This window comes from Nuphar pumila, chromosome 5, assembly GCF_984573655.1.
Source record: "Nuphar pumila chromosome 5, dmNupPumi1.hap1.1, whole genome shotgun sequence".
Lineage (NCBI taxonomy): Eukaryota > Viridiplantae > Streptophyta > Magnoliopsida > Nymphaeales > Nymphaeaceae > Nuphar > Nuphar pumila.
This window is the reverse complement of record NC_143253.1, coordinates 79287915-79576272: the sequence shown is the minus strand read 5'-3', so window position 1 is coordinate 79576272 and position 288358 is coordinate 79287915.

The following is a 288358-nucleotide window of genomic DNA, read 5'->3' as shown; positions in this document are numbered from 1 at the left end:
AAGTAGTTGCATACTGCTCGATGTTGAAATTGTTGGAGTAAGTTGTGACTCCTGTAGAGCATGATTCAAATTAGTTTTCCGTTACATGGAAATTGTGATAACTTATGAATGATGTGTTGAACGTTGATGTTTGTGCTTTATACACACTTTATATTAATTGCTTTAGTTAAGTCAGGTGTATATCCTCATTAGTTCCAAAGTTGTTATTGCTTATATAAATATGGTTCATGCATATGATGTATCGTGCTTTGACGTTGATGAAATATATCATGAAATACTTGACTTTAGTGACCTATACATTTATCACTTGTTAAATGGTTATTGTTCTATCTAAACATGTTGCACATATACTTGTACACGTGACACTGTGCACACTCATATGGATATTATGCTTCTTACTCAGACGTGGTAGTCCTTTTTTAATTAATGTTTTTCAGGAAACTGAATGACGAGCAATTGCGATCGTCGCTACGATAGTACCATGTGACCATATATTCTTCGGATGTCCTGAGGAATATGACATGTAATAAATCATTAAGTTGTAAATAATAACTTGTAGTATTTCAATGCAAGAATTTATTTTACTTAAATGCCTTGAGTCTGTGCTATTACTTGTAACCCGCCCAAATAATTTAACGAAGGATTTAATAAAGCTTTTCCGCTGTTGTTTAGAAAAAAAAAATTATTCCAAAATTTTCAAGTTAAATATTTGGGGCGTTACAACAATGGTATCAAAGCAGGACAAGAATATATGGTTCATGGCCTCCCAACGACCCTGCAAGAGCTCTGTAAGTATATAATATTTGAATTATTGTATGAAAATCGAGAACCTAGATATGTTGCTAGAAACATCATTCGATATTTGTTGTGATCAAGATATGCGGGAGACATATGTTATTTTGTTGTTCGACTAGATGGCTAGAGGTGCTAGGTGTGACGATCTCCTAGATTCACTAAACACTTTACTAAGGTTGCGACATAACACGCAACCCCAATACCAAGTCAGGATTAATGCTTTAGATTGAATCTCGATTGAATGGTGATAAGTCTTAGAACTTAAGTTTGACTAATTTCAGTTCATAAAGCCCTACACATAGATATATAAGTTTTGTGGGCTATAGATCTCACAAATATGTATATATACTGATCCTGCATCCAACACCAAACTTTAATCGAATCATATCAAGAATATATGATCTGATGAATCAGGATTAGATATGCATTGAACACTAAATCATATCTGAGTCAAGTGCTATCTGTAGGTCATATATCACTTTCTGTTAAATAAAGACTATAATGATCTAGGTAGGGATTGTGGATACCCTGAATAAGACTTTAAATAAGATACAAGGTTTAAATTTCGATTGATTTTGAAAATTTTCATTAAGTATAACACACGTAGTAAGATATCCCAATCCAATTGTTTAATCCTTGTAACGAATTTCGCGGACGAAATTCCTTTTAGGGGGAAAGGATGTAAAACCCGCAAAATTTCAATAATTATCAAACTAAATAAAGGATAAAATCCTTTAAAATAAATATACTAAAATGATATGGAGTCGATCAAAATGGATCTTGAATCCAAACTGGATAGAATGGATCCAGTAACTGGATTCAGGTAAGACAAACAGATTCGGATCCTGGACGGATCCAAAACCCAATTAGAATCCAATTTGATTTTAATGGATCCAAATATGGTCGAATTTCGATCAAGAGACAAAAATCTAGTTAGAAGATTCAGAAGATCTAAAATACAATTCGTAATTGGAAATTCGTCGAAAAATCAATTCGTATATAAAACAATTAAACATGGCCAATAGTGCAACAAGATGAGAAGCAGTGTGGTGGTGAAGTGTATTGCTAGTGATGAGGCAACCTGAGTTCAAATCCCCCAGGTAACATAACACTTTTTATATAGAAAACGTTTTTGGTTGGTAATATCGTTCAGCCACAACGAGATTAAATAGATTAATGTTGCAAGGTATTGCAACGAAAAACATCATGGTGCACTGGTGGGAAACGTTTCCCCTTAAGGTGGAGACCTGAGTTCGATTCCCCTTGTGCGCCAACAAAGAGGGTTGTTTTTATAAAAATAAAATATATTTTTTTTTGGAATTTGAATTCTCATTTAAGACGGTTTTAAATGTGGAATGGGGTGGCACACAAACTGGATTGGGTGTTTTTCCCAAAGGGGAAAGCCCCAACCCAATATATTAATAATAATAAAATTTTTATTCACTGATGAACATGGGAGGGGGAAGGAATGGTTGGAAAATCCCTTAATGAGGAAGGTGAAGAGGCAGCATCAAGAAAGGAAGATGGCCTGCCGTTTTGGGCAGGCTGTAATGAAAAAAAAAAAAAACGCCCACCCTCTCTCAGCCCAGCCGTGAGGCATACATGGTTGCCTCCACCATTATTTCTCTCTTTTTCCAGTTTCAGCCTCTACTCGTCTTTTTCAAACTCTTCGTCTCTCACGCCTACCCTGTCCAGCCAGCCGCGTGATCCACCTTGGTCGGGCACTCCATTGATTCCAGCGAAAAAGTGTTGTGAGGCTGTCAGAAGTTCACGAAGAAGACAAATACCTTACCTTCAGGGTCATATTCTCACGTGGGGACTGCTCAAGGTGTAGCAACAATAGTATTGATGATGGTGGAAACAAAATCGATCCACCATCTGACCGGACGATTCCAGTTCTTTTTTGGGTTTCTAACTCATCGAGAGGTAAGGGTATCCTCTCCTATGTTTGTGCATAGTGCCATGGGGTATAAAACTGGGTATGACTGTACGAGCATATTTATTTCAATGTCTACACTTTGCCCAGGCAACCAGAAAAAAAAAATCCACACTCTCGGTTGGATCTATGTATTAGCAAGAATCATGATATATATTAAGTTTTAGTTTCATTTAGATATGTACATAACGTTTTGTTCAGTTGGTGTTAGATTGTTCACATGATATACATATATACATGAATCTTAAGACACATAGAACATATCAACTACACAGATTTTTGTTTTTAAACCATCTCCAAACTCCTATTGGATGAGGAGATAAGTTTTATCGTTGGTCTTTGACTGTACACATGAAAACTTAGAAGATTCTCCCTACGGTAGGCTGTATGTAACCTACTATTAATTTCTTGGGAGCATTTACAAATTTGTTACAGATGGGAATTAGACAAGAAATTCATGGCAACATGTGCTTAACCGTGAGCATATAAACATGCCATTAGCATCTGGACAAATTCGGTAAATTTCCTAAGAGCGCGATATGCAGCCAAATTTGTGACATGTGGGTCACGGTAGAGACAGAAACAAACCTGTAAATTTTTATTCATCGACTGAAAAAGGGTTCTTTGTGGTCCTATTACAGCGAGTGTTAAACAACTACCCAAGTGTGACCGCTAGGGAAGGTGGATTTGTCAAGTTGCAGTTGAAGGCTAAAATCCGTATGAACCACTATTACGATCATGGCCGAGGTGAAAAGCGGGCTGCGGGATGGGTCATTAAACCCAGTCATTTACATGACTGTGATTTAGGCGATCAAACCCGACCAATTTGGGCTGGTCTGGTTCAACCTAATATCGGATGTCATGAATCCAACATGACATGCATGGCAGGGCGGACAACGAGTATTGTTCTTGCTTACATGATCTGCATACTCTGGGGTCAAACAAGGAGAAGGAAGGCAGTTTGGTTAGGCTAGATGTAATGTCATATGCGGCTAATGTCCCGTACAATGGCTACTACTCATGTTTAGGTGCGGCATATGAGGTCAAATAAAATCAGTTGAGTAAGTTGGACAGCAAGTGCTGTTGGTTCTTACGCGATCTGGCTACATATCGTTGAATACAATATATATATATATATATATAGTAATAATATATATAGATATATATATATATATACTTTCATAACTGCAAATAGTTTGCTTACGGGATGTGCAAAAATAGCGAATTTGAGAAGATGTAGTCATGAATACACAACGTGCACATACACCTTCAAACCTGTCAAAAAAAAAAATATATCCAGCATCTAGATACTGGAATAAAAAAAAAAAAAAAACTTGTATCACATTTCTTTATGTAAGGTAAGAACTCAAACTTGTCATGGAATTCATGATAATTATATTGCAGTACAAGCGAATCCACTATGACCATGCGACTGTCATTGAATATACATAACTGTTATATGGCAACAGATGCAAATCTATTACGACATGAATCTATCCTAGAAATCATGACAATCACACTATAGCTTATGGGGATATACAATGAAGACAAATCTACTATCTAAATTAGGACGATCATATTGTAAATTTACTATGAACCTGAAGTTGCCATAAGATTAGTTTATGAAATATGTGTTACATTTGGGATTCACTATTATGTACATGCTCAGAGTAGGCTTGAAATGCACTGATGCACCCATACATTGATTAGAGCAAAAGCTCGCTTTAGTGCACATGTTTAAATAGCTTGATGATTCTAGTATATGCTTATGAAAGTAATGTTATGTATCGATGAATATGGCAAACGAATAAGGTATTCATGACGTATTCATGTTGCACATGGTTTTATATGACGTTGATATACGAGTGTTGCGACCAATATTTCAATGCATGAATTTCTTGTTGCTAAATGCATATGTTCGCTATAACTGCACAAATAAGAGATATACTACAAAGGCACGATAATACAAATTTAACTGAGCATGAAAAATCTTTATGGTGCCAAATGCGCACATAAGATGCTAAGTGAATTGCATATAATTGAATTATGATTCAATGTAAATGTTAAGACTGTTACGATAATGAAGCCATACATGATACTTCAAGTACAAGGTTTTGATGATGAGCAAGTAGAATAGAACTGCATTTCAGCTAAGGCAATGAAGAAATTGAAGAATTCGGTGAAGAATCCTTGAAGACTAGTGTGCAAATGTTTAATTCATTAAAAGTCTTAGATTCTTGTAAGAGCCTTACTTAGAGTGCATAATTAGGTTGCATTTCACCTTAAAAGCCTTTAGAAAAACTTTTCTAAAAGAAACTCTTTTAAAAATCTTTTTAGAAAACTCTTTTCTTAAATTTTTATGTTTATTAGTCGACCAATAGACTTATCAATCGACTAATCCTTTCGTGCCATATTTTCTAAAAAGTCATTCTTGTCAAATTAGTCGACCGAAGGTTTTATAAGTCGACTGGACAGAATGTCTGCTTTCTGGAAAATTAGCAGCAGTCGACTAATGGTTTTTCAGTCGACTGAACAGAACATGTGTTTTCTAAAAAAATTTAGCAGCAGTCGACTAATGCTTTTTATCAGTCGACTGAACAGAATGTTTGTTTTTCAGAAGTTTTTAGCAGCAGTCGACTAAAAGGTTTTTCAGTCTACTGATGATATTATCAGTCGACTAACTTTTCTCCAGTCGACTAAGTTTCAAAAGTTCAGATTTTCAAACGGCTCGATTAACATATCAGTCGACCGACGATAACTGTCAGTCTACTAATAACTAACTATTAGTCGACTAACTAATATTTCAGTCGACTAATTTTGTCGTTTTCCTGAAACTTCAAAAAGGCGTGTCTTTTCATTTTTCAAACGTTTTGATCGTTCGAAATAGACCGTTTTGACACCCTTTCATACTCTCAACGTATGGAATCTTTTAACTATAAATATGAGTGCATTTTACACTCAAAAACACCAATTCAATCAATTTAAATCTTGCTTTTCACTCCTATCCATTCAAGTATTTGTTTTCTCACTCATGTGATATTTTCACTTCTATTTTTCACTCAAATCACTTTGAGAGATAGTGAATTCGTGAGTAGAGTGTTTCAACAACCTCAGAAGCCAATAGCATCTCATTTGCATTCAAAAGGAAGGCTCATAGGTTGTATTGTAAGTTCTTATTTCTTTTGTGTAAAAAGAAAGACTCCTTGGTGTAAAGGAGTTGTTTGCTTTCAGTTGGGTTGTTACTGAAAGTGGGACCGGTTATGGTCTGTGTGATCTTGTAGTTTACAAGGTTGATAGTGGAAAATCTCAAGCGGGTTTTGCTTGGGGACTGGATGTAGGTCGGGTTTGACCGAACTAGGATAAAATCTTGTGTTCTTTGTGTGTTTGCTTTGAGATTTGCAAAATCATTCAATATTCCGCAGAAAAGTTTTAAAAGCACTATTCACCCCCCCTCTAGTGCTCGTTGCCTCGATCCTAGTGCACTTTCATTTGGTATCAGAGCACAGGTTTGCTATTACTTTGATTTGACCATCATCTAGCATGACAACTACAACATCTCAGCATAAAGAAGGAAACTCCTTTGTTCGTCCTCCTCTCTTCGATGGAACAAACTATGGATACTGGAAAGTAAGAATGACAATATTCCTGCAATCCATGGATCTCGATATCTGGAGAGTTGTTTCAGAAAAGTACCAAACTCCATCAACTGATTTCAGCCGATAGACCGATGATGAAAAGAAGACTGCTTCACTGAATGCGAAAGCCATGAATGCATTGTATTGTGGCGTTGACAAGGTAGAGTTCAATCGCATCTCTCAATGCTCTACAGCTAATGAAATCTGACATACTCTTCTCGTAACTCACGAAGGTACATCAAAGGTAAAGGAATCTAAAATTGCTTCTTTAGTTCATAAATTTGAATTGTTCAAAATGAAGCAAAATGAATCTATATCGGACATGGTAACTAGAATGACCGATATAACTAACACTTTGAAATCCCTTGGAAAAGAATATTCACAAGTGGATTTAGTCAGAAAGATTCTAAAGTGTTTAACTCCTGAATGGGAGAGAAAAACCACTGCTATTGAAGAAGCAAATGATCTCAATACTCTCACTCTTGAAGACTTAGTTGGTAACCTAATGGCATATGAGGTCCAACTTCAAGACAGACAAGAAGAAGAGCGTAAAAAGAAGTCTCTTGCTTTTAAGGCTACTTCTGACTCAGAAAATTCTGAAGAAGATGAAGATGAAGATATTGCCCTCATCACAAGGCAATTCAGAAGATTCATCAAAAAGGGAAAATTTCAAAGAAAGGCAAAGAAAGCAGATTCTTCCATTCCCAATGAAGTAAAGTGCTTTAACTGCAAAAAGGCAGGACATATCAAGAAAGATTGTCCTCTTCTCAAATTCAAGCCCAAGGATCAATTCAAGAAGAAAAAGGCATTTCAAGCCTGTTGGGATGATAGTGACTCTTCTTCCGATGAAGAATCAAATGAAGAAGTCGCCAACATGTGTTTTGTAGCACAAGAAGAATCGGTAAGTCAATTTGACTATGATGAGTTATTTGAAGCATTTAATGATTTGTATGCTAAATTTAAGAGTCTTAGTTCTAAAAATAAAGAGTTAAAAACTGAAAATTTAACTCTTGACTCTCAAAATAAAGTGTTACTTCAAGAAATAGAAGATCTCAAGAAGGAAAATTCTTGCCAGGCAATTGAGATAAAAGAAATTAGAGTTAGAAATATTTAGTCTTAAAGAAAAGTCAAATGATCTTCTTTCTATAGTGACCAAATTCACAAATGGTCAAAAGAATCTAGAAAAACTTCTTGGTTCTCAAAGATGCTCGGTTAATAAAACCAGATTGGGATATAGCTTCTCAAAGATGCTCGGTTAATAAAATAGAAAGAGGTCAAATGCTCTGTTTTCTGATTTTGTTGTAGGTACACAACATAAGGAGCAAATGGATATTGGACTGCGGCTGTTCCAAACATATGACTGGAAGGCCGGAGTTATTTTCCACCATCCAAAATAAGGATGGAGGAACCGTCACCTTTGGTGACAATAACAAGGGAAAAGTGATAGGTATTGGTAATATTGGTAATCCAAAATTTCCCTTGATAGAAAATGTTCTTTTAGTGGATGGTTTAATGCATAATTTAATATCTATTAGTCAATTATGTGATAAAGGTTTTCATGTTTCTTTTGAAAATGATTTATGCTTAATTTCTGATTTTCAATCTAAAAAGATCATTTTTAAAGGTAAAAGAAGAAACAATGTGTATGAACTATATCTAGATGAATTACCCTCTTTTAATGAAAAATGTCTTATTGTTTCAAATGAAATTCAATGGTTATGGCACAAGAGACTTGGACATGTTAATTTTAAAAAAATTTCAAAATTATCCAAGAATGATCTTGTAAGAGGCCTACCTAGAATACCATATAAAAAGGATCATTTATGTGATGCTTGTCAAAGGGGTAAACAAATTAAGAGTTCTTTTAAAGCTAAAGATATAGTTTCAACAAAACGTCCTCTTGAACTTTTACATTTAGATCTATTTGGACCATCTAGAATTCAAAGTTTGAATGGTAACAAGTATGCTTTTGTTATAGTAGATGATTATTCTCGGTTTACATGGGTGATTTTTCTAAAAAGCAAAAATGATGCTTTTTCAGAATTTTCTAAACTTTGTAGAAGAATTACAAATGAAAAATCTACATCTATTATTAAAATTCGTAGTGATCATGGTGGTGAATTTGAAAATGAATCTTTTCTAAAGTTTTGTGATTTACATGGTATATCTCACAACTTTGCTTTTCCTAGAGCGGCTCCACAAAATGGAGTTATTGAAAGAAAGAATAGAACTTTGCAAGAATGTGCTAGAACCATGCTTCAAGATAAAAATTTACCAAAATATTTTTGGGCTGAAGCGATTAATACAACATGTTATGTCTTAAATCGTGTTCTTATTCGACCAATTTTACATAAAACATGTTTTGAATTGTATTATGATCGTATACCCAAGATCTCATATTTCAAATTTTTTGGTAGTAAATGTTTCTTGTTAAATACCAAAGATAATCTTGATAAGTTTGATTCAAAATCAGATGAATCTATATTTCTTGGATATTCTTCTAGAAGTAAAGCATATCGTATTTTCAATAAAAGAACATCTTGTATTGAAGAATCTTTACATGTTGCATTTGATGAGAATTGTGAGCAGGTTATTCCTCTAAGCAAAGAAGAAGAAGCAACACTTCAAGAAGAACCCTTGATAGAGAGTACTTCTCAAGAAAATATTCCTCTTCAACCGGTTTGGAAAGAAGTTCCTAATCATCCACATGAACAAGTTATTGGTGAAATAAAGAGTGGTGTCCAAACTAGAAGGTAGTTAGAAAAATATATTGCAAATGTTGCTTTCATATCTAAATTAGAACCAAAGAATATCAATGAGGCATGTGATGATGAATTTTGGCTTTTAGCCATGTCTGAAGAACTTAACCAATTTACTAGGAATGATGTTTGGGTTCTAGTTGATAGACCAAAGGATCATCCAGTAATTGGAACAAGATGGGTCTTCCGAAATAAGCTGGATGAAAATGGTGAAGTCATTCGTAACAAAGCAAGGCTAGTGGCACAAGGCTATAATCAAGAAGAAGGCATAGATTTTGATGAAACCTATGCACCAGTGGCTCGATTAGAGTCAATTCGTATGATGCTTGCTTTTGCTAGTTACATGAACTTCAAGTTATATCAAATTGATGTTAAGAGTGCTTTTTTAAATGGACACATCAATGAAGAAGTTTATGTAGAGCAACCTCCAGGCTTTGAAAATGAGAAATATCCAGAAAAGGTCTTCAAATTGAAAAGAGCTTTGTATGGACTCAAACAAGCACCAAGAGCGTGGTATGAAAGACTACGAAATTTTTTAAAACAATCTGGTTTTTCCATTGGTCGGGTAGACTCCACTTTATTTATTAAACATTTTAATTCAGATATTCTTATTGTGCAAATTTACGTTGATGACATAATATTTGGTTCTACTAATGATTCTCTTTGTAAAGAATTTGCTAAGGCTATGCAGGAAGAGTTTGAAATAAGCTTGATGGGCGAATTAAACTACTTCCTTGGACTTCAAATAAAGCAAACTGAAGAAGGAATCTTCATCAATCAGGGTAAGTATACAAAAGAACTTCTCAAGAGATTTGGGATGGACTCATCGAAATCAAGAAGGAATCCTATGAGTACAACTACTTCTCTTGATAAAGATGAAAATGGTAAAAATGTAGATACTAAGCTCTACAGAGGTATGATCGGATCTCTATTATACTTAACTGCTAGTCGACCTGATATTATGTTTAGTGTTTGTATGTGTGCAAGATTTCAAGCTAATCCAAAGGAATCTCACTTAACTGCAGTAAAACAAATTCTTCGTTATTTGAAAGATACTTCAGATTTCGGTTTGTTTTACCCAAAATCATCTTCCTTTGATTTAGTTTCATATAGTGATGCAGATTTTGCAGGAAGTAAATCTGATCGCAAGAGTACTAGTGGAACTTGTCATTTCTTGGGAAATTCCTTAGTCTCTTGGTTTAGTAAAAAGCAAAATTCAGTATCACTCTCAACAACTGAAGCTGAATATATAGCGGCTAGTTTAGCATGTTCACAAGTACTTTGGATGAAATAGACCTTAAAAGATTTTGGTTTGACCTACTCCACAACAACTATTTATTGTGATAACACTAGCGCTATAAATCTTTCAAAAAATCCTATTCAGCACTCAAGAACTAAGCATATTGAAGTTAGACATCATTTTTTAAGAGATCATGTGTTAAAAGGAGATATTTCGTTAAATTTTATTTCCACTAAAGAACAACATGCCGATATCTTCACTAAACCTCTTAAAAATGAAGATTTTATGAGAATTAGGAGAGAGCTAGGTATTTGCTCGTTTTTGGATTTATAAAAATGCTGATTTTTGAACAAAATCTCAAAATCGCACTACATTAGTCGACTGATAAAATTCTAGTCGACTGATGTTTTATATTTTGGAAAGTATCGCACCATATTAGTCGACTGATATATTTCTAGTCGACTGATGATATTTTTAGAATTAGTCGCATTATTAGTCGACCGATAAAGTTTTAGTCGACTAAAATTTTTTAAAACTTAAATGAAGGGACCCGACACCCCTTGGATTTGTTTTTTTTTTTAAAACTCGTTTTTTTTTTTAAAGAAGGCATCATTTCATTTTTTTCGCACCTTTTCATTTTTTTTTTTTTTAACGAAACCCTTAAACCGAAAACCCCTCTTTCTCCTTTGCCTCTCTCTCTCTCTTCCGAAAAACCCTCAGAGTACCGTTCGACTCCATCATCGCCGGGAGTTTCTTACCGTAACAGGGAGACACCGGAATCTTCTGGTCGTGATCTTCAAACGCCAGAATCATCTTGCAGCAACTGGCGCATCTTCAAAACACTCCGAAACTCTCTTGCCGTGACAGTGCATTACCGGAATCCCCTTTTGGCCGACCTCTCCTCACCGTCAGCCACCACATTGTCCTTCGTTTTTTATCGCCGGAAAGCTTTTTCCCTTTGCCGGACGTCATTTGGAAGCCGACATTTTGGTAACCATGCCTCGCACGAAGTCTACATCTGCTAAAGGTTTAGGTTCTCCTCCTCCTACACCTACTTCAAGACATGGTTTTTCACTAAGATTACTTCGTAACCCTCTTCTCTATGACACTTTTGGATCAATTTCAGCACTACCTATTTTACCAGGCCGAAATGTTCTATTTCACTTGTTTTCTCGTTACAAAATAAGAGAATTATTTCCTGGTATTTCACGTCTTTTTGATGCTTGTGCAGATACACTTCACTATCCTTTTCTCATTCACTTGTTTTACACAAATTTACAAATGAACCATGAAACTGGAATTTTATCTTCTCTTGTTCGTGATGTTGAAATCGAGTTTGATTCGAAATTACTTGGAAAAATTCTTGAAATTCCATCTTCAGACACTCTTTTCAACACTATTGAAATGAATGATGAAAGAGTTTTTGAACAAATTCTTCTTCCAGAAGCACCTCACTGCCCTCCTTTCAAAAATACTAATCTTCAAACTCGTGCACGCATTGCTGGACGAATCCTTGCCCACAATGTTCTACCCAAAACTGGTTCTTTTGATTATTATTCCACAGATCTATCTACGGCTCTTTATGTTTTATTTGGGAATATTTCTGTCAACTGGGCCAATGTTTATTTTACAAACTTGTGGAAACAAAAACCATTTCTTCCTTATGGTTGTCTTTTAACCCGTATTTTTAGACATTTTAAAGTTCCTTTAACAAATGAAAAGTACATTGAGCAAAAAGAGTTTTTTGATCAAACAATTTTTAAAATAATGAAAATTAAATATTTGCCTCCCTTAAATGTTGATCAAACTTAACCATCTGATCCTAATGAACCATCTATTTCTGAACCTTCACCTTCTGCGACACCTTCATCTCATGCAAAAAGAAAGAAATTTTTGACAAATCAAGACCATGATGAAGTTATGCAGAGACTGGAAGCTTTGGAGCTACATCAACACACCTTTCGTGAAGATGTGACTCAACAACTTGCTTCAATTCAGAAGGATGTAACTGCCATTAAGGATTTGCTAAACTCTCTTTTCTGATCTTTGATCTTATGGGTTGTAATATTTTAAACTTATCTCTATTTCTGCTTATGCTATTTTTGCCCTTACTCTTTTTTATTCTGACAAAGGGGGAGAAAAAGATAAAGATAGAATTACTTTGAAATTGCAAGGAGATCTTGAGAAAAAGATGATAGCAATTACATTACAGGAGATCTTGCATAAGAAATGCAAAATTAAGAGAAAAAGAAAGCTTTGAATGAATGTATTTCTAAATGCATGAAGAAATGATGAATGAAAATGCAAACCAATCAATATGTGATATATGTGCTTTAAATGTGCTAACTTTTAATGTTTTGCAGCATATTGATAGGGGGAGTAAAATCTCCATCTATGCATCTAAATGTTTCATCTTTGATTAAGTTTGTCATCATCAAAAAGGGGGAGATTGTTACGACAATGAAGCCATACATGATACTTCAAGTACAAGGTTTTGATGATGAGCAAGTAGAATCAACTGCATTTCAGCTAAGGCAATGAAGAAATTGAAGAATTCGGTGAAGAATCCTTGAAGACTAGTGTGCAAATGTTTAATTCATTAAAAGTCTTAGATTCTTGTAAGAGCCTTACTTAGAGTGCATAATTAGGTTGCATTTCACCTTAAAAGTCTTTAGAAAAACTTTTCTAAAAGAAACTCTTTTGAAAATCTTTTTAGAAAACTCTTTGCTTAAATTTTCATGTTTATTAGTCGACCAATAGACTTATCAGTCGACTAATCCTTTCGCGCCATATTTTCTAAAAAGTCATTCTTGTCAAATTAGTCGACCGAAGGTTTTATAAGTCGACTGGACAGAATGTTTGTTTTCTGGAAAATTAGCAGCAGTCGACTAATGGTTTTTCAGTCGACTGAACAGAACATGTGTTTTCTAAAAAAATTTAGCAGCAGTCGACTAATGCTTTTTATCAGTCGACTGAAAGAATGTTTGTTTTTCAGAAGGTTTTAGCAGCAGTCGACTAAAAGGTTTTTCAATCTACTGATGATATTATCAGTCGACTAACTTTTCTCCAGTCGACTAAGTTTCAAAAGTTCAGATTTTCAAACGGCTCGATTAACAGATCAGTCGACCGACGATAACTGTCAGTCTACTAATAACTAACTATTAGTCGACTAACTGATGTTTTAATCGACTAATTTTGCCGTTTTCCTGAAACTTCAAAAAGGCGTGTCTTTTCATTTTTCAAACGTTTTGATCATTCGAAATGGACCGTTTTGACACCCTTTCATACTCTCAACGTATGGAATCTTTTAACTATAAATATGAGTGCATTTTACACTCAAAAACAACAATTCAATCGATTTGAATCTTGCTTTTCACTCCTATCCATTCAAGTATTTGTTTTCTCACTCACGTGATATTTTCACTTCAGTTTTTCACTCAAATCACTTTGAGAGATAGTGAATTCGTGAGTAGAGTGTTTCAACAACCTCAGAAGCCAATAGCATCTCATTTTCATTCAAAAGGAAGGCTCATAGGTTGTATTGTAAGTTCTTATTTCTTTTGTGTAAAAAGGACTCCTTGGTGTAAAGGAGTTGTTTGCTTTCAGTTGGGTTGTTACTGAAAGTGGGACCGGTTATGGTTTGTGTGATCTTGTAGTTTACAAGGTTGATAGTGGAAAATCTCAAGCGGGTTTTGCTTGGGGACTGGATGTAGGTCGGGTTTGACCGAACCAGGATAAAATCTTATGTTCTTTGTGTGTTTGCTTTGAGATTTGCAAAATCATTCAATATTCTGCAGAAAAGTTTTAAAAGCACTATTCACCCTCCCTCTAGTGCTCGTTGTCTCGATCCTAGTGCACTTTCAAAGACATATTTTGTGCCGATTGATATATGCTTGTTCCGCAAATATTCGCTTAATAAAGAGCATTCGTTATGTCATGATCATCTGAAGGCCTAAGACTGAGCTTGCGGTCTTGCGAGACCATTACAGTGTCGTACATGCACTTATGAAAAGTTATACTTGAGATATGCCTTATAAATGCATGATCGGTGGGGTACGAAACGTACACCCGAGCTTAGAAATCAAACCTTAAGATGCTGAAAGTTTAATTAAGTACCCAACACAGAGTTGAGCCAAAAATCTAAGAAATCATTTATGCGATTCAGAATTTTTCTGTCATAAGCTCTGTCGCATCTTTGAGTAGATGATCCTCTTACTCCATAGAATTTTCACCAACACCTTAAAAACCCAACTGATGAAGCTTCATCCTCTTCAACATATTGGCCAAGCACAAGAGACCTTCCACGGTGAACTCCTTTCATGAATCTAACTAGCTTTAGCAGAGGGGTTCCATTCGCAAAATGAACTTCGGTAATCAATCTTAATTGAAAAAGGTAACTCGACATTGCTTATTGAGCTTTCTTTGCACAATGAATGTTTAACATGGATGCTATTTAAATCCTCATTGGATGATATTTTACCAACATTCGTGCTCATATCTATGAGGTGCCAAGGATGTAAAAGGGAGGAAATATGTAGATATGAAAACACAGACACAATGCAATGGTAAACATGAAATAGTAAAATCAAAGATTAGTCAGAAAACTGGATAAATACAGGCAAGCACAATGTTAACGAAGATAGAGGAAAGAGAAAAGAAAAAAAAAGGCATCAAATGAAAAATCAAGATGAGACTAAGAGGCAAATGCTGATGAGACTTAAAACAGAAAGCAAAAATGGGCAAATGTGGTGAAGAGTCATAAAACAACATTCAAACTAAATATACACACGGAGTTAGGGGGCCAGGACTACCAATTCGTCCTAGGTGGTAGATCCAAGTCTTCTGCAGAAGTACAGGGTGCATCCTAATTCTAGTTCTAGCCATTGGGGAGTACTCTCTCGATCGTGAACCGTCCCCTTTGGATATCCGTACGGCTAGTCATACGGGTTATAAAATAATAAACTCCCGTGTGGTCTGGGTCCGCTACGATGTCGAATGTTTGTGCATACCGACATGGTAATTAACAAGATGAAACATAAAGTTAGTGCATTAAGAAAGATCTTTAAGTAGTTGCATACTGCTCGATGTTGAAATTGTTGGAGTAAGTTGTGACTCCTGTAGAGCATGATTCAAATTAGTTTTCCGTTACATGGAAATTGTGATAACTTATGAATGATGTATTGAACATTGATGTTTGTGCTTTATACACACTTTACATTAATTGCTTTAGTTAAGTCAGGTGTACATCCTCATTAGTTCCAAAGTTGTTATTGCTTATATAAATATGGTTCATGCATATAATGTATTGTGCTTTGACGTTGATGGAATATATCATGAAATACTTGACTTTAGTGACCTGTACATTTATCACTTGTTAAATGGTTATTGTTCTATCTAAACATGTTGTACATATACTTGTACACGTGACACTGTGCACATTCATATGGATATTATGCTTCTTACTCAGACGTGGTAGTCTGACCCTTTTTGAATTAATATTTTTCAGGAAACTGAATGACGAGAAATTGCGGTTGTCGCTGCGATAGTGCCATGTGACCATATCTTCTTCGGATGTCCTGAGGAATATGACATGTAATAAATCATTAAGTTGTAAATAATAACTTGTAGTATTTCAATGCAAGAATTTATTTTACTTAAATGCCTTGAGTCTGTGCTATTACTTGTAACCCGCCCAAATAATTTGACGAAGGATTTAATAAAGCTTTTTCGATGTTGTTTAGAAAAAAAAAATTATTCCAAAATTTTCAAGTTAAATATTTGGGGCGTTACACCCACGGACTATGTTCAGGCATCATGCATTCGGAGACCCGATGTAGGAGCACCTCATTATGAGATTAAGGCAATTATCATTCAGATGCTCCCATCCTTATACGGCCTTAGTCATGAGGATCCCTATAGACACCTTGATGAGTTCTTCGAAATCTGTTCTACAGTGAAGATACAGAATTTCGATGATGATGCTTTGAGATTGACCATGTTCCCGTTCTCATTGAAGGACAAGGCCAAGTATTGGCTAAAGTCCTTAGATTCTATCGAAATAGGGTCCTGGGATCAATTACAACGGAAGTTCCTGAGAAAATACTTTCGCATAGGTAGGACGAACCAGTATAGGCGAGCCATCACTAGCTTTTCAGAGCTAGACGACGAGCAATTTCATGAGACCTAGGAGAGGATGAACGATCTCCTTAGAAAGTGTCCCCATCATCAGGTGCCGAGATGGCAGTTGGTGCAAAGTTTCTACGATGGATTTTCTGACAAGAATCGTGAGATGATCGACTCTTCTTGCGATGGGACATTCATGTTAAAGAGTGAAGATGAAGCATGAAGACTGTTTGACACATTAGCAAAGAATTCCCTCCATCATGCTTCTAGCTCTCAGTCTGATAGACCCACACCCAGCATAACCAAGAAAGGTGGCGTTCTCGAAATTGGTCCATCTACTACATTACAATGCAAAGTGGATATGATTGCGCAGAAGCTGGATTAACTTCTCTCGGGCCCATCTCCCAGTCATCAGGTGTGTACTCTCTGTGCCAGTCTGGCATATTCGATCACTGAATGCCCTTTGGTGGCAGTTCAGTACCCTGAATTTGTGCAAGAGCAAGTTCAGGCCGCTCAGGGTTACGCCAGACCCCCAAACAACCCATATTCATCTACATATAACCCGAGGTGGCGTAACCATCCTAACTTTTCATGGAAGAATGTAAACACCCCAAATTTTCCTCATTCATTTTTAAACACATCTCTCGTGTAGTGCCAACCTTGTTAGGTTAGTGTAGGAGTCAAACCCCGAGTCCGTTTAAGAAAATAACTATTTTACACACTTTTATTAGGAAAATTACCATTTTACCCCTAGGTCATCCCAGACCCCAGTCAGTCCTTGTCAACCAAGCTCATTGGTCAGTTCAAAACATTTAGAATATCCGTCATTTCAAGTTCATTTGAGCTCACAGTGAGAAGGCCATTTTTATTTATGATCATTCCTGCCAAAATGGGATCATTTCTTCACAAATGAGCTCATTTCTCACTCAAATCCAAACCAATTGTCTCTGAGTCAATCATTCCCAGTCAGTCATGTTCCCAGAGTCTAACTTGAGCTCACCAGGAGTTCAAGCGCTCCAATTTCATTTCAAAACCATTTCCAAGTGTCTAGGAGCCCATTTTAGTCCATTTCAGCTCTTTCAACTGAAACTGAGCTGAGTTCAGTCAGTTGAGCTAGTGTTCGAGCTTTGATTTTAGTTCATCTCAGTATTAGTGACCTTTGTTCTAGCTCAAAGCCAGCTCAGATCCCTAATTCACTTCACTCCAATGACCATTCTGTACCATTTCTCTAAAAATGGCAGTATTTCTTGAAAATTTAGTCGGAGAGTCCAGTTGAGTCAGTGTCTGATCAGTTTACTTGAGTTCTTAAACTCTAAAACCCACCTCAATCCAGCTCATTTCAGTTCAATTCAGCTCATACCCTAATTTCCAGTGTCACTTTAGCTCGGTAGGGCCTGAAAACCATTTCTTCAACCATTTCACAAATTTTATCAGTTTTTATGCTTTTTAAACTGGTACAACTGCCAAACGGTGTCTAACATCCAAAATTCTTCATTCAGGGTCTGCATTTTACATGTCATTTATCATCATTTCATATCATTTCTTAGCATTTCATAACAATTCATCACATTTCATTCCATTTTCGAAGTTCAGAACTTCAGTTTTATAAATTTCAATCCAGATTGAGTTTCAAAAGTCTAAATCTGGAAATATTTTCTCGAGAAAAGCAATCTGGATTTCTTTCAAAAGTAAATTTTCAAATTCTATACTGGATTTGCTTCGCAATGGGGTATTGAACTTCAAAATCCAAGTTCGTTTCAAAAACTGCCAAAAATAGCTCGTTTCGTCTGGAAATTTTCTGAAAAGACTATTTTACCCCTCTAATCGTCAAAATGATTTTCAAAAGTGGAATCTGGACCCGCTCTGAGATGGTCCATCCATTTGCATTTTTTGTTTTAATTTATAAAAAGATTTCTTTTTACCTTTTTCTTTATTTTCTTTATTTTTTTAGTTTATTTTATTTTTGTTTTTCCTAAGGTGGGACCCACAAGGGGGGTCGACCCCCCTAGCCCCCCTCTTCCTCTCCATTTCCTTTCTCTTCTCCTCTCCTTTCCCTTTTCTTTCCTTCTTTCTTTATTCTTTTCCTTCTTTCTTTTCTTCTTTTCTTCCTTTCTTCTTCCTTTTTCTTTTCTTTCTTTTTCTTTTTTTCTTCCTCCTTTATTTCTTCTCCAGCCCACTTATGTAAGGCCTTCCATCCCCTTTCTTCTTCTTCTTTCCCTCTCCTTTCTTCCCCTTTTCTTTCCTTTTCCTTCTTCCCCTCTTCTTTCCTTTTCCTTCCCTTCCTTCTTTCCCCTTTCTTCCTTACTCCCTTTCTATTTCCTCCAAGGCAAAATGGCTCCAGCCATTCACGTATGGCTCATCACACATTATTGGAAACTTAGGTTTTGATTTTATCAAAACCTAAGTTCTCATAAAGAAAAGAAAGAACGGCTGCCCTCTTCTCTAGACTTCTTCACGCCTCTCTCTCTCTCTCTCTCTCTTTTCCTTAACCTATTGACTCTCATTACACAACTCTCCCTTGGTTCCCAATACACAGCATCTCCCTCTCATTGCCGCATCACCCTCAACTCCAGCCTAGGCAGCCGCCACCTCCTTGGACGCCCAGCCACCTTCGGCCATCTCTATCTTCATCAAGAGTCCAGCTGGCATCCTCTTCGCAGCTGTAGCCACATCTTCATCAACCTTGGAAGCACCATCGTCATCCTGCAACAACCAACGATTCACCTCCTTCAGCCACCTTTCAAACCAACTGTAGCCTCCATCGGTGTTACCTTGCTACAGTCGCCACCAGCACATCCAATCTCGTTACAGCCCCTTCAAGTCCCGCCTCCTTCTAGCAGCCACCACAAGGGAGCCTCCAGCCAGCCCCTTTTGTGACAGCTACCACAGCCATATCCCTCAACAACAGCCCCAGCTGCAACTCCTCTTCCAAGGCAACCAAATATTGTAGCCGATCCAAGGTAGGATCTCCCTGGCTATTTTACTTGATCTCATCCAAAGATTATTTTCTGTTTTATCTTTTGTTGCAAATCTGATATAAAATTCATTTTTTTTTATGAAAGAGATGATCATAGTTTAGTATCAATCAAGCCATGGATGAGAAGACCCATCCCTTCAATGGATCGGATCTCTCACTAATAGCTAATATCGAGTCAACTTCGTGGATCCCTGTTTTTCTTCATTTTAAACATTATATTCATGTTAAATATGCATTTTAAGCATTTTATTAGTTTAGTTTTACTGTTTTATTAATAGCTTATTTGATATCATTAAGATTCGTATTAAGGCCTGTAGAAGTTAGTTTTAGCATAAGTTACAACCATTATTTTATGTAGATTTTTGTTTTAATAAATCCAAAAAAAAATCGTGGTGGTTAGGTCTGTTTGTCCCTAATCTCACATTAAAAATCTGGATCAATTTGTATTTCGGAACCCCTCTAAACCGATTAATCCTTAAATCAGATTTTCTGTTTTTCTGAAATTCCAATTTCTGCTTTGGCAGACAAAAACCTCCGGAATCACCCCTGTGGGAGATTCGCATTTTCTCCTAAAAATCATAGTGGATTCACAATTGAATCTACTAATGATCTAAAAATTTTGAGATCTGTGCAAGTAGGTTTACTCACTGTCCAAAATCGATTTTCCCAGACTTTTGAGAAAATCTGGATTTTCCTTTGTCAGGGTATAGACAAATCCTAATGCACCGAGTTCGCTCAACCCGTAGCCCGTCTGCAAAAACTTTCAACACAAAAGTTGTTTCTAACATATTTTAATATCATTTTCCAAAATGTGGGAATTTTTGGAATTGTTCCAGTATTTTTACCAAAATTTTCTTTTCTGTCTGATAGATTCCAATATCCAGAAATTACAAAGATTTAGGTCTTTGATAACAGTGTGCCCTTCTCTAAACCATAACTTGAATCCCAATAGTGTGAAAATATTAAATTTTTATCTGTCTGTCAGGAACATTTTCCCATAATTTCAGCCATTTTCCCATCGGTCTTATATTTTTCCCACATTTTCTCCCTAAACCTATCTGTTTCCCTCAAATCCTAGAGTCGCCGGATTCTGATCTGACTTGCCAGAGTTGTATAGCTCCGACCATAGGTCAAAACCAGAAAATGTAAAAGTAAAAAATACTTGTCTTACTGTCCTATATCACCCCATAAAATTTGGGAAATTTTTATGGACGTTTGATATCTGAAATCCTTTTTAGAATCAACATTTTAGGCAAAATTTTGATTTTCTTAGGATTTTAGCTATTTTCCATATTAAGAAAATACAACAAAATTATATTTTCAATATCCATTCTATTTTTAGAGTTAGCCTAGGCGTCAATGCCAAATTTGGCTCAAATCCAAGTTCATTTGCTTTATATGTTAGTTTATCTTTAAATTCAGAAGCGAAAATCAGGCAAAAATCAAGTTAAAATTGATATTTTATGATATTTTCACCATTTTAGGGTTTTATTCATGTAAATAAGCATATAGAATCATATTAGGGTTAATTTCAATATCATTTGCATTTCATATTTCCAAAATTTGCAAAATTTATTTCAGAAAACCCTAGTTTCAAGGTCATAGTCTTGTTATCAGGGGCATTTTGGTCATTTTGACAACAATTTCGAAATTTCAATCTTTAACTTTCCAAATTTTTATGCATATCATCATATTATGTTTGATTTATTTTATTTTATTTTCAAAATTCTAAAATTTACAAAAATTCTTTCAGAAAACACTGATTTCAAGGTCATCAGGGGCATTTTGGTCATTTTGACCCCAATTTCAAATTTCCAAGTTTATTTTCAAAATTTTTTCATCATTTATTGTGTTTATATCAAAGGGGGTATGAATTTTGGTTTATATTTGAATAATATCCGATAATTTCCAATATTTTTGGATAAATTCAGAAAAACCTACATTTCTGTGCTAAAATTGTTTTCTAGTTTTGCAGGAACATTCAAGAGGAAGGCTTAGCCATTTTATTTATTTGTTTTATTCAATTCAATGTAAAAACCAATATAATAATTCGAATAAGAATTTACATTTCTGCTTAGAATAGGACTGCATTGCATATAGTTTAATTTCAACTAATTTCAATATCTGATGTATGATGCATATGCATATTTTTCAAATTCACTATGGTTGACATGAATGACACCTGCACAAGCTCTTATGGAGTTTATAAACTCGGTGAGATTCATATTTATGGCCATAGTCAGAATACGAAGAAAACCAAGATTTATGATCTTCATATTAGCCACATTCAGCCTACACTCTTAGGCTAATTTAAAAAATGCACTGCATTTCTTAAAGTTTCAAAAGGATTTCCCAATTCCTCAATTGAAATTCCCATTCAAATTTATATTCATTCATTCATATCATTCAAATTGCATTATTTTCAAATTCATTTTCCAATTTCAATTTCAGAAAAATCAATTTTCTCAAGGATTTACCAAGTCTTTCTCAGGATTGGATTTTCTTAAAATTCTGAGTTTTCAAATGATATTTCAAAGCATTTTCCAAGTTCAAATCAAGATTTTCCAATGTTTTAAAATTCTCAAATTTCAAAATCCCAAGTTTTTAGAAATCGATTTTCTCAAGATTTCCACATTCTCAATTTCGTTTTCCAATCTCAAAATCAATTTTCTCAGATTTTCCAGTTTTTCCTGAGAATCCATTTTCCTTTTCAAAAATCCTTTTCCAATGAATTTCCTGATTTTCTCAGAATTCTCAAATCTATTTCCTCAGAAAAGCAATCTAAATCCCAAAATCGATTTTCCAAAGTTCAAGTTTTCCTGAGAAATCATTTCCCAATGCAAATTTCTGATTTCCAATGAAATTGAATGATTTTCCCAAGTATTTCTCAAGCATTTTCCAAGCATATTTCAATTTTCCAAAGCAAACATCATGTTTCTCAAACATGCATTATTTTCAAAATTTCATAGCACAAGTCTGATTCTGTGTGCGTCTTAGGAAAATAGAGCATAATTTAGATATTTGAGTCAAGTTAAAGCACATAAGTGATCCTTGGTTCAATTACCTCTGGTAAAGGCGTCAGAAACGGTTGAACCTCGTACCGACAGGCGGATCCCATTCCACGGAATTTTCCCACAAATTTTCAAAACGGAGGCGAGTAAATTTTCAAAACAATTTTCAAAACTTTGGTCGAGTTTGACTCACGAAATTTGTTTCTCTCTCGCAAGAGAGGGGGGGAAATTTTGCTATGATAACAAAGAATCCCCAGCCTTCTACTCAGCTCCTTCCTTCTCAGCCTGCTCGACCGCCACCATTTACCCAGACATTTCACAGGCCGAGCTTTCCTCATACCACTCCTTCTTTTTCTCTTCGGCTCTCACAAGAGTCTAAAAGTGCAGTAGGATCGAGGCAACAAGCACTAGAGGGGGGGGGGGTGAATAGTGCTTTTAAATATCGTCTACGAAATTTTGACGGATTTTGCAATTCGCAAAGCAATCACACAAAGAACACAATAATTCATCCTGGTTCGGTCTTTCCCGACCTACATCAAGTCCCCAAGCAAAACCAGCTTGAGATTTCCACTGTCAACCTTGTGTAACTACAAGATCATACAGACCAAATCTGGTCCCACTTTCAGTAACACACCTACTGAAAGCAAACAACTCCTTTAAACCAAGGAGTCATTCCTTTTACAGAAAAATGAAATAAGTAACTTACAAACAACCTATGAGCCCTTCTTATGAATGCAAATGAGATGCAATTGGCTTTTGAGGTTGTTGAAATACTCAACTCACGAATTCACTGTCTCTCAAAGGAATTTGAGTGAAAAACTGAAGTGAAAAATATCACGTGAGTGAGAAAATGAATATGAGTGAAAAGCAAAGAGTAATTGATTCAAATTGATTGAATTGCAGTGCTTTTGAGTGTAAAATGCACCCATATTTATAGTTGAAATATTTCATACGTTGAGGGTATGAAAGGGTGTCAAAACAGTCTATTTTAAACGATCAAAACGTTTGAAAAAAGAAAAGACATGCCTTTTAAAAGTTTCAGGAAAAATGACAAAATTAGTCGACTGAAACAATAGTTAGTCGACTGATAATTAGCTATTAGTAGACTGACAGTTATCGTCGGTCGACTGATCTGTTTATCGAGCCGTTTGAAAATCTGAACTTTTGAAACTTAGTCGACTAGAGAAAAAATTAGTCGACTGATAATATTATCAATAGACTGAAAAACCTTCGAGTCGACTGCTGCTAATTTTTTCTGAAAATACATGTTCTGTTCAGTTGACTGATAAAATCATTAGTCCACTGCTGCTAAATTTCCAGAAAATAGACATTTTGTCCGGTCGACTGATAAAGTCATTAGTCGACTAATTTTGACAAAAATGACATTTTGTTTAGAAAATTTGGCTCGAAAGAATTAGTCGACTGGTGAGTCTATTGGTCGACTAATAAACACGAAAATTTAAGAAAAGAGTTTTCTAAAAAGATTTTCATGAAGGGTTCTTTTAAAAAAGTTTTTCTAAAGATTTTTTAGCTGAAATGCAACCGAAATATGCACTCTAAGTAAGGCTCTTACAAGAATCTAAGACATTAAGCAAAATTTTACATTTGCACATAAGTCTTTAAAGATTCTGCATCGAGTTCTTCAATGCTTGTCATATTTCTTCATTGCCTTAGCTGAAATGCAGTTGATTCACTTGCTCATCATCAAAACCTTGTACTTGAAGTATCATGTACGACTTCATTGTCGTAACAACCTCCCCCTTTTTTTATGATGACAAACTTAATCAAAGATGAAGCATTTAGATGCATAGATGGAGATTTTACTCCCCCTATCAATATGCTTCACAACATTAAAAGTTAGTACATTCAAAGCTATGTTGTACAACATTAAAAGTTAGTACATTCAAAGCACATATATCACATATATCACATATTGATTGGTTTGCATTTCCACCATTACTTCATGCATTTTCATGCATGTGTCTACCAAGTTCTATCTTTTTCTCCTAATTTCTCATTTCTCATGCAAGGTCTATCTTTTTCTCCCCCTTTGTCATAATAAAAAAGAGTAAGGGCAGAAATAGCATAAGCAAAATGTAAATTCAAGTTCAAAATATTACAACCCATAAAGTATCAAAGTTTAGTAAAGACAGAAAACAAAGATCAAAAAAGTGAGTTGAGCAACTTCTTGATTGCAGTAATATCTTTTTGAATCGAAGAAAGTTGTTGAGTCACATCTTCACGAAAAGTGTGTTGATGCAACTCCAAAGCTTCCAGTCGCTGCAAAACTTCATCATTGTCTTGACTAGTAGAAAATTTCTTTCGTTTTGCTTGAGATGAAGGTGTCACAAAAGATGGTGAGGATTCAGAAATTGATGGTTCAGATGGTTCAGTTTGATCAAAGTTTAAAGGAGGCAGATATTTGATTTTCATTCATTTAAAAAAGTTTGATCAAAGAACTCCTTTTGCTCAATATATTTTTCATTGGTTAAGGGTACTTTGAAATATCTGAAAATACGAGTAAGAAGACATCCATAAGGAAGAAATGGTTTTTGTTTCCACAAATTAGTAAAATACACGTTGGCCCAATTTACAAAAATATTTTCAAATAAGACATAAAGAGTCGTAGATAGATCTGTGAAATAGTAATCAAAAGAACCAGTTTTAGGTAGAACATTGTGGGCAATGATTCGTCCAGCAATGCATGCACGAGTTCGAAGATTGATATTTTTGAAAGGAGAACAATGAGGTGCATAGGGAAGAAGAATTTGTTCAAAAATTCTTTTATCATTAAGTTCAATAGTATTGAAAAAAGTGTCTAAAGGTGGAATATCTAGGATTTGTCCAAGCAGTTTAGAATCAAACTCAATTTCAACATCGCAAACAAGAGAGGAAAGAATTTCAGTTTCATGATCAATTTGTAAATTTGTGTAAAACAAGTGGATCAGAAAAGGATAATGAGGAGGGTCTGCTTCGACATCAAAAAGATGTGAAATACCTAAAAATAATTCTCTGATTTTGTAACGAGAAAATAGGTGAAACATAACATTTCGGCCTGGTAAAATAGGAAGTGCAAAAATCGATCCAAAAGTATCATATAAAAGAGGATTTCTGAGTAGTCTGAGAGAAAATCCAAGACGTGCTTGTGGTGTAGTTGGAGGAGAACCTTGTGTGGATGCAGTCTTCTGACGAGGCATGGTTGAAACAGACTCACCCAAAAAAAAAAATCAGTTGCAGAGAATGATTGATCAACACAGTTGTTGAGAAGAACAATTGAAGATGGTGTTGATGTCGGCTTCCAAATGCTTTAAAAATGTCATCTGGCGAGAGGAAGATATTGTCCGACGTCGTGGCGGAGAACCAATGCAACAGAAATACTTTGTGCGATGCAGACACTGTGCCTTCTACGATCAACATCGTTGGTAGTAGCCAAAATAATCAACAGTAACAACCCACTGAAAAGGGATGTCGATTCTCCACAGATTTTAGGCAAGAGGGAAGAGACGAGGAGGAGTCCGCGGTGGATGACAGCAGGTGAGTGGAGGCTGCCACAAAGGGATTCTGGCGAGGACTGAAGAGGCACCGCTCACGGCAAGAGGATTCCGGCAAAAAGTCAAGAGACTCCCTGTCACGACCAGAAGATTTCGGCGAGGAGAGGTTCGAACGGCACTCCGAGGGTTTTTCGGAAGAAAGAGAGGAGAGAGAGAGAGAGGGTTTCATTTTTCAAAGGGTTTCGTTTAAAAAAAATAAAAAGGTGCGTAAAAATGAAACGATGCGTTAAAAACCAAGGGGTATCGGGTCCTTTAAAAAAAAAAATTTAAAAATATCAGTCGACTAGATTTTTATCGGTCGACTAATAAGGTGCGACTCATTCTGTAAAATTTTTAAAGCATCAGTTGACTAGAAATTTATCGGTCGACTAATATGGTGCGATTTTGAGATTTTTTTCAAAAATCAACATTTTATAAATCCAAAAATGAGCAAATGCCTAGTTCTCTCCTAATTCTCACAAAATCTTTATTTTTAAGTGGTTTAGTGAAGATATCGACATGTTGTTCATTAGTGGAAATAAAATTTAACGAAATATCTCCTTTTAACACATGATCTCTTAAGAAATGATGTCTAACTTCAATATGCTTAGTTCTTGAGTGCTGAACAGGATTTTTCGAAAGATTTATAGCACTAGTGTTATCACAATAAATAGTTGTTGTGGAGTAATTCAAACCAAAATCTTTTAAGGTCTGTTTCATCCATAGTACTTGTGAACATGCTAAACTAGCTGCTATATATTCTGCTTTAGTTGTTGAGAGTGACACTGAATTTTGCTTTTTACTAAACCAAGAGACTAAGGAATTTCCTAAGAAATAACAAGTTCCGCTAGTACTCTTTCGATCAGATTTACTTCCTGCAAAATCTGCATCACTATATGAAACTAAATCAAAGAAAGATGATTTTAGGTAAAACAAACCAAAATCTGAAGTATCTTTCAAATAACGAAGAACTTGTTTTACTGCAGTTAAATGAGATTCCTTTGGATTAGCTTGAAATCTAGCACACATACAAACACTAAACATAATATCAGGTCGACTAGCAGTTAAGTATAATAGAGATCCGATCATACCTCTGTAGAGCTTAGTATCTACATTTTTACCATTTTCATCTTTATCAAGAGAAGTAGTTGTACTCATAGGATTTCTTCTTGATTTCGATAAGTTCATCCCAAACCTCTTGAGAAGTTCTTTTGTATACTTAGCCTGATTGATTAAGATTCATTCTTTAGTTTGCTTTATTTGAAGTCTAAGGAAGTAGTTTAATTCGCCCATCAAGCTCATTTCTAACTCTTCCTGCATAGCTTTAGCAAATTCTTTACAAAAAAAATCATTAGTAGAACCAAATATTATGTCATCAACATAAATTTGCACAATAAGAATATCTGAATTAAGATTTTTAATAAATCAAGTGGAGTCTACCCGACCAATGGAAAAACCAGATTGTTCTAGAAAATTTCGTAGTCTTTCATACCACGCTCTTGGTGCTTGTTTAAGTCCGTACAAAGCTCTTTTTAATTTGTAGACTTTTTCTGAATATTTCTCATTTTCAAAGCCTGGAGGTTGCTCTACATAAACTTCTTCATTTATGTGTCCATTTAAGAATGCACTCTTAACATCAATTTGATATAACTTAAAGTTCATGTAACTAACAAAAGCAAGTATCATTCGAATTAACTACAATCAAGCCACCAGTGCATAGGTTTCATCAAAATCTATGCCTTCTTCTTGATTATAGCCTTGTGCTACTAGCCTTGCTTTGTTTCGAATGACTTTGCCATTTTTGTCTAGCTTATTTCGGAAGACCCATCTTGTTCCAATTACTGGATTATCCTTTGGTCTATCAACTAGATCTCATATATCATTCCTAGTAAATTGGTTAAGTTCTTCAGACATGGCCAAAAGCCAAAATTCATCATCACAAGCCTCATTGATATTCTTTGGTTCTATTTTAGGTATGAAAGCAATATTTGCAATGTATTGTAATTGCCTTCTAGTTTGGACACCACTCTTTATTTCTCCAATAACTTGTTCATGTGGATGATTGGGAACTTCTTTCCAAACCGGTTGAAGAGGAACATTTTCTTGAGAAGTATTCTCTATCAAAGGTTTTTCTTGAAGTATTACTTCTTCTCCTTCGCTTAGAGGTATAACCTGCTCACAATTCTCATCAAATGCAATATGTAAAGATTCTTCAATGCAAGATGTTCTTTTATTAAAAACACGATAAGCTTTACTTCTAGAAGAATATCCAAGAAATATTGATTCATCTGATTTTGAATCAAACTTATCAAGATTATCTTTGGTATTTAACAAGAAGCATTTACTACCAAAAATTTTGAAATATGAGATCTTTGATATACGATCATAATACAATTCAAAACATTTTTTATGTAAAATTGGTCAAATAAGAACACGGTTTAAAACATAACATGCTGTATTTATTGCTTCAACCCAAAAGTATTTTGGTAAATTTTTATCTTGAAGCATGGTTCTAGCACATTCTTGCAAAGTTCTATTCTTTCTTTCAACAATTCCATTTTGTGGAGCTGCTCTAGGAAAACTAAAGTTGTGAGATATACCATGTAAATCACAATACTTTAGAAAAGATTCATTTTCAAATTCACCGCCATGATCACTACGAATTTTAATAATAGATGTAGATTTTTCATTTGTAATTCTTCTACAAAGTTTGGAAAATTCAGGAAAAGCATCATTTTTGTTTTTTAGAAAAATCACCCATGTAAATCAAGAATAATCATCTACTATAACAAAAGCATACTTGCTACCATTCAAACTTTGAATTCTAGATGGTCCAAATAGATCTAAATGTAAAAGTTCAAGAGAACGTTTTGTTGAAACTATATCTTTTGTTTTAAAAGAACTCTTGATTTGTTTACCCATTTGGCAAGCATCACATAAGTGATCCTTCTTATATGGTATTCTAGGTAGACCTCTAACAAGATCATTCTTGGATAACTTGGAAATAATTTTAAAATTAACTTGTCCAAGTCTCTTGTGCCATAACCATTGAATTTTATTTGAAACAATAAGACATTTTTCATTAAAAGTGGGTAACTCATCTAGATAAAGTTCATACACATTGTTCCTTCTTTTACCTTTAAAAATGATCTTTTTAGATTGAAAATCAGAAATTAAGCATAAATCATGTTCAAAAGAAACAAAAAAATCTTTATCACATAATTGACTAATTGATAATAAATTATGCATTAAACCATCTACTAAGAGAACATTTTCTATCAAGGGAAATTTTGGATTACCAATATTACCAATACCTATTACTTTTCCCTTGTTATTGTCACTCCTCCATCCTTATTTTGGAGGGTGAAAAATAACTCTGGCCTTCCAGTCATATGTTTGGAACAATCGCTATCAAATATCCATTTGCTCCTTATTTTGTGTACCTACAACAAAATTAGAAGACAAAGCGTTTGACCCCTTTCTATTTTTGGGTCCATGAGAGTTAGTCTTAGGAACCCATATCCATTTGGATTTTGGTTTCCTTTGATAATAAATATTCTTTTTATAAAAAGATTTAGCATTTCTAGAGTAATCATGTCTAGGCTTATAAGCATTATAAGTTTCATGATTAGATGCATTTCTAGAAAATTTAGTTCTTTAAACAAATGGTTGAGAATATTTTCTTTGATTATTCACCACATAGTTTGGTCTATTTTGAGTATCAAAGAAGCTATATCCCAATCCGGTTTTATTAACTGAGCATCTTTGAGAACCAATAAGTCTTTCTAGATTCTTTTGACCATTTGTGAATTTGGTCACTATAGAAAGAAGATCATTTGATTTTTCTTTTAGACTAGTTATTTCTTTTTATAAGAGATTGGTTCTAATTCCAATTTCTTTTATCTCAAATGCTTGACAAGAGTTTTCCTTCTTAAAATCTTTTATCTCTTGAAGTAACACTTCGTTTTGAGAGTCAAGAGTTGAATTTTCAGTTTTTAACTCTTTGTTTTTAGAACATAGACTCTTAAATTTAGCATATAAATCATTGAATGCTTCTAATAAATCATCATAGTCAAATTGACTTACCGAGTCTTCTTGTGCTACAAAACACATGTTGGCAACTTCTTCATTTGATTCTTCATCGGAAGATGAGTCACTATTATCCCAACATGCTTGAAATGCCTTTTTCTTCTTGAATTGGTCCTTGGGCTTGATTTTGAGAAGAGGACAATCTTTCTTGATATGTCCTACCTTTTTGCAGTTAAAGCACTTGACTTCATTTGGATTGGAAAAATCCGCTTTCTTTACCTTTCTTTGAAATCTTCCATTTTTGATGAATCTTTTGATTTGTAATAAGGGCAATATCTTCATCTTCATCTTCATCTTCTTCTGAATTTTCAGAGTCAGAAGTAGCCTTAAAAGCAAGAGATTTCTTCTTGGGTTCTTCTTCTTGTCTGTCTTGAAGTTGAACTTCATATGCCATTAAGTTACCAACCAAATCTTCAAGAGTGAGAGTATTTAAATCATTTGCTTCCTCAATACCTGTAGTTTTTCTCTCTCATTCAGGAGTTAAACACCTTAGGATTTTTTTGACTAAATTCACTTGTGAATATTCTTTTCCAAGGGATTTCAGAGTGTTAGTGATATCGGTCATTCTTGTTACCATGTCCGATATAGATTCATTTTGCTTCATTTTAAACAATTCAAATTTATGAACTAAAGAAGCGATTTTAGATTCCTTTACCTTTGACGTACCTTCGTGAGTTACGAGAAGAGTATGCCAGATTTCATTTGCTGTAGAGCATTGAGAGATGCGATTGAACTCTACCTTGTCAAGAACACAATACAATGCATTCATAGCCTTGGCATTAAGTAAAGCAGTCTTCTTTTCTTCATCGGTCCATTGACTGAAATTAGTTGATGGCATTTGGTACTTTTCTGAAACAACTCTTCAAATTTCGAGATCCATGGATTGCAATAATATTGTCATTCTCACTTTTCAGTATCCATAGTTTGTTCCGTCGAAGATAGGAGGATGAACAAAGGAGCATCCTTCTTTGTGCTGAGATGTTGTAGTTGCCATGCTAGATGATGGTCAAATCAAAATAATAGCAAACTTGCTCTGATACCAGATGAAAGTGCAGTAGGATTGAGGCAATGAGCACTAGAGGGGGGGTGAATAGTGCTTTTAAATATCGTCTACGGAATTTTGACGGATTTTACAATTCGCAAAGCAATCACACAAAGAACACAATAATTTATCCTGGTTCGGTCTTTTCCGACCTACATCCAGTCCCCAAGCAAAACCAGCTTGAGATTTCCACTATCAACCTTGTGTAACTACAAGATCATACAGACCAAATCCGGTCTCACTTTCAGTAACACACCTACTGAAAGCAAACAACTCCTTTAAACCAAGGAGTCCTTCCTTTTACAGAAAAATGAAATAATTAACAACTTATGCATGGCTCATCAAACTTTTCTTCAAGGAGTATGATTGCACCATAGTTGTACTTGAACAGGAGGACTCCATCTTTTTTGGGTGAGATATCCTTGCATCAAATACTCGTTAGTTTTATGGCAAAACATATCCAGTCATAATATAACATTTTTCAAGAAGGCATATTATATAGAATCAAATGAGACAGTGTATCATATTATGTGATATCAAAACAGAGTTTCTCAACATTCTCCCCCTTTTTTATGATGACAAAATATGCTCCCCCTGTCAAAAAGACATTATGCATAGAAATAATAATATGATAAAATATTTGAAAAATGTTTAAAGAGAGTATTTCTCCAATAATGGAGACAGGTTTTCCCCCCCTTTGTCATGGACAAAAAGGAAGGGATCAGAGTAAGAGAGTTATTACAGACCAAAAGGAATTAAAAGTTATTACAGACCAAAAAAAAAAACAAGTTTATCCCAAAGGTGGAGGAGGTTGATGTGTTCGGTCGACACGATTCCGCTTGTGAGCTGGACGAGTTTGCTGCAATAGGGCTTGATTGCGAAGGATACGATCCTAAGAGCGCTTGATATCCATCATTGCAGAGAAGTAATCAAAGGTGGATGTTGGATCTTCTTCATCAGAGCCGGGCATGTGCAGGGACCTTAGATTGAAGGTGGAAGCATCGAGGACCTGAGAGGGACGGAGGATGACTTCGTTGTGAAGGGGTACTTTGAAGTATTTGAGAATGGGAGTTATGAAACACCCGAAAAGAAGAGGCTTGAATTTCTAGTAACGAATGAAAAGGTCGAAAAGAATTGAGGACCAGTTTATCGGAGTAGAGGAAAATATTGCATAGATAAGGAGAGAGATTTTTCATGGAACTAATCCCTTGCGGGGAAGCTTGAGGTTGGAGAAGAATCTGGGCAAGTAATTGAGCATGAGGTTGGAGATTCCTCATGTGCCATGGAAGTTGGTAGCAGTTGGTACAGAGAAGAATTTTTCGAAGTACCGATCATTCGATAGGTACTATGGTGTTGAGGTCGGTGCCGGTGGAAGGCAGATTTAGAATTCTACCTAGTGAGGAAGCATGAAAGAACATCAGCTTGCCTCGAACTTTGGTGGTGATTGTAGTTTGTTCATGATCAGTGGAAAAGTTTGTATAGAAAAGTCGAACTAGTTCAGGATAGTAGGCAGCTTGGGATGAAGATCCTAGTAGAGGTTTGAGTTCAGGGAGATAGTTGTCTAAGTCAAATAGCATGAAATCGTCGAAGTTAACCAATTTACCTTCATGAATGGGGCGAGAGCATAGTAAGTTGTAATTGTGAAACAGATCTGGATACCTTAGATCTGCTGCAGTAATCACATTGTTGGAGGAGGAAGAGGCCATTGCAAGAGTTTGTATGGAAAAAGAAGGACTAAGAAGTGCGAGTTTGAAGTGGGTAATAGTTTGTAGGATGATAGATAGATACGAGTGGAATTGGTGTGTGATGAACCAATCCATTAAATAGAGGAATGAAAATAATTTTGATAGGTTTTGAATGACATTGGAAGTGAGTGATTTTTAGAATTTAGTCAAATAAGGAAATCCGTGAGTAGTAAGTTAAGAGACTTGTGAATGACAAATCAAATCAATGTTTGAAGATAGTGTATTATATTAGGTTGAGAAGGACATAGTTTTGAAATAATTAGTATATATATAGATTTTACTATGGGTGAGTTTATCGACTAGTGAGAGAAGCCATTAATAGAGTATGGGGTGTCATGTTGAACTAAAAAGAGTGAATGATTTTAAAAATAATGGCCTAATAAAACAAGCAACTTTTTACTTTATGTGGAGGTATTCTTAATTCGTGAATGGAGAGTTTAGTATAGGACAACCCATGGGGTATGAGTGAGAGACAATAATAGTTTTTATTTATGAAGTATATATATTGATAAGCGTGAAAGGAGAGTGAAAGACATAAAAAGATGATACGGATATGTAGAGAAAAGAGAAAGGTTATAAAGGACAACATTCACTTGATTTAGATATGACATAAAGTAGATTTAGAATAAATAAAGTTTTGCTTGAAGACAAGACTTTAATGAGTCTCGATTTTAGAGAGATATACAATATAAGAGAGAGTCATGGTCACGGATGGAAAGTCACTTCATATGAGATAAAGAGAGAAAGAGGAAATAAAAAGGTGGTACTAGTAGTATTAAAAACAATAGAGAATATGATTTCATAAAAGATGTGAAGGATGATTGGATGATAATAGACTATACTTAAGCTATGAAATAACCGATGATATAGTAAAAGTTTACATGAAATATAACCACTTAAGAGGTGATACAAAAATAATAATCACTTTGAATTTTTCATAAGAGGTCTTAAGATTTTAAATACGTACATTGATAAGAGGTCATAAAAAAAAGAAAATATATCACATGAATATAATTTATTAAGAATAATAATGAGGAGTCATGTTTGGAGGTCGGCTAGCTTTTTGTATGAGAGGTTGTCACAAAAGGACAAAAAATATATAAGGTGTAATGAAATGAGTGATATGATCCAAGACATGATAACTTTTTACTTAAAGTAAATGGTTCTTATGGATATGTGTAAAAGGAGATAGGACAAGAAGACATTATGAGAGTGTACTTGAAAGATGACATGTTGAAAGACATAAAGAATGTGTTATGATGAATGAATTTTTTTGAGTATTGTGAGTATACGAAAATATGAAAACATGGTTTGACTTTGAATAGTAAAACAAACACAAAAAAATCGATAATAAGAAACTTTTAAAATAAGATTTTATCAAAAGCAATACTCTTAATAAGTGTGATTAATTTACAAGTCATTTAGTTTGCATATTCCTAGTTCTCTTCTAATACGTGTGAAGTCTTCATGTTTTAATGGTTTAGTGAATATGTCTGCTAACTGTTGATTAGTGGGTATGAATTCGAGTTTAATTATGTTGTTTAAGACTTGTTCTCTTAAGAAGTGGTGTCTTATTTGAATGTGCTTAGTTCGTGAGTGTAAAATAGGATTCTTAGATAAGTTTATAGCACTAGTATTATCACAGAAAATAGTGGTATTTTCAAAATTTAGACCAAAATCTTTTAAGGTTTGTTTCATCCAGATAACTTGTGTACAGGCTAGGCTAGCAGCAATGTATTCGGCTTCAGTAGTTGATAAGGATACACAGTTTTGCTTCTTACTGAACCATGATACTAGAGAGTGCCCTAGCATATGACATGTTCCACTTGTGCTTTTTCTGTCAGATTTACTTCCAGGAAAGTCAGCATCGTTGTATGAGATTAGATCAAATGTAGAGGATTTTGAATAGAATAATCCGAAATCACTTGTGTCTTTTAAATATCTCATTATTCTTTTTACAGCTTTAAGATGTGATTCTTTTGGATTTGACTGAAATCTAGCACACAAGCAAACACTGAACATAATATCTGGACGGCTAGCAGTTAAATAAAGAAGTGATCCTATCATACCTCGGTATACCTTTGTATCAACAGACTTACCATCTTCATCTTTGTCCAAAACAATAGTAGTGCTCATAGGAGTAGATTTTGAAGCAGTTGAGTTCATGTTGAACCTCTTCAGAAGTTCACGAGCATACTTAGATTGATTGATGAAAACTCCATCCTTGGTTTGCTTAATATGCAGTTCAAGAAAGTAGGTGAGTTCTCCCATCATACTCATTTCAAATTCTTTCTGCATGGACTTAGAAAATTCTTTACAAAGAGTGCTGTTAGAAGAGCCAAAGATGATATCGTCTACATATATTTGAACAATTAGGGTATGATTATTCACTATTTTCACAAATAATGTCGAGTCTGCTTTGCCTACAGAAAAAATAGTTTTTAATAAAAAGGTTTTAAGTCTATCATACCAAGCACGAGGTGCTTGTTTTAGACCATATAATGCACGTTTTAGTTTAAAAACATGATCTGGATATTGTTCATTTTCAAATCCTGGAGGTTGTTTTACATAAACTTCTTCATTTATAAAACCATTTAAAAAGGCACTTTTAACATCCATTTGATATAATTTGAAATCCATATAGCTTGCATATGCTAAAAACATTTTAATAGATTCAAGTCTAGCAACAGGAGCAAATGTTTCATCAAAATCAATACCTTCTTCCTGGTTGTATCCTTGAGCTACTAGTCTAGCTTTGTTCCTTATAACATTACCTGTTTCATCCAGCTTGTTTCTGAAGATCCATCTTGTTCCAATGATCTGATGGTCCTTTGGTCTTGGTACAAGATCCCAAACATCATTTCTTTGGAATTGATTCAATTCTTCAGTCATGGCTAGCATCCAGAACTCATCAATGATGGCTTCATCAATCTTCTTTGGTTCAAGTTGAGAAATGAATGCCATGTTTGCAATCCGTTCTAGCTGAGCTCTAGTTTGAACCCCTTTTGTCAGGTCTCCCAAAATCTGCTTTTGAGGATGATCTTTGATATCGACAAATGTTCTTTGAGATCATCTTCATTAGACTTAGCTGTGTTATCTAAGAATAAATCTGTACTTTCAACATCATCATCATTAGTTTGCTTATGAACAGATTGATCAATAGATTCACAAAAACTAACATGCATAGATTCTTTAATAGTATTATAACTCTTATTGAAAACTCTGTATGCTTTACTATGACTTGAATATCCTAAGAATATGCCTTCAACGGATTTTGCATCAAATTTATCTAGGCTATCTTTTATGTTTAGGATAAAGCATTTACATCCAAAGACTTTGAAATAGTCTATTCTTGGAGTTCTGTCATAGAATAGTTCATAGGGAGTTTTATTTAATAAGGGTCTAATGAGAACTCTATTTGTTATGTAGCATGCAGTATTAACAGCTTCTGCCCAAAAAGATTTAGCAAGATTATTGTGTTGGAGCATAGTTCCAGCAGATTCCTGAAGGGTTCTGTTCTTTCTTTCTACTACACCATTTTGAGGTGCAGCTCTAAAAAAGGCAAAGTTATGAGAAATACCATGCAAGTTACAAAATTTTTCAAAAAGTTCATTTTCAAATTCTCCTCCATGGTCACTACGGATTTTAACAATAGAACAAGATTTTTCGTTTTGTAATTTTTTACATAAGATTTCAAATTGACAAAACGTGTCACTTTTGTTTTTCAAAAATATTACCCAAGTAAATCTTGAGTAGTCATCTACAATAACAAAAACGTATTTATTGTGATTATGACTAGCTACTCTAGAAGGACCAAAAAGATCCAGGTGGAGAAGCTCTAAAGGTCTTTTACTTGAAATGATATTTTTTGATTTGAAAGATGATTTTGACAATTTTCCTAATTGACATGCATCACAAAAGTAATCTTTTTTAAAAGAAATTTTGGGTAACCCACGTACTAACTTATTTTTAGCTAATTTAGACATGTACTTAGAATTTACATGACCCATTCTCATGCGCCATAAATGTTGAGAGTCATTATTAGCTATAAGGCAATGTTCTGTGATGTTTTCTAGGTATAGTTCATATATATTATTCTTTCTTATACCTTTTAAGATGATGTTTTCGTTGGTGTCTGCTATGAGGCATGCATCATGATTAAAGCTAACATTATAACCTGTGTCACACATTTGACTGATACTTAGTAGGTTATGTTTTAAGCCTTTAACAAGGAGAACGTCTTTCATAAGAGGTTTATCTATGTTACCAATATTACCAATGCCAATTATCAAACCTTTGTTGTTATCTCCAAAGGTGACGGTTCCTCCTTCTTTATGATGAAGAACAGCAAAAAGGTCTGGATGTCCTGTCATGTGCTTTGAACATCCACTATCTAGTATCCATCTGTTCTTCTTGTTTGGAGCCTGCAAATCATCAAGTAAAATTTCTTTTTGGTACCCAATCGGGTCCCTTTTTGTTAGACCTTGGAACCCATATCCATTTGGATTTGGGTTTGTCTACAACCTTAGAGGAGTTAAAAAGATTAGCATTATAATACTCCTTATTTGGTTCAGATGAACTTTTCACAAACGTGGTCTTTTGATTCATACAAGAAGGCTTTTTGAAATGAGAGTAGCCAATACCATTCTTGTAAAAAGTGACTTTCTGAGAGGATAAGAGTTTATCCAAGTTCTCTTTACCTTTAGTAAACGTGAAAACTGTTTTCATGAGGTTCTCAGTTTTACTTTTTAGCTCTGAAATTTCTACTTGCAGATTTTTAGTTTTGGAGCTAGTAGAAGAAATTTCAGACATAAGCATAAGGTTTTCCTTTTTCAACTCAGAATTTTCACTGCTGAGTTTTTCATTCTTTTGGAAAAGCTTTAGATTTTCAGATTTTAAATCTTTATTTTTGAAACTCAATTTTCTAGATTCTTCAAATAGTTCTTGAAAAGCATCTAGAAGTTCTTCAAAGGAAAAATCAGAGATTTCACTTACCGAACTTTCGTTTGCCATGAAGCACATATTTGCAGTTTCGGCTTCATCATCACTTGACTCTTCACTAGTGGATGGTTTTGAATCATCCCATTGAGCATGCAGAGCCTTTTTCTTGAAGAACCTCTTCTTTGGTTCCTCAGTCTTGGACTTTCTTTTGAGAAGGGGACAGTCACGTCTTAAGTGGCCTGACTTATTACACTGATAGCACATGGGATCTTCTTTAGGATCTTTTCTTTCCTTGTGCCTATTTGGAAGCCGGTTCCTTCTCATGAAGCGCTGGAATTTTCTGGTAAGTAGCGCAATTTCTGATTCTTTATCTGAGTCTTCATTCTCAGATAGGGTTGGGAAAGCTAGAGTTTTCTTTACTGGTTGCTCTTCTTCCCTTCTTTCTTTCATGTGGACTTCATAGGCTATAAGATTGCCTATTAAGTCGTCCAAAGTAAGCTTAGATAAATCTTGAGCTTCTTCAATAGCAGTAGTCTTCTTCTCCCAATCAGTTGTGAGAGATCTCAAGATTTTCGTCACCTTTTCTGTCTGGGAATATGTTACACCCAGAGATTTCAGATCGTTGGTGATGTTGGTGAATCTGGTAAACATCTCTGTGATGGGTTCATCTTTGTTCATTTTGAACAACTCATATTTTCTAACAAAAGATGAGATTTTGGCTTCTTTTACTTTGTTGGTTCCTTCATGAATAACCTCCAAAGAATGCCAAATGTCATATGCAGATTCACATATAGATATTTTGTTGAATTCATTCTGATCAATGGCATAATATAAGGCATTCATAGCCTTTGCATTTAGGTTTGTCATTTTCTTTTCTTCATCAGACCATAAGTTATAGTCTGCGGATGGAGATGTGTATGGATGCTCAACAATTTTCCATACAGCAAAGTCTATGGATTTAAGAAAGATAGTCATTCTGCACTTCCAGTATCCATAGTTGGAGCCATTGAAGAAAGGAGGACGAGATGCATGTTGACCTTCAATATCACGAGCATAAGAGGTAGATGCCATTTGTGCTGGAAGACTTGTTATGTCGAAACCAGCAAACCTGCTCTGATACCAAATGAAATTCCACTAGAGGGAGGGTGAATAGTGAAGTACGATAAAGATCGATAAAATAAAATAATCAGGCAATAAGGCACAACACATAAAACACAGAATTTATACTGGTTCGGTCAGTACCTAGACCTACATCCAGTCCCCAAGCAAACCACTTGAGCTTTCCACTATAACATCCGAGTCACCGGATAAATAGTACAACACCCTCTTCCACAGAGGTCTTCTTCCCTCAACAGAGAAGGACAACACCCTCTTTCACAGAGGTCTTCTTCTCTCAACAGAGAAGGGCAACACCCTCTTTCACAGAGGTCTACTTCTTTCAACAAAGAAGGAAAACAGTGAATAACAGAGTTACAATACTTCCTATAGAACCTTCAGAATGATATGAATGCACGAATGAAGGATTCTCAGAATGTTCTGTTTGTCACTCAGAGGATGCTCTTTGTCAAAGAGCTGGACTTGACTTTTTCTCTTTTCTTTCTTTTCTTTTTCTCTTTCTTTTTCAAGGCTCACTTTTTCAAATATCGAATAGGGATTTTTCTCGTTGTAAGCTCACCCGTCTATTCCATTCCATATGAATAGTTTATTTGAGTGTGTTTATATAGCTTTTGAAAAAGTAGTCGTTGCTTTTTGAAATCGTAGCCTTTTTTGAGATGTGAAATGTCATGTCATTTTCAAAAACATCTTAAGAGAAATTTGAGAATGCCTTTTTCTATAAACAGTGAAGTATGGGGTACACTAGTCGTTGTAATATTTTAGGTAATACATATTTTATGTAAAAAGTCTATTTCTTACAATAGTACATTGAACGTTGGATTGTAGTTTTGTCTTTATTCTAATTAATGATTTGAGGTACATAAGTACTTCTTTACTTTAAATGAGTGTAAGTACACTGAGTGCTTTGATATATATTTGTACATAGTCATGTCAAGTGTTTTCTTTATGTTGTGTTTTTCAAAGTCTTCAGAGAGAATGAGGACTAAAAGAAAGTCGACATTCCTTGAGAAGGATATTAACAATGATTTGTTACAAGAGGTATTTAATGCTTTGTACAAAGAGAATGATGACTTCAAGTAAGTCGACATTCTATGGTTTTGTAAAAAGGTAACTAGAGTCTTTACAAAAAACATATTATATTTGTATTTCTTTGTGTAGCCGATTTTATGTTTTTGTCTTCTTCTTATATTAAAAACATTTCTTTAAAGAAGGTAACTAGAGTCTTTTCAAAAAACATATTATATTTGTATTTCTTTATGTAGCCGATTTTATGTTTTTGTCTTTTTCTTATATTAAAAACATTTCTTTAAAGAAGGTAACTAGAGTCTTTTCAAAACTATATTATATTTGTTTTTCTCTATGTAGCCGATTTTATGTTTTTGTCTTTTTCCTACATTTCTTTTTCATGTTGTCTTGTATATAGTGTAAGGTACAATTATTACATGACAAAATATCTTTTTCATAAAGGGTTGTAAGAACGTACAATTATTACATGACAAAATATCTTTTTCATAAAGGGTTGTAAGAAGGTACAATTATTAGTTTTCAAAAAGGAGCTTTTTGAAACTATCGTATACTTTTATGATATAGTTTTTATGAATGGTTATGTACTATGCAATATGCATGCTTCTGAAGGTTCTGTTACATATGACTCTAAAGAAGAAAAATACAATCTTCAATCTTGAGGTAGTCGAACTTTTTGGATGCTCTTTAGTAATGCATGGCTCATCAAGCTTTTCTTCAAGGAGTATGATTGCACCATAGTTGTACTTGAACAGGAGGACTCCATCCTTTTTGGGTGAGATATCCTTGCATCAAATACTCGTTAGTTTTATGGCAAAACATATCCAGTCATAATATAACATTTTTCAAGAAGGCATATTATATAGAATCAAATGAGACAGTGTATCATATTATGTGACATCAAAACAGAGTTTCTCAACACTTATGAATGCAAATGAGATGCAATTGGCTTTTGAGGTTGTTGAAATACTCAACTCACAAATTCACTGTCTCTCAAAGGAATTTGAGTGAAAAACTGAAGTGAAAAATATCACGTGAGTGAGAAAATGAATATAAGTGAAAAGCAAAGAGTAATTGATTCAAATTGATTGAATTGCAGTGCTTTTGAGTGTAAAATGCACTCATATTTATAATTGAAACATTTCATACGTTGAGGGTATGAAAGAGTATCAAAATAGTCCATTTTGAACAATTAAAATGTTTAAAAAATGAAAAGACACGCCTTTTAAAAGTTTTAGGAAAAACGACAAAATTAGTCGACTGGAACAATAGTGAGTCGACTGATAATTAGCTATTAGTAGACTGACAATTATCGTTGGTCGACTGATCTGTTTATCGAGCCATTTGAAAATCTGAACTTTTGAAATTTAGTCGACTAGAGAAAAAATTAGTCGACTGATAATATCATTAGTAGACTGAAAAACCTTTCTGTCGACTGCTGCTAAATTTTTCTCAAAATACATGTTCTGTTCAGTCGACTGATAAAATCATTAGTCGACTACTGCTAAATTTTCAAAAAACAGACATTTTGTCTGATCAACTGATAAAGTCATTAGTCGACTAATTTTGACAAAAATGACATTTTGTTTAGAAAATTTGGCGCGAAAGAATTAGTCGACTGGTGAGTCTATTGGTCGACTAATAAACATGAAAATTTAAGAAAAGAGTTTTCTAAAAAGATTTTCATGAAGGGTTCTTTTAGAAAAGTTTTTCTAAAGACTTTTTAGCTGAAATGCAACCAAAATATGCACTCTAAGTAAGGCTCTTACAAGAATCTAAGACATTAAGCAAAATTTACATTTGCACATAAGTCTTCAATGATTCTGCATCGAGTTCATCAATGCTTGTCATATTTCTTCATTGCCTTAGCTGAAATGCAGTTGATTCACTTGCTCATCATCAAAACCTTGTACCTGAAGTATCATGTACAACTTCATTGTCGTAACAGAGTCTGCTCAGCAGAGTTCTTTCAAGGAGAGACTTCTCCAAGCATTCCAAGAGGTGAAAACCTCTAATCAGAATGCCTTCGAGAAGTGCAGTCAGATATTGAGTTCACATACTCAGTTCATCGCGAAGTTAGAATCGCAGATGGGGCAGTTAGCAGAAGCAATAAGTCAGAGACCTGAGGGCAGTTTGCCGAGTCAGGCAGTGATGAACCCAAAGGGCAAGGAACCAATGATGGAAGACCTATATATCACTGAATCACAACAACAGGCCAAAGTTGTTATGGTCCTTAGGAGTGGACGTGAGTATCACTTCGAGAGTAGAGAGAGGACAGATGAGCCAGAATCGAGCATACCATCTTCTGCGGCTCAGTCCTCCACCCCAGTTCATAAGCAGGATAGGAGTGAGCCTTCTCACAAAGAGGAGGACCCCCAGATGTATATTCCAAAACCACCCTATCCCAAAGTGTTAGAATCTTCCGTTGGCAGAGGAAAGCAAAGCACGAAGGTCCAGGACATGCTCGAGATCTTCAAGCATGTACAGATCAACCTGCCTTTGCTAGATGGCATTCAGCAGGTGTCGGCTTATGCCAAATTCCTAAAGGAACTCTGTACCTAGTGGACGAGTAAGGTCTCGTGAGGGTTTGCAGTAATGCTACCTGTTATCATCGTAAAATTTTACTTTTGCAAGTCAAACTGACTTTTGAAAAAGATTTTGAAAATAACGCGCCTCTATTTTAAAATGCGGGATAATTCCGAAGAATGGGACTCGCCTGTCAGTACGAGGTTCAATCGTTTCTGGCGCCTTTACCACGGGTAATTGAACCAAGGATCAATTATGTGCTTAGCTTTGCTCAACTTGTCTAAATCGTGTTCTATTTCCTAAATGCACAAAGAATCAGGCATGTGCTATAAATTTTCTGAAAATGCAGATTTGAATATATGATGTTTGCTTTGAGATTTGAAATACTTGGAGAATTCTTGGAAAAGATGTCACATGGAAAAATCGTGGATCATGGTGAGAGAATATTTCTGAGGAAAATGAAAATCGATTTCTAAATAATTCAAGTGTTTTAGGAAAATTGATTTCTGAGGAATTTCAAGTAACTTTGGAAAGCTTGATTTTTCTAAATTTAAACTTTAAAATTGAATATATACCTTGGAAAATAGTGATTTTGTTATCGTCGCAAAATTTTTCCCCGTCTTCCTTTCCTTCCGGAAGAGAGAGGGAGGGAATGCTTTCGCGATTCAAACTTGACAGGATTTTGGAATTTGTTTTGAAATACTCGCCTCTGTTTTGAAAATAGCGGGAAAATCCATGGGATGGGGCTCGACCTATCGGTACGAGGTTAGACCGTTCCTGCCGCCTTTAACAGAGGTAATCGAACCAAGGACCAAAATTGTGCTTGACTTAGTTAAATCATCAAAATCGTGTTCTATCGTAAATGCACAGAGAATTCAGGCATGTGCTTTGAGATTTTGGAAAGTGGAAGTAGGAAAAACATGATGTATGCTTGGAAAATATTTTGAGTTGAAAGATATTTCTCAGGGAAAAGGTGAAAGTCAATTTCTCAGGAAACTCAGATGAAAGGGGTTTTGAAATCACGAGAAAGTTCATAAAGGTGTGGGAAAATCATGAATGGATGAAAATCCTGAGAAAATGGAAAGAATTCTTGAGAAAAGGGTAAACATTTGAAGGAAAAATGCTTGTCAGGAAAAGCTTCAAGTTTGGAAAGCTTCTTTTGGAAAATGATTGAAATTCAATGGAAAATTCTTTGGAGAGGGAGGATTGAAACTTGGGAAATTGAAATCCTGAGAATCTTACCCTTGAAACATTTGGAAATTGATTTTGATCTTTGAGAAAGATGAGAGACTTCTTTTGAAAATCTTGAGAAAATAACCCTTTTTCATGGAAAACTGTGGAAAAACCTTGACTTGGGAAAATCAATTTTGAAAAATTCTCAGAGTTTCTTGAGAAATCGATTTCTTGAGAATGAAATTTTCTTAAGAAAATGATAAAAAAACCAATGATTTCATGCTGCAAATGATATGAGTGAATGAATGCACTTTGAAAAGATTTTGTTGGAAAAATGTGTATTAAGTCAAAATAAATCCTTCACATATTCTGATTGTGGCCATGAATATGTTCAGAGCTTATTTGAGTTAATTCACAATACTTTGAAAATATTAGAAATATGATGTGCATTTTAAGACAGCCTAAGAGTGTATGCTCAATGTGACTGGTAGAAAGATGATGGATCTGGGTCTCGTCCATATTCTGACTAGGGCCGTAAATATGGATTCCACCGAGTTCATCAACTCCCTAAGAGTTGGTGCACGTGCCAATCGTGTACATCCATAGTGCTTTTGAAATAATGTGCATGAATCACATAAACATGATATTGCATAAATTCAAACTATATGTTATGCATCCTAGTCTAAGCAGAAAATTAAATCTCTTATTTCAAAATTTACATTATTACATCACTAAATAAATGAAATAAATGGAAATTTCAGACTTCATCTCCTTCTTTTGAATGTCCCTGCCAAATTGAAATAAGGTTAGCTCAAATATGTGGGTTTTTCCAAGATTTTCCAATAATATTATGAAATTATTGGATTTAATTGGATATAAACCCTATTATCATGCTTCCTTGATATTTGAAATGATGAAAATGCAAGAAATTCGGTAGAAAATAGTTTGAAATTCGGAATTGGGGTCAAAATGACCAAAATACCCCTAATATTAAAGTTATACCTTTAAAATCTGGGTTTTTTTTAAGGAAAACTTGGTAAAAGTGAGATTTCGAAATTCAAACTGAAACAAATGATGATGAAATGCAGTATGAGGCATGATGACATGCTGCTAAACACATTAGGACTGTAAAATCAGAATTTGACATTTTGCAATTTATCCAAAATAACGAATTTCGCTTGTTTTTCGCTTGGATTCGGGTCCCGCGGGGCCCTATTTTAATGATGTGGCTAAATCAAGCCTCAAATGAATTCCAAATTGCACCAAATTCGGTATGAAGCATCTACATACTTTGATAAACAGCCTAGAATGCTAAAATTCATGAAATGATATGATTTAAATGCTAAAATTTAAAGAAAGTCCTAAAAATGGTGGACTTCGCCTACGGACCCGAACCAAATGCAATGCTTAATATGATAATGCAAAATTTACAACATAAAAACTTCTGATATTTTGCAAACTGCTAAAGGACCTGAGAGGGAACATTTTTTGTTTTTACAGTATCGAGATTTGAGCCATGGTGAGTTCGGTAACAGGGATTTGGTTTTGACGGAGGTAAAAATCAACCTAATCTAATATAAAATGCTAACAAAATGGCAAACTGCCATGGAAATTTCTGATATTTAACAGATCTACTCATGACACCTACAAGGACAACTTTCATGTTCATGATTTTGTCATTTGATCAACAAAAACATGGATAAAAAATATAACTTTTCATTCCTGAATTGACAGAACAGACAAATGTAACCAAACAGGTGACTGACAAGAAAAATCCGAAACAGATATCACAACTATTTTAAAAATTACAAGCTTTCAGATGCAAACATAGGACATCTAGGACATAACATTCATTTTTTACAGATTTGGATTTGGATCAATACCCAAAGAGAACCCATAGCCTAAGTCGATCCAAAGTCTCAGAGGCCTAAATCAGGCTCTCACACGTGTCCCGAACTCTCGGATTTTTGTCAGACATTAAAAAAAATCAGAAACATCTAAGAAAATCATGTTAACAACTAGACATTCTTCCGCGTTCAGAACATCTTTCGTATCGAGAATCGGATCTTCCATGAGGGAGATCTCGATTTTATAAGTCGGAAATGATATTTTAAAATGCATCCCGAGTAATAAAACCTGACTCATCTTTTTGAACGTTTACCGCAGTAAACGAATTCAAATCTCTCCGAATTTTTGGCACATTTCTAGGGACACCTAAGGGCACATTTCATGATTTTTTTAGAATTTTTAATGAAAAATAAATGTATGAAATGACGTGTGGACTGACTGACAAAAACAGAGAGCTATTGAAATTGAGCAGAATTGAAATAAATACCTAATTAACCTAAGAAACATGCTAAATTAACGAAATAAAATATAAATTAAATTTAACTAAATGCATGAATGCTAAAAATCATCAAGGAAGCATAATTATATTTTTTTATATATGTCATTTTATGAGAATAGCTCAATCCATCCCTCGAATGAGCTCTTTCTTCAAACGACAACACGAATAAAACCAAAGGCATTATCATGGTGAAATCAATAGGAATGGAGGCTTACCTTGTGTTCTCCAGCGGTTTTGGAACTCCCGAAAAGAGCGGCTACCTTGATAAGGGGTTCCAGAGGGGCGTGAATCCAAAGGACACCAAGAAAGAAAAAAATGGAATTATGAAGTTCAATTCTCAAACAAGGCTCCCCCTAAGCTGGGCATGGGCTAGGGTATTTGTAGAAATTTTAGAGATTTTCAAAATTCAAAGACAATGAATCTAGACCTTTCATGTGGCGCCATCTCAGAGCATGCCATTTTGATTTTTTGAGAAAATAAAAATGAGAGTTTTGTGAGTGAGACACCTCAGCAGGGGAATTTAGAATTTTTCAAAAAGCTTGCTTGATTTTCTCTGCAGGAGTCTCCCAAATGGCGCTACCTCAGAGGATGTCCTCTTGGAGTTTGAAATTCAAAGCTTGGTTTTCCTGGAAGAAGGAGAGATTGCCATGTGGCGCCACCTCAGGGTGGCTCCACACTGCCATGTGTCAGAAGGTAGGAGCAGAGGAAGCAAAAGATGCCACCTCAGAGGGGTTTGAATTCTACTTTTTCTGATGAAAGGAGAGACTGACATGTGGCGCCACCTCAGGGTGGCTCAACATTGACATGTGTCAGGACGGAGGAGCTGAAGAAGTAGAAGACGCCACCTCAGAGGGGTTGTCTTGGAGTTTGAAATTCATATTCTGCTTTATTCTGGAAGGAGGAGAGACTGCCATGTGGCACCATCTCAGAGCATCTACATTGACATGTGTCAGAAGGAAAGGCAGAGGATTCAGATGGTGCCACCTCAGAGAGAGTTTGAAATATAAATTTCTGCTTTTTCTAGAGGAAAGGAGAGACTGACATGTGGCACCATCTCAGGGTGGCTCCTACAATGACATGTGGCAAGAGGGAGGAAAAGGAGGGAAAGGGACACGTGGCACCATCTCAAAAAATGAATTTAGGGAGGAGACTTTAGGATTTGCGCCACCTCAGCCTGGAGTTTGAATATTTGAATTGTTGCTTTTTCTGAAGGAGGCAGAAAGTGACATGTGTCACTTGCTTTTTCTAAAGAAAGCAGAGAGAGACACGTGTCCCTTGCTTTTTTTGAGAAGTGCAGAGGGTGACATGTGTCACTTGCTTTTTCTGAGAAAAGTAGGGAATGACATGTGTCATTTGCTTTTTCTGAGAATAGCAAAGAATGACACGTGTCACTTGCTTTTTCTTAGGAAAGCAGGAAATGACATCTCTCATTTGCTTTTTCTGAGAAGAGCAGAGAATGACATGTGTCATTTGCTTTTTCTGAGAAGAGCAGAGAATGACATGTGTCATTTGCTTTTTCTGAAAGAATCTAGAAATGACATGTGTCACTTGCTTTTCTGAGAAAAGCAGAAGGTGACATGTGTCAGTCTGCTTTTTTTGAAGGAGGGAGAGATTGACACATGTCCTCTGCAGGAGACACACTTCAATTGGTGCCACCTCAGGGGAGACAAGTTTTGCTTTTTCTGGACAGGACAACACATGACACTTGGCATCTCAGGGTGATCTATGGAATGACACATGGCGCAGGGTGAAGATGGTGGACACTGACACATGGCATGGAATGAAGAGGGTGTCTAATGACATGTGGCGGCTTCTTAAGGTAGCCCCACACTGACACTTGGCAGATAAATGGGAGGAGAGAGAAAAGACAAGTGGCGCCAATCCAGGGGACAAGGCTCCTTTATTTTTGGGTTTTTCAAAATTCAGGTTTTTCAAAAGAAAAGCCTGTGTGACACCATTTCAGTGTGGGTCCCATATTGCTTCTTTATTGAAATAAGGACAAAACAACAAAACCTCTTTGTTGGAATTTTCACAAAATCTGGACTAATTGACAAAACAGAAATTTTGAAAAGATTTGGCCCCTGTTGGGCGATTTTGTAAAAGGAAGATATTTAAAATTTGTGGACAAAAGGGAAAAATCTGAGATGAAAGGGCTAGAATCAAAATCCTTATAAAAAATTATCCAGATTGTTTTCCTGAGAAAATATTTTGAAATTCAGAGTCCTAGGGGTAAAATGGGAAGAATTGATAATTTTGAAGACCCAGGGTTTTGAAATCGATTTTGAAAAGAGTTGAAATGCTAATCTGGATTGAAAATTTTGAAATCAAGAGTTCTGGACCTCGAAATGACATGCTGTGCAGTGCAGTGATATGAAATGCTCATGCAATGCTATGCAATGACATGTCTTATGAAATATAATCCTGAACCAGAATTTGAAGATTCTTGTCTCTTGTCAGGAATAGAATTTTGGACATCTGAGCTAGAAATAGAGAAATGTTGAGAGTTGCAGATGCAATTTAGACTTCTGTAAGGTCCGGGCTCAAAAAATGACCATTTTGCCCTTCGACGATTTAAGAGGCTGGATGCTGATGCTTGGTGGAAATGTTGGAGAGGTGAATGAAAATTTGGGGTGTTTACAGATGCTCCTCTTTGCTACTAAGCCGGCTCGTGGCCGAGCTTAGTGGCAAAGAAAAACACACCAAATTTGGGCTATATAAAAAAATGCCCCAATTAGAAGGATCTGACTGGGTATGAGGAAATTAGCCCGAGGAAGACGGTAGATATGAAATGGAGAATGAAGAGGAAAGATAACCATTATGAGAGTAAAATTCAGGTTTTTGCCCTTAACCTGGATAGGACAGAAATGCCTCGTATGGAACGAAGCTCAGGTTTGACCCTTGACCTGATTGGGGAATGGAATGTCTCATAAAATGAGACTCAGGTTTGTACCCTTAACCTGATCGGGCGGAAGATGAAATACCTCTTTGAATGAGGCTCAGGTTTGTACCCCTATCCTGATCGGGCGGAAAATGGAATACCTCTTTGATTGAGGCTCAGGTTTGTACCCTTATCCTGATCGGGCGGAAAATGGAATACCTCTTTGGTTGAGGCTCAGGTTTGTACCCTTATCCTGATCGGGCAGAAAATGGAATACCTCTTTGGTTGAGGCTCAGGTTTGTACCCTTATCTTGATCGGGCATAAAATAGAATACCTCTTTGGATGAGGCTAAGCTTTATACCCTTATCCTGATCAGGCAAAAAATGGAATACCTCTTTGGATGAGGCTCAGGTTTGTACCCTTATCCTGATCGGGTGGAAAATGAAATACCTCTTTGATTGAGGCTCAGGTTTGTACCCTTATCCTGATCGGGCGGAAAATGGAATATTGGAAGCTGAATAAGACAACTTTTCTTGAAGATGAACGAGGCAATGGAAATGGGATTGTAAGAGGCAATCTTGGAAAATGATCAAGATGATTCGGTGAATTTTTCATCATTGTGAAATATGAGTAAGGTAAGTAGTAAGATGACACTTTCGACAACGCGAAAGATGGACTTGGCAATCTTTTGACAAGAATAAGGTAACTCTTTCGGCAATGCGAAAGACAGACAAGGTGAACTCTTTCAGAGAAGAGTAAGGCAACTCCTTTGACAATGCAAAAGATGAATAAGGCAATTTTTTTTAACAAAGGATAAGGCAACTCTTTCGGCAATGCGAAAGATGAACGATGGCGATCCAAAGGAACAAGGCGATTCTTTCAACAACGCGAAAGATGACAAAGGCAATCCAAAGGAACAAGGCGATTCTTTCGACAATGCGAAAGATGACAAAGGTGATCCAAAGGAATAAGGCGATTCTTTCGACAACACGAAAGATGATAAAGGGCAATCCAATCGGAGAGAAGGCTAATCTTTCAACAACGTGAAAGATGATAAAGGCAATCCTTTCGGAGAGAAGGCTAATCTTTCAACAACGTGAAAAATGATAAAGGCTATCCTTTCGCAGAGAAGGCTAATCTTTCAACAAAGCGAAAGATGATAAAGGCTATCCTTTCGGAGATAAGGCTAATCTTTCAAAAATGTGAAAGATGACAAAGGAAAATCTCTCGAAGGGTTCAAGATGCATCAATATGGACCTCAAGCTCTCACTTAACGTCAGGATAGCTAGAAAATATTGTCAAAATGTTGAAAATTTTGTTGATTCAAAGTAATTGAAAATGATGCTCATTGTTTTGAAAATATTCCTTCTTTTCTACCTGAAGTATTACCTCCAAACAGGATTGACTTCATAGAATCAAGATTTTGAATTTAAATTGCTTGCGATTGACCTTCTTCAAAGAAGTTTTCAATTTCCTTGATATGAACAGGAAAGAGAATTTGATATTATGGAAGCAATTGATGAAAGGATATTGATAATAGAATTACACGAATTTAAAGAAGATTCTTGATAGATTTGCCAATTTGATATCTTGGGAGCTTCTCTCATGATAATCTTTCTACACTCTTTTGACTCTCTTGGATTTTTGCTACATTCTCCTTCATTTTGGAGATGTTTTGACTTTTTCTCTCTTTCTTTTTCCTCTCTTGCTCTCTTTTGGGAAGGGTACATCACAAACTCCTTCAACTTAGAGATGTTTCGATCCTTCTTTGATGGTATTGGCTCATGGGTTAGAGATCTTTGGATGATAGCTGAAATTAAATATCTTTTAGGGATTGTCGAGAGGTTCATCGCATATGCCTTCATCTCGACAATGCTTTGGACTTTCCCTGGAAGGATCTGTCACAAACTCCGTCATCTTGGATATGTTTCAAATCTTCTTTGGCCCCGGGGGTCTACTCGCTTAATTCGCTATCATCTTCACGACAAGTGAGAGATCTCTTTTGCAGATATTTAATTACAGCTTAGGTGATTCTGAGGAGACAGGGCTTGGGTGAATACTCTCTTTTTCTAGCGCTCAGGATATTTCCACTGCCTCATTTTACAAGAATAATCTTTAAAGATGTGTCATTGACTGCGATCAATATCAATCATTTACGACTTTTCAATAACATTGAATCTTCTTTTCTGGCCATATCGAGGACTTATCCTTCATTCTTTTGGTTGGCCAATAGAAAGAATTTGAGTTTTGGATCTCTTTTCGCAAAAGCTTTGCCTTTTTGGAAGTAATACTGAAGGTAAACTGAGGTAAAAACTTGTGCAATAAAATTCTGAAATCAACAGGTAATTGATTGACAAATTGATAAAGTGTTCTTAAAATCCTTAGTAAAAGAGATTGCTTGACATCCGAGTTGACACATCCCTGACGATGGTACTCAATTTCGAAGGTAAGTCCTGCCATAAGGCTAGATTTTGAAGGTAAGCCTAACACAAAAGTTGGTTTTTAAATACCATCCGAATCAGGACTCAGGTTTTACAGGGAAAGCTGGAAGATTCGAGTCAAAACTCGAGCCTTCGAAGGAAAGCTAGGAAGTTTGGTTTCTAAGGAGATAAAGTTCGGGTCGAAACCCAAATCTTAAAAGGAAAAACTAGGCCAATTCAGATTTTTGAGTTGAAACTCAAATATTTAGAGGAAAGTTGGAAAGTTCGAGTCGTGTTTCGAATCTCAAAGGAAAACTAGGAAGTTCAGATTTTGAAGGAAAGAAAACTTGAGTTAAAACTCAAATCTTCGAAGGAAAGCAGGAAAGTTCGAGTCAGGGCTCAAATCTCAAAGGAAAATCTTTAATCAGAAGATTGAATTTTGAAAATTGACAGCGCGAGGATTGGGATTGAAAGTTTTGAGAATGGCCAGTTTGAGGACTGGATTATTTGACTTGCAATGAAAAGACCATCATATTTAGATGTATGTGGTCTGATTTTCAGGATTAACCCCTTATCCTGAACGGAAAATGGAAATTGAATGACCTGGCGGTCGAAATTGAGAATTTGGTAATTTGAAAATTGGAAATAGGGTGACCCGGAAGTTGAAATTGAAGAATTGAATGACCCAAGGGTCGAAATTGAAGAATTATGGAAAAATTATTCAGGTTTATCCCTTAACCTGAAGGGGAAGAAAAAATGGATGCAGAATTAATGCAAAATGAAATGCAAATGCACATGAAATGTAAATGAATACAAAATTAATGCAAGTGGGTGCATATACATGCAAAATGAGAAGTTGGTTTATCCTGCCTGCATACAAAATGTTTTGAGGTAAAGATAGATTTTTCAAAAAAAATGCCCCTGTGTAACTAGGGAGGAAAATTTTGAATACAAAGAAGGATAATCGAGGAATAAGGTGACATGCTTTTTGATTGAGAGATCCTCAAGGTCATTCCTCACAAGAGACATATTATGAAAAGGAAAGAGACGGAAATAAAATGGTGCCAAACTATTGGCAAATTTAATTGATGCTTAAAAATCGAGGAAAGGAAACAAAATTATATTATCCCTTTGAAATGATAAAAGCAAAATGAGAAGTGAGAAAGTGTTTGCACATGGGATCTTTAAAATAAAAGGAAACTGTTATTTTGCAAGTGAGAAATCATTTTGGGAAGAAAATCAACTGCAAGGTTGATTTTGAAGAATGATCAACGTGAGAACTGATCTTTGAAAGGGGAATCAACACAAGGGTTGATTTTGAAGAGAGATCATCATGAGGGTTGATTTTGAAAACAAATTGGTTTAACAATAATTTTGGAAAAGAAAATCAACACAACGGTTGATTTCAAAAGATAATGGTTTGAAACCAATTTAAGAAAAGAAGATCACCGCGATGGTTGAATTTTGAAAAAGATTGAACCGAAATATTAAACTTTTGGGGTGATCATAACGAAGATGTTTGTAGAAAATTTTCAAAATTTTCACGACTTTTGAAAAACCCTCATAGATAATTTCATTTCTCTCATAAATTGCCCCTCGTCTTGAAAAGAATGGGCAAAGAAGATTCTTCAAAATGAAAACAGGTGCCCTAATGGGGCAAAAGAAAGAAGTATTTGATGAAGAAAATTGACATTTTATTGATAAGAAAAACTGATAACAAAAAGACTGCCTATTTATAAGCACTCGACCAAAAGGTTGCAAAAACTGGGCGGACTTGCCCTTACACTGGCAAAACGAAAGGAAGAAAGCAGGAAACTTTAGCATCGTCAATTTTCTGAATGATCTGGGAAAGGTTTGGTCAAGATGGCTAGCTCGCCTTCTTTTTCCTCTTCAGCAAGGAGGCTCTTGTCAATGCAATCCTGAACAATATTTTTGAAGACAAAACAATGATCAATGTCATGCCCCACTGCCCGATGGAACTTGTAAAACTGATTCTTGAACCTTCCCATGATGGTGGGAGGAGTTGTGGCCTTTGGGAGCTTCACTAATCCCTTGGTCAGCATGAATTCAAGGGCTTCTTCGAGTGTTTGTTTGAGAGGAGTGAACACTCGATCACTATTCCAACCTTCACGCTTTATCTTTTCCTTCTGTGGAAAGTTGGGCTGAGATAGCTTGCTATTCTGTCTTCCCTCTCGATCTGCATGGTTGCCCTTACTACTTTTGTTGTCATTGCGGCTTATATTGCGGAGGAGGTGAAATTTGCCTTTTTCTTTGGATCTAGATTGTTCTTGACGAGGGTGATACCATCGTAGACACCGTTCTCCAACCCCATCTCGAGCCACTCGGCTCGTTCAGTAAGCTCTATGAAAGACTTGGAAGGCGAGGTGGAGATAAGACTTCTCAAAGGCTGTGAGAAGTTGTTCAAGATCAGCGATAAAGCATAACTCTCTGATATAGGATCCCTCATTTTGTTGCAGGTCTCTCTCCATCTGCGAATGAAGTCCTTTGCCTTTTCATTTTCATTCTGCCTTAGATTGCAGAGATGGCTCAATGTTGGGAGCGCTTCAGTATTGAACAGAAATCGCTCAATGAATAGGTTGACCACCTTATCGAATTCTCGCAGATCGATTGGATTGATATGCTCAGAGTACCACTTGGCGGCAATGCCTTCTAGGCTACGAGGAAAACAAAGAAATAGGGCCCTATTGTCTCTCTTGAATTTGGAGCATTCAGCGAAGAACATGGCGAGGTGGGCTTTGGGATCACCAGAACCATCGAATTTGATGAACTTGCGAGGAAGGTTCTCCAGATCTTCATCCCCTTCGAGGCCATCATAGAAGTCCTCGCTAGTGAAGACTTTCTTGGCTTTATCACGAACCTGTAGATCTTTGACTATCTTGGCCATTTCTTTGAACTGCGCTTGCAAAGGTTTTTCTATTGCTTGGCACTTTGGTTTGTGAGTTGCTCCATGAATGATCTCGCATTCTTCCTCGGTATCATCTGCTGATTCTTCTTCGTCCGAAGTATCTTGAACATGCTCCTTGGTTGATTTATTGGCCACACGATCTCTAATTTTCTGACTGAATGGATTTTTGTCTGAGCTGGTGCCAGCCTGCTCACTCATCATCCCCTTCATCATTTTCTGAAACATTGCGTACATCTGAGGATCTATGCCATCGTCCTCTTGCTGCTGTTCTTGACTTCTGACGGGTCGCGGGGTCTCTTCTTCTGAGGCTGAGGAGTACTGTGGTGATGTGGTTCTTCTTCCTGACCTTGTTTGAACCATCAAACATCGTGGATGCTCTCTGCAGGATAAAGTCTTGATTAGACTCTAAGAGAATTTTGGATTGGGAGGAAAATGATTATTGACGATATGGTAAACAATTGGAAGAATACCCCATTACTAGGGATGGAGTCGCCGCTAAAATCATGACAATTGTGTTGTCATTCTTTGTAAGAGAAATAACAACGGAAAATGTGCCTTGTTACCTAGGCGAGGTCGTCAACCATGAAGAAAAACACCATTTTGAAGGAAAGAGATATCTCTTAGAAAACAATCCACAAACAGATTTAGAATAAGGAGAAGGAAAGTGGGTAAACAATTTCCACCGCAATAATCAAGGTATGCATGAGGACAATAAGGTGAAGAATTTTTGCAAATAGGCAAAAGAATTGAAAATCCAATGAGAGAAAACATATGATTTTGGAAAATTGCAGGCATGATGAAAATGCAGCTGAAAATTCGAGATCCAGTAGAAAGGGAGAATGGAAAATCACCTGGAGTTTTGAAAGAAATTGGATATTTGGGAAAATCATCCAGGGTTTCAGAAAATAATGGAAATGATGAGAATATGGGTATTTGAAAAATATTTTTGGGGAAAATATGAGAGAAATAAAGGTAGCATACAAACTCACATCCTGCACAAACATTTATGCCCATTCAGCACTCCCTAAAAGCCTGACTCTAGATGCATCATTTTGAAAAACAGTTATAGGATCTTAATCCTAACTCTAGGTTCAGATCATCTTTGTCCAATCCAATTATGCCGATATACTCGAATCGAAATCCGAGATACGTGGCATATAATCTCAACTCCGGTTTTAAGGTAAGGTTTTCCAACATCCTTGAGCGCCTACCGATATACTTCGGACCGTGGCCCGTGGTACGTGGTAGGGGGGTGTTAACCCAAATAATTGGCCCAGTTGTGAGGCTCTATCCCGAACTAGGGTTCTGGAAGAGAGCCCAGCAACGTGAAGACCGGGTAATGATAGGTAAGGGAGGTTTGAAAAAAAAGATCACATGCAAGAAATAGAAGGGTCTAAGTCCTAAAAAGATAGATTTTGAAAATCCTTGAAGAAGCATACATTGTTTGCATTCAGATCCTAAATTGCGGAGAGTTGTATTTAGACCTAAGTCTATGTGTGCATGAAAATTTCTCCTCAATCTGGTCCTACCAAACCATGCCTGGTTTATATGCCGTCAATGTCAGCTAGGTCAGAATTTAGGCTCCTAGGTTCGCATGATATCAAAAAGTAAAGAGCTGACATTTTGTGAACATAATTTTGATAATTAAACTAAGTCAAACACACTTTTGATCAGACAAGGACAGGTCCCATCACGGTCGCCAAACCTGTGTTCGTCACAAAATTTTTCCCCGTCTTCCTTTCCTTGCGGAAGAGAGAGGGAGGGAATGCTTTCGCGATTCAAACTTGACCGGATTTTGGAATTTGTTTTGAAATACTCGCCTCTGTTTTGAAAATAGCGGAAAAATCCATGGGATGGGGCTCGACCTATCGGTACGAGGTTAGACCGTTCCTGCCGCCTTTAACAGAGGTAATCGAACCAAGGACCAAAATTGTGCTTGACTTAGTTAAATCATCAAAATCGTGTTCTATCGTAAATGCACAGAGAATTCAGGCATGTGCTTTGAGATTTTGGAAAGTGGAAGTAGGAAAAACATGATGTATGCTTGGAAAATATTTTGAGTTGAAAGATATTTCTCAGGGAAAAGGTGAAAGTCAATTTCTCAGGAAACTCAGATGAAAGGGGTTTTGAAATCACGAGAAAGTTCATAAAGGTGTGGGAAAATCATGAATGGATGAAAATCCTGAGAAAATGGAAAGAATTCTTGAGAAAAGGGTAAACATTTGAAGGAAAAATGCTTGTCAGGAAAAGCTTCAAGTTTGGAAAGCTTCTATTGGAAAATGATTGAAATTCAATGGAAAATTCTTTGGAGAGGGAGGATTGAAACTTGGGAAATTGAAATCCTGGGAATCTTACCCTTGAAACATTTGGAAATTGATTTTGATCTTTGAGAAAGATGAGAGACTTCTTTTGAAAATCTTGAGAAAATAACCCTTTTCCATGGAAAACTGTGGAAAAACCTTGACTTGGGAAAATCGATTTTAAAAAATTCTCAGAGTTTCTTGAGAAATTGATTTCTTGAGAATGAAATTTTCTTAAGAAAATGATAAAAAAATCAATGATTTCATGCTGCAAATGATATGAGTGAATGAATGCACTTTGAAAAGATTTTGTTGGAAAAATGTGTATTAAGTCAAAATAAATCCTTCACATATTCTGATTGTGGCCATGAATATGTTCAGAACTTATTTGAGTTAATTCACAATACTTTGAAAATATTAGAAATATGATGTGCATTTTAAGACAGCCTAAGAGTGTATGCTCAATGTGACTGGTAGAAAGATGATGGATTTGGGTCTCGTCCATATTCCGACTAGGGCCGTAAATATGGATTCCATCGAGTTCATCAACTCCCTAAGAGTTGGTGCACGTGCCATTCGTGTACATCCATAGTGCTTTTGAAATAATGTGCATGAATCACATAAACAGGATATTGCATAAATTCAAACTATATGATATGCATCCTAGTCTAAGTAGAAAATTAAATCTCTTATTCCAAAATTTACATTATTACATCACTAAATAAATGAAATAAATGGAAATTTCAGACTTCAGCTCCTTCTTTTGAATGTCCTTGCCAAACTTGAAATAAGGTTAGCTCAAATATGTGGGCTTTTCCAAGATTTTCCAATAATATTATGAAATTATTGGATTTAATTGGATATAAACCCTATTATCATGCTTCCTTGATGTTTGAAATGATGAAAATGCAAGCAATTCGGTAGAAAATAGTTTGAAATTCGGAATTGGGGTCAAAATGACCAAAATACCCCTAATATTAAAGTTATACCTTTAAAATCAGGGTTTTTTTTAAGGAAAACTTGGTAAAATTGAGATTTCGAAATTCAAATTGAAACAAATGATGATGAAATGCAGTATGAGGCATGATGACATGCTGCTAAACACATTATGACTGTAAAATCAGAATTTGACATTTTGCAATTTATCCAAAATAACGAATTTCGCTTGTTTTTCGCTTGGATTCGGGTCCTGCGGGGCCCTATTTTAATGATGTGGCTAAATCAAGCCTCAAATGAATTCCAAATTGCACCAAATTCTATATGAAGCATCTACATACTCTGATAAACAGCCTAGAATGCTAAAATTCATGAAATGATATGATTTAAATGCTAAAATTTAAAGAAAGTCCTAAAAATGGTGGACTTCGCCTACGGACCCGAACCAAATGCAATGCTTAATATGATAATGCAAAATTTACACCATAAAAACTTCTGATATTTTGCAAACTGCTAAAGGACCCAAGATGGAACATTTTTTGTTTTTACAGTATCGAGATTTGAGCCATGGTGAGTTCGGTAACGGGGATTTGGTTCTGACGGAGGTAAAAATCAACCTAATCTAATATAAAATGCTAAGAAAATGGAAAACAGCCATGGAAATTTCTGAAATTTAACAGAGCTACTCACGACACCTACAGGAACAACTTTCATGTTCATGACTTTGGCATTTGATCAACAGAAACATAGATAAAAAATATAACTTTTCATTCCTGAATCGATAGAACAGACAAATGTGACCAAACAGGTGACTGACAAGAAAAATCCGAAACAGATATCACAACTATTTTAAAAATTACAAGCTTTCAGATGCAAACAGAGGACATCTAGGATATAACATTCACTTTTTACAGATTTGGATTTGGATTAATACCCAAAGAGAACCCATTTCTTAAGTCGATCTAAAGTCTGAGAGGCCCAAATCAGGCTCTGACACGTGTCCCGAACTCTCAGATTTTTGTCTGACATTAAAAAAAAATTAGAAACATCTGAGAAAATCATGTTAAAAACTAGACATCCTATCGAGTTCAGAACATCTTTCGGATTGAAAATCGGATCTCCCATGAGGGAGATCTCGATTTTATAAGTCGGAAATGATATTTTAAATTGCATCTCGGGTAATAAAACCCGATCACCTTTTTGAACGTTTACCACAGTAAATGAATTCAAATCTCTCCGAATTTTTGGAACATTTTTAGGGACACCTATGAGCGCATTCCAGGATTTTTTTAGAATTTTTAATGAAAAATAAATGTATGAAATGACGTCTGGACTGACTGACAAAAACAGAGAGCTACTGAAATTGAGCAAAATTGAAATAAATACCTAATTAACCTAAGAAACATGCTAAATTAACGAAATAAAATATAAATTAAATTTAACTAAATGCATGAATGCTAGAAATAATCAAGGAAGCATAATTATATTTTTTTATATGTGTCATTTTATGAGAATAGCTCAATCTATCCTTCGAATGAGCTCTTTCTTCAAACGACAACACGAATCAAACCAAAGGCATTATCATGGTGAAATCAATAGGAATGGATGCTTACCTTGTGTTCTCCAGCGGTTTTCGAACTCCCGAAAAGAGCGGCTACCTTGATAAGGGGTTCTAGAGGGGCGTGAATCCAAAGGACACAAAGAAAGAAAAAAATGGAATTATGAAGTTCAATTCTCAAACAGGGCTCCCCCTCAGCTGGGCATGGGCTAGGGTATTTGTAGAAATTTTGGAGATTTTCAAAAATCAAAGACAATGAATCTATACCTTCCATGTGGCGCCATCTCAAGGCATGCCATTTTGATTTTTTGAGAAAATAAAAATGAGAATTTTGTGAGTGAGACACCTCAGCAGGGGAATTTGGAATGTTTCAAAAAGCTTGCTTGATTTTCTCTGCAGGAGTCTTCCAAATGGCGCCACCTCAGAGGATGTCCTCTTGGAGTTTGAAATTCAAAGCTTGGTTTTCCTGGAAAAAGGAGATATTGCCATGTGGCGCCACCTCAGGGTGGCTCCACACTGCCATGTGTCAGAAGGTAGGAGCAGAGGAAGCAGAAGATGTCACCTCAGAGGGGTTTGAATTCTACTTTTTCTGATGAAAGGAGAGACTGACATGTGGCGCCACCTCAGGGTGGCTCAACATTGACATGTGTCAGGAGGCAGGAGCTGAAGAAGCAGAAGACGCCACCTCAGAGGGGTTGTCTTGGAGTTTGAAATTCATATTCTGCTTTTTTCTGGAAGGAGGAGAGATTGCCATGTCGCACCATCTCAGAGCATTTACATTGACATGTGTCAGAAGGAAAGGCAGAGGATTCAAATGGTGCCACCTCAGAGAGAGTTTGAAATTTAAATTTTTGCTTTTTCTAGAGGAAAGGAGAGACTGACATGTGGTGCCATCTCAGGGTGGCTCCTACAATGACATGTGGCAAGAGGGAGGAAAAGGAGGGAAAGAGTCACGTGGCACCATCTCAAAAAATGAATTTAGGGAGGAGACTTCAGGATTTGCGCCACCTCAGCCTGGAGTTTGAATATTTGAATTGTTGTTTTTTCTGAAGGAGGCAGAAAGTGACATGTGTCACTTGCTTTTTCTGAAGAAAGCAGAGAGAGACACGTGTCCCTTGCTTTTTTTGAGAAGTGCAGAGGGTGACATGTGTCACTTGCTTTTTCTGAGAAAAGTAGGGAATGACATGTGTCATTTGCTTTTTCTGAGAATAGCAAAGAATGACACGTGTCACTTGCTTTTTCTTAGGAAAGCAGGAAATGACATATCTCATTTGCTTTTTCTGAGAAGAGCAGAGAATGACATGTGTCATTTGCTTTTTCTGAGAAGAGCAGAGAATGACATGTGTCATTTGCTTTTTCTGAAAGAATCTAGAAATGACATGTGTCACTTGCTTTTCTGAGAAAAGCAGAAGGTGACATGTGTCAGTCTGCTTTTTTTGAAGGAGGGAGAGATTGACACATGTCCTCTGCAGGAGACACACTTCAATTGGTGCCACCTCAGGGGAGACAAGTTTTGCTTTTTCTGGACAGGACAACACATGACACTTGGCATCTCAGGGTGATCTATGGAATGACACATGGCGCAGGGTGAAGATGGTGGACACTGACACATGGCATGGAATGAAGAGGGTGTCTAATGACATGTGGCGGCTTCTTAAGGTAGCCCCACACTGACACTTGGCAGATAAATGAGAGGAGAGATAAAAGACAAGTGGCGCCAATCCAGGGGACAAGGCTCCTATATTTTTGGGTTTTTCAAAATTCAGGTTTTTCAAAAGAAAAGCATGTGTGACACCATTTCAGTGTGGGTCCCATATTGCTTCTTTATTGAAATAGGACAAAACAACAAAACCTCTTTGTTGGAATTTTAACAAAATCTGGACTAATTGGCAAAACAGAAATTTTGAAAAGATTTGGCCCCTGTAGGGCGATTTTGTAAAAGGAAGATATTTGAAATTTGTTGAAAAAAGGGCAAAATCTGAGATGAATGGGCTAGATTCAAAATCCTTATAAAAAATTATCCAGATTGTTTTCCTGAGAAAATATTTTGAAATTCAGAGTCCTAGGGGTAAAATGGGAAGAATTGATAATTTTGAAGACCCAGGGTTTTGAAATCGATTTTGAAAAGAGTTGGAATGCTAATCTGGATTGAAAATTTTGAAATCAAGAGTTCTGGACCTCGAAATGACATGATGTGCAGTGCAGTCATATGAAATGCTCATGCAATGCTATGCAATGACATGTCTTATGAAATGTAATCCTGAACCAGGATTTGAAAATTCTTGTCTCCTGTCAGGAGTAGAATTTTGGACATCTGAGCTAGAAATAGAGAAATTTTGAGAGTTGCAGATGAAATTTAGACTTCTGTAAGGTCCGGGCTTAGAAAATGACCATTTTACCCTTCGGCGATTTTAGAGGTTGGATGCTGATGCTTGGTGGAAATGTTGGAGAGGTGAATGAAAATTTTGGGTGTTTACAGATTTGAACTTTGAAAAATACTTGAAATACCATTTGAAAGCTCAAAGTTTTGAGAAAATCAATTTCTGAGTAAGACTTAGAAAATTTTGAGAAAATTTATTTCTCTGGATTGGAATTAGAGTTTACAAATGAAATGAATGGATATGGATTTGAAAGATATTTCTTTGAGGAATTAAGAAAATCCTTTTGAGTTTTGAAAAATGCAGTGCATTTTGAAGTTAGCCTAAGAGTGTAGGCTGAATGTGTCTAATACGAAGATCACAAATCTAAGTCTCATTCGTATTTTGACTATGGCCATAAATATGAATTCCATCGAGTTTGTCAACTCCCTAAGAGCTTATGCACGTGCCATTCGTGTAGACCATGGTAAATTTATAAAAATATGCACATGAATGACAAGCATAACAGTTATATATCGAAGTTCAAACTATATGCAATGTAAATCCTAATCTAAGCAGGAATTGAAATTCTTATTCCAAATTTAACCATAATTTAAATCACTAATTGAATTTAAATAACTAAAAATAAAGTCTTCAATATCCCTGCAAAACTAGCAAACTTTTTAGTGAAGAAATGTCAGCTTTTCTAGATTTATACAGTAATATCTAGAAATTACTAGATTTTGCTAGATATAAGCCTTTTTCCATGTTTCCTTGAGATAAATGTGATGAAATATGAAATAAAGTTGAAAAAATAATAGAAATGGGATTTAAAAATTTTGAAATTAGGATCAAATGACCAAAATACCCCTGATAGGAAGACTATGGCCTTGAAATCAGGGTTTTCAGAAAGATATTTTGTAAAAAAGAGGTTTTGGAATTCAAATGAAAATAAATCAAACATAAGATGATGTGGTATGATTGAAAATAAGAAAATCTAAGTTAGGAATTTCGAAAATGAAGTCAAATGACCAAAATGCCCGTGATAGCAAGACTATGGCCTTGAAATCAGGGTTTTCAGAATATATTTTGGTCAAAACTTTGGGTTTAGGATTTAAATAAAATCAAATAACAAGAAAATCGACCATGAAGTATTCTAACATGATTATAAACATGAACAGACCCTAAAATCATGAATTTATGCATAAAAAACTAAAAATATCACAAAAATCCTGATTTTGGCAGTGTTTCGAAATCTTGCGGGCACCCTGTTTTGCAATTTGGCTCATCTAAGTATCAAATGGGTTCCAAAATTGATACAAATTGGCACCTGCACTTGTTATCACCCTAAAATTAGATTGGAATTATAAAATATATTTTTAACATTATTTCAATTCAAAAATTGCATTAAAACCCTAAAATATGCTATTTTTACCTATGGTCATATACCAATTTTAGTGTCAGACCAGAATCAGGGATTAATCCACCATAGAAATTTCTGAAATTTTACAGAAACAAAATAAACAAAAAAATAAAGAATCTCCCTTTTACAGATTGGAAAATTCATCTCCGGTTGGGGAGATATCGTTCCAGCAATCTGGACTCTGAGATTTTAAATTTTAGAATTCAAAATGTAAATTTTTTTGAAAGATTTTATCAAGAAATGATGAAATAAGTCAAAAAACACAGTCAGGGTTAGACTCCTAACTCGACCGAACTCTAAAATAGAGTCCTGAACTAACTGGACTCTTTAAAATGACCTAAATTTTGAAAACAAACGGAAAAGATTGAAAATGGAAGTAAAACAGACTTCTGACCGGATTAGGACTCCGAGATAGAGTCCTGATCGGACTGAAACTTTCAAAAATTTGAGAAATTTGATAAATAGAGGAATTCAGAAGCGACACCACCTCAATGGGTCTCATCTATGAATTGAAATCGATTAAAATTTGAATTTGAAATGAATCCAGATTGTTTCCTTGAGAAAATATTTCGAAATATCAAGTCCTGGGGTTGGAAAATCACAGAGTGTTGAATAAAAACCCAGGTTTTGAAATTGATTTTGAAATAAAAGCTTTAAAATTCAAATCTGGATTGAATGTTTTGAAAACTGGAGTGCTGGATCTCAAGAATGAGATGCAATGTCATGCAATGCTATGCAATGCAATGAGATGGTATGCCGAATGCATGCAATGATATGCAATGACACATGAAATGGACAAACCCTAGATGAGGGTGAAAATTTGGGGTGTTTACAGATGACCCTCTTTGCTGCTAAGCCGGTTGAAAGCCGAGCTTAGTGGCAAAGAAAACATACCAAATTTGAACCATAAAAATGCCCCAGTTAGATAAATCTGACTGGGTATGAAAGAATTAATTCAAATGATGATGGTAGTTATAAAATGGAGAATTTTATTTCAAAAGAAGTGAGATTCAGGTTTTGCCTTTAACCTAGATGGGACGGGAAATACCTCGTATGGAACGAAGCTCAGGCTTAACCCTTAACCTGATTGAGAAATGAAATACCTCACCACGTGAGGCTCAGGTTTGTACCCTTAACCTGATTGGGCAGAAAATGGACGGAATCCTCGAAAGAAGAGACCGTGATGGAACCTTCGGATTTCCGCACAATGAATCCGATAAGGATTTTGCAAAAGAAAGGAAATTGGGGTCCCTAAAGTTTAAAAAGGGTTTGATTTTGGGCGTCTCATTGCTGAGACTAATTAACTTTTGAAATTGCCTTTTGCTGGAATTGGTGGCTTAACCTCAAGCCGAAATTGGACTGTCTATGGTGGGACAGTGGGGACACAGGGAAGTGTGCGAATCTGAGAGCCCGTGCGCTCAGATTATACCAAAGAAGGGAAGGAATCTTGAAAACTCCCGTTATCAAGTCCTAAAAAGGGATAACAACTGATGTCAGGATGTACCAAAGATGAACCTCAAGCTCTCGTTTCATGCCACGATAGCTAGAAAATATTGTCAAAATGTTGAAAATTGTTGTTGATTCAAAATAATTGAAAATGATGCACATTGTTTTGAAAGTATTCCCTCTTTTCTACCTGAAGTATTACCTCTGACTGGGCTTAACTCCGTAGAATCAAGATTCGAATTCAAATTTCTTGCGATTGACTTTCTTTCAAGGAAGCTATCAATTTCCTTGATATGGACGGAAAAGAAAGTATTCTTGATATTGCGAGAGCTATTGTTGAAAGAATATTGATAAAAGAATTTCACAAAATTAAAGAAGATTCTTGATAGATTCGGTAGTCTGATATCCTGGGATTTTTTTCTCATGATGATCTTTCTGCACTCTTTTTGACAGAATTGGAGCTCTCTTTGATTTTTCGGGAATTACATCATCCTTCATTTTGGAGATGTCCTGACTTGTCTCTCTCTTCTTTTTTTTTGGAAGGGTACGTCACAAACTCCTTCATCTCATAGATGTTCCGATCCTTCTTTTCTCTCAGGGATTATCTTGATAGTTATTGGCTCTTTGGTAAGAAATCTCTTGATGATAGCAGAAATTAAATACCTTTTAGGGTTTGTCGGTAGGCTCATCACACTCGCCTTCATCTCGACGGTGATCTGAACTTTTCCTGGAAGGATTCGTCACAAACTCTGTCATCTTGGAGATGATCCAAATCTTCTTTGGCCCCGGGGATCGACTCGCTTAATTCGCCTTCATCTTGACGACAATTGAGAGATCCCTTTTGCAGATATTTAATTGCAGCTTAGGTGATTGAGGAGATATGAAAATTGAGTGGATTTTTCTGTATCACCTAGGATATTTCGACTACTTTTTTCTTCAAGAATGGTCTTTAAAAATGTGCCATTGACTGCGATCAATATCGATCACTCATGGCTTTGCAACAACATTGAATTCTCTTTGCTGGCCATATCGTGGATTTATTCTTCATCCTTTTGGTTGACCAATAGAAAGATTTTGAATTTGGAATCCTTTTTTGCGAAAGCTTTGTCCTTTCAGAAGTAATAGTGGAGGTATTCTGAAGTAATAATTTTGTGCAATAAAGATTTTTGAAATCAACAAATATTTAATGACAAATTGGCAAAATTTTCTTGAAATCCTTTATGAAAGCGAGCATTTGAAGCACAACGCAACACATCCATGACAGAAATTCTCTTCTCCTTTCCCCAAAGGAGAAGATTCAGAAATTGGAATTTGGGAATTACTCATCTCTTCCCTGAAGAGGAGGTGTTTGCAAAACGAACTTTCGAAGAGAAATTAAGCTTTCGTCAAAACTTCCTAATATTAGGCTTCTCTTATGGAAAGGGGGCCGGAATTGGTGAGGTTGGTAAATCGGTCATGAAGGAACGAGTTCATCACACTCTCCCTGAAAAGCAGGTCCTTCTTGATGACATGGCCTAGTCTGAAATTATGGGGCCACAAGGAAAGCAAGTCTCTGTCGAGTCTCTCCCTATAAAAAGGGCTCCTTGTGTGAAATTTGGAATTTTGTTTTGCAAACGGTTCACAAAGACACGAGTCCCTTCAAACTCTCCCTGAAAAGGGGCTAAGTGAACGAATTGGATAGCATGCGAAAAGAGCGAGCTCCCTCGAACTCTCCCTATACAAAGGGTCTCTCGCAAAAGAAATTTTTGGAATTGGTATTGAGTGACCAAAAGGTCGAAATTTGGAATTTGGAATTTTGAATTATGAATTTTTGAAATTGGAATTTTGATATTTGAAATTAGAAATTGGAAGTTTGGAATTTGATATTCGGAAATTAGAAATTAGAATTTTGGAATTTGGAAATTGATATTTGGAAATTGGAAATTAGAATTTTGGAATTTGGAAATTGGAAATTTTGGAATTTTGGAATTTTCGAATTTGGAAATTGATATTTGGAAATTGGAAATTAGAATTTTGGAATTTGGAAATTGACATTTGGAAATTGGAAATTAGAATTTTGGAATTTTGGAATTTGGAATTTGGAAATTGGAAATTAGAATTTTGGAATTTTGGAATTTGGAAATTGATATTTGGAAATTGGAAATTAGAATTTTGGAATTTTGGTGAGTGATCAGCACGAAGACTGAACTCAAGAGGTCGACTGACATGACTATTCAGTGGAACACTAACACGAGTGCTCGATTTTGAAAGGATACCGGTATGCATACCAGTTTAAAAATGTACCAGTTTGGATACTGGATTTTGGTTCAGTTCTGGTGATTGTTTTTCAATCTTGAATCGTTAGGAATTCTGATGGGATTGATAGTTGAAATCTCAATACTGACCAGATCGTCATTAATGCGATTGTATGCAAATGAATGCAAATTGATGTACATGAATGCACAAGTGCGTGAAATGAGAGATTTGTTTATCCTGCCTGCATACAGGATATTGTAGATAAAAACAAAATTTTAAAATGCCCCAGTGTAACTGGGAAAAAGAATTTTGATCATTATTGAAGAAAATTTGGAAGAATTACAAAGAATAGGAAATTGTTCAAGTATAGAATTTTTTCAAATGTCGAGCATTGATGGGATCTGGTAATTCTTTTCCATCAGCATTGATGAACCGATATGAATTGCGAGGTAGTGCCTCTTTGACAACATAAGGACCTTCCCAATTTGGCGACCATTTGCCACCCGGGCGGTGCCTGAGATAAGCTGTTGATCTGAGCACTAGATCATTGACCCGAAATTTTCTCTCAATGACAGATTTTGCATATTGTCGGGCTATCCTCTGGCGATAGGATTGAGCATGCTCTGCTGCTCTGAGCCTTCTTTCATCGAGCAAATCAAGTTGTACCAGTCGCTGTTGCTGATACTGATCAAGAGGTAATTCTAGAAGTGATGCAAATTTCAGAGCAGGTTTCTGAACATATAGAGGCAGCACTACTTCAGTTCCGTAGACAAGTTCTGACGGAGTAGCATTCGTTGGAGTTCGAATGGTGGTTCTGTATGCCCATAATGCATCATGAATCTTTTCATGCCAGTCACGGCCCGTTTCTAAAGTTCGCTCCAGGATTCGAATCAGAATCTTGTTGGTGGCCTCTGCCTGACCATTCCCTTGAGGATAATAAGGAGCGGAAAAATGATGATGAATTTTGAACTTTGAGCAGAATGTCCTCATTTTCTCATTCTTGAAATGACTGTCATTATCCGACACAATATCATGCGGTATACCGAAATGGCAAAGGATATTCTTATGGATGAAAGAAACCACGTGTCGACCTTCTATTGTGCGTAGAGTGACTGCTTCTACCCATTTAGTAAAATATTCTGTTGCGGCAAGAAAATATTTATGACCATTGGAGGCTGAAGGAGTGATGGGGCCTACAACATCGAAAGCCCACATGGAAAATGGCCATGGCGAGACGACAGATTGCAAGTATGTCGCTGGCGCATGAATGGAAGGCGCATGCATCTGACATTGAACGCACTTTTTCACAAAACGATAGCAATCTTGTTGCATAGTTCTCCAATAATATCCTGCTCGGATGATTTGTTTGATGAGAGTCTGATAGCCGACATGACCACCGCAAATGCCTTCATGTGCTTCTTGCACAACTTCTTTGGCTTCTTCTTCGTCCAAACATCTGGAGTACTCAGAACTGAATCCACGACGATAAAGGACGTCGGCAAGAATAAAATATCGAGCAGACATGCGTTGAATTGCTCGCTGCTCTCTCTTTGATAATTCTGGAGGAAATTCGCCAGTTTTAATGAAATTCTTGATATCATGATACCAAGGCTTCTTCTTCTGCTCAGCTTGGTTTATCTGCTCTATTGGGACGAAAGCGGGTTGATCAAGTCTGCCAATTTGAAATGAGTGACAAGATTCTCCACTCTTGAAAGACATGATGGATCCCAGATTAGCCAAACTGTCTGCAACTTGATTGAAATCTCTCTTGATATGGAAAAGTTGGAATTCTTCGAATTTGTTGGCAAGAGCTGAGACAATCTTCTGGTAAGGAAGTAATTTCTGATCTTTCACTTGCCATTCGGCCAGAACTTGATTGATGATTAACAAAGAATCGCCATAAGCATGCACTCTTTTGACATTAAAGTCCTGTAGAATTTTCAGACCTTGTATCAAAGCTTCATACTCGGCCATATTGTGAGTGCACTGAAAATCCAGTTTGAGAGAAAAGGGAATCATCTCTTTCTCTGGTGTGATTAGTAGAATTCTGATTCCTATGCCTGCCATATTCTTGGAACCGTCGAAGAATAAATTCCAAATTGGGGATTGTTGAATATTATAGATCCGCTCATCGGGGAAATCATCCTCAGCTTTAACATCCTCTGCTAGAGGAAAATCTGCTAATTGGTCTGCAATTGCTTGGCCTTTGATAGATTGCTGAGAGACATATTCCAAGTCGTATTGCATTAATAGGACTTGCCATTTGGCGATTCGTCCGCTGAGAAATGGTTGTTCAAGAATGTACTTGAGAGGATTTAATTTAGATAGAATCTTGACTTCAGACGCCAATAGATAATGTCTCAATTTCTGACACATCCATACTAGAGCTAAACACGTCTTCTCTATCTGAGAGTATTTCTTCTCGTAATCAATAAAGGTCTTGCTCACATAGTAAATGGCATGTTCTATCAAGCTGCCTTCTTCGTATTGCGCCAAGAATCCGCCGCAAGCAACTTGATTAACTGAAATGTATAGCAATAGGGATTTCCCTAATTCTGGCGGCTTTAAAACAGGAGGATTGAGAAGATATTTCTTGATGCGTTCGAATGACTGCTGACACTCTGGTCCCCATTCGAACCTCACTCCTTTTCTAAGCAAATGATTGAAAGGCTCACATCTCATGGCCAAATTAGAAATGAATCGCCGAATTGATTGCATGCATCCTTGAAGGCTACGCAATTCTTTGAGATTTGTTGGGGGCGGCATGCCAATGATAGCTTTGGCCTTAGCGGGATCCATTTCTATCCCCTTCTTGCTGACCAAGAAGCCTAGCAACTTGCCTGATTCGACTCCAAAGACACATTTTTGTGGATTGAGTCTTAGCTTGTAAAGAATGAGTCGCTTGAAGACTTGATTAAGAGCTTCGATGTGATCTTCCTCTTCTTTGGATTTCACCAGAATATCATCGACATATGCATCCATAGTCTTGTGCATCTGATCATGGAAAATAACGGTCATAGCGCGCTGATAAGTGGCTCCAGCATTCTTGAGCCCAAAAGGCATAACCGTGTAACAGAAAGTGCCCCATGGCGTGGTAAAGGATGTTTTGGATTGGTCGCGAGCGGCCAATTTGATTTGATTATATCCCGAATATCCGTCCATAAAGGAAAACATAGCATGCCCGGCTGTGCTATCGACTAGGAGATCAATGTTTGGGAGCGGATAGTCATCCTTCGGAGTGGCTTTATTAAGATCACGGAAGTCGATACAGATTCGCACTTTCTCATTCTTCTTAGGAACTGCTACGATATTCGCCAACCAATCCGGGTAATCAATTGCTCGAATGAATCCTGCTTTAAGCAGATCCTCAAGTCCTTCCTTGACCTGTTGCTCGATTCGAGGATCCATTTTTCTCAACTTCTGCTTGACTGGTTTCGCCTCAGGCTTCAAAACGAGGCGATGTTCCACCAATTTCGGATCTAAACCTGGCATATCCTCATAAGTCCATGCAAATACTTCTTCATGCTGCTTGAGGAAATTAGTGAGCCTTTCTTTCTCTCCTGGGCTCAAACCACTGCCAATCTTGAGAATTCTAGGATCGTCTTCTGATCCGATATTGATATCCTCAGTCGGATCTTGAACTAAGGATAATGGCTCATCTTGCTTCTGAACCGATGCAAATTCTGGCAGTTCTTGAAGAGTTGAATCAAACTCTGCGGATTCTTCTGACTGCTTTGCAGTCTGACTACATTCTGTTCTTATTCTGACCTGATGAATTATTGCTGATTTCGAACAGGCTTTTGGATTAAAGACGAGCTTCTTGATAGATCGGGAAGACATTCTGAAAATTGGAGGATAAATTGATTTAGGGAAATTGCTCATCGTGAGATAAATTGCTTTTATTGAAAATAATTGGAAAGATAAAAGAGCAAAATGATTTCAATTTTGTGAAGATTTAATATTGAGGAGTAAAGAGACAAATGGCACCAAGATAGACAAAGGAAACTTGCAGTTTTATTGAAAGATAGAATTGATCAAAATGACAATGATGAAAATGAAATGGGATATCATCCCGAATGTGGAAATAAAAGAATGGAAATGAAAAGACAAGCAAATGCCCTTAGTGCATTCCTTCAGAGATGACCGCTGTATTATAAGGGGGAAATGGTTATTTCAGAATTTCTATATTCTCATCTTCCGCACCTTCTACCAGAAGATTTTTATCAATAAGGTCCTGAACAATGTTCTTCAGAACGAAGCAATTCTCAGTGTTGTGCCCCACTGTTCGATGAAATTTGCAGAATTGGTCTTTGAATTTTCCCATAGGAGCGGAAGGATCGACCAGCTTAGGCAATTTGACCATCTCCTTAGTCAACAGGTACTCGAGCATAGTCTCGAGTGATTGATCTAATGGAGTGAACTTCCTCTCATAGCTCCATCCTTCGTGCTTCGCTTTCTCTCGGGGTTTTGGTCCCTGCTCTAGTTGAAGCGGCTTGCTGAATTGCGGGATCGGCTTCCCTTTTTGATCATTTCTGTTTGAACCTCCTGCCCCATAACAGAAGTCTCTATTCTGTCCCTTGTGATGATTCCATTTATTATTACTGACAGAATTAGTGAAGTGAGTCTTCTTCTTTGACTCGTTCTGGCCGCTGTTCTTGGTGAAAGTGAAACCTTCGTAGAAACCATTCTCCATACTCAATTCGAGCCATTCGGCTCGCTCTGTTAACTCTATAAAGGTTCTGGATGGTGCGGTGGAGATGAGGCCTTTTAGAGGCTGCGAGAAATTGCTTAGAATCAAGGACAAAGCATGCCCTTCTGATATGGGGTCTCTCATCTTGTTGCAAGCTGACCTCCAGCGGTGGATAAAATCTTGGGCCTTTTCATTTTCTCTCTATTTCAGGCCACAGAGGTGGCTGAGGGTCGGGAGCGCCTCAGCATTGAACAGAAAGCGCTCAATGAACATATTCACCACCTTATCAAATTCTTTCAGCTCTATGGGGTTGATGTGCTTCAAGTACCACTTAGCTGCCGTTCCCTCCAGACTGCGAGGGAAGCAAAGGAAGAGTGCCCAATTGTCACGCTTGAATCATGAACATTCAGCGAAAAACATGGCGAGGTGAGCCTTAGGGTCACCAGAACCATCAAACTTGATAAATTTTCTGGGGAGATTATCCAGATTGTCGTTCCCATCTAAACCATCATAGAAATCTTGGCTGGTGAAGACTTTCTTGCCCTTGTCGCGGGCCTGCAGATCTTTGACCATTCTCAGCATATCTTTTAATTGTGACTGGGTAGGGTCGTCAACAGACTGATTTTTGGATTTGTAAGCCGACCCTTGGCCCTGAGTCGACCTTTTGAATTCATGTTTATTTTCACATTCCTTGTTAGCATCGTCAGCTGATTCTGACTCATCAGACATTTCCTCGTGACGACTCTGCTTTTTGCTGATTTTCACATTTCTGGCTGCATGACCCTTATCCTTCTGCTCAGTGCTGGCTTCAGCTTGCTCTGCCAGCATCCTGGTCATCATTTTCTTGAACATAACATACATTTGAGGATCAATGTCATCCTCAACCTGCTGTCCTTGATTTTTAGCTGATCGGAGGAGTCCATCTCTTCTTCCGAAGCGATCGAGTATGCCACACCTTCAATTGATGAGGTTTTCTTTCCGGATCTTGTATAAACCATCGGGTATCACAAATGTTCTCTTGGATATTGCTGATGCTCTCTGCAAGGTAGGATTGATGGTTACGTTCTGAAGGAAGTTTGGTTGGAGGAAAATATTTATTGAGAATTTTGGCAGACAATTGAAATAATATCCCATTACTAGGGATTGAGTCATCGCTGGAATTACGACAATTGCGCTGCTATTCTTTGCAAAATAAACAACTGGAAATATGCCTTGTTACCTAGGCGAGGTCGTCAAACCAAAGTGAAATGTAAAATAAAGGAATTTTATTGAGGGGAAAACATGATTTTATCAATAATACACTTGACAGAGGGGAGGGGGACAAACAATTTTCCACCACTCTGGATAATCGGAAGATACACGAGGACCAGGAAAAATAGTAAGACTGACAAAGGAATCCCAGCCATGTCTGGCAGAATGGTATGCTCCGGACCACTGATCTGATATGGGATCGAACTCTGGCAAGACCCCCGATAGTGGACGAATCTCTACACGTTTTTGCCTCTGAGAGAACTGCCTGACACACCGCTCTGGATAGTAGTATGCGCAGAAGAATGGACCAAGTAGCCTGAACCGCTTGCCGTATGCATAAGTGTATCTAGGAGGTGATTCTTGACGATCAAAGTAGTCCCATACGACCTCTTCCTCCTGAGGATTATCGATCAAGAATCGGTATCGCGCAACTGGCAGAAGCTTTTTACCATTGTATCTGAAGGAACTGGCTCGAGCTGGCACATGCTGGAGGAACCAGGACTGCAACGCGTAGGTGCACCCTCCGACTAAAATTGATTCTCCGAGTGCGAAACGAGTCAACCCTCGGTATAGAAAGGCGAGTGCGGCCATGGCTATTGAGAAATAGCTGGTCTGTCGACTTCCCCATCTCCTCATAAGCTGAACAATTCTGATATCCATGTAATTCCATCCATCGGGAAAGAAAGCCAATCCCACCGTGCATAGAACCATCGCGTGTTGAATTCTCTCTCGAGCTGTCCTGAACAACGAGCTGACTTCCATAAATGTCCCATACTGTCTGTAGATTTCGAGCAGGTCCACATATTTGTTTCCGTCCTCCTCTATCAATGGCCAAGACTTGCGTCCTGTCATGCGAGCTAAGGCATCCTTAGGGTCCAGACCCTTAACATTAATCAGAAACTGTTTCTCCAATGAATCTCCAGGCTGACCGGCTGGCTCGGGCAATCCCATAATCTCTGAAAATTCATCCATCAGTACTGTCATCTCGCCCCACGGGAACCAGAAGGTAGAAGTGCTCGGATTCCACCATTTTGCTAGTGCATGGATCAAGTTGTCGTTGACTGTCTGCTTTCCCACTGCGGACGCCAGTTCTAACCCACAATCGTCCAAATGGTCCGGAAACATACGATAGAAGTTTTTGAGCCATGAATAATACCACCGGGGAAAGAAGGATCCGGTGCTGAGGACTCGATGTTCGGGAAGACTTTGTCGCACCTCGTAGGAGATGTGACCCTCAAGAAAGACTGAATCAAGCTGACTGGATGCCATCAGACAAGACAACATGGAAAATTGGAATAAGACTTGGGAAAATACAGGAAATTTGAGGAAAATGCAGGCAGGATAAAAATAAAGCAGGAAATTTGAGATCCAAAAGACAGGAAAGATGGGAAATCACCTGGAGTTTTGAAAAAAAAGGAGGAATTTTATGAAAATTGTCCAGGGTTTAATGAAATATAAGGAAGTACTTCATAAAATGAAGTATTTTGAAAATCGTCCAGGGTTTAAAACATGGACAATACATGGACATGGATTGGGGAATTTTAAGAAAATCGTCCAGTATTTTTTTTAGAAAATTGGGGAAAATATGGAAAATAAAAAGGAAATAACATATTCAATCAAATTCTGCATAAACAAGTATGCACATACATCATTCCCTAAAAGCTGACTCTAGATGCACAAATTTTGAAATAGCTGTAGGACCTTAATCCTAACTCTAGGGTTCAGATCAACTGTATCCAATCCAGTTATGCCTATATACTCGAGCCAAGGCTCAATGTACGTGGCATAAAATCAATTTCTCAGGTTCTAGGTTCAGGTTTTCCAACATCCTTGAGCACCTGCCGATATACGTTGGACTATGGCCCTTGGTATGTGGCAGGGGGGTTTTCACCCAAATAGGTGGCCCAATTGTGAGGCTCTGTCTCGAACTATGGTTTTGGAAGAGAGCCCAGCAACGTGAAGACCGAGACAATATAGGTGGGGGTGGTTTTTTTGAAAACATGAGCACATGTAGGAAAATAGAAGGCCCTAAGTCCTAAAGAGATAGATTTTTGAAATATTTGAAGAAGCAAGCATTGTTTTCATACAATTCCTAAATTGAGGAGTGTTGTATTAGACCTAAGTCTATGTGAGCATGAATAATTCTCCTCAATAGGGTTCTACCAAACCATACCTAGTCTATATGCATTCCATGTCAGCTGGGTTCAAGTCTAGGCTCCTAGGTTCACATGATATCATAAAGCAAAGCTGACATTCCATGGAAATCGATTTTGACAATTTGAACTAAGTAGAGCATTAGATTGATCAGGCAAAGACAGGTCCCATCACGGTCGCCAAACCTGTTATCATCGCAAAATTTTACTTTTGCAAATCAAACTGACCTTTGAAAAAGATTTTGAAAATAACTCGCCTCCGCTTAAAATGCGGGAAAATTCCGTAGAATGGGAGTCGCCTGTCGGTACGAGGTTCAACCGTTCCTGCCACCTTTAACAGGGGTTAAAACGGCTACTTCAGATTGAAAATACAGACATAAATAGCAATCCTAAACAAAAATCTCTGACATTTTAGTGGTGAATAGTAGACAGAAAAATAACAATACTCACTTTTTACAGATCATGAATCGGATCTGTAGTTTGGGATTTATGACTAACACAAGTCAAATTAGGGTTTTGGTAAACCCTAACGAGTTTTAAATTTAAAAACAGATTCTCTGAAAGGGGAAAAATACAAAACCGTGATGAAAAAATTCGAAAATTTCACAGAAGACAGATCTACTCAATGTGAATCCATAGAACCTTACAGATCTAAAATCGGATATAAGATGAGAGAAATATCATCACAGCAAGTTACCTTCTTGATTTTAACCACGATTTTAAAGCTTTAAAAACCCGATTTGATGTCTGATTTTTTTGACAGGGTTCCCGAGATCCAAAACCTCTGATTTTTCTACAATAACTCAATAACTCATGCATGCATCACATATAAAAAAATCAGAAATAAAAAATGAGTACTTCAATCCGAAATAACATTATCTTTACTGTTCTAAGCCTAAAACACACAGAAATTTAAGAAACTTGAAAAACCATGCATTAACTAATGTAAATCAATAAAATAAACCATAAAACAGTAAATAAAAATTATTTCTATGCTATATAACGTAAAACAAACATGAATAAACCATGAAAATAAAATAAAAACAGAGAATCAATGGCTGGAATTTCATATCACCTTTAAAACATAGATTTAACCCATTAAAAGGGGTAAATCATATATTTTATTGGTTAATAATGTAAAGAATCATATTAAAATCAATTCTAATGGATTAAAATCCCTATAAATCATCCAAAACAGGGTTAGATCATCTTCTTGGATCGTTCTTGTTGATTCTTGATGGTTCTTGAGGTGAAACCATGGTTGGATCTTCACAAGGAGGGGTGTCCAAGCCTAGATCTAGGTTTAAATCATTAAAAACACTAAATAAAATATTAAAAATTGAAGAAATTATTTACCTTGGAGTTGCAGCAATGGAGGAAGGCTGGAGAGGAGAGAGAAGCTCCAAGAATCCAATAGGAGGTGGCTGGAAAAATCATCCCCCACAGGGCCTCTTTATAAAGAAAATTTTTTAGGTTAAAAAAATCAAGTTTTTCTAAAATTTTTGGACTCTCTAAGGGGGGCAATTTTGGGGTGTAGTTACCATCCTACCCCTAGCCTAAATTATCCTATTTAATACCTAATTAACCCCTAGACTCTCCTAAAAAATTCCCAAATGTAATGCCACTTGGCATTTTTAACATTTGAGTTTTAAAACACCTTTTTTAAAAAAACCTTTAAAAACACTAGTTTTAAAAACTAACTTTCAAAATGATTTTTGACTCTTCTAAACCCCTAACACTAACTAAGACACTGACTAACTCTAGTCTAGCCCTGACTTACTCGAATATGGCGCCACCCCGAGTGGGCCCTACTTGAGTTTTTACAAAAAGATGATTTTAAAACTTGAAATTGAAGGAGTTTTCAAAAAGGATTTTCAAAAGTAATCTTAAAATTAGAATTTTTGAAATGGCATAAGGTTCTAACTGAGTTAGAATTCCTCTGGATATGGTGCCAACTGAGTGGGCCCACATCGAGTTTTGGAAATTTTGAAATAAACACTAAAAATGGCTTTGAAAAGGGGTTAAAATCGATATTTGAACTTCAAGATTTCTGAAAACAGGGTCTCAAGCGAACTGGAACTCCGAGTTAGAGTCTTGAACTCTTGGGACTCTGAGATTTTAAATTTTAAAATTCAAAATGTAAAAATTTTTGAAAGATTTTATCAAGAAATGATGAAATAAGTCGAAAAACACAGTCAAGATTAGACTCATAACTCGACCGAACTCTAAAATAGAGTCCTGAACTAACTGGACTCTGTAAAATGACCTAAATTTCGAAAACAAACGGAAAAGATTGAAAATGGAAGTAAAACAGACTTCAAAACAGACTTCTGACCGGATTAGGACTCTGAGATAGAGTCCTGATCGGACTGAAACTTTCAAAAATTTGAGAAATTTGATGAATAGAGGAATTCAAAAGCGACACCACCTCAATGGGCCTCATCTGTGAATTGAAATCGATTAAAATTTGAATTTGAAATGAATCCAGATTGTTTCCTTGAGAAAATATTTCGAAATATAAAGTCCTGGGGTTGGAAAATGACAGTGTTGAATAAAAACCCAGGTTTTGAAATTGATTTTGAAATAAAAGCTTTAAAATTCAAATCTGGATTAAATGTTTTGAAAACTGGAGTGCTGGATCTCAAGAATGAGATGCAATGTCATGCAATGCTATGCAATGCAATGAGATGGTATGCCGAATGCATGCAATGATATGCAATGACACATGAAATGGACAAACCCTGGATGAGGGTGAAAATTTGGGGTGTTTACAGTACCTGCAAAAGAAGAGATGGGTAAATACATAACATACACAACGTGCAGGAAATTTACCATGGAAGCACCATGGGATGTTTCAAGGATATTGTGAAAGGGCTGTGAAAAGCTTAGTGGAGAGGTGAAGATGTTGGGGAAAGTGTATTGAGACTAAAGGAAAATGCATAAATGATGCTACCAGTGGAGATGTAGATGCAGGGTGACAATGTGATTTTGCAGAAAATGGTATGTTGTTAACATGGAATATACAGAATCCTATGTAAAGAGAATAAGGTCAATAGCTATGGGGGTATGATGACATGCTGAAGGTAATCAAATGTATGAGTCTGGCAGCAAGGTAGTTAATATGCAGATAGTGTATAGCCTTTGTGGGATTGAATCAGATTTTTAGACCCATTATTAGGAATTAGCTTTTAGCCATTTGATGATTATAATATCATCTATACCTACCTGAGAAATTCAAAACTAATGAAGGGAAAACGATTTCCCTTTTATCGGCTAATGTAGAACCATTAATATACAACAATATAATGTAAATACAAATGCTCAAAAGGGGCAATGATGCTGAAACTGAAAATAAAACAGCAGATGTAAAACATCAATGATGCTTAACCATAATTTCATCAAACAGGAATTTTAGCATTAAGCTAAACAAAGCACAATCACACAACTCAGGTAGAATTTCTGCTTATTGAGGGATTTCAGATGCCCAGGGGATACTGATATCCACCAAAGTTTCAACATAGATAATAGCTGGCAGTTCAATTTGAGAAGCACACATGATGGAATCAAAACTAATGACAAAAATAAATCAAATAGGGCTTGAAACAGGGATCAATATTCAATTAGGAAATAAGAACTAATCAAATATGCATCAGCTATCTATATCCAAACTGAAAACTTTGCACCTAATAAACAAAATTCTGTCTAATATTGTGTTAACAATAACCTAGATAGACGTTTTAACATTCAAAAACACAAAGCACAAAAATAACTGCTAAACTAAATGTGAAAGACCCAATTTACGGTGCTGTCAAAACATCACTATGGCTAAACTAAGGGTGAAATTGAAAGAAAAACACATTCAGATGGCAGGAGGAAGGCACACGTGTGAATTTCATGCAACAGATGACCTATAGATGGCAGAAAGGGGGTCGGTCCTTTGTAGCTGGGCTGAAGAACGATAGGCAGCAGATTTGCATATGTTCTGCTTCCATTGAACTTGGTAGACGGCAGATCTGCAGCTGCTGGGCTGAAGAAAAAGGACAGCAACAACTTGGATCTTCTACACCAGCAAGGAAGGGGCGGTTTCCTGCGGTTGGGCTGAAGGAAGATGGGGAGCAGCTAGCTCTCCTGCGGCTGGGCTGAAGAAGGATGGCAGCAACCGTTGGAGGTGGAAGAGAGCTCCACGCTCAGAAGGAAACACCTGCAAAACCGAAAAAAGAACAATCAATCGGCCTCCTCCTTTCGATCAAAAATCCTCCCTTTTTAAAAACTTTCCAACCCTTTGAATAAAAACGCAACCCCCTTTCATGAGGTTCCGTTACATTTTTTGAAATTTGAAACAGTCGTTTTCAAGAGGGGCGAGTCTTGTGATTTAAAAAATTTGTTTCATTTGCCTAAGTTTTAGGTAAAATAAAAAGAAATAAATGATTTTAAAAAATTGTTCGACTATGGTGCCGTTTAATGCTGCTTCCTTTTGAAAATAGCATCTTATGCAAGTAAATAAAAAAAAAAAAAAATGAATAGTGAAATAAATGAGAGGCTTTTATGGAAATGCCACCACAACCCACTTTTAAAATCCTTTTGAAAATAAAGTTTTATTTTATTTTTGTAAATCTTTTATTTTCAAGTGGGGTGCCACATGTGTGTGGGCTCACTAACTAAAAATAAATAAATAAATAACATTAAGAAAATAAAGAAGAATTTGCAAATTGGTGCGATCTCCGGGTGGGTCCCGCTTGAAGATAAGAAACTTACCTGAGAATCTGAGTATGATGCTAGTTCAAAGGCGGGTCCCGCTCCATTTATTTGAAAATAAAAACAGAAGAAATAACTTTTTTTTTTTGGAATTTTATAATATGAGATAAAACTTTGTTTGTTTTCAAGAATTTGGAAAGAATTGGTTTTTCATGGCAAAAATATGGATAAAGAAAATACAGTAATTTTGTAAAGAGATTTAAAATCTTTTTGCAAAAAGTTTTGAAATAAAATCTTTAAAATCAATATCCAAAAATCCAGATTATTTTTCTGAGAAAAACTTTTGTAATTAAAAAGTCGTGGGGGAAAAATGGGAATGATTGGCAATTTTGAAAACCCAGGGTTTTGAAATCAATTTTGAAAAGAGTTAAACTCGAATCTGGATTGAAAAGTTTTGAAATCGAGAGTTTCTGGACCTCAAAATGACATGTTGTGCAGTGAAATGATATGAAATGTTCATGTAATGCTATGCAAAGACATGTTCTATGAAATGCCATTCTGAATCTAGAATTGGAAATTCTAACTTCTTGTCAGGAATAGGATTTTGAAAACTTGCAGTTTGAAGATGTCTCTGAACCTAAATATAGAAATTTAGAGGCTCAAGAATAAAATTTTAGACTTTCTGCAAGGTTCAATCTCAGAAAATGACCATTTTTCCTTTCATTGCTTCCGGAGGACTGAAATGTGATGATTGGTGGAGATGTCAGGGAGGTGAGTGAAAATTTGAGGTGTTTACAGGTATCTAAAATACATAGAATAATCAACCCCCAGAACATCGAGTTGATGCTCGGACAATTTCTTCACCCGCGTACCAAGGGTGGAAGAGGTTAAATATCGAAACAATGTATTAGCTTAGGTACAACGATGCTTGAATGTATGAGTGGATGAACGTGTTGAGTCAGTCCTGCATAACCTTTGTGAAGGTGTCACGATCGGTATATGACTGGACCGACTGGGCAAAGACCCGTGTTGTATTCGCACGGCTAAGCGAAGCTCGAGGAGCTGTCCTTAGATGCATGGGATACGGATGTGCCAAGTATGAAGACTTGAGCTAGACATCCCTTTGAGACCCGGAAGAGGTCAAGGCTAAGTCGTGGAGACTTGAGCAGATGTTCAACTCATAGCCCTGAGGAGGCTCTTACGATATACGCTAAGTCTTGGAGGTTTGAGCATCGTTATTATGAATTGCGACCCTGAGTGGTCATCGTATATACTTGAGTTGAATAGACATATGTTTGCTTACTTATCAGACCATCAGTGATTCTGACCCCGTTTAATGGGGATTTCAGGTGTTGGACCTGCGTGGCGATATGCGGAACAAGGCGACATCTAGTTTCAGGGTTTCTCTAGACAGAGTTGTATTGCTTCCTTTTATTGAACCTATACTGCTTTTCAAGCAGTGATGTTGTAATAAACATGTGGTTTTCGATAAAATGGAACACTTCGGTAGTCAATGAGTTGCTTGGCCACATACCTGCAACGTGCTCAGAGTTTTCTAAAACTGACGACTCATTATCGTCTGATTCTGCTGCTAAAAGCTTTTCTAAATCCGCTGCAAAGAAAAAAAAAGAAATTCATGAAAATTTTCAACTTAGCTTTGTTTTGGAAATCCGGAGCGTTACAGCTCTAGCTCAAAGTCTGCTCAGATCCCTAATTCACTTCACTCCAGTGACCATTCCGTACCATTTCTCTAAAAATGGCAGTATTTCTTGAAAATTTAGTCGGAGAGTCCAGTTGAGTCAGTGTTTGATCAGTTCACTTGAGTTCTGAAACTCTAAAACTGAGCTCAATCCATCTCATTTCAGCTCAGACCCTAATTTCCAGTGTCACTCTAGCTCGGTATGGCCTAAAAACCATTTCTTCAACCATTTCGCAAATTTTATCAGTTTTTATGCTTTTTAAACTGGTACAACTGCCAATCGGGGTCTAACATCCAAAATTCTTCATTCAGGGTCTCAATTTCGCACGTCATTTCTCATCATTTCATAACATTTCATCACATTTCATTCCATTTTCGAAGTCCAGAACTCTAGTTTTATAAATTTCAATCCAGATTGAGTTTCAAAAGTTTTCAAAAATCAATTTCAAACCCTGGGTTTCCAAAATTGACATTTTTACCCTCGTGAGTCTAAATCTAGAAATATTTTCTCGAGAAAAGCAATCTGGATTTCTTTCAAAATTAAATTTTCAAATTCTACACTGGATTTGCTTCGCAACGGGGAATTGAACTTTAAAATCCGAGTTCGTTTCAAAAACTGCCAAAAATAGCTTGTTTCGTCTGGAAATTTTCTGAAAAGACTATTTTACCCCTCTAATTGTCAAAATGATTTTCAAAAGTGGAATCTGGACCCGCTCTGAGATGGTCCATCCATTTGCATTTTTTGTTTTAATTTATAAAAAAGATTTTTTTTTTACCTTTTTCTTTATTTTATTCATTCTTTTTTAGTTTATTTTATTTTTGTTTTTCCTAAGGTGGGACCCACAAGGGGGGGTTGACCCCCCTAGCCCCTCTTCCTCTTCATTTCCTTTCTCTCCTCCTCTCCTTTCCCTTTTCCTCCTTTTCTTTCCTTCTTTCTTTATTCTTTTCCTTCTTTCTTTCCCCTTTCTTCCTTACTCCCTTTGTATTTCCTCCAAGGCAAAATGGCTCCAGCCATTCATGTATGGCTCATCACACATTATTGGAAACTTAGGTTTTGATTTTATCAAAACCTAAGTTCTCATAAAGAAAAGAAAGAACGGCTGCCCTCTTTTCTAGATTTCTTCATGCCTCTCTCTCTCTCTCTCTCTCTCTCTCTCTCTCTCTCTCTTTTCCTTAACCTATTGACTCTCATTACACAACTCTCCCTTGGTTCCCAATACACAGCATCTCCCTCTCATTGCCGCAGCACGCAGCACCCTCAACTCCAGCCTAGGCAGCCGCCACCTCCTTGGACGCCCAGCCACCTCCGGCCATCTCCATCTTCATCAAGAGTCCAGCCGGCATCCTCTTCGCAGCTGCAGCCACAGATGCAGCCACATCTTCATCAACCTTGGAAGCACCACCGTCAGCCTGCAACAACCAACGATTCACCTCCTTCAGCCACCTTTCAAACCAACTGTAGCCTCCATCGGTGTTACCTTGCTACAGTCGCCACCAGCACATCCAATCTCGTTACAGCACCTTCAAGTCCAACCTCCTTACCCCCTCCGGATCATCTTCTAGCAGCCACCACAAGGGAGCCTCCAGCCAGCTCCTTTTGTGACAGCTACCACAGCCATATCCCTCAACAACAGCCCCAGCTGCAACTCCTTCTCTTCCAAGGCAACCAAATATTGTAGCCGATCCAAGGTAGGATCTCCCTGGCTATTTTACTTGATCTCATCCAAAGATTATTTTCTGTTTTATCTTTTGTTGCAAATCTGACATAAAAATCAAATTTTTTTATGAAAGAGATGATCATAGTTTAGTATCAATCAAGCCATGGATGAGAAGACCCATCCCTTCAATGGATCGGATCTCTCACCGATAGCTAATATCAAGTCAACTTCTTGGATCCCTACTTTTCTTCATTTTAAACATTATATTCATGTTAAATATGCATTTTAAGCATTTTATTAGTTTAGTTTTACTGTTTTATTAATAGTTTATTTGATATCATTAAGATTCGTATTAAGGCCTGTAGAAGTTAGTTTTAGCATAAGTTACAACCATTATTTTATGTAGATTTTTGTTTCAATAAATCCAAAAAAAATTGTGGTGGTTAGGTCTGTTTGTCCTTAATCTCACATTAAAAATCTGGATCAATTTGTGTTTCGGAACCCCTCTAAATTGATCAATCCCTAAATCCGATTTTCTGTTTCTCTGAAATTCCAATTTCTGCTTTGGCAGACAAAAACCTCCAGAATTACCCCTGTGGGAGATTCGGATTTTCCCCTAAAAATCATAGTGGATTCACAATCAAATCGACTAATGATATGAAAATTTTGAGATCTGTGCAAGTAGATTTACCTTCTATCAAAAATCAATTTTCCCAGACCCCTAGGAAAATCCGGATTTTCCTTTGTCAGGGTATAGACAAATCCTAATGCACCAAGTCCGCTCAACCCGTAGCCCGTCTGCAAAAACTTTCTACACAAAAGTTGTTTCTAACATATTTTACTATCATTTCCCAAAAAGTGGGAATTTTTTAAATTATTACAGTATTTTTCCCAAAATTTTCTTTTCTGTCTGACAGATTCCAATATCCAGAAATTACAGAGATTTAGGTCTCTGATAACAGTGTGTCATTTTCCAAACCATAACCTGAATTCCAATAGTGTAAAAATATCACATTTTTATCTATCTGTCAGGAACATTTTCTCATAATTTCAGCCATTTTACATCTTTCTTCTATTTTTCCCACATTTTCTCCCGAAACCTATCTGTTTCCCTCAAATCCTAGAGTCGCCAGATTCCGATCTGACTTACCGGAGCTGTATAGCTCCGACCATAGGTCAAAACCAAAAAATGTAAAAATAAAAAATCCTTGCCTTACTGTCCTATATCACCCCATAAAATTTGGCAAATTGTTATGGAAGTTTGATATCTGCAATCCTTTTTAGAATCAACATTTTAGGCAAAATTTTGATTTTCTTAGGAGTTTAGTTATTTTCCATATTAAGAAAATACAAAAAAATTATATTTTCGAGATCCATTCTGTTTTTAGAGTTAGTCTAGGTGTCAATGCCAAATTTGGCTCAAATCCAAGTTCATTTTCTTTATATGTTAGTTTATCTTTAAATTTAGAAGCGAAAATCAGGCGAAAATCAAGTTAAAATTGATATTTTATGATATTTTCACCACTTTAGGGTTTTATTCATGTAAATTAGCATATAGAATCATATTAGGGTTAATTTCAATATCATTTATATTTCATATTTCCAAAATTTGCAAAATTTATCTCAGAAAACCCTGGTTTCAAGGCCATAGTCTTGTTATCAGGGGCATTTTGGTCATTTTGACCACAATTTCAAAATTTCAATCTTTAATTTTCCAAATTTTTATGCATATCATCATATTTCATCATATTTCATCATATTATGTTTGATTTATTTCATTTTATTTTCAAAATTCCAAAATTTACAAAAATTCTTTCAGAAACCCCTGATTTCAAGGTCATCAGGGGCATTTTAGTCATTTTGACCCCAATTTCGAATTTCCAAGTTTATTTTCAAAATTTATTCATCATTTATTATGTTTATATCAAAGGGGGTATGAATTTGGGTTTATATTTGAATAATATCTGATAATTTTCAATATTTTTGGATAAATTCAGAAAAACCTACATTTCTGTGCTAACATTGTTTTCTAGTTTTGCAGGAACATTCAAGAGGAAAGCTTAGCCATTTTATTTATTTGTTTTATTCAATTCAATGTAAAAAGCAATATAATAATTGGAATAAGAATTTACATTTCTGCTTAGAATAGGACTGCATTGCATATAGTTTAATTTCAGCAAATTTCAATATCTGATGTATGATGTGAAAGTGCACTAGGATCGAGGCAACGAGCACTAGAGGGGGGGTGAATAGTGCTTTTAAAATTTTCTGCGGAATATAGAATGATTTTGCAAATCTCAAAGCAAACACACAAAGAACACAAGATTTTATCCTGGTTCGGTCTAACCTGACCTACATCCAGTCCCCAAGCAAAACCCGCTTGAGATTATCCACTATCAACCTTGTAAACTACAAGATCACACAGACCATAACTGGTCCCACTTTCAGTAACAACCCTACTGAAAGCAAACAACTCCTTTAAACCAAGAAGTCCTTCTTTTTACAGAAAAGAAATAACAACTTACAATACAACCTATGAGCCTTCCTTTTGAATGCAAATGAGATGCAATTGGCTTCTGAGGTTGTTGAAACACTCTACTCACGAATTCACTATCTCTCAAAGTGATTTGAGTGAAAAACTAAAGTGAAAATATCACGTGAGTGAGAAAACAAATACTTAAATGAATAGGAGTGAAAAGCAAGAAGTAATTCAATATAATTCTATTGAATTTGATATTTTTGAGTGTAGAATGCACTCATATTTATAGCTGAAAGTTTTCATATGTTGAGAGCATGAAAGGGTGTCAAAACTGTCCATTTTGAATGATCAAAACGTTTGAAAAATGAAAAGACACGCCTTTTTGAAGTTTCAGGAAAACGGCAAAATTAGTCGACTGAAACATCAGTTAGTCGACTAATAGTTAGTTATTAGTAGACTGACCGTTATCGTCGGTCGACTGATCTGTTAATCGAGCCGTTTGAAAATCTGAACTTTTGAAACTTAGTCGACTTGAGAAAAGTTAGTCGACTGATAATATCATCAGTAGACTGAAAAATCTTTTAGTCGACTGCTGCTAAAATCTTCTGAAAAACAAACATTCTGTTCGGTCGACTGATAAAAAGCATTAGTCGACTGCTGCTAAATTTTCAGAAAACACATGTTCTGTTCAGTCGACTGATAAAACCATTAGTCGACTGCTGCTAATTTTCCAGAAAACAGACATTCTGTCCAGTCGATTGATAAAACCTTCGGTCGACTAATTTGACAAAAATGACTTTTTATAAAATATGGCGCGAAAGGATTAGTCGACTGGTAAGACTATTGGTCGACTAATAAACATGAAAATTTAAGAAAAGAGTTTTCAAAAAAGATTTTCATGAGGGTTCTTTTTATAAAAGTTTTTCTAAAGACTTTTAAGGTGAAATGCAACCTAAATATGCACTCTAAGTAAGGCTCTTACAAGAATCTAAGACTTTTAATGAATTAAACATTTGCACACTAGTCTTCAAAGATTCTTCACTGAATTCTTCAATTTCTTCATAGCCTTAGCTGAAATGCAGTTGATTCCACTTGCTCATCATCAAAACCTTGTACTTGAAGTATCATGTATGGCTTCATTGTCGTAACAATCTCCCCCTTTTTTATGATGACAAACTTAATCAAAGATGAAGCATTTAGATGCATAGATGGAGATTTTACTCCCCCTATCAATATGCAGCAAAACATTAAAAGTTAGCACATTTAAAGCACATATATCACATATTGATTGGTTTGCATTTCCATTCATCATTTCTTCATGCATTTAGAAATACATTCATTCAAAGCTTTCTTTTTATCTTAATTTTGCATTTCTCATGCAAGATCTCCTGTAATGTAATTGCTATCATCTTTTTCTCTCTTAATTTTGCATTTCTCATGCAAGATCTCTTGTAATGTAATTGCTATCATCTTTTTCTCCCCCTTTGTCAGAATAAAAAAAAAGTAAGGGCAGAAATAGCATAAGCAAAATAGAGATACAAGTTTAAAATATTACAACCCAAAAAGTATGAAAGTTTAGACAACAAAGATCAGAAAAGAGAGTTAAGCAAATCCTTAATGGCAGTTACATCCTTCTGAATTGAAGCAAGTTGTTGAGTCACATCTTCACGAAAAGTGTGTTGATGCAGCTCCAAAGCTTCCAGTCTCTGCATAACTTCATCATGGTCTTGATTTGTCAAAAATTTCTTTCTTTTTGCATGAGATGAAGGTGTCGCAGAAGGTGAAGGTTCAGAAATAGATGGTTCATTAGGATCAGATGGTTCAGTTTGATCAACATTTAAAGGAGGCAGATATTTAATTTTCATTTTTTTAAAAATTGTTTGATCAAAGAACTCTTTTTGCTCAATGTATTTTTCATTTGTTAAAGGAACTTTGAAATGTCTAAAAATACGGGTTAGAAGACAACCATAAGGAAGAAATGGTTTTTGTTTCCACAAGTTTGTAAAATACACATTGGCCCAGTTGACAGAAATATTTCCAAATAAAACATAAAGAGCCGTAGATAGATCTGTGGAATAATAATCAAAAGAACCAGTTTTGGGTAGAACATTGTGGGCAAGGATTCGTCCAGCAATGCGTGCACGAGTTTGAATATTAGTGTTTTTGAAATGAGGGCAGTGAGGTGCTTCTGGAAGAAGAATTTGTTGAAAAATTCTTTCATCATTCAATTCAATAGTGTTGAAAAGAGTGTCTGAAGGTGGAATTTCAAGAATTTCTCCAAGTAATTTCGAATCAAACTCGATTTCAACATCACGAACAAGAGAGGACAAAACTCCAGTTTCATGATCAATTTGTAAATTCGTGTAAAACAAGTGAATAAGAAACAGATAGTGAATGGTATCTGCACAAGCATAAAAAAGATGTGAAATTCCAGGAAATAATTCTCTTATATTGTAACGAAAAAATAAGTGAAATAGAACATTTCGGCCTGGTAAAATAGGTAGTGCAGAAATTGATCCAAAAGTATCATATAAAATAGGATTGCGAAGTAATCTTAGTGAAAAACCATGTCTTGAAGTAGGTGTAGGAGGAGGAGAACCTAAACCTTTTGCGGATGCAGACTTCGTACGAGGCATGGTAAAAAAAATAGAGTTACCAAAAACAATGACGACTTCAGAATGATTTCCGGCAGAAGTAGAACGCTGTCCGGCGATGTGAAATAGAACCAGAGGAGGATACAATGGCTGACAGTGAGTGAGAAGTCGGCCACAGGGGGATTCCGGTAATGCACTGTCACACAAGAGGGTTCCGGCGTGTTTTGAAGATGCGCCAGTTACTGCAGGAGGATTCCGGCAATGCACTGTCACACAGGAGGATTCTGGCGTTTCAAGATCACGGCCAGAAGATTCCGGCGTCTCCTTGTCACGGCAAGAAAATCCCGTTGAAGATGGAATCGAACGGCACTCCGAGGGTTTTTCGGAAGAGAGAGAGGCAAAAGAGAAAGAGGGGTTTTCAGTTTAAGGGTTTCGTTTTTTGTTTTTAAGAAAAAAAAAGCGAAAAGGTACGAAGTGAAACGATGCCAAAAACAAACGGTTTTTAAAACAAATCCAAGGGGTGTCGGGTCCCTTCATTTAAAAATTTTTTAAAAAAAATTAGTAGACTAAAACTTTATCGGTCGACTAAAAAGTGCGACTTATTCTAAAAATATCATCAGTCGACTAGAAATATATCGGTCGACTAATATGGTGCGATACATTTTAAAACACCAGTCGACTAGAATTTTATCGGTCGACTAATATAGTGCGATTTTGAGATTTTGTTCAAAAATCAGCATTTTTTATAAATCCAAAAACGAGCAAATACCTAGTTCTCTCCTAATTCTCATAAAATCTTCATTTTAAGAGGTTTAGTGAAGATATCGACATGTTGTTCTTTAGTGGAAATAAAATTTAACGAAATATCTCCTTTTAAAACATGATCTCTTAAAAAATGATGTCTAACTTCAATATGCTTAGTTCTTGAGTGCTGAATAGGATTTTTCGAAAGATTTATAGCACTAGTGTTATCACAATAAATAGTTGTTGTAGAGTAATTCAAACCAAAATCTTTTAAGGTCTGTTTCATCCAAAGTACTTGTGAACATGCTAAACTAGCCGCTATATATTCTGCTTCAGTTGTTGAGAGTGATACTGAATTTTGCTTTTTACTAAACCAAGAGACTAAAGAATTTCCTAAGAAATGACAAGTTCCACTAGTACTCTTGCGATCAGATTTACTTCCTGCAAAATCTGCATCACTATATGAAACTAAATCAAAGGAAGATGATTTTGGGTAAAACAAACCGAAATCTGAAGTATCTTTCAAATAACGAAGAATTTGTTTTACTGCAGTTAAATGAGATTCCTTTGGATTAGCTTGAAATCTTGCACACATACAAACACTAAACATAATATCAGGTCGACTAGCAGTTAAGTATAATAGAGATCCGATCATACCTTTGTAGAGCTTAGTATCTACACTTTTACCATTTTCATCTTTATCAAGAGAAGTAGTTGTACTCATAGGATTCCTTCTTGATTTCGATGAGTCCATCCCAAATCTCTTGAGAAGTTCTTTTGTATACTTAGCCTGATTGATGAAGATTCCTTCTTCAGTTTGCTTTATTTGAAGTCCAAGGAAGTAGTTTAATTCGCCCATCAAGCTCATTTCAAACTCTTCCTGCATAGCCTTAGCAAATTCCTTACAAAGAGAATCATTAGTAGAACCAAATATTATGTCATCAACATAAATTTGTACAATAAGAATATCTGAATTAAGATTTTTAATAAATAAAGTGGAGTCTACCCGACCAATGGAAAAACCAGATTGTTCTAGAAAATTTCGTAGTCTTTCATACCACGCTCTTGGTGCTTGTTTGAGTCCATACAAAGCTCTTTTCAATTTGTAGACTTTTTCTGGATATTTCTCATTTTCAAAGCCTGGAGGTTGCTCTACATAAACTTCTTCATTGATGTGTCCATTTAAGAATGCACTCTTAACATCAATTTGATATAACTTGAAGTTCATGTAACTAGCAAAAGCAAGCATCATTCGAATTGACTCTAATCGAGCCACTGGTGCATAGGTTTTATCAAAATCTATGCCTTCTTCTTGATTATAACCTTGTGCCACTAGCCTTGCTTTGTTACGAATGACTTCACCATTTTCATCCAGCTTATTTCGGAAGACCCATCTTGTTCTAATTACCGGATGATCCTTTGGTCTATCAACTAGATCCCAAACATCATTCCTAGTAAATTGGTTAAGTTCTTCAGACATGGCCAAAAGCTAAAATTCATCAACACAAGCCTCATTAATATTCTTTGGTTCTAATTTAGATATGAAAGCAACATTTGCAATATATTTTTCTAACTGCCTTCTAGTTTGGACACCACTCTTTATTTTACCAATAACTTGTTCATGTGGATGATTAGGAACTTCTTTCCAAACTGGTTGAAGAGGAATATTTTATTGAAAAGTATTCTCTATCAATGGTTCTTCTTGAAGTATTGCTTCTTCTTCTTCGCTTAGAGGTATAACCTGCTCACAATTCTCATCAAATGCAACATGTAAAGATTCTTCAATACAAGATGTTCTTTTATTGAAAATACGATATGCTTTACTTCTAGAAGAATATCCAAGAAATATTGATTCATCTGATTTTGAATCAAACTTATCAAGATTATCTTTGGTATTTAACAAGAAACATTTACTACCAAAAATTTTGAAATATGAGATCTTTGGTATACGATCATAATACAATTCAAAACATGTTTTATGTAAAATTGGTCGAATAAGAACACGATTTAAAACATAACATGCTGTATTAATTGCTTCAGCCCAAAAGTATTTTGGTAAATTTTTATCTTGAAGCATGGTTCTAGCACATTCTTGCAAAGTTCTATTCTTTCTTTCAACAACTCCATTTTGTGGAGCCGCTCTAGGAAAAGCAAAGTTGTGAGATATACCATGTAAATCACAAAACTTTAGAAAAGATTCATTTTCAAATTCACCACCATGATCACTACGAATTTTAATAATGGATGTAGATTTTTCATTTGTAATTCTTCTACAAAGTTTAGAAAATTCTGAAAAAGCATCATTTTTGCTTTTAAGAAAAATCACCCATGTAAACCGAGAATAATCATCTACTATAACAAAAGCATACTTGCTACCATTTAAACTTTGAATTCTAGATGGTCCAAATAGATCTAAATGTAAAAGTTCAAGAGGACGTTTTGTTGAAACTATATCTTTAGCTTTAAAAGAACTCTTGATTTGTTTACCTCTTTGACAAGCATCACATAAGTGATCCTTTTTATATGGTATTCTAGGTAGGCCTCTTACAAGATCATTCTTGGATAATTTTGAAATAATTTTAAAGTTAACATGTCCAAGTCTCTTGTGCCATAACCATTGAATTTCATTTGAAACAATAAGACATTTTTCATTAAAAGAGGGTAATTCATCTAGATATAGTTCATACACATTGTTTCTTCTTTTACCTTTAAAAATGATCTTTTTAGATTGAAAATCAGAAATTAAGCATAAATCATTTTTAAAAGAAACATGAAAACCCTTATCACATAATTGACTGATAGATATTAAATTATGCATTAAACCATCTACTAAAAGAACATTTTCTATCAAGGGAAATTTTGGATTACCAATATTACCAATACCTATCACTTTTCCCTTGTTATTGTCACCAAAGGTGACGGTTCTTCCATCCTTATTTTGGAGGGTGAAAAATAACTCCGGCCTTCCAGTCATATGTTTGGAACAACCGCTGTCCAATATCCATTTGCTCCTTATGTTGTGTACCTACAACAAAATCAGAAAACAGAGCATTTGACCCCTTTCTATTTTCGGGTCCATGAGAGTTAGTCTTAGTAACCCATATCCATTTGGATTTTGGTTTCCTTTGATAATAAATATTCTTTCTATAAAAGGATTTAGAATAAACATGTCTAGAATAATCATATCTAGATGCATTTCTAGAAAGTTTAGTTTTATGAACAAAAGGTTGAGAATAATGTCTTTGATTTTTCACCACATAGTTTGGTCTATTTTGAGTATCAAAGAAGCTATATCCCAATCCGGTTTTATTAACCGAGCGTCTTTGAGAACCAAGAAGTTTTTCTAGATTCTCTTGACCATTTGTGAATTTGGTCACTATAGAAAGAAGATCATTTGACTTTTCTTTAAGACTAGATATTTCTTTTTGTAAGAGATTGGTTCTAACTCCAATTTCTTTTATCTCAAGTGCTTGGCAAGAATTTTCCTTCTTGAGATCTTCTATTTCTTGAAGTAACACTTTATTTTGAGAGTCAAGAGTTAAATTTTCAGTTTTTAACTCTTTATTTTTAGAACTAAGACTCTTAAATTTAGCATATAAATCATTAAATGCTTCAAATAAATCATCATAGTCAAATTGACTTACCGAATCTTCTTGTGCTACAAAACACATGTTGGCGACTTCTTCATTTGATTTTTCATCGGAAGAGGAGTCACTATCATCCCAACATGCTTGAAATGCCTTTTTCTTCTTGAATTGGTCCTTGGGCTTGATTTTGAGAAGAGAACAATCTTTCTTGATATGTCCTGCCTTTTTGCAGTTAAAGCACTTTACTTCATTGGGAATAGAAGAATCTGCTTTCTTTGCCTTTCTTTGAAATCTTCCCTTTTTGATGAATCTTCTTAATTGCCTTGTGATGAGGGCAAGATCTTCATCTTCATCTTCATCTTCATCTTCTTCTGAATTTTCTGAGTCAGAAGTAGCCTTAAAAGCAAGAGATTTTTTCTTAGGCTCTTCTTCTTGTCTGTCTTGAAGTTGGACCTCATATGCCATTAGGTTACCAACTAAGTCTTCAAGAGTGAGAGTATTGAGATCATTTGCTTCTTCAATAACAGTGGTTTTTCTCTCCCATTCAGGAGTTAAACACCTTAGAATCTTTCTGACTAAATTCACTTGTGAATATTCTTTTCCAAGGGATTTCAAAGTGTTAGTTATATCGGTCATTCTAGTTACCATGTCCGATATAGATTCATTTTGCTTCATTTTGAACAATTCAAATTTATGACCTAAAGAAGCAATTTTAGATTCCTTTACCTTTGACGTACCTTCGTGAGTTACTAGAAGAGTATGCCAAATTTCATTTGCTGTAAAGCATTAAGAGATGCGATTGAATTCTACCTTGTCAACGTCACAATATAATGCATTATGGCTTTGGCATTTAGTGAAGCAGTCTTCTTTTCATCATCGGTCCATCGGCTGAAATCAGTTGATGGAGTTTGGTACTTTTCTGGAACAACTCTCCAGATATCGAGATCCATGGATTACAAGAATATTGTCATTCTTACTTTCCAGTATCCATAGTTTGTTCCGTCGAAGAGAGGAGGACGAACAGAGGAGCTTCCTTCTTTGTGCTGAGATGTTGTAGTTGCCATGCTAGATGATGGTCAAATCAAAGTAATAGCAAACCTGTGCTCTGATACCAAATGAAAGTGCACTAGGATCGAGGCAACGAGCACTAGAGGGGGGTGAATAGTGCTTTTAAAATTTTCTGCGGAATATAGAATGATTTTGCAAATCTCAAAGTAAACACACAAAGAACACAAGATTTTATCCTGGTTCGGTCTAACCTGACCTACATCCAGTCCCCAAGCAAAACCCGCTTGAGATTATCCACTATCAACCTTGTAAACTACAAGATCACACAGACCATAACTGGTCCCACTTTCAGTAACAACCCTACTGAAAGCAAACAACTCCTTTAAACCAAGGAGTCCTTCTTTTTACAGAAAAGAAATAACAACTTACAATACAACCGATGAGCCTTCCTTTTGAATGCAAATGAGATGCAATTGGCTTTTGAGGTTATTGAAACACTCTACTCACGAATTCACTATCTCTCAAAGTGATTTGAGTGAAAAACTAAAGTGAAAATATCACGTGAGTGAGAAAACAAATACTTGAATGAATAGGAGTGAAAAGCAAGAAGTAATTCAATATAATTCTATTGAATTTGATATTTTTGAGTGCAGAATGCACTCATATTTATAGCTAAAAGTTTTCATACGTTGAGAGTATGAAAGGGTGTCAAAACTGTCCATTTCGAACAATCAAAACGTTTGAAAAATGAAAAGACATGCCTTTTTGAAGTTTCAGGAAAACAGCAAAATTAGTCGACTGAAACATGAGTTAGTCGACTAATAGTTAGTTATTAGTAGACTGACCGTTATCGTCGGTCGACTGATCTGTTAATCGAGCTGTTTGAAAATCTGAACTTTTGAAACTTAGTCGACTTGAGAAAAGTTAGTCTACTGATAATATCATCAGTAGACTGAAAAATCTTTTAGTCGACTGCTGCTAAAATCTTCTGAAAAACAAACATTCTGTTCGGTCGACTGATAAAAAGCATTAGTCGACTGCTGCTAAATTTTCAGAAAACACATGTTCTGTTCAGTCGACTGATAAAACCATTAGTCGACTGCTGCTAATTTTCCAGAAAACAGACATTCTGTCCAGTCGATTGATAAAACCTTCGGTCGACTAATTTGACAAAAATGACTTTTTATAAAATATGGCGCGAAAGGATTAGTCGACTGGTAAGACTATTGGTCGACTAATAAACATGAAAATTTAAGAAAAGAGTTTTCAAAAAAGATTTTCATGAGGGTTTTTTTTAGAAAAGTTTTTCTAAAGACTTTTAAGGTGAAATGCAACCTAAATATGCACTCTAAGTAAGGCTCTTACAAGAATATAAGACTTTTAATGAATTAAACATTTGCACACTAGTCTTCAAAGATTCTTCACTGAATTCTTCAATTTCTTCATAGCCTTAGCTGAAATGCAGTTGATTCCACTTGCTCATCATCAAAACCTTGTACTTGAAGTATCATGTATGGCTTCATTGTCGTAACATGATGCATATGCATATTTTTCAAATTCACTATGGTTGACACAAATGGCACGTGCACAAGCTCTTATGGAGTTTATAAACTTGGTGAAATTCGTATTTATGGTCATAGTCAGAATACAAAGAAAACCAAGATTTATGATCTTCATATTAGCCACATTCAGCCTACACTCTTAGGCTAATTTCAAAAATGCACTGCATTTCTCAAAGTTTCAAAAGGATTTCCCAATTCCTCAATTGAAATTCTCTTTCAAATTTATATTCATTCATTCATATCATTCAAATTGCATTATTTTCAAATCATTTTCCAATTTCAATTTCAGAAAAATCAATTTTCTCAAGGATTTACCAAGTCTTTCTCAGGATTGGATTTTCTCAGAATTCTGAGTTTTCAAATGATATTTCAAAGCATTTTCCAAGTTCAAATGAAGATTTTTCAATGTTTTAAAATTCTCAAATTTCAAAATCCCAAGTTTTTAGAAATCGATTTTCTCAAGATTTCCACATTCTCAATTTCGTTTTCCAATCTCAAAATCAATTTTCTCAGATTTTCCAGTTTTTCCTGAGAATCCTTTTTCCTTTTCAAAAATCCTTTTCCAATGAATTTCCTGATTTTCTTAGAATTCTCAAATCTATTTTCTCAGAAAAGTAATCTAAATCCCAAAATCGATTTTCCAAAGTTCAAGTTTTCCTGAGAAATCTTTTCCCAATGCAAATTTTTGATTTCCAATGAAATTCAATGATTTTCCCAAGTATTTCTCAAGCATTTTCCAAGCATATTTCAATTTTCCAAAGCAAACATCATGTTTCTCAAACTTGCATTATTTTCAAATTTTCATAGCACAAGCCTGATTTTGTGTGCATCTTAGGAAAATAGAGCATAATTTAGATATTTGAGTCAAGTTAAAGCACATAAGTGATCCTTGGTTCAATTACCCCTGGTAAAGGCGTCAGGAACGGTTGAACCTCGTACCGATAGACGGATCTCATTCCACGGAATTTTCCCACAAATTTTCAAAACGGAGGCGAGTAAATTTTTAAAACAATTTTCAAAACTTTGGTCGAGTTTGACTCACGAAATTCGTTTCTCTCTCACAAGAGAGGGGGATTATTTTTGCGATGATAACAAAGAATCTCCAGCCTTCTACTCAGCTCCTTCCTTCTCAGCCTGCTCGACCGCCACCATTTACCTAGACATTTCACAGAGCGAGTTTTCCTCATACCACTCCTTCTTTTTCTCTTTAGCTCTCACAAGAGTCTGAAAGTGCAGTAGGATCGAGGCAACGAGCACTAGAGGGGGGTGAATAGTGCTTTTAAATATCGTCTACGGAATTTTAACGGATTTTGCAATTCACAAAGCAATCACACAAAGAACACAATAATTTATCCTGGTTCGGTCTTTCTTGACCTACATCCAGTCCCCAAGCAAAACCAGCTTGAGATTTCCACTATCAACCTTGTGTAACTACAAAATCATATAGACCAAATCCGGTCACACTTTCAGTAACACACCTACTGAAAACAAACAACTCCTTTAAACCAAGGAGTCATTCCTTTTACAAAAAAATGAAATAAGTAACTTACAAACAACCTATGAGCCCTTCTTATAAATGCAAATGAGATGCAATTGGCTTTTGAGGTTGTTAATATACTCAACTCACGAATTCACTGTCTCTCAAAGGAATTTGAGTGAAAAACTAAAGTGAAAAATATCACGTGAGTGAGAAAATGAATATGAGTGAAACACAAAGAGTAATTGATTCAAATTGATTGAATTGCAGTGCTTTTGAGTGTAAAATGCACTCATATTTATAGTTGAAATATTTCATACGTTGAGGGTATGAAAGGGTGTCAAAACAGTCCATTTTGAACGATCAAAACGTTTGAAAAATGAAAAGACACGCTTTTTAAAAGTTTCAGAAAAAACGACAAAATTAGTCGACTGGAACAGTAGTTAGTCGACTGATAATTAGCTATTAGTAGACTGACAGTTTTTGTCGGTCGATTGATCTGTTTATCGAGCCGTTTGAAAATCTGAACTTTTGAAACTTAGTCAACTAGAGAAAAAATTAGTCGACTGATAATATCATCAGTAGACTGAAAAACCTTTCAGTCGACTGCTGCTAATTTTTTTTTAAAATACATGTTCTGTTGAGTCGATTGATAAAATCATTAGTCCACTGCTGCTAAATTTCCAGAAAACAGACATTCTGTCCGGTCGACTGATAAAGTCATTAGTCGACTAATTTTGACAAAAATGACATTTTGTTTAGAAAATTTGGCACGAAAGAATTAGTCGACTGGTGAGTCTATTGGTCGAGTAATAAACATGAAAATTTAAGAAAAGAGTTTTCTAAAAAGATTTTCATGAAGGGTTCTTTTAAAAAAGTTTTTCTAAAGACTTTTTAGCTGAAATGCAACCGAAATATGCACTCTAAGTAAGGCTCTTACAAGAATCTAAGACATTAAGCAAAATTTTACATTTGCACATAAGTCTCCAAAGATTCTGCATCGAGTTCTTCAATGCTAGTCATATTTCTTCATTGCCTTAGCTGAAATGCAGTTGATTCACTTGCTCATCATCAAAACCTTGTACTTGAAGTATCATGTACGACTTTGTTGTCGTAACAATCTCCGCCTTTTTGATGATGACAAACTTAATCAAAGATGAAGCATTTAGATGCATAGATGGAGATTTTACTCTCCCTATCAATATGCTGCACAACATTAAAAGTTAGTACATTCAAAGCTATGCTGCACAACATTAAAAGTTAGTACATTCAAAGCACATATATCACATATTGATTGGTTTGCATTTCCACCATTACTTCATGCATTTCCATGCATTTGTCTACCAAGTTCTATCTTTTTCTCCTAATTTCTTATTTCTCATGCAAGGTCTATCTTTTTCTCCCCCTTTGTCGTAATAAAAAAGAGTAAGGGCAAAAATAACATAAGCAAAATGTAAATTCAAGTTCAAAATATTACAACCCATAAAGTATCAAAGTTCAGTAAAGACAGAAAACAAAGATCAGAAAAGTGAGTTAAGCAACTCCTTGATTGCAGTAATATCTTTCTGAATCGAAGAAAGTTGTTGAGTCACATATTCACGAAAAGTGTGTTGATGCAGCTCCAAAGCTTCCAGTCGCTGCAAAACTTCATCATTGTCTTGACTAGTAGAAAATTTCTTTCGTTTTGCTTGAGATGAAGGTGTCACAGAAGATGGTGAGGGTTCAGATGGTTCAGTTTGATCAAAGTTTAAAGGAGGCAGATATTTGATTTTCATTCGTTTAAAAATAGTTTGATCAAAGAACTCCTTTTGCTCAATATATTTTTCATTGGTTAAGGGTACTTTGAAATGTCTGAAAATATGAGTAAGAAGACATCCATAAGGAAGAAATGGTTTTTGTTTCCACAAATTAGTAAAATACACGGCCCAATTTACAGAAATATTTCCAAATAAGACATAAAGAGCCGTAGATAGATCTATGGAATAGTAATCAAAAGAACCAGTTTTAGGTAGAACATTGTGGGCAAGGATTCGTCCAGCAATGTGTGCACGAGTTTGAAGATTGGTATTTTTGAAAGGAGGACAATGAGGTGCATCGGGAAGAAGAATTTGTTCAAAAATTCTTTCATCATTAAGTTCAATAGTATTGAAAAGAGTGTCTGAAGGTGGAATATCTAGGATTTGTCCAAGCAGTTTAGAATCAAACTCAATTTCAACATCGCGAACAAGAGAGGAAAGAATTTCAGTTTCATGATCAATTTGTAAATTTTTGTAAAACAAGTGGATCAGAAAAGGATAATGAGGGGGGTCTGCTCCGGCATAAAAAAGATGTGAAATACTTAGAAATAATTCTCTGATTTTGTAACGAGAAAATAGGTGAAACAGGACATTTCGGCCTGGTAAAATAGGAAGTGCAGAAATCGATCCAAAAGTATCATATAAAAGAGGATTTCTGAGTAGTCTGAGAGAAAATCCATGACGTGCTTGTGGTGTAGTTGGAGGAGAACCTTGTGCAGATGCAGTCTTCTGACGAGGCATGGTTGAAACAGATTCACCCAAAAAAAAAAATCAGTTGCAGAGAAAGATTGATCAACACAGTCGTTGAGAAGAACAATTGAAGATGGTGTTGATGTCGGCTTCCAAATGCTTTAAAAATGTCATCCGGCGAGAGGAAGATATTGTCTGGCGTCGTGGCGGAGAACCAATGCAACAGAAACACTTTGTGCGATGCAGACACTGTGCCTTCTACGATCAAGATCGTTGGTAGTGGTCCAAACAATCAACAGTAACAACCCACTGAAAAGGGATGTCGATTCTCCACAGATTTTAGGCAAGAGGGAAGAGACGAGGAGGAGTCCGCGGTGGATGACGACAGGTGAAAGGAGGCTGCCACAAAGGGATTCCGGCGAGGACTGAAGAGGCACCGGTCACGGCAAGAGGATTCAGGCGAAAAGTCAAGAGACTCCCTGTCAAGGCCAAAAGATTCCGGCGAGGAGAGGTTCGAACGACACTCCAAGGGTTTTTCAGAAGAGAGAGAGGAGAGAGAGAGAGAGGATCTAAAAATTATGGTGGTTTATGCGGATTTCGAAGAAATGATGATAGATACATGTTAGAATTTATTTTGAATCATAAATATGAATATGCACAGTTCTATTTTTTTGAAAAACTAAGCAAATGAACAAAAGCGTAAAAATGAGCTCAAAAGAGAAAAAAAGAAGCATGCGTTAGGTTGTTTGGATAATCCCACAATCCTTAGTAGATGGAACTTAGATGTAAGTTGAAACTTTTAATTCCATTTCGAAAAGGAGAGTGGAAAACTTCGTGATCCTAAGTAACTGAGAACAGATACAAGTTGAAATGTTTGACTCTCACGTTATAAAGGTGAATTAAGGAAGTCACTTTTATGTATTAGTTGATATCTTTTGGTATGTATTGAAAAAGTATAGAAGGTATTGACATTTCACAAGGCATAAAAGCAGACCACACGCAAGCTATAAGAGAAGAATAAGTGCGGAAAAAAAAAGCGTGAAAAGAAAAAAAAGAGAGAAAAGAGCTTAAAAAGAAAGAAAAGTTCAGTGTTTAGAAGTGATTGAGAAAACCTGTGCAGAAAACATATGAGTGAGGATAAGTAAATAATAATATGATTTTATTGGATTTTCTAAGAATAAAACATAAATAATTGTGATATTTAGAAAAGTGAAAGAAATTCTTTTTCTATAGTGGTATATAAAAGACTAATTATGTCTTGATTTTTTTTGTAACATGAAATATTTATGAAAACAAAGTCTTTAATTACCTACTGCTTATGAGGATGTGTAATATTATGCATACATGACAGAGATGTTTGTGGGTAGCATCACTGTAAACCCTCACGAGACCTTACTTGTCCACTGGGGTAACCCAGGGGTTGAAAGGGTTTGTTGCATGAGCTAAATGCAACCGTGATTCCTATGAAAGTGAGTTAGGTGATAGTTTGATTTCTTGCATTTTTCTAGTTTGCTCGAGGACTAGCAAAACATAAGCATGGGGGTATTTGATCAAGCATATAATTCAGGGTTAATTAACATTAAAATATGCATGATTTTATAAAATAATGTTTCAAAAACCCAATTTTATGTTAGTTTTCGAGTAAATGTGCTAAAATGATTTAAAAATAGAAAATGCATGAAAAATAGTTTTATTTTACATTTTTTGCATATTTTAGTTTTTGTTATAGTCATAGTAGTTTAGTTTTAGTTTTCAATTAAAAATAAAAATAGAAATTAGAGTTAAAAATAGAGTTAGATATATTTTGAAATGAGGTTAGTGTAAATAATTTTTTATAATATTTAGATTAGAGTAGTTAGTTAGTTTGAGGTTTTTAGTAAATAGTTTGTTTTTTTTTACTCTTTTAAATAGTTTGTTTTAAATAAACCATTACACGATTTGTATTTTGTTTGAAAAAAAAAACTTAAAAAAAGAATAAAAATAATAACAAACCGGTTTACACGGTTTGGGTTTCTTGGAAAAACTGAAAAATAATAAGCAAACCGGCTTGAACCGGTTTGAATTTTTAAAAACTGAAAAAAAAAATTGTTTCAAACCGGTTCCAGCAGGTTTGGGGTTTTTAAAACCCAAGATTGAAAAAAATTCTGTGCGCCTCCCCCATACGGCTGAAGCCCTCCTTCTTTCCCCTCTTTCCGTCTCTTCCCTATCTTCTCACCTTCTTCCACCATCGCCGGTGCTTTCCTTCCCTACCTTCCCCTTCTCCCTTTTCCTCTAATGACAATCCAGCCGACGGTGGTGGTGGATTCTTCAGTCCGGTGACGGCTGGTGGTGGAGGCCGCCAACCTCTCCCCGATTTCCTCCATTTCACGGTAAGTCTGTTTCTGATCTTTTGTTTCTTCTTCTTATTCCGATTCATCTTATTCTTCTGATCTTCTTTCTCATTCTTCTTCTTCTTCTTCTTATTCTGATTTTCTTCTTCTTCTTATTCTGATTTTCTTCTTCTTCCAATCTGTTTATTCTTCATCTTCTTCTTCTTCTTTTTCTTCCTCTTCAGATTTAGCTTCTTCATTCTTCTTCTTCTTTATCTTTTCAATTGATGTTGTTGCTATTTCTGTAAAATGAAAAAAACAAAGAAAAACTGAAAAAAGAAAAGAAAAAAATTCAATAGTCGTTTCAGATTTGTGTTCATCCGATCTTATATTCTGTAGTTAAGTCTTTGCTTAGATTTATCTGATCCATTCCAAATTCTGTTTTTAATTTTTATTTTGTTCATTAGTTGGTTAATCGAGTCATTACCTGTAATTTCTTTTTTCTCATTCATTCTTATTTTCCCTGTTTTGTTCATTTGTGTAATTTCTGTTTTTCTTTTAATTCTTTCATTGTTTTCTTTTATTCAGTTGTTATAGCATCGTTATTATTGCCATTTCTTCATAGTTTTTCTTGTTCATAGCATTGTGTAATTCTTGTTTTCTGTTTTGATTGTTTTCTTTCCTTTCCATTTCTTCATTGTTTGTTTTCTGTTTCTATTCGGTTGTAGCAGAAATTTCTTGTTTTGATTGTTTTCTTTCCGATCTTCTGTGTTTCAGTCTAGTTTTTCAGTTTGTCATAGTTAGTGATTCAATTTCTGTTTTGATTTATTGCAATTCCTTTTTTTTTTTTAATCTGTATTGTTTGTTTGTTAGTCGTTCATTATATTTGGTTGGTCTGCAATTTCCTGTTATTGATTAATTTTCTGTTTTGCATTGTTGTCTGTTTTTTTTTCTGATTTAACTATTTTCAATTTCTTTTATTTCCTACATAGTTCTTCATTTCCCTATTTTGCTGTTTTGAATTTCTAGTTTTGCATTTTCTGATTTCCTTAATGTTTCTTTTGATTGTTTTATAGTATTGCATTTCCTGTTTTCATTTGATTGCATTTCATGTTTTTATTTGATTCGATTTCCTGTTTTTCTTAATACCAAATTCCTGTGTGTTCAATCTGTTTAAGTGTTTAAGTTCTTATCTTTCTCATTCATTGATTTCATGTATTCTTCATTCTTTCTTGTTCAGTCATTGATTTTTTTGTTTAGTTTTCATTTGCTTTCGTAATTAGTATACTCTAATATTAGTTAGTAGTTAGTTTTAATTAGAAGTTAATTTCAGTTAAGAATGTCATTAGATTTCTTTCATAGTATAATTTGTTTTAGCAATTAATTAGTATAATTTGCTCAATATTGTTTTTACTTCTATCTCTGGTACTGCTCATGTTTGTTTGATTTGTGCAGGATAGCACAGGAGTGGAGCGGAATTGATTACGTGACACGAAGTACGAAGATAGAAGATTTTTACTTTTCAGTTTAGAATTAGGAATTTAATTGGGTTTGTAAATATTGCACTTTACGCCCTCTGCGAAGGGTATTCATTTGTTGTAATAGTTAGTTGTTTTTACCTTTCTTGAACATTTTACATTTCAATAATTCGGCAATAAAGAATAGTTTAGAATTGTGTGTTTGAATACGAAACATTCCCGTTCCCTGAGTTCGACCCGGTCTCATCCACTAGTGAGAACCGGTTTTTATTATTTGATGTCTGGTTTTCACATGTTTTTTATTTAAAAATCTTTTCAAAATTACAACGATTTAAAAGAAGACATCAAATTTTTGGCGCCGTTGCCGGGGAACGGCGTAATATTAGTATTCGCTTTATTGCCTAGTGTTTGTTTGCATTTAGGTTTAGAACCACGTATTTGCATATCTTAGAGACGAGTTTACTTTTCTGCACAGCCCACCTACTAGGACCCCCTTAGAGGTGACTGTGTACGATTGGTACCGTACACATAGATTTTATATTTCTTTTGCATAATCTCTGTTATGTGTAACTGCGTAGTGTTTGTTTAGTTTTTGTTGTTTTTAGTTTACTCGCTTTGTGGTTTGCATGGTTTGGCCGCTTAGTGTGTTAGTTAGGTAGAAAACCCAAGTTAGGATGTGTGCTACACCGGTCTACTCTAAGGTGTACGTAATGGCTGACGATCATCATTTGATCCGTCCTTTGAGGGAGTACTTCATGCCAAATACGTATACTTCCGCCTCCTGCATCACGAGACCTGATGTAGGAGCGAGCCATTTTGAGATTAAGGCCAGTGTGATTCAAATGTTACCTTCGTTTTATGGCCTTAGCAATGAGGACCCATATCGTCATCTCGACGAATTTTTAGAGATTTGCTCGACTGTGCGAATTAATAACTTTGGAGATGATGCTATGCGGTTGACTTTGTTTCCGTTCTCTCTCAAAGATAAAGCCAAGCACTGGCTAAAATCTCTTGAGACGATTCGTATTACTACTTGGGAAGGAATGCAAAGAGAATTTTTAAAAAAATATTTCCCAATTGGTAAGACGAACCAGTTTCGTAAAGCTATAACCAGTTTTTCTCAAATTGAGGGAGAACAATTTCACGAGTCTTGGGAGAGATTAAAAGATCTTTTCCGCAAGTGTCTCCATCACCAGGTGCCTCGTTGGGAGTTGGTGCAATATTTTTATGACGGGCTTACTGAGAAGCATCGTCAAATGGTTGATTCGTCTTGTGGGGGCACTTTTATGCTCAAGAGTGAGGATGAGGTGTGGTCTCTAATTGAGACCTTGAGTGAAAACATGATGCATCATGCTTTGTCTTCACGGCTCGATAGGACTACATCTCTGTCTAGTAGTCCTAGGAAAATAGGGATTTCCGAAGTAGGGTCTGAGTTAGATTTGCGTACCAAGGTTGACCAGTTGACTAGGAAGTTAGATCAATTCCTAGCCAATTCTTCGAGAAATCCAATAGAAAGAGTGTGCGAGCTATGTGCTAGCCCTTCACACTGTGTTGCAGATTGTCCGGCAGCGCCATTATATCCTGAATTCGTTCAGGAGCAGGTGAATGCTGCACAAGGTTTCGCTAACCCATGCCTGATTCATTTACATCATCATATAACCCAGGTTGGCGAAACCAATCCATTTCCCTATCCCATCAGCCCTCCCAGACACAGTATAGACCCAGTAACCCTTCACAAGGCTAGTCGCACCCCATTTTTCCACAGGTTCATCCCCCAGCCCAACATGCTTATACTCAACCCCATCCTCATGAGCCTTCATTTAGTCAATCCTTCCAAGATAGGATATTACAAGTTTTGAGCTCCCATACGCAGTCAATAGCCAAGCTAGAGACTCAAATGGGACAGTTGGTTGAGACCTTCAGTAGGCAAAGTCAGGGGAACCTTCATAGTCAGTCTGTTGTCACATCCAAGGGAGAGGATTCCATGTCATTTGACTTGCAACCCACTGCTTCACATCATGAGCAAGTCAAATTTGTTACATCCCTTCATAGCGGGAAGGCGTATCATTTTATTCAGGAATCGACTCATGAGCCCCATATCATTTCTACTGACGAGTCGATTTCCATTATACCTCAACAGAAGGGGCCAGGCACACAGCACGCATTATCATCACATATTCATAAAGCCCCATTCTCGCAGCCTTTAGGATCACCGATTGTTTTTAGTAAGCAAGAGGTGCAAATGCAGAAGGTGCTTGACCAAGTCAAGCCTGATCATATTCACCACTTGTCTGAAGTTGCATTCATTGATAGTCGGCCGGTCCTAGACTCTCATTTCTTGACCAGTCTCTCAAATGAGACTAATCTCTATCCTTCATGTCGAGAGAGTCATGATACTACGTTTAGAGGTAGACGAGATGGAAACACAGTGCGTAGTGTCACAGATGACACTCTTTTCTACATAGAGCCCGGTTGAGCCTGACTTCATGTCCATTGATCTCATGGACGATGAAGGTTTTTCCAGGGATCCGTCTGGCTGGGGACGTGAAACTTAGCGCTTTATGGGAGGCAACCCATATCTTGTATATTATTAGATTTGCTTAGAATTTATAGATTTTATTTTGTTTTTACTTTTTCATGAGTTTTTCATGTTCTTTTTTGTTTCATTCATGAGTTTTATGTTTTGTCATGTATACATTGGATTCATTACATTCATAGAACGTGTATTTTTAATTCATGTCAGGTCATTCTACTCTTTTCCCTCATTTATTTCTCTCATGTGCATTCATGTAGTTTCATATAAGCATGGGGGAGTGCCACTGGGACAGTGTCATTCAAGCATGGGGGAGGGTGTAGTTTGCACACCTTGACATTTCTGTTTACGTTCTTGCACATGTTTACACATATCTCATGAAAAGTAGATTTTTAAAGAAAGAGTTTGAACTTATATGAATGTTATTTCAAATCTGATATTTTTAGAGGATTTTTAAGCCCCACGAAAAATTTTTCTGACATGGATCTAAAAATTATGGTGGTTTATGCGGATTTCGAAGAAATGATGATAGATACATGTTAGAATTTATTTTGAATCATAAATATGAATATGCACAATTCTATTTTTTTGAAAAACTAAGCAAATGAACAAAAGCGTAAAAATGAGCTCAAAAGAGAAAAAAAGAAGCATGCGTTAGGTTGTTTGGATAATTCCACAATCCTAAGTAGATGGAACTTAGATGTAAGTTGAAACTTTTAATTCCATTTCGAAAAAGAGAGTGGAAAACTTCGTGATCCTAAGTAACTGAGAACAGATAAAAGTTGAAATGTTTGACTCTCACGTTATAAAGGTGAATGAAGGAAGTCACTTTTATGTATTAGTTGATATCTTTTGGTATGTATTGAAAAAGTATAGAAGGTATTGACATTTCACAAGGCATAAAAGCAGACCACACGCAAGCTATAAGAGAAGAATAAGTGCGGAAAAAAAAAAGCGTGAAAAGAAAAAAAAGAGAGAAAAGAGCTTAAAAAGAAAGAAAAGTTCAGTGTTTAGAAGTGATTGAGAAAACCTGTGCAGAAAACATATGAGTGAGGATAAGTAAATAATAATATGATTTTATTGGATTTTCTAAGAATAAAACATAAATAATTGTGATATTTAGAAAAGTGAAAGAAATTCTTTTTCTATGGTGGTATATAAAAGACTCTAATTATGTCTTGATTTTTTTTGTAACATGAAATATTTGTGAAAACAAAGTCTTTAATTACCTACTGCTTATGAGGATGTGTAATATTATGCATACATGACAGAGATGTTTGTGGGTAGCATAACTGTAAACCCTCACGAGACCTTACTCGTCCACTGGGGTAACCCAGGCGTTGAAAGGGCTTGTTGCATGAGTTAAATGCAATCGTGATTCCTACGAAAGTGAGTTAGGTGATAGTTTGATTTCTTGCATTTTTCTAGTTTGTTCGAGGACTAGCAAAACAAAAGCATGGGAGTATTTGATCATGCATATAATCCAGGGTTAATTAACATTAAAATATGCATGATTTTATAAAATAATGTTTCAAAAACCCAATTTTATGTTAGTTTTCGAGTAAATGTGCTAAAATGATTTAAAAATAGAAAATGCATGAAAAATAGTTTTATTTACATTTTTATGCATATTTTAGTTTTTGTTATAGTCATAGTAGTTTAGTTTTAGTTTTCAATTAAAAATAAAAATAAAAATAAAAATTAGAGTTAAAAATAGAGTTAGATATATTTTGAAATGAGGTTAGTGTAAATAATTTTTTATAATATTTAGATTAGAGTAGTTAGTTAGTTTGAGTTTTTTAGTAAATAGTTTGTTTTTTTTTTACTCTTTTAAATAGTTTGTTTTAAATAAACCATTACACGGTTTGTATTTTGTTTGAAAAAAAAAACTTAAAAAATAATAAAAATAATAACAAACCGGTTTACACGGTTTGAGTTTCTTGGAAAAACTGAAAAATAATAAGCAAACCGGCTTGAACCGGTTTGAATTTTTAAAAACTGAAAAAAAATTCTGTTTCAAACCGGTTCCAGCAGGTTTGGGTTTTTTAAAACCCAAGATTGAAAAACATTCTGTGCGCCTCCCCCATACGGTTGAAGCCCTCCTTCTTTCCCCTCTTTCCCTCTCTTCCCTCTCTTCTCACCTTCTTCCACCATCGCCGGTGCTTCCCTTCCCTACCTTCCCCTTCTCCCTTTTCTTCTAATGACAATCCAGTCGACGGTGGTGGTGGATTCTTCAGTCCGGTGACGGCTGGTGGTGGAGGCCGCCAACCTCTCCCTGATTTCCTCCATTTCACGATAAGTCTGATCTTCTGTTTCTTCTTCTTATTCCGATTCATCTTATTCTTCTGATCTTCTTTCTCATTCTTCTTCTTCTTCTTATTCTGATTTTCTTCTTCTTCCAATCTGTTTATTCTTCATCTTCTTCTTCTTCTTTTTCTTCCTCTTCAGATTTAGCTTCTTCATTCTTCTTCTTCTTTATCTTTTCAATTGATGTTGTTGCTATTTCTGTAAAATGAAAAAAACAAAGAAAAACTGAAAAACGAAAAGAAAAAAAAAATCGATAGTCGTTTCAGATTTGTGTTCATTCGATCTTATATTCTGTAGTTAATTCTTTGCTTAGATTTATCTGATCCATTCCAAATTCTGTTTTTAATTTTTAATTTGTTCATTAGTTGGTTAATCTAGTCATTACCTGTAATTTCTTTTTTCTCATTCATTCTTATTTTCCCTGTTTTGTTCATTTGTGTAATTTCTGTTTTTCTTTTAATTCTTTCATTGTTTTCTTTTATTCAGTTGTTATAGCATCATTATTATTGCCATTTCTTCATAGTTTTTCTTGTTCATAGCATTGTGTAATTCTTGTTTTCTATTTTGATTGTTTTCTTTCCTTTCCATTTCTGCATAGTTTGTTTTCTGTTTCTATTCGGTTGTAGCAGAAATTTCTTGTTTTGATTGTTTTCTTTCCGATCTTCTGTGTTTCAGTCTAGTTTTTCAGTTTGTCATAGTTAGTGATTCAATTTCTGTTTTGATTCATTGCAATTCCTTTTTTTTTTTATCTGTATTGTTTGTTTGTTAGTCGTTCATTACATTTGGTTGGTCTGCAATTTCTTGTTATTGATTAATTTTCTGTTTTGCATTGTTGTCTCTTTTTTTTTCTGATTTAACTGTTTTCAATTTCTTTTATTTCCTACATAGTTCTTCATTTCCCTGTTTTGCTGTTTTGAATTTCTAGTTTTGCATTTTCTGATTTCCTTAATGTTTCTTTTGATTGTTTTATAGTATTGCATTTCCTGTTTTCATTTGATTGCATTTCATGTATTTATTTGATTCGATTTCCTGTTTTTCTTAATACCAAATTCCTGTGTGTTCAATCTATTTAAGTGTTTAAGTTCTTATCTTTCTCATTCATTGATTTCATGTATTCTTCATTCTTTCTTGTTCAGTCATTGATTTTTTTGTTTAGTTTTCATTTGCTTTCGTAATTAGTATACTCTAATATTAGTTAGTAGTTAGTTTTAATTAGAAGTTAATTTCAGTTAAGAATGTCATTAGATTTCTTTCATAGTATATTTTGTTTTAGCAATTAATTAGTATAATTTGCTCAATATTGTTTTTACTTCTATCTCTGGTACTGCTCGTGTTTGTTTGATTTGTGCAGGATAGCACAGGAGTGGAGCAGAATTGATTACGTGACACGAAGTACGAAGATAGAAGATTTTTACTTTTCAGTTTAGAATTAGGAATTTAATTGGGTTTGTAAATATTGCACTTTACGCCCTCTGCGAAGGGTATTCATTTGTTGTAATGGTTAGTTGTTTTTACCTTTCTTGAACATTTTACATTTCAATAATTCGACAATAAAGAATAGTTTAGAATTGTGTGTTTGAATACGAAAAATTCCCGTTCCCTGAGTTCGACCCAGTCTCATCCACTAGTGAGAACCGGTTTTTATTATTTGATGTCTGGTTTTCACATGTTTTTCATTTAAAAATCTTTTCAAAATTACAATGATTTAAAAGAAGACATCAAAAAATCACACATGTAAATCGAGAATAATCATCTACTATAACAAAAGCATACTTGCTACCATTCAAACTTTGAATTCTAGATGGTCCAAATAGATCTAAATGTAAAAGTTCAAGAGAACGTTTTGTTGAAACTATATCTTTTGCTTTAAAAGAACTCTTGATTTGTTTACCCATTTGGCAAGCATCACATAAGTGATCTTTCTTATATAGTATTCTAGGTAGACCTCTAACAAGATCATTCTTGGATAACTTGGAAATAATTTTAAAATTAACTTGTCCAAGTCTCTTGTGCTATAACCATTGAATTTGATTTGAAACAATAAGACATTTTTCATTAAAAGTGGGTAACTCATCTAGATAAAGTTCATACACACTGTTCCTTCTTTTACCTTTAAAAATGATCTTTTTAGATTGAAAATCAGAAATTAAGCATAAATCATGTTCAAAAGAAACAAGAAAACCTTTATCACATAATTGACTAATTGATAATAAATTATGCATTAAACCATCTACTAAAAGAACATTTTCTATCAAGGGAAATTTTGGATTACCAATACCTATTACTTTTCCCTTGTTATTGTCACCAAAGGTGACGGCTCCTCCATCCTTATTTTGGAGGGTGGAAAATAACTTCGGCCTTCCAGTCATATGTTTGGAACAACCGCTGTCCAATATCCATTTGCTCCTTATTTTGTGTACGTACAACAAAATTATAAGACAAAGCATTTGACCCCTTTTTATTTTTGGGTCCATGAGAGTTAGTCTTAGGAACCCATATTCATTTGGATTTTGGTTTCCTTTGATAATAAATATTTTTTTTATAAAAAGATTTAGCATTTCTAGAGTAATCATGTCTAGGCTTATAAGCATTATAAGTTCCATGATTAGATGCATTTCTAGAAAATTTAGTTCTTTGAACAAATGGTTGAGAATATTGTCTTTGATTGTTCACCACATAGTTGGGTCTATTTTGAATATCAAAGAAGCTATATCCCAATCCGATTTTATTAACTAAGCATCTTTGACAACCAAGAAGTCTTTCTAGATTCTCTTGACCATTTGTGAATTTGGTCACTATAGAAAGAAGATCATTTGATTTTTCTTTTAGACTAGTTATTTCTTTTTGTAAGAGATTGGTTCTAATTCCAATTTCTTTTATCTCAAATGCTTGACAAGAGTTTTCCTTCTTAAGATCTTCTATCTCTTTAAGTAACACTTTGTTTTGAGAGTCAAGAGTTGAATTTTCAGTTTTTAACTCTTTGTTTTTAGAACTTAGACTCTTAAATTTAGCATATAAATCATTGAATGCTTCTAATAAATCATGATAGTCAAATTGACTTACCGAGTCTTCTTGTGCTACAAAGCACATGTCGGCGACTTCTTTATTTGATTCTTCATCGAAAGATGAGTCACTATAATCCCAACATGCTTGAAATGCCTTTTCTTCTTGAATTGGTCCTTGGGCTTGATTTTGAGAAGAGGACAATCTTTCTTGATATGTCCTGCCTTTTTGCAGTTAAAGCACTTGACTTCATTTGGATTGGAAGAATCTGCTTTCTTTACCTTTCTTTGAAATCTTCCCTTTTTGATGAATCTTTTGAATTGCCTTGTAATAAGGGCAATATATTCATCTTCATCTTCTTCTGAATTTTCAGAGTCAGAAGTAGCCTTAAAAGTAAGAGATTTCTTCTTGTCTGTCTTGAAGTTGAACTTCATATGCCATTAAGTTACCAACCAAATCTTCAAGAGTGAGAGTGTTTAAATCATTTGCTTCCTCAATAGCTGTAGTTTTTCTCTCCCACTCTGGAGTTAAACACCTTAGGATTTTTCTGACTAAATTCACTTGTGAATATTCTTTTCCAGGGGATTTCAAAGTATTAGTGATATTGGTCATTCTTGTTACCATGTCCGATATATATTCATTTTGCTTCATTTTAAACAATTCAAATTTATGAATTAAAGAAGCGATTTTAGATTCCTTTACCTTTGACGTACCTTCGTGAGTTATGAGAAGAGTATGCCAGATTTCATTTTCTGTAGAGCATTGAGAGATGCGATTGAACTCTAGCTTGTCAACGACACAATACAATGCTTTCATAGCCTTGGCATTAAGTGAAGCAGTCTTATTTTCTTCATCGGTTCATTGACTGAAATCAGTTGATGGCATTTGGTACTTTTCTGAAACAACTCTCCAAATTTTGAGATCCATGGATTGCAAGAATATTGTCATTCTCACTTTCCAGTATCCGTAGTTTGTTCCGTTGAAGAGAGGAGAACGAACAAAGGAGCATCCTTCTTTGTGCTGAGATGTTGTAGTTGTCATGCTAGATGATGGTCAAATCAAAATAATAACAAACCTGCTCTGATACCAAATGAAAGTGCAGTAGGATTGAGGCAACGAGCACTAGAGGGGGGTGAATAGTGCTTTTAAATATCGTTTACAGAATTTTGACGGATTTTGCAATTCGCAAAGCAATCACACAAAGAACACAATAATTTATCCTGGTTCGGTCTTTCCCGACATACATCCAGTCCCCAAGCAAAATCAGCTTGAGATTTCCACTATCAACCTTGTGTAACTACAAGATCATACAGACCAAATCTGGTCCCACTTTCAGTAACACACCTACTGAAAGCAAACAACTCCTTTAAACCAAGGAGTCTTTCCTTTTACAGAAAAATGAAATAAGTAACAACTTACAAACAACCTATATGCCCTTCTTATGAATGCAATTGAGATGCAATTGGCTTTTGAGGTTGTTGAAATACTCAACTCACAAATTCACTGTCTCTCAAAGGAATTTGAGTGAAAAACTGAAGTGAAAAATATCACGTGAGTGAGAAAATGAATATAAGTGAAAAGCAAAGAGTAATTGATTCAAATTGATTGAATTGCAGTGCTTTTGAGTGTAAAATGCACTCATATTTATAGTTGAAATATTTCATACGTTGAGGGTATGAAAGGGTGTCAAAATAGTCCATTTTGAACGATCAAAATGTTTGAAAAATGAAAAGACACGCCTTTTAAAAGTTTCAGGAAAAACGGCAAAATTAGTCGACTGAAACAGTAGTTAGTCGACTGATAATTAGCTATTAGTAGACTGACAGTTATCGTCGGTCGACTGATCTGTTTATCGAGCCGTTTGAAAATCTGAACTTTTGAAACTTAGTCGAGTAGAGAAAAAATTAGTCGACTGATAATATCATCAATAGACTGAAAAACCTTTCAGTCGACTACTGCTAAATTTTTCTGAAAATAAATGTTTTGTTCAGTCGACTGATAAAATCATTAGTCAACTGCTGCTAAATTTCTAGAAAATAGACATTTTGTCTGGTCGACTGATAAAGTCATTAGTCGACTAATTTTGACAAAAATGACATTTTGTTTAGAAAATTTGGCACGAAAGAATTAGTCGACTGGTGAGTCTATTGGTCGACTAATAAACACGAAAATTTAAGAAAAGAGTTTTCTAAAAAGATTTTCATGAAGGGTTCTTTTAGAAAAGTTTTTCTAAAGACTTTTTAGCTGAAATGCAACCAAAATATGCACTCTAAGTAAGGCTCTTACAAGAATCTAAGACATTAAGCAAAATTTTACATTTGCACATAAGTCTTCAAAGATTCTGCATCGAGTTCTTTAATGCTTGTCATATTTCTTCATTACTTTAGCTGAAATGCAGTTGATTCACTTGCTCATCATCAAAACCTTGTACTTGAAGTATCATGTACGACTTCATTGTCGTAACAGAGTCTGCTCAGCAGAGTTTTTTTGAGGAGAGACTTCTCCAAGCATTCCAAGAGGTGAAAACCTCTAATCAGAATGCCTTCGAGAAGTGCAGTCAGATATTGAGTTCTCAAACTCAGTCCATTGCGAAGTTAGAATCGTAGATGGGGCAGTTAGCAGAAGCAATAAGTCGGAGACCTGAGGGCAGTTTGCTGAGTCAGGCAGTGATGAACCCAAAGGGCAAGGAACCAATGACGGGAGGCCTGTACATCACCGAATCACAACAACAAGCCAAAGTTGTTATGGCCCTTAGGAGTGGACGTGAGTATCACGTCGAGAGTAGAGAGAGGACAAATGAGCCAGAATCAAGCATACCATCTTTTGCGGCTCAGTCCTCCACCCCAGTTCACAAGCAGGATAGGAGTGAACCTTCTTACAAATAGGAGGACCCCAGATGTATATTCCAAAACCACCCTATCCTAAAGCGTTAGAATCTCCCGTTGGCAGAGGAAAGCAAAGCACGAAGGTCCAGGACATGCTCGAGATCTTCAAGCATGTACATATCAACCTGCCTTTGCTAGATGCCATTCAGCAGGTGCCTGCTTATGCCAAATTTCTTAAGGAACTCTGTACCCAGAAGAGAAAATCCAGAGGAAGAGTTCCTACCAAGGTTCATCTGACTGAGCAGGTAAGTTCAGTGCTTCAGCATCAGACCCCACCAAAGCTCAAGGACCCTGGAGCCCCGATCATCGCATGCACCATAGGAAACATCCAGATAGATCACGCTTTGCTCGACCTTGGAGCAAGCGTGAACATTCTGCACGGATATTTCTATGATTCATTTGGGCTACGAGAAATGAGATCGACCCCGATTACACTCCAGCTAGCAGATCGTTCTGTCAAGGTACCGAGAGGTGTCTTGGAAGATGTGCTAGTTAAAGTGGATGAGTTCTACTTTCTGGTTGATTTCATTATCCTTGACATGGAGAGAATTGATAGCCAGGACCAGACTCCGATCATTCTGGGCAGACCATTCTTGGCGACAACCAATGCCTGCATTAATTGCAGAACCGAAGCCATGGACTTGTCGTTTGGCAACCGAAAGGTCAGACTGAACATTTTCAATGCCGTGATGGGTCCAGTGAGAGATATGGAGTGCTTCCAGGTTGATAAAGAACATGATTTAGTAGAAGCACAACAAGAGTTGTATATGATAGAGGATTCCCTTGATATGTACTATACATGAGATCATAGTTGTAGAGTTAGTATAGATGTGTTGTTAGTTTCGTCAGGATCCCATCCTTGGAGAAGGAGCATTGAGCCTCTCCCACCACTTTCTGAGAGCCCAGCCAAATCTTCGATAGAGTCTCCCCCACAACTTGAGCTGAAACCCTTACCGAATTCACTCAAGTATGCATACGTCGAAGTTGGTGAGACTTTGCCTGTGATCATCTCATCACTGCTTAAAGAGGAGCAGTAACAAAAACCGATAGACATTTTACGAGAGCACAAGGCAGCGATTGGCTGGGGGGTTGCAAATTTGAAAGGGATTGATTCTTCATTCAGCATGCATCGGATTCATTGTGACGAAGAAGCCAAGCCGGTGCGTGACATGCAGAGAAGATTAAATCCTAATATGAAAGAAGTGGTGAAAAATGAAGTGGTCAAGTGGCTGGATTCTGGGATCATATACCCCATTTTTAATAGCTAGTCGGTCAGTCTGATTCAGGTTGTGCCGAAGAAATCTGGACTCACTATAGTGGATAACGAAAAGGGGGAGAACATTCCGATGAGGACCACCACAGGATGGCAAGTCTGTATTGATTATAGGAAACTGAATGCAGCAACGCGGAAGGATCACTTCCCGTTGCCATTCATTGATCAGATTTTGGAAAGACTCCCAGGATAGAACTACTACTATTTCTTGGACGCATATTCTGGATATAATCAAGTAGTTGTCCATCCTGATGACCAGGAGAAAACCACATTTACCTGTCCGTATGACACTTTTGCATTTAGACGTATGCTGTTTGGGCACTGTAATGCCCCAGAAACTTTTCATAGGTGCATGTTAGCTATCTTCTTCGAGATGGTGGACGATGTCATGAAAGTTTTCATGGATGATTTTTCTGTGTATGGCTCTTCCTTTAAGGATTGCCTTCAGAAACTTACTCGAGTATTGAGTAGGTGTATGGAGACAAACCTAGTTTTGAGTTGGGAGAAGAGTCATTTTATGGTCAAGGAGGAGATTGTACTTGGACACATTGTGTCCAAAAGAGGGATAGAGGTTGATCGAGTGAAGGTTGAGTCAATTTGACTCTACCCACCACTGTTAGGCTGGTACGTTCATTCTTAAGGCATGCTGGATTTTACAGGCGGTTCATCAAAGATTTTAGCAAAATCTCTCGACCGCTCTGCTCATTATTGGAAAAGGATTAGCCCTTTGAGTTTGGTGATGACTGCATGAAGGCCTTTGAGATACTCAAAGAGGCCTTGACCACTGCACCCATTCTGAGACCTCCGACTTGGATGCTTCCATTCGAGATTATGTGTGATGCTTCCGACTATGCGATAGGGGTCATTTTGGGACAACGGGTTGACAAGAAGCCTTATGTTATATACTATGCGAGCAGAACTCCGTTTGATGCCCAGATTAACTACACCATGACAGAGAAGGAACTACTCGCAGTAGTATTCGCTTTGGACAAGTTTAGGTCCTATCTTCTCGGTTTGAAGGTGGTTGTCTATTATGATCACGCTGCATTAAAATACCTTCTCAGCAAGAAAGACACCAAACCGAGACTCATCTGATGGGTTCTGCTACTACAAGAGTTTGATCTCGAGATTCGAGATAAGAAGGGAAGTGAGAACGTAGTAATAGATCATCTCTCTAGACTGATCGTGGAGTCCACTCAGGATTAGACGCCGATCAATGATTCTTTCCCCGATGAGCAGATTATGGCCTTCGGAACATCGTAGTTACCCTGGTTCGCAGATATTGTGAACTATCTGGTTTCGAGGAAGATTCTTGAGCATTGGAATAGGAATGAACGAGAGCGATTCTTATCACAAGTGAGGCAATACTATTGAGATAAACCAGAATTGTTCAGATATTGCGCAGACCAGATCATCAGAAGGTGCATCCCGGAGGAGGAGTATGAGTCCATCCTCAGTTTTTGTCATTCGTTAGCCTGTGGAGGGCATTTTAGTAGTAGGAAGACAGCTGCAAAGGTTTTGCAGTCTGGATTTTTTTGGCCCACACTCCACAGAGACGCACATGAGTTTTGCAGAAAGTGCATTCGTTGTCAACAAACCAGGAATATGTCCAAGAGGGACATGATGCCCTTGCTCCCAAACTTGATTGTTGAGATTTTCGATGTTTGGGGCATAGATTTTATGGGCCCATTTTCGCCATCGTTCGGCAATTTGTATATCTTAGTGGCGGTTGATTATGTGTCCAAATGGGTTGAGGTGGTGGCAACCAAAACCAACGATCACAGAGTTGTGCTTAAGTTCATCAAGCACAATATTTTCAGTCATTTTGGTGTACCACGTGCGATGATAAGTGATGGTGGAAAGCATTTCAGGAATGTACAGATAGCTTCTCTTCTGAGAAGGTATTCTGTCAATCATCGGTTCATCACTCCGTATCATCCGCAGACCAGTAGACAGATAGAGGTTTCTAATAGGGAAATCAAGCGGATTTTAGAAAAGACAGTCCGCCTGGACCACAAGGATTGGTCCCAACGCCTAGATGATGCTCTTTGGGCATATAGGACTGCGTTTAAAACTCCCATTGGCATGTCCCTGTATCGTTTTGTTTTTGGGAAAGCATGCCACCTCCCTGTCGAGCTGGAACACAGAGCATACTGGGCAATCAAGAAGTTTAATTTCGACATTACTCAGGCTGGCAAAGAGCGATCATTGCAGCTCACTGAATTAGAAGAGCTCAGGAATGATGCATACGAGAATGCCAAGTTATATAAAGCTCGCACTAAGGTCTTTCATGATAAACACATTATCAGAAAAATGTTTGAGCCGGATCAGAAAGTTTGGTTGTTCAATTCTTGTTTGCATCTATTCTCAGGTAAATTAAGGTCAAGATGGGATGGACCTTACATTGTGAGAGAAGTATTCCCGCACGGGGTAGTGACATTATTTGACCCACGTACTAGAGGCACATTCAAGGTGAATGGGCAAAGACTAAAGCCCTACATATCAGATACCCTACAGGCCGGTGAGTGTGAGGTCTGGGATCGTACAAAGGAATAGGATCTGAGTAGAGAAATGTATCATATGTAGATAGTAAAATTAGTTGTGTTTTTCAGTGTTAGAATTTGTTTTTGTTCAGTCATTTGATTTCATATGAATTTACACTTGTTCTGATTTATGCAGGTTATCTGATATTCAATGTGTGAGGATTAGTTACCATGTGGAGGGCACAACTTTCAAAGCAGACCACTGACCAAATTAGCAGGAAACTATGCATTCGTATATGCATAGTGGTTGTGCAAAGTCAAGTCAATCATAAACTTCAGAGGCCCAACACATATCAGGTTGTATCTATTTTATTGGTCGTTAGTGTGCATTTGCATTGCATGTTTACATATTTTGTATGCCACTAGGGATAGTGTCATTCAAGCATGGGGGGGATGGTTTAGATGCACACTAAAATTTTAATTTTTATGTCAGGTAGCTAAAAACTCATAAAATTAGGTCGTTAAGAACAAAGTTTGTAGCATATATGATTGTTTTTGCATAATCTAACAATTTAGATTTTTTTTTAAGCCCCATGTAATTTTTTTTTTCTGATCTGATCCAAAAAGAGTAGTTATTTATGAAAAGATTCAAAGAAAAGATAGTATGTGAATGTTATAATGTTTTGAATCACTTTAGTATAAGTATGTACAATATGTTTTGTGGAAGAACTAAGCAATTGAAAGAGGTTTAGAAATATGAGCTTAAAAGAAAAGAGCTACGTTTAGTTGTTGATATCTTCGCGATTCCCAGTAGTTGAGCTCAGACACAAGTTGAAGTGTTTGAAGTCTCTCGACAAAAAAGATAACGAAGGAGATCATCTTCTTGTCTAGTCGATATCTGTGGCCTATGCAGTTTGAGTAAGTAGAGTCTGAAAGGTGTTTTACACCTGGTGCCCTAAAGCCATCTGGTTTGGGAGCCACCGATTCAAAAGCTTGTTACATGAACTTCATAGAAAGCCTAAGAGATAGAGACATTGCACATGATGAGAAAAAGACTATACGTAAACTATTAAAATCGAAGGTCTAGTGACTAGAAAAATTAAGTCCGAGGGATACTCTGTATCTGGTGCCCTAAGGTCGTTTGGCCTGGGAGTCTGTAAACACACCAAATTTTTACCTTCATCCAGTGTTTGTCCATTTCATAAGTCATCACAGATCATTGCATGTCATTGCACGCATTCTGCATAGCATTGTATGACATTGCATCTCATTTTCGAGATCCAGCACTCCTATTTCAAAACATTCAATCCAGATTTGAATTTTAAAGCTTTATTTCAAAATAAATTTCAAAACCTGGGTTTTTATTCAATACTCTGTCATTTTCCAACCCCAGGACTTTGTATTTCGAAATATTTTCTCAGAAAACAATCTGGATTCCTTTCAAATTCAAACTTTAATCGATTTCAATTCACAGATGAGACCCATTTAGATGGTGTCGCTTCTGAATGCCTCTATTCATCAAATTTCTCAAATTTTTGAAAGTTTCAGTCCAATCAGGACTCTGTCTCAGAGTCCTAATCCGGTCAGAAGTCTGGTTTTTAAGTCTGTTTTACTTCCATTCTCAATCTTTTTCGTTTGTTTTCGAAATTTAGGTCATTTCACAGAGTCCAGTTAGTTCAGGACTCTATTTTAGAGTTCGGTCGAGTTGGGAGTCTAACCCTGACTGTGTTTTCTGACTTATTTCATCATTTCTTGATAAAATCTTTTGAAAATTCTTTCATTTGGATTTTAAAATCTAAAATCTCAGAGTCCTAAGAGTTCAGTACTCTAACACAGAGTTCCAGTTCGCTTGAGACCCTATTTTCAAAGATCTTGAATTTCAAATACTGATTTTAACCCCTTTTCAAAGCCATTTTCAGTGTTTATTTCAAAAACGTTCAAAATTCGATGTGGGCCCACTCAGTTGGCACCATATCCAGAGGAATTCTAACTCAGTTAGGACCTTATGCCATTTCAAAAATCCTAATTTTAAGTTTACTTTTGAAAATCTTTTGAAAACTCCTTCAATTTCAAGTTTTAAAATCGCTTTTTGAAAAACTCAAGTAGGGCCCACTCGGGGTGGCTCCATATTCGAGTAAGTCAGGGCTAGACTAGGGTTAGTTGATGTCTTGGTTAGTGTTAGAGGTTTAGAAGAGTCAAAACCATTTTGAAAAACTCATTTTTGAAAGTTAGTTTTTAAAACTAGTGTTTTTAAAGGTTTTTAAAAGTGTTTTAAAAACCCAATGTGAGAGAATGCCAAGTGGCACCACATTTGGGGGATTCTTAGGTTTAGCTAGGGGTTAATTAGGAACTATTTAGGATAATTTAGACTAAGGGCATATAGGTAACTCCACCCAAAAATCGCCCCCCCCTTTAGAGTCCAAAATTTTCAAAATTGTCAATTTTTAAACCTAATTTTTTTATTATAAATATAGGCATAAGGGGGGTCGATTTTCCCATCTCTCTCTTATTGGATTCTTGGAGATTCTCTCTCCTCTCCAGCCCTTCCTCCATTGCTGCAACTCCAAGGTATGAACTTCTTCACTTTTCTTATTTTATTTAATGCTTTTTAATGCTTTAAACCTAGATTTAGGCTTGGACACCCCTCCTTATGGAAGATCAACCATGGTTTCACCTCAAGAACTATCAAGAACCAGCAAGAACAATCCAAGAAGGTGATCTAACCCTGTTTTGGATAATTTACAGAGATTTTAATCCATTAGAATTGATTTTAACATGATTCTTTGCATTATTAACCAATAAAATATATGATTTACCCTTTTTAATGGGTTAAATCTATGTTTTAAAGGTGATATCAAATTTCAGCCATTGATTCCCTGTTTTTAATTTATTTTCATGGTTTATTCATGTTTGTTTTACGTTCTATAGCATATAAATAAGTTTTATTTACTGTTTATGGTTTATTTTATTTATTTACATTAGTTAATGCATGGTTTTTCAAGTTTTCTTAAATTTCTGTGTGTTCTAGGTTTAGAACAGTAAAGATGATGTTATTTCGGATTGAAGCACTCGTTGTTTATTTCTGATTTTTTTATATGTGGTGCATGCATGAGTTATTGAGTTACTGTAGAAAAATCAGAGGTTTTGGATCTCGAAAACCCTGTCAAAAAAATCAGACATCAAATCGGGTTTTTAAAGCTTTAAAATCATGGTTAAAATCAAGAGGGTAACTTGCTGTGATGATATTTCTCTCATCTTATATCCGATTTTAGATCTTTAAAGTGATATGGATTCACATTGAATAGATCTGTCTGCTGTGAAATTTTCGGATTTTTTGATCACTGTTTAATATTTTTCCCTTTTCAGAGAATCTGTTTTTAAATTTAAAACTCGTTAGGGTTTACCAAAACCCTAATCAGACTTGTGTTAGTCATAAATCCCAAACCACAGATCCAATTTTAGATCTGTAAAAAGTGAGTATTGTTATTTTTATGTCTACTATTCACCATTAAAATGTCAGAGATTTTTGTTTAGGTTTGCTATTTATGTCTGTATTTTCAATCTGGAATAGCTGTTTTAATCCCTGTTAAGAGTGATATATTTTAGCTCAGATTGCCGGAAGGGTTTTTCCCTAACCGGAGATGATTTTTCCGATCTGTAAATTGAGAAATATCTGTTTTTTTTTCTAGTTAGTCTCTGTAAAATTTCATAAATTTCCATAGAGATTTGACCCCTGATTCAGATCTTGGATTGAAACTGGTTGGTGAATCAGGTCAAAAATAACATATTTTTAGGGTTTAATGCAATTTTCGGATTAATTTAATGTCAAAAAATTATTTTTATAATTCCAATTCGACATTAGGGTTATAACAAGTGCAGGTACAAATTTTTATGGATTTTGGAATCCATTTGATGGCTGAATTAAGCAAATTGCAAAACCGGGTTCCTGAAAGATCCAAAACACTGCTAAAATCACAGTTTTTGTGATATTCTTGATTTTTCGTGTATAAGCATATATTTTTAGGGTTTTATTATGTTCATAATCATATTAGGATGCTTTAGGTTTAATTTTGTATTCATTTGATTTTATTTAGTGCATAAAACCTAAGTTTTTACCAAAATCTCTTTTTAAAAAACCCTGATTTCAAGGCCATAGTCTTGCCATCGGGAGCAATTTGGTCATTTGACCTAAATTTCGAAATCCCTAACCATAATTTCATATTTTTAATCATGTCATAGAATATTTGGTTTGAGTTTATTCCATTCAAATTTTAAAACTTGCATTTTATCAAAATATCTTTCTAAAAACCCTAATTTCAAGGCCATAGTCTTGTTATTAGGGGTATTTTGGTCATTTTGACCCCAATTTCGAAATTTCATATTTTACCTTTATTATTTCTTCATATTTTATATTTTGATTTAAGGGAATCATGGCAAAAAGGCTTATATCTAACAAAATCCAACAATTTCCTGATATTGTTGGATAAATCTAGAAAAGCCAACATATATTCATTAACCAAGTTTTCTAGTTTTGCAGGTACATTGAAGACTTTATTTTTCATGTATTTAAATTTCAATAGTGATGTAATTTGTAATTAAACTTTGGAATAAGAATTTACATTTCCTGCTTAGCTTAGGTTGCATTGCATATAGTTTATAATTTTAATGTGTGATGGATGATGATTCATGCATATTTTTACAAATTCACCATGGTCTACACGAATGACACATGCACTAGCTTCTATGAAGTTTATAAACTTGGTGGAATTTGTATTTATGGCCACAGTCAGAATATGAATGATACTTAGATTTATGATCTTCACATTAGCCACATTCAGCCTACAGTCTTAGGCTAACTTCAAAAATGCACTGCATTTTTCAAAAATACAAAAAGTATTTCTCAATTCCTCAAAGCCATATTCATTCATTTCATGCATTTGCCAATTCCAATCTCAATTCAAAGAAGTTCATTTTTTCAAAATCCCCTAAGTCTTATAGCAAAATCGATTTTCCCAAAAGCATTGAATTTCAAAGAATATTTCAAATATTTCCCAAGTTCCAAATTCAAATTTTCTAAGTTAGAATTTCAATTTCAAAGTTTGAATTCAGAGAAATCAAGTCTCTCAGAGTCGATTTCACCAAATGTCAAGGATTTCTCAAAATCGATTTTTATTTCTCTCAGAAGTATATTTCAAATCCCAATTCATGATTTTCCATGTGATACCTATTCTAAATATTTCAATCATTCAAAGCAAACATCATGTTTTTAAAATATGCATTTTCTGAAAATTCATAGCACATGCCTGATTCTATGTGCATTTAGAAATTAGAATATGATTTAGACAAGTTGAATAGAGTAGAGCATAAGATAGATCCTTGGTTCAATTATCCCTGTTAAAGGTGGCAGGAACGGTTGAATCTCGTACCGACAGGCGAGTCCCATTCTACGGAATTTTCCCGCATTTTAAAACGGAGGCGAGTTATTTTCAAAAACTTTTTCAAAGGTCAGTTTGATTTGCAAAAGTTAAAAAATTTTGCGATGATAACAGGTTTGGCGACTGTGATGGGACCTGTCTTCGCTTGATCAATCTAATGCTCTACTTAGTCAAAATCGATTTCCATGGAATGTCAGCTTTGCTTTATGATATCATGTGAACCTAGGAGCCTAGACTTGAACCCAGCTGACATGGAATGCATATAGACTAGGTATGGTTTGGTAGGACCATATTGAGGAGAATTATTCATGCCCACATAGACTTAGGTCTAATACAACACTCCTCAAATTAGGAATTGTATGAAAACAATGTTTGCTTCTTCAAATATTTCAAAATTCTATCTCTTTAGGACTTAGAGCCTTCTGTTTGATTGCATGTGCTCATATTTCAAAAATCACCCTACCTATATTGTCCCGGTCTTCACGTTGCTGGGCTCTCTTCCAGAACCATAGTTCGAGACAGAGCCTCACAACTGGGCCACCTATTTGGGTGAAAACCCCCTGCCACGTACCAAGGGCCATAGTCCAACGTATATCGGCAGGTGCTCAAGGATGTTGGAAAACTTGAACCTAGAACCGGAGAAATTGATTTTATGCCACGTACATCGAGCCTTGGCTTGAGTATATAGGCATAACTGGATTGGATACAGATGATCTGAGCCTTAGAGTTAGGATTAAGGTCCTACAGCTATTTCAAAATTTGTGCATCTAGAGTCAGCTTTTAGGAAATGTTGTATGTGCATACTTGTTTGTGCAGAATGTGATTGAATATGTTATAGTCATTTCCTTTTATTTTCCATATTTTCCCCAATTTTCTAAAAATACTGGACGATTTTTCAAAATTCCCCAATCCATGTCCATGTACTGTCCATGTTTTAAACCTTGGACGATTTTCAAATACTCTATTTTATGAAATATTAAAACCCTGGACAATTTTCCAAATTTCCCTTAATTTCCTTCAAAACTCCAGGTGATTTCCCATCTTTCCTGTCTTTTGGATCTCGAATTTCCTACTTTATTTTTATCCTGCCTGCATTTTCCTCAAATTTCCTGTATTTTCCCAAGTCTTATTCCAATCTTCCATGTTTTCCAGTCTGATGGCATCCAATCAGCTTGATTCAATCTTCCATGAGGGTCACATCTCCTACGAGGTGCGACAACGTCTTCCCGAACATCGAGTCCTCAGCACCGGATCCTTCTTTCCCCGATGGTACTATTCATGGTTCAAGAAATTCTCTCATATGTTTCCGGACCATCTGGATGAGTGTGGATTGGAACTGACGTCCGCAGTGGGAAAGCAGACAGTCAACGGCAACTTGATCCATGCACTAGCAGAGCGGTGGAATCCGAGCACTTCTACCTTCTGATTCCCGTGGGGCGAGATGACAGTGCTGATGGATGAATTTTCAGAGATCATGGGATTGCCCGAGCCAGCCGGTCAGCCTGGAGATCCATTGGAGAAACAATTTTTGATTAATGTTAAGGGTCTGGACCCTAAGGATGCCTTAGCCCGCATGACAGGACGCAAGTCTTGGCCTCTGATTGAAGAAGATGGAAATGAATATGTGGATCTGCTCGAAATCTACAGACAACATGGGACATTTGTGGAAGTCAGTTCGTTGTCTAGGACAGCTCGAGAGAGAATTCAGCACGCAATGGTTCTGTGCACGGTGGGATTGGCTTTCTTTCCCGACGGACGAAATTACATGGATATCAGAATAGTTGAGCTTCTAAAGAGATGGGGAAGTCGACAGACCAGCCACCTCTCAATAGCCATGGCCGCACTCACCTTTCTATACCGAGGGTTGACTCGTTTCGCACTCGGAGAATCGATTCTAGTTGAAGGGTGCACCTACGCCTTGCAGTCTTGGTTCCTCCGGCATGTGCCAGTCCGAGCCAGTTCATTCAGATACAATGGAGAGAAGCTTCTTCCAGTTGCACAATACCGGTTCTTGATCGACAACCTTCAGGAGGAAGAGGTCGTATGAGACTACTTTGATCGCCAGGAATCACCTCCCAGATATACTTATGCATACGGCAAGCGATTCAGGCTACTGGGCCCATTCTTCTGTGCATACTATCATCCAGAGCGGTGTGTCAGGCAATTCTCTCAGAGGCAGAAGCGCGTAGAGATTCGTTCACTAGTCGGGGTTCTGCCAGAATTCGATCTCGCATCAGATCAGTGGTCCGGAGCATACCATTCTGCCAGACATGGCTGGGATTCCTTTGTCAGTCTTACTATTTTTCTTGGTCCTCGTGTATCTTTTGATTATCTGGAGTGGTGGAAAATTGTCTGTCCCCCTCCCCTCTGTCAAGTGTATTATTGATAAAATCATGTTTTTCCTCTCAATAAAGATTCCTTTATTTTACATTGGTTTGACGACCTCGCCTAGGTAACAAGGCATATTTTCAGTTGTTTATCTTGCAAAGAATAGCAACGCAATTGTCGTAATCCCAGCGACGACTCAATCCCTAGTAATGGGATATTATTTCAATTGTCTACCAAAATTCTCAACAAATATTTTCCTCCAAACCAAATTTCCTTCAAAAGCCTAACCATCAGTTCTGCCCTGCAGAGAGCATCAGTAATATCCAAGAGAACATTTGCGATACCCGATGGTTGATACAAGATCCAAAAAGAAAGCCGCGTCAGCTGAAGGCGTCGCGTACTCGGTAGCTTCAGAAGAAGAGATGGGCTCACCTCGATCAATCCAGAGTCAGGGTCAGCAGGCGGATGATGGCATCGATCCCCAAATGTATGTCATGTTCAAAAAGATGATGACCAAGATGCTGGCAGAACAAGCTGAGGCCAGTACTGAGCAAATTTAGACTAAGTAGAAAGATAAGGGTCATGCCGTTAAGAATGTGAAGATCAGTAAAAAGCAGAATCGTCATGAGGAAATGTCTGATGAGTCAGAATCAGCAGATGATACTGACAAAGAGTATGAAAACAAGCAAGAATTCAAAAGGTCGACTCAGGGGCAGGGGTCGGCCTACAAATCCAAGAATCAGTCTGTTGACGACCCTACGCAGTCACAACTCAAAGATGTGATGAAAATAGTTAAGGATCTTCAAACTCGTGACAAGGGCAAAAGAGTCTTTACAAGTGAAGACTTCTATGATGGACTGGATGGGGATGATGATCTTGATAATCTCCCCAAGAAATTTATCAAGTTTGATGGTTCAGGTGACCCAAAAGCACATCTCGCCTTATTCTTCGCAGAATGTTCCAGGTTCAAGAGGAACAATCGTGCCTTATTTCTCTGCTTCCCTCGCAGTTTGGAAGGTGTCGCAGCAAAGTGGTACTCAAAGCACATTAATCCGATAGAACTGAAAGAATTCGACAAAGTGGTCAATTTATTTATTGAGCGCTTTCTATTCAACGCTGAAGCACTCCCGACTCTCAGTCATCTCTGCAGTCTGAGGCAGAAGGAAAACGAGAACGCCAGGGATTTTATTCATAGATGGAGATCCGCTTGCAATAAGATGTGTGAGCCAATAGCAGAAAGACACGCACTATCTTTGATCCTGAGCAACTTCTCGCAACCCCTGAGGGGACTAATTTCTACATCTCCATCGAAGAGCTTCATAGAACTAACAGAATGAGCCGAATGGCTCGAGTTGAGTATGGAGAACGGGTCTTATGAAGGCTTTATGTTTACAAAGAATAACAGTCAACAAGAATCAAAGAAGAAAGCCCATTTTACCTACTCTGCCAATAACAGTAAGAATCAGAACAAAGGAAATGGAAAAAATCATAGTTATGCTTCAGGATGGTCAAATCCCAACAAAAGTGATCAGAAAGGCAAGTCAATTATTCAATATGATAAGCAGCCACAGCAAACCCTCGAACAAAGATCAAGACCACAAGAAAAGCCAAAGCGGGAAGGATGGAGTTATAACCGCAAGTTTACTCCTCTAGACCAGTCCCTCGAGACAGTATTAGAATGTATGCTCGGCAGTGATATGATTAAGCTTCCAAGGGTAGCTGACCCGCCAGTGGTTATGGGAAAAATGAAGGACAGATTCTGCAAGTTCCACCGAACTGTGGGACATGATACTGAGAACTGTTTCGTTCTCAAAAACATCATACAAGATTATATTGACAAAAATCTGTTAGTAGAAGGGGCTGAAGATGAGAAAATGGAGATTCTAAAACAACCTTTCTTGCAGCACTCAACAGCAATGATATCTGATCATCCCTTTTGGCCACAAGATCATATCCGATCATGCCCTAGCAGTGATATCAAGGTGCAACATCAGGTATTAGTATTGCATAAGGCCCAGTCCAGTTCTCAAAAGATGGACCTCGTTTCGGCATTCAGTAAGCTGAAAGTTTCGAGAGAACCCGCTAGAATATCTCCAGAGGTAGCCAAAAGAATGCCATGGTTACCCAAGAACCTTGTCAAATCTACTTCGGAAAAAGGGAGAAAACCAAAAGAAAAGGTCGACACGGTGCAAAGACCAATCACTGCCCTCTCTAATATCCTTATCCTTGAGTTGGCACGTGCCTGTCCTAAGCATCAGCAAGTTCTGGACGATTTACTGCGAAAGATCAAAGTCAAGCCAGACACCACACCTGAAGACATGGCTCAGATCGTTAATCAGGCCATGACCAATGCTCCCATAACCTTCTCGGATGAGGATCTGCTAAAACCTCACGCATTTCATAATAATGCCTTGTATATTGTGGTGCGAACCCGGGGAATGACTGTACCCCACGTGCTTGTAGATGGAGGCAGTAGCCTCAACATTTGTCCTGAAATGACTGCCAAGGCTCTGGGTATAAAAGAAGAAGAGTATACACCGGATCCGATCACCATTTATGGGTTTGATAATCATGGACAGACAGCAAAGGGAAAGATCTTCTTGGAAATATTTATCAACTACTCTGTTCATACAGTGCTTTTCCATGTCGTCAACGTGCCACCAACGTATAATCTTCTACTTGGAAGAACATGGATTCATAATGCCAACGTCGTGCCATCCACTCTGCATCAGTGCATCAAGTGGTCTAAAGGTGGCATGATAACTACTGTTTTGGGGGAAGATCCTGAAGAGAGGCTACCTCAGCCTATGATCCCTAGGCCAACTTATACTGTTGATATCCCTAGTATTAGGGAAAGTGAAGAAATTGTTCTCAGTGAAAGCCTTGAAATGCTAAAGTTAGGAGCAACGTCAGAGACAAATCACACAGCAGCGATGGTCCAATGGCAAGGACCACATTTCTTTAAGATTGGGGGTCGTCTCGATTACAGTACTTTCAAGGACCATCCTCTTTTCCCGCAGTTTGTTAGGACCAAGAAAGGATTTGACCTGTTACTGAAGCATGGTTATCAGCCTTTCAAAGGATTGGGCAAGAACGGAGATGGCCGGCTAGAGCCAGTGATCCCTGATCATCATCCGCGCAGGGCAGGACTAGGATTCACGGGAAAAAGATCCCACAAAAATACTGTCTTCATTAAAGGGATCCATTAAAAATTTTCTACCATGTCTTTTCTATTTCATTCATTTGATTTTTGCAGTTTGTAGGGACAATGTCCCATTTCAGTTCATTTTAAATGTCCTTATTTCGTTTCAAGTCTTCAATAAAGTTATCAAGTTTCTCGTCTATCTGGATGTCATCTTTCTCTTATTCCTCTACAATTTGTCTTCAAAATTCATTTGTTCTTATCTTTTTTATTCCCATGCAATTTATGTCATAGTAAAGGAGCTTTCTCTAAAAGCTATTCCTTTTCAAAATTTCAGAATGTCTTCTCAACCGATAAAAAAGTTAGTCATTAATCCTTCAATCCTATCGAAACCGGCAAAGATATATCGGGTCCAAGCAAGAGCAGGGGACAGTAAGGTCACAAAGTAGTCAGAAGAAATGGCAGAATTCGATTCGTCGCTTCCAGAGTTGCCAGAATTTGCAGCGATTCAGAAACAAGATGAACCATCGACCCTAGTCCAGGATCCGACTGAGGACATCAATATTGGTTCAGAAGATAGTCCGAAAATTCTCAAGATCGGCACCAGCCTAAGTATAGATGAGAAGGAAAGGCTCATTGACTTTCTCAAGCAGCACCAAGAAGTATTCGCATGGACTTATGAAGATATGCCTGGTTTAGATCCTAAATTGGTGGAACATCGACTCGTTCTGAAGCCTCATGCGAAACCTGTTAAACAGAAGTTAAGGAAAATGGATCCTTGAATCGAGCAGCAGGTCAAGGAAGGACTTGAGGACTTGCTTAAAGCAGGATTCATTCGAGCAATAGATTATCCGGACTGGTTGGCGAATATCGTTGCAGTTCCCAAGAAAAATGGAAAAGTGCGAATTTGTATCGACTTTCGCGATCTCAATAAAGCTACTCCGAAGGATGACTATCCCCTCCCAAATATTGACCTCCTAGTTGATAGCACGGCTGGGCATGCCATGTTTTCCTTCATGGACGGATACTCCGAATATAATCAGATCAAGTTAGCCGCTCGTGACCAATCCAAAACATCCTTCACTACGCCATGGGGCACTTTCTGTTATACAGTCATGCCGTTTGGGCTCAAAAATGCTGGGGCAACCTATCAGCGTGCAATGGCTGCCATTTTCCATGATCAGATGCACAAGACCATGGATGCATACATTGATGACATCTTGGTCAAATCCAAGGAGGAAGAAGACCATATCGATGCCTTAAGTCAAGTCTTCAAGCGGCTTATTCTTTATAAGCTAAGACTCAACCCTCAGAAGTGTGTCTTCGGAGTTGAATCAGGCAAATTGCTAGGCTTCTTGCTCAGCAAAAAGGGGATAGAAATGAATCCCGCTAAAGCAAAGGCCATCATTGACATGCCACCTCCAACTACTCTTAAGGAATTGCGTAGTCTTCAGGGACGTATGCAATCAATTTGGAGATTCATATCCAACCTTGCCATGAGATGTGAACCTTTCAATCATCTACTCAGAAAAGGAGTGAAATTTGAATGGGGACCAGAGTGTCAGCAATCGTTTGAGCGTATCAAGAAATATCTTCTTAATCTGCCCGTTCTAAAGCCACCAGAATTGGGAAAGCCTCTCTTGCTATACGTTTCAGTTAACCAAGCCGCTTGTGGCGGATTCTTGGCACAATATGAAGAAGGCAGTTTGGTTGAACATGCCATTTACTATGTAAGCAAGACTTTCATTGACTACGAGAAGAAATATTCTCAAATAGAGAAGACATGCCTAGCACTGGTATGGATGTGTCAGAAGCTGAGACATTACTTGTTAGCATCAGAAGTCAAGATTCTCTCAAAACTTAATCCTCTCAAGTATATTCTCGAACAACCATTTCTTAGTGGACGAATTGCTAAGTGGCAAGTCTTGTTAATGCAGTATGATCTGGGGTATGTTTCTCAGCAATCTATCAAAGGTTAAGCAATTGCAGACCAATTGGCAGACTTTCCTTTAGCAGAGGATGTTAGAATCGAGGATAGCTTTCCCGATGAGCGGATCTGTAATGTTCAACAATCCCCAGTTTGGAATCTGTTTTTCGACGGATCCAAAAACATGGATGGCATAGGAGTCGGAATCTTGCTGATCACACCAGAGAAAGAGATGATCCCCTTTTCTCTGAAACTGGATTTTCAGTGTACCCATAATATGGCTGAGTATGAAGCTTTAATACAAGGTATGAGAATTTTGCAAGACTTCAATGTTCAGAGGGTACACGCTTTCGGCGATTTATTGCTCGTCGTCAGCCAAGTCAAAGCTGAACGGCAGGTAAAAGATCAGAAGTTGCTCCCTTACCAAAAGATCGTTTTATCCCTTATCAACAATTTCGATGAATTTCAGCTTTTCCATATCAAAAGAGAGTTTAATCAAATAGCTGATGGTTTGGCCAGCCTGGGCTCCATTATGTCTTTCAGAAATGGAGAATCATGTCGCTCCTTTGAAATCGGTAGACTTGACCAACCTGCCTTCGTTCCGGTAATGCAAGTCAACCAGGCGGAACAGAAAAAGAAGCCTTGGTATCAAGATATCAAAAACTTTATTGAAACTGGTGAGCTTCCACCAGAACTATCAAAGAAGGAGCAAAAAGCAATTTGGCATATGTCTGCCCGCTATTTTATCCTTGCCAATGTTCTTTATCATCGTGGGTTCAGTTCTGAGTATTCCAGGTGCTTAGACGAAGAAGAAGCTAAAGAAATCATACGAGAAGCGCATGAAGGTATTTGCGGTGGTCATGTCGGCTACCAAATCCTTGTTAAACAAATCATTCGGGCAGGATACTATTGGAGAACCATGCAGCAAGACTGCTATCGTTTTGTGAAGAAGTGCGTTCAGTGTCAGATACACGCACCTTCCATTCATGCGCCAGCCACGTACTTGCAATCAGTCGTGTCTCCATGGCCATTTTCTATGTGGGCCTTCGACGTCGTAGGACCCATCTCTCCTTCAGCTTCTAATGGTCATAAATATTTCCTTGCCGCAACAGAGTATTTCACCAAATGGGTTGAAGCCGTCACTCTGCGTACAGTGGAAGGTCGACATGTAGTCTCGTTCATTCATAAGAACATTCTTTGTCATTTCGGTATACCACACGACATCGTGTCAGATAATGGTACTCATTTCAAAAATGAGAGAATGAAGATCTTTTGTTCAAAATTCAGAATTCATCATCATTTTTCAGCTCCTTATTATCCACAAGGAAATGGTCAGGCAGAAGCAACCAACAAGAGTTTGATTCGCATCTTGGAAAGAACCGTTGAGACAGGTCGTGATTGGCACGAGAAAATTCATGATGCACTTTGGGCATATCGAACTACCATTCGAACCCCAACCAATGCGACTCCTTCAGAACTTGTTTATGGGACTGAGGTGGTGTTACCTCTTCATGTTCAGAAACCCGCCCTTAAGTTCGCATCTCTTTTAGAGCTACCACTCGATCAGTATCAGCAACAGAGATTGGTACAGTTAGATTTACTCGATGAAAAAAGACTCAAAGCAGCAGAACACGCTTAGTCTTATCGTCAGAGGATAGCAAGGCAATATGCCAAGTCAGTCATCGAAAGGAGATTCCAAGTTAATGACTTGGTCCTTAGATCAACGGCTCATCTCAAGCATCGTCCACGTGGCAAATGGTCACCAAACTGGGAAGGTCCCTATGTGGTGAAAGAAGCGTTGCCCCGTAATTCATATCGTCTGATTAATGCAGACGGGGTAGAACTATCCGACCCCATTAATGCTCGACATCTGAAGAAATTCTATACCTAGAAAATCTCTATTCTATCTTTTGTATTCTTTAAAAATTCTCCTCAATAAATGATCAATTATTCTTTGGTCAAAATACCCCTCTTCCCCAGAATATACTTGGGCATTCTTGGTAAAGTTGCCTTTTATCCAAAACAATTTGTGTGCAGGCAGGATCTAATAAATCTCTCATTTTGCACGCATGTGCACTCAGTTGCATCCATTTGCATTTTCACGCATTCATCTGCATCAATTTGCATTGAATTTCCCATTCAGGATAAGGGATAAATCCTGAGACCCCGGCAAGTCGTCCAAGTCATCGCCAATTGATGACCCTTCAAAACCCAGTGCTCGTACTGGTAATCTTTTAGAAACCAGTGCTTGTACTGGTAATCTTTTAAAATTCAGTGCTTATACTGATAACCTTTTAAAATCCAGTGCTCGTACTGGTAGCCTTTTAAAGTCCAGTGCTCGTACTGGTATCCTTTAAAAATCCAGTGCTCGTACTGGTAATCTTTTAAAATCCAGTGCTCGTACTGGTAGCCTTTTAAAGTCCAGTGCTCGTACTGGTATCCTTTAAAAATTCAGTGCTCGTACTGGTAATCTTTTAAAATACAGTGCTCGTATTGGTACTTTGTCAAAGTTCGGTCTTCATACTGGTCGCAACATAACTCTCACATTGAGGTTCAGGCTCAATCTTTAGACCTGCGAACCAAACAATCTGTATCAGACTCTTGGGTCGTTCCATTCTGTTAATCTGACATTCGGGTTGCCGATTTTGTCAAGACCTCTAGTCATTCGTGTTATCAAGCAGTTCTTTGAGTTATCAAAAGCTATCAAAATCTTGCGAGGGACCCTTTTTCCAGGGAGAGTTTGAGGGAGCTCGTTTCTTTTCACATGTCTTTATTGTTCGTTCGTTGAACCCCTTTTTCTAGGGAGAGTTTGAAGGGACTCGTGATTCACGAACAGTTTGCAAAATAATCTTTGTTGTAACACAAGGAACCCTTTTTCTAGGGAGAGTTTCGACGGAAGCTCGTCCTCCTTGTAGCCTTAAATGTCTTTTGTTAGTCCACCCCGTCGTCAAGGACCCTTTTTTCAGGGAGAGTGTGATGGACTCGTTCCTCTATGATATCCTTTCAATCTCTGTTAGCGGCCCCCTTTCCATAAGAGAAGCCTAGAAATAGGGAGTTTTGACGAAAACTCTATTTCTCTTCGAAAGTTCATTTTGCAAACACCTCATCTTCAGGGAAGAGAGGAGTATCTTTTGTTACCCATTCAGGTAAGGGTCAAGCCTGAGTCTCTCCTTTGGGGAAAGGAGAGGAGAATCTAGCCACGGATGTGTCATATAGATCTCAAATGATTTCCTTCACCAAGGATTCCAAGAATATTTTGCCAATTTGCCATAAAAAATAGTTGTTGATTTCAAAATCCTTATCGCACAAAATTATTACCTCAGAATAACCTTCAGTATTACCTCCGAAGTGACAAAGCTTTTGCGAAAAAGGATTCAAAATTCAAAATCTTTCTATTGGCCAACCAAAAGGATGAAGAATAAATCTGCGATATGACCAGCAAAGAAAATTCAATGTTGTTGCAAAGCCAGAAGTGATTGATATTGATCACAGTCAATGGCATATTTTTAAAGATCATTCTTGGAAAATAAGCAGTCGAAATATCCTGGGTGATACAGAAAAATCCACTCAACCTCCATCACCTAAGCTGCAATTAAATATCTGCAAAAGGGATCTCTCAACTGTCATCAAGATGAAGGCGAATTAGACGAGTCGACCCCCGAGGCCAAAGAAGATTTGGATCATCTCCAAGATGACGGAGTTTGTGACGGATCCTTCCAGGGAAAGTCCAGATCACCGTCGAGATGAAGGCGAGTGTGATGGACCTCCCGACAATCCCTAAAAGGTATTTAATTTCTGTTATCATCAAGAGATTCCTAACCAATGAGCCAATAACCGTCAATATAATCCCTGAGAGAAAAGAAGGATCGGAACATCTCTGAGATGAAGGAGTTTGTGACGTACCCTTCCAAAAAAATAAAGAGAGAAAAAGCTAGGCCATCTCCAAAATGAAGGATGATGTAATTCCCGAAAAATCTAAGAGAGCTCCAATTCTGTCAAAAAAAAGAGTGCAGAAAGATCATCATGAGAAAAGAATCCCAGGATATCAGACTGCCGAATCTATCAAGAATCTTCTTTAATTTTGTGAAATTCTTTTATCAATATCCTTTCGCTAATAGCTCTCGCAATATCAAGAATACATTCTTTTCCGTCCATATCAATGAAATTGATAGCCTCCTTGAAGGAAAGTCAATTGCAAGTAATTTGAATTTGAATCTTGATTCTACGGAGTTAAGCCCAGTCGGAGGTAATACTTCAGGTAGAAAAGAGGGAATATTTTTCATATATATATGTGCTTATCATTCTTGAATTAACTACAATTTTTTATCTTATTGGCAATCTTTTTAAGTTATCCTGACATGAAGTGAGAACTTGATGTTTATTTTGATGTATCCAGGCATTGTTGTTATCCCTTTTAGGATCGGATGATGGGAGTTGTCCAAGATCCTTCCCTTCTTGTTTTGATCTGAGTGCCTGGGCTCTCAGATTCGCACACTTCCCTGTGCTCCCCACTGTCCCACCATAGACAGTTCTCGTTCAGGTTAAGGGTTAAACCTGAATTTTCCGCAAAAGGTCATCTGTCTTAAAAGCCATTCAGTCTTAGCAATGAGACGTCCAAGATCAATCCCTTTTCAAGCTTTAGGGAACCCCCTTTCTTCCTTTTGCAAACCCCTCTCGAATTTATTGTGCAGAATTCGAAGGTCCCATCATGGTTTCTTCATTTGAGGATTCCGTATATCGTCCCCTTTCAGGTTAAGGGTTAAGCCTGAGCCTCGTTTTTCCACGAGGTATCGTCCCCTTTCAGGTCAAGGGGTTAAACCTGAGCCTCATTTTGATGAGGTATTTCATTTATCGTCCCCTTTCAGGTTAAGGGTTAAGCCTGAGCCTCGTTTTTCCACGAGGTATCGTCCCCTTTCAGGTCAAAGGGTTAAGCCTGAGCCTCGTTTTTCCACGAGGTATCATCCCCTTTCAGGTTAAGGGTTAAGCCTGAGCCTCGTTTTTCCATGAGGTATCGTCCCCTTTCAGGTTAAGGGTTAAGCCTGAGCCTCGTTTTTCCACGAGGTATCGTCCCCTTTCAGGTTGAGGGTTAAGCCTGAGCCTCATTTTTCCACGAGGTATCGTCCCCTTTCAGGTTGAGGGTTAAGCCTGAGCTTCGTTCCATATGAAGTATTTTCTGTCCCATCCAGGTTAAGGGCAAAACCTGAATCTCACTTCTTTTCGAAGTAAAATTTAGTCCTTATTCGTCATTTCATATCTATCATCATCCTTTGAACTAATTCTTTCATACCCAGTCAGATTCATCTAACTGGGGCATTTTTATAGTCCAAATTTGGTATGTTTTCTTTGCCACTAAGCTCGACTTTCAACCGGCTTAACAGCAAAGAGGGGCATCTGTAAACACACCAAATTTTTACCTTCATCCAGTGTTTGTCCATTTCATAAGTCATCACAGATCATTGCATGTCATTGCACGCATTCTGCATAGCATTGTATGACATTGCATCTCATTTTCGAGATCCAGCACTCCTATTTCAAAACATTCAATCCAGATTTGAATTTTAAAGCCTTATTTCAAAATCAATTTCAAAACCTGGGTTTTTATTCAATACTCTGTCATTTTCCAACCCCAGGACTTTGTATTTCGAAATATTTTCTCAGAAAACAATCTGGATTCCTTTCAAATTCAAACTTTAATCGATTTCAATTCACAGATGAGACCCATTTAGATGGTGTCGCTTCTGAATGCCTCTATTCATCAAATTTCTCAAATTTTTGAAAGTTTCAGTCCGATCAGGACTCTGTCTTAGAGTCCTAATCCGGTCAGAAGTCTGGTTTTTAAGTCTGTTTTACTTCCATTCTCAATCTTTTTCGTTTGTTTTCGAAATTTAGGTCATTTCACAGAGTCCAGTTAGTTCAGGACTCTATTTTAGAGTTCGGTCGAGTTGGGAGTCTAACCCTGACTGTGTTTTCTGACTTATTTCATCATTTCTTGATAAAATCTTTTGAAAATTCTTTCATTTGGCTTTTAAAATCTAAAATCTCAGAGTCCTAAGAGTTCAGGACTCTAACCCGGAGTTCCAGTTCGCTTGAGACCCTATTTTCAAAGATCTTGAATTTCAAATACTGATTTTAACCCCTTTTCAAAGCCATTTTCAGTGTTTATTTCAAAAACGTTCAAAATTCGATATGGGCCCACTCAGTTGGCACCATATCCAGAGGAATTCTAACTCAGTTAGGACCTTATGCCATTTCAAAAATCCTAATTTTAAGTTTAGTTTTGAAAATCTTTTGAAAACTCCTGCAATTTCAAGTTTTAAAATCGCTTTTTGAAAAACTCAAGTAGGGCCCACTCGGGGTGGCGCCATATTCGAGTAAGTCAGGGCTAGACTAGGGTTAGTTGATGTCTTGGTTAGTGTTAGAGGTTTAAAAGAGTCAAAACCATTTTGAAAAACTCATTTTTGAAAGTTAGTTTTTAAAACTAGTGTTTTTAAAGGTTTTTAAAAGTGTTTTAAAAACCCAATGTGAGAGAATGCCAAGTGGCACCACATTTGGGGGATTCTTAGGTTTAGCTAGGGGTTAATTAGAAACTATTTAGGATAATTTAGACTAAGGGCATATAGGTAACTCCACCCAAAAATCGCCCCCCCCCCTTTAGAGTCCAAAATTTTCAAAATTGTCAATTTTTAAACCTAATTTTTTTATTATAAATAGAGGCATAAGGGGGTCGATTTTCCCATCTCTCTCTTATTGGATTCTTGGAGCTTCTCTCTCCTCTCCATCCCTTCCTCCATTGCTGCAACTCCAAGGTATGAACTTCTTCACTTTTCTTATTTTATTTAATGCTTTTTAATGCTTTAAACCTAGATTTAGGCTTGGACACCCCTCCTTATGGAAGATCAACCATGGTTTCACCTCAAGAACTATCAAGAACCAGCAAGAACAATCCAAGAAGGTGATCTAACCCTGTTTTGGATAATTTACAGAGATTTTAATCCATTAGAATTGATTTTAACATGATTCTTTGCATTATTAACCAATAAAATATATGATTTACCCTTTTTAATGGGTTAAATCTATGTTTTAAAGGTGATATCAAATTTCAGCCATTGATTCCCTGTTTTTAATTTATTTTCATGGTTTATTCATGTTTGTTTTACGTTCTATAGCATAGAAATAAGTTTTATTTACTGTTTATGGTTTATTTTATTTATTTACATTAGTTAATGCATGGTTTTTCAAGTTTTCTTAAATTTCTGTGTGTTCTAGGTTTAGAACAGTAAAGATGATGTTATTTCGGATTGAAGCACTCGTTGTTTATTTCTGATTTTTTTATATGTGGTGCATGCATGAGTTATTGAGTTACTGTAGAAAAATCAGAGGTTTTGGATCTCGAAAACCCTGTCAAAAAAATCAGACATCAAATCGGGTTTTTAAAGCTTTAAAATCATGGTTAAAATCAAGAGGGTAACTTGCTGTGATGATATTTCTCTCATCTTATATCCGATTTTAGATCTTTAAAGTGATATGGATTCACATTGAATAGATCTGTCTGCTGTGAAATTTTCGAATTTTTTGATCACTTTTTAATATTTTTCCCTTTTCAGAGAATCTGTTTTTAAATTTAAAACTCGTTAGGGTTTACCAAAACCTTAATCAGACTTGTGTTAGTCATAAATCCCAAACCACAGATCCAATTTTAGATCTATAAAAAGTGAGTATTGTTATTTTTCTGTCTACTATTCACCATTAAAATGTCAGAGATTTTTGTTTAGGTTTGATATTTATGTCTGTATTTTCAATCTGGAATAGCTGTTTTAATCCCTGTTAAGAGTGATATATTTTAGCTCAGATTGCCAGAAGGGTTTTTCCCTAACCGGAGATGATTTTTCCGATCTGTAAATTGAGAAATATCTGTTTTTCTTTCTAGTTAGTCTCTGTAAAATTTCATAAATTTCCATAGAGATTTGACCCCTGATTCAGATCTTGGATTGAAACTGGTTGGTGAATCAGGTCAAAAATAACATATTTTTAGGGTTTAATGCAATTTTCGGATTAATTTAATGTCAAAAAATTATTTTTATAATTCCAATTCGACATTAGGGTTATAACAAGTGCAGGTACAAATATTTATGGATTTTGGAATCCATTTGATGGCTGAATTAAGCAAATTGCAAAACCGGGTTCCTGAAAGATCCAAAACACTGCTAAAATCACAGTTTTTGTGATATTCTTGAATTTTCGTGTATAAGCATATATTTTTAGGGTTTTATTATGTTCATAATCATATTAGGATGCTTTAGGTTTAATTTTGTATTCATTTGATTTTATTTAGTGCATAAAACCTAAGTTTTTACCAAAATCTCTTTTTAAAAAACACTGATTTCAAGGCCATAGTCTTGCTATCGGGGGCAATTTGGTCATTTAACCTAAATTTCGAAATCCCTAACCCTAATTTCATATTTTTAATCATGTCATAGAATATTTGGTTTGTGTTTATTCCATTCAAATTTTAAAACTTGCATTTTATCAAAATATCTTTCTAAAAACCCTAATTTCAAGGCCATAGTCTTGTTATTAGGGGTATTTTGGTCATTTTGACCCCAATTTCGAAATTTCATATTTTACCTTTATTATTTCTTCATATTTTATCATTTTGATTTAAGGGAATCATGGCAAAAAGGCTTATATCTAACAAAATCCAACAATTTCCTGATATTGTTGGATAAATCTAGAAAAGCCAACATATATTCATTAACCAAGTTTTCTAGTTTTGCAGGTACATTGAAGACTTTATTTTTCATGTATTTAAATTTCAATAGTGATGTAATTTGTAATTAAACTTTGAAATAAGAATTTACATTTCCTGCTTAGCTTAGGTTGCATTGCATATAGTTTATAATTTTAATGTGTGATGGATGATGATTCATGCATATTTTTACAAATTCACCATGGTCTACACGAATGGCACATGCACTAGCTTCTATGAAGTTTATAAACTTGGTGGAATTTGTATTTATGGCCATAGTCAGAATATGAATGATACTTAGATTTATGATCTTCACATTAGCCACATTCAGCCTACACTCTTAGGCTAACTTCAAAAATGCACTGCATTTTTCAAAAATACAAAAAGTATTTCTCAATTCCTCAAAGCCATATTCATTCATTTCATGCATTTGCCAATTCCAATCTCAATTCAAAGAAGTTCATTTTTTCAAAATCCCCTAAGTCTTATAGCAAAATCGATTTTCCCAAAAGCATTGAATTTCAAAGAATATTTCAAATATTTCCCAAGTTCCAAATTCAAATTTTCTAAGTTAGAATTTCAATTTCAAAGTTTGAATTCAGAGAAATCAAGTCTCTCAGAGTCGATTTCACCAAATGTCAAGGATTTCTCAAAATCGATTTTTATTTCTCTTAGAAGTATATTTCAAATCCCAATTCACGATTTTTCATGTGATACCTATTCTAAATATTTCAATCATTCAAAGCAAACATCATGTTTTCAAAATGTGCATTTTCTGAAAATTCATAGCACATGCCTGATTCTGTGTGCATTTAGAAATTAGAATATGATTTAGACAAGTTGAATAGAGTAGAGCATAAGATTGATCCTTGGTTCAATTACCCCTGTTAAAGGTGGCAGGAACGGTTGAATCTCGTACCGACAGGCGAGTCTCATTCTACGGAATTTTCCCGCATTTTAAAATGGAGGCGAGTTATTTTCAAAAACTTTTTCAAAGGTCAGTTTGATTTGCAAAAGTTAAAAAATTTTGCGATGATAATAGAGTCACGAAACTGGATATTTGAATTAGTGCTCAAGTGAGAAGAATTGAAAACTGGTGAAAATTGAAAATCAAAAGAATAAGAATGAGCTTAATGAGGAAAATGCATTGCTTAGGAATAATTGTGAAATACTGTGCAGAAAATATATAAATGAGGATAAATGAATAATAACATGATAATACTTGACTTTCTGAGGAAAATCATAGATAATTACAAGTTTAGAAAAGTGAAAGAAAAAAGTTTTTATTGTGGTGGCATAAGAATTCTAAATTTGTTATGAGAGTGTAAATTACATGAAATATTTGCTTAAACTGATTTCTTAATTGCCTAACATTTTTGAAAACTAATTTCTGCATGACATTGATGTTTGTGGGTAGCATTTCTGCAAACCCTCGCGAGACCTTACTCGTCCACTGGGGTAACCCAGGGGTTTAAAGGGCTTGTTGCATGAAATAAATGCAACCGTGATTCCAACGAAAGTGAGTTAGGTATTTTAATTGTTTAGTGCATATTTGTCTATTTTCCAATTTTATAACTTAGTTAGTTTGTTTGTTAAGGGACTAACAAACATTCAAGCATGGGGGTATTTGATGATGCATGAAATGCACATCATTTTAATATAATATTTATACATTTTTATGTGATCTTAAGGTTTAGAACCCATGATTGGATGTATTTTGATATAAAGAAGTCTTGGTTTAAATTTCAAATAAATCAGAGTTAAATTGAGTGAGATATTGCAATTTTAGTGCTTGGGCACAAATTTCAAGGTAATTCGGATCAAGATCCGACCCAAATAGATCATCTTGGGTCTTGGATCAGTTCTTAAACATCACAATCCAACTCACATGGGATCCAAACCCAATGTATAAAATGTTTTCAGAAAACCCCCTTCAAAAGAGGCGCATAGCATTTCTTTTTATTTTAAACCTCTTTTTGAAATTGTGGAAACTATAGCTCAAAGTTTAAATATGCTTTTCTGAAAACCCTAGGATGTTTTTGCCTAATGATTTGCACCCAGCTGAAGCTCGCATCCTCCACCACACCTCCCTCTTCATGCCATCTTCTTCCTTCCCCATTTCCAAGATTTTCTAAGCCCTCCTTCCATTTTTCTCTTATGCACTTCATTTTCTACTTCCTTCATCTTCTTCTCCTTCTTATTGCCTTCATTGTTTAACATGTGCTTGCTGTTTTTACAGGTTTTGCAGATCAAAGAGGAGCTATTCCTAGCTGGTGTGTTGTCTACTCCATTAGGAAGGATCGGCCCTATCTCTCCGGTCTTCTTCTCCACCCGAGCATGGCTCGGTTTTCCTTCCACCCCTCGGCGCCTCTATTGGGTGTATCTCTTGCAGCAGCAACAACCATGTTGTCATGAAAGCAACCCCTAAATGAGTTCAGCATCGTGAATTCTTGGCATTAGCCGCTCTTCCTTCCCCTCCACTCGTCGAACTACCCAAGAGGTGAGTTGTCTTCTTCTTCAATTTCTTTTTAGTAAAATCGAGTCTACTTATAGTCAAGTCTCCTTAATCTCAAACCTCCCTTCTTATTTTTCAGTTTGTTGACAGCAAAAACCACTATCATTTGCATGCTTAGATCAAGTCATAGGGTATTTTATAGAGTCCAATCGTTTGGTGTTAGTCCAATAGGAAAATCGGCTAAGCCTAGCTTAGCCGATTGGGACGTGTATCCAGTTTTATTTGCTTTGATAAAATAGTTTTTTTTATACAGTAGTTTAGTTTAGTTGAATGTTTTAGATTCATTAGAATCCCATTTAGTCATAGCTTAATTTAGCTTTCATAGAATTTTGTTTTGTCTTCGTGTTTTAGTTGATAGAAAAAAATTTCTGCGTGAATTAAAGAAATCGATTTTTGTGTGTTAATGGCTATCATCTTCTTCATGGGAGAAGGTAGCCATGGCTGTAGCTTAGAGTTTAGGAAAATGTTGTTTAGGGTCCAGATTCATTGAATTGAATTTTAGTAAGTTATTGATTTAATTAAGTAATTTAGTTTTGTGAGTATTAGCCAAAATAGTCTTTTTTGAATTATGTGTTACATTCCATTCATACCCTTACCTTTAGTGGTGTAAATGTTAGTTTAGTTAGGTTAATGAGAGTTTAGGTTAGCTAATTATTTAATTTTGAATTTCAGTACAAAGGGCATGTTGGTATTTTTGGTTAAGGAACGGTTTTGGTAGGTTTGGAATCTTATCTAATTTCGTGGAATCCCATTGAGGCAATTGTGACCCATCCTTCTAGTCCAGCCAAGATATCAGTATCTCTCCTTTCAATTTTGGAAACAATTTGGATTTTCAATTCTCTTTCTAAAATTCATGTGCAAGGTTTTGGGAAAGATTTTCAAAAGTAGCTATATGCTTTTAATGAAAAATTGAAACCGTGTGGGCTCATTGAGCTTGACGGTTTTGCAATTACAATCCTTCCAAATGGGTCCCTAAGGTAAGGATGTATGGGTGCTTTCATTTCCAAATTTGTTGCTTAGTATTTATAAGCCCTCTCTTAATTCCATATCTTGACCTAGCATAAATATAGCACTAACAATTTTAGTAGGTGTTGACTTAGATTTAGGCTTTCAAAATCATGATTAACAATTTAGGTAAGTATTATGTGTCTTCATTAGTGTTAGCTTGGATTCCATTTATGTGCTTGACTTAGATAGACTCATTACTTTTTATTTCTTTCATTTTCGGTTTTAGTAAGTAGTCTCTGTTCATTAGGTGTCCATTTTAATTTAGTCTAAAACTCATTAAACCTAGTGGGTCCACTTAGGTGGGGCGTGAGTCTAGCCAAGGTCAAACATAACCCGTCCTCCTTAGTGCCATGAGTCAACTAACCCTAGTTAGATACTAACTCTCTTAGATTCAAATTAATATTTAACTCTAATTTAAAAGTATCTTTAGATTTAATTTTTGTGTTTTAGTTAATTAATTAGTTAGTTTACAATAAATCAGTTACATTGGAGTAGTTTATTTCATTGGTTAACTGATTTAACTCTTAATTGTAGGATAGTTTAACTTGACTTAACCTTTGCATGCATTCTAAGCATTTTATTATATCATTCATTTGTAATTTCCACAAGTAATGTAGATAGTTAATTTAGATTTTATGTTCTTAGTGCAATTAGTTTTATTCTCTGTTAGTTAGTAAGTATTAGGTTTGTTGATGACTGTATTGCATGCGTATTTAATAGATAGTGGACAAATTGGATTTTAACAAATGAATAGTACACTGAAATAAAAACCAGAATTTTGCACCGAATCACATTCATCATTTTATGTGAAAATTTTCTGAGTTTTTCCAAAAATTTTATTCTATTCTCTGCATTTGTGTGTTCACTGTCAGCAGACCAAAAATCAGCTCATTTTGAGTTGATTTGGTCTGATTTTTAAGCGTTTTTTCGAAATCAGCTTTTTCGCGTTTTCAAATTTCGGGACATACGATTTCCAGATTTTATACGAATTTAAAATGCTTATATCTGGAGCTTTCGGAAGATTCTTTCAAATCTGTAAAGTCTGACAGATTCCTGAATCTGTCAGAAATAGAAAAAAGAAAAATTGTGAAAATCGAACTTTGTTTGTTCTTCAAATTCACTGTTTGCAAAAACCTGTCATAATCCACTTTTGCACTATTTGAGGGAAAAACAAACATTGTATTGGTTGCATGATTTTCGGTAGTTTTTGTTGTTTTTATGCATGTTAGTTAGTATAATTGCAGCAACTAACTTAGTTAGATTTAGAATAGTTAGTGGATGTATTGAGAAATGACATTTTAGTTTTTTTTATTTTTAATTATAATTTAGTTCAGTAATTCCTAGTAGAATTAGGTTTAGTATAATTTTTAGAAGTATTTATTATAATTGTCCACTAACTTTATATCTTCTTGTGTTTTAGGTTCATAAAGTTTACAACAGGTCAAAAGGCTGATTCAGAATGAGAATGCACATGCATATGTGGTGAAAGGACGAAATTGCCCCTGGCGATCTGGAGAAGACTTTAGAAATGTGTTTCTAGTTAATTGTAATTTCTAGTTTGTAATTTCCTTAGAATTGTATTGTTTAACTTAGATTAAGAGTTTGATATTAATAAATTGAAATTCTTAGACGTAGATTGAATATTTCCCATTCCCTGAGGATTCGACCCGTGCTTGCCACATTCGTGGAAAGTCGGTTTTTATTATTTTTGGTTGATGATTTTCCAAACCTTTTACTGAAAAATATCTTTTAAAAATACCATTGCATAAAGATCAACCATGCCCTCCGAGTGCTAGCCGCACCCCGGGTAGCCAGATCTTGGTTTGCTACGCCTCGACCTGGTAGTCTGGTTTGAACCATGGGTTTATACCAAAACCCATGTCAGACCTATGGTCTAGTCCAGAGGACCAGACCCACACTTACACCACTACCTATTCTGCTTTGGTACTAAGCTAGCCGCCGGTTGCTAGTTGCATCCGGGTAGTTTTCGGGTCTAGGCATTTAACCCAGGCCTGCTATGTTTTGGTAGTCCTTGACCCAACCTTTGGGTTCAGACCAAGAGACGGACCTGGACTATGGTCTGGTCCAGAGGACCAGACCTGACTCACTTTTTCCCCACAGACTGCCCCATTCGGCACTTGCACGGGTGCAGGCTTGGGTGGTCTAGCCAACACTGTTGGGCTTTGGTCCGGACTGCACCATGGGTGCAGAGCATGGACTGAACTCTTAAGTTCAATCCAGTGCCATGTGTAACCCATCAGGACTGATCCGAAAGGCCAGCCTCCGAGGTTGGTTCTTGTCCTTGGTGGGAATGCCGTAAATGTTAGAGAAGACACGTAAGTTGAACTGCGAACATTTAGGGGTTGTGATGTGTGGTTCCGCTGTCCAACAGATCTAGATGGACTTAGTATATTATTGTGCTATGTCCAAGTGTGCGACCCTTCTGGTCCCAACTTAGCGATTCAGTCATGTCGGGACTTTGTGCCTTGTATCGGTTATTCGGGTAGCCAAACTGGAGTTTGGGTCCGGAGTAAACCCTGTGTTCTCCGCGGTCCTGTTTTGGTAGTTTCAGTATGAGTTGTCAAATGAGCTCTATGCTACCCACATGTATATAAAGTCTTTCATCAGTCTCAAAATTTTCTTTTCCCGCAAGTGCGGCGATCCACTGTGGAAATGCCAATGTAATTCCCATAAGTATGGGTTTAGCTAAAATTTAATCTTAACGCATGAGTGTACCAAAATCATGAATCCTTTCTATGAAAGTGGCCTTGCTATGCGAGAATTGCCAAATTATGACCTTTGTAGTTCCAACTACTGAAATTATAATTTAAAAGCTTGCAATACTTGTTTCAGCTTGATGTACTTGCAATTATGTTTACGTTATGCGCTTGAATTGCATATCTCTTGTAATTGTGAAATTATATACTCACTTGCACATTCTCACGTAATTGAAATGTGTCTCCCAGATATGCATATGTATCTTTGCCTCTGTTTCATAATTGTGCGATTAACTTGAGATTATGTGGTTCCTAGTTCTCACTTGCGTGTAGCACATCTTGACACTTGTATTACTTAGTACGTACTTTGAAAGGGTACACTTTGGTCTTGTGCTTGAGGCATTGATGAGTGCATGAAGTGCACATTATACATGTGATATGAAGAATGACACAAAAGCTTGAACACCATAGGGTATGAGTAACACACTGTTGTGACTTTTAGACTCAGTTGGAGTCTTTGGGTGATGGCCCCTTGTTCGTGAGTGAGCTCATGTATGTCTATACCCTAGTCATCAAAAAGATAAAATGGTGTTATGATCGCTTTCACGAGCGATATGCTCTTGTTAGCTGTGTGAGGCTGAGCACGTGAATGGGTAGGCTAAGTCCTCATTTGTGTACCCCACGGGGACCACGAGGCATAAATACCTTGAAAGGAAGTATGACTTGATAGATGAGCCTAAGAAAGCTATAAATGTCTCGCTCCATTCACAAAATGGTTCACCTTAGAGAGGGTGAATGGTATAACCCTGAGTGACTAGTCGTTACTATGACACGTCTAAAAATTAGGGTTTTAGCTGGTTTAAACTGGAATGAACTGGATTGAGCTGGGTTCTAGGGTTTTAGAACTCAAATAGACTGACAAGACACTGACTCAACTAAACTCTTACACTGAATTGTCAATAAATACTGCCATTTTTAGAGAAATGGTGAGAAATGGTCACTGGAGTGAAGTGTTTGAGTTGAAACAAAGGTCAATAATACTGTGATGAACTCAAATTGAAGCTCAAATACTAGCTCAACTGACTGGACTTAGCTCAATTTTAGCTAAAATAAGCTGAAATGGGCTAAAACACACTCCTAGACTGTGGAAACTGGATTTGAACTAAAATTGGAGCACTTGAACTGGTGAGCTAAGCTAGACTCAGGGGAATAAGATTGACTAAGAATGACTGACTCAGAGACAATTAGCTTGGATTTAAACTAGAAATGAGCTCATTTCTAAGGAAATGAACTCATTTTAGTAGGAATGATAAAAAATGAACATGACCTGCTCACTATGAGCTCAGATGAGCTAGAAATGACTGACATTCTAACTATTCTGAGCTTGAGAATGAGCTCAGTCGACTCTGACTGACAGGGTTCTGTGAACACCCCAAATTTTTCAAAATATGGTAAATATTCTCTTTTTGGCCTTTGACCCCATCTTCTGAGTAATTGAGTCAGTAAATCTAAATACCAGTTTGTTTCTCGAAGTTTTATTGAAACTAAACTCATTTTATATATCAGACTCAATTTCGGATCCGGATCCATTATCAAAATTCAAAATCTGAGCTTTGCTATCCAATTTTTAAAAACCAAATTCTCAAAATTACCAAAATAACCTTCTGAAAGGCTCAGACAGTTCATCATGTATCCATTGGATCCATCGAGTTGTATTTCTCAATTCGAGGTTTAAAAACTCGAATATTTTCTCAAAACTTGGGTCCAAACCCATTTCTGAAGAAATTTTCCCAAAATAGCTTTTAAATTCTCAGAAAAAATCCCTTTCGTAAATATTTTTGCAAAAACACATAAACAATTAGTGTTTAATCTTTGTTTCTCATAAAATCTTAGATTTTTATTCCAAAAATACAAAAAAATGGAAACATAACAAAAAAAAAGAGAAAAAAAAATCAAAAAAAAAAATCAAGGACTATGTTGTTCAAAATTCTTTTTGAAACTTGTTTTTGCTAAAACTTCTCTTTAAAACCACTTTTTTGAAAATCTTTAAAAAGAGGACCGGCCTTTTGGAAAATTTTATAAGAAGACCCCCTTAACAAAAGTCGGGTTTAGGGTTACGAAAACCCTTTCTTCCGCCGCCCTCCTTCAAGAAGAATGTTCCCCATCGCCGACCGCCCGATCCTTCCATCACCCACAAACCCCCATGTGCTCGAACCCTTCATGGCCTACCATCTCTTCTCCACCATCGATTCTCAACCATTCCTTTCAACCTTCCATCCCCAACGGCCCCCTTTCGCAGATTTCTCACGCGGGATCGAAGGGCGGAAACACCTCTCGACCGATGGCTGCCATCCCAGCCCTTGATACTCAACCGCCGCCCCTTTTCTCGATTCTTCCTCGAATTCTATATAAACAGGGCAGCAACAAAAGAGGAGGAGGAGAACGAATTCTGGCATCAAGTTTCCATCCACAAGGCGATCAATCACCTCCGCACCTTTGGTTTCATCTTCTTCCCTCTTCTTATCTGCTATCGCCCCTTTATTGGTTTCATCATCACTCCTTCTTCGACCGAAGCGCAGTATTAAGGAAGTCGTGTTCCTAAAAGCAACTACAGGAGTCCGATCGATTCCAGCCCTCTTTACTGCAAATCTCAACAATAAGGGTGCGGTAAATAATCCCCTGCCTTTTTCCTCTTTTGTCTTCGATCTTTCAGTTTTTGTTTTTATTTAGTTTCCCCAATAAAAGCACTGTTAGTGGTGTCGATCTGCTTATAGCAAGACCAACCCACATGCGTGCGACAGCAAAAGGGAATCCCCGATTTCTATATTTTCTTTTCTTTTATTTTGTTTTGTTTTATTGTTTTGTTGTTAACGATTAATTCCGTTCAGCTCTAATCTGTATTTGTTTCCTATGTGACTCATATAGTAGCATTTTTTTTCTCAGCATGCTATGCATTTTTCCCTTAGTTTTAAGTTCGATATGTCTTGGGAGGCTGCCGATTGTTCAGGAATAGTCGAAACACCCTTCAATACCTCGCTCTTTGTCACATCAATCCACCAATTCAGCATGGTATTGTTTGATTTCATAATATCTTTATCCAGGCTCTGAAATACATCAAGAATAGGTATGGTTGAAATATGCTTTTTAATTAGAATATCAATGTCCAGAATTTTGTATAAATGTCCAATCGGTTTCGTTGTTGCAGGTTTGATGTCCAGCATTTTTTTTTATTATATTGCATTTCGATGTCATGGAGTTAATCTTTCTGTCTGATTGTTTTTGCTAGTGGATGTCGGTTTTTGGAGCTGTTTGGCCTATCCCTTTGGGGATATTCCTGCTCTTTTATCATCCTTTTGCAATTCAGGGCTACGTGGTTATTGTCAAAACAATGTGCTAGTCTTTTACAATTCATGACTATCCTGTTTTCCTATCTTCTTTTGTTGATTAAATGTCAAGACTACTCGTTTCCCCATCATTCGAAACAAATCTGGAATCATAAAACTATGGCAGATATCTAATCTGCTGAATAATCTAAAGTTGAGTGTTATAATAACATGATGGCTCCAAGCAATAAATCGCAACTCCTGGAATGAGTGCAGAGGTTAAATGCAAACCTCGGTATACCTTGTAATACTCTTCATGGATAATCTGATGGCTACAGATATCCAGGTGTTATGGATTTCCCTAGGGGTATTACTCGTGTCAGCATCAGAAAGGGATTTACTTCCTGTCTTGCTCCTTTTTGTCTGAATTTGTCAAGAGCCCTATCAGTGGAAGGCCACTGCAGAGTTTTGTTCATCTGCTGCCAAGGTGAGGTGTTAAAAATCTGATGAGATCTGCAAACATCCAGGTAATCGGTGTTCTAAATCACTTTGTCAAATGCCAATTTAAATCTCACCTTAATGATCGTGACCCCTTGCTTATTGGTTATAAAAAAAAAAAGATTGATAAAAGAAAATATATATCAAAGGTTAAGATCGATCTTAGAGAAAGTTTTATTTTAAGATACCCCAGGAGTATAACTACTCATTGTGATATAATTACAAACCCCAGTCTCTAAAATCTGAAGTTATTTCACTGACGTCTGATGGATTTTGCTGGTTTACCTTGCAAAATTTCAAGAACTAGTTCATGCTGATTACAGAAGAACGTGGCTCTTGTATATACTTCTGCTAATATGCCTGTGTTTCGGGCCCAGATGTCACTAGAAGGATTGTAGTTACTCATGTAGCACATTTTTTTTTAAGGTCGTCTGTTAAACATTTAGTTTGTTTTAAAGAGAACTATTGATTCTTTTGTGAGTTTGTCAATCCATAAATATATTTCTGGATCCTTGGGCCTAAACCTCGTGAGATGCTATCTTTTTTGGGGTTTGGTTTCGCTGTCAAGTTGATTTTCTGAAATATAGGTGAGGGACTGCCTCACGACCTACCCAAATTGATGTTAATGGAGCTCGGTTGGCTGTGTGGAATGTAGTATATGATTGGATAATAATTGTCAGGCTTAATTGCAATCTTGTATGTATCTTCGTTTCCTGTAAATTTTGTTGGCACTGCATTCTATCATGCTTGCTTTTAAGGCAAATCCTCTCCACCATGGGCTCATCTGCACATGGCCATTGCTATATATTTTACCTTATGATGCTTGTATATCTTCAAGAATATTTTTTTTTCAGTTTCAATGATTAGAGATCTAATAAATAGAATGCTTAGTGAGTCGATCTATTATTGTGAGAAATTATCGGATGTTGCTGCAACTTTCCAACAATTATTAAATGCTACCAATGTTAAGATCAATCACATGGATCAATGAATGGATATCTGGCAACATTTTGAGAATTTTAATATGGAACCACGTTCTAGCTTTAATCAAGAGCAGGAACATTCCAGTTGCAGGGATTCAACAATGGTTTTATGATCTGATCGATGTCTATTATCTTCAAGAAATGAATCTGATAATTTTTTTTTTATATAGGGGCGTACGTGGCCATCATCAGCAACTATCACCTAAAATAGCTATAAAAATCCAAGGTATGATACCTGTGCATTGATGTTTAGATATCCCTTTGCTTTTTAAGTTTTATAGATAGGCTTCATCAGGTTACTGTTTGAGTTTGTAAGAAGAATTTTATAATAATCTGTATGCATAGGCAGTATGGTTGGTTAGTGTTGAAGTTAGCATAGATACAAGCATTATCAGGTATGCTGGAAAAACTGAAATTGCTTTAGAACCAGAATCTGAGTTCTGTAAAATCGTTTATCCACTTGCATGCTATCAAAGAGAAATTATTCATTTTATCCATGTTTAGCAAGTTGCTACAGCCTTCATAGGTTAGGTTTGTGCTTGTTGTAATTTCACTTTAGGTATTCATAACCATAGCAAAACCTGAAAGTGCACTAGGATTGAGGCAACGAGCACTAGAGGGGGGGTGAATAGTGCTTTTAAAAAAAATTTCTGCGGAATATAGAATGATTTTGCAAATCGAAAAGCAAACACACAAAGAACACAAGATTTTATCCTGGTTCGGTCTAACCCGACCTACATCCAGTCCCCAAGCAAAACCCGCTTGAGATTTTCCACTATCAACCTTGTAAACTACAAGATCACACAGACCATAACCGGTCCCACTTTCAGTAACAATCCTACTGAAAGCAAACAACTCCTTTACACCAAGGAGTCCTTCTTTTTACAGAAAAGAAATAACAACTTACAATACAACATATGAGCCTTCCTTTTGAATGCAAATGAGATGCAATTGGCTTTTGAGGTTGTTGAAACACTCTACTCACGAATTCACTATCTCTCAAAGTGATTTGAGTGAAAATATCACGTGAGTGAGAAAACAAATACTTGACTGAATAGGAGTGAAAAGCAAGAAGTAAATGATTCAAATCAATTGAATTTGTTATTTTTGATTGTAGAATGCACTCATATTTATAGTTAAAAGATTCCATACGTTGAGAGTATGAAATGGTGTCAAAACAGTCCATTTTGAACGATCAAAACGTTTGAAAAATGAAAAGACATGCCTTTGTGAAGTTTCAGAAAAACGACAAAATTAGTCGACTGAAACATCAGTTAGTCGACTAATAGTTAGTTATTAGTAGACTGACAGTTATCGTCGGTCGACTGATCTGTTAATCGAGCCGTTTGAAAATCTGAACTTTTGAAACTTAGTCGACTTGAGAAAAGTTAGTCGACTGATAATATCATCAGTAGACAGAAAAACCTTTTAGTCGACTGCTGCTAAAATCTTCTGAAAAACAAACATTCTGTTCGGTCGACTGATAAAAAGCATTAGTCGACTGCTGCTAAATTTTTCAGAAAACACATGTTTTGTTCAGTCGACTAATAAAACCATTAGTCGACTGCTGCTAATTTTCCAGATAACAGACATTCTGTCCAGTCGACTGATAAAATCTTCGGTCGACTAATTTGACAAGAATGACTTTTTAAAAAATATGGCACGAAAAGATTAGTCGACTGATAAGTCTATTGGTCGACTAATAAACATGAAAATTTAAGAAAAGAGTTTTCTAAAAAGATTTTCAAAAGTGTTTCTTTTAGAAAAGTTTTTCTAAAGACTTTTAAGGTGAAATGCAACCTAAATATGCACTCTAAGTAAGGCTCTTACAAGAATCTAAGACTTTTAATGAATTAAACATTTGCACACTAGTCTTCAAAGATTCTTCATCGAATTCTTTAATTTCTTCATAGCCTTAGCTGAAATGCAGTTGATTCTACTTGATCATCATCAAAACCTTGTACTTGAAGTATCATGTTTGGCTTCATTGTCGTAACAATCTCCCCCTTTTTGATGATGACAAACTTAATCAAAGATGAAGCATTTAGATGCATAGATGGAGATTTTACTCCCCTTATCAATATGCTGCAAAACATTAAAAGTTAGCACATTTAAAGCACATATAACATATATTGATTGGTTTGCATTTCCATTCATCATTTCTTCATGCATTTAGAAATACATTCATTCAAGGCTTTCTTTTTCTCTTAATTCTGCAATGTAATTGATATCATCTTTTTCTCAAGATCTCCTACAATTTCAATGTAATGCTATCTTTATATTTTTCTCCCCCTTTGTCAGAATCAAAAAGAGTAAGGGCAAAAATAGCATAAGCAAAATAGAGATACAAGTTTAAAAATATTACAACCCATAAAGTATGTATTTCAAAGATCAAAGATCAGAAAAGAGAGTTTAGCAAATCCTTAATGGCAGTTACATCCTTCTGAATTGAAGCAAGTTGTTGAGTCACATCTTCACGAAAAGTGTGTTGATGCAGCTCCAAAGCTTCCAGTCTCTGCATAACTTCATCATGGTCTTGATTTGTCGAAAATTTCTTTCTTTTTGCATGAGATGAAGGTGTCGCAGAAGGTGAAGGTTCAGAAATAGATGGTTCATTAGGATCAGATGGTTCAGTTTGATCAACATTTAAAGGAGGCAGATATTTAATTTTCATTCTTTTAAAAATTGTTTGATCAAAGAACTCTTTTTGCTCAATGTATTTTTCATTTGTTAAAGGAACTTTGAAATGTCTAAAAATACGGGTTAAAAGACAACCATAAGGAAGAAATGGTTTTTGTTTCCACAAGTTTGTAAAATACACATTGGCCCAGTTGACAAAAATATTTCCAAATAAAACATAAAGAGTCGTAGATAGATCTGTGGAATAATAATCAAAAGAACCAGTTTTGGGTAGAACATTGTGGGCAAGGATTTGTCCAGTAATGCGTGCACGATTTTGAAGATTAGTATTTTTGAAAGGAGGGCAGTGAGGTGCTTCTGGAAGAAGAATTTGTTCAAAAACTCTTTCATCATTCAATTCAATAGTGTTGAAAAGAGTGTCTGAAGGTGGAATTTCAAGAATTTCTCCAAGTAATTTCGAATCAAACTCGATTTCAACATCACGAACAAGAGAGGACAAAACTCCAGTTTCATGATTCATTTGTAAATTCGTGTAAAACAAGTGAATAAGAAACGGATAGTGAAGGGTATCTGCACAAGTATCAAAAAGATGTGAAATACCAAGAAATAATTCTCTTATTTTGTAACGAGAAAACAAGTGAAATAGAACATTTCGGCCTGGTAAAATAAGTAGTGAAGAAATTGATCCAAAAGTGTCATAGAGAAGAGGATTGCGAAGTAATCTTAGTGAAAAACCATGTCTTGAAGTAGGTGTAGGAGGAGGAGAACCTAAACCTTTTGCAGATGCAGACTTCGTACGAGGCATGGTAAAAAAGTTACCAAAAAAAAATGTCGGCTTCCAAATGACTTCCGGCAAAGGGAAAAAGCTTTTCAGCGATCAAAAACGAAGGTCGATGCGGTGACTGACGGCAAGGAGAGGTCGGCCACAAGGGGATTCCGACAATACACTGTCACGGCAAGAGAGTTCCGACGTGTTTTGAAGATGCGCCAGTCACTGCTAGAGGATTCCGGCATTTCCCTGTTACGGTAAGAAAATCCCGGCAAAGATGGAGTCGAATGGCACTCCGAGGGTTTTTCGGAAGAGAGAGAGGCAAGAGAGAAAGAGGGGTTTTCGTTTTTAAGGGTTTCGTTTTTAAGAAAAATGAAATGGTATGAAGTGAAACGATGCCTTTTTTTAAAAAAAAACGGGTTTTAAAACAAATCCAAGGGGTGTCGAGTCCCTTCATTTAAATTTTTTTAAAAAAAAATTTAGTCGACTAAAACTTTATCGGTCGACTTAAAAAGTGTGACTTATTCTAAAAATATCATCAGTCGACTAGAAATATATCGGTCGACTAACATGGTGCGATACATTCCAAAATATAAAACACCAGTCGACTAAAATTTTATCGGTCGACTAATATAGTGCGATTTTGAGATTTTGTTCAAAAATCAGCATTTTTATAAATCCAAAAACGAGCAAATACCTAGTTCTCTCCTAATTCTCATAAAATCTTCATTTTTAAGAGGTTTAGTGAAGATATCGGCATGTTGTTCTTTAGTGGAAATAAAATTTAACGAAATATCTCCTTTTAACACATGATCTCTTAAAAAATGATGTCTAACTTCAATATGCTTAGTTCTTGAGTGCTGAATAGGATTTTTCGAAAGATTTATAGCACTAGTGTTATCACAATAAATAGTTGTTGTGGAGTAATTCAAACCAAAATCTTTTAAGGTCTGTTTCATCCAAAGTATTTGTGAACATGCTAAACTAGCTGCTATATATTCTGCTTCAGTTGTTGAGAGTGATACTGAATTTTGCTTTTTACTAAACCAAGAGACTAAGGAATTTCCTAAGAAATGACAAGTTTCACTAGTACTCTTGCGATCAGATTTACTTCCTGCAAAATCTGCATCACTATATGAAACTAAATCAAAGGAAAATGATTTTGGGTAAAACAAACCGAAATCTGAAGTATCTTTCAAATAACTAAGAATTTGTTTTAATGCAATTAAATGAGATTCCTTTGGATTAGCTTGAAATCTTGCACACATACAAACACTAAACATAATATCAGGTCGACTACCAGTTAAGTATAATAGAGATCCGATCATACCTCTGTAGAGCTTAGTATCTACACTTTTACCATTTTCATCTTTATCAAGAGAAGTAGTTGTACTCATAGGATTCCTTCTTGATTTCGATGAGTCCATCCCAAATCTCTTGAGAAGTTCTTTTGTATACTTAGCCTGATTGATAAAGATTCCTTCTTCAGTTTGCTTTATTTGTAGTCCAAGGAAGTAGTTTAATTCGCCCATCAAGCTCATTTCAAACTCTTCCTGCATAGCTTTAGCAAATTCTTTACAAAGAGAGTCATTAGTAGAACCAAATATTATGTCATCAACATAAATTTGCACAATAAGAATATCTGAATTAGATTTTTAATAAATAAAGTAGAGTCTACCCGACCAATGGAAAAACCAGATTGTTCTAGAAAGTTTCGTAGTCTTTCATACCACGCTCTTGGTGCTTGTTTGAGTTCATACAAAGCTCTTTTCAATTTGTAGACTTTTTCTGGATATTTCTCATTTTCAAAGCCTGGAGGTTGCTCTACATAAACTTCTTCATTGATGTGTCCATTTAAGAATGCACTCTTAACATCAATTTGATATAACTTGAAGTTCATGTAACTAGCAAAAGCAAGCATCATTCGAATTGACTCTAATCGAGCCACTGTTGCATAGGTTTCATCAAAATCTATGCCTTCTTCTTGATTATAGCCTTATGCTACTAGCCTTGCTTTGTTACGAATGACTTCACCATTTTCATCCAGCTTATTTCGGAAGACCCATCTTGTTCCAATTACCGGATGATCCTTTGGTCTATCAACTAGATCCCAAACATCATTCCTAGTAAATTGGTTAAGTTCTTCAGACATGGCTAAAAGCCAAAATTCATCATCACATGCCTCATTGATATTCTTTGGTTCTAATTTAGATATGAAAACAACATTTGCAATATATTTTTTCAACTGCCTTCTAGTTTGGACACCACTCTTTATTTCACCAATAACTTGTTCATATGAATGATTAGGAACTTCTTTCCAAACCGGTTGAAGAAGAATATTTTCTTGAGAAGTACTCTCTATCAAGGGTTCTTCTTGAAGTATTACTTCTTCTTCTTCTTTTAGAGGTATAACCTGCTCACAATTCTCATCAAATGCAACATGTAAAGATTCTTCAATACAAGATGTTCTTTTATTGAAAATACGATATGCTTTACTTCTAGAAGAATATCCAAGAAATATTGATTCATTTGATTTTGAATCAAACTTATCAAGATTATCTTTGGTATTTAACAAGAAACATTTACTACCAAAAATTTTGAAATATGAGATTTTTGGTATACGATCATAATATAATTCAAAACATGTTTTATGTAAAATTGGTCGAATAAGAACACGATTTAAGACATAACATGCTGTATTAATTGCTTCAGCCCAAAAGTATTTTGGTAAATTTTTATCTTGAAGCATGGTTCTAGCACATTCTTGCAAAGTTCTATTCTTTCTTTCAACAACTCCATTTTGTGGAGCCGCTCTAGGAAAAGCAAAGTTGTGAGATATACCATGTAAATCACAAAACTTTAGAAAAGATTCATTTTCAAATTCACCACCATGATCACTACGAATTTTAATAATAGATGTTGATTTTTCATTTGTAATTCTTCTACAAAGTTTAGAAAATTCTGAAAAAGCATCATTTTTGCTTTTTAGAAAAATCACCCATGTAAACCGAGAATAATCATCTACTATAACAAAAGCATACTTGGTACCATTCAAACTTTGAATTCTAGATGGTCCAAATAGATCTAAATGTAAAAGTTCAAGAGGACGTTTTGTTGAAACTATATCTTTTGCTTTAAAAGAACTCTTGATTTGTTTACCCCTTTGACAAGCATCACATAAGTGATCCTTTTTATATGGTATTCTAGGTAGGCCTCTTACAAGATCATTCTTGGATAATTTTGAAATAATTTTAAAGTTAACATGTCCAAGTCTCTTGTGCCATAACCATTGAATTTCATTTGAAAAATAAGACATTTTTCATTAAAAGAGGGTAATTCATCTAGATATAGTTCATACATATTGTTTCTTCTGTTACCTTTAAAAATGATCTTTTTAGATTGAAAATCAGAAATTAAGCATAAATCATTTTCAAAAGAAACATGAAAACCTTTATCACATAATTGACTGATAGATATTAAATTATGCATTAAACCATCTACTAAAAGAACATTTTCTATCAAGGGAAATTTTGGATTACCAATATTACCAATACCTATCACTTTTCCCTTGTTATTGTCACCAAAGGTGATGGTTCCTCCATCCTTATTTTGGAGGGTGGAAAATAACTCCGGCCTTCCAGTCATATGTTTGGAACAGCCGCTGTCCAATATCCATTTGCTCCTTATGTTGTGTACCTACAACAAAATCAGAAAACAGAGCATTTGACCCCTTTCTATTTTCGGGTCCATGAGAGTTAGTCTTAGGAACCCATATCCATTTGGATTTTGGTTTCCTTTGATAATAGATATTCTTTCTATAAAAAGATTTAGAATAAACATTTCTAGAATAATCATTTCTAGATGCATTTCTATTAGAACTAGAAAGTTTAGTTTTATGAACAAAAGGTTGAGAATAATGTCTTTGATTTTTCACCACAAGGTTTGATCTATTTTGAGTATCAAAGAAGCTATATCCCAATCCGGTTTTATTAATCGAGCATCTTTGAGAACCAAGAAGTTTTTCTAGATTCTCTTGACCATTTGTGAATTTGGTCACTATAGAAAGAAGATCTTTTGACTTTTCTTTAAGACTAAATATTTCATTTTGTAAGAGATTGGTTCTAACTCCAATTTCTTTTATCTCAAGTGCTTGGCAAGAATTTTCCTTCTTGAGATCTTCTATTTCTTGAAGTAACACTTAATTTTGAGAGTCAAGAGTTAAATTTTCAGTTTTTAACTCTTTATTTTTAGAACTAAGACTCTTAAATTTAGCATATAAATCATTAAATGCTTCAAATAACTCATCATAGTCAAATTGACTTACCGAATCTTCTTGTGCTATAAAACACATGTTGGCGACTTCTTCATTTGATTCTTCATCGGAAGAGGAGTCACTATCATCCCAACATGCTTGAAATGCCTTTTTCTTCTTGAATTGGTCATTGGGCTTGAATTTGAGAAGAGGACAATCTTTCTTGATATGTCCTGCCTTTTTGCAGTTAAAGCACTTTACTTTATTGGGAATGAAAGAATCTGCTTTCTTTACCTTTGTTTGAAATCTTCCCTTTTTGATGAATCTTCTGAATTGCCTTGTGATGAGGGCAATATCTTCATCTTCATCTTCTTCAGAATTTTCTGAGTCAGAAGTAGCCTTAAAAGTAAGAGACTTCTTCTTAGGCTCTTCTTCTTGTCTGTCTTGAAGTTGGACCTCATATGCCATTAGGTTACCAACTAAGTCTTCAAGACTGAGAGTATTGAGATCATTTGCTTCTTCAATAGCAGTGGTTTTTCTCTCCCATTCAGGAGTTAAACACCTTAGAATCTTTCTGACTAAATCCACTTGTGAATATTCTTTTCCAAGGGATTTCAAAGTGTTAGTTATATCGGTCATTCTAGTTACCATGTCCGATATAGATTCATTTTGCTTCATTTTGAACAATTCAAATTTATGAACTAAAGAAGCAATTTTAGATTCTTTTACCTTTGACGTACCTTCGTGTGTCACGAGAAGAGTATGCCAGATTTCATTTGCTGTAGAGCATTGAGAAATGCGATTGAATTCTACCTTGTCAACGCCACAATATAATGCATTCATGGCTTTGGCATTCAGTGAAGCAGTCTTCTTTTCATCATCGGTCCATTGGCTGAAATCAGTTGATGGAGTTTGATACTTTTCTGAAACAACTCTCCACATATCGAGATCCATGGATTGCAAGAATATTGTCATTCTTACTTTCCAGTATCCATAGTTTGTTCCGTCAAAGAGAGGAGGACGAACAAAGGAGCTTCCTTCTTTGTGCTGAGATGTTGTAGTTGCCATGCTAGTTAATGGTCAAATCAAAGTAATAGCAAACCTGTGCTCTGATACCAAATGAAAGTGCACTAGGATCGAGGCAACGAGCACTAGAGGGGGGGTGAATACTGCTTTTAAAAATTTTTTTGCGGAATATAGAATGATTTTGCAAATCAAAAAGCAAACACACAAAGAACACAAGATTTTATTATGGTTCAGTCTAACCCGACCTACATCCAGTCCCCAAGCAAAACCCGCTTGAGATTTTCCACTATCAACCTTGTAAACTACAAGATCACACAGACCATAACCAGTCCCACTTTCAGTAACAATCCTACTGAAAGCAAACAACTCCTTTACACCAAGGAGTCCTTATTTTACAGAAAAGAAATAACAACTTACAATACAACCTATGAGTCTTCCTTTTGAATGCAAATGAGATGCAATTGGCTTTTGAGGTTGTTGAAACACTCTACTCACGAATTCACTATCTCTTAAAGTGATTTGAGTGAAAAACTGAAGTGAAAATATCACGTGAGTGAGAAAACAAATACTTGACTGAATAGGAGTGAAAAGCAAGAAGTAATTCAATATAATTCTATTAAATTTGATATTTTTGAGTGTAGAATGCACTCATATTTATAGTTAAAAGATTCCATACGTTAAGAGTATGAAAGGGTGTCAAAACAGTCCATTTTGAACAATCAAAACGTTTGAAAAATGAAAAGACACGCCTTTGTGAAGTTTCAGGAAAACGGCAAAATTAGTCGACTGAAACATCAGTTAGTCGACTAATAGTTAGTTATTAGTAGACTGACAGTTATCGTCGGTCGACTGATCTGTTAATCGAGCCGTTTGAAAATCTGAACTTTTGAAACTTAGTCGACTTGAGAAAAGTTAGTCGACTGATAATATCATCAGTAGACTGAAAAACCTTTTAGTCGACTGCTGCTAAAATCTTCTGAAAAACAAACATTATGTTCGGTCGACTGATAAAAAGCATTAGTCGACTGGTGCTAAATTTTTCAGAAAACACATGTTCTGTTCAGTCGACTGATAAAACCATTAGTCAATTGCTGCTAATTTTCTAGAAAACAGACATTCTGTCCAGTCGACTGATAAAATCTTCGGTCGACTAATTTGACAAGAATGACTTTTTAGAAAATATGGCGCGAAAGGATTAGTCGACTGATAAGTCTATTGGTCGACTAATAAACATGAAAATTTAAGAAAAGAGTTTTCTAAAAAGATTTTCAAAAGTGTTTCTTTTAGAAAAGTTTTTCTAAAGACTTTTAAGGTGAAATGCAACCTAAATATGCACTCTAAGTAAGGCTCTTACAAGAATCTAAGTCTTTTAATGAATTAAACATTTGCACACTAGTCTTCAAAGATTCTTCATCGAATTCTTCAATTTCTTCATAGCCTTAGCTGAAATGCAGTTGATTCCACGTGCTCATCATCAAAACCTTGTACTTGAAGTATCATGTTTAGCTTCATTATCGTAACAAAACCTTGCAGCAACCTCCATTTGATGAAGTCTTCATAATCCTTCACAGCTACCAGCTGCACATGGTTGTCTCAAAATGGCCAGGTTGTAAGCCACCAGGCGTCACCTCCAATAACTTTTCCCCTTATCAACAGAACCAATATTATGCTTGAGCTACCAAGTGATTGACACATCAAGATGTTATCTGTTACTGTAAGAGAAATAAGAAGAAACTCGGAGCTAGCTGATTTAAGAAAGAACCAGTTGAGTGAGCTTCTCCCCAGAGACAGCCTCTTCATCCTTGCAGACGACTAATCTAAAGATTTTATATAATCTGATAGGCCGATTAGCAGTAGCCAATGTCTTAAAGAAAACTTTTCTGAGGAAAAGTTCCTTTAATCCTGGAAATGGCACGATCTTTAGAGGATTCTTGAGGGAATTTATAGGCTGTGAGTTGAAGAGGTAAATCGCATCCGATATTCATTCAGACCTCTGAATGACAGCAAAGCTTAGTATTGATAATGAGCAGTCTGTTGCTCTGATTTTTCCAAGAAAATTTAAAGTAGTCTCAAGATAGGATGTCAAGATGATGAAGCCCTTACTACCTTCAGCCACTATGTTCAGGTTTTTCATTTGTTTAGGGTATTATTCACATACCTATATATATATATATATATACATATATGTACATATATATATATGTGTGTATACATAGGTATGGGCACATGGACGTGTGTATGTTCTCTCATAAAAGCAAGGGATACTATATACATCTTTTAGCATAATGTAGCATCTTAAAATTAGCATAAATTCCCTGTGTTCACATTCATAGTCTGATTTTTTCCATTTACCTTGGCTCGGTGCTAACTCCTCCCTTTCAAAGGAATCTCTAAAAATGTTGATGTTCCTCTTAGATTAGGATTTCAGACTCAATTCAAATTGTAATAGCTAGATATTAATGAAAATTTTTACATTTCCTGTCTTAGATAGAATGAATGAGCATTGTAAATATCATGAATTGCTTGTTTTCATGCAATTTTGGCCTTTATTTCTCAAATTCTCACAATGGTGAAACACGAATGACACGTGCACCATTTCATAAGAGGTAAATTAATTCTAAGTTGATGATTTACATCAATGGCCATAGCCAGGATGTAAACAAAACTTAGGATTTTTATCTTTTATAAAATAACACTGGATCCACACTGGATCCGTTTTCAAAATTCATCATATTTTTCCTTAAATATTTTCTTCTTTTATCAGAATTTAACTTAAAATTAATGCAAAACATATACCAATGGCCATAGTCAGGGTATATTGAGAATTAATTTCATTTTAAATTCTATAAAAGCACCAAATGTATTTTATTCTTTCTTTGAATTTTAATATAGATTATTATATAATACATTCAATGACCATAGTCAAGGATGTATTATATCTTCAATCTTATTTTAATTCATTTAAAGAATGGAATAGCTTTTCAAAATCCAATTTTAAAATCTTTAAATTCATTCATCATTTAGGATAGAACTGCATAATATTTTCAAAATTCCTTTCTCAAAAAAAACTCCAAGTGATATTAATATCTTCTTCAATCAATCTTCAATTCTTATAAAATCCTATTCATCTTCTCATTTTTCAATTCTATTCTATCTTCAAATCTCAAAGTTCAAGTTAACTTTGAAATTTCAAATTCATTTTACATTCAAAAATTTCCAAATCAGATTTCGAAGTTCAATTGACTTTGGAATTCCAAATCCATTTTATATTCAAAACTCCGATCAAATTCAAAGTTCAATTTAACTTTGAGATTTATGATTCATCTTCTAAATTCCAAATTCAAAGCTCCAAAAATCAAAGTCTAATTTGACTTTGAAATTCATTTTCTCAAATCAAGTCTGGAATTCCAAAGTTAGATCTAAATTAAATCTTGGATTCCAGTTTTTGGATCCAATTCCCATTTAGGATTCTAAATCCAGAATCCAACTTCACATTGGATCTTAGACTCAAGATTCGAGTCCATCTTAGGATCCAGGATTCAACTCCCACTTTGGATCTCAGACTTCAGATCCAAAATCCATCTTAGGATCCAGGGTTCAAACTTCCACTTTGGATCTCAGACTTTAGATCCAAAATCCATCTTAGGATCCAGAACCCAATTCTATTTTGGATCTTAGATTTCAGATCCAAGTCCATGTTAGGACCCAACATCCAATTCTACTTTGGATCTCAGACTTCAGATCCAATCCCATTTTAGGATCCAGAATTCGATTTCACTTTGGATCTCAAACTTCAGATCCAATTCCATTTTAGGATCCAGAATCCGATTTCACTTTGGATCTCAGACTCCAGATCCAATTCCATTTTAGGATCTAGAATCTAATTCCACCTTGGATCTCGGATCTTAGATCTTAAATCAAGATTTCCTTTCATTCCAAAAGCTTCTTTCTCAAAGTCAAGATTTATTTTTCTAACTCTGATTTACTTCAAAGACTTAGAACTTCTCTGATCTATCTCAAGTTCTAAGTTAGATTCAATCATTTCTTCACTCCCTCATCAAATTCATCTCAGAATACTTGGAAATTTTCAAAATATCTTTTCAAAAAGAGCATACATCATTGCATTGCACAAGCATGATTCTTTGTGCATTTAGAGTTAGAATAAATTCTTAGATAGTATTTAGGCAAAGCAAAAGGCAAAGATTCGATCCTTGGTTCGATTACCCTTGGTAAAGGCGCCAGGAATAGTCGAACCTCGTACCCACGAGCGAATCCCGTCTCTCCATTTTCCCGTAAATTTTCAAAACGGAGGCGAGTTAAATTTCTAAATATTTTTCAAATCAAGGTCAAGTGAGACCGCGCAAAAGAGTTCCTCTTCTCTTTTTCTTTCTTTCTTTTCTCTTCTCTTTCTCTTTTTTTTCTTTTATTCTTCTCTTTTCAAAAAGGAGGAAAATAGAGGTTAGAAAAGGAAAAGAGAAGGAAGAGAGATAAACCACAAGAGAGGAAAAATTTTGCGATGATCACAGTTTTGGCAACCGTGATGGGACCCGTCTTCGTCCGGTTGAATCTATGCCTTTGCTTTGCTTTAATATCATCTAAAGTCTTTATTCTTTCTATGTCAGCTATATTTTCCATGCAAACCTTCGAGGCCTAGATTTTGTCCTAAGCTGACATCATTATATATAGGATCTAAGTATGGTTTGGTAGGACCATATTGAGGAGATTATTCCATGTTCACATTAGACTTAGGTCTTAAATACAACTCTCCTCAATTTTAGGGATTGAATGCAAACAATGTGTGCAAGTGTATGCTTCTCTTCATTTAAATTCCATCTCTTTAGGACTAGCATTAGAGACATCTGATTTATTGCATGTTGAACATATTTTTGAAAACCTCCCTACCTATATTGTCCCGGTCTTCACGTTGCTGGGCTGTCTCACTGAACCATAGTTCGGGAGAGAGCCTCACAACTAGACCACCTATTTGGGTTTGCGCCCCCTACCACGTACCTAAGGGCCATAGTCCGAGGTATATCGGTAGGTGCTCAAGGATGTTGGGAAGCCTTTACCCTAGAACCGGAGAATTACTTTTATGCCACGTACTTCAAGCATCGGCTTGAGTATATCGGCATACCTTGATTGAAGTCAGATGATCTGAACCATAGAGTTAGGATTAAAGGTCCTACAAGCTATTTCAAATATTGCATTTAGAGTCATCCTTTAGGGAGTGCCGTGTGCGCATCCTTGTTTGTGCAGTTCTAATTGTACGATGTCTTCCTTATATCCTCGTATATATATCGAACCTTTTTCAAAACCCTGGGTGTACTATTCAAAATTTCCCTCTATTTTCAAAAACCCCAGGTGCATATTTTTCCCTTACCTACATTCTTTTCTCTTTTGTGTGTCAATTTTTTTTTCTTAAAAACCCTGGAAAGACTTTTCTAAGTCCTTTAATCTCTCAAAATTTCCAGAATTTATGTCTGTCCTTTTCTTTTCATCAAAAGTCTGTCCGTAAGTCCTGCAGTCCATCTGACTCTCTTCTTCTTTGCCTCAGTATCATTCCGACGGCATCCGAACCTCTCGATGCTATCTTTCCCAGGGATCATGTCTCCTATCAAATAAGGGATGGAATCCCAGATCATCGGGTCATCCGGTCTCGCACTATCTTCCCTCGGTGGTATTATTCTTGGTTTGCCACCTTCTCGCGCATGTTCCTAGACCACTTGGATGATTGCGGATTGGAGATGGCATCGGCAGTTGGCAAGCAAACCATCAACGACAGTCTGATTCAAGCTATGGCAGAACGGTGGAATCCCCGTACCTGCACATTTTGGTTTCCATGGGGTGAGATGACTCTGCTAATGGACGAGTTCAGTGACATCATGGGATTGCCAGAACCAGCTGGTCAACCAGACGATCCGGTCGAACAACAGTTCTTGATCAATGTCAAAGGGATAGATGTTCGAGAAGCATTGGCCAGAGCTACGGGGAGCAGATCTTGGCCTCTCACGGAGATCAACGGAAGTCAGTTTATTGATCTGTTCGGTCTCTATCACAAGTATGGGGCCTATGAAGAAGTCGATACCTTGTCTCGAGCAGCGAAAGAAATAATCCAGCATGCCATGGTCCTATGCACAGTGGGACTAGCATTCTTTTAGGATGGTCAGAATTTCATCGATGTCAGAGTCGCCCAACTCTTTCGAAGATGGGGAAGCAAGCAGACCCGCCAACTTTCGGTGTCCATGGCAGCTCTAGCCTTCCTTTACAAAGGCTTAGCCTGTTTCGCCCTCGAAGAGACCATTTTGGTGGAAGGATGTACGTATGCCTTGCAATCGTGGTTCCTGCAACATGTTCCATCTAAGGCCAGTTCCTTCAGATTTAACAACAAGAAGCCGAAGTCTGTCATTCAGTGTCGAACCTTGATTGAAAGTCTGCACCAGGAAGAGATCCTCTGGGACTATTTTGACAGACGAGAATCAGTCCCTCGCTACACTTATGCTCGTAGCAAGCGTTACAGATTGCTCAGCCCTTTCTTCTGCGTCGACTATCAGCCAGAGAAGTGTCTCCGACAGTTCTCGCAGCGACAGATTCGTGTCAACACCCGCTTCCCGACGGGCCACATGCCAGAGTTCGATCTACGGTCGGATCAGTGGTCTGCGGCATACCACGTAACCAAGTACACTTGGACTCCTTCATTCCTTTGTCTATATTTTCTGGTCCTAATGTATCTTCGAAATATCGAGAATGGTGGCAAACTGTCTGCCCACCTTCTCTTTGTATTTAAATTTTGTCATAAAAAAAAATGCAACTTTTGGTTCTGATAAAAAGCTCTTTATGGCCAAAATTTTAATTTGTTTTATATAGTCACGATTCTCGTGACAAATTCATCCCCGATGATGAGACCTCTTTCCTATATTCTTTCTTCGATTATCTCTCATCATGATGGACGGCCTCGCCTAGGTCATAAGGCACATTTTTGTTGCTGCAAAATAGTGACACAATTATTGCAAAATTTGTGATGACCCAATTCCTGGTAATGAGATAACTTGTTTAAATCATCTATCAACTCCTTCTTTCATGCCTTTTTCTCAAATGATCGCATTTTCAAAATTCCTCCAGGCTCTAACCATTCTTCTACTTCTACAGAAATCATCTGGCATTGTCAAAATGGTGCAAACCAGAGCAGGAAAGGAAACCGCCCCTCAGCACAGCGACAACGAAGTCGAGGCAGTCAACTCTCCTAAGTCATCAGGGGGCAGAATCAGAATCAGACCGATGATATAGACCCCGCCATGTACAACCTGTTCAAAAGAATGATGACCAGGATGATGTCAGAACAGGCTGAGGCCAGTCAGAAGGAGGTTGCTCCAAAAAGCAAGCCAAAGAAGAAGGCTGTAAAGAAACCAGTCAGGATCGTTAGAAAGAAAGTACAGCCTGCCACCACTTCTAAAGAAACAGAATTAGTTGAAGAGGAATCAGAAGAGGAAGAACAGTTTGTTTATCATCAGGATTCTCTGCCACCGCCTCTAAAGACTGCTGCAGAGCCCGAATCAATAAACAAACCTATTTCAACTAATGATCTGATGCAAGAACAGATGAAAGAAATGAATCGGGCCATCAAGGATATCCAAGCCAAAAGCAAGGGCAAGCAGACCTACTCTGGTGAAGATTTTTACCATGGCCTAGATGGGGATGACAATCTGGAAAATCTCCCTCGCAAGTTCCTTAAGTTTGACGGAACAAGCAACCCTAAGGCTCATTTGGCTACTTTTTACGCTGAATGCGGCCGTTTCAGGAAAAACAACCGGGCGTTGTTCATTTGCTTTCCTCGCAGCCTAGAGGGGATAGCGGTCACGTGGTATGCAAACCACATTAATCCTATCGAACTACGAGAGTTCGATAAAGTTGTCAATTTGTTCATTGAGCGCTTCATGTTCAATGTTGAAGCCTCACCAACCCTCAATCATCTGTACAATCTGAAACAGAATGAGAATGAGAAAGCTAGCGAATTCATCCACAGGTGGAGAAGCACCTGTAACAGAATGAAGGTTCCCATCCCAGAGGAGCACGCCTTGCAGATCATTTTGAACAACTTTGCTCAGCCCTAAGGAACCTCATTTCTACCTTGGTTGTACTTTTGGAAGTGACATTTTTAAAACATATTTTTGCACTAAAATCAAGGGAAAATCGTCAACCAAAGATAAAAAACCGACTTTCCACCGAAATGGCGAGTACGGGTCGAATCCACAGGGAACGAGATATTTCTGAAATAATTCTAAAATAACACTTTATTAACATAAAATTTTTACAATCTATGTCAATGTTTACAAGTTACATTAAATAACATTCTAACTATGAAAATAAACTACAATAGGCAGCTAAGTCTTCAGCAGGTCTCCAGGGGCAAAATTGTCTTTTCACATCAAGTGCAGTCGCACATCACAATTGAATTGCATCTGTGAACCTGGTCTAACTTAACAACCTACATAAAAAAAACACAAAGTAAGTAACTAAATCAATAATTAATCTAAATTACATCTACAACTATTTCTAAATTATTTCTAAATTAAACTACAGTTAAATTAAACATATAAAACTAAAGTTATACTAACTAAGTGAACTAACTAAGCTAAGCAACTCTAATTACTCTAAATACTGTTAATATACTAACTACAATGTTAGAAAACAGTAAAAATACACGAAATCAGACAAATAGTTAAAAGACTGTTTTGGCCCTAAGGAAGGCAAAAATGGATTCTGACAGCTTTTTGCAAAATGACTGTTTGAGGGGTCAAACGAATTCCAAAATTCGTCAAATCACATCTATTCTGTAAAAGACAGATCCAAGAAACTGACACATTTTACAGAAGTGAAAAATACGTTCTGGATCTCCATAACTAAGCGTTTCAAAATCAGAATAATTTTGGAAATCGCTGGACCCGAAATTTCAAAATCCGAAAAAGCTGTTTTCATAATACGCTTAAAAACCAGACCAAATCAACTCGCATCGAGCTGAAACTTGGTCTGAAGACAGTTAACACGCCAAAGTGGAGAATAAAACAATAATTTTCAGAAAACGCAGGAAAAATCTACATGCGATGATGAGTGCACGATCGGGTAAAAATTAGGGTTTTGGTTCAGTGCACTATTCATCCCTTTGAATCCACTAATGCATTTGCACGTTAAATCACATGAACTAAAAGTCCTAAATTACACCTAAGCTACTGCTAAACTACAGAAAAGAACAACAATTAAATTAATTACCTAAAAATCTAAATAAACTACAAGAAGGATGTTAAATCAAATCTAAATAAGATATTAATTCTAATCTAAGTTATCTACTACCGCTAACTAATTAATTAACTAATCAAAATTAATTCTAAAACATAAGTCAAACACATAATACCCTATTGTTAAACGAACTAGTGTTAGAAGCTAATCTTAGAATGAATTACTAACTAGGGTTAGTCGGCTAATGTTAAACACCAACTAGAATTAAGTTGCCTATGGTTAATCATTAACTAGGGTCGACTAAGGTTGAACTAGGGTTCTAACTAAGTAGGTTAGGGTCTAACTATGATTGATATGGGTCGGTTAGGGTTAGTGACTACTATCTAAGGTTAATCTACTTAGGAATAACTATTAACTAAGGTTAGTTAGGATTCACTAGGGTTAGCTAAGGTAGATAGGTTTAGCTAAGGTTAGAGTTAATTTCTAACTAAGGTTGGACTAGGATTTATTATGGTGGACAAGGGTCGGTTGTGGTTAGTATCCTAACTAAGGGTAAGGTTAACTAACTATGGTCGGCTATGGTTAGTAGGGGTTGACTAGGGTTAAATAGGGTATTTGGGTTCTAACTATGGGTCGGTTGGTATTAAACTAGGGTTAAGTAAGGTTTAACTATAGTTAGTAGGGGGCGGTTAGGGTTAAGTAAAGGGTTAACTAAGGTTTTAACTAACTAGGATCTACTAAGTTAGTTTCTAACTTAGGTCAACTAGGGTTTAACTATGGTTAGACTAACTACTTAAGTCTAGTAACTAACTAAGGTTATGTATTTAACTAGAGTTATTCTAACTAGCACTAACTACTAGCTAGGGTTAATACCTAGGGTTAGCTAAAGTCGACTAAGGGTAAACAACTAATTATGGTTAGATACCTAAGGTTAGGCTAATTAACATTAACTAGAGTTAGGGTTTATCTAGGTGGCGGTTTTATGATATGTGGTTCAAGTGGGTCCACGCCACCCTAGTTGGGTCACTTCCTAACTAACTAAGGTAGAGTTAACAAACTATGGGTAATTAAGGTACGGTTAAGGCTAACTATGAGTTTGACTACCTAGAGTTAGTTAGTATTTACTAGAGTTAGACTAATTAAAGGGAGTTAGGGTGGCGATTTAGGATAGGGTATTGAATTACACGCCACCCTAAGGTCATTAATTACCCTAATAACTAATGGATATTTCCTAAAACACTAAAGTAACCCTAAATTAACTCCTACATTGAATATACACTAAAAGTAGTAACTACCTAAAAGGATATACACGAATTTTCCAAACCATCCTAAACTAATTAACACCTAATGAATACTACCATAAATAGAATACACAAATTCTAACAACTAATCCTATTTCTAACTTACTAAATTAATTAACTAATATTAAGTCTAGGCTATGAACTACCCAAAAGGGGTCATACACGGTTTTCTAAAACCTCTCCTAAGACAAATAATACTAAATTAAGTAACACCTAATCAATGCTAATTCCTAACTAAGAAAATAGTTAATAGGGCAATCAAGATATGAATCCATGAATTTAGTAAGAACCTTTCTCTCTCATTGTTGCCTTAATTGTTCATTTGGAAAGTCTTCAATATCAAAAACCGTCCAGCCCTTTGGAAATCCGTTTTTTCTTGGTTAACTCAAAACATTAACTCCCTTTTTAGAAATCCTTCCCAAAGCATCAATCACGATTTTTGTGGGTGGCTTTAAATGAGCATTTGGAATTTCAAAACTTCCCCAAAACTCGTGTAAATGCTTTTGGAAGGACCTTTGGAATTCCAAAGAGTTTCCGAAAATCGTGTAACCTCTTTAAAAGAACCTTTGGAATTCCAAAGGGTTTCCAACTTTGAAAATGAGGAGCCATTTATGACTTGGCTGGGGAATAGGGATTTCATTAAAAGCAGTTCACGAATTTGGAAAATATTTTGAAGTTCCAAATAAATTTCCATCTTTTCCAAAGGTAACTCCTATTCAAATGGGCTGGACACAATTTAATATAACTTTCCTAAATTGAAATTCACGATTTTGGAGAGGGTAAGGACTTTACTAAACAGTCTCTTTAACTACCACTACCCAAATGCCCTTCATATAATCTAATTAAGTAACTACATTAAAATGAAATTAATCCACTATCTTAAGGTATATATAACTTATTCTAAGGACATGAATAAGAAATTAAATCTACATTAAATACTACACGCAAATCACAATTCTAAGTTAGTGCTGCATTAGCTAAAATGAAAATTAAGAATTATAACTATTCTAATTAACCTATACCTCAACCTAATATCAAACATCTCAAAAATGAATCTAACAAACTGTTTCCTACAGAAAATTTTACCAAACACGAATTGACCAAAATCTTAATTTAAATCTAAACTAGCATGACAACTAAAATATATGAACTAAGGACTCTAAGCAAAAGCTAAATTATATTCTACAGTAATACACGTCAAAACTGGAATTGTAACAACTAAGAAACATGAAAACTACACTAATATGCTAGAACCTAATTCAAAACATAAAAACGCTAAACCATAATACTCTACAATTGATCATTCTAAAAACACAAACTGAAATTCTTAAACACTAAATCGATGCTAAAACTATAACTACATGAATCTACATAGCCAATTAATTAAATAAAATTATTTTAACAAACCATACAGCTACAGAAAACGCTACAACTAACAGAATTTAAACTAACTACATTATATGCTTTACCTAAAACGATATTCACATGAATCACTAATTTGATCAAGGACAAAACAAAATTCACAATCAAACTATCTAAATAATCTAATGCTGGTAACCACACGTTCAGACCTAGCTACAACTGAAGAAATAATGAAATAAACATGTAGCACACAATCGAAAATGTCATTCACACGCACATACATCCAAAACATCAAAAGCTTCCAACGTTGGAATGAAAAACAATATTTTTAATAAACCAAACCCCTAAACATTCTACATGCTGGTTTATGCATGACATTTTCTACACTATGGCTGACGAAAAATACCAAAAAATGCACACACATAACTCACACACATGATAGGTTTTAACTAGAAGAAAAGATAGAAGAAGACCTACCTCGAGGGCGATCCGAGGACTGAGGGGAAAAGGCAGAGCGGACTTTGCTTGGCTTCGCACCGTTCGGGACCTCGTTGATGCTGGAAATACACCATGGTACCATGTCCTACAACTGCAACACATTGGAAATCCACCGAAGATGAAGTGTGAACCGATTCTCGATCGGGGGGCGTAGAAGACCGGATGGAGGTAGAGCCGGCCCTTCTCGTTGGAGTGTTTCGCACTTCCAAACGAGAATAGATGTTTCCCACCTCTGCTGCACCTGCAAAACACAGCACACATGGAGATTAGCCAACATTGGAGATTAAAGAAATGAAGAGATTGTGAAAGAAGGCAAGAAAAAGCTTGAATCTCAAGCTTGTCTTCATGCTCTAATGGAGATGACGTGAGGTGGAAGATGAGAAGGGGGGCTGGAGTTAGAATCGTGCCCCTAGGGCACGAAAACCAAAGCAAAGACAAGAGCATCAATGGGCGCCCCTCTCCTTTTAGACGATTTGGCTTGTTTTGGCCATTTTACAAAAATAGTGTTAAAATAAAAATATTTACTGGGCGCCTCATGTAGGAGGGGGTTTTTAGAAAATGTTTTTACAAAACTTAAGTGGGCTGGAGCTGGGTTAAAACTATGTAATTTAGTTCAAATCCAAGGTCCAAATGGGCGTCTGGATCCAAATCTCTCAAATCGGATCCGATATTTGACCCGCTACACTATAAATGCCATAATTCCTTCAAATTAACTCCGATTTTGATGAAATTCGAACCAGAGCTCCCTAACATCATTATGCACCTAAGTGTATGCTTTAAACCTATAGATGATGCATTTATGCAGTAAAATTGTATTAATAAAACATGATATTTATGAATCATCAAATACCCCCATGCTAGAATAATTGCTAGTCCCTAGCAATACACTCTACCATGCAATAAAAATATGGACTACCCATTTAACATGAAAGCTCTTATTAAATAAATAAATAAAATAAAATAAAACTAACTCACTTTCGTAGGAATCATGGTTGCATTTAGCTTATGCAACAAGCCCTTTAAACCCCTGGGTTACCCCAGTGGACGAGTAAGGTCTCGTGAGGGTTTGCAGAGATGCTACCCACAAGCATCAAAATCATGCATGAATAGTTTTTCAGAAATAATAGGCAATTAAGAACTTATTGTAAACAAATATTTCATGTAATCTACATTTTCAAAACAATATTCAGAAATTTCTATGCCACCACAGTAAAAATTATTTTTCTTTCACTTCTCTAAACTTGTAATTATTTATGAATTTTCTCAGAAAGTCAAGTATTATCATGTTTTACTCATTTATCCTCACCTGTATATTTTCTGCACAGTAATTCAAAAATTCTTCTTAAGCATTGAATTTCTTTCTTTAAGCTCATTCTTTTTCTTTTGATATTCTATTTTTCACTCTTTTTCATTCTTCTAAATTGAGCACTATTTCGAATATCCAATTTTCATGACCCATGTAGCGAGCTTTAGGTCAGTGACTCCCAGGCCGGCCGACCTTAGGGCACCAGATACAAAGTATCCCTCGAACTGAATTGCTCGAGTCACTAAACCTCCAATTCTAATAGTTTCGTATAGTTTTCCTCTCATCACGTGCAATGTCTTTATCTCTTAGGCTTTCTATGCAGTCCATGTAACAAGTTTTTGAATCGATGACTCCCAAACCAGCTGGCTTTAGGGCACCAGGTGTAAAACACCCTTCAGACTCTACTTACTCGAACTACAAAGGCCACAGATGTTGACTAGATAAGAGAATGATCTCCTTCATTATCCATTTCGTAAGAGACTTAAACATTTCATCTCGTGTCTGAGTTCTACTACTTGGATTCACGAAGAAATCAACAACTAAACATAGCTCTATTCTATTAAGCTCATTTTTCAAAAACATAATTCAATTGCTCACTTCTCTCATAAAACACACTGTGCATACTTATACTACAGTGAATCAAAACTTTCTAACATATCAGATACTATCTTTTCTTTAACTATTTCATAAACAACTACTCTATTTAAATAAGATCAGAAAAAAAAAATTCACATGGGGCTTACAATTTTCTAACTTGTCAGATCATGCAGATAAACAATCATAAATGCTACAAATTATTCTCAAAAGACCTACTTTTATGAGTTTCAAGCAAACAGACATAAAGAAAAATTTTAAAATTTGTGTATCTAAACCATCCCCCCATGCTTGAATGACACTGTCCCTAGTGGCATACAGAATAATGCAAACATGCAATGCAGATGCACACTACAGAACAATAAAATGAATAAGGAGGAAGGATTGATACAACCTGGCAACTTGAACTTCTGAAGTTGCCGATTGACTGGACCCTGCACCACCACTATGCATGTATAAATGCATAGCTTTCTGCTCATCTGGTCAATGTTCTACTCTTGAAGACTTCTTCATATCCATTTACTTGGACTCATACATTGATGGATCGGATGTTCATACATGTCAACCATGAAATTCAAATGAAATCAAAATAAAATTCAGAACAAAACAAAACACATAAACAAATACTACTTTATTCTAATGTACATATGATACATCTAAATAATATAAAACATTAAGATATAAAATAACTAACTATGTTAGAATAATCTACCTCTAAATCAGTAAAACAATGAACAAAGTAGTAGCTAACCTATGTTAGAATTAAACTAAATAATCAATCTAATCTAGATCAGCAAATTAGCAGCTACTCTATACTAAGCTAAGTTAGAATAATCTAATTACTTTACGAAATAAAAAGACAATTCTACTCTAAATTAGAAAGTTAAACAATTAAACTATGTTAAAACTATCTAATTAATTTATGAAATGAAAGACAATCTAAATTAAATAACTAAGTGAGTAAACACAAGAATTCACAACTATTTCTCTAAGAATCACCTATCTAATTGATCATTGAAGCATGGAATTAAATGAATCTCAGGAAAAACAGCAAGTGAACCTATATTTGTCTAACTATGTTAATTCTACAAACTAAAACAATTAAAACCAACTAAACTAAATTAAACATATATTAATAAAATGATATCTCAAAAATATTCATAATATATCGCCGTTCCCCGGCAATGGCGCCAAAATTTGGTTGTACTTTTGGAAGTGACATTTTTAAAACGGATTTTTGCACTAAAATCAAGGGAAAATCATCAACCAAAGATATAAAACCGACTTTCCACCGAAATGGCGAGTACGGGTCGAATCCACAGGGAACGAGATATTTCTGAAATAATTCTAAAATAACACTTTATTAACATAAAAATTTTACAATCTATGTCAATGTTTACAAGTTACATTAAATAACATTCTAACTATGAAAATAAACTACAATAGGCAGCTAAGTCTTCAGCAGGTCTCCAGGGGCAAAATTGTCTTTTCACATCAAGTGCAGTCGCACATCACAATTGAATTGCATCTGTGAACCTGGTCTAACTTAACAACCTACATAATAAAAACACAAAGTAAGTAACTAAATCAATAATTAATCTAAATTACATCTACAACTATTTCTAAATTATTTCTAAATTAAACTACAGTTAAATTAAACATATAAAACTAAAGTTATACTAACTAAGTGAACTAACTAAGCTAAGCAACTCTAATTACTCTAAATACTGTTAATATACTAACTACAATGTTAGAAAATAGTAAAAATACATGAAATCAGACAAATAGTTAAAAGACTGTTTTGTCCCTAAGGAAGGCAAAAATGGATTCTGACAGCTTTTCGAAAAATGACTGTTTGAGGAGTCAAACGAATTCCAAAATTCATCAAATCACTTCTATTCTATAAAAGACAAATCCAAGAAACTGACACATTTTACAGAAGTGAAAAATACGTTCTCGATCTCCAGAACTAAGCGTTTCAAAATCAGAATAATTTTGGAAATCGCTGGACCCGAAATTTCAAAATCCGAAAAAGCTGTTTTCATAATACGCTTAAAAACCAGACCAAATCAACTCGGATCGAGCTGAAATTTGATCTGAAGACAGTTAACACGCCAAAGTGGAGAATAGAACAATAATTTTTAGAAAATGCATGAAAAAGTCACATGCGATGATGAGTGCACGATCGGGTAAAAATTAGGGTTTTGGTTCAGTGCACTATTCATCCCTTTGAATCCACTAATGCATTTGCACGTTAAATCACATGAACTAACAGTCCTAAATTACACCTAAGCTACTGCTAAACTACAGAAAATAACAACAATTAAATTAATTACCTAAAAATCTAAATAAACTACAAGAAGGATGTTAAATCAAATCTAAATAAGATATTAATTCTAATCTAAGTTATCTACTACCACTAACTAATTAATTAACTAATCAAAATTAATTCTAAAACATAAGTCAAACACATAATACCCTTTTGTTAAACGAACTAGTGTTAGAAGCTAATCTTAGAATGAATTAATAACTAGGGTTAGTCGGCTAATGTTAAACACCAACTAGAATTAGGTTGCCTATGGTTAATCATTAACTAGGGTCGACTAAGGTTGAACTAGGGTTCTAACTAAGTGGGTTAGGGTCTAACTATGATTGATATGGGTCGGTTAGGGTTAGTGACTACTATCTAAGGTTAATCTACTTAGGACTAACTATTAACTAAGGTTAGTTAGGATTCACTAGGGTTAGCTAAGGTAGATAGGTTTACCTATGGTTAGAGTTAATTTCTAACTAAGGTTTGACTAGGATTCATTATGGTGGACAAGGGTCGGTTGTGGTTAGTATCCTAACTAAGGTTAAGGTTAACTAACTATGGTCGGCTATGGTTAGTAGGGGTCGACTAGGGTTAAATAGGGTATTTGGGTTCTAACTAAGGGTCGGTTGGTATTAAACTAGGGTTAAGTAAGGATTAACTATAGTTAGTAGGGGGCGGTTAGGGTAAAGTAAAGGGTTAACTAAAGTTTTAACTAACTAGGATCTACTAAGTTAGTTTCTAACTTAGGTCAACTAGGGTTTAACTATGGTTAGACTAACTACTTAAGTCTAGTAACTAACTAAGGTTATGTATTTAACTAGAGTTATTCTAACTAGCACTAACTACTAGCTAGGGTTAATACCTAGGGTTAGCTAAAGTCGACTAAGGGTAAACAACTAATTATGGTTAGATACCTAAGGTTAGGCTAATTAACATTAACTAGAGTTAGGGTTTATCTAGGTGGCGGTTTTATGATATGGGGTTCAAGTGGGTCCACGCCACCCTAGTTGGGTCACTTCCTAACTAACTAAGGTAGAGTTAACTAACTATGGGTAATTAAGGTACGGTTAAGGCTAACTATGAGTTTGACTACCTAGAGTTAGTTAGTATTAACTAGAGTTAGACTAATTAAAGGGAGTTAGGGTGGCGATTTAGGATAGGGTATTGAATTACACGCCACCCTAAGGTCATTAATTACCCTAATAACTAATGGATATTTCCTAAAACACTAAAGTAACCCTAAATTAACTCCTACATTGAATATACACTAAAAGTAGTAACTACCTAAAAGGATATACACGAATTTTCCAAACCATCCTAAACTAATTAACACCTAATGAATACTACTATAAATAGAATACACGAATTCTAACAACTAATCCTATTTCTAACTTACTAAATTAATTAACTAACATTAAGTCTAGGCTATGAACTACCTAAAAGGGGTCATACAAGGTTTTCTAAAACCTCTCCTAAGACAAATAATACTAAATTAAGTAACACCTAATCAATGCTAATTCCTAACTAAGAAAATAGTTAATAGGGCAATCAAGATATGAATCCACGAATTTAGTAAGAACCTTTCTCTCTCATTGTTTCCTTAATTGTTCATTTGGAAAGTCTTCAATATCAAAAACCGTCCAGCCCTTTGGAAATCCATTTTTCCTTGGTTCACTCAAAACATTAACTCCCTTTTTAGAAATCCTTCCCAAAGCATCACTCACGATTTTTGTGGGTGACTTTAAATGAGCATTTGGAATTTCAAAACTTCCCCAAAACTCGTGTAAATGCTTTTGGAAGGACCTTTGGAATTCCAAAGAGTTTCCAAAAATCGTGTAACCTCTTTAAAAGAACCTTTGGAATTCCAAAGGGTTTCCAACTTTGAAAATGAGGAGCCATTTATGACTTGGCTGGGGAATAGGGATTTCATTAAAAGCAGTTCACGAATTTGGAAAATCTTTTGAAGTTCCAAATAAATTTCCATCTTTTCCAAAGGTAACTCCTATTCAAATGGGCTGGACACAATTTAATATAACTTTCCTAAATTGAAATTCACGATTTTGGAGAGGGTAAGGTCTTTACTAACCATCTCTTTAACTACCACTACCCAAATGCCCTTCATATAATCTAATTAAGTAACTACATTAAAATGAAATCAATCCACTATCTTAAGGTATATATAACTTAGCCTAAGGACATGAATAAGAAATTAAATCTACATTAAATACTACACGCAAATCACAATTCTAAGTTAGTGCTACATTAGCAAAAACGAAAATTAAGAATTATAACTATTCTAATTAACCTATACCTCAACCTAATATCAAACATCTCAAAAATGAATCTAACAAACTGTTTCCTACAGAAAATTTTACCAAACACGAATTGACCAAAATCTTAATTTAAATCTAAACTAGCATGACAACTAAAATATATGAACTAAGGACTCTAAGCAAAAGCTAAATTATATTCTACAGTAATACACGTCAAAACTGGAATTGTAACAACTAAGAAACATGAAAACTACACTAATATGCTAGAACCTAATTCAAAACATAAAAACGCTAAACCATAATACTCTACAAACGATCATTCTAAAAACACAAACTGAAATTCTTAAACACTAAATCGATGCTAAAACTATAACTACATGAATCTACATAGCCAATTAACTAAATAAAATTATTTTAACAAACTATACAGCTACAAAAAATGCTACAACTAACATAATTTAAACTAACTACATTATATGCTTTACCTAAAACGATATTCACATGAATCACTAATTTGATCAAGGACAAAACGAAATTCACAATCAAACTATCTAAATACTCTAATGCTGGTAACCACACGTTCAGACCTAGCTACAACTGAAGAAATAATGAAATAAACATGCAACACACAATCGAAAATGTCATTCACATGCACATACATCCAAAACATCAAAAGCTTCCAACGTTGGAATGGAAAACAATATTTTTAATAAACCAAACCCTTAAACATTTTACATGCTGGTTTATGCATGACATTTTCTACACTATGGCTGATGAAAAATACAGAAAAACGCACACACATAACTCACACACATGATAGTTTTTAACTAGAAGAAAAGATAGAAGAAGACCTACCTCGAGGGCGATCCGAGGACTGAGGGGAAAAAGCAGAGCGGACTTTGCTTGGCTTTGCACCGTTTGGGACCTCGTTGATGCTGGAAATACACCATGGTAACATGTCCTACAGCTGTAACACATTGGAAATCCACCGAAGATGAAATGTGAACCGATTCTGGATCGGGGGGCGTAGAAGACCGGATGGACGTAGAGCCGGCCCTTCTCGTTGGAGTGTTACGCACTTCTAAACGAGAATAGATGTTTCTCACCTCTGCTGCACCTGCAAAACACAACACACATGGAGATTAGCCAACATTGGAGATTAAAGAAATGGAGAGATTGTGAAAGAAGGCAAGAAAAAGCTTGAATCTCAAGCTTGTCTTCATGCTCTAATGGAGATGGCGTGAGGTGGAAGATGAGAAGAGGGCTGGAGTTAGAATCGTGCGCCTAGGGCACAAAAACCAAAGCAAAGACAAGAGCATCAATGGGCGCCCCTCTCCTTTTAGACGATTTGGCTTGTTTTGGCCATTTTACAAAAACAGTGTTAAAATAAAAAATATTTACTAGGCTCCTCATGTAGGAGGGGGTTTTTAGAAAATGTTTTTACAAAACTTAAGTGGTCTGGAGCTGGGTTAAAACTATGTAATTTAGTCCAAATCCAAGGTCCAAATGAGCGTCTGGATCCAAATCTCTCAAATTGGATCCGATATTTGACCCGCTACATTGTAAATGCCATAATTCCTTCAAATTAACTCCGATTTTGATGAAATTCGAACCAGAGATCCCTAACATCATTATGCACCTAAGTGTATGCTTTAAACCTATAGATGATGCATTTATGCAGTGAAATTGTATTAATAAAACATGATATTTATGCATCATCATACGTCGCTCGCCAAATCATTCATCAAATTGATTGAGAGAGCCGAATGGCTCGAGACCGGCCTTGACAATGGTCTGTACGAAGGATATCCTTTTGTCAAAGGGAATCCTGATCAAAAGAAGAAGGCGCACGTCACCTATTCCACAAAATTTTCAAATCAGAGCAGCGGCAGTTCTGGGAATAAGAAGAGCAAGAACTCAGGGCATTCTAGGGTCGAAAGGACAAACTCTGCAGCCCAGAAGGGGAAGTTTGTCAAGCCACAGCCTGTTCAGTCAGCACCTCAGCCAGAAGTGAAACAGTCAGAAAAGTTGAAGCACGAGGGTTGGAGTTATGATCGAGAGTTCACAGCTTTGGAACAATCTCGCGAAGACATCTTGGAATATATGATGTCAAAGGGAATGATTAAACTCCCCAAAGTGGCAGATCCTCCGGTCACTATGGGTAAATGAATGGATAAATTCTGCAAGTTTCACCGTACTGTCGGACATGACACAGAGCATTGTTTTGTCCTTAAAAACATCATTCAGGACTGTATTGACAAAAACTTGTTGATTGAGGATGAAGAAGAACAGCCGAAAATCTTGTCCAAACCATTTCCCAAGCATTCAGCTTCAGTCATCACGGAACGAGCATTCTCTCTGCAAGATAGCATCCAGCCATGTTCTAGTCAGGACATTCAGGATCTGCATCAGGTCCTGGTCCTTTGTCAAGCGCAGTCTTCTGCCAAGAGGGTGGATACCACTGCATTTTCTAGCGACAACAAAACAACCAAAACAACGGCAAAAATTGCCAAGATAATTCACAGGATCCCGAGACGCTTTATCAAGGCAGCTTCAAAGAAAGAAGAGGCTTCAGGGTCAATTCAGAAGCCAATCACCGCTCTATCCAATATTTCCATCCTGAACCTAACCCATGCCTCGACCGAGCATCAGCAAGTGTTAGAAGACCTGCTCAGAAAGATCAAGGTCAAGCCTAGCACAACGCCACAGGATATGGCTCAAATCGTCAATCAAGCAATGATGAATGCACCGATCACATTCTCGGATGAGGATTTGCCAAAACCTCATTCATTTCACAACAATGCCTTATACATAGTTGTGCGAACCAGGGGCATGACAGTCCCTAATGTGCTCGTCGATGGAGGCAGCAGCCTCAATATCTGTCTTGAGATGACGGCCAAGGCTTTGGGACTAAAAGAAGAGGAATATACCCCAGATCCCATAACAATTTATGGTTTTGACAACCATGGGCAGACAACAAAAGGGAAGATATTTCTCGAAATTTTCATCAATTACTCGGTACACACCATGCTCTTCCACGAGGTCAATGTGCCGCCCACAAACAATCTATTGCTTGGGCGCACTTGGATCCATAATACCAACGTTGTTCCATCAACTCTTCATCAGTGTATCAAGTGGTCGAAGGGAGGCATGATCACTACGGTCCTAGGAGAGGATCCAGAAGAGCGACTCCCGCAGCCGATGATTCCCCGTCCTACTTTCACTGCCGACATCCCGAGCATCTGGGAAGTCGATGAAATCAATTTAAGTGAAAGCTTGGATATGTTGAAGCTGAAAGAAGTCCAACCAACAGAAAATGTTGCAGCAGTGGTCTAGTGGCATGGACCTCACTTCTTCAAGTTAGGTGGGTGCCTCGACTGCACTTCCTTCCAGAATCACCCTCTTTTCCCTTAATTCTCAAAAGCTAAGAGAGGGTTTGATCTTCTGATGAAGCACGGTTTTCAGCCCTTCATGGGCCTGGGCAGGAATGAAGACGACATTCTGGAGCCGATCGTCCCCGCTTGGCATATTGAAGGTACAGGTTTGGGTTTCACGGGTCAATCGTCCGGCAGGAAGACCACCTTCGTCAAAGGAGCCCAGTGAAGAAGACAATGCCAGTGTTTTCTGTTTTTCTTTCCCTTTTGAGTCATCTTGTAAGGGGCAAAAGATCCGCCCCAGTTTTCTTTCTTTTCTTCTATCGTCTGTAAATATCAAAGTTACTTAAATCAATGAAATTTTGATTCCTATTTCTCATCTTGGTGTACACAAATTCTTTCTTATATCCCTTTTTCATAATTGTCATTCTTTGTTTTTGTACAAAAGGCTATTTCCAAAAACCTTTTATCCTTTTCTCAAAAAACCTTCCTTGCAATTTCACAGGATTGCCGGGATCATGGCTCCTAAATCGCTCAAGAAGCTCATCATCAATACCAATTTTTATCAAAATATATCCAAACCGGCCAGAATCTGCAAGGCAAAGGCAGGGGCAGAAGTCAGCAAAGCGACAAAGCAGATCGAAGAGTTGGCAGATTTTGACTGAACGATTCAAGATTTGCCAGAATTCGCCAGTATTCAGAAGCAGGATGAACCATGGCCATTGGTTCAAGACCCAACAGAGGATGTCAACATCGGTTCGAAAGATGATCCGAAAATCCTCAAGATTGGTTCCAGCTTGAATTTGCACGAGAAGGAAAGGCTCGTCTACTTCCTTAAACAGCACCAGGAAGTCTTCGCTTGGACTTATAAGGATATGCTAGGCCTAGATCCCAAGTTGGTCGAGCACCGCCTCGTGTTGAAGCCAGATTGCAATCCAATCAAGCAAAAACTCAGAAAAATGGATCTCCGAGTAGCGCCGCAAGTTAAAGAAGGACTTGAAGAGTTGTTAAAGGCAGGATTCATCCGGACCATTGAATACCCAGACTGGTTGGCAAACATCATAGCGGTTCCCAAAAAGAATGGCAAAGTCCGGATCTGTATTGATTTTAGAGATCTGAACAAAGCAACCCCGAAGGATGATTATCCACTCCCTAACATCGATCTTTTGATCGACAGCACGGCAGGCCACGCCATGTTTTCCTTTATGGATGGATACTCAGGCTATAATCAGATCAAATTGGCCGCTCGTGACCAATCCAAAACTTCCTTCACCACGCCTTGGGGTACATTTTGCTATACAGTCATGCCGTTTGGGCTCAAGAATGCTGAGGCAACCTATCAGAGAGCAATGGCAGTTATCTTTCATGACCAGATGCACAAGAACATGGATGCCTATGTTCTTGACATCCTGGTCAAGTCCAAAGAAGGAGAGGACCATCTTGACGCTCTCGGCTAAGTCTTTGAAAGACTTATCCTCTACAAATTGAGACTCAATCCACAGAAATGCATCTTCGGAGTGGAGTCAGGCAAACTGCTTGGGTACATGATCAGCAAGAAAGGCATAGAAGTGGATCCTGCCAAGGCAAAGGCGATAATTGATATGCCGCCTCCCACTAATCTTAAAAAGCTGCGAAGCCTTCAAGGTCGCATCCAATCAATGCAGCGTTTCATCTCTAATTTGGCCATGAGATGCAAACTCTTCAATCACTTGTTGAGAAAAGAAGTGAAGTTTGAGTGGGGATCAGAATGTCAGCTCTCATTTGAGCGCATCAAGAAGTATCTCCTCAATCTGCCTGTTTTGTAGCCACCAGAACTCGGAAAACCCCTCCTTTTATATATATTTCTGTCAACCATAATGCTTGTGGCAGATTTCTTGTACAGTACGAGGAAGGTAGTCGGATAGAGCATGCCATCTACTACATCAGCAAGACTTTCATCAATTATGAGAAGAGATATTCTCAGATGGAAAAGACATGTCTTGCCTTAGTATGGATGTGTCAGAAGCTTAAACATTATCTGTTGGCATCAGAAATCAAAATTTTGTCAAGACTTAACCCTCTCAAGTACATCCTTGAGCAGCCTTTCCTTACTGGACGGATTGCAAAATGGCAAGTCCTCCTGATGCAGTACGATTTGGAATATGTTTCTCAGAAGTCAGTCAAGGGTCAGTCCATCGTAGATCAGCTGGCAGATTTCTCGTTGACAAAAAAGATCAAAGTTGAAGATGATTTCCCTCACGACCACATCTGCAGTGTTCAGGAATCCCCAGTTTGGACTCTATTCTTTGATGGAGCCCGAAATATGTCTGGTATAGGGATCGGGATCTTGCTAATCACTCCTGAATCAGAGATGCTCCCTTATTCCCTCAAGGTCGACTTCCAATGTACTCATAATATGGCCGAGTATGAAACTCTAATACAAGGCCTCAAGATTTTGCAAGACTTTGGTGTCAAGAGAGTACATGCCTTTGGCAACTCATTGCTTGTTATAAGTCAAGTTAATGTTGAATGGCAAGTCAAGGATTTAAAGTTAATCCCTTATCAAAAGATTGTCTTAGCTTTCATAGGCAACTTTGAAGAGTTTCAGCTCAACCATGTCAAGAGAGAGTACAATCACATAGCAGATGGCTTAGCCTGTTTAGGCTCCATCCTGTCTTTTAAAGACAGTAAATCCTGTCGTTCCTTTGAGATCGGTAGACTTGATCAACCTGCCTACATTCCAGCTGAGCAAGTGAACCAAGCCACTCAGAAAGAGAAGCCTTGGTACCAAGACATCAAAAACTTCATCGAAACTGGTAAATTTCCAGCGGAAATGCCAAGAAAGGAGCAACACGCGGTTCAGCGCATGTCAGCCCGTTATTTCATCCTTGCCAATGCTCTCTATCTTCGTGGGTTCAGTTCTGAGTACGCCAGATGCTTAGATAAGGATGAAGCCATAGAAGTTGTCCGAGAGGCACACAAGGGAGTTTGTGGTGGTCACGTCGGCTACCAAACCTTTGTCAAGCAAATTATCCGGGCAGGGTATTATTGGAAAACCATGCAGCAAGATTGCCATCAATTTGTAAGGAAGTGCGTCAAATGTCAGATGCACGCACCTTCCATTCATGCGCCAGCTGCATACTTGCAATCCGTGGTCTCTCCTTGGACCTTTTCGATGTGGGCCTTCGACGTAGTTGGTCCAATCACTCCTTCGGCTTCTAATGGCCACCGATATTTCCTCGCAGCTACAGAATACTTCACCAAATGGGTCGAAGTTGTAACTCTGCGAACAATAGAAGGCCGACATGTGGTCTCGTTTATCCATAAGAATCTCCTTTGCCGTTTCGGCATCCCATATGATATTGTGTCAGACAATGACCGCCATTTCAAGAATGAGAAGATGAAAACCTTCTGCTCAAAGTTCTGAAAGTGCACTAGAATCGAGGCAAGGAGCACTAGAGGGGGGGTGAATAGTGCTTTTAAAAAAAATTCTGCGGAATATAAAATGATTTTGCAAATCGAAAAGCAAACACACAAAGAACACAAGATTTTATCCTGGTTCGGTCTAACCCGACCTACATCCAGTCCCCAAGCAAAATCCGCTTGAGATTTTCCACTATCAACCTTGTAAACTGATCATGCATATAATTCAGGGTTTATTAACATTTAAATATGCATGATTTTATGAAATAATGTTTCAAAAACCCAATTTTATGTTAGTTTTTGAGTAAATGTGCTAAAATGATTTAAAAATAGAAAATGCATGAAAAATAGTTTTATTTTACATTTTTATACATATTTTAGTTTTTGTTATATTCATAGTAGTCTAGTGTTAGTTTTTAATTAAAAATAAAATAAAAAAATAGAGAAAATAGTTTTTAAAATCATTTTAAATGTTTGTTTTTTAGAAAAGAAAAAAAAATATATATATATAAATATAAATAGCTAGAATAGTTTTTTTTAGTTTTGATTTTAATTTTTGAAAACTTTATAATAAACTAGTTTACATAGTTTTTGTTTTTTAAAAAATTGAAAAAAAATATAAAATAACCAACCGGTTTACACGGTTTGGGTTTCTTGGAAAAAATTGAGAAAATCATAAATAAACCGGCTGAACCGGTTTGAATTTAAAAAAAAATAATAATAATAAACAAACCGGCTTGAACCGGTTTGCATTTGTTTCAAACCGGTTCCAGCCGGTTTGTTGTTTTTAAAAACCCCCAAAACAGGGAAAGAAGGGGGCCTCCTTCCATTCACGCCTGAAGCCTTCTTTCCCCTTTTTCCCTCTAATTCTTCTCTTCTCTCCTCCCTCCACCATTGCCGGTGGCTCTCCTTTTCCCTAATTTCTATTTCTTCCTCTTTCTCTATCTACACTCCAGCCGGCGGCATTGGTGGAAGATCCTCATTCCGGCGACAGGTGGTGGAGGCCGCCACCTCTTCTTCAGCTTCTTCTTCATCACGCCGATCTTCATCATCCGGTGGCAAGGAATTCTTCAATCGATGGCGGCGCATGAAGTGGAAGCCACCTCTTCCTTCAATTCCCGGTAAGTCATCTATTCCTTCTTCTTCTTACTTCTTCTTCTTCTTCTTCTTCTTCTTCGTTTTTAATTCTTTCTGAATGATAATCTGCTGAATCTCAATTTAAAAAAAAAAAGAAACATAAAAAGAAAAAAAAAGTTTCTGTAAAGAACTCCGGTGATGAACGAGGATGTTGCTGGAATGCTGTGATGATCTGCAATTGTTGATGACTGATCTGGATGAGTTCCATGAAGTGTCTATTAATTGAATTTTCAGTGATAAATTGTGAAAAATCAATCAGATATCTGAATCCGATAGAAATATTGTAATCAGAATTTCTGAATTCTAATCACCGTGCGGCTATTGTTTTCCGGTGAGTAATTCTTTGATAATCAAAATCTGGATTGATTAACCGAATGATGTTTAAGAAATTCCAGCATGAGTGAGCCTTGTTTGATCAATTGAAGAAGCCGGATTGAGATATTTCCAATCAATTAACAAAACAAATCAATACATTTGTTTCTAATCTTTAATCAACGTGTTTTCTTTTTCTGGCATCTCTGTTTTTTTTTTCAGCAATAGATTATCTGATCTCTGGTGAAGCAAGACTGATCAAAATCCATTTGTAATGCCGTGGAAATCCATTTTTGCTGTAATGAAAATCCAATTTGCGTTACTGGATTTCCTAGTGTTCTTTGTTTGATTGATCAGAATCTATTTGTTTGTGTTGCTGTAATGAAAATCCATTGTTTGATTGCTGATCTCTAGAGTGTGTTGCTGGAAATGGATTGTAATGTAATGGAAATCCATTTTGGTGTTCGGGTATCATATAATGATTTTTCTGTTTAGCTATTAGTTACTTTCTAGTAATTGCTTTGTTAATTGAATTGATGAATTGTTAAAATGATTTGTTAGTGTTTAGTTTTCAACCAATTACATTAGTGTTTAGCATTTAGGTTAAAAGCATTTGATTTCATTAGTATATGTTCAATTTAGCATAAAAATTTCATTTAGTAAACAATGCATGCCTAGTCATACTTACATTCGTGTAGTATTATCATTGCTTATATCAATATAATTTTCAACATTCATTTCGTGCATTTTAGATAGCATCATTCTAGTTTTATTCTTGTATTGTGTACTGCTTGTGTTTCATTAGACTTGTGCAGGATCGTAAAGGAGTGAAGCTGAAGTGCACCTATGACACGAAGCACATAAAGATAAAAGATTTCTTTTCTTTTCTTTTATTTTAGAAGTTAGGCATTTAATTGGGTTTGTAAATATTGCACTTTACGCCCTCTGCGAAGGGTATTCATTTGTTGTAATAGTTAGTTGTTTTTACTTTTCTTGAACACTTTACATTTCAATAATTCGGCAATAAAGAATAGTTTAGACTTGTATGTTTGAATACAACATATTCCCGTTCCCTGAGTTCGACCCGGTCTCATCCACTAGTGAGAACCGGTTTTTATTATTTGATGTCTGGTTTTCACATGTTTTTCATATAAAAAATCTTTTCAAAATTACAACGATTTAAAAGAAGACATCATAAACTACAAGATCACACAGACCATAACCGGTCCCACTTTCAGTAACAATCCTACTGAAAGCAAACAACTCCTTTACACCAAAGAGTCCTTCTTTTTACAGAAAAAAAATAACAACTTACAATACAACCTATGAGCCTTCCTTTTGAATGCAAATGAGATGCAATTGGCTTTTGAGGTTGTTGAAACACTCTACTCACGAATTCACTATCTCTCAAAGTGATTTGAGTGAAAAACTAAAGTGAAAATATCACGTGAGTGAGAAAACAAATACTTGACTGAATAGGAGTGAAAAGCAAGAAGTAATTCAAGATAATTCTATTGAATTTGATATTTTTGAGTGTAGAATGCACTCATATTTATAGTTAAAAGATTTCATACGTTGAGAGTATGAAAGGGTGTCAAAACAGTCCATTTTGAACGATCAAAACGTTTGAAAAATGAAAAGACACGCCTTTGTGAAGTTTCAGGAAAACGACAAAATTAGTCGACTGAAACATCAGTTAGTCGACTAATAGTTAGTTATTAGTAGACTGACAGTTATCGTCGGTCGACTGATCTGTTAATCGAGCCGTTTGAAAATCTGAACTTTTGAAACTTAGTCGACTTGAGAAAAGTTAGTCGACTGATAATATCATCAGTAGACTGAAAAACCTTTTAGTCGACTGCTGCTAAAATATTCTGAAAAACAAACATTCTGTTCGGTCGACTGATAAAAAGCATTAGTCGACTGCTGCTAAATTTTCAGAAAACACATGTTCTGTTCAGTCGACTGATAAAACCATTAGTCGACTGCTGCTAATTTTCCATAAAACAGACGTTCTGTCCTGTCGACTGATAAAATCTTCGGTCGACTAATTTGACAAGAATGACTTTTTAGAAAATATGGCGTGAAAGGATTAGTCGACTGATAAGTCTATTGGTCGACTAATAAACATGAAAATTTAAGAAAAGAGTTTTCTAAAAAGATTTTCAAAAGTGTTTCTTTTAGAAAAGTTTTTCTAAAGACTTTTAAGGTGAAATGCAACCTAAATATGCACTCTAAGTAAGGCTCTTACAAGAATCTAAGACTTTTAATGAATTAAACATTTGCACACTAGTCTTCAAAGATTCTTCATCGAATTCTTCAATTTCTTCATAGCCTTAGCTGAAATGCAGTTGATTCCACCTGCTCATCATCAAAACCTTGTACTTGAAGTATCATGTTTGGCTTCATTGTCGTAACAATCTCCCCATTTTTGATGATGACAAACTTAATCAAAGATGAAGCATTTAGATGCATAGATGGAGATTTTACTCCCCCTATCAATATGCTGCAAAACATTAAAAGTTAGCACATTTAAAGCACATATAACACATATTGATTGGTTTGCATTTCCATTCATCATTTCTTCATGCATTCATTCAAAGCTTTCTTTTTCTCTTAATTTTGCGTTTCTCATAAAAGATCTCCTGCAATGTAATTGATATCATCTTTTTCTCAAGATCTCCTGCAATTTCAATGTAATGCTATCTTTATCTTTTTCTCCCCCTTTGTCAGAATCAAAAAGAGTAAGGGCAAAAATAGCATAAGCAAAATAGAGATACAAGTTTAAAAATATTACAACCCATAAATTATGTATTTTAAAGATCAAAGATCTGAAAAGACAGTTTAGCAAATCCTTAATGGCAGTTACATCCTTCTGAATTGAAGCAAGTTGTTGAGTCACATCTTCACGAAAAGTGTGTTGATGCAGCTCCAAAGCTTCCAGTCTCTGCATAACTTCATCATGGTCTTGATTTGTTGAAAATTTCTTTCTTTTTGCATGAGATGAAGGTGTCGCAGAAGGTGAAGGGTCAGAAATAGATGGTTCATTAGGATCAGATGGTTCAGTTTGATCAACATTTAAAGGAGGCAGATATTTAATTTTCATTCTTTTAAAAATTGTTTGATCAAAGAACTCTTTTTGCTCAATGTATTTTTCATTTGTTAAAGGAACTTTGAAATGTCTAAAAATACGGGTTAAAAGAAAACCATAAGGAAGAAATGGTTTTTGTTTCCACAAGTTTGTAAAATACACATTGGCCCAGTTGACAGAAATATTTCCAAATAAAACATAAAGAGTCGTAGATAGATCTGTGGAATAATAATCAAAAGAACCAGTTTTGGGTAGAACATTGTGGGCAAGGATTCGTCCAGCAATGCGTGCACGAGTTTGAAGATTAGTATTTTTGAAAGGAGGGTAGTGAGGTGCTTCTGGAAGAAGAATTTGTTCAAAAACTCTTTCATCATTCAATTCAATAGTGTTGAAAAGAGTGTCTGAAGGTGGAATTTCTAGAATTTCTCCAAGTAATTTTGAATCAAACTCGATTTCAACATCACGAACAAGAGATGACAAAACTCCAGTTTCATGATCCATTTGTAAATTCGTGTAAAACAAGTGAATAAGAAACAAATAGTGAAGGGTATCTGCACAAACATCAAAAAGATGTGAAATACCAGGAAATAATTCTCTTATTTTGTAACAAGAAAACAAGTGAAATAGAACATTTCGGCCTGGTAAAATAGGTAGTGCAGAAATTGATCCAAAAATGTCATAGAGAAGAGGATTGCGAAGTAATCTTAGTGAAAAACCATGTCTTGAAGTAGGTGTAGGAGGAGGAAAACCTAAACCTTTTGCAGATGCAGACTTCGTACGAGGCATGGTAAAAAAGTTACCAAAAAAAATGTCTGCTTCCAAATGACGTCTGGCAAAGGGAAAAAGCTTTCCGGCGATCAAAAACGAAGATCGATGCGGTGGCTGACGGCGAGGAGAGGTCGGCCACAAGGGGATTCCGGCAATACACTGTCACGGCAAGAGAGTTCCGGCGTGTTTTGAAGATGCGCCAGTCACTGCAAGAGGATTCCGGCGTTTCAAGATCACGGCCAGAAGATTCCGATGTCTCCCTGTTATGGTAAGAAAATCCCGGTGAAGATGGAGTCGAATGGCACTCCGAGGGTTTTTCGGAAGAGAGAGAGGCAAAAGAGAAAGAGGGGTTTTCGTTTTTAAGGGTTTCGTTTTTAAGAAAAAAGAAATGGTACGAAGTGAAACGATGCCTTTTTTAAAAAAAATGGGTTTTAAAACAAATCCAAGGGGTGTCGGGTCCCTTCATTTAAAAATTAAAAAAAAAAATTAGTCGACTAAAACTTTATCGGTCGACTTAAAAAGTGTGACTTATTCTAAAAATATCATCAGTCGACTAGAAATATATCGGTCGACTAACATGGTGGGATACATTCCACAATATAAAACACCAGTCGACTAAAATTTTATCGATCGACTAATATAGTGCGATTTTGAGATTTTGTTCAAAAATCAGCATTTTTATAAATCCAAAAATGAGCAAATACCTAGTTCTCTCCTAATTCTCATAAAATCTTCATTTTTAAGAGGTTTAGTGAAGATATCGGCATGTTGTTCTTTAGTGGAAATAAAATTTAACGAAATATCTCCTTTTAACACATGATCTCTTAAAAAATGATGTCTAACTTCAATATGCTTAGTTCTTGAGTGCTGAATAGGATTTTTCGAAAGATTTATAGCACTAGTGTTATCACAATAAATAGTTGTTGTGGAGTAATTCAAACCAAAATCTTTTAAGGTTTGTTTCATCCAAAGTACTTGTGAACATGCTAAACTAGCCGCTATATATTCTGCTTCAGTTGTTGAGAGTGATACTGAATTTTGCTTTTTACTAAACCAAGAGACTAAGGAATTTCCTAAGAAATGACAAGTTCCACTAGTACTCTTGCGATCAGATTTACTTCCTGCAAAATCTGCATCACTATATGAAACTAAATCAAAGGAAAATGATTTTGGGTAAAACAAACCGAAATCTGAAGTATCTTTCAAATAACGAAGAATTTGTTTTACTGCAGTTAAATGAGATTCCTTTGGATTAGCTTGAAATCTTGCACACATACAAACACTAAACATAATATCAGGTCGACTAGCAGTTAAGTATAATAGAGATCTGATCATACCTCTGTAGAGCTTAGTATCTACACTTTTACCATTTTCATCTTTATCAAGAGAAGTAGTTGTACTCATAGGATTCCTTCTTGATTTCGATGAGTCCATCCCAAATCTTTTGAGAAGTTCTTTTGTATACTTAGCCTGATTGATGAAGATTCCTTCTTCAGTTTGCTTTATTTGTAGTCCAAGGAAGTAGTTTAATTCGCCCATCAAGCTCATTTCAAACTCTTCCTGCATAGTTTTAGCAAATTCTTTACAAAGAGAATCATTAGTAGAACAAAATATTATGTCATCAACATAAATTTGCACAATAAGAATATCTGAATTAAGATTTTTAATAAATAAAGTGGAGTCTACCCGACCAATGGAAAAACCAGATTGTTCTAGAAAGTTTCGTAGTCTTTCATACCACGCTCTTGGTGCTTGTTTGAGTTCATACAAAGCTCTTTTCAATTTGTAGACTTTTTCTGGATATTTCTCATTTTCAAAGCCTGGAGGTTGCTCTACATAAACTTCTTCATTGATGTGTCCATTTAAGAATGCACTCTTAACATCAATTTGATATAACTTGAAGTTCATGTAACTAGCAAAAGCAAGCATCATTCGAATTGACTCTAATCGAGCCACTGGTGCATAGGTTTCATCAAAATCTATGCCTTTTTCTTGATTATAACCTTGTGCTACTAGCCTTGCTTTGTTACGAATGACTTCACCATTTCCATCCAGCTTATTTCGGAAGACCCATCTTGTTCCAATTACCGGATGATCCTTTGGTCTATCAACTAGATCCCAAACATCATTCCTAGTAAATTGATTAAGTTCTTCAGACATGGCTAAAAGCCAAAATTCATCGTCACATGCCTCATTGATATTCTTTGGTTCTAATTTAGATATGAAAGCAACATTTGCAATATATTTTTCCAACTGCCTTCTAGTTTGGACACCACTCTTTATTTCATCAATAACTTGTTCATGTGAATGATTAGGAACTTCTTTCCAAACCGGTTGAAGAGAAATATTTTCTTGAGAAGTACTATCTATCAAGGGTTCTTCTTGAAGTATTAGTTCTTCTCCTTCGCTTAGAGGTATAACCTGCTCACAATTCTCATCAAATGCAATATGTAAAGATTCTTCAATACAAGATGTTCTTTTATTGAAAATACGATATGCTTTACTTCTAGAAGAATATCCAAGAAATATTGATTCATTTGATTTTGAATCAAACTTATCAAGATTATCTTTGGTATTTAACAAGAAACATTTACTACCAAAAATTTTGAAATATGAGATTTTTGGTATACGATCATAATATAATTCAAAACATGTTTTATGTAAAATTGGTCAAATAAGAACACGATTTAAGACATAACATGATGTATTAATTGCTTCAGCCCAAAAGTATTTTGGTAAATTTTTATCTTGAAGCATGGTTCTAGCACATTCTTGCAAAGTTCTATTCTTTCTTTCAACAACTCCATTTTGTGGAGCCGCTCTAGGAAAAGCAAAGTTGTGAGATATACCATGTAAATCACAAAACTTTAGAAAAGATTCATTTTCAAATTCACCACCATGATCACTACGAATTTTAATAATAGATGTTGATTTTTCATTTGTAATTCTTCTACAAAGTTTAGAAAATTCTGAAAAAGCATCATTTTTGCTTTTTAGAAAAATCACCCATGTAAACCGAGAATAATCATCTACTATAACAAAAGCATACTTGCTACCATTCAAACTTTGAATTCTAGATGGTCCAAATAGATCTAAATGTAAAAGTTCAAGAGGACGTTTTGTTGAAACTATATCTTTTGCTTTAAAAGAACTCTTGATTTGTTTACCCCTTTGACAAGCATCACATAAGTGATCCTTTTTATATGGTATTCTAGGTAGGCCTCTTACAAGATCATTCTTGGATAATTTTGAAATAATTTTAAAGTTAACATGTCCAAGTCTCTTGTGCCATAACCATTGAATTTCATTTGAAACAATAAGACATTTTTCATTAAAAGAGGGTAATTCATCTAGATATAGTTCATACACATTGTTTCTTCTTTTACCTTTAAAAATGATCTTTTTAGATTAAAAATCAGAAATTAAGCATAAATCATTTTCAAAAGAAACATGAAAACCTTTATCACATAATTGACTGATAGATATTAAATTATGCATTAAACCATCTACTAAAAGAACATTTTCTATCAAGGGAAATTTTGGATTACCAATATTACCAATACCTATCACTTTTCCCTTGTTATTGTCACCAAAGGTGACGGTTCCTCCATCCTTATTTTGGAGGGTGGAAAATAACTCCGGCCTTCCAGTCATATGTTTGGAACAACCGCTGTCCAATATCCATTTGCTCCTTATGTTGTGTACCTACAACAAAATAAAAAAACAGAGCATTTGACCCCTTTCTATTTTCGGGTCTAAGAGAATTAGTCTTAGGAACCCATATCCATTTGGATTTTGGTTTCCTTTGATAATAGATATTCTTTCTATAAAAAGAATTAGAATAAACATTTCTAGAATAATCATTTCTAGATGCATTTCTATTAGAACTGGAAAGTTTAGTTTTATGAACAAAAGGTTGAGAATAATGTCTTTGATTTTTCACCACAAGGTTTGGTCTATTTTGAGTATCAAAGAAGCTATATCCCAATCCGGTTTTATTAACCGAGCATCTTTAAGAACCAAGAAGTTTTTCTAGATTCTCTTGACCATTTGTGAATTTGGTCACTATAGAAAGAAGATCTTTTGACTTTTCTTTAAGACTAAACATTTCATTTTGTAAGAGATTGGTTCTAACTCCAATTTCTTTTATCTCAAGTGCTTGGCAAGAATTTTCCTTCTTGAGATCTTCTATTTCTTGAAGTAACACTTTATTTTGAGAGTCAAGAGTTAAATTTTCAGTTTTTAACTCTTTATTTTTAGAACTAAGACTCTTAAATTTAGCATATAAATCATTAAATGCTTCAAATAACTCATCATAGTCAAATTGACTTACCGAATCTTCTTGTGCTACAAAACACATGTTGGCGACTTCTTCATTTGATTCTTCATCGGAAGAGGAGTCACTATCATCCCAACATGCTTGAAATGCCTTTTTCTTCTTGAATTGGTCCTTGGGCTTGAATTTAAGAAGAGGACAATCTTTCTTGATATGTCCTGCCTTTTTGCAGTTAAAGCACTTTACTTCATTGGGAATGGAAGAATCTGCTTTCTTTACCTTTCTTTGAAATCTTCCCTTTTTGATGAATCTTCTGAATTGCCTTGTGATGAGGGCAATATCTTCATCTTCATCTTCTTCAGAATTTTTTGAGTCAGAAGTAGCCTTAAAAGCAAGAGATTTCTTCTTAGGCTCTTCTTCTTGTCTGTCTTGAAGTTGGACCTCATATACCATTAGGTTACCAACTAAGTCTTCAAGAGTGAGAGTATTGAGATCATTTGCTTCTTCAATAGCAGTGGTTTTTCTCTCCCATTCAGGAGTTAAACACCTTAGAATCTTTCTGACTAAATCCACTTGTGAATATTCTTTTCCAAGGGATTTCAAAGTTGTAGTTATATCGGTCATTCTAGTTACCATGTCCGATATAGATTCATTTTGCTTCATTTTGAACAATTCAAATTTATGAACTAAAGAAGCAATTTTAGATTCTTTTACCTTTGACGTACCTTTGTGTGTCACGAGAAGAGTATGCCAGATTTCATTTGTTGTAAGGAATTGAGAGATGCGATTGAATTCTACCTTGTCAACGCCACAATATAATGCATTCATGGCTTTGGCATTCAGTGAAGCAGTCTTCTTTTCATCATCGGTCCATCAGCTGAAATCAGCAGATGGAGTTTGGTACTTTTCTGAAACAACTCTCCAGATATCGAGATCCATGGATTGCAAGAATATTGTCATTCTTACTTTCCAGTATCCATAGTTTGTTCCGTCGAAGAGAGGAGGACGAACAGAGGAGCTTCCTTCTTTGTGCTGAGATGTTGTAGTTGCCATGCTAGTTGATGGTCAAATCAAAGTAATAGCAAACCTGTGCTCTGATACCAAATGAAAGTGCACTAGGATCGAGGCAATGAGCACTAGAGGGGGGGTGAATAGTGCTTTTAAAAAAATTTCTGCGGAATATAGAATGATTTTGCAAATCGAAAAGCAAACACACAAAGAACACAAGATTTTATCCTGGTTCGGTCTAACCCGACCTACATCCAGTCCCCAAGCAAAACACGCTTGAGATTTTCCACTATCAACCTTGTAAACTACAAGATCACACAGACCATAACCGGTCCCACTTTCAGTAACAATCCTACTAAAAGCAAACAACTCCTTTACACCAAGGAGTCCTTTTTACAGAAAAAAAATAACAACTTACAATACAACCTATGAGCCTTCCTTTTGAATGCAAATGAGATGCAATTGGCTGTTGAGGTTGTTGAAACACTCTACTCATGAATTCACTATCTCTAAAAGTGATTTGAGTGAAAAACTGAAGTGAAAATATCACGTGAGTGAGAAAATAAATACTTGACTGAATAGGAGTGAAAAGCAAGAAGTAATTCAATATAATTCTATTGAATTTGATATTTTTGAGTGTAGAATGCACTCATATTTATAGTTAAAAGATTTCATACGTTGAGAGTATGAAAGGGTGTCAAAACAGTCCATTTTGAACGATCAAAACGTTTGAAAAATGAAAAGACACGCCTTTGTGAAGTTTCAGGAAAACGACAAAATTAGTCGACTGAAACATCAGTTAGTCGACTAATAGTTAGTTATTAGTAGACTGACAGTTATCGTCGGTCGACTGATCTGTTAATCGAGCCGTTTGAAAATCTGAACTTTTGAAACTTAGTCGACTTGAGAAAAGTTAGTCGACTGATAATATCATGAGTAGACTGAAAAACCTTTTAGTCGACTGCTGCTAAAATATTCTGAAAAACAAACATTCTGTTCGGTCGACTGATAAAAAGCATTAGTCGACTGCTGCTAAATTTTCAGAAAACACATGTTCTGTTCAGTCGACTGATAAAACCATTAGTCGACTGCTGCTAATTTTCCATAAAACAGACATTCTGTCCAATCGATTGATAAAATCTTTGGTCGACTAATTTGACAAGAATGACTTTTTAGAAAATATGGCGCAAAAGGATTAGTCGACTGATAAGTCTATTGGTCGACTAATAAACATGAAAATTTAAGAAAAGAGTTTTCTAAAAAGATTTTCAAAAGTGTTTCTTTTAGAAAAGTTTTTCTAAAGACTTTTAAGGTGAAATGCAACCTAAATATGCACTCTAAGTAAGGCTCTTACAAGAATCTAAGACTTTTAATGAATTAAACATTTGCACACTAGTCTTCAAAGATTCTTCATCGAATTCTTCAATTTCTTCATAGCCTTAGCTGAAATGCAGTTGATTCTACTTGCTCATCATCAAAACCTTGTACTTGAAGTATCATGTTCGGCTTCATTGTCGTAACAAGTTCAGGATTCATCACCACTTCTCAGCTCCTTATTATCCTCAAGGAAATGGCCAGGCAGAGGCCACTAACAAAATTCTAATCCGCATTCTAGAAAGAACTGTGGAAACAGGCCGCGATTGGCACGAGAAGATGCACGATGCACTTTGAGCATACCGAACCACCATTCGGACTCCAACCAATGCTACTCCTTCAGAGCTCGTCTACGGGACCGAGGTAGTATTTCCTCTCCACGTTCAGAAGCCCACACTCAAATTTGCATTGCTCATGGAGCTTCCGCTGGATCAATATCAGCAGCAGAGGTTGGTACAACTTGATCTGCTAGAGGAGAAAAGGCTCAAGGCAGCGGAACACGCTTAGGCCTATCGTTAGAGGATAGCTTGGTATTACGCCAAATCAGTTGTTGAGAGAAGATTCCGAGTCAATGATCTTGTGCTCAGATCGACAGCTCATCTCAAGCATCGATCGAAGGGCAAGTGGTCACCCAATTGGGAAGGCCCTTATGTAGTTAAAGAAGCGTTGCCTCGTAATTCCTATCGTCTGATCAACGCAGATGGGGTGGAACTGCCAGATCCTATTAATGCTTTACATTTGAAGAGATTTTACACTTGAATTGTTCATCATAGCCTTTTTGTACTCTTCAAAAGTCTTTCAATGAAGCAATAATCTTCTATTAAATTCTCACATCCTTCCCCCTGATACTAGGGCATTTTTATTTTAATCTATACTTGTCTTCCTTCATCATATGCAGGCAGGATCAGACGAATCCTTTTCTAAAAATCTTACCAACTCTTTGTTAACTTGGTTATCTTTATTAAATTGCGTTCATTTCATTTTTCTTTTTATCTAATCAAATTTTATCAATTTATTATCAATTTGTCAAGTTTTATTAAGTTTTATCAATTTTACTAAATTTTATTCCTTTATCTTTATAAACCCCTTCAGGTTAAGGGATAAACCTGATGCCTCTTTCCCATGAGGTATTCTTTTATTTATTTTTCCCCTCAGGATAAGGGAAAAACTTGATACCCTCGTTGTCCGAGGTGTTCCCATTCAGGATAAGGGATAATCCTGATACCCCTCATAGGAGCATCGCTGCTACCCGTGAGAATTCTTTTTCAAAATAAATTTTCAATAAATCTCTTTAAATTTTTCTTCATTTTTATAAATTTTATTCTTCTTCAGGTTAAGGGATAAACCTGAAATTATTTCCCATAAATTCTTCAATTCACCTCAAATTTTGTTCTATGTTCCCTCAGGATAGGGGAAGATCCTGAAGCCATCATAAATAAATTCGGATCTTAGGCCACCTTGGTTCAAGGATCTCGAATGAATATCTCGTCTTCATCGTCAAAATCTATTCACGCTTTTGTCAATCCTTCAAGTTCCGACTTCCGGGTTGGAATCGTTTCCTTCCGATCTGAGTTCTGACTCAGGATTTTGTTTTTCCATTTTATCATTATTTTTTTCAAAAAAAATCGGGTTCCGAAACGGATTTTCCATTTTGTATATTCTTATTTTTGAAGTCTCAAGTTCCGACTTGAACTTCCTTTTGAATCCAATGCTCGTATTGGACAAATTGTTGTGTTGAGAATTCGAGTTTTCAAAATCAATTCTCACTCATTTCTTATATTTGAAAACTGAGTTCCGACTTGGATTTTCCCTTTTGTATATTCTTATTTTTGAAGTCTCAAGTTCCGACTTGAACTTCTTTTTGAATTCAATGCTCGTATTGGACAAATTATTGTGTTGAGAATTCGAGTTTTCAAAACTCAATTCTCACTCATTTCTTATATTTGAAAACTGGGTTCCGACTCGGATTTTTCCTTTTGTATATTCTTATTTTTTGAAGTCTCAAGTTCCGACTTGAACTTCCTTTTGAATCCAATGCTAGTATTGGGCAAATTGTGGTGTTGAGAATTCGAGTTTTCAAACTCGATTCTCACTCATTTATTATATTTGAGAAACCGAGTTTCGACTTGGATTTTTTGCTTTTGTATATCCTTATTTTCTCAAAAACACGACTTGAATTTCCCCTGTCGATCTAATGCTCGCATTTGGATTGGACTTCTCCTTGAACTTTTTCCCTTTCAGGTTAAGGGACAAAAACCTGAATTTCCCCTTCAGGATAAGGGATAATCCTGAAACACCGACAATCATTCTCGCTTAATTCTCAAGTATCTTCAAATGTCAGTCTCATTTTTCAATTCTCCTTTCGAAAACCAGCGCTCGTACTGGTGTGCACTTTCGAAAACATAGTGCTCACACTGTTATGCATTTTCGAAACCCAGCGCTCGTACTAGGGCTTTTTTTTTTTGAAATCCAGTGCTCGTGCTGGTACATCTAGCGCTCGTGCTAGTTGTTTGGTTGACTGATCAGTTAGCCATCCAGGTTTAGTCTTTGCATTAACCAATCATCATTACTCAAGTTCTAAATTCTCAATTTTGACCTTCGGGTCATCATTTTATCAAAAAAATCAGTCATTTTCTCTTGCGAAGGACCCTCTTCAGGGAGAGTTCGAGGGAGCTCGTTCCTTTCGCATGCAACCATCTTTCGTTTGCAAGAACCCTTTTCCAGGGAGAGTTTGAAGGGACTCATTTTCTTCGCGAACAGTTTGCAAAACAATAACCAACTTTACACAAAAGAAGCTTTTTTTTTTAGGGAGAGCTTCGACGGAAGCTCGTTTCTTTTTGTGGTCCCCGTTTTCTCATCTTTGGCCAACCCCTTTCACAGAAGACCCTCTTCTAGGGAGAGTGTGATGGACTCGATCCCTCTGTGATACTTTCTCAACTTTGTTTTTCGGCCGCCTTTCCATAAGAGAAGCCTAGAGATAGGGAGTTTTGACGAAAACTTAATTTCTCTTCGAAAGTTCCGTTTTGCAAACACCTCCTCTTTCAAGGAAGAGGGGAGTATTTCCAACTTCCCATTCAGGTAAGGGCTTAAGCCTGAGTCTCTTTTTTTGGAGAAAAAGAGAGGAGAATTTTGTCACGGACGTGTCGATTCGATATCAAGCGATCTCTTTCATCAAGGATTTTAAGAATATTTTGCCAATTTGTTATCAAGTCATTGTTGATCTCAAAATTTTCATCATATAAAGAACAACCTCAAACTATCTTTAGTATTATTTCCAAAGGAGCAAGACTTTTGCGAAATAAGAACTGAATTCAAGCTTTTTCTGTTGGTCAACCAAGAGGATGAAGAAAAATTTTCGATATGATCGGCAAAGGAAAATTCGATGATGTTAAAAAGCCATGAGCGAATTGATATTGATCATAGCTATGGCACATTCTTAAAGACCATTCTTTGGCAGTAAGACAATGGAAATATCCTAGGCAGTAAAAAAAGAACCTACCCAATCCATATCTCCCCAGTCATTTGAGCTGTAAATCAAATATCCGCAAAAGGGATCTCTCAATTGTCGTCAAGATGAAAACGAATTATGCGAGCTAGATCTCCGGGGCCAAAGAAGATTTGGATCATCTCTGAGATGAAGGAGTTTGTGAAGGATCCTTCTAGAGAAAGTTCAGATCACCGTCGAGATGAAGGCGAGTGTGATGGACCTACCGACAAACCCTAAAAGATATTTGATTTCTGCTATCATCTAGAGAATTTTGACCAATGAACCTATATCATCAAGCCTAACTCCTGAGAAAAACAAGGATCAGAACATCTCCAAGATGGAGTTTGTGACGTACCCTTCCCCTGAAAAAGAGAGAAAAGACAGGACATCTCCAAAATGAAGGATGATGTAAAAGCCCAAGAAAGCTCCCTAATTCAAAAGAGTGCAAAAGATCATCATGGGAAATGCCCAGGATATCAAACTGCCCAAAATGTCAGGAATCATCTTTATTTATGTGAAATTCTTTTATCAATATCTTTTCATTCAATTTGCTTTTATGAAGCTAAGAATGTTTCCTTTCTTTCCATATCAAGGAAATTGATATCTTCCTTGAAGAAACTCAACAACAATAAAATTTGAATTTGACTCTTGATTCTATAGAGTTAGCCCAATTGAAGCTAATACTCTAGGTAGAAAGAGGTGATATTTTTCATGCACAATTCAATCATGTTGAATCAACTACAATTTTGACATCTTATTGGCAATATTTTCTCATTATCCCAAAAATGAAGTGTGAACTTGATGTTCGTTTTGACGTCATCCCTCCTTAGGACTAAAAAGACCTTTCCTTCCGTCTGATCTGAGCGCTCTCAGATTTGCACACTTTCCCGTGTTCTCCACTGTCCCACCATAGACAGTTCCCGCTCAAAATAAGGGTTAAACCTGAACTTTTTGCAAAAGGTTTGTTATTGTCAAAAGCTGTTTTCAGCCTCAGCAATGAGGCGCCCAAGAACAACCCCTTTTCAAGCTTTAGGAACCCCCATTTTCATCCTTTTGCAAACCCCTCTCGGACTTGTTGTGCAAAGTCTAGAGGTCCCATCACAGTTTCCCCGCTCTTCGAGGATCCTGTATCCATTCAGGCTAAGGATTAAACCTATTACCTCGCTTCTCGAGGTATAGCCCAAAAACCTTCTGCGAGAGGTCGTCTGTTTTAGAAAGCTGATTTAGTCTCAACAATGAGACACCCCAGATCATCCCCTTTTCAAGCTTTAGGGAACCCCTTATTTTTCTCTTCTCGCAAACCCCTTCTGGATTTGTTCGTCCAAATTCTGAAGGTCCCATCATGGTTTCTTCATCCAAGGATTCTGTATGGTTGTCCCTTTTAGGTTAAGGGTTAAGCCTGAGCCTCGTTCCACGAGGTATCTTTCCGTTCAGGTTAGGGTTAAACCTCAGTCTCATTTTCGACTAGATATCTTTTCTAGTCCTTCCACAGTTTCTTCATTTGAGAACTTCGTGTGATTCCCCCCCACTCAGGTCAAGGGTTAAACCTGAATCTCGCTTTTGCGATGCATTTGTTGTCCCATCACGGCTTCCTCGTTCGAGGATTCTGTATGGTCGTCCCTTTCAGGATAAGGGTTAAGCCTAAACCTTGTGCCTCGAGGTATTTTTCCTTTTTCAGGTTTGGGTTAAACCGGAGTCTCGTTTCGACAAGGTGTTTTCCTCCGGTCCCATCATGATTCTTCCCATCGAGGAATCCATGCTCTGTACATCCATCCAGGAAAGGACTATGCTTGAAATTTCATCTCACGAGATATTTCTCTCAAAATGTCCCATCGAGGTTCACTTATATTCCTTTCCCCATCCCAAATTATCTCGATATATCTTCGTCCCATCTAGGTTAAGGGCTAAACCTGACTCATTCCAAAAGATTGATCTCGCCTCGCTTATGTGACTTGATCAAAATCCTTCACCATTTTCAGGACCTTCACTCAAAGTCTCATCATGATTTCCTCATTTTTATCTATTCAGTCATGTCATTTTCGAGGATTTCGTCCCCCAGAGCCATTTAGGAAGAGGTTCTAAGCCTAAAAAGCCATGCTTTTAAAATAAATTCTTCCACACCCAGTTCAGGTCTGCTGACTGGGGCATTTTTTAAAATTTGAAGTGTTTCTTTGCCACTAAGCTCGGCTTTCAACCGGCTTAGTAGCAAAGAGGGGCATCTGTGAACACCCCAAAATTTTCAAAATATGGTAAATATTCTCTTTTTGGCCTTTGACCCCATCTTCTGAGTAATTGAGTCAGTAAATCTAAATACCAGTTTGTTTCTCAAAGTTTTATTGAAACTAAACTCATTTTATATATCGGACTCAATTTCGGATCCGGATCCATTATCAAAATTCAAAATCTGAGCTTCGCTATCTAATTTTTAAAAACCAAATTTTCAAAATTACCAAAATAACCTTCTAAAAGGCTTAGACAGTTCATCCTGTATCCATTGGATCCATCGAGTTGTATTTCTCAATTCGAGGTTTAAAAACTCGAATATTTTCTCAAAACTTGGATCCAAACCCATTTCTGAAGAAATTTTCTCAAAATAGCTTTTAAATTCTCAGAAAAATTCCTTTTCGTAAATATTTTTGCAAAAACACAAAAAAAAATAGTGTTTAATCTTTGTTTCTCGTAAAATCTTAGATTTTTATTCCAAAAATACAAAAAAATGGAAAAAAAAAGAGAGAAAAAAAAAACCAAAAAAAAAAATCAAGAACTATGTTGTTCAAAATTCTTTTTGAAACTTGTTTTTGCTAAAACTTCTCTTTAAAATCACTTTTTGGAAAATCTTTAAAAAAAGGACCGGCCTTTTGGAAAATTTTATAAGAAGACCCCCTTAACAAAAGTCGGGTTTAGGGTTACGAAAACCCTTTCTTCCGCCGCCCTCCTTCCAGAAGAATGTTCCCCATCGTCGACCGCCCGATCCTTCCATCACCCACAAACCCCCATGTGCTCGAACCCTTCATGGGCTACCTTCTCTTCTCCACCATCGATCCTCAACCATCCCTCTCCCATTCCTTTAAACCTTCCATCCCCAACGGTTCCCTTTCGCAGAGTTCTCACGCGGGATCGAAAGGCGGAAACACCTCTCGACCGATGGCCGCCATCCCAGCCCTTGATACTCAACCGCCGCCCCTTTTCTCGATTCTTCCTCGGATTCTATATAAACAGGGCAGCAGCAAAAGAGGAGGAGGAGAACGAATCCTGGCATCAAGTTTCCATCCACAAGACGATCAATCACCTCCGCACCTTTGGTTTCATCTTCTTCCCTCTTCTTATCCGCTATCGCCCCTTTATTTGCCCTTCATAACTCTCCTTCTCCAGTGGCGCCGAGGAGTCATCACTCCTTCTTCGACCGAAGCGCAGTATTAAGGAAGTCGTGTTCCTAAAAGCAACTACAGGAGTCCGATCGATTCCAGCCCTCTTTAGTGCAAATCTCAGCAATAAAAGCGCGGTAAATAATCCCCTGTCTTTTTCCTCTTTTATCTTCAATCTTTCAGTTTTTGTTTTATTTAGTTTCCCCAATAAAAGCACTGTTAGTGGTGTCGATCTGCTTATAGCAAGACCGACCCACATGCGTGCGATAGCAAAAGGGAATCCCCGATTTCTATATTTTCTTTTATTTTATTTTGTTTTGTTTTATTGTTTTGCCGTTAACGATTAATTCCGTTCAGCTCTAATCTGTATTTGTTTCCTGTGTGACTCATATAGTAGCATTTTTTTCTCAGCATGCTATGCATTTTTCCCTTAGTTTTAAGTTCGATATGTCTTGGGAGGCTACCGATTGTTCAGGAATAGTCGAAACACCCTTCAATACCTCGCTCTTTGTCACATCAATCCACCAATTCAGCATGGTATTGTTTGATTTCATAATATCTTTATCCAGGCTCTGAAATACATCAAGAATAGGTATGGTTGAAATATGCTTTTTAATTAGAATATCAATGTCCAGAATTTTGTAAAAATGTTCAATCGGTTTCACTGTTGCAGGTTTGATGTCCAGCATTTTTTTTTATTATATTTTATTTCGATGTCATGGAGTTAATCTTTTTGTTTGATTGTTTTTGCTAGTGGATGTCGATTTTTGGAGATGTTTGGCCCATCCCTTTGGTGATATTCCTGCTCTTTTATCATCCTTTTGCAATTCAGGGCTACGTGGTTATTGTCAAAACAATGTGCTAGTCTTTTACAATTCATGACTATCCTGTTTTCCTATCTTCTTTTGTTGATTAAATGTCAAGACTACTTGTTTCCCCATCATTCGAAACAAATCTGGAATCATAAATCTATGGCAGAAGATATCTGATCTGCTGAATAATCTAAAGTTGAGTGTTATAATAACATGATGGCTCCAACCAATAAATCGCAACTTCTGGAATGAGTGCAGAGGTTAACTGCAAACTTCGGTATACTTTGTAATACTCTTCATGGATAATCTGATGGCTACAGATCTCCAGGTGTTATGGATTTGCCTAGGGGTATTACTCGTGTCAGCATCAGAAAGGGATTTACTTCCTGTCTTGCTCCTTTTTGTCTGAATTTGTCAACAGCCCTATCAGTGGAAGGCCACTGCAGAGTTTTGTTCATCTGCTGTCAAGGTGAGGTGTTAAAAATCTGATGAGATCTGCAAACATCCAGGTAATCGGTGTTCTAAATCACTTTGTCAAATGCCAATTTAAATCTCACCTTAATGATCGTGACCCCTTGCTGATTGGTTATAAAAAAAAAAAGATTGATAAAAGAAAATATATATCAAAGGTTAAGATCGATCTTAGAGAAAGTTTTATTTTAAGATACCCCAGGAGTATAACTACTCATTGTGATATAATTACAAACCCCAGTCTCTAAAATCTGAAGTTATTTCACTGACGTCTGATGGATTTTGCTGGTTTACCTTGCAGAATTTTAAGAACTAGTTCATGCTGATTACAGAAGAACGTGGCTCTTGTATATACTTCTGCTAATATGCCTGTGTTTCGGGCCCAGATGTCACTAGAAGGCTTGTAGTTACTCATGTAGCACATTTTTTTTTAAGGTCATCTGCTAAACATTTAGTTTGTTTTAAAGAGCACTATTGATTCTTCTTTGAGTTTGTCGATCCATAAATATATTTCTGGATCCTTGGGCCTAAACCTCGTGAGATGCTATCTTTTTTGGGGATCGGTTTCGCTGTCAAGTTGATTTTCTGAAATATAGGTGAGGGACTGCCTCACGACCTACCCAAATTGATGTTAATGGAGCTCGGTTGGCTGTGTGGAATGTAGTATATGACTGGATAATAATTGTCAGGCTTAATTACAATCTTGTATGTATCTTCATTTCCTGTAAATTCTACTGGTACTGCATTCTATCATGCCTGCTTTTAAGGCAAATCCTCTCCACCACGGGCTTATCTGCACATGGCCATTGCTATATATTTTACCTTATGATGCCTGTATATCTTCAAGAATTTTTTTTTTTCAGTTTCAATGATTAGAGATCTAATAAATAGAATGCTTAGTGAGTTCGATCTATTATTGTGAGAAATTATCGGATGTTGCTGCAACTTTCCAGCAATTATTGAATGCTACCAATGTTAAGATCAATCACATGGATCGATGAATGGATATCTGGCAACATTTTGAGAATTTTAATATGGAACCACGTTCCAGCTTTAATCAAGAGCAGGAACATTCCAGTTGCAGGGATTCAGCATTGGTTTTATGATCTAATCGATGTCTATTATCTTCAAGAAATGTATCTGATAAATTTTTTTTATATGAGGGTGTACGTGACCATCAGCAGCAGCTACCACCTAAAATAGCTATAAAAATCCAAGGTATGATACCTATGCATTGATGTTTAGATATCCCTTTCCTTTTTAAGTTTTATAGATAGGCTTCATCAGGTTACTGTTTGAGTTTGTAAGAAGAATTTTATAATAATTTGTATGCATAGGCAGTATGGTAGGTTAGTGTTGAAGTTAGCATAGATACAAGCATTATCAGGTATGTTGGAAAAACTGAAATTGCTTTAGAACCAGAATCTGAGTTCTGTAAAATCGTTTATCCACTTGCATGCTATTAAAGAGAAATTATTCATTTTATCCATGTTTAGCAAGTTGCTACAACCTTCATAGGTTAGGTTTGTGCTTGTTGTAATTTCACTTTAGGTATTCATAACCATAGCAAAACCTTGCAGCAACCTCCATTTGATGAAGTCTTCACAATCCTTCACAGCTACCAGCTGCACATGGCTGTCTCAAAATGGCCAGGTTGTAAGCCACCAGCCGTCACCTCCAATAAGTTTTCCCCTTATCAACAGAACCAATATTATGCTTGAGCTACCAAGTGATTGACACATCAAGATTTTATCTGATACTGTAAGAGAAATAAGAAAAAACCCGGATCTAGCTGATTTAAGAAAGAACCAGTTGAGTGAGCTTCTCCCCAGAGACATCCTCTCCATCTCTGCAGACGACTAATCTGAAGATTTTATATAATCTGATGGGCCGATTAGCAGTAGCCAATGTCTTAAAGAAAACTTTTCTGAGGAAATGTTCCTTTAATTCTGGAAATGGCACGGTCTTTAGAGGATTCTTGAGGGAATTTATAGGTTGTGAGTTGAAGAGGTAAATCACATCCGATGTTCATTCAGACCTCTGAATGACAGCAAGGCTTAGTATTGATAATGAGCAGTCTGTTGCTCGGATTTTTCCAAGAAAATTTAAAGTAGTCTCAAGATAGGATGTCAAGATGATGAAGCCCTTACTACCTTCAACCACTATGTTCAGGTTTTTCATTTGTTTAGGGTATTATTCACATACCTATATATATATGTATGTATATATATATATATATATATACATATATGTACATATATATATGTGTGTATACATAGGTATGGGCACATGGACGTGTGTATGTTCTCTCATAAAAGCAAGGGATACTATATACATCTTTTAGCATAATGTAGCATCTTAAAATTAGCATAAATTCCCTGTGTTCTTATTCATAGCCTGATTTCTTCCATTTACCTTGGCTCGGTGCTAACTCCTCCCTTTCGCAGGAATCTCTAAAAATGTTGATGTTCCTCTTAGATTAGGATTTCAGACTCAATTCAAATTATAATAGCTAGATATTAATGAAAAATTTTACATTTCCTGTCTTAGATAGAATGAATGAGCATTGTAAATATCATGAATTGCTTGTTTTCATGCAATTTTGGCCTTTATTTCTCAAATTCTCACAATGGTGAAACACGAATGACACGCGCACCATTTCATAAGAGGTAAATTAATTCTAAGTTGATGATTTACATCAATGGCCATAGTCAGGATGTAAACAAAACTTAGGATTTTTATCTTTTATAAAATAACATTGGATCCACACTGGATCTGTTTTCAAAATTCATAATATTTTTCCTTAAATATTTTCTTCTTTTATCAGAATTTAACTTAAAATTAACTCAAAACATATACCAATGGCCATAGTCAGGGTATATTGAGAATTAATTTCATTTTAAATTCTATAAAAGCACCAAATGTATTTTATTCTTCCTTTGAATTTTAATATAGATTATTATATAATACATTCAATGACCATAGTCAAGGATGTATTATATCTTCAATCTTATTTTAATTCATTTAAAGAATGGAATAGCTTTTCAAAATCTAATTTTAAAATCTTTAAATTCATTCATCATTTAGGATAGAACTGCATCATATTTTCAAAATTCCTTTCTCAAAAAAACTCCAAGTGATATTAATAACTTCTTCAATCAATCTTCAATTCTTGTAAAATCCTATTCATCTTCTCATTTTTCAATTCTATTCTATCTTCAAGTCTCAAAGTTCAAGTTAACTTTGAAATTTCAAATTCATTTTACATTCAAAAATTTCCAAATCAGATTACGAAGTTCAATTGACTTTGGAATTCCAAATCCATTTTATATTCAAAACTCCGATCAAATTCAAAGTTCAATTTAACATTGAGATTTTTTATTCATCTTCTAAATTCTAAATTCAAAGCTCCAAAAATCAAAGTCTAATTTGACTTTGAAATTCATTTTCTCAAGTCAAGTCTGGAATTCCAAAGTTAGATCCAAATTACATCTTGGATTCCAGTTTTTGGATCCAATTCCCATTTAGGATTCTAAATCCAAAATCCAACTTCACATTGGATCTTAGACTCAAGATCCGAGTCCATCTTAGGATCCAGAATTCAACTCCCACTTTGGATCTCAGACTTCAGATCCAAAATCCATCTTAGGATCCAGGGTTCAAACTTCCACTTTGGATCTCAGACTTTAGATCCAAAATCCATCTTAGGATCCAGAACCCAATTCTATTTTGGATCTCAGATTTCAGATCAAAATCCATGTTAGGACCCAGCATCCAATTATTCTTTGGATCTCAGACTTCAGATCCAATCCCATTTTAGGATCCAGAATCCGATTTCACTTTGGATCTCAAACTTCAAATCCAATTCCATTTTAGGATCCAGAATCTGATTTCACTTTGGATCTCAGACTCCAGATCCAATTCCATTTTAGGATCTAGAATCCAATTCCACCTTGGATCTCGGATCTCAGATCTTAAATCCATTTTAAGATCCAATTCTATTTCAAAATCTAGATTTCAAATCTAAGTCCATTTCCAGATCTCATCTTTTTCTATTTTTTAATACCATTTGACTTTCTCAGATCCATTTTAAGATTCAAATTCAATATCACTTCAAAATTTCATCTTCTTCTTCTCTTAAAATCCATGATTAAATTTAAAGTCCATTTCTGACTTTGAAATTACATTTCCTTTCATTCCAAAAGCTTCTTTCTCAAAGTCAAGATTTATTTTTCTAACTCTGATTTACTTCAATGACTTAGAACTTCTCTGATCTATCTCAAGTTCTAAGTTAGATTCAATCATTTCTTCACTCCCTCATCAAATTCATCTCAGAATACTTGGAAATTTTCAAAATATCTTTTCAAAAAGAGCATACATCATTACATTGCACAAGCATGATTCTTTGTGCATTTAGAGTTAGAATAAATTCTTAGATAATATTTAGGCAAAGCAAAAGGCATAGATTCGATCCTTGGTTCGATTACCCTTGGTAAAGGCGCCAGGAACGGTCGAACCCCGTACCGACGAGCGAATCCCGTCTCTCCATTTTCCCGCAAATTTTCAAAACGGAGGCGAGTTAAATTTCTTAATATTTTTCAAATCAAGGTCAAGTGAGACCGCGCAAAAGAGTTCCTCTTCTCTTTTTCTTTCTTTCTTTTCTCTTCTCTTTCTCTTTTCTTTCTTTTATTCTTCTCCCTTCAAAAAGGAGGAAAATAGAGGTTAGAAAAGGAAAAGAGAAGGAAGAGAGAGAAACCACAAGAGAGGAAAAATTTTGCGATGATCACAGGTTCTAGGATGACCTAGGGGTAAAAAGGTAATTTTATGAGATAAACTTGGGATTAGACTCCTACACTGATCTACCAGGGTTGGCATCTACATTTGGAGATGTCTGAGAATGGATGAGGAAAATTTGGGGTGTTTATAGATGCCCCTCTTTGCTACTAAGCCGGTTTACGACTGAGCTTAGTGGCAAAGAAAAACACACCAAATTTGGGCTATATATAAAAAAATGCCACAGTTAGAAGGATCTAACTCGTTATGAAGAAATTAGCCCTGATGAAAATGGTAGATAAGAAATGGAGAATGATGAAGAAAGATTTACTCCGTAGAAGTGAAGTTCAGGTTTTGCCCTTAACTTGGATGGGATGGAAAAATACCTCATGTAGAAACGAGGCTCAGGTTTGACCCTTAACCTGATTGGGAGATGAAATGCCTCATCAGAATGAGACTCAGGTTTAACCCTTAATCTGATCGGGAACAAAAATGATGAATGCCATTTGGAAGGTGAATAAGACAACTTTCTTGAAGAGGAATAAGGCAACTCTTTCGACAACACGAAGGACGAACAAGGAAATCTTTTCGAAGAAAAGTAAGGCAACTCTTTCTACAACGCGAAAGATGAACAAGGTAATCCTTTCAAAGAGAAATAAGGCAACTCTTTCGACAACGCGAAAGACGAACAAGGCAATCTTTTTGAAGGAAAGTAAGGCAATTCTTTCGACAACACGAAAGATAAACAAGGTAATCCTTTCAAAGAGAAATAAGGCAACTCTTTTGACATCGCAAAAGACGAACAAGGCAATCTTTAAAAAGGAAAGTAAGGCAACTCTTTCGACAACACGAAAGATGAACAAGGTAATCATTTCAAAGAGAAATAAGGCAACTCTTTCGACAACATGAAAGACGAACAAGGAAATCTTTTCGAAGGAAAGTAAGACAACTCAAGGTAATCCTTTCAAAGAGTAATAAAACAACTCTTTCGATAACGCGAATGATGAACAAGGCGATCCAAATGATCAGTGTGATTCTTTCGACAACGTGAAAGACAAATAAGGCAATCCAAAGGAGCAAAGCAATTCTTTCAACAATGTGAAAGATGAATAAGGCAATCCAAAAAAGTAGGACGATTCTTTCGACAACGCGAAAGATGAATAAGGCAATCTAGAGGAGCAAGGCGATTCTTTCGACAATGCGAAAGACGAATAAGGCGATTCAAAGGAACATGGTGATTCTTTCGACAACACGAAAGACGAATAAGGCGATCCAAAGGAGCAGGGTGATCATGCATATAATTAGGGTTTATTTCATATTAAAATATGCATGATTTCATGAGAAAACATATTAAAAACTCAAATTTATGTTAATTTCGAGTAAATGTGTTAAAAAAAATAGAAAATGCTTGAAAATTAGTTTTATTTTGCAATTTAGTGTGTATATTAGTAATTGTCATTAATACAGAAGGTCTAATTATTGAAATAATGAAAAAATAGAGTTATAATAGATTTAGTAGAGGTTTTTACAAAACATAGGGTAATTGAGGTATTTTGTAAATAGTTTTTTTAGTAGAGGTTGTAAAATGGAAATGTCAAAAATAAGAGGTGCTTTGGAAATTTTCTATCAAAATTCTTTAAAAGTCATACGTAAGAGGGAAAATGTGTCTTCCCCCTTTGCCAGAACCCTCTCTTCTTCCTCTTCCTCTCCACCTCTCCTTACCTCTTCTTCCCCTTCTCCCTCTTTCTCTCTTCTTCCCTTTTTCTGGTGGAGCTAATCAATCTGGCAATGGCGTGAGGGTGGAAGGCCACCTCTCCTCTAACCCCTCAAGTTACAATAAGTTCTTCTTCTTCTTTCTGAATGTTTATTCTTTGCATTGTTTGATTTTTGGCTGATCAACAATGTGGAAAAGATAAAAAAAAAAAACATAAAAAGAAAGAAAATAAAAAAATAAACATATGCAAAGGAGTTCCGGCGACTGACAGAGCTCTGTCGAAATATTTTTTCTGATGAATAGTTTTGATAAATACTTCCTTGCATTAATTTTTGATCAAAATATTGATCTGGATCTGCTGGAATAATTTCTGCATATCGATTATCTGAATCGATAGAACTTTGTTTCTAAAGAAGGATCGATCACCTGGATCGATCAAAATTTCTCGTGAATGTTTTTTTTTTCGGAAATCTGTAATAAGCCAACGGAGACCTCTGATTCACGATCATTCTTCTGGCAAGGTATACTTGTATCAGCTGTGGAATCATGATTGCTAATCATGATTCACTGTGAAGCTGCCAGAATCCCTTTGTTCTCCGGTTGGATTTAAAAAAAAACAAAAACAAAACAAAACGAATATCATCTCCTGTGAAGCTGCCGGAATTCACTATGCTTCGTCGGAATTCATTTTTTTTTCATCATACAAATCAGTTTCATGGTGGAATGGTTTAATTGCCTAATTTTTGGATTGAATATCAAATTTCAATCGATTGATTACTATTTGATTTCTGTCAAATGTCTGAATTTTTGAAGTTTTGATTGGTTGTTTTTGAATTCTGGTAAGTTCACAAGTGACATCCAACTCTTATAAATAACGATCGATCATATGGATCGATTGAATTAAAGTGTTTCATTTTCCTGTTTCTTTCATTCTTTAAATTTCTGTTTTTACATTACAGTCATTTTCCTGTTTAACATTGATTTTCCTCTTTTCTGGAATTTTTAATGTCGTATTTTACATTCAATTTTTCTCCATTTTTTTATTCGGTAATTTCCTGTTTTTCACCTTCCAAGTTCATGTTTTGTTTTGTTTCTTTAGTTTGCTAAGTTTCCTGTCTTGTGTTACATGTATTTTTTGTTTTTAATGCATTAATTTCCTGTATTTTTTATTTCATTTCATTGTTCTTCTATTTTTCAACACATTAATTTTTTGTTTTTCATACTTTAATATCCAGAATTCATTTAATTTCTGCCTATCACTTGTTAGATTTCTGTGTGTTAATTTCGTGTTTGTTGCTTTCATTTTCCTGTTTTTTTTTTTGTAATGCTCGATCAGTTAATTTCCTATTTTGTTTTTATTCAGTTTTCCTGTTGTCAATTCAGCAAATTCTTATTTGATTCATTGTCTGATTTTCTGTATTTCTGATTTCCTTTACTGAACTCAATTTTGTCTTCATCGCAAATTCCCGTTTCCTTCATCCATTGAAATCCTTGTTTCTTTATTCAGTACTTTACTGTATTTTCTGTTTTGCATTCAATTTTTCCAATTTTTCATTCAGCAATTGTTCCTGTGTCTTCATTCTTTGTTTGTTTTGTAGAATTCCTGTTTGTGCATGTAACGCCCCAACTTTTTATAGTGAAAATTTTGGAGTAATTTTTTTTTTTTTGAAATAGCGGAAGTGCGAAAAACACAAGTCAGGTGCATTACAGGGTAAAAACAGAGTACTAAAAACATACCATTCATTAATTAAAGCATTAATGCCATTAATTACATCCCATTATAAAAATGTAAAACTACTAATCAGAGTTCAAACAGAAAACACTGAAAAACTGAGATCTCTTGACTACTTCCAAATGCGACGCCACGATGCTCCATTTATGTGTTGCCTGAAAAACATTTAAAGCAGAAGGGTCAGACTCCCTTGTCTGCGTAAGAAGCAATGTATTTATATGTGGTGCTCAGTGTCCTGTGTACAAATATGTGCAACAACTGCAGATATAACTAGCATGAAAGTTTATATCATTCTAAGAAGATAATTATGATTTCTAATTCATGATACAATGCAAAAGATGACTGAACTAAAGGTATATTTATCTACATTAGTACAAGTTGTAGATTCCACAAGTTTCACTAAAGCCAAATCAACAGTATATAATTCTTCAGAGATAAGTTTCCAGTCAACTTAAATTATTTAATGTTTATCTTACTCTTACCCTGTGGGTACGCACAGGCATAGACCTCGTAGCGGACCAAGACCATACGGTGAGACGCCTAGCTCTCACAAAAACACGAACGTCCACGAAGTTCGTAATACCTATCCTCTCCAAGGTAGACCATGGGTCCAGTAACATACACCATCTTTCAGGTGTACCCAGAGCCCGAAGAATTCGGTAACATATACCGTATTTCAGGTATACCCAGAGTCCAACATATTTAATTTATATGTGTATAAATTTTCATCCTTGTTTGTTTGGATCCAGTAACATACATCTTCTTTCAGATGTACCCAGAACCCTGGGAAACCAGTAACATATACCATCTTTCAGGTATACCCAGAATCCCATATTTAGGTTATGTGTGCATATTTTTAATTTTATTTATTCTTATGTGCAAGTCATTGCACCACAAGGGATTTTCAAAACCCCAACTCATACTCTGGTTGATCTTAGTATATGCACATTACCCATCGAATGCCTCAAAGGCACCAACCACAATTTCTCATAATTCTGGTTCAACTTTGTGTCGAGTACTTAAACATTCGGCATTTTCAGTTTTGTTTATGAGCTCGAGTGTACGTTTCGTACCCCCACTGGTTATGCCACAACATGGCATTATCCAACTTTATCATGTGTGTTCCATGTATTGGGCATAATCCTAAAGTCCATATGTGAATCACATATTTAGTTTACCATCAAAACTATTTCCTTCATAGATATTTCAGTTGCATTTCACGTAAAAAGTCTTTAGAAAAACTTTTCTAAAAGAACCCTTCACGAAAATCATTTTAGAAAACTCTTTACTCAAATTTTCATGTTTATTAGTCGACCAATAGGCTCACCGGTCGACCAACCTTTTTGCTTCAAATCTTCTAAGCAAAATGTGATATTTTTTTTTTTATAAAAATTAGTCGACCGAAAGTTTTATCAGTCGACCGGACAGAATGTCTGTTTTCTGGAAAATTTAGCAGCAGTCGACTAAAGGTTTTATCAGTCGACTGAACAGAATATCAATTTTCTGGAAAATTTAGCAGCAGTCGACTGATGGTTTTATCAGTCGACTGATCAAAAGGTCTATTTTCTGGAAAAAATTTAGCATCAGTCGACTGAAGGTTTTATCAGTCGACTGATCAGAATGTCTGTTTTCTGGAAAAAATTTAGCATCAGTCGACTGAAGGTTTTATCAGTCGACTGAACAGAATGTCTGTTTCCTGAAATTTTTTTGCAGCAGTCGACTGAAGGTTTTATCAGTCGACTGAACATATTATCAGTCGACTAACTATTGTTCCAGTCGACTAATTTTGTCATTTTTCTGTAACTTTTAAAAGGGTGTATCTTTTTATTTTTCAAACATTTTGATCATTCTAAATGGACTGTTTTGCCACCCCTTTCATCCTCAATGTATGGAATCTTTCAACTATAAATATGAGTGCATTCCACACTCAAAAATATTGAATCCAATCGAATTACCCAATAAGAATGATATATCTTTATTTTACCATGATGTGAAATAGCAATCACGTATACATAACTTCAGACTTGATTAAAACCATTCAATCTACAAAGTATGAAAGGTGTATTGAACAAGAAAATACAACCAAACAATAATTTCATGAATAATAATCCGAGATACTTAAGGTTCTACGCCATTTGCCTACTTTATTTTTGTTTCGATCTTGAATCCGTCATGGCTAACACCCACACCAAAAATATATGCATTTCCCTACATAGATTCGAACTGTAGGTTTTGATATGAGTACTACATATCACCAGACATACACATAGGAACATAATGCCCTTACAAAGAACACCACAGTGCCCCAACGTTGGCCAAGGGTGAGAACCATTGGCTGAACCACTCCATATTGACCTATTGGCGAGTAGGTGTTTCAGCTTATACCACCTTGGTCTCGAGGCCCTAAACGCACTCACATATAGGTGGTGTTTGTCGCGTAAACTCCATGATATTGCAATATAGATGTGCAACAAGGCATCAACCACTTACATACAAATAGCAATGCTCCTTACCTCTTTGGAGTCTCACGACGACAAGGCTGCAACCCCTTCTCTTCGTTAGAGCGGCACCCCACGTTGATAATGGATGTTCACGAGTTCAGCAAGGGAGGTCCACACAGTCCAACAATGGAGGTCGACCACCACCGTGAGAGAGAGAGAGAGAGAGAGAGAGAGAGAGTAGCCGTCTCCTCCTTTTCATCCAATTTAATTTTCTTCCCTATTTAGGGAAATTTTTTATTTCCAAAAAGATCAAACCTCCAGCCCCACGTTTTGTGTGGTTTGTTTAGAAACTTCCTAGATTGCCCCCCTTTCCCCATTAGCAAAGTGTCTTTCCAAGGTTGCTTTATGGGTACCCCTCTTCCATGTCACATGGGATTCTCTTCAATCCTTGGTAGAGCTAGATGAAAAAGCCAAAAATTTAGGCTTAACTTAATCCCACGTTTTTACCCTTTTCACCAAGGTAGAAATCATCACTTTCTTGTGAAAAAAAATAATTTGTGCACAGGGGGTTTTGAACTTGGCTTGCGGTTTCACACACCCGTGGGTCCTACCACAACACCACACCATCACTTGGTGTTTACTTTTGCAAAAATATTCTTTTTATGTCATATTGGGACGTTTTCCCTTGTTGATGGATTTCTTTCGTTTTCACATGGATTTTTTACCCGTTGGTTTTAAACTTGCACTCGCTTACTTTAAATGTGCTTCGGATCTCACACTATCATCCTGAAACCATCAGGTTTCCTTACTTGGTCTCGTGAACCGGGTCGGATCATCGGATCTCGTCAAATTCCAGATCCAAGTACCCTTTCCAGTATTCGTTATTGGGTTCGCTCGACTGGCCTGCAAGCCTCAAAATCACATTGAATATCTCATAAACCATATTATCTCACGTAAACACACATTTTTATTTCATTGAAAATTCTTTAAAATTCTTTAAAATTCATGGGTTTTACAGTGCATCCCTGATTTTCCTATTTCATCATTATATGCATTCTTGTGTCCTTCATTAAAATTTTTGTTTCTTTTTCTTCGTCTTCTAATTTCCTGTATTGCTTTACATTCTGGTTTCTAGTTTTTAAAGTCAATTTCCTGTTTTTCATTCTTTAAGTTTCAGTTTTTAACATTCATTTTCTGTTAATTCATTTCCTGTTTTTGTTAACTCTTTGTGTTTTTTTTACAAGTTTCATTTCCTGTGTTAATTAGGTGTAATTGTTAGATTGTCTGATTAGTTAAATAAATCAATTTATTCAATATTAGATAATGAAATTTACTTAGTTGTAATTGATTACTTAGTTGTTGTTTTTTATATATTCCTTCTAGTCTTAGAATTAATTAGTTAATTGTCATTAGTTCAATATAGAATTAATTGTCATTAGATTCCTTTCATGGCATCCTTCAAAATTTTTTTTAGTAGTATAATTTGTTTAGCACAATTTCTATTTCTATCTCTTGTACTGCTTGTGTTTCTTTTGACTTGTGCAAGATCACACAGGTGTGGAGCGAAAGCGATCAAGTGACACAGAGGCACAAGAGTAGAAGATTTTTGCTTTTATTTTAGAATTAGGAATTTAATTCTGGGTTTGTAAATAATGTCTTTTATGCCCTCTGTGTAGGGTATTCATTTGTTATAATAAGTAGTTAATTAGATTTCTTTTTTCAAACTATTTTTTATTTTGGCAATAAAGAAATAGTTTAATTGTTTGTTTGAATACGAAGTATTCCCATTCCCTGAGTTCGACCCAGTCTCATCCGCTACTGAGAACCAATTTTTATTATTTGATGTCTGGTTTTCACATGTTCTTCATTTAAAAATCTTTTCAAAACTACAACAAATTTAAAAATAGACATCACAGAGCGATTCTTTCGACAATACGAAAGACGAATAAGGTGATCCAAAGGAGCAGGGCGATTCTTTCGACAACACAAAAGACGACAAAGGCTATCCTTTTAGAGAAAATTGAGGCGAATCTTTCAACAACGCGAAAGGTGACAAAGGCTATTGATGTCTTTTTGAAATCTGTTGTAGTTTTGAAAGATTTTTAAATAAAGAACATGTGAAAACCAGACATCAAATAATAAAAATTGGTTCTCAGTAGCGGATGAGACTGGGTCGAACTCAGGGAATGGGAATACTTCGTATTCAAACAAACAATTAAACTATTTCTTTATTGCCAAAATGGAGAAAAAGTACGAAAGAAGAAATCTAATTAACTACTTATTACAACAAATGAATACCCTACGCAGAAGGCGTAAAAGACATTATTTACAAACCCAATTAAATGCCTAAATTCTAAAATAAAAGTAAAAATCTTCTATCTTCATATACTTTGTGTCACGTATGCACTTGAGCTCCACTTATGTGCTATCTTGCACGAATCAAGCAAACACGAGCAATACACGAGAAAGAAATAGAAATTATGCTAAACTGACCAAATGCTAAAAATTATGCAAGAAATCTAAATGACAATTTCAAATGAAAAATGAATTCTAGTTAAATCTAACTAACTAATTACTAATTACCAACTAATTAAACCAAATGTATTTTACTTAACTAACACTAACTAATGATTCAGGTAACTCAATTAACAACTAATACCTAGTTAACAAAACAGGAAATACAAGGATGAACAAGCAGGAATTCAGAATAACAAAAGAGCAGGGAATGCGATGAAAAAGAAAACTGGAAAATTTGAGATGAACAAACAGGAATTTAAAACTGCATTATGTAAAAATAGGAAATTATAGAAAAAAAATTATAGGAAATTCAGGAATTAATCAAATAGGAAATTCGAAAAAACATGAAAACAAGATATGAAAAACAATCTGGAAATGACTTGTAAAAACAAACAAAGTAGAAACCGTAATGTAAAGCAAAAACAGAATTGAAATGAAAAAAAAAAACTTATTAAAATGAAAAACAAAAATTTTGGAAAATAGCAATGCAAGTGAAAATTATGTTCTTACAGAAACTAAAAGAGTAAATGCTTAAGGAATTCAAACAGGAAATTAACACAGGAATTTCAATGAACAAAAACAAGAAATCAGGGAACTTACTTAATCTAATATGAATGAAAAAAAACAAGAACTATAACATATGTAAAACAGGAAAACACATTTAACTAACATCTATATGGAAAACTCAGAAGATAGCATCTAATTATCAGAAGTCGGATTATGCTCAGAAATCAGATAGTCTAAAACCAATAGACTCCGATCAATGCTGGAACTCAGTGAATCAGGTGATCACACTGATTCTTCTCACAAATCAACATTAATCTAATGATCAGATTAACGCATTATTCAGTTCAAATGCTCCAAATCATCGCCGAAACCTTCACGCAGATCGCTATCGATTGCCAAAAAAATATATTCAGTAAATCACAATTCGATCAATCGATCAGATTTCATAATTTATTCTGATAATGTTGATACTAACATGCAATGACTTCAAAATGCAGATATTCACCATGGAAATCAGACATTCTATATGCAGATTAAAGGGATTAGATGCGAATGCTGCTTTAAAAACAGAGTTGAAGTTAATGAAACCGTGAAAGTAAATAATGATGATGTTGTTACAGAAATAAAAAATTTATATGCTAACTCAGAAAACCAGAGAAAAGATTTAAGAAGAAGAGAAGAAGATGAAGAAGAAGAAAAAGAAGCATAAGAAGAAGAAGAAGCTGAAGAACTTACCGTGAACCGGAGGGATTAGAGGAGAGCGGCCTTGTAAGACCCAAGGTTTTTCTGAAAAAAATCTGTCTGATACAAGATGGAAATTCATAATGTGTTGCATATATATATATATATATATATATATATATATATATATATATATATATATATATATATATGTATATATATATGTATGTATTGTTGTGCTTCCGTGACGGAAATTCCTTGTGTGATTGCAAGAATTTCTCATAAATTATGCGTACTTGACTACATGAGACCTTAAGTCACGTAAGTACAATATATGTGATAGAAGAGCAAGATTCTGGATGAATTAAGTCCTAAAAATTTCAAGTTAAATTCATAATAGATATATTTAGTTTGTCCCCGAATTTGGGACTTATACGACAGAAAAAAACCATCAGTGCATGTCAATTACTGAAATTGCATATCGATAGTACGTGGGTCGTAACGAGAGCATTCTCGCAAACGATGGAAAATGTTTCAAAGGAGATTTGAACATTATATGGCAATTAAGATTTTGAAAATGAAAATATGATGTGATAAAGTTGATTTTTATTTAAAAGCATTAAATAAGCATTGTACGTAATATTTAATTATTGTTTTGGATCTGGGATCCGACTAGAGGTGGCCCAGACCCATTGGGCGACATCCAATATGAACGGTGGTGGCCATGAGGACCGGCTGGTCAAGGGGTTGACCAATCTGGGCAGTGGCATGGAGGTAATACTCCAAGGGTTGATCTTTGAATGCATTTATTCGAAATCAACTTTTTGGAAAATATGATCAACACAAGGGTTGATCTTTGAATGTAATGATTCGAAATCAACTTTTTAGAAAATATGATCAACACAAGGGTTGATCTTTGAATGTAATGATTTGAAATCAACTTTTTAGAAAATATGATCAACACAAGGGTTGATCTTTGAATGTAACGATTCAAAACCATCTTTTTAGAAAATGTGATCAACACAAGGGTTGATCTTTGAATGTAATGATTTGAAACCCACTTTTTAGAAAATATGATCAACACAAGGGTTGATCTTTGAATGTGATGATTCAAAATCAATTTTTAGAAAATCTGATCAACACAAGGGTTGATCTTTGAATGTAATGATTCGAAGTCAATTTTTGGAAAATATGATCAACACAAGGGTTGATCTTTGAATGTAATAATTCGAAATCAATTTTCAGAAAATATGATAAACACAAGGGTTGATTTTTGAAATGCAATGATTTGAAATCAATTTGTTAGAAAAATATGATCAACACAAGGGTTGATCTTTGAAAAAAGTTGTAATAAAATATTTGAACTAAAATTTTCATGATTTTTGAAAGACCCTCATAGGTAATATCATTTCTCTCATGAATGATGTCAGGATTGTCCCGAATTTTGAAAGAGAAATTTAATGCCCCAATATAGCAAAATAAAGAAAGTATTGAATATCAAAGATATAAAGAAAATCGACATTTCATTGATGAGCAAAAGTTGATAACAAAACTGAATATTTACAAGTATTTTAACTAAAAGAAGTCACAAAGACTGGGCTGACTTGCCCCTACAAAGCGACTGACAGAAAGGGATGAAAGCGAAAAACTCTTGGCATTCTCAATTCTCTGATTGGTCTGGAAAAGGTCCAGTTGAACTTGCAGGTTGCTCTTCTGCTTCCTCTGGTACCAGAAGCTCTTTATCAATGTAGTTCTGCACAATGTTTTTTGAGGACAAAGCAGCGCTCCGTGTCATGCCCCCTCGCTCGATGAAACATGCAAAAGCGATTCTTTCATTTCCCTTTGGTGACAGAGGGATCATCCTGCTTTGGGAGTTTGATCATTTCTTTCTGGAGCAGGTATTGGAGAACTTCTTCGATCGGCTGACCTAGAGGGGTAAGCTGACGATCATAACCCCAACCCTCATGCTTTGCTTTCTTCAGCTTGCTTGACTTCTGCCGATTGTTGACCCCTGCCTGGTAGCTGGACTGGGCTTGCATGGTTATAGGAGATCTGGATGCCTTTCTTCTTCATTTTTGACGAAGAGATTCTTATCAAGGCAATCCTGAACGATATTCTTGAAGATGAAGCAATGCTCAGTGTCATGCCCTGTTACTCGATGGTATTCGCAGAACTGATCTATATATTTTCCCATGATTGTGGAAGGGTTGGCTGCTTTTGGGAGCCTGAGTAATCCGCTAGACATCATGTATTCGAGGATTTTGTCGAGCGGTTCATCTAAAGGAGTGAAATCTCAATCCTTGCTTCAATCCTTACGCTTTGGTTTTTCTTACTTCTTGCCTTTTTGCTGAGGACTGTATTGAAGAGGTCTATCACGATTTTCACAATATTTCTCAATTTGGCCTTTATATTCTCCCAAGTTGCTGCTCTGGTTGCCTTGATTGCTGCCCCTGTTGGCTTTGGAATTTCCTACACTGATGTTGCTGCGTTCATTCATGGGGAAAGTGACAGGTGCCTTTCCTTCTATGAGAGCTTTTCTGCAATTGGCTTCATCTTGTTCAGACAATATCTCAACCATCATCCTTTTGAATAATTGGTACATCGCGGGATCGATCTCACTTTTGTTGTCCTGAACTCCCTTTCTGACAGATTTTTTAGAATCCATTCCTTTACTCTCTCTGCTTATAACTGGGATGTTAGAGCAGTGTAATCTCTGAGCTTTGCCTGACTCAACTGATAATGCCGATGCTCTCTGTAGAGCATAAATGGGGTTTTTAGAAAAGATCTAGGAAGAAATTTTAATATAGGAGGAAATCATAATCTGAAAATGAAAACATCCCATTACGAGGGATCGGGTTGTTAGCAAAATTTGCGACAACCGCACTATTTTTCTGAAAAAGGATAGACGAGTAAAATGTGAATAAAGATAAATTTTGAAAGGGACATATCCTGACAAAAGATGTTTTATTGAAAATGAGGGTAAGGAATAGAATATAAAAAAGAAATTTTTTGAAGAATTGTAGGCAAGATTAAAAAGAATTAGAAGAAATTAAGAGAAGAAAAGGAAAATACACCTGGGTTTTAAAATAAAGAGGAAATTATAAATAATAAATACCCAGGGTTTTGAAAAATATAGGGAATATAAAATATCATACAATCATAGATATACAAACAAAGATGCACAAACAACACTCCCTAGAGGCTGACTCTAAATGCAATATTTTGAAATGGCTTGTAGGACCTTAATCCTAACTCTAGGGTTCAGATCATCTGATTCCAATCAAGATATGCTGATATACTCAAGCCGAAGCTCGAAGTACGTGGTATAGAAATATTCCTCTGGTCCTAAGGTAATGGTTTCCCAACATCCTTGAGCATCTACCGATATACCTCGGACTATGGCCCTTAGGTACATGGTAGGGGGGGCGCGAACCCAAATAAGTGGTCCAGTTGTGAAGCTCTCTTCCAAACTATGGTTCAGTGAGACAGCCCAGCAAAGTGAAGACCTGGACAATATAGGTAAGGAGGTTTTCAAAGTATGCTCAACATGCAAGAAAATCAGATGGCTCTAATGCAAGTCCTAAAGAGATAGATTAAAATGAAGAGAAGCATACATTTGCATACATTGTTTGCATTCAATCCCTAAAATTGAGGAGAGTTGTATTTCAGACCTAAGTCTAATGTAAGCATGAAATAATCTCCTCAATATGGTCCTACCAAACCATACTTAAATCCTATATGCAATGATGTCAGCTTAGGATAGAGTCTAGGCTCCTAAGGTTCGCATGGAAATGAAGCTGACATATGTAGAATAAAAACTTAGAAAATATCAAAGCAAAGGAAAGGCATCAAATTCGACCAGACGGAGACGGGTCCCATCACGGTCGCCAAAACTATGATCATCGCAAAAATTTTCCTCTCTCGTGGTTTCTCTCTCTTCCTTCTCTTTTCCTTTTCTAACATCTTATTTTCCTCTTTTTTAAAGGGAGAAGAATAAAAGATAGAAAAAGAAAGAGAGAAGAGAAAAGAAGAAGAGGAACTCTTTTGCGGGGTCTCACTTGACCTTAATTTAAAAATATTTAGAAAATTACTCGCCTCCGTTTTGAAAATATTTTGCGGGAAAAATGGAGAGACGGGATTCGCTCGTCGGTACGAGGTTCGACCATTCCTGGCGCCTTTATCAGGGGTAATCGAACCAAGGATCGAATTTATGCCTTTTGCTTTGCCTTAATATTATCTAAGAATTTATCCTAAGTCTAAATGCACAAAGAATCATGCTTGTGCAATGCAAGGATGTATGCTCTTTTTGAAAGATGTCTTGAAAAATTTCCAAGTATTCTAAGATGAATTTGATAAGAGAGTGAAGAAATGATTGAATCTAACTTAGAACTTCGAGATAGATCAGAGAAGTTCTAAGTCTTTGAAGTAAATCAGAAAGAATAAATCTTGATTTTGAGAAAAAATGATTTGAAGCTTTGAAATGAAAAGAAATGAAGTTTCAAAGTCAGAAATGAACTTTGAATTTAATCATGGATTTAGGAAAAGAAGATGAAATTTTGAAGTGATATTGAATTCAAATTTTAGAATGGGTCTGAGAAAATCAAGTGGTCTTTTTTTTTAAAAAAATAGAAACGGATTTAGGAAGTTCAGATGAAATTTGAAAATGGAATTGGACTTGAAATCTAGAATTGGGAATGGAATTGGATTTGAAGGTTGGAATTAAAAATAGAACTTGATTTGACATCTGGATTTCAAGATGGAATTCGAATCCAAAGTCTAGATCCTAAGATGAAATTTGAATCTGAAATCTGAATTGGATCCGAAATTTGAAATGGATTTTGGATCTGAAGTCTAAGATCCGAGATGTAATTGAATTCTGGATCTAAAATGAATTTTGGATCTCAAATCTGTGATCCAAAGTGGAATTGGATTCTAGATCCTAAAATGGATTTGGATCTGAAGTCTCAGATCCAATGTAGAATTGGGTTCTGGATCCTAAAATGGATTTGGATCTGAAGTCTGAGATCCAAAGTGGAATTGAGTTCTGGATCCTAAAATGAATTTGGATATGAAGTCTGAGATCCAAAAGTGGAATTGGATTCTGAATCCTAAGATGGAATTGGATCTGAAGTCTGTGATCCAATGTAGAGTTGGACTCTAGGCCCTAAGATGGATTTTGGATCTGAAGCCTGAAATCCAAAGTAGAATTGGATTATGGATCCTAGAATGTAGTGAATATGAATTTGGAGCTTGAATTTGGAATTTAGAAAATGAATCAAGATTTTTAAATTGAACTTTTGAATTTTGATTTTCGAATATAAAACGAATTTTGGAATTTCAAAGTCAAATTGAACTTTGAAATCTGATTTGAATTGAATATAAAAATGAATTTGGAATTTCAAAGTCAAATTGAACTTTGAAATCTGATTTAAATTAGAGTTTTTGAATATAAAATGAATTTGAAATCTCAAAGTTAAATTGAACTTTTTGAGATTGAAAATGAAATAGAATTGAAAATGAAAAGATGAATTGGATTTTACAAGAATTGAAGATCGATTGAAGAAGATATTCACATCACTTGAAGTTTTGAAAAAGGAATTTTGAAAATATTATGTAGTTCTATCCTAAATGATGAATGAATTTAAAGAATTTAAAATTTGATTTTTGAAAAGCATATCCCATTCTTTAAATGAATTAAAATAAGATTGAAAATACAATAAATCATTGACTATAGTCATTGAATGTATTATATGATAATCTATATTTAAATTCAAGTGAAGAATGAAACATATTTAGGTGCTTTTATAGAGTTTAAAATGAAATTAACCATCAATATACCCTGACTATGGCCATTGGTATATATTTTGAGTCAATTTTAAGTTAAACTCTAATAAAAGAAGGAAATATTTGAAAACATGATGATTTTTGAAGTGGATCCAGTGGGGATCCAATGTTATTTTGTAAAAGATAAAAATCCTAAGTTTTGTTTACATCCTGACTATGGTCATTGATGTAAATCATCAACTTAGGATTTATTACCTCTTACGAAATGGTCCACGTGCCATTCGTGTTTCATCATTGTGAGATTTTGGAAAATGAAGGTAAAAAGCATGAAAAGAGGCAATTTATGATATTTACAATGCTCATTCATTCTATCTAAAGCTTGAAATGTAATTTCTCATTAAGATCTAGCTTATTACATTTCTAATCTAAGAAAGAATTTTAACATTTTACATGGGTTTCCTGCAAAAGACAGAGTTAGCAAAAAAATAGAGAACTTAGAGATATTATATCTAAGCTAATTGCATAGAGTTTACTATGATAAAGATGTGGGTTGATGAATTAACTGAATGCTCCTGTAAGAATGCTAGTGGATATATATGAAGAAGAGAGAAATGAAACATTGCTAAAACATAACCCTGTGTGGATGTTATTAACATATACCACTATTTACTTAGGTATTGACTAACGAAAGTTATTATCTACAGAATGCAAGAATGAATTATGAATATCACAAATCCATAATTACATGTATGTTATATAGAAAACATAGACAAAGAAGCTTAACATGGATATGCCCTGGAATGTGCAGGTGGCTGATGCTGTTGTGTGGATGGTAGAGATGAGATAGTGGTGCTGGAATATGGAAATGCAGCCAGGTGAGGAAGCTGGGAGCTATTGATGAAGGTGGTAAAGGGACTATATCAGATGGGAGAGGTGACGAATTGGGATTTTATCCTGAAACAGGAAGTAGTGAGGATACACAGAATTATGACAGATGAAGGGTGGTCAATGGGACCAAATCTGCAGCAGGTAGGTACGAGTGATGATGTGCTGTAGCAAGAAGGCGAATATGAGGATAGTATGCTGGAAGTATAGGTGAGCATACAGCAGTGAAAGGTGCTATGCGTAAGCTGAGAGATGGGAAAATAAGTTTACTGTGGATATAGTGACATGCTGTGTTGCAAGGGATATAATGAGGGTTGCTTATGGAAGTCACAGCAGGTGGAGGAGCTGGAAATGGTTAGTGACAAAGGGTGTTGAATGTGAAGTAACATAATACTGTGCACATGTGGACTGTGAGTGGTGTAAGTGCCTAGGTGATATGTAGCAGTCAATGCTGTGAATTGCAACAATTGGTGTTGTGCAGTGAGCCACTAACGTTAGTGAAAGTGGAAATGGAGACAATAGGTAGATGTTGGAACAAAAAGGGGCTATAATGCTAGAAATGTGACAGTGAAGATGGTGAATGAATTGTATGGATGCAGAGAACGAAAGTATAGTGGGATGATAGTGAGAGTGAGTGTGGTTGGAGATATACACAATGCATAACAAGTAAAATGTTGTGTACAGGAAGTCACAGTGAATAAAATTAGGTGGTATATGTGCAAATAGTGCAGAGTGTACTACATGTGATTATCATATTAATTGAGATACTTACTGCTGATTTCAGGATCAAAGACTGCTTCTGATTTGACTGAGATGCTGATGAGAGTTGTTGCTACAACAAAGCCTCCATTTACTATCGATTAAGGCGACATGAAGAGTGCTCTGGAGTAAACATTGTTGGCTGGATCTGTTTCAATCACTATTGTTGTGACAAAGGGTCTTGCATCATCACAGGTTGCCCATTTTGAGGTGATCCAGGTGAATGTTTATTCACAAATGCCGATGATCATGCCCTTGGTATGCCTTGAGCTTGTAATTTCTCGAAGTCCCTTGCCCTGACTGTGACACCAGATTCTGATAATAAGCTCTCCCCTAGCAACTGCATGTTTGTTTCTCCTCCTTGGTTTTGCATTTCCAGTTGTTCCTACACCTGATGCTAGGGTACCTGGATGTGATCCAGTGAAAGCTTGTTGACTTTGGAGTAATCCGTTCAGATGCTCTGGATGACAGGTGCTGCTGTGCAGGCTGCTGTTATCGCACAAATTGTTGCCTATGATGAAGTGCCCATTGTTGGGTGGCCTGATGTGCTGATGCAGTGTTGTGCTTATGCTGTGCGCAATGGCTAATGAAGGTGGAAGGTGATAGTCATTTGGGTGGTATTGGTAGAATGGGAAGGGGTGTAGTACAGAACAGTATTATTGCTATAATATATACTGGAACAACATAAGATTTAGGCTAAATATAGGTGGAATATGGTGAATAGAACGAGTGTGAACCTCAAAATGGACATATATGGCTGTAAGAGATTGACCTGTCATCCAATGGTAACACAGTTCAACAAAAAATTTCTGAAGCTTGAATGAAGTTAAGTTGAGTTTCTTCCTTTTCTACAAAATATTTGATAAATCATTCCTATACCCTAAAAAAAATACAGCCTAACTTCTACATGATCTTCTGATCGAACCCTGTGTCTGGTCCTATTCTTGCCTTTAAAGAATGTATATTACAACTCATTCACCCCTGAGATCATCCCCCTGAATTTCTGTGAAATGAGTCTACTAAATCATCCAAAGTGAACCATGCTAGCCTGCATATCAGATTTCATCAACTATTTTATAGGTATTATGCTGCACCTATAGGATTCATAACCAGATTTAGACAAACAATATTACAGGAGAAAGATAACCAGATTTTAAATGAATAACTCTACAAGAAAAGACAACCAGATATAAACAAATAACATCATAGGAAAAAGATAACCAGATCTAAACGAATAACATTTGTAGGAGAAAGAAAATCAGATCTAAACAAATAACATTATAGGAAAAAGACAATCAGATCTAAACAAATAACATTATAGGAAAAAGATGGCCAGATCTACACGAATAACATTTGTAGGAGAAAGACAATCAGATCTAAACAAATAACATTATAGGAAAAAGACAATCAGATCTAAACAAATAACATTATAGGAAAAAGATGGCCAGATCTACAAAATAAATAAATAAATAAATAAATAAACAATACACAGGAATGTAAAAGATGGAAGGGTGCAGGAACGAAATGGATTCATACCTTATCGATTGGATCGTGTGATGACCAAATTTCACTATCCACAAAAATGTCCTTAATGAGCTTTCTTTTACAGTGATCAGAATCCAAACTGAATCTACCTCAACTTTTGTATGTCGAAGACTAGCGTCCATCAAATCCACGGACTGTAGACGAAATCCACACTTCCTAAATTTTCTGCTAAAACAACCCTAGAAGGATACGCCGATGGCTCGGTTTTTACCATTTTGAATTTCATCGAGTGGGCTCCATCGTGAGTCGATCACGCAGCAAGCACTATCATGCTATTTGGATTCATGCCACAGGTTGGCACCTCAAAGTCAGGTTCACACGGCCAACTGATCTTAGCAACTAGGTTTTATCTCAGCAGGGCAATCTTAGCAAATTGGTTTTATCTAAGAATCATGATCAACATATTGATCTGATCTCATAGCAATTCCTCTATGGCCATTCATCCTTAGTATTGGGCTTCAAACAGTGTATACAACTCATAAAGTTGGGTGTCATAGGAATAAACAGGAAAGGGGAAGCATAAATGAAGAAACGACGCACAGGAGAAAGTAAAATCGACTCAAATATACATTAAAATTCTAAGCCCAAATAGATCGGTGAGGCCATTGTGAGGCATCACCGATTACCATCATGTAAGGCAGTGTTCTACAAGATGAAATTGAAGATCTAATATGAATCAAAATTGAAATGAGCATAGGGATTTGAAATACAGATGAGAGATGGATAGCGAAAAACCAAAAGATCGACTGCAAAAAAAAAAGAAAGAAAATCATAAGGGAATTGCAAAAAGGGTGTTGGAATATAGTGATTCCATTTGTTGTTGCAACGGGTGAGCCGATTCTGCTATACGCAGATCGATCTCACCATTTTGCTTTGTAAAAGAAAATACGGAAGGGTAAGGAAAGAAAACAAAGAAATGCAAAAAAATAAATAAAGAAGAAATGTATATAAGATCAAAGAAAACAAAAGTGGTGGCTTACCTGAAGCTGCAGAGATCGGCTCCTATCAACTGATGGAGAGGATGGGTAAGGTTTGCAGGACGATTCCTCCCGTCTCTTTGCTTATGGTTCTACTGATCGCAGGGTTTTAACTGAAGAAGGGGAGGGGGCGCCTCTTGAATGGTAGTCGATCTTCCGTTGCTTGGGGGGAGGAACATGAAAAAGAGAGAAGAAGAAGAAGGGGAAAAGGGAAACAAAGGAAAGAAGGCAAGAGGAGAAGAACGTGAAGCATGATGGGGGTGAAGACGGATCACTGAAGGAGGAAGGAGAAGGTGCGACGGTTTGTGTGATGGAGGGTTTAGAAGAAGAGAGGGTTTGAGAAGAGGAGCCATGGAGGATTGCGGCTGAGGGTTTCGAGAGTGAAAGAGGTTTTTGGCGAGAGAATAGAGAGGGGTTGTAACCCTCGTTTAAAACCCTAAAGGCAGTTTTGCAAACTCCCCCCCTTTTGTTTTCAAGATTTTATAAAGAGGGGGGGGGGTTTAATAAAATTTTGCTAAAAAAACTGTTTTCATAAAACTTGTTTTTCAAGAGGTGTTTTCGAAAAGGCTATTTTAATGCTATTATTTTTTTTTGTTTCTTTCTTGACATTTTCTATATTTTTTGAGATTTTTTTAGAATAAAAACCCTAAAATCAAAGATTTAAAACTATTTTTTTGTGTTTTTGTAAAATATTTACAAAATGGATTTTTTCTGAGAATTTAAAAGCTATTTTGAGAAAATTTCTTCAGAAATGGGTTTGGATCCAGATTTTGAGGAAATATGGATTTAAAGTACTAGATTCGGATCCAAAATTAATTTTGAATATACCAATATGGAATTTAATTCAGAAAATCTGAAGAATGACTGAAATTTAGCTTCAAAATTTCCTTGATTTTCTCAGAAGATGGAGTCAGGGGCAAAAGGGTCATTTTGCAAATCTTTGAAAAATTTGGGGTGTTCACAAATGGGTATTGCATCTATAGAATCGACGGTAAGGAGAATTCTTTTGGAAGTGTTACCATTTTTTTTTAAGGATGTCCATCCTTGCATAGAGAGGGCAACACATTATCACTGCCATGTTTGCTCTGAACATTTATTTGACTTCATAAAAGGCACTAGTGTCTTACCGTGTGGGCATATAATTTATATGGCCTCTCTGAAAGGGATGAAACTTCGTTGGCTCAAGATCTGTTGGCCAGATGTCTAATGGGAAAAACATAATCAGAAGGCTTCATCAATACCCATACCTACTGTTGAGAAACTATGTTTTGATGATACATAATATGATATGTCGTTATACATGCCTTAATATGATATGATGATATGCCTTCATGAAAATGTTATATTATGACTGAATATGAGTTGTCAAGCCTTTAACGAGTATTTGATGCAAGGTTATTTCCCCTAAGAAGAATAGAGACAACCTGATCAAGTACACCTAGTTGAGGCTATCATACTCTCTGAAGAAAAAGCTTGATGGGCCATATATTCATAAAGTCTATCCAAAAAGATCGGCTACTTCAAGATGAAGACTTTTTTTCTTCTTTAGAGTCATATGTAACAGAACCTTCAGAAGCATGCATATTGCACATTTCATATTACTTGTTTAAATATCATGCAAGCCATCTTTTTACAAAAAGCAAAGCTTTCATAAAAATACGATATTTCAAAAACATCTTTTTAAAACAAATCATTGTACTTTCTTACAAGCATTTATGAAAAACACAAACTTGAAAAGATATAAAAGCTAATAATTAAAAGTATAAAAGAAAAAGACAAAATGAATTAACTCATAATCGTCTATCTTGACTTGATAAATTGAGAAAACAAATACTATTTTATATACGAAATTACTTATTGTTTAAACAAGACAATTAAGTTTTGAAAAGACATTTTATTTAATATACACTCAAGAATGTTGACTTACTTAAAGCCATCATTCTTTCTGTAAACATTAAATGCCATCTCAAAAAGCATTTGAGAAATGACCATTTATGTAATAATAAAATTCACACTCAAGAATGTCGAATTACTTAAAGCCATCATTCTTTCTGTAAACATTAAATGCCATCTCAAAAAGCATTTGAGAAATGACCATATATGTAATAATAAAATTCACACTCAAGAATGTCGACTTACTTAAAGCCATCATTCTTTCTGTAAACATTAAATGTCATCTTGAAAAGAAATTAAGAAATGACCATTTATAAATAAAGTACTTAACAAAGCATTTATTGTACTTATATGTATTTAACTAAAGAAGTGATGATTTGTAAGAAAAATATTAATATACTATAAATCATTAATTTGAGTAAAGACAAAATTACATGATAGATTACACTCCAACGTTCAATGTACTACAAATAATTTATTATGAGAAAAGACCCATTACAAATTATATCTTATTTAAAAAGCAACAACAAATAGTGTACCCCAAATGCTACACTTATGGAAAGAAGACTTTTTGAAAAAGCAATATAGTACACTTATCATTTCACACAAAGTTGTTTTTGAAATGACCTGACACCTCATATCCCAAAAGGACAATCATTTCAAAAAGGCAACGACTATTTTCTTAAGACTATATATATAAACAAAATAGTCTTTCAAAAAAAGACATGAGCTTACAAAGAGAAAAACACTTATTCAATATCCGAAAAAGAGAGCTTAGAAAAAGAAAGAGATAAAGTTAAGAAAAGCTCTTTGACAAAAGAAATTACTGTGTGTGAAAAGAAAAGAACATTCTGAGAATCTTCATTCGTGCATTCATATCATTCTGAAGGTTCTATAGGAAAGTATTGTAACTTTTTGTTTTCTGTTGTGTCCTTCTCTGTTGAGAGAAGTAGACCTCTGTGAAAGAGGTTGTGTTCCCTTCTCTATTGAGAGAAGTAGACCTCTGTGAAAGAGGGTGTTTCCCTTCTCTATTAAGAGAAGTAGACCTCTGGGAAAGAGGGTGTTTCCCTTCTCTGTTGAGAGAAGTAAACCTCTAAGGAAGAGGGTGTTGTACTATTTATCCCGTAACACGGATGTTATAGTGAAAAGTTCAAGTATTTTACTTGCGGACTGGATGTAGGTCAGTAACTCGACCGAACCAGTATAAATCTTGTGTTTTCTGTGTTGTGCCTTATTGCCTTTAATTTTTATTTTATCAATCTTTATCATATTTTACTATTCACCCCCCCCCTCTAGTGGAATTTCATTTGGTATCAGAGCAGTTTTTGCTGGTTTCGACCTAACAAGTCTTCCAGCACTAATGACATCAACTTCTTATGCTCGTGACATCGAAGGACAACACGCATCTCACCCTCCTTTCTTCAACGGCTCCAACTATGGATATTGGAAATGCAGGATAGCCATATTTCTCAAATCTATAGACTTTGCTGTATGAAAAATTGTTGAAAGTTCATACATATCTCCATCTTCAGACTATAGCTTATATTCTGATGAAGAAAAGAAGATGGCAAATCTAAATGCAAAGGCCATGAATGCTTTGTACTGTGCCATTGATCAAAATGAATTCAACAAAATATCAGTCTGTGAAACCGCATATGATATTTGGCACTCACTGGAGGTTATCCATGAAGGAACCAAAAAAGTAAAGGAAGCTAAGATCTCATCTCTGGTTTGAAAATATGAGCTATTCAAAATGAATAAAAGTTAACCCATCACACAGATGTTTACAAGATTCACCAACATCACCAACGATCTTAAATCTCTGGGAGAAACTTATTCTCAGACCAATAAGGTGAAGAAAATCTTGAGATCTCACACAACTGATTGGGAGAAAAAGACAACAACTATTGAAGAAGCTCAAGATTTATCCAAGCTTACTCTGGATGACTTAATAGGCAATCTTATGGCCTATGAAGTTCATATGAAGGGAAGAAGAACAACCTACGAAGAAAAATCTCGCCTTCCCAGCCATTTCTGAGAATGAGGACTCAGAAAGGGAATCTGAAATTGCGCTGCTTACTCAAAAATTTCAGTGCTTCATGAGAAAGAACAGGCTATAAAATAAGCACAAGGAAAAAAAAGATTCTAAGGAAGATACCATGTGCTATCAATGTAATAAGTCAGGTCACATGAGACGTGATTGTCCTCTTCTAAAAAGAAAATCCAAAACCGACGAACCAAAGAAAAGGTTCTTCAAGAAGAAGGCTCTGCATGCTCATTGGGATGATTTAGAACCATACACAAGTGAAGAGTCAAGTGATGATGAAGCCGAAATGGCTAACATGTGCTTCATGGCAGAAGAAAGCTCTGTAAGTGAATCTTTTGATTTCTCTTTTGAAGAACTTCAAAATGCTTTTCAAGAACTTTTTGAAGAATCAAGAAAAAGGATTCTCAAAAACAAAATTTTAAAATCTGAAAATCTAGAGCTTCTCCAGAAAAATGAAGAACTCAGTGTTGAAATTTCTGAGTTGAAAAAGAAAAATTTTATTCTTACTTCTGAAATCAGTTCTACTAGTTCCAAGACAAAAAATCTTCAAGTAGAAATTTCAGAATTAAAAAGCAAAATTGAAAACCTTATGAAAACGGTTTTCAAGTTTACCAAAGGGAAAGAGAACCTGGATAAACTCCTATCCTCTCAAAAATTATCTTTTTACAAGAATGATATTGGTTACTCTCATCTAAATAAACCTTCTTGTATGAATCAAAGGACTACATTTGTCAAAGGTTCTGCTGAGCCTAAACAGGAGTATTACAACTTCAATTTTAATACCATGTACTTCTCTAAATCTGTAGACCAACCCAAATCTAAATGAATATGGGTTCCAAAGTCTAACAAAAAGGGACCCGATCAGGTACCAAAAAGAAGTTTTACTTGATCTTTTGCAGGCTCATAAGAAGAAGAACAGATGGATACTAGACAGTGGATGTTCAAAGCATATGATAGGACATCCAAATCTTTTTGTTGTTCTTCATCATAAAGAAGGAGGAACTGTCACATTTGGAGATAACAACAAAGGGTTGATAATTGGTATTGACAATATTGGTAATATCGATAAACCTCTTATCAAAGATGTTCTCCTTATTAAAGGTTTAAAACATAACCGCTTAAGTATAAGTCAAATGTGTGACACAGGTTATAACGTTAGCTTCAAACATGATGCATGTCTCATAGCAGACACTAACGAAAATATTATTTTAAAAGGTATAAGAAAAAATAATACATATAAATTATACCTAGAGAATATTACTAAACAATGTCTTATAACTAATAATGACTCAAAATTTATGACATATGAGAACGGGTCATGTTAACTCTAAATATATGTCTAAATAATCTAAGAACAACTTGGTACGTAGGTTACCTAAAATCTCATTTAAAAAGGACTATTTTTGTGATGCATGTCAATTAGGAAAATTGTCAAAAGAAACTTTCAAATCAAAAAAATATTGTTTCAAGTAAAAGACCTTTAGAGCTTGTCCACCTGGATCTTTTTGGTCCTTCTAGGGTAGCTAGTCTTAATCATAATAAATATGCTTTTGTCATTGTAGATGATTACTCAAGATTTACTTGGGTAATATTTTTGAAAAATAAAAGTGATACGTTTTATGAATTTGAAATTTTATGTAAAAAGTTACAAAATGGAAAATCTTCTACAATTATCAAAATTCGTAGTGACCATGGAGGAGAATTTGATAATGACCTTTTGTAAATTTTTGTAACTTGCCTGGTATCTTTCATAACTTTGCCTTTCCTAGAGCTGCACCTCAAAATAGTGTAGTAGAAAGAAAGAATAGAACCCTTCAAGAATCTGCTAGAACTATGCTCCAATATAATAATCTTGCTAAATATTTCTGGGCTGAAGCTGTTAACACTGCATGCTATATCTCAAATAGAGTTCTTATCAGGCCCTTATTGAATAAAACTCCCTATGAACTATTCTATAACAGAACTCCAAGAGTAGACTACTTCAAAGTCTTAGGGTGTAAATGCTTTATCCTTAACATAAAAGACAACCTTGATAAATTTGATGCTAAATCTGTTGAAGGCATATTCTTAGGATACTCAAGTCATAGTAAAGCATACAAAGTTTTTAATAAGACTTCAAATACTATTGAATAATCTATGCATGTCAATTTTTGTGAATCTATTGATCAATCTGTTCATAAGTAGACTAACGATGATGATCTTGAAAGTACAAATTTTTTCTTAGATAACACAGCTAAACCAAATGAAGATGATCTTCAAAGAACATTTGCTGAAATCAGAGACCATCCTCAAAAGCAGATTTTGGGAGACCTGACTAAGGGGGTTCAAACTAGAGCTCAGTTGGAACGGATTGCAAATATGGCATTCATTTCTCAACTTAAACCAAAGAAGATTGATGAAGCCATCATTGACGAGTTCTGGATGCTAGCCATGATTGAAGAACTGAATCAGTTCTAAAGAAATGATGTATGGGATCTTGTACCAAGACCAAAAGATCATCAAATCATTGGGACAAGATAGATCTTCATAAACAAGCTGGATGAAACAGGTAATGTTATAAGAAACAAGGCAAGGCTAGTTGCTCAAGGATATAACTAGGAGGAAGGTATTGATTTTGATGAAAAATTTGCTCTTGTTGCTAGACTTGAATCTATAAGAATGTTTTTAGCATATGCATTTCAAACTATACCAAATGGATGTTAAAAGTGCTTTTCTAAATGGTTTTATAAATGAAGAAGTTTATGTAAAACAACCTCCAGGTTTTGAAAATAAACAATTTCCGTATCATGTCTTTAAACTAAAACGTGCTTTATATGGTTTAAAACAAGCACCTTGTGCTTGGTATGACAGGCTTAAAACTTTTTTTATTAAAAATCGGATTTTCTGTAGGCAAAGCAGATTCAACCTTATTTGTAAAAATAGTGAATGATCATACCTTAATTGTTCAAATATATGTGGATGATATCATCTTTGAATCTACTAACAACAGTCTTTGTGAAGATTTTTCTAAGTCCATGTAGAAAGAATTCGAAATGAGTATGATGGGAGAACTCACTTACTTTCTTGGATTGCATATTAAGCAAACCAAGGATGGAGTCTTCATCAATCAGTCTAAATATGTTGATGAACTTCTGAAGAGGTTCAACATGAACTCAATTGCTTCAAAGAATACTCCTATGAGCACAACTACTGTATTGGACAGAGATGATGATGGTAAGACTGTGGATACAAAGTTATTCAGATGTATGATAGGATCACTACTTTATTTAACTGCTAGTCGTCCAGATATCGTGTTCTGTGTTTGCTTGTGTGCTAGATATCAATCAAATTCAAAAGAATCACATCTTAAAGTTGTAAAAAGAATAATGAGATATCTAAAAGGAACACTTGATTTTGGGTTATTTTATTCAAAATCAGCTACATTTGATTTAATCTCATACAGTGATGCTGACTTTGCTGGAAGTAAATCTGACAGAAAAAGCACAAGTGGAACATGTCATATGCTAGGGCACTCACTAGTTTCATGGTTCAGTAAGAAACAAAATTGTGTATCATTGTCAACTACTGAAGCTGAATACATAGCTGCAAGCCTAGCATGTATACAAGTCATCTGGATGAAACAAACTTTAAAAGATTTTGGTTTAAAATTTGAAAATACAACTATTTTATGGGATAATACAAGTGCTATAAATTTGTCTAAAAATCCTATTTTACACTCACGAACTAAACACATTCAAATTAAACACCACTTTTTAAGAGAACAAGTCTTAAACAACATAATTAAACTGGAATTTATACCCACTAATAAACAATTAGCAGATATTTTCACTAAACCTTTAAAAAATGAAGACTTTATAAGAATTAGAAGAGAATTAGGAATCCGTAAATTAAATGATTTATAAATTTAATTCATATGATTAATTGGGATATAGTAAAATCATTCTACACGAGTTCACCTTTTTAAATAATAAAATATAATTTAACTACAAACTTTACTTGACAAAATTTATCTTAACTAAAGCTTAACATGTAAGTATGTCAAAAACTCTTTATGTCAAATCATCTTTTGTCTTCCCACACTTATTTACGAATTACATTTTAGACTATCATCATAATTTATACTCGAGTGTTTATATTTTTTATTCTTCTTATGTTTTGTTCTCTTTTATCACCTTTTCCTTTTTCAAAGCCAAAAAGAGTCTTTCATATACTCACGTACACCACAAGCCTTTTAACTCAAAAACAAATGCTTTATGTCACTCTTCCTTTTAAATATATCATATCTTTTAAAGTACATTCAACTTTATGTCCAATCACCTCTTTTACACATATCTATAAGAATCCATACAAAAACTCATTCTCGACAAACATGTCTCTCCTCTTATATTTTTTTTAAATAAATTAAGTATTAATTGTCCTTTTCATTGGTCCCATCTCTCTCTCTCTCCTACGTAATTTGAATCCACCTTTTGTCATCTCAAAACCGTGGTTTTTAGCCCCTATGACAAGATTTGACAACCTCATTTTTTTTATTTTCCAAAACAATGAACTCTCTCATGTCGAGTTTCTTTAAAAAAAATGACCTTCAACAATCTATGAGCTATAAACATTAATTCAAGACAATCATGACATTTCTTTATATCTTTCATCTTATGTCAATCATTAATTATTTTTGTCCTCTTCTCCATACATGTCTCATTCGAAAATCCATGTATGTCATCTTTGACTACTCTTGCTCCCTTCTCTCATAAGTCTATTTTGTCTCTTTCTAAATGCATCCCTTACGAATATAGAATCTATCCTCTTTAAGTAATTTTTTTTTCAACTTGTTGTTTGTCTTATTAGGTCATTATTCATCTTCCATCTCACATCATGTTGCTTTATAACATTCTTACACACTTTCTTGTCATGATTTTTTTTCAAGGCTCTTCACATCTCATCACCTCTTTAATTGAAATTTTTAAAATCTATGAATCATTATTTACATCGTGTAACTCACCTCTTTGGCTCTATTCATTTTTTCTTTCTTTTTCAATCACACACTATACTTCCAAAGAGCACTCCTTACTCAAACCATGACAAATTTCACAATACGATGAACTCTCCTAGACTAAAAATTTCCTTATATAGAAAAATAATTTTTGAAACTATGTTCTTATTGTCATCTATCATAATATAATATGCTCTCATCAACACACTCTTCCAAAGAGTGATTTGATCTATCATTCACAAGTGCCTTAAGTTACAATTCACGAGTTCTCAACTCAACTAAAATCCAAACTTCCTTCACTTCAATTATCATTCACTTATTATTATAATAAATTTCATCCTCTATTTAATGAAATGATTCACTCTTCACGAATTTATTCGAAAATTTCTATCATCCTACAAGCTCTTATTCTCTCCAAGTTCTCATTCTCACCAAGCTTTTATTCTCTCAAGTTACCACCAATGGCATCTTCTTCAAGATCTTCTTATGTCAACATGATTGGGGCTGCTGATTTGAGATATCCTGATCTCATTCACCACTTCCACTCCATTAACTCTCTGCCGATCCAAACTGGTAAACTAGTCCACTTTGAAGCATTCACCTCCTTCGACCTAGAAACCTCCCTTCAAGACTTTGTTTATATCTTAGGGTCGTCCAATTCTATATCCTATTATCCTCATTTAATCAAAAATTTTTACACCAACCTCTCTGTCAACCATGACCAATCGACTATCACATCCATGGTCCATGGCAAAGTAATTTCTTTTAACATTCCCTTGTTAGGTTGTATTCTTAACATTTCTTCTTATGGAATCAAACTACCAAACATAGTACTTATAGATCGTACTGTCTTTCAAAAGGTCCTCCACTACGAGCAATCTGAAACCTCATGCTCTGCTGTTGTCATAAATCCTCTCCTTCAATGTCTTCCCCAAACAACCATCCAAGGGATTCGTGGCAAACGAAATCCCTCTTCACGAATTTCGCGAGTCAAACTCGACCAAAGTTTTGAAAATGATTTTGAAAATTTACTCGCCTCCGTTTTAAAAATTTGTGGGAAAATTTTGTGGAATGGGATCCGCCTGTCGATACGAGATTCAACCGTTCTTGGCGTCTTTACCAGGGGTAATTGAACCAAGGATCAATTATGTGCTTTAACTTGACTCAAATATCTAAATTATGCTCTATTTTTCCTAAAATGCATAAAGAATCAGGCTTGTGCTATTAAATTTTGAAAAGATGCAAGTTTGAGAAAATATGATGTTTGCTTTGGAAAATTGAGATATGCTTGGAAAAATGCTTGAAATTGGAATTCTTGGGAAAATCATTGAATTTCATTAGAAATCAGAAATTAGATTGGAAAATGAATTCTCAGGAAAACTTGAATCTTGGGAAAATCGATTTTTGAGATTTGGAATTTGCTTTTCTAAGAAAATGGATTTGAGAATTCAGATAAAATCAAGAAATTCATTGGAAAATGAATTTTCAAATGGAAAATAGATTCTCAGGACATTGGATTCTCATGAAAATGGGAAATCTGAGAAAGTCAATTTCTGAAAACTTGGGATTTTGAAATTTGAGAATTTTAAAACATTGGAAATTCTTGATTTAAACTTGGGAAATGCTTTGAAATGTCATTTGAAAACTCAGAATTCTGAGAAAATCTAATCTTGAGAAAGACTTAAGAAAACCTTGGGAAAATTGATTTTTTTTTAAATTGAATTGGGAAAAGAGTTTGAAAATATTGCAAATTTGATAAATGAATGAATTTGAAAGAGAATTCTTTGAGGAATTGGGAAATTCTTTTTGAAATTTTGAGAAATTGAGTGCATTTTTGAAGTTAGCCTAAGAGTGTAGGCTGAATGTGGCTAATATGAAGAAGATCATAAATCTTGGTTTTCTTCGTATTCTAACTATGGCCATAAATATGAATCTCACCGAGTTTATAAACCCCATAAGAGCTTTTGCACGTGCCATTCGTGTCAACCATAGTGAATTTGAAATAATGTACATGAATGATACATCAAATATTGAAAATTGTTGAAATTAAACTATATGCAATGCAACCCTATTCTAAGCAGAAATGTAACTCTTATTCCAAATATTACATTGATTTTTACATTGAATTGAATAGAAAAAAAAATAAATTAACTAAGTCTTCTTCTAGAATGTTCCTGCAAAACTAGAAAACAAGGTTAGCACAAAAATGCAGGTTTTTCTGAATTTATCCGAAAATATAAGAAATTATCATATATTATTCAGATATAAACCCAAATTCATACCCCCTTTGATATAAACATGATAAATAATGAATAAATTTTGAAAATAAACTTGGAAATTCGAAATTGGGGTCAAAATGACCAAAATACCCCTGATGACCTTGAAATCAGGGTTTTCTTAAATAATTTTTGTAAATTTTGAAATTTTGGAAATCAAATGAAATAAATCAAATACAATATGGTGAAATATGATTATATGCATGAAAATTTATGAAATTAAAGATTGAAATTTCGAAATTTAGGTCAAAATGACCAAAATACTCCCGATAACAAGACTATGGCCTTGAAACCAGGGTTTTTTGAAATAAATTTTGCAAAAATAGAAAGTGTGAAATGAAAATGACATTAAAATTAACCCTAATATGATTCTATATGCTTTTTTACATGAATAAAACCCTAAAATGGTGAAAATATCATAAAATATCAAATTTAACTTGATTTTCGCATGATTTTCGCTTCTGAAGTTAAAGATAAACTAACACATGTAGCAAATGAACTTGGAATTAAGCCAAATTTGGAATGGACACCTAAACTAACCCTAAAAACAGAATGGAGCTCGAAAATCTATTTTTTTTGTATTTTCTTAATATAGAAAATAGCTAAAATCCTAAGAAAATCAAAATTTTCCATAAAATGGTGATTTTAAAGGGAATTTCGGATATCAAACTTCGATAAAAATTTCCAAAATTTTATGGGGTAGCAGAGGAAAGTTAAGCAAAGATTTTTTCCTTTTACACTTTCTGGTTTTGACCTATGGTCGGAGTTGTACAACTCTGGCAAGTCGGATCGGAATCCGGCGACTCTAGGATTTGGGGGAAACAGACAGGTTTCGGTAGAAAATGTGAAAAAAATAGCAGATAGATGGGGAAAAGGCTGAAATTATGGAAAAATGTTCCTGACAAATAGCGAAAAATTTGATCTTTTTTCATCATTGAGAATCGAGTTACGGTTTGGAAAGGGCACACTGTTATCAGAGACCCAAATCTCTGAAATTTTTTGATATTGGAATCTGTTAGACAGAAAAGAAATTTTTGGGAAAAATATTGAAACAGTTCAAAAAATCCCCAAATTTTGGGAAAGTTTTTGCAGACAAACTACGAATTGAACGAACTCAATGCATTAGAGTCTGTCTATACCCTGACGAAGAAAAATCAAGATTTTCCCAGGGGGTGGGAAATCTGATTTTTGACAGAGGTCAAAACTGCTTGGAAAATCCTAAAAATTTCCAGATCATTAGTAGATTCAATTATGAATCTACTGTGATTTTTAGAGGATGATTTGAATCACCCACATGGGTGATTTTAAAGGTTCTTATCTGCTAAAACAGGAACTGGAAGTTCTGGAAATGTAAAATCCCAGTTTGGGATTTGATTTATTAGAATGGGTTACGAAATCTAAACGAATCTAGGTTTCTGGCAGGGAATCACAAACACGTAGATGTATTTATACTAAAAATACCACGATTTATTAGTGAAACATTATGCATAAAATAACAATTGAAATACGCACCTAAAATCAAAACTATGTGCTATCAATGAAATCATACTAAATAGCATAAAAAAAATAAAACGAAATAAATGTAAGTTGAAGAAAGACATGAAATATATTTAAAACTATGAGTAAAATAAAAAAAATCAGGGGGGATGACATTCACTTGATGTTGGCTGCAAGTGAGAGGGACCCGATCCATCCATCGGATGGATCCCCTCACCTAGATGGCCTTGAGGCAAACCCAGTCTTAAAATGATTTTTATATTACGTTTTGAAAAACAGAAAAAACATTCATAACAATACAAAGAAAGAGGAAAATCAAACAAGCACCAATGAAACGAGGGCCTTACCTTGGATCCCTTGCAACGGATAGGCTAGAAGCAGATATTTGCAATGGAGGCTGCGGCAATGGACGTTGGAATTGATGTATTGATTGATGCCAAGGAGGAAGGTGTGATGAAGGCTGTCACCAAAGGGTGAGGTGTCTCTTAGAGAAGGGCTGAAACTGAATGAACATTGGCTGCTTGGAGGTAGCTACAGCCATGGACGTTTGCTGTAGTTGGTGGGCTTCTTTGTGGCTGCTAGAAGGAGCTTGTTGAGGCTGCTAAAAGTGCAAGGGCTGCTGCAGTTAGTGGTGGTGCTGTTGGCTGCAAGGAAGAAGATGGCTGAACTGTGTTGAAGGTCGCTATTATGGCTGCAGCAGCCAAGGGGAGAAAAGGAGAGAGAGAGAGAGAGAGAGAGAGAGAGAGAGAGAGAGAGAGAGAGAGATGCTTGGATGAGGCAGCTGTCTCTTCTTCCTCCTTTTTTTTTTTTTGGACTTAGGGCTTAATAGCTTTATACCTAGGGTTTAATAAGATGATATGGCCTTGAGGAATAGCCATACCTGAATGGCTGGGCAAGAGGGAAAGGAAGGAAGGAAGAAAGGGAAGAAGGAAAGAAAGGGAAAAAGAAAAAGGAAAGAAAGAAGAAAAAGAAAAGGAAAGAAAGGAAGAAGAAAGGGAAAGAGAAAGGGAAAAAGAAAAAGGAAAAAAGGAAGGGAGAGGGGGATGGAGGTTTGGGCGACCACCTTGTGGGTCCCACCTCTCTAAAATAAAATAAATAAATAAAAATCAATAAAAAGAAACATATTTTTTTTTAATAAAATAGAAATGTAAATGAATGGGCCATCTCAGAGCGGGTCCCAATTCCACTTTTGAAATTTATTTTGACAATTCAAGGGGTAAAATAGTCTTTTCAGAAAAATTCCAGATGAAACGAGCTATTTTTGGCAGTTTTTGAAACAAGCTCGGATTTTGAAGTTCATTACCTCGTTGCGAAGCAAATCCAGTGTAGAATTTGAAAATTTAATTTTGAAAGAAATCGAGATTGTTTTTTAATCGAGGAAATATTTCCAAATTTAGAATCTCGGGAGTAAAAATGTCAATTTTGGAAACTCGGGGTTTGAAATTGATTTATGAAAACTTTTAAAACTCGATCTGGATTGAAATTTATAAAACTGGAGTTCTGGACTTCGAAAATGAAATGCAATGTGATGAAATGTTACGAAATGCTGAGAAATGATATGAAATGATGTGAAATGCTATGTGAAATGCTAACTCTGAATAAAGAATTTTGGATGTCAGACCCCGATTGGTAGTTGTACTAGTTAAAAAAGCATAAAAATTGATAACATTTGCAAAATAGCTCAAGAAATGGTTCTCGGGACTCTACTGGGTTAGAGTGACACTAAAAATTATGGTTTGAGCTGGATTGAATTAAGATGAGCTAGATTGAGCTGGGTTCTAGAGTTTCAGAACTCAAGTGAACTTACTAGACACTCACTCAACTGACCTTTTTGGCTAAATTTTTCAAGAAAAGCTGCCATTTTTAGAGAAATGGTACTAAACAGTCACTGAAGCGAAGTGAATTACGAACCTGAGCGGGGTTTGAGCTAGAACAAAAGTCAGTAATACTGACATGAACTAAAATCGAAGCTCGAACACTAGCTCAACTGACTGAACTCAGCTCAATTTCAGCTGAAAGTGATGAAATGGACTAAAATGGGCTCTTGGACACTCAAAAATGGTTTTGAACTGAAACTGGAGCACTCGAACTCCTAGTGAGCTCAAGTTAGACTCTTGGGAATATGACTGACTATGAATGACTGACTTAGAGACAATTGGCTTGGCTTTGAGTGAGAAATGAGCTCATTTCTGAAGAAATTATCCCATTTTGGCAGGAATGGTCAGAAATAAAAATTGCTTTCTCACTATGAGCTCAGATAAGCTTGAAATGACTGATATTTTAACTGTTCTGAACTGGCCAATGAGCTAGGTTAACTCCGACAGATTGGGGTTCGGGATGACTTAGGGGTAAAATGGTAATTTTTTTAATAAAATTGGTAAAATGGTGATTTTTTGAAAGTGACTCGGGGTTTGACTCCTACACTGACCTAACAGGGTTGGCACTACACGAGGAGATGTGTTTGAAAATGGATATGGAAAATTTGGGGTGTTTACAGATGCCCCTCTTTGCTACTAAGTCGGCTTGAGGACGAGCTTAGTGGCAAAGAAAAACACACCAAACTTGGGCTATAAAAACTCCCCAGTTAGAAGGATCTGACTGGATATGAAAATATTAGCCCTGATGAAAATGGTAGATATGAAATGGAGAATAAAGAAGAAAGAATTTACCTCAAAAGAAGTGAGATTCATGTTTTGCCCTTAACCTGGATGGGACGAGAAATACCTCGTGTAGAAACGAAGCTCAGGTTTGACCCTTAACCAGACCAAGAAATAAAATACCTCATCATAATGAGGCTCAGGTTTAACCCTTAACCTGATCGGGAATGAAAATGAAATACCTCATCAGAATGAGGCTCAGGTTTAACCCTTAACCTGAGCGGGAATGAAATACCTCATCAAAATGAGGCTCAAGTTTAATCCCTTAACCTGACCGGGAAGATAGAAAATGGTAAGTTGGATGGTGAATAAGACAAATTTTTTTTGAAGAAGAAGAATAAGGTGATTCTTTCGACAACGTGAAAGATGAATTCTTTCGACAACACGAAATATGACAAAGGCGATCCAAAGGAACAAGGCGATTTTTTCAACAACGCGAAAGATGACAAGGCGATCCAAAGGAACAAGGTGAGTCTTTTGACAACGCAAAAGATGAATTCTTTCGACAACGCGAAAGATGAACTCTTTCGACAACGCGAAAGATGGCAAAGGTGATCCAAAGGAACAAGCTGATTCTTTCAACAACGTGAAAGATGACAAGGCGATCCAAAGGAGCAAGGAGATTCTTTTGACAACGCAAAAGATGAATACTTTCGACAACGCGAAAGATGAATTCTTTCGACGACGCGAAAGATGGCAAAGGCGATCCAAAGGAACAAGGTGATTCTTTCAACAATGCGAAAGATGACAAGGCGATCCAAAGGAGCAAGGCGATTCTTTTGACAACGCAAAAGATGAATTCTTTCGACAACGCGAAAGATGAATTCTTTCGACAACGCGAAAGATGGCAAAGGCGATCCAATGGAACAAGGCGATTCTTTCAACAACGCGAAAGATGACAAGGTGATCCAAAGGAGTAAGGCAATTCTTTTGACAACGCAAAAGATTAAAATCTTTCGACAACGCGAAAGATGGCAAAGGCGATCCAAAGGAACAAGGCGATTCTTTCAACAACGCGAAAGATGACATTGCGATCCAAAGGAGCAAGGTGATTCTTTTGACAACACACAAGATGAATTCTTTCGACAACGCGAAAGATGACAAAGGCTATCGTTTCAAAGAAAAGGCTAATCTTTCAACAATGCGAAAGGCGATAAAGGTTACTCTCTCAAGGAGGTAAAAGGTGATGCCAGAATATGTCAAGATGGACATCGAGCTCTTCACTTCATGTCAAGATAGTAAGAAAATATTGCCAAAATGTTAAAAATTGTTTGTTGATTCAAAATGCTTGAAATTGATTATATTGGTATGAAAATATTTCCTCTTTTCTACCTAAAGTATTACCTCCGACTGGGCTTAACTTCGTAGAATCAAGATTCAAATTCAAATTGTTTGCGATTGGCTTTCTTTCAAAGAAGCTATCAATTTCCTTGATATGAACAGAAAAAAGAGTATCCTTGATATTGTAAAAGCAATTGATGAAAGGATATTGATAATATAATTTCACAAAATTTAAAGAAGATTCTTGGTAGATTTGGTAGTCTGATATCCTGGGATTCTTTTCTTATGATGATCTTTTTGCACTCTTTTTTTTGGCAGAATTGAAGCTCTCTTGGATTTTTGAGGATTACATCATCCTTCATTTCGGAGATGTCCTGACTTTTCTCTGTCTTTTTTTTTTGGAAGGGTACATCACAAACTCCTACAACTTGGAGATGCTCTGATCCTTCTTTCTCTCAAGGTTGATCTTGACGGTATTGGCTCATTGGTTGAGAATCTCTTGATGATAGCAGAAATTAAATATCTTTTAGGGTTTGTCGGGAGGCTCATCGCTGTCGCCTTCATCTTGACGGTGATTTGAACTTTCCCTAGAAGGATCCGTCACAAACTCCTTCATCTTGGAGATGATCCAAATCTTCTTTGGCTCTGGGGGTCTAACTCGCATAATTCGTCTTCATCTTGACGACAATTGAGAGATCCCTTTTGCAGATATTTAATTACAGCTTAGGTGATAGAGAAGATATAAAAATTGAGTAGATTTTTCTGTATCACTCAGAATATTTTGACTGCTTTATTTCCCAAGAATGATCTGCAAAAATGTGCCATTGACTGGGATCAATATCGACCACTTATGGCTTTGCAACAACATTGAATTTTCTTTGTTGGGCATATCGAAGATTTATTCTTCATCCTTTTGGTTGCTCAATAGAAAGATTTTGAATTTTGAATCCTTTTTCGCGAAAGCTTTGTCCTTTCGGAAGTAATACTAAAGGTATTCTGAGATAATATTTTTGCGCAATAAAGATTTTGAAATCAACAAATATTTAATGACAAATTGGCAAAATGTTCTTGATATCCTTTATGAAAGAGAGCATTTGAAGCACGACTCAACGCATCCATGACAAAAATTTTCTTCTCCTTTCCCCAAAGGAGAAGATTCAGAAATTGGAAATAGAAATTATCCTTCTCTTCCCTGAAGAGGAGGTGTCTGAAAAACGAACTTTCGAAGAGAAATTAAGCTTTCGTCAAAACTTCCTAACATTAGGCTTCTCTTATGGAAAGGGGGTCGGTAATGGTGAGGTTGGTGAATTGGTCATGAAGGAACAAGTCCATCACACTCTCCTTGAAAAGAGGGTCCTTCATGATGAAATGACCTAGTATGAAATTGTGGTCACAAGGAAAATGAACTTTCGTCGAAGCTCTCCCTGAACTAAGGGTTCCTTGTATGAAATTGGAATTTTATTTTACAAACGGTTCACATAGACACGGGTTTAGCAAACTGATTCAGCATATCAATCTTAGAGAATGGATATCCCGAACTTATGAGTTACATTGATTTCGGTTACTCAAGCACATAGCAAGTCGACTTTACTAGCTATGCCACAGAAATGTTCTACCGAATTGTGAATCAGATCAGCATAAGATTTATTTTCACAGCGATTTTATTCAATAACAGAGCAAAACTCTGCAGTAATTCATAACTATAGTTTTTTTTTTTTTAATCAACTAACAACAACTCAGTTACCTGCTAACAACCAGCTAATTACTTAGCTACACAAATAGCAATTTTCTTAACTAAGAACTAACAACTAATGGTATCCAATTGACTGATAGTAAGGATTACATTGAAAATCAATAATTAAAACAGTAGAAATTACTCTGAAAATCAATTAACAATGGGTAAACAAACCCAATAGTAACAACAAGTCCAGTTAGCCCAACTCAATGTTCAAGTGAATTCAAGCACTGAAAATTGCAATAGATTCTGAATGTCCGAAATTGCAGTGGAGTTAAACATTCAATTCGTTCACTGGAATTTCAAACAGCAGCTGAAATCCAAAATATATATCAGAGATCAATAGCGAATCATAACAAAGATTAACGACAAAATGATTCCAGAAATCAACTGCAAATGGTAACAAAGATCAGTAAATCGATCTCAAAGATCAACAACAAATCGGAAGGGATTTTAAAACGATAAACAGTAATTTTGAGACTTCAAGGGAAAATAAAAAAAAGGCTACAAAAACATCAGATGGCATCAAATTTGATATACCAGATATACACAACTCAAAACTATTCATAAATGGATCTAATGAAAAGAGAGAGTGTTTGGGAGTATTAACCCTGAAGTGGAACTGTGATTCACGTAGATATCAGCAGACATTACAGCATACATATGATGGCCTTTTATCAGAGTTCAGGAATGTAAAGGAAAATGCTCACAGATTAATGCAATGAAGGTATGGGCGGAGGGTCTTCCGGATGATATACGTGTTGCTGTTATAATAACACGCAATGCAGGGGTCATCAAAACATAATGGAGTAAAATGTAGCTTAAAGCGAATGATGAACAAATGCCCCTTCCCCCTGATGCTGCTAAAATTTAAGAATCAAAAGCCACGAAATAATCGAAAAGGGAAATACAAGAGATCATCTCTAATCCCTCATCGGCTTCTTCTTGTTCAGTCTACCCTCAAAAGAGAAATCAAAACAATAAATCCACCATTAGAAGAGAAATCAAATGTGAACAAGAGATCAAAGAACCAAAAGAGAAAATGAGCTAAACACAGTGAATAATAATAAAAAAAAAATGTTGGAGCGTGATGGTTCTGTTGCTCTTGCACGAGACCGTGTTGAAGTTGCTATGAGCAACTCAACACAATCCATGGTGCGTTAATGGAATACAACTGGAAAAATCCAGTAAAATCCAAAAAAAAAGGTGAGAAGAGGAAAGGCGACGAAAATCAGAAGAACCGAGAAAAGAAAAAAAAAAGAAAAAGAAAGAAAGAAGTAATACCGTAGAAATGGGGAAGAGGATAAGTATTTTACGTGGTTTTTGCAGAGATTCCGAAGGAAGAAGAAGAGTGGTGCTCTGGCCTGCTATTATTGCCAATATCGAAAGCCCAGCTCAGCTGAAACGAAAGGGATATCCTGCAGATCGGCTTCTTGGGCGATCCCTGATTTAATGGAGCTTTAATTTGAGGAAAGAGCTAAAAGCCTTCGATATATAGCAGATGTGTTGAGACTCTGGAGGTTGATATCAGAGAATGAGGGGGATGAAGAGGGCTTTTGTTGCCTGGAGGGTCGATTACCTCCAGTGGGTTGAGAAAAGAGAGGTTAATAAAGAAGGAAAGGGGAGGAATATAAGGGAGAAGAAACCAGAGAAGGAGCGTGGGAGAAGGGTGATAACGGGTCGTATGCAAGAGAGAAAAGGCTGTGGAGGGGTGAAAACAATGACCTTCCATCGACTGCTGTGTGCTTTTTTTAAACTGGGAGAAGGAGGGTTCGAGAGGTAATTGGTTGGAGATGGAGGGTGGAAATGGAGGGAGATGTGCGCGGGATGAAGGGAAAGGGGGCGATGGAGAGAAGCCTCTCGAGAGTGAGAGAGAGACTGGAGGGCGAGAGTTAGGGTTTTAGAAACCCTAACTCGGCTTTTAAAAATAAAGTTTTTCAAAAAAAGGGCCTCTTTAAAAAGTTTTTGCCAAAAAGTGCTTTGATAATACTCAATTTTCAAAAGGTCACTTTTTGTGCTTTTTCCTTTTCCATTAATTATATTTTTTTTTGTTTCTTTCTTGATATTTTCCATTTTTTTGTATTTTTTGAAATAAAATCCTAAAGTTTTACGGGAAAACAAAGATTAAATACTAATTTTTTGGTATTTTTCTGAGAAATATTTACAAAAGTGTTTTTCTGAGAATTTCAGACTACTTCAGGAAAATTTCTTCAAAAGAATGAGTTCGGACCCGAGTTTTGAGAAAATGTTTGAGTTTTAAAACTTGTATTGAGAAATACAACGCAATGGATTCAAACGGATGCCTGATGGACTGTCCGAGCTATTTTAAAAACTATTTTTGGTATTTTCTATAATTTTAATATAAAATTGGACAATGAGACTCAGATTTGGATCCGGACAATGGATCCGGATCCAAAATCAATTTAAACATATAAAACAAATTTAATTTCAGTAAAACTTGAGAAATGTATTGGAATTTAGATTTAAAAGTGGCTCAATTGCTCAGAAAATGATATCAGGGGCAAAAAGGGAATATTTAAAAGATTTTGAAAAATTTGGGGTGTTCTCATGAAGCTATGGCTGGAATATCACCATTTGATTTATGAGATTTTGTTTAGCTTAATGCTAAAATTCCTGTTTTATGGAGCTATGGCTGGAACATCACCATTTGATTTATGAGATCATGCTCAGCTTAATGCTAAATTCTTGTTTGATGAAGCTATGGGTGGAATATTCACCATTTGATTTAGATGATCATGCTTTTTGCTAAATTTCTGTTTGATGAAGCTATGGCTGGAATATCACCATTTGATTTATGAGATTTTATTTAGCTTAATGCTAAAATTCCTGTTTTATGAAGCTATGGCTGGAACATTCACCATTTGATTTATGAGATCAAGCTTAGCTTAATGCTAAATTCATGTTTGATGAAGCTATGGCTGGAACATTCACCATTTGATTTAGGTGATCATGCTTTTGTTTAAGCTTAATGCTAAATTTTTGTCGCATGCAAAAAGAATGAGCTCCCTTGAACTCTCCCTGTAAAAAGGGTCTCTCGCAAGAGGAAATGACTGAAATTGGTATTGAGTGACCAAAGGTCAAAATTGGAATTTGGAAATTTGGAAATTGGAATTTAGAATTTGGAAATTGGAAATTGGAAATTGAATGACCCGAAGGTCGAAATTGGAATTAGTTTACTGGGAACAACATGGGTTCAATAGGAATTCAACCTAAGAACGACATTGGTCCAATTGAGAAGGACATTGGTTCACTGGGAACGACGTGGGTTCAATAGGGATTCATCCTAACAACGTGGATCCGGAGGACTTCAACCTACAAATCACATTTCTGAAAAATACCAATCCAAAAGGAATTCAACCTACAGATCGAATTTTTTAGAATGAGATTAGTTCGAAATGGGTTCAACCTAAAAACCGTCAATTCCATAGGGATTTAACCTAAAAATCATAGTTTAAGAATGAAGGAATCAACTTGAGAGCTTTAAATGAACCAAGTGTTAAACTAGATTTTGAAGGAAGATTCAAATCAGAATTCAAATCTTCAAGGGAAAACTAAATGAATTGGGTTTTGAAAGAAAATTCGAGTCGGAACTTGGATCTTCTAGACCAATTACTAAATTGCAGAAAAGTTTGAGTAGGAGTTCAAACCTTTAAAGGAAAGCTAAACAAATTGGATTTGGAAGAAAATTCGAGTCGAAACTCTAATTTTCTAGACAGATTCTAGGCATTTGAATTAGATTTGGAAGAAAATTCGAGTTGAAACTCTAATTTTCTAGACCAATTCCGAAGGAAAAGAAAACTCGGGTCAAGACTCAAATCTTCGAAGGAAAACTAGATTCATTGTGGAAGCAAAAGAAATTCGAGTCGGAACTCGAATTCTGAAGGAAAAGTAGACCAATTTGGAAGGAAAAGAAATGCGAGTCAAAACTGGAATTCTGAAGGAAAAGTAGATCAATTTAGAAGGAAAAGAAATTTGAGTCGGAACTCAAATCCTGAAGGAAAAGTAGATCAATGAGGTGGAAAAGAAATTTGAGTCGGAACTCGAATCCTGATGGAAAAGTAGATCAATGAGAAAGGAAAAGAAATGTGACTCGGAACTCGAATCTTGAAGGAAAACTAGACCAATTAGAAGGAAAGGAAATTTGAGTCAGAACTTGAATCCTGAAGGAAAAATAGATCAATTAGAAGTTAAGGAAATTCGAGTCGGAACTCGAATCCTGAAGGAAAAGTAGATCAATTTGGAAGAAAAAAAAATTCGAGCCAGAACTCAAATCCTGAAGGAAAAATAGATCAATTAGAAGGAAAGGAAATTCGAGTCGTAACTCGAATCCTGAAGGAAAAGTAGATCAATTTGGAAGGAAAAGAAATTCGAGTCTGAACTCAAATCCTGAAGGAAAATAGATCAATTAGAAGGAAAGTAAATTTGAGTCGGAACTCGAATCCTGAAGGAAAACTGGACCAATGTGGACACTGAATTTTAAAGTGTACCAGTGTAGTCCATTTCACCTTTTCGACTAAATTTTTCAAGAAAAGCTGCCATTTTTAGAGAAATGGTACAAAACGATCACTGAAGCGAAGTGAATTATGAACCTGAGCTGGGTTTGAGCTAGAACAAAGGTTAGTAATAATGAGATGAACTAAAATCAAAGCTCGAACACTAGCTCAACTGACTGAACTCAACTCAATTTCAGCTGAAAGTGCTGAAATGGACTAAAATGGGCTCTTAGACACTCAGAAATGGTTTTGAACTGAAACTGGAGCACTCGAACTCCTAGTGAGCTCAAGTTAGACTCTTGGGAATATGACTGACTATGAATGACTGACTCAGAGACAATTGGCTTGGATTTGAGTGAGAAGTGAGCTCATTTATGAAGAAATGATCCCATTTTGGCAAGAATGTTCAGAAATAAAAATTGCCTTCTCACTATGAGCTCAGATGAGCTTGAAATGGCTGATATTTTAACTGTTCTGAACTGGCCAATGAGCTTGGTTAACTCCGACTGACTGGGGTCCAGGATGACCTAGGGGTAAAATGGTAATTTTTCTAATAAAAATTGGTAAAATGGTGATTTTCTGAAACAGACTTGGCGTTTGACTCCTACACTGACCTAACAGGGTTGGCACTACACGGGGAGATGTGTTTAAAAATGGATGTGGAAAATTTGGGGTGTTTACATCTTTTAATCTATGCGATCTTCTGTAACTTCCCCATAAACTCGTCCAGCATCATTTTCAATAACATGATTAGTTTTCGTACCTTTCGCTCTCTCCCATTCGGTTATTTTATCACCCATATTCTTAAGTATTTCAAAGTGCCACTTCAAAATGATGTCGTCTCTTATTTCATTCATGCATTTGATGACTCCTACTTCCCCGAAGAAGGGTCACCTCTACACCACTCTGACGACGAAGGCCATGGTGGGGCAGATCCGGCAACAACTTCTGAACTAGACATATTCTCTGCCCTTGTCGACGTCCAAAACTCTCAGGATCTTCTACTAAGGAACCAAGCTTCTCTGCACCAATCCTTTCAATCATTAAAGATCGGCCAAGATTCTCTACTCTAGAAGTTTAATCACACATCCGATTCTGAATGAATTTATTTTTTTTGGTGTGTAATAATACTTTTTATACTCTGATCCCCTCCTTTTTGTCTATGACAAAGGGGGAGAAAAACCTGTCTCTCCTATGTTGGAGAAATTCTCATTTTCTTAAACTCAAACTTTTACTCTATTTTTACTTTTTATGCATTTGTTATTGTTATCGTCGCAAAATTTTTCCCTCTTCCCTTCGTTGCGGGAGAGAGAGGAAAATGCTTTTGCGAGTCAAACTTGATCGGAGTTTTGAAATTTATTTTTTGATTATTTTGAAATACTCGCCTCCATTTTGAAAATAGTAGGAAAATCCATGGGATGGGGCTCGACCTGTCGGTACGAGATTCGACCATTCCTGCCACCTTTAATAGGGGTAATCGAACCAAGGACCAAAATGTGCTTGACTTAGTAAAATTATCGAAATCGTGTTCTATCCTAAATGCACAGAGAATTCAGGCATGTGCTATGAAATTTTTGTAAAATGCAAGTTGAAAAATATGATGTATGCCTAGAAAACATTTGGAGTTGAAAAGCATTACTCAGGAAAAAGATGGAAATCAACCTCTCATGAAACTCAGATGACAGTATTTGGAACTCACCAGAAAGTTTGTGAAGATGTGAGAAAATCCTGAGAAAATTGAGAGAATTCTTGAGAAAAGGTGAATACTTGAAAAGGAAAATATTTGTCAGGAAAACTCAGACTTTGAGAATTTTCCTAGGAAAATGATGGAAAATTTATAGGAAAACTCTTTGGAGAGGGAAATTCAAAACTTGGGAAATTGAAATCCTAAGAATATTGTCTTTGAAATATTTGAAAATCGATTTTGATTCTTGGGAAAGATGAGAAAACTCCTTTTGAAAATGACTTTTAAGAAAATAACATTTTCCAGGGAAAATCGTGGAAAACTTGACTTGAAAAATCAAACTTTGAAAATTTTCAGAGTTTCTCGAGAAATCGATTTCCTTGGAAATGAGATTTTCTTGAGAAAATCATGAGAAAAACTAGTGATTTCATGATGCAAATGATATGAATGAATGGATGCACTTTGAAAAGATTTTCTGAGGGATTTGTTGAAAAAAATGTGTATCAAGTCAAAATAAATCCCACACATATTCTGGCTGTGGCCATGAATATGTTTAGAGTTTATTTGAGTTAATTCACAATATTTTGAAAAATCAGAAATATAATGTGCATTTTGAAGATAGCCTAAGAGTGTAGGCCCAATGTGACTGGTAGAAAGATGATGAATCTGGGTCTCATCCATATTCCGACTAGGGCCGTAAATATGGACTCCACCGAGTTCGTCAACTCTCTAAGAGTTGGTGCACGTGCCATTCGTGTACATCCATGGTGATTTTGCAAAATGAGATATATGAATTATAGAATCAGGATATCGCAGGAATCAAACTACATGAGATGCATCCTAATCTAAGCAGTAAAAGTAAATATAATTCCAAGTTTGATTATTACATCTCTGACATAAATCAAAATAAATGAAAAATACGAAACTTAAAAATAGTCACCATCCTCCAGGTTTTTCCTGCAAAATGGATTAATGCCAGAAATATGGCATGTCAAGAGAGATTGAAAATCCTGCATTAAGACCAGTACATTGATAATTGTACCTCGGATCATGTTATCGTCACAAAATTTTTCCCGTCTTCCCTTCCTTGCGGAAGAGAGAGGAAAATGCTTTCGCGATTCAAACTTGACCGGATTTTGGAAATTTGTTTTGAAATACTCGCCTCCGTTTTGAAAATTGCGGGAAAATCCATGGGATGGGGCTCGACCTGTCGTACGAGGTTCGACCGTTCCTGTTTAACAGGGGTAATCGAACCAAGGACCAAAATTGTGCTTGACTTAGTAAAATCATCGAAATTGTATTCTATCCTAAATGCATAGAGAATTCAGGCATGTGCTATGAGGTTTTGTAAAATGCAAGTTGGAAAATATGATGTATGCTTAGAAAATATTTGGAATTGAAAAACATTTCTCAGGAAAATCGATCTCTTAGGAAACTCAGACGAAGAAGATTTGAAATCTCGAGAAAGTTCATAAAGATTTAGAAAACCATGAAGAAATGAGAATCTCGGGAAAATCTTGAGAAAGTTTATAAAGATTTGGAAAATCATGAAGAAATGAGAATCTCGGGAAAATGGAAGAAATTTTAAGAAAAGATGAACAGTTGAAGAAGAAACCATTTGTTAGGAGAAACTCGGATTTTGAGAATTTTCTTAGGAAAATGATGAAAATTTTATAAGAAAGCTCATTGGAGAAGGAAATTCAAACTTAGGAAATTGAAATCCTGAGAATATTATCTTTGAAATGTCTGAAAATCAACTTTGATTCTTGAGAAAGATGAGAAATTCTTTTTGAAAGCATCTTAAGAAAATAATATTTTCAGGGAAAATCACGGGAAAACTTTGATTTGGAAAATCCAACTTCGAAAATCTTCATAGTTTCTTGAGAAATCGATTCCATGAAGTGAAAATCTCTTGAGAAAATCATGAGAAAAACAAATGATGCAGACGATTTGAATGAATGAATGCACTTTGAAAAGATTTCTGAAAAATTGGTTGGAAAATGTGTATTACAACCAAAGTAAATCCTTCACATATTCTGACTGTGCCATGAATATGTTCAGAGTTTACTTGAGTTAATTCACAACATTTTGAAAAATTGGAAATATGATGTGCATTTTTAAAATAGCCTAAGAGTGTAGGCTCAATGTGACTGGTAGAGAGATGATGGATCTGGGTCTCGTCCATATTCTGACTAGGGCCGTAAATATGGATTCAAACGAGTTCATCAACTCCCTAAGAGTTGGTGCACGTGCCATTCGTGTACATCCATGGTGATTTTTTAAAATGATACATGAATCATAGAATCAGGACATTGCAGGAATTAAACTACATGAGATGCATCCTAATCTAAGCAGTAAAAGTAAATATTATTCCAAGTTTGATTATTACATCTCTGATATAAATAAAAAATAAATGAAATACATAGTGTAGAAAGAATCAGCATCCTCCAAATTTTCCTGCAAAATGAGAGTTAGTACCAGATAACCAAGAAAATGGGTATATATATATATTATATACAACGAAGAGATGTATATCAAAAATTGCTAAAATTGGTGCTAAATGATATGTAATAATGGAGAGGTATTTATATGAGAAATTAGATACATGGATGCTCATATATGGAAATAAGTGCACATGAAGGGATATATATATACAAGTATATATATATATATATATATATATATATATATATGTATATATATATATATACACATATATACGTATACATATAGGTAGATATATATATATATATATATATATATATATATATATATATATATATATACCTATAATGAGAAAATATACATATTAATAGAAATTCCATATAATGGGTAAAATCAGAAAATACAGGTATATACAGTTTCTGTAGGTGATTTTACACAGCCGTATTTCCCAAATTACAACATATTTCTCAGTAAAATCGGGTATGGAGCTTCTCTATATATCAATAATGAAGCGTGCAACATATGGCATAGAGATCATGAACGGATATGGATATATTTGTTCATGAACATAGCCGATTGTCAAGACTGCATACTTGCAGAAGATGGTAAATACAACACATACGTAATGTGCAGGAAATGCACTGTGGGAACAATGGGCTGTTTTCAAGAAAATTGTGACAAGGCTGTGAAGGGTGATAGGTGGAGGTGTATTGAAGTTGAAAATGTAATGGAATGCAGTGAAAGTGTGTGATGTGTGCAGGTAATGGCTAATGATGTCCAGATATAGCTTCATCAAACAAGAATTTTAGCATTAAGCTAAACAAAATTTCATAAATCAAATGGTGATATTCCAGCCATAGCTTCATCAAACAGAAATTTAGCATTAAGCTTAAACAAAAGCATGATCACCTAAATCAAATGGTGAATGTTCCAACTATAGCTTCATCAAACATGAATTTAGCATTAAGCTAAGCATGATCTCATAAATCAAATGGTGAATGTTCCAGCCATAGCTTCATAAAACAGGAATTTTAGCATTAAGCTAAACAAAATCTCATAAATCAAATGGTGATATTCCAGCCATAGCTTCATCAAATAGAAATTTAGCAAAAAACATGATCATCTAAATCAAATGGTAAATATTCCAGCCATAGCTTCATCAAACAGGAATTTAGCATTAAGCTGAGCATGATCTCATAAATCAAATGATGATGTTCCAGCCATAGCTCCATAAAATAGGAATTTTAGCATTAAGCTAAACAAAATCTCATAAATCAAATGGTGATATTCCAGCCATAGCTTCATAAAAAAAGAATTTTAGCATTAAGCTAAACAAAATCTCATAAATCAAATGGTGATATTCCAGCCATAGCTTCATCAAACAAAAATTTAGCATTAAGCTTAAACAAAAGCATTATCATCTAAATCAAATGGTGAATATTCCATCCATAGCTTCATCAAACAGGAATTTAGCATTAAGCTAAGCATGATCTCATAAATCAAATGATTATGTTCCAGCCATAGTTCCATCAAACAGAAATTTAGCATTAAGCTTAAACAAAAACATGATCACCTAAATCAAATGGTGATGTAGCTGGGCTGAATGAAATGGGTAACACGTTGGATTCTCTGCTAGATTGGGGACCTCTTGCAGCTTGTGGACTGAAAATGGGCAGCAACACGCTGGGCTGAAGGAAGGTGGGCTGAAGGAAAATGGGTAGGAGCTGGTGGAGGTCCTGCGGCTGGGCTGAAGGAAGGTGGATGATGGGTAGCATCCGGTTGGAGGTGGATGACTCCTGCAAAACCGAAAAGGCCCAATTCAATCAGCCAGATTTTCCTTCCTCCTTTGGTGAATCCCCTGCAATAAGCAAAAAAAAAAAACTCTCAATCGGCCAGTTTTCCTCTCCCCTTTGGTGAATCCCCTGCAATAAGCAAAAAAAAACTCTCAATCGGCCAGTTTTCCTCCCCCCTTCTAAATCAATAGCCCTCCCCTTTTTAAAAAAAAAACTTTTAGCTCCTTTGAAGAAAAACGCAGCCCCCCATTCATGAGGTTCCGTTACTTCCTTTTTGAAAAAATTTTGAAACTGTAGAATTAAAGGTAGCCGTTTTCAAAAGGGTGCCTCCTTATGTTTTTTTTCAAAAAAATGTGTCGCAACAGAAAATGATTGAAATTGGATATTGAAATTGATTGACCCAAAGGTCGAAATTGAAAATTGAAAAATTGATTGGTGGAAATTTGAATGACTCGGAGGTCGAAATAGGATGACCTAACAGTCGAAATTTGGAATTGGTTGACCGAAAGGTCGAAATTGTGTGACCCGAAGGTCGGAATTGAGAATTGAGTGACCCGAAGGTCAAAATTGGAAATTAAGTGACCTAGTAGTCAAAATTGAGAATTTGGGTGACCCAGAGGTCAAAATTGGAAGTTGGATGATCCAAAGATTTGAATTGAAAAATTGATGGGCAAAATATCAAATTTGAGCAATTGACAGACCCTGAGGATCGAAATGACTTGGATCAACAAAGGAGAATGATGAGTTTGAGTCAGAGCTTGAATAAAATACAGAGATCACGAGTCGGAACCCGGATCAACAAAAGAAAATGAAGAGCTCGAGTCAGGACTCGAGTAAATAAAGAGATCTCGAGTCGGAACCCGGATCAACAAAAGAAAATAAAGTGCTTGAATTAGAGCTTAGATAAGATAAAGAGATCTCGAGTCGGAACCCGGATCTACAAAAGAAAATAAAGTGCTTGAATTAGAGCTTAGATAAGATAAAGAGATCTCGAGTTGGAACCCGGATCAACAAAAGAAAATGAAGAGCTCGAATAAGATAAAGAGATCTCGAGTCGGAACCTGGATCAACAAAAAAGAATGAAGAGCTCGAATAAGAGCTCGAATAAGATAAAGAGATCTCGAGTCGGAACCCGGATCAACAAAAGAGAATGAAGAGTTCGAATCAGAGCTCAAATAAGATAATGAGATCTCGAGTCGGAACTCGGATCAACAAAGGAGGATAATTTGAATAAAAACCCGAGTCGGAACTCAGTTTTCCAAGACTGACTCAAAAAGTTGGATTTTGAAAATGTACCAGTTTGAACACTGGATTTTTAAATAATACCAGTTCGAGCGCTGGGTTTTGGTTCAGTACTTGTGATTATCTTTCGATTTTGAATCATTAGGAATTGTGAGACATTTCAAAGATAATATTCTCAGGATTTCAATTTCCTAAGTTTGAATTTCCTTCTCCAATGAGCTTTCTTATAAAATTTTCATCATTTTCCTAAGAAAATTCTCAAAATCCGAGTTTCTCCTGACAAATGTTTTCCTCTTTAAGTGTTCATCTTTTCTCAAAATTTCTTCCATTTTTTTGAGATTCTCATTTCTTCATGATTTTCCAAATCTTTATAAACTTTCTCAAGATTTTCCCGAGATTCTCATTTCTTCATGATTTTCTAAATGTTTATGAACTTTCTCGAGATTTCAAATCTTCTTCGTCTGAGTTTCCTAAGAGATCAATTTTCCTGAGAAATGCTTTTCAATTCCAAATGTTTTCTAAGCATACATCATATTTTCCAATTTGCATTTTACAAAACCTCATAGCACATGCCTGAATTCTCTGTGCATTTAGGATAGAATACAATTTCGATGATTTTACTAAGTCAAGCACAATTTTGGTCCTTGGTTCGATTACCCCTGTTAAAGGAGGCAGGAACGGTCGAACCTCATACCGACAGGTCGAGCCCCATCCCATGGATTTTTCCGCAATTTTCAAAACGGAGGCGAGTATTTCAAAACAAATTTCCAAAATCCAGTCAAGTTTGAATCGCGAAAGCATTTTCCTCTCTCTTCCGCAAGGAAGGGAAGACGGGAAAAAATTTGCGACGATAACAGGTTTGGCGACCGAGATGGGACCTTTCAATCACTTGCTCAGGAAAGGAGTTAAGTTCGAATGGGGACCAGAGTGTCAGCAATCGTTTGATCGGATCAAGAAGTATCTTCTCAATCCTCCCATCTTGAAGCCGCCAGAATTGGGAAAACCTTTGCTGTTATACATCTCGATCAATCAAGTTGCATACGGCGGATTCTTGGCACAATACAAAGAAGGCAGCTTGATAGAGCACGTCATTTATTATGTGAGTAAGACTTTCATAGACTATGAAAAGAAATACTCTCACATAGAGAAGACCTGCCTAGCTCTAGTATGGATGTGTCAGAAGCTAAGACACTACTTGCTGGCATCTGAAGTCCAAATCTTGTCCAAACTCAATCCTCTCAAATACATCTTGGAGCAACCTTTCTTCAGCGGACGAGTCGCAAAATGGCAAGTCTTACTGATGCAATATGACTTAGAATATGTTTCGCAGCAATCAATCAAAGGCCAAGCAATTGCAAATCAATTGGCGGATTTTCCTCTGGTAGAAGAAGTGAAAGCCGAAGATGACTTCCCTCATAAGCAAATTTGCAATCTCCAGCAATCTCCAGTCTGAAATTTATTTTTCGACGGTCGCAAGAATATGTCTGGAATAGGCATTGGGATATTATTAATCACTCCTGAAAAAGAGATGATTCCATTTTCCCTCAAGTTAGATTTTCAATGTACCCACAATATGGTTGATTATGAAGCCCTGATTCAAGGTCTAAAAATTCTACTGGACTTCAATGTCAAGAGAGTTCACGCTTACGGTGACTCATTACTCGTTGTCAATCAAGTCTGAGCCGAATGGCAGGTCAAAGATCAAAAGCTATTTCCTTATCAAAAAATTGTTTCAGCTCTTGTCAGCAATTTTGAAGAATTTCAGCTCTTCCATATCAAGAGAGATTTTAATCAAGTGGCCGATAGCCTAGCCAGTTTAGGTTCCATTATGGCATTCAAGAACGGAAAATCTTGTCGCTCCTTCGAAATTGGCAGACTTGACCAACCTGCTTTCCTTCCAGCTGAACAAGTAAACCAGGCTGAGCAAAGAAAGAAGCCTTGGTATTACAATATCAAAACTTTCATAAAAACCGGCAAATTTTTCCCAGAACTCTCGAAGAAAGAGCAGCGAGCAATCCAGCGTATGTCTACCCGATATTTCATTCTGGCCAATGTCCTCTATCGTCGTGGATTCAGTTCAGAATATTCCAGATGTTTAGATAAAGACGAAGTCAAAGAAGTTGTGCGAGAAGCACACGAAGGCATCTGTGGTGGTCACGTCGGCTACAAAACCCTTGTCAAGCAGATCATCAGAGCAGGTTACTATTGGAAGACTATGCAGCAAGACTGTTACTATTATGTAAAGAAGTGTGTTCAATGTCAGATACACGCACCTTCCATTCATGCTCTGGCAACATATTTACAATTTGTTGTCTCTCCTTGGCCGTTCTCTATGTGGGCCTTCGATGTCGTAGGTCCCATCACTCCCTTTGCTTCAAATGGCCACAATACTTCTATGCCGCAACAGAATATTTCACCAAGTGGGTAGAAGCTATCACTCTCCGCACAGTAGAAGGCCGACATGTGGTCTCTTTTATTCATAAGAGCATCCTTTGCCGTTTCGGCATCCCACATGACATTGTGTCAGATAATGGCAGTCATTTTAAGAATGAAAAGATGAAGACATTTTGCTCAAAGTTCAAGATCTATCATCATTTTTCCGCTCCTTACTATCCTCAAGGGAATGGTCAGGCAGAGGCCACCAACAAGATCTTAATTCGTATCTTGGAGCGAACTGTGGAAACAGGCCGTGACTGGCATGAGAAGATCCATGATGCACTATGGGCCAATCGGACTACTATTCGCACTCCAACTAATGCTACTCCATAAGAACTGATCTATGGAATAGAAGTAGTATTGTCGCTACATGTTCAGAAGCCCGCTTTGAAATTTGCATCACTGCTAGAATTACCCCTTGATCGATACCAGCAGCGGCGACTGGTACAGTTAGACTTGCTCGACGAGAGAAGGCTAAAAGCAACAGAGCATGCTCAATCCTATCGCCAGAGAGTAGCCAGGCAATATGCGAAGTCTGTCATCGAAAGAAGATTTAAAGTCAATGATTTAGTACTTCGATCCACGACTCATCTCAAGCATCATCCCGGCAGAAAATGGTCGCCAAATTGGGAAGGCCCATATGTCGTCAAAGAAGCATTACCCCGCAACTCATATCGGCTCATCAACGCTAATGGGGTAGAATTGCCGGATCCCATTAATGCTCGACACTTGAAAAAGTTTTATACGTGAAGCAATTATTCCTCCTTTGTAATCCTCCTAATTTTTTTCCAAATAATGATCAAACTTTCTTTTCCCAGTTACATTGGGGCACTTTTAAAATTTTGTTCTGTATGCAGGCAAGATAAACAAATTCCTCATTTCATGCACTTGTGCATTCATGTGCATCAATTCATATTCATTTGCATCCAATAGCATTAACAACAATTCGGTCAGTATTGGGATTTCAACAAACCGTCCCATCACGGTCGCCAAACCTCTTATCGTCACAAAATTTTTTTCGTCTTACCTTCCTTGCGGAAGAGAGAGGAAAATGCTTTCGCGATTCAAACTTGACCGGATTTTGGAAATTTGTTTTGAAATACTCACCTCCATTTTGAAAATTACGAGAAAATCCATGGGATGGGGCTCGACCTGTCGGTACGAGGTTCGACCGTTCCTGCCGCCTTTAACAGGGGTAATCGAACAAAGGACCAAAATTGTGCTTGACTTAGTAAAATCATCGAAATTGTATTCTATCCTAAATGCACAGAGAATTCAGGCATGTGCTATGAGGTTTTGTAAAATGCAAGTTGGAAAATATGATGTATGCTTAGAAAACATTTGGAATTGAAAAGCATTTCTCAGGAAAATCGATCTCTTAGGAAACTCAGACGAAGAAGATTTGAAATCTCGAGAAAGTTCATAAAGATTTAGAAAACCATGAAGAAATGAGAATCTCGGGAAAATCTTGAGAATTTTCTTAGGAAAATGATGAAAATTTTATAAGAAAGCTCATTGGAGAAGGAAATTCAAACTTAGGAAATTGAAATTTTGAGAATATTATCTTTGAAATGTCTGAAAATCAACTTTGATTCTTGAGAAAGATGAGAAATTCTTTTTGAAAGCATCTTAAGAAAATAATATTTTCAAGGAAAATCACGGAAAAACTTTGATTTGGAAAATCCAACTTTGAAAATCTTCATAGTTTCTTGAGAAATCAATTCCATGAAGTGAAAATCTCTTGAGAAAATCATGAGAAAAACAGATGATGCAGATGATTTGAATGAATGAATGCACTTTGAAAAGATTTCTGAAAAATTGGTTGGAAAATGTGTATTAAACCAAAGTAAATCCTTCACATATTCTGACTGTGGCCATGAATATGTTCAGAGTTTACTTGAGTTAATTCACAACATTTTGAAAAATTGGAAATATGATGTGCATTTTTAAAATAGCCTAAGAGTGTAAGCTCAATGTGACTGGTAGAGAGATGATGGATCTAGGTCTCGTCCATATTCCGACTAGGGCCGTAAATATGGATTCCACCGAGTTCATCAACTCCCTAAGAGTTGTTTGTGTACATCCATGACGATTTTTTAAAATGATAAATGAATCATAGAATCAGGACATTGCAGGAATCAAACTGCATGAGATGCATCCTAATCTAAGCAGTAAAAGTAAATATTATTCCAAGTTTGATTATTACATCTCTGACATAAATAAAAAATAAATGAAATACATAGTGTAGAAAGAATCAACATCCTCAAAATTTTCCTGCAAAATGAGAGTTAGTACCATATAACCAAGAAAATGGGTATATATATATATATATTATATACAACGAAGAGATGTATATCAAAAATTGCTAAAATTGGTGCCAAATGATATGTAATAATGGAGAGGTATTTATATGAGAAATTAGATACATGGATGCTCATATATGGAAATAAGTGCACGTGAAGGGATATATATATATATATATATATATATATATATATATATATATATATATATATATATATACATATATACGTATACATATCGGTAGATATACATATATATATAGAGAGAGATATATATATACCTATAATGAGAAAATATACATATTAATGGAAATTCCATATAATGGGTAAAATCTGAAAATACAGGTATATACAGTTTCTGTAGGTGATTTTACACAGCCGTATTTCCCAAATTATAACATATTTCTCAGTAAAATCGTATATGGAGCTTCTCTATATATCAATAATGAAGCGTGCAAAAGATGGCATAGAGATCATAAACGGATATGGATATATCCGTTCATGAACATAGCCGATTGTCAAGACTGCATACCTGCAGAAGATGGTAAATACAACACATACGTAATGTGCAGGAAATGCACTGTGCGAACAATGGGCTGTTTTCAAGAAAATTGTGACAAGGCTGTGAAGGGTGATAGGTGGTGGTGTATTGAAGTTGAAAATGTAATGGAATGCAGTGAAAGTGTGTGATGTGTGCAGGTAATGGCTAATGATGTCCAGATATAGCTTCATCAAACAGGAATTTTAACATTAAGCTAAACAAAATTTCATAAATCAAATGGTGATATTCCAGCCATAGTTTGTTCACTTAGCCCTTTTTCAGGGAGAGTTTGAAGGGACTCGTGTCTATATGAACCGTTTGCAAAATAAAATTCCAATTTTATACAAGGAACCCTTAGTTCAGAGAGAGCTTCGACGAAAGTTCATTTTCCTTGTGACCACAATTTCATACTAGGCCATTTCATCATGAAGGACCCTCTTTTCAGGGAGAGTGTGATGGACTCGTTCCTTCAGGACCAATTCACAAACCTCACCATTACCGACCCCCTTTCCATAAGAGAAGCCTAATGTTAGGAAGTTTTGACGAAAGCTTACATTCTCTTTGAAAGTTTGTTTTGCAAACACCTCCTCTTCAGGGGAGAGAGGAGTAATTTCTATTTCCAATTTCTGAATCTTTTCATTTGGGGAAAGGAGAAGAAATTTTTTGTCATGGATGCGTTGAGTCGTGCTTCAAATGCTCGCTTTCACAAAGGATTTCAAGAACATTTTGCCAATTTGTCATTAAATATTTGTTGATTTCAAAATCTTTATTGCGCAAAAATATTATCTCAGAATACCTTCAGTATTACTTCCGAAAGGACAAAGCTTTCGCGAAAAAGGATTCAAAATTCAAAATCTTTCTATTGACCAACCAAAAGGATGAAGAATAAATCTTCGATATGGTCAGCAAAGAAAATTCAATGTTGTTGCAAAGCCATAAGTGATAGATATTGATCGTAGTCAATGGCACATTTTTGAAGATCATTCTTGAGAAATAAAGCAGTCAAAATATTTTGGGTGATACAGAAAAATCCACTCAATTTTCATATCTTCTCCATCACCTAAGCTGTAATTAAATATCCGCAAAAGGGATCTCTCAATTGTCGTCAAGATGAAGACGAATTATGCGAGTTAGACCCCCGGGGCCAAAGAAGATTTAGATCATCTCCAAGATGAAGGAGTTTGTGATAGATCCTTCCAGGGAAAGTTCAAATCACCGTCAAGATGAAGGCGACTGCGATGAGCCTCCCGACAAACCCTAAAAGATATTTAATTTTTGCTATCATCAAGAGATTCTCAACCAATGAGCCAATACCGTCAAGATCAACCCTGAGAGAAAGAAGGATCGGAGCATCTCCAAGTTGTAGGAGTTTGTGATGTACCCTTCCAAAAAAAAAGAGAGAGAAAAGTCAGGACATCTCCGAAATGAAGGATGATGTAATCCTCAAAAATCCAAGAGAGCTTCAATTCTGCTAAACAAAAAAAGTGTGCAGAAAGATCATCATAAGAAAAGAATCCCAGGATATCAGACTACCAAATCTACCAAGAATCTTCTTTAAATTTTGTGAAATTCTATTATCAATATCCTTTCACCAATTGCTTTCACAATATCAAGAATACTCGCTTTTCTGTTTATATGAAGGAAATTGATAGCTTCCTTGAAAGAAAGCCAATTGCAAACAATTTGAATTTGAATCTTGATTCTACGGAGTTAAGCCCAGTCGGAGGTAATACTTTAGGTAGAAAAGAGGAAATACTTTCATATCAATATAATCAATTTCAAACATTTTGAATCAACAAACAATTTTTAACATTTTGGCAATATTTTCTTACTATCTTCACATGAAGTGAAGAGCTCGATATCCATCTTGACATATTCTGGCATCACCTTTTACATCCTTGAGAGAGTAACCTTTATCGCCTTTCGCATTGTTGAAAGATTAGCCTTTTCTCTGAAAGGATAGCCTTTGTCGTCTTTCGCGTTGTCGAAAGAATTCAACTTTTGCGTTGTCAAAAGAATCGCCTTGCTCCTTTGGATCGCCTTGTCATCTTTCACGTTGTTGAAAGAATCGCCTTGTTCCTTTGGATCGCCTTTGCCATCTTTCGCGTTGTCAAAAGATTTTCATCTTTTGCGTTGTCAAAAGAATCGCCTTACTCCTTTGGATCGCCTTGTCATCTTTCACGCCGTTGAAAGAATTGCCTTGTTCCTTTGGATCGCCTTTGCCATCTTTTGCGTTGTCGAAAGAATTCAAATTTTGCGTTTTCAAAATAATCGCCTTGCTCCTTTGGATCGCCTTGTCATCTTTTGCGTTGTTGAAAGAATCACCTTGTTCTTTTGGATCGCCTTTGCCATCTTTCGCGTCGTCGAAAGAATTCATCTTTCGCGTTGTCAAAAGACTCGCCTTGCTCTTTTGGATCGCCTTGTCATCTTTCGCGTTGTTGAAAGAATCACCTTGTTCCTTTGAATCGCCTTTGCCATCTTTCGCGTTGTCGAAAGAGTTCATCTTTCGCGTTGTCGAAAGAGTTCACCTTTCGCATTGTCGAAAGAGTTTATCTTTCGCGTTGTCGAAAGAATTCAACTTTTGCATTGTCAAAAGAATCGCCTTGCTCCTTTGGATCGCCTTGTCATCTTTCGCGTTGTTGAAAGAACCTGATCCGGAATGAAAATCAAATACCTCATCAGAATGAGGCTCAGGTTTAACCCTTAACCTGACCGGGAATGAAATACCTCATCAAAATGAGGCTCAAGTTTAATCCCTTAACCTGACCGGGAAGATAGAAAATGGTAAGTTGGATGGTGAATAAGACAATTTTTTTTTTTAAAGAAGAATAAGGCGATTCTTTCGACAACGTGAAAGATGAATTCTTTCGACAACACGAAAGATGACAAAGGTGATCCAATTGAACAAGGCGATTCTTTCAACAACGCGAAAGATGACAAGGCATTCCCGATCAGGTTAAGGGTTAAACCTGAGCCTCATTTTGATGAGGTATTTTATTTCTCGGTCAGGTTAAGGGTCAAACCTGAGCTTCGTTTCTACACGAGGTATTTCTCGTCCCATCCAGGTTAAGGGCAAAACATGAATCTCACTTCTTTTGAGGTAAATTCTTTCTTCTTTATTCTCCATTTCATATCTACCATTTTCATTAGGGCTAATATTTTCATATCCAGTCCGATCCTTCTAACTGAGGCATTTTTATAGCTCAAATTTGGTGTGTTTTTTCTTTGCCACTAAGCTCATCCTCAAGCCGACTTAGTAGCAAAAAGGGGCATCTGTAAACACCCCAAATTTTCCACATCCATTTTCAAACACATCTCTTCGTGTAGTGCCAACCCTGTTAGGTCAGTGTAGGAGTCAAACCCCGAGTCAGTTTCAGAAAATCACCATTTTACCAATTTTTATTAGGAAAATTACCATTTTACCTCTAGGTCATCCCGGACCCCAATCAGTCGAAGTTAACCAAGCTCATTGGCTAGTTTAGAACAGTTAAAATATCAGTCATTTCAAGCTTATCTAAGCTCATAGTGAGAAGGCAATTTTCATTTCTGGCCATATCTGCCAAAATGGGATCATTTCTTCATAAATGAACTAATTTCTCACTCAAATCCAAGCCAATTGTCTCTGAGTCAGTCATTCATAGTCAGTCATATTCCCCAGAGTCTAACTTGAGCTCACTAGGAGTTCGAGTGCTCCAGTTTCAGTTCAAAACCATTTCTGAGTGTCCAAGAGCCCATTTTAGTCCATTTCAGCACTTTCAGCTGAAATTGAGCTCAGTTCAGTCAGTTGAGCTAGTGTTCGAGCTTCGATTTTAGTTCATGTCAGTATTACTGACCTTTGTTCTAGCTCAAACCCAACTCAGGTTCATAATTCACTTCGCTTCAGTCACCGTTCCGTACCATTTCTCTAAAAATGACAGTTTTTCTTGAAAAATTTAGCCGAAAAGGTCAGTTGAGTCAGTGTCTGGTAAGTTCACTTGAGTTCTGAAACTCTAGAATCCAGCTCAATCTAGCTCATCTCAGTTCAATCCAGCTCAAACCCCAATTTTCAGTGTCACTCTAACCTAGTAGAGTCCCGAGAACCATTTCTTGAACTATTTTGCAAATTTTATCAATTTTTATGCTTTTTAAACTGGTACAACTGTCAATCGGGTCTGACATTCAAAATTCTTTATTCAGGGTTAGCATTTCGCATAGCATTTCACGTCATGTCTCATCATTTCATATCATTTCTCAGCATTTCATAACATTTCATCACATTGCATTTCATTTTCGAAGTCCAGAACTCCAGTTTTATAAATTTCAATCCAGATCGAGTTTTAAAAGTTTTCATAAATCAATTTCAAACCCCGGGTTTCCAAAATTGACATTTTTACTCCCGGGATTCTAAATTTGGAAATATTTCCTAGAGAAAAAAACAATCTGGATTTCTTTCAAAATTAGATTTTCAAATTCTACACTGGATTTGCTTCGCAACGAGGTATTGAACTTCAAAATCCGAGCTCGTTTTAAAAATTGCCAAAAAAAGCTTGTTTCGTTTGAAAATTTTCTTAAAAGACTATTTTACTCCTCTAATCGTCAAAATAAATTTCAAAAGTGGATTTGGGACCCGCTCTGAGATGGCCCATTCATTTACATTTCTATTTTATTAAAAAAAAAAGATGTTTCTTTTTATTGTTTTTATTGATTTTTATTTATTTATTTTATTTTAGAGAGGTGGGACCCACAAGGTGGTCGCCCAAACCTCCAGCCCCCTCTCCCTTCCTTTCTTTCCTTTTTCTTTTTCCCTTTCTCTTTCCCTTTCGTCTTTCTTTCTTTCCTTTTCTTTTTCTTCTTTCTTTCCTTTTTCTTTTTCCTTTTCTTTCCTTCTTCCCTTTCTTCCATCCTTCCTTTCCCTCTTTCCCAGCCATTCACGTATGGCTATTCCTCAAGCCATATCATCTTAATAAACCCTAGGTATAAAGCTATTAAGCCCTAAGTCCAAAAAAAAAAGAGGAAGAAGAGACAGCTGCCTCATCCAAGCATCTCTCTCTCTCTCTCTCTCTCTCTCTCTCTCTCTCCCTTTAGCTCACTCCTTCTCTCCCCATGGCTGCTGCAGCCATAACAGCGACCTTCAACACAGTTCAGCCATCTTCTTCCTTGCAGCCAATAGCACCACCACTAACTGCAGCAACCCTTGCACCTTTAGCAACCTCAACAAGCTCCTTCTAGCAGCCACAAAGAAGCCCACCAACTACAGCGAACGTCCATGGCTGTAGCTACCTCCAAGCAGCCAACGTTCATTCGGTTTCAGCCCTTCTCCAAGAGACACCTCACCCTTTGGTGACAACCTTCATCACACCTTCCTCCTTGGCATCAATCAATACATCAATTCCAACGTCCATTGCCGCAGCCTCCATTGCAAATATCTACTTCCAGCCCATCCGTTGCAAGGAAGGGATCCAAGGTAAGGCCCTCGTTTCATTGGTGCTTGTTTGATTTTCCTCTTTCTTCGTACTGTTATGAATGTTTTTTCTTTGTTTCAAAACATAATATAAAAATCAGTTTAAGACTGGGTTTGCGTCAAGGCCATCTAGGTGAGGGGATCCATCCGATGGATGGATCGGGTCCCTCTCACTTGCAGCCAACATCAAGTGAATGTCATACCCCCTGATTCTTTTTATTTTACTCATAGTTTTAAATATATTTCATGTCTTTCTTCATGTCACATTTATTTCGTTTTATTTTTTTTATGCTATTTACTATGATTTCATTGATAGCACATAGTTTTGATTTTAGGCGTGTATTTCAATTGTTATTTTATGCATAATGTTTCACTAATAAATTGTGGTATTTTTAGTGTAAATACATCTACGTGTCTGTGATTCCTTTCCAGAAACCTAGATTCATTTGGATTACGTAACTCCTTTTAACAAATCAAATCCTGAACTAGGATTTTGCATTTCTAGAACTTCCAGTTCCTGTTTTAGCAGACAAGAACCTTCAAAATCACCCATGTGGGGTATTCAAATTGTCCTTCAAAAATCACAGTGGATTCATAATTGAATCTACTAATGATCTGAAAATTTTTATAATTTTCCAAACAGTTTTGACCTTTTTAAAAAATCGGATTTTCCACCCCCTTGGGAAAATCTGGATTTTTCTTCATCAGGGTATAGACAAACTCTAATGCATCAAGTTCGTTCAATCCGTAGCTTGTCTGCAAAAACTTTCAACATAAAAGTTGTTTCTAACATATTTTTCTGTTATTTTCCAAAATTTAAGGATTTTTAGAACTGTTTCAATATTTTTTTCAAAAATTTATTTTCTGTCTGACAGATTTCAATATCCCAAAATTTCAGAGATTTGGGTCTCTGATAACAGTGTGCCCTTTTCCAAACTGTAACCTGATTCCAATTGATGAAAAAAGATCAAATTTTTATATATTTGCCAATAACAGTTTTCTGTAATTTCAGCAATTTTCCCATTTGTCTGCTATTTTTTTTACATTTTCTACCGAAACCTGTCTGTTTCCCCCAAATCCTAGAGTCGCCGGATTCCGATCCGACTTGTCGGAGCTGTACAGCTCCGACCATAGGTCAAAACTAGAAAGTGTAATAGGAAACAATCTTTTCCTAACTGTCCTCTATTACCCCATAAAATTTGGGAAATTTTTATGGAAGTTTGATATCCAAAATCCCCTTTAAAATCAACATTTTAGGCAAAATTTTGATTTTCTTAGGATTTTAGCTATTTTCTATATTAAGAAAATACAAAAAAAATAGATTTTCAAGCTCCATTCTGTTTTTAGGGTTAGTTTAGGTGTCCATGCCAAATTTGGCTTAATTACAAGTTCATTTGCTCCATGTGTTAGTTTATCTTTAAATTCAGAAGCAAAAATCAGGCGAAAATCAGGTTAAATTTGATATTTTATGATATTTTCACCATTTTAGGGCTTTATTCATATAAATAAGCATATACAATCATATTAGGGTTAATTTCAATGTCATTTGCATTTCACATTTTCCATTTTTGCAAAATTTATTTCAGAAAACCCTGGTTTCAAGGCCATAGTCTTGTTATCGGGGGTATTTTGGTCATTTTGACCTAAATTTCGAAATTTCAATCTTTAATTTCATAAATTTTCATGCATATCATCATATTTCATCATATTTCATCATATTGTATTTGATTTATTTCATTTGATTTCCAAAATTCCAAAATTTACAAAAATTCTTTTAGAAAACCTTGATTTCAAGGTCATCAGGGGTATTTTGGTCATTTTGACCCAAATTTCGAATTTCCAAGTTTATTTTCAAAATTAATTCATTATTTCTTATTTTTATATCAAAGGGGGTATGAATTTAGGTTTATATATGAATAATATCTGATAATTTTCCATATTTTCGGATAAATTCAGAAAAACCTACATTTTTGTGCTAACCTTGTTTTCTAGTTTTGCAAGAACATTCAAGAAGAAGACTTAGTTATTTTATTTCTTTATTCTATTCAATTCAATGTAAAAATCAATGTAATATTTGGAATAAGAGTTACATTTCTGCTTAGAATAGGGTTGCATTGCATATAGTTTAATTTCAACAATTTTCAATATTTGATGTATCATTCATGTACATTATTTCAAATTTACTATGGTTGACACGAATGGCATGTGCACAAGCTCTTATGGGGTTTATAAACTCGGTGTGATTCATATTTATGGCCATAGTCAGAATACGAAGAAAACTAAGATTTATGATCTTCATATTCAGCCTACACTCTTAGGCTAACTTCAAAAATGCACTTCATTTCTCAAACTTTCAAAAAGGATTTACCAATTCCTCAAAGAATTCTCTTTTCAAATTCATTCATTCATCAAATTTGCATTATTTTCAAACTCTTTTCCCAATTCAATTTAAAAAAAAATCAATTTTCCCAAGGATTTCCTAAATCTTTCTCAGGATTAGATTTTCTCAGAATTTTGAGTTTTCAAATGACATTTCAAAGCATTTCCCAAGTTCAAATCAAGATTTTCCAATGTTTTAAAATTCTCAAATTTCAAAATCCCAAGTTTTCAGAAATCGACTTTCTCAGATTTCCCATTTTCTTGAGAATCTATTTTCCATTTGAAAAATCATTTTCCAATGAATTTCTTGATTTTCTCAGAATTCTCAAATCCATTTTCTTAGAAAATCAAATTCCAAATCTCAAAAATCAATTTTCCCAAGATTCAAGTTTTTCTGAGAATTCATTTTCTAATCCAATTTCTGATTTCCAATGAAATTCAATGATTTTCCCAAGAATTCTAATTTCAAGCATTTTTCTAATCATTTTTCCAAGCATATCTCAATTTTCCAAAGCAAACATCATATTTTCTTAAACTTGCATCTTTTCAAAATTTAATAGCACAAGCCTGATTCTTTATGCATTCTAGGAAAAATAGAGCATAATTTAGATATTTGAGTCAAGTTAAAGCACATAATTGATCCTTGGTTCAATTACCCCTGGTAAAGGCGCCAGGAACGGTTGAATCTCATACCGACAGGCGGATCCCATTCCATGGAATTTTCCCGCAAATTTTCAAAACGGAGGCGAGTAAATTTTAAAAATCATTTTCAAAACTTTGGTCGAGTTTGACTCATGAAATTCGTTTCTCTCTCGCAAGAGAGGGGGAAAAATTTTGCGATGATAATAGGTTTGGCGACCGTGATGGGACCTATCTTCGCCTGATCAATTATGTGCTTTGACTTAGCTCAATTATCAAAATCGTGCTCTACAAAATGTCAACTTTTACTTTCTGATATCATGTGAACCTAGGAGCCTAGACTTGAACCTAGCTGACATGGACTACATATAGACTAGGCATGGTTTGGTAGGACCATATTGAGGAGAATTATTCATGCTCACTCAGACTTAGGTCTGAAATACAACACTCCTCAATCTAGAAATTGTATGAAAACAATGCTTGCTTCTTCAAAATTTTCAAAATCTCTATCTCTTTAGGTTTTAGAGCCCTTTGTTTGCTTGCATGTGCTCATGTTTTCAAAAAACACCCCACCTATGTCTACCCGGTCTTCACGTTGCTGGGCTCTCTTCCAAAACCATAGTTCGGGATAGAGCCTCACAACTGGGCCACTTATTTGGGCTAACGCCCCCCTGCCACGTACCAAGGGCCATAGTCCAACGTATATCGGCAGGCGCTCAAGGATGTTGGGAAAACACAAGCCTAGAACCGGAGATGAATTTTATGCCACATACATGGAGCCTCGGCTCGAGTATATCGGCATAGCATGATTGAACACAGTTGATTTGAGCCTAAAGTCAGGATTAGGGTCCTAAAGCTCTTTCAAAATTGATGCATTTACAGTCAGCTTCTTAGGGAATGTTGTATGTGCATAATTGTTTGTGATTGAATGTATGATATTCATTTCCATCTTATTTTCCCATATTTTTCCCAGTTTTTCCAAAATACTGGATAATTTTCCAAAATACTTTATTTTCCCATTTATGAAGCATTTCTTTGTAAACCCTGGACGATTTTTCCAAATTATCCACTTTTTCTTCAAAACTCCAGGTGATTTTTCATTTTTTCGTTACTCTGGACTTCGAATTTTCAGCATTTCACTTTTTCCTGCCTGCAATTTTCAAAATTCTTATATTTTTCCAAAGTCTAATTCTAATCTTCCTATCTTTCAGTCTAATGGCATTCAGTCAGTTCGACTTTGTCTTTCCTGAGGATCACATCTCCTACGAGGTGCGACAAAGTCTTCCTGAGCATCGATCCCTCAGCACCGGACCCTTCTTCCCCCGGTGGTATTATATTTGGTTCAAAAACTTCTCTCGTATTTTTCTGAACCACTTGAGTGACTGTGGGTTGGAACTAACATTTGCAGTGGGAAAGTTGACAGTCAATGGCAATCTGATCCATGCACTCGCAGAGCGGTAGAATCCGCGCACTTGCATGTTCTGGTTCTCATGGGGCGAGATGACCGTGCTGATGGGATTGCCCAAGCCAGCCGGTCAGCCTGGAGATCTATTTGAGCAACAATTTTTTATCAATGTCAAGGGTCTGGACCCTAAAGATGTTATAGCTCGCATGACAGGGCGCAAGTCTTGGCCACTGATTGAAGAAAATGAGAATGAATACGTGAGCCTGATCGAGATCTACCGACAGTATGGGGAATTCGCAGAAGTCAGCTCGCTATCTAGAACAGCTCGAGAGAGAATTCAGCATGCGATGGTTCTGTGCACTATGAGACTCGCTTTCTTTCCAGACGAACAGAATTATGTGGATGTCTGAATAATACAACTTCTGAGAAAATGGGGAAGTTGACAGACCAGTCGTCTCTCGATAGCCATGGCCGCTCTTGCTTTTTTATACAAAGGATTGACTTGCTTCATGCTTGGAAAGTTCATCTTAGTCGAGGGATGTACCTATGCACTTCAGTCTTCGTTTCTTCAGCATGTGCTGACCAGAGCTAGTTCGTTTAGATACAACGGCAATGAGCTTCTTCCAGTTGTGCGGTAACTGTTCCTGACTGATCATCTGCAGCAAGAAGAAGTGGTGTAGGACTATTTTGATCGAGAGTTATCGCCTCCCAGATACACCTATGCACACGGCAAGAGATTCAAGCTACTTGATCCTTTCTTCTATGCCTACTATCATCCAGAGTGGTGTGTCTGACGATTTTCTCAAAGGCAGAAGCTCGTAAAGAAGCTCGGCTACTATCAGGGGTTACGCCAAAGTTTAACCTTGCATCAGCGCAATGGTCCGGAACATACAATTCTGCCAGATATGACTGGGATTCTTTCATCATTCTCACTCTTTTCCCCGGTCCTCGTGTCTTTGCTGATCATTGAGAGTGGTGGCAGACTGTCTATATGCTCCCTCTTTCTCAAGTCCACTATTGATGCAATCATATTTTTCCTTCAATAAAAAAAAAATTCTTCAATTTTCATTCTATCATGGTTTGACGACCTCGCCTAGGTAACAAGGCATAATTTTCAGTTGTTTATTTTCTTTGCAATAGAATGACAACGCAATTGTCGTAATCCTAGCGATGACTCAATCCCTAGTAATGGGATATTCTTTCAATTATCTACCAAATACTCATGAAATATTTTTTTCTATATTCCTTTCTATCCTGGATCTTCATCATCAAAATTTAATCATCCATCACATTCTGCAGAGAATATCGGTATTCCCAAGTGGTCCAGATCAGATAAGAAGACGCTACTATATCAAGTGCACAAGTGATTTTTAAAGCATCAAGTAAAAAGAGATGAATTCTCCAAGAACTGTTAGAAGACAAAGTCCGAATGATAAGGATGACATTGAACCTACTGCATATCAGATGTTTAAGAAAATGATGATTAGGATGATGTCTGAGCAAGCTAAAGATAGTCTCAGAAAGGCTTCCATCAAGGAGAAGACATATGTCTCCTTCTCTTAGAATATCATTGGTAAAAGCAACGAGCGATTCGACACATGTCTGCCTGATATTTTATTTTCATCGATGTCTTCTATCGTCGTAGATTCAATTCTGAATATTTCAGATGCCTAGATGAGGATGAAGCCAAAAAAGTCATGTGGGAGGCGCGGAAAGGCATTTGCAGTGGTAACATCGGCTACCAAACTCTTATCAAGCAAATCGTCAGGGCAGGATATTATTAGAAGACTATGCAGCAAGATTGCTATCATTTTGTGAAGAAGTGTGCTCTATGCTAGATACATGCACCTTCTATTCATGCGCCAACAACATATTTGCAAACCGCCATCTCTCCATGGCTATTTTCTATGTGGGTCTTTGATGTTGTGGGCCCCATCACTCCTTATGCTTCAAATGGCTATAAATATTTTCTTGCCGCAACAGAATATTTCACTAAATGGGTCGAAGCTATCAGTTTGCGTACAATAAAAGGTCGGCACATGGTCTCATTCATCCACAAGAATATTCTTTGTCATTTCACCATACCGCACGATGTCGTGTCGGACAATGGCAGTCATTTCCAGAATAAGAGAATGAGGAGATTTGGCTCAAAGTTCAGAATTCAGCATCATTTCTCTGCTCCCTATTATCCTTAAAGGAATGGTCAGGCAGAGACCACCAATAAAATTTTGATTAGAATCCTGGAGCGAACTTTGAAAACAGGCCGTGACTGGCATGAGAAGATCCATGATGCATTTTGAGCATACAGAACCACTATTCGAATTCCAACTAATGCTACTCCATCAGAACTTATCTACAGAATTGAAGTAGTACTACCTTTACATGTTCAGAAACCTGCTTTAAAATTTGCATAATTTCTAGAATTACCTCTTGATCAGTTTCAGCAACAATGGCTAGTATAGCTTGATTTGCTCGATGAAAGGAGGCTCAAGGCAGCAGAGCACGCTCAATCATATCGGCAGAGGGTAGCCAGACAATATGCAAAATTTGTCATTGAAAGAAAATTCTGAGTCAATGATCTAGTGCTCAGATCCATGGCTTATCTCAAGCATCGCCCGGGTGGCAAATGGTCGCCGAATTGAGAAGGGCCCTATGTTGTCGAGGAAGCATTACCCTGCAATTCATATATGCTCATCAATGCCGATGGTGTAGAATTATCAGACCCTATCAATGCTCAACATTTGAAAAAATTCTATACTTAAATCCTCTTTTCCATCCTTTGTAATTCCTTAATATATTTTCTTCAATAATTGTCAATTTCTTCTTCCCCTATTACACTGGGGCATTATTTTGAAAATTGTCTTCAAAACGTTCTGTATGCAGGCAGGATCACACAAATCTCTCATTTTGCACGCATGTGCACCCATTTACAACATTTGCATTCATTCGCATTCATCTGCATCAATTTGCATTTGCATCAAACTTCCTATTCAAGTTAAGGGATAAACTTGAGTTGCCCATTCAGGATAAGGGATAAATTCTGAGACCCTGACAGTTGTCCAAGTCGTCGTGAGGGAGAAGACTGAAAATCTTTTATCAAAATCAATTAGTAATTCTTCAAAATCCAGTGTTCGTGCTGGTAATTTTTCAAAAAACCAGTGTTCGTGCTGGTAATTTTTAAAAAATTCAGTGTTCGTGCTGGTAAAATTTCAAAAACTCAGTGTTCGTGCTGGTAATTTTTCAAAAATCCAGTGTTCGTGCTGGTAAAATTTCAAAAACCCACTGTTCATGCTGGTAATTCTTCAAAATCAAGTGTTTGTGCTGGTAAATTTTCAAAACCCAGTGTTCGTGCTGGTAAATTTTCAAAACCCAGTGTTTGTGCTGGTAATTTTTCAAAAAAACAGTATTCGTACTAGTAATTTTTCAAAACATAATGCTTGCACTGGTACATTTTCAAAATCCGGTGTTTACACTGGTACACTTTAAAATTCAGTGTCCACATTGGTCTAGTTTTCCTTCAGGATTCGAGTTCCAACTCGATTTTTTTTTCTTTCTAATTGAACTATTTTTCCTTCAGGATTCGAGTTCCGACTCGATTTTTTTTTCCTTTCAAATTGATCTACTTTTCCTTCAGGATTCGAGTTCCGACTCAAATTTCCTTTTCTTCTAATTGATCTAATTTTCCTTCAGGATTCGAGTTCTGACTCAAATTTCTTTTCCTTCCAAATTGATCTACTTTTCCTTCAGGATTCGAGTTCCGACTCGAATTGTCTTTCCTTCTAATTGAACTATTTTTCCTTCAGGATTCGAGTTCCGACTCGAATTTCCTTTCCTTCTAATTGGTCTAGTTTTCCTTCAGGATTCGAGTTCCGACTCGAATTTCTTTTCCTTCCTCATTGATCTACTTTTCCTTCAGTATTCGAGTTCCGACTCGAATTTCTTTTCCTTCCTCATTGATCTACTTTTCCTTCAGGATTCGAGTTCTGACTCGAATTTCTTTTCCTTCCAAATTGATCTACTTTTCCTTCAAGATTCAAGTTCCAACTCGAATTTCTTTTCCTTCCAAATTGATCTACTTTTTCTTCAGGATTCGAGTTTCGACTCACATTTCTTTTCCTTCCAAATTGGTCTACTTTTCCTTCAGGATTCGAGTTCTGACTCAAATTTCTTTTCCTTCCACAATGGATCTAGTTTTCCTTCAAAAATCCGAGTCCCGACTCGAGTTTTCTTTTTCTTTGGAATTGGTCTAGAAAATTAGAGTTTCGACTCAAATTTTCTTCCAAATCTAATTCAAATGTCTGGAATCGGTCTAGAAAATTAGAGTTCTGACTCGAATTTTCTTCCAAATCCGATTTGTTTAGCTTTCCTTTAAAGGTTTGAACTCCTACTCAAACATTTTTGCAATTTAGTAATTGGTCTAGAAGATCCAAGTTCCGACTCGAATTTTCTTTCAAAACCCAATTCATTTAGTTTTCCCTTGAAGATTTGAATTCCGATTTGAATCTTCCTTCAAAACCCAGTTTAACACCTGGTTTATTTAAAGCTCACAAGTTGAATCCTTCCTTCTTAAACTGTGATTCGTAGGTTAAATCCCTATGGAATCGACGATTCTTAGGTTGAACCCATTTCAAACCAATCTCATTCTAAAAAAATTGATCTGTAGGTTGAATTCTTACTGATCCTCAGTTCTTAGGTTGAACCCCTTCGAAACTAATCCCACTGCCAAAAATTTGATCTGTAGGTTGAAGTCCTCCTGATCCAATATTCTTTACAGTCCTTAGGTCCAACTCCTATTGGATTGGTATTTTTCAGAAATGTGATTTGTAGGTTGAAGTCCTCCTGATCCATGTTCTTAGGTTGAATCCCTATTGAACCCATGTTGTTCCCAGTGAACCAATGTCATTCTCAATTGGACCAATGTCGTTCTTAGGCTGAATTCCTATTAAACCCATGTTGTTCCCAGTAAACTAATTCCAATTTCGACCTTCGGGTCATTCAATTTCCAATTTCCAATTTCTAAATTCTAAATTCCAATTTCCAAATTTCCAAATTCCAATTTCGACCTTTGGTCACTCAATACAAATTTCAGTCATTTTCTCTTGCAAGAGACCCTTTTTACAGGGAGAGTTCAAGGGAGCTCGTTCTTTTCGCATGCTATTCTTTGTTCACTTAGCCCCTTTTTAGGGAGAGTTTGAAGAGACTCGTGTCTATGTGAACCGTTTGCAAAATAAAATTCCAATTTCATACAAGGAACCCTTAGTTCAGGGAGGGCTTCGACGAAAGTTCGTTTTCCTTGTGACCACAATTTCATACTAGGCCATTTCATCATGAAGGACCCTCTTTTCAGGGAGAGTGTGATGGACTCGTTCCTTCATGACCAATTCACAAACCTCACCATTACCGACCCCCTTTCCATAAGAGAAGCCTAATGTTAGGAAGTTTTGACGAAAGCTTACATTCTCTTCGAAAGTTCGTTTTGCAAACACCTCCTCTTCAGAGAAGAGAGGAGTAATTTCTATTTCCAATTTCTGAATCTTCGCCTTTGGGGAAAGGAGAAGAAAATTTTTGTCATGGATGCGTTGAGTCGTGCTTCAAATGCTGGCTTTCATAAAGGATATCAAGAACATTTTGCCAATTTGTCATTAAATATTTGTTGATTTCAAAATCTTTATTGCGCAAAAATATTATCTCAGAATACCTTCAGTATTACTTCCGAAAGGACAAAGCTTTTGCGAAAAAGGATTCAAAATTCAAAATCTTTCTATTGACCAACCAAAAGGATGAAGAATAAATCTTCGATATGGCCAACAAAGAAAATTCAATGTTGTTGCAAAGCCATAAGTGGTCGATATTGATCCCAGTCAATGGCACATTTTTTAAGATCATTCTTGGGAAATAAAGCAGTTAAAATATTCTGGGTGATACAGAAAAATCTACTCAATTTTCATATCTTCTTCATCACCTAAGCTGAAATTAAATATCTGCAAATGGGATCTCTTAATTGTCGTCAAGATGAAGACGAATTATGCGAGTTAGACCCCCAGAGCCAAAGAAGATTTGGATCATCTCCAAGATGAAGGAGTTTGTGACGGATCCTTCTAGGGAAAGTTCAAATCACCGTCAAGATGAAGGCGACAGCAATGAGCCTCCCAACAAACCCTAAAAGATATTTAATTTCTGCTATCATCAAGAGATTCTCAACCAATGAGCCAATACCGTCAAGATCAACCCTGAGAGAAAAAAGGATCAGAGCATCTCCAAGTTGTAGGAGTTTGTGATGTACCCTTCCAAAAAAAAAAAAAAGAGAGAGAAAAGTCAGGACATCTCTGAAATGAAGGATGATGTAATCCTCAAAAATCCAAGAGAGCTTCAATTCTGCCAAAAAAAAAGAGTGCAGAAAGATCATCATAAGAAAAGAATCTCAGGATATCAGACTACCAAATCTACCAAGAATCTTCTTTAAATTTTGTGAAATTCTATTATCAATATCCTTTCACCAATTGCTTTCACAATATCAAGAATACTCTCTTTTCTGTTCATATCAAGGAAATTGATAGCTTCCTTGAAAGAAAGCCAATCGCAAACAATTTGAATTTGAATTTGAATCTTGATTCTACGGAGTTAAGCCCAGTCGGAGGTAATACTTTAGGTAGAAAAGAGGAAATATTTTCATACCAATATAATCAATTTCAAGCATTTTGAATCAACAAACAATTTTTAACATTTTGGCAATATTTTCTTACTATCTTGACATGAAGTGAAGAGCTCAATGCCCATCTTGACATATTCTGGCATCACCTTTTACCTCCTTGAGAGAGTAACCTTTATTGCCTTTCGCATTGTTGAAAGATTAGCCTTTTCTTTGAAACGATAGTCTTTGTCATCTTTCGCGTTGTCGAAAGAATTCATCTTGTGTGCTGTCAAAAGAATCACCTTGCTCCTTTGGATCGCAATGTCATCTTTCGCGTTGTTGAAAGAATCGCCTTGTTCCTTTGGATCGCCTTTGCCATCTTTCGCGTTGTCGAAAGATTTTAATCTTTTGCGTTGTCAAAAGAATCGCCTTACTCCTTTGGATCACCTTGTCATCTTTCGCGTTGTTGAAAGAATCGCCTTTGCCATCTTTCGCGTTGTCGAAAGAATTCATCTTTCGCGTTGTCGAAAGAATTCATCTTTTGCGTTGTCAAAAGAATCGCCTTGCTCCTTTGGATCGCCTTGTCATCTTTCGCGTTGTTGAAAGAATCACCTTGTTCCTTTGGATCACCTTTGCCATCTTTCGCGTCGTCGAAAGAATTCATCTTTCGCGTTGTCGAAAGTATTCATCTTTTGCGTTGTCGAAAGAATCGCCTTGCTAGTTTGGATCACCTTGTCATCTTTCACGTTGTTGAAAGAATCACCTTGTTTCTTTGGATCACCTTTGCCATCTTTCGCGTTGTCGAAAGAGTTCATCTTTCGCGTTGTCAAAAGAATTCATCTTTTGTGTTGTCAAAAGACTCACCTTGCTCCTTTGGATCGCCTTGTCATCTTTCGCATTGTTGAAAAAATCGCCTTGTTCCTTTGGATCGCCTTTTTCATATTTCGTGTTGTCGAAAGAATTCATCTTTCACGTTGTCGAAAGAATCACCTTATTCTTCTTCAAAAAAAAAAATTGTCTTATTCACCATCCAACTTACCATTTTCTATCTTCCCGGTCAGGTTAAGGGATTAAACCTGAGCCTCATTTTGATGAGGTATTTCGTTCCCGGTCAGGTTAAGGGTTAAACCTGAGCCTCATTCTGATGAGGTATTTCATTTTCATTCCCGATCAGGTTAAGGGTTAAACCTGAGCCTCATTTTGTTGAGGTATTTTATTTCTTGGTCTGGTTAAGGGTCAAACCTGAGCTTCGTTTCTACACGAGGTATTTCTCGTCCCATCCAGGTTAAGGGCAAAACATGAATCTCACTTCTTTTGAGGTAAATTCTCTCTTTTTTATTCTCCATTTCATATCTACCATTTTCATCAGGGCTAATATTTTCATATTCAGTCAGATCCTTCTAACTGGGGAATTTTTATAGCCCAAGTTTGGTGTGTTTTTCTTTGCCACTAAGCTCGTCCTCAAGCCGGTTTAGTAGCAAAGAGGGGCATCTGTAAACACCCCAAATTTTCCATATCCATTTTCAAACACATCTCCTTGTGTAGTGCCAACCCTGTTAGGTCAGTGTAGGAGTCAAACCCCGAGTCAGTTTCAGGAAATCAACATTTTACCAAATTTTATTAGGAAAATTATCATTTTACCCCTAAGTCATCTCGGACCCCAATCTGTCGGAGTTAACCAAGCTCATTGGCCAGTTTAGAACAGTTAAAATATCAGTCATTTCAAGCTCATCTGAGCTCATAGTGAGAAAGCAATTTTTATTTCTAACCATTCCTGCCAAAATGGGATAATTTCTTCAAAAATAAGCTCATTTCTCACTCAGATCCAAGCCAATTATCTCTAAGTCAGTCATTCATAGTCAGTCATATTCTCAAGAGTCTAACTTGAGCTCACTAGGAGTTCGAGTGCTCCAGTTTCAGTTCAAAACCATTTTTGAGTGTCCAAGAGGCCATTTTAGTCCATTTCAGCACTTTCAGCTGAAATTGAGCTGAGTTCAGTCAGTTGAGCTAGTGTTCGAGCTTCGATTTTTAGTTCATGTCAGTATTACTGACCTTTGTTCTAGCTCAAACCCAGCTCAGGTTCATAATTCACTTCGCTTCAGTGACCGTTTCGTACCATTTCTCTGAAAATGACAACTTTTCTTGAAAAATTTAGCCGAAAAGGTCACTTGAGTGAGTGTCTAGTAAGTTCACTTGAGTTCTGAAACTCTAGAATCCAGCTCAATCTAGCTCATCTCAGTTCAATCCAGCTCAAACCACAATTTTCAGTGTCACTCTAACCTAGTAGAGTCCCGAGAACCATTCCTTGAGCTATTTTGCAAATTTTATCAATTTTTATGCTTTTTGAACTAGTACAACTACCAATCGGGGTCTGACATCCAAAATTCTTTATTCAGAGTTAGCATTTCGCATAGCATTTCACATCATTTCTCAGCATTTCATAACATTTCATCACATTGCATTTCATTTTCGAAGTCCAGAACTCCAGTTTTATAAATTTCAATCCAGATCGAGTTTTAAAAGTTTTCATAAATCAATTTCAAACCCCGGGTTTCCAAAATTGACATTTTTACTCCCGGGATTCTAAATTTGGAAATATTTCCTCGAGAAAAAAACAATCTGGATTTCTTTCAAAATTAAATTTTCAAATTCTACACTGGATTTGCTTCCCAACAAGGTATTGAACTTCAAAATTCGAGCTTGTTTCAAAAACTGCCAAAAATAGCTCGTTTCATCTAGAATTTTTTTGAAAAGACGTTTTTACCCCTTGAATTGTCAAAATAAATTTCAAAAGTGGAATTGGGACCCGCTCTGAGATGGCCTATTCATTTACATTTCTATTTTATTAAAAAAAAAATATGTTTCTTTTTATTGTTTTTATTGATTTTTATTTATTTATTTTATTTTAGAAAGGTGGGACCCACAAGGTGGTCGCCCAAACCTCCATCCCCCTCTCCCTTCCTTTCTTTCCTTTTTCTTTTTCCCTTTATCTTTCCCTTTCTTCTTCCTTTCTTTCCTTTTCTTTTTCTTCTTTATTTCCTTTTTCTTTTTCCTTTTCTTTCCTTCTTCGCTTTCTTCCTTCCTTCCTTTCCCACTTGCCCAGCCATTCAGGTATGGCTATTCCTCAAGGCTATATCATCTTATTAAACCCTAGGTATAAAGCTATCAAGCCCTAAGTCCAAAAAAAAAAAAAGAGGAAGAAGAGACAACTGCCTCATCCAAGCATCTCTCTCTCTCTCTCTCTCTCTCTCCTTTTCTCCCCTTGGCTGCTGCAGCCATAACAACGACCTTCAACATAGTTCAGCCATCTTCTTCCTTGCAGCCAACAGCACCACTGGTTGCACTTTTGGAAGTGACATTTTTAAACAATATTTTTCAATGAAATACATGGGAAAATCGTCAACCAAAGATATAAAACCGACTTTCCACTGAAGTGGCGAGTACGGGTCGAATCCACAGGGAACGGGATATTTTTGAAATAATTCTAAAATAACACTTTATTAACATAAAAAATTTTACAATCTATGTCAATGTTTACAAGTTACATTAAATAACATTCTAACTATGAAAATAAACTACAATAGGCAGCTAAGTCTTCAGCAGGTCTCCAGGGGCAAAATTGTCTTTTCACTTCAAGTGCTGTCACACATCACAATTGAATTGCATCTGTGAACCTGTTCTAACTTAACAACCTACATAATAAAAACACAAAGTCAGTAACTAAATCAATAATTAATCTAAATTACATCTATAATTAATTCTATATTATTTCTAAATTAAATTACAGTTAAATTAAACATATAAAACTAAAGTTATACTAACTAAGTGAACTAACTAATCTAAGCAACTCTAATTACTCTAAATACTGTTAATATACTAATTACAATGTTAGAAAACAGTAAAACTACACGAAATCAGACAATAGTTAAAAGATTGTTTTGTCCCTAAAGAAGGCAAAAATGGATTCTGACAGCTTTTCGCAAAACAACTATTTGAGGGGTCAAACGAATTTCAAAATTCATCAAATCACTTATATTTTGTAAAAGACAGATCCAAGAAACTAACACATTTTACAGAAGTGAAAATTACATTCTGGATCTCCAGAACGAAGCGTTTCAAAATTAGGATAATTTGGGAAATCGCAGGACCCAAAATTTGAAAATCCGAAAGAGCTGTTTTCATAAAACGCTTAAAACACAGACCAAATCAACTCGAATCGAGCTGAAATTTGGTCTGTAGACAGTTAACACAACGATGTGGAAAATAGAAAAATATTTTTTGGAAAACTCAATAAAAATTCACATAAAATAACGTGTGCACAAAATGGTAAAAATTAGGGTTTTGGTTCAGTGCACTATTCATCCCTTTGAATCCACAATTGACATTTGAACATTGAACCACGTACAAAAACAATCCTAACTGAACCTAACCTACTGTTAAACTACAGCAAACAATAACAATTAAACTAAGTTATAAAATCTAAGAAATAACCTAACCTAAACTCACTAATACTCTAAATAAGATACCTAAATAAATATAAACTCTAACTAGACATAATATATAACATCTAATATCACTAACTAAATTAACTATCTATTCTAATATTAATTCTAACTTACTAAAACAACTACTAACTTACGGTTAGTCTAACTAGCTAAGATTACTTACTAACTAAATTAAACACTAACTATGTTAACTAACTATCTAGGGTTATTTTACTAACTAAGGTTAGGGGTTTAACTAAGGCTAGGGTTAGTAATTAACTACGGTTTAACTATGGTTAGACTAACTACTTAAGTCTAGTAACTAACTAAGGTTAGGTATTTAACTAGAGTTATTCTAACTAGCACTAATTACTAACTAGGGTTAGTACGTATTTAAGTCAGACACTAACTAGGGTTAAATATGAACTAAAGGTAGTTAAGGTACGGTTAGGGTATGGATTTAACTAGGGAGAGATTGGGATTAGGTAGGGTTAACTAAGGTCAAACGAGGTTAACTAAGGGTAAACAACAAAGTACAATTAGAAACCTAAGTTTAGGCTAATTAACATTAACTAGAGTTATAAACTAACTACGGTTAGTTCCTAAATTAGGTCAACTAGGGTTAGTGATGTCTTCTTTTAAATCGTTGTAATTTTGAAAAGATTTTTATATGTAAAACATGTGAAAACCAGACATCAAATAATAAAAACCGGTTCTCACTAGTGGATGAGACCGGGTCGAACTCAGGGAACGAGAATATTTCGTATTCAAGTACACAATTCTAAACTAATCTTTATTACCGAATTATTAAAATGTAAAATGTTCAAGAAAGGTAAAAACAACTAACTATTACAACAAATGAATACCCTTCGCAGAGGGCGTAAAGTGCAATATTTACAAACCCAATTAAATTCCTAATTCTAAACTGAAATGTAAAAATCTTCTATTCTTGCACTTCGTGTCACGTAATCACTTCTGCTCCACTCCTGTGCTATCCTGCACAATTCAAATGAACACCAGCAGTACCAGAGATAGAAGGAAAATTATACAAAACTGACTAAATGCTAAAAATACAAAAGAAATTAGGCAAGAATTCTAAATGACAATTTCAAATGAAAATGAATTCTAATTAAATCTAATTAACTAACAGTTTACTTAACTAACACTTTACTTAACAAAAATAGGAAAATGAAGGAAAAATTAGAAGCAGGGAAATGACTTGTAAAATAAAGAAAACTAGAAATCTTAATGTAAAGCAACACTGGATTACAAGAAATCAAGGAGTTGAAATGAATGTTGAAAGCTGTAAAATGAGATGAAGAAACATGAAATAATAATAAAAAATATTACAATATGTAAAAACAGGAAATTAAGAAAAACAGGAAAAACAAGATATAAAAGAAAAATAGAAAAATCAGAACAAGCAAAATTAGGAAATTAAAGCGTGCAGAAAAACAGAGAATTTCGAAACAAAGAAGCTACTAAATGAAACAAAACAGAAACTGGAATCATAATAAAAAAATATAGCAGGAAATCAAAATAAATGGAATCAAAATAAAAACCGTAACTAATGAATGACAGAACAAAGTATGCAGATTAAGAAGGGAAGGAACAAATGGAAATGCAGTTATCAGAAGCAAAGAATGTAATGAATGAAAAACAGTAACTTCAAGACATCAAACAAAAATCATTAAACAAAAATCAGCATCAAACATTGAAATAGGAAATGGAAATCAACATTGAAACAAAAAAAATGAAAATCACATTGAAACAGAAAATGAAAATCACATTGAAACAGAAAATGAAAACAAAAATTATGGAACACGATAAAACCAGAAATTTAAAAATTGCAAAAACAGGAAATAGAAATGAAAATCTACTGTATCTACGATATTATGATGAAAATGGAAATCAAAACACACAATTACTGAATTAAAACAAACTGAAAATCAAATCAACGGGAAAAAAAAATTCACTAGAATACAAACAGAAAAACGGATTGAAAAGGTAATCAGCATCCGATCTATCGATTTTTTTCTTTTCGTTTTTAGTTTTTCTTTGTTTTTTTTTTCTTTTCGCTTTACAAAAATAGCAACCAGAAGAAGATCTGAAGAAGAAGAAGAATTGAAGAAGTTAAAGATCAATCGGAATAAGAAGAAGAAGAAGATCAGAAAAAGAAGAAGAAGAAGAAGAAGAAGAAGAAGAAGAAGAGGAATTGGAAGAAGAAGAAGATGAAGAAGGAGAAGAAGAAGAAGAAGAAGAAGAAGATGAAGAACAACTCACCGTGCCTTGAGAGGGGTTAGAGGAGAATGGCCTCCACCATCCACACCGTCGCCGGAATAAAGAGATTCCACCACCACCACCGGCTGGATTGAATAGAGCAAGAGGGAGAAGGGGAAGGTAGGTCAAGAAGGAGCCGGTGATGGTGGAGGAGGGTGAGAAAAGAGGGAAGAGAGGGAAAGAGAACAGGGTCTGGCGTGAATTGGGGGAGGCGATTGAAAATTTTTCGTTTTTGGGTTTTTAAAAAAATTCAAACCGGTTCACCGGTTTGTAACAGTTTTTCTTGGTTATTTTTTTAAAAAATTAAACCGATTAAACCGGTTTATAACAGAATATTTTCAGATTTAAAAATCAAAAACCTTATAAACCGGTTTATTATAAAATTTTCAAAAGTTAAAAACTATTTATTTAAAAAGAAACTCAAAATAAAACTATTCTAACTAATATTTTTTTTCTTCTTTTCTAAAAACAAACACTTAAAATGAATATAAAACTATTTTTCTCCATTTTTTATTTTTTATTTTTATTTTTACTGAAAACTAAAACTAAAATACTATGTTAATATCAAACATTAAAATATGTACTAAAATATACAAATAAAGCTATTTTTCATACATTTTCTGTTTTGAAATCATTTTAGCTCATTTAACGAAAACTAACATAAACTTGGGTTTTTAAAACATTTTTTTCATAAAATCATGCATATTTTAATATTAATTCTCCTTGAAATATATGCATGATCAGTTAGCTATGGTTGATTAGAGGTATGACTAGGGTTAGGTTAACTAGCTAGGGTCGACTATAGGTTAATAACTAACTATAGTTAGACTAACTATGTCTAAACACTAACTAGGGTTAATAAGAGATCAACTAGGGTTAATTGGCTTTAACTACGGTCGGTTAGGATTACTTAACTAGGGTTAGTCTAGGTGGCGGTTTTAGAATAGGATTTGAATAGTGTCCACGCCAACCTAGATTGATTTAATTAGGCTAATAACTAATTGATATTTTCTAAAACACTAAAGTCAATCTAAATTAAAACTTATCTTCAATATACACTAGAATTAGCACCTACCTAAATAAGTATACACGGTTTTTACAAACCTAATTTAATTCAATAAAGACTAACCTAATTAGAATACACGAATTTCTAAAATCTATACTATTACTAACTTACTAAATTAATTAACATTAATCCTATGCTACGTTAAACTAGGAAAGAATAAATAGGGCTAATAATAGAAATCCACGAATTTGGTAGAAGCCAACTCCTCTCATTATTGCCTTAATTGCACTTAGGGAAAGTGTTTGATTGCAAAAACCGTCCAACCCATTTGACTCATACGTTTTCAATCCTTTTCTTTAAAAGCAATAAACTCTTTTGAAAACGTTTCCCAAAGCATCACACGAATTTCTTTGGGTTCCCTTCCTTGAAAGCATTAAAGGCCTTAAATGAAAATAAAGCACTTCAACCCTTTCCCAAAACACAAAACACGTTTTTGGATTAGCTTTGAATGCACATTTCAAATTTCCAATCTTTTCCT